The sequence below is a fragment of the Panthera leo genome, chromosome B3 (assembly GCF_018350215.1).
Source record: "Panthera leo isolate Ple1 chromosome B3, P.leo_Ple1_pat1.1, whole genome shotgun sequence".
NCBI lineage: Eukaryota > Metazoa > Chordata > Mammalia > Carnivora > Felidae > Panthera > Panthera leo.
The window spans coordinates 48189059-48435446 of record NC_056684.1 but is presented as its reverse complement, the minus strand read 5'-3'; the positions used below and the strand labels follow the sequence as shown (position 1 = coordinate 48435446).

General features: G+C 36.7%; 1 protein-coding gene and 2 pseudogenes across 3 annotated transcripts; all 3 read right to left on the bottom strand.

The window, feature by feature from the left end:
- Positions 1-62494: 62494 nt before the first annotated feature.
- RFX7 (regulatory factor X7) lies at positions 62495-196689 on the bottom strand. Of its 3 annotated transcripts, none has more exons than XM_042941941.1 (10): positions 196255-196689; positions 195938-196103; positions 139606-139639; positions 109676-109758; positions 107991-108113; positions 76400-76516; positions 75064-75148; positions 74121-74328; positions 70860-71155; positions 62495-68621 (listed from the first exon to the last, which is right to left on the bottom strand). In XM_042941941.1, the coding sequence occupies exons 2-10, from the start codon at positions 196096-196098 to the stop codon at positions 65352-65354; spliced, it is 4377 nt and encodes a 1458-aa protein (XP_042797875.1). In that variant the 5' UTR covers positions 196099-196103; positions 196255-196689; the 3' UTR covers positions 62495-65351. The 3 variants fall into 3 exon arrangements, with proteins under 3 accessions (XP_042797875.1, XP_042797874.1, XP_042797876.1); XM_042941940.1 differs by having other exon boundaries at positions 195938-196100; XM_042941942.1 differs by lacking the exon at positions 196255-196689 and adding an exon at positions 119236-119274 and having other exon boundaries at positions 195938-195987.
- LOC122222003 lies at positions 150108-151421 on the bottom strand (annotated as a pseudogene).
- On the bottom strand, positions 179191-183976 carry LOC122222002 (annotated as a pseudogene).
- Positions 196690-246388: the final 49699 nt, after the last annotated feature.

The following is a 246388-nucleotide window of genomic DNA, read 5'->3' as shown; positions in this document are numbered from 1 at the left end:
CCAGAAGAGCCATGGAGAATGCACCCCAGAATTATCCTCCCAGCAAAGGAGTATGTTGCACTAGTTGCCATCCCCTAGCAGGCAGGGGTTGCCTCATGGACCGTTAAGCCTCTTATTTCCAGATTTGCTTGTATGCAGAATGGGTGAGTACTTTCAGACATCTCAAGCGATGCCAGTGGCAGTGAAACCCAGGTGCAGAAAGTATGTGATACGCTAAACAATGGAAGTGGATTGCTGTCTGATTACATCTCTACACAGCTGGTTGCTGCAGCAAGGACTGAAATGAAAGTTAGGCAAGAGGATATGAGGCAGAGTGCAACAGGAATCTGACACAAGGGTTAGTGGGATAAGCTGCTTCTCCCACTGTAGGAACTGGTCTCAGGGCATTAATTAATATTTATCATCTCTCTCCTAAACCACCTAGTCTGGATTTCCCCCACCCTTGGCCAGCACTTCAATAAGTCTGGGTTGTTGCCTAGTGGTGACTCAGATTTTTATCCCCAAGGGATATGAACCGTCACTTGTATTAACCTCATTGGGATGTGGTTGCTATAATAGCCCATTTACAGCTATCATTGGACATGCAAGTATACCAAGACATGCCCAAGTGAACCCCCTGAGTCCCACACATACTTTTTCTCGTCTTTCTTTATAGTCCAAAACTAGTTCCTCACAATAATCAGAGTTAATCCCTCTGCCTCCTATCAATATAGTAACTCTTTTATTTGATTATGGGTCCACTAGCATGAGAAGCTCAAAATGACTAAGTAATAATCATAATTTCAGTTATAGTGGAACCCTTACTGTGTCTCCTGGGAGAAGCATTCCCCTACCCCACCTCAGGAACTAGGACTTCTGATCTTGTAAGAAGAGTCTAGCCTACTTCCATTCTGGGTTACAGATCTTGATAGCTAGCTATTAGAAACATAACGCCATAGGTCAGCCATCTTACCGCCCATTGTAATAATGTCCACATCCCTCTGCTTTTCCAGAACTCTAACATTCTTATAAATGTAGTTTCATGGGGTTTCTGGGTGGCTCAGTCAGTTAAGCGTCTGACTTTGGCTCAGGTCATGATCTCATGGTTTGTGAGTTGGAGCCCTGTGTCAGATCCTGATTGCGCAGACCTGCTTCAGACCCTCTGTCTCCCTCTCTGCCCCCTGCCCCTGCTCACATGCTCTCTCTCTCAAAAGTAAATAAACATTAAAACAAATCTATTAAAAAAAAAAAAGACTGGGTCCAGGTATCCTTGTCAGGACTTTAAACCCTGAGTCAGGGGAGAATGCCCCCATGTTAATCAATTCTTCTTATCCAGGCTTTGTGGTCTGCCCTTTGCAGTTAACTCTTCAAGCTCTACTCTTGCTTATGCTCTCTTGGTTTCTGTTGGGCATGCCAATTCTTAGGTGTGTATCTTATTTCCTCCCAGAATAGGGACTATATTTCATTGTTTACACTGTGCTGCTACCTGACCCCAAAATGCATCCATTATTTATGTGGAGGAATTGATGGGACAGGATCTTGAAGAAGACAAGCTTCATCTTGAGAGACGCTGCCTCATGTAACATTTTGCAGGGTTTCTAGGTAAGGGACACTGCTCAACGCCAGCAAGGATGAAAGAACTGCTTCTGCCAGTCCAGAGAGTGCTGGGGATCTGGGTGGACTCATGTCTTGGGGCTGCCACAACAAACAGGGTGGCTTAACTGACATGGACTTATTTTCTTACAAATCTGGAGGCCAGAGGCCAAAATCCAGGTGTTGGCTGGGCTGAACTTCCTCTGGAGGCTCCAGAGAATCTATTCCTTATCTCTTCCAGCTGCTGGCAGCTGTCGGCATTCCTTGGCTGGTGGTAACACCTCTCTCTGCTCTGTCTTCATATTGCCTTATCCTCTGTGTGTCTGTTATTTCCCTCGGCCTCTATCTTGTAAGAACGCTTGTGAGGACATTTAGGGCCCACCTGGATAATCCAGAGTAATCTCCTTCTCTCAAGAGTCTTAATTACATATGCAAAGACCCTTTTCCAGATACGATAACATTTACAAGTTCCAAGGATTAGGACTTACTATGTTTGGGTGGCCATTATTCAACTCACTACCATGGGGTTTCAAGATTCTCAGGCTCTTCCAACCAAATGTCCTCATCTGAGGTTTCAGGGTTTGGTATTTTCCCCATCAGAACTCTGACTTTGGTGTGACCAACATGTGGGGGTCATGTATTCAGTCTCCTGTGTAGTTTTGCTTACTTTACCATTAAAGCTTGGGTCTTGTTTTTAGCAGGATCTGCCTGAGAGCTGCAGGAAATACAGGACTCTTTACATGCTGCCATGGAAGCGTTCTGAATCACTACTCTCTAAATTTGCTCATGCTGGCTTTTTGCCTGCAGTGCCCTTCTGCCTCACCTTTCTTGGCAAGGCAGTTACTCATTTTTTAAGCTCCAGCTCAAATGTCATCACTTCTGAAGTCTCTCACAATTCCCCCATACAGATTTACTCTGTTTTCACAACCCTTTATTCTTACCTTAATTTTCAAGCTTTAATCAGCTGTCATTCATTTAAAAAATTATTCATACCTCTTTTGCAGGACCAAACACATTGTCTTACAAATTGTCTTCAAGAGCTCCCTGAATTGGTGTGGGAGTTCCTTGAATACAGGAACTGTGTGTATCTTACCTTTGGATACATAGTAGCCAATTAACAGGAATGAAAGTTGTTTACCAGCAATGGGGCAAATGCGTACGTAACACTCAAATTTTTACCTTACACAATGTTTATATTTATGGGTTTTATGTTGTTTCTGATTGCCATGATCCAGTTCTACAATAGAGAAGCCATATCTATACCATGAATACTGTGCACTTTGACCAAATGCTGTTGTTTGTTTTCACTCCCACATATAAAATAAACTTAAAAGTAACATTCACTTTTAGTTATAAATTGTTTGATTAAATGAAAAGGGGATTTAGAAAAAATATCAATAACTACTACAACTATATGATCTTTCTACAATGACTTGAACTTTTACTTGAAATGAGTAGCATTTAGGATTTTAAATGATATTTACCTGAATTATTAAACAGATAGAAAGGTAACAGTTCTAATTGTAAAATGTTTTATATTATTCCCTGGAAAAATAAAAGGCATTGTATTCATTGGTTCTATTACTCTAACTTTTTAAATCTGAATTAGAGAATTTATCTATAAAAGTCAATTTGAGTTAAACATTTAAGAAATTTATTTTATTTATAATATGTAGAGTAAACATAATACAAATGAGAATTTCTGCACTATCTGAAATTATTCAAATGTGTGAATAAAAATAACATTACCTTGGGATGCTTAGGTGGCTCAGTCAGTTAAGCATCTGACTTCAGTTCAGGTCATGGTCTCACAGTCCGTGAGTTCAAGCCCCACAGAGCCCAGAACCTGCTTCAGATTCTGTGTGTGTTTCACTCTCTCTCTCTGCCCCTCCCCTGTTGGCGCTCTCTTTCTCTCCCAAAAATAAAATAAACATTAAAAAAATAAATAAACAAATAACATTACCTCCTTATAAGACCAAGGAGACAAGTTGTCAAGCATTTAGAAACTCAATTTTATTTAAAAAGTGAACATTATCCTATCAGCAATTTGGTGTGTGTGTTTGTGTGTGTATGCATGTATGTGCGTGTAATTTTGTCTTCTTTCTTTGCATGCCACATTTCTGAGGTAACGAAGTCACTTGTAAGTCACACATGGCCTCAAATGTCTAAACCGTTGAATAAACTGTCTTCAAATTTTCTTACCAAATATAGATTAACCCCCAGTTTTGTTATTAAGACAAGGTGAGTGATAAAATGGCTTCAGGGTTTTGCAGGAAACCACTTATACGCTGAACTAAAGGTCTTATCCACCTACAGACTTGTTTAACTTTTGGTTGGAGAGACTCAAGTGCAGGTAAATAATCTGCAAGCAATTTGCTAAATAAATTTGCTGCATTTCAAATCTTCTTCCTTCTCTTGCCTCTTGTTGAGGCCAAAAATAAAGTTCCTTCTTCAAAGAAGATATTTTTCAGTTTAAAACACTATAGCTGTCTAGTGAACAGTCAAAGTACAAAAACAAACTTGGCATCTCTAATTGGAAATACCTATAAAATAATAGAATTTTTGGAATAGGAGGGCATGTTTTAAATGACGGACACTGTCTTGAAGGACAAAAAGTGTTTATTGCAGAATAAATACAAAAATACTGACTATTAGGTGGCTCAGTTGGTTAAGTGTCCAACTTTGGCTCAGGTCATGATCTCACAGTTCATGAGTTCAAGCCTCACATGGGACTCTGTGCTGACAGCTCAGAGCCTGGAGCCTGCTTCGGATTCTGTGTTTCCCTCTCTTTCTGTCCCTCCCCCACTCAAACTCTGTCTCTCTCTCTCTCAAAAATAAATAAACATTTAAAAAATTGTTTTTAAATACTGACTATAAAAGTAATGATCTTTTTTTCTCTGTATTCCACATAGAGCTTTTTGGTCACTCTTGTGTATAGAAATATTTTCCCTCTTATGTGAAAAGTTCATAGGAAATAATGTGAAATTTAAACAACATCGCTAAAGGGACTGCTTAAATAAATTATGGTGTATTGATACTGTATATTTCCATAAACATAAATGTATGCAACACTTTGAATTATAATACAAAGAGTTGAAGGGAAAAAAAACAAGTTGTGGAACAATGTATACTGTTCACTCTCCAAGTAACTTTGTTCATATCAAACATGTTATGTTATGTTTGGAGGGTAGGGTACTGGGATTTGGGGATGTGGTCAAAAGGACTTTAGCCTTATCTATAATGTATTAATTTCTTTAAATAAGAAATTTAATCTACTTTTTATATTATAAAGAAGTAGTTAAAACATGTTGAGACAGTGACTGAAAAATATTAACTATACAGTTAATGCTATGTTATATATGTTAATGTTAATATAAGGTTTTAATAAGAAATATAAAAGTATTAGGTAAGATTTGGTGTAAGGAGGAAAAGATAAAGCATTTAACCAAAATTACTCCTGATTCTTATTTGATGATCATATTGCAAGAATTTTAGAATTACTAAGAACGAAAGGGCTTTTTAGAATAGCTTAAAATTTCTATTGAAATGTGGAATGAAAATGCTGGTTCATGATGGCTCCAGGACACTGTCACTTAAAAAGAAGGAGTATTTAAATGAAAACTACTGTAAAGTATATATTATTTGGTTTTTACTGTCCAATGGATCTTCCTTTGGAAAACTTCCATTGCTCCCACTTTATATAATTCTTAAAGACTGCTAATCACAAGTTCCCACACTCCATACAAAGATGAGAATGTGGTCCAGGCTGGGCCAACCAAACTCACTCCTGGGAATTTAAATTTTAGGTATAGAATCTAACAAAGGATTCAAAAAATAAAAATAAAAATAGACAACCCAATAAAATACTTAAATTTTTCACAAAGTGTTTAAAATACTTAAACAGGCATTTCACAATGAAGGACATCTAAGAAAGTATTCAATGAGCATATGAACAGAAGGTGCTCTCATCAAGGAAATGCACAGAATGAGATAACACTATTCACTCACCAGAAAAGACAATAATTATTAAATGCACAACCAAGTGTTGGCAAGATATGGAACAACTGCAATTCTAATCCTCTACTGGTGGGAATGTAAATTGGCATAGTCTCTTTGGAAAGCTATTTGGCAATATTTACTCAATCTGAATATATGCTTACTTTATCACCCAGTAATTCCACTCTTAGAAAATGAAAACGTGTGTGAACTCAAAGACATGTGCAAAAACATTCATTTGTAGCTTTGTTTATGGTATCTCTGAATTGGAAACAACCCAAATATCCATTAGGAGTATAGTATTCACTGGAGTACTATATAACAATCAGAACAAGCTATTTACTGTCATATGTAATAGGAATGATACATTATGCTCATAGGCATAATCTTGAGCAAAAGAAACAAGACAGCAAATGATTCCATTTACATACAGCTCAAAAATAGGCCCAATGAATTTGTGTGATAAAATCAGAAGAGTGGATACCTTTGAGGGGTAATGACAGGGGGAGGGGGCATGAGGGAGATTTCTAGAGCACTGATAAATAATGAATGTCCTATATCTTGAACTGTGTGCTAGTTACATATTCACTTGGTGAAGATTCACTGAGGTCTACACTTAGGATCTGTGTCTTTTTATATGTTATACTTCAGTTGAAAAGGTTTATAAAATAATACCTCTAACAGAGACACACACAGATGGAAGGCAGTTAGAGCCTGGTTGTCCCAAGGCTGACCTGTAAAATACTGCCAGTGAGTTCCCACCTCAAGGTCTCCAGAACTCCAAAGCTACTCTCGTTTCTCTCTTTCCCAAGAATAGGTTGTTAAGTTGTTATTTTTTTTAATTCTCTGGATCCTAATAATGAATTCCTTTCCCTCTTTTCCCTAACACACTAAGAGTTGGTTTCTTACTGAGCCCCAATTTGAGTTGCCAGGAAAAATGTTGGTATTATTCTTGAGGTAAATAGCAATGTTGAGATAGAGAGACAGGCAGAGAGAGAGAGGAGAGAGAGAGAGAGAGAGAGAGAGAGAGAGAGAGAGAGAGAGAGAGAGGCAAATTCCTTATAGGTAAAGTGGCCAAAAACATCTTTCTTATAAATGATAAGTGAGTGCTCTGGAATGTTTGGCTACAAGCAAGAATTTTATATAAGTGGTATTTGTACTGTATGGGAATGCCATCTAACTTAATCGGAATAAAATCCAGATCTAACATCAGAATCAAAAGAATAATATCCACATGGGCAAGAGCAGCTAGAGATGGGGGGCTGTTGCCAATTATCACTCGTGAGCACACTGACCTAAACATGCCTAAATGATCCTTAATATTTCTTAGTGCAAACAAGAAGGTCTGAATATTTAAACAGGAATGCTTAAAATTGCTAATTGACATAGGGCAGTTTTCTTCAAAAGAGGGTGGATTCTGTTATAAGACAGTTCCTTTTGTTGGGGCCCCTGGGTGGCTCAGTCAGTTAAGTGTCTGACTTCGGCTCAGGTCATGACCTCACAGCTCGTGGGTTCGAGCCCCACATAGACTCTGTGCTGACAGCTCAGAGCGTGGAGCCTGTTTCGGATTTCTGTGTGTGTCTCTCTCTCCCCCTCTCCCACTCATGCTCTGTTTCTCTCTCCCTCAAAAATACATAAACATTAAAAAAAATTAAAAAAAGAAAAAACAAAGTCCCTTTGTCCTGCTGAATGCCTTGATAGGTTTGGATATGCAAAATGAGCCTAGAGCAAAATTTGGGTTTGAAAAACTGAATTGTTCTGCATGTAGAGGCAGAAGAAATCAGAATTCCTGGTATATTCGTTGAGTGCAGGATGGTTGAGGAAAGAAAGGAAAAGGATGACATGAGCTAGGGAGCTGGGCAGGGAAAAAATCCCCTGGTTTGCACACCCCTTTAAGAATAAGAGCCTTTAGGGGTAACTGCGTGACTCAGTTAAGCATCAGACTTTAAAAAATTTTTTTATGTTTATTATTTATTATTGCAAGAGAGAGAGAGAAAGAGAGCAAGCCGGGGAAGTTTAAAGAGAGAGAGGGAGACACAGAATCTGAAGCAGGCTCCAGGCTCTGAGCTGTCAGCAGAGTCCAATGAGGGGCTCGAACTCACAAACTGTGAGATCATGACTTGAGACAAAGTCGGATGCCCAACTGATTGAGCCATCTAGGTGCCCCACATCACACTCCTGATTGCAGTTCAGGTCATGACCTCACGGTAGTGAAATCAAGCCCTATGCAGGGCTCTGTGCTGAACGCAGACCCTGCTTGGGATTCTCTTCTTTTCTCTCTGCCCCTCCCCACTGCTCACCCACTCTTTCTCTCTTTCTCTTTCCCTCTATCTCTGCCCCTCACCACTGCATGTGCGTGCACTCTCTCTCTCTCTCAAAACATAAAGAAACATTTTTTGAAAAAAGAATAAGAGTATTTAACATTCCTCTAAATTGTTTGCAATTTTACAATATAAGCCCCAAAATCTTCAAGCAAGTTTACTAATAATGTTGTGTGTGTGTGTGTGTGTGTGTGTGTGTGTGTGTGTTTCAAATGAAGGAGTTGTGTTTCAGATAAACTGGACAGCAACATGCAGAAGAATGAAACTGGATCACTTTCTTATACCATACACAAAAGTAAACTCAAAATGGATGAAAGACCTAAATGTGAAACAGGAAACCATCACAACCCTAGAGGAGAATATAGGCAACAACCTCTTTGACCTCAACTGCAGCAATTTCTTGCTTGACATGTCTCTGAAGGCAAGGGAAACAAAACCAAAAATGAACTATTGGGACCTCATCAAGATAAAAAGCTCCTGTACTGCAAAGGAAACAAATAAGAAAACTAAAAGGCAACTGACAGAATGGGAGAAGATATTTGCAAATGATATATCTTATAAAGAGTTAGTATCCAAAATCTATAAAGAACTTACCAAACTCAACACCCTAAAAACAAATAATCCGGTGAAGAAATGGGCAGAAGACATGAATAAACACTTTTCCAAAGATGACATCCAGATGGCCAACAGACACATGAAAAGATGCTCAACATCACTCATCATCAGGTAAATATAAATCAAAACCACATTGAGATACCACCTCATACCAGTCAGAGTGGCTAAAATTAACTACTCAGGAAACAACAGATGTTGGTGAGGGTGTGGAGAAATGGGAACTCTCTTGCACTGTTGGTGGGAATGCAAACTGGTGCGGCCACTCTGGAAAACAGTGTGGAGGTTCCTCAAAAAATTAAAAATAGAACTACCCTATGACCCAGCAATAGTGCTACTAAGAATTTATCCAAAGGATATAGGAATGCTGATTCATAGGGGCACATGTACCCCAATGTTTATAGCAGCGCTTTCAACAATAGCCAAATTATGGAAAGAGCCTAAATATCCCTCAACAGACGAATGGATGAAGAAGATGTGGTTTATATATACAATGGAATACTACATGGCAATGAGAAAGAATGAAATCCTGCCATTTGCAACAATGTGTATGGAACTGGAGGGTATTATGCTAAGTGAAATAAGTCAGGCAGAGAAAGACAGATATCATGTTTTCACTCATATGTGGAACTTGAGAAACTTAATGGACGACCATGGGGGAAGGGAAGCAGAAAAAATAGTTTCAAAAAAAGAGGGAGGCAAGCCATAAGAGACTCTTGAATGTGGAAAACAAACTGAGAGTTGATGGGGGAGGCAGGGGGAAAATGGGTGATGGGCATTGAGGAGGGCACTTGTTGGGATGTGCACTGGGTGTTGTATGTAAGTGATGACTCATGGGAATCTACCCCCAAAACCAAGAGCACACTGTATACACTGTATGTTAGCTAACTTGACAATAAATTAAAAAAAAAAGTTGGTATGATGTTTAACAGACACCATACAGCTCAGCATACACTAGAGAATAAGATGATTCATAAACTAAACCATTGCCAGTGGTGGAAATATGAACGTGAGTACATCTAGAATTTTCTAGAAAGAAATCTAGACAAGTGCTTTGTATTTCTACAGATCCTGGAATAACGGGTTCAAGACACTCTCAGCATAATCTCATGGGCAAGGAAACTCCAATACTAACACATGGCTTACATAAGACTTTACTAAAGCTAGGAAATAACAAAAGGGAAATAAACACATCATGTAACACTAAAATAGACTTTATGGTTATGATTTACTCACCAGAATTCCCAGTCTCCTCTGTCCAGTTGACTTCATCTTGGACATATTGTTCAGGACTATACCTAGATAACTACTGTTTCAGGTAAGAGGCTTTCTACTCCAAATAACAGAAAACCAACTCCAAGGCTTGAACAGTGAAGTTGGCTCACATCACCAGAAATCTAGACATATTCAGGCTTAAGGTATAACATAATCAAGGCTCTTACCCTATTTTCTTACAGTTCTCTCAGCTCCATCCTCCTCCAAGTTTTAGGTTCTGTGCTCAGACTGACTTCTCTTAAATCACAAAATGGCTGCCAGCAGGAAATAAGGCAATGGTCTTCTTTGCCTATATTCAATATAGATAAGTAAGATTGACTTTCCATCAGTATCACTCAAATAAAAGGAAGAACTTCATTAAAAACTTCAGTAATTCAAATTTCATTTGCCACCATTGGCACATTCCCATTCCTAAACCATCTGCTGGCCAGGCACAGGGTTACCATGATTAGCTTTCCTTAACCAGTCCCTACTTTGTGAGCCAAAGATGGAGTCAGCTTTCTCCAAGTCAGGAAGGCTGTGTAGGATAAGGACTAATACCAGGGCAAAATTGGAGATCAATGAGAAAGGAAGCTTGGTAAGTGGATCATGCACCAAGAATATCCACTGTACGTATTTTCTTACTTTCCTTAAATTCCTACACTACTCTTCCCCTTACTTTTTGTAATCCAATCTCTCACCTTTCAGATCTTCAACATGCTTTGCTCCTTCTCACTCTAATAAATTCTAAAAGAATAGCTTAGGCTATTCTCTTAGCCTACAAGTGCCTTCTCCCACTCCTTTCTTGGTGAAATAAAATTCATCTGTCTGCATTCCACTCCTTTGGTAAAGCTTTCCTTCAGCCTCATACCAGCTCATGTGCCACTTCTTCCAACTCTAATTTAAGCAAAAAGAGAATACAGTCAGTTCTCATTATTTGTGGTAGTGATGTTCTATAAGGCTGCCACAAACACTGAATTAGTGGTTACTGAACCATTGCTCTCAGGAATAAACCTTTTGGTTCCAGGGAGTTCTGATCACAACATTTTCATTGGCCAACCAATAAATAGCCTTGTTTTATGTGTGTTTCTGTTTAAAGACACTTTACTTAATGTATATTGTTGAATCACTGATGTAGAATTCACAGGCAGGAGCACTATAACTGATGCCTGAAAACTGCAAAAATATGTATTTTCTCCATAAGGCACGCCACAGCCTTCTTGCGCTCAGGGAAACAATACCAAACTTCAGCACTCCCCTTGTGAGCCATTTTAAAGAGTGAAATCACCCACAAAAGGCACAAAAATGAGAAAAACATGGTACCACTGGCACAAAAATAGACATATAGATTGATGGAACAGAATAAAGAGTCCAGAAATAAACCCACACTTTTATACTCAATCCATGGCAAAGGAGGTGAGAATACCCAGTGGGAAAAAGATAGTCTCTTCAACAAATGGTGTTGGGAAAACTGGACAGTGACATGCAAAAGAATGAAACTGCACCACTTTCTTACAACGTACACAAAAATAAACTCAAAAGGATTAAAGACCTAACGGTGAGACCTGAAACCATTAAATTCCCAGGAGAAAACATAGGCAGTAATTTCATTGACATCAGCTATAGAAACATTTTTCTAGATATGTCTTCTGAGGCATGGAAGCCGAAGCAAAATTAAACTATTGGGGCTACACCAAAATAAAAAAAAAAAAAAACTGTACAGTGAAGGAAACCATCAACAAAACAAAAAGGCAACTTACTGAATGAGAGAAGATATTTGCAAATGATATCTCTGATAAGGGATATCATAAAGAACTTACACAACACCAAAAAACAAACAAACAAATAACCCAATTAAAAACCAGGCAGAGGACCTGAATAGATATTTTTCCAAGGATGATATATAGATGGTCAACAAACACATGAAAAGATGCTCAACATCACTCACCATCAGAGAAATGTAAATCAAAATTACAATGATAAGGGGCACCTGGGTGGCTCAGTTGTTTGGGTGTCTGACTTTGTCTCAGTTTGAGCCCCTTGTCGGGCTCTATGCTGACAGCTCAGAGCCTGGAGCCTGCTTCAGATTCTGTGCCTCCCTCTCTATGCCCCTCCCTCTCTCACGCTTTCTCTCTCTCTCAAAAGAAATAAACATTAAGAAAAATCACAATGGGATATCACCTTACACCTGTCAGAATGGCTAAAATAGAAAAAAAACACAAGAAATAACAAATGTTAATGAGGGTGTGAAGAAAAAGAAACCCTACTGCACTGTTGGTGGGAATGTGAGCAGGTGTAGCCAATGTGGAAAACAGTATGGAGTTTTCACAAAAAGTTAAAAATAGAAATACCATATGATCCAGTAATTCCACTACTGAGTACTTATCTGAATTAAACAAAAACACTAATTCAAAAAGATATATGCACCAGTGAAGAAATGGGCAAAAGACATGAATAAGCACTTTTCCAAAGAAGACATCCAGATGGCCAACCTACACATGAAAAAATGCTCCACATCACTCATCATCAGGGAAATACAAATCAAAACCACAATGAGATACCACCTCACACCTGTCAGAATGGCTAACATTAACAACTCAGGCAACAACAGATGTTGGTGAGGATGCAGAGAAAGAGGATCTCTTGTGCACTGCTGGTGCGAATGCAAACTCGTGCAGCCAGTCTGGAAAACAGTATGGAGGTTTCTCAAAAAAACTAAAAATAGAACTACCCTACGACCCAGCAATTGCACCACTAGGCATTTATCCAAGGGATACAGGTGTGCTGTTTCGAAGTGGCACATGCACCCCAATGTTTATAGCAGCACTATCAACAATAGCCAAAGTATGGAAAGAGCCCAAATGTCCATCGATGGATGAATGGATGAAGAAAATGTGGTGTATATATATACAATGGAGTATTACTCGGCAATCAAAAAGAATGAAATCTTGCCATTTGCAACTACATGGATGGAACTAGAGGGTATTATACCAAATGAAATTAGTCAGACAAAGACAAATATCATACGGCTTCACTCATATGAGGATTTGAAGACACAGGACAGATGAACACAAGGGAAGGGAAGCAAAAATAATATAAAAACAGGGAGGGGGACAAAACAGAGGGTTACTGGAGGGGTTGTGGGAGGGGGGATGGGCTAAATGGGTAAGGGGCATTAAGGAATCTACCCCTGAAATCATTGTTGCACTATAAGCTAACTAACTTGGATGTAAATTAAATAAATAAAAATATAAAAAACAAACAAAAAGATATATGCACCCCTATATTTATTGCAGCATTACTTACAATAGCCAAGATATGGAAGTGACCCAAGTGTCTATCAGTAGATGAATGGATAAAAAAGATGTGGTATATACACAATGGAATACTACTGAGCCATAAAAAGAATGAGATCTCACCATTTACAACAACGTGGATAGACCTAGAGAGTCTAATGCTAAGTGAAATAAGTCAGAGAAAGACAAATAGCATATGATTTTACTCAGATGTAGACTTTAAGAATCAAGAACGAACAAAGAAAAAAGTAGACAAACAAAAAGTAGACTCTAAATATGGAGAACAAACTGGTAGTTGAACGAGTGGGGGTGGGTAAGGGGATGGGTGAAATAGATAAAGGGGGTTTAGAGTGTACTTGTCTTGATGAGCACTGAGAAATGTACAGAATTGTTGAATCATATTGTATACCTGAAACTCATGTAACACCGTATGTTAATACTGGATTTAAAACAAAACAAAACAAAATGAAACAAACAAAATCTATGGTACTAAATAGATCTTAACAAGGACACTTGTTTACAGGTTGAAGCTGAAATAAGAAGGCAGAATGTGCCCCTTGTTTGACCTCAGCAGGGAACACCCATATCAGGTAACTCAATTTTTTTTTACCATTCTGCATATGTGCATGCAAATTATTGAGTTTGGTGTTACAAATAATTTTTAGCAAGTAGGCAACTTTGCAAGTAAACAATCTTTGACTGATGAGGATCAATTGTATATTGCTTGATAACTTAGAAAGGTCAAGAAGGTGAATGTGATGTCAGAGATGACTAGATCTGAAAGTTCTAGGTCTCTGTCTCTCTTTCTCCATCCATCTCCTGCCTTTTCCTGGCTTCATTGCTGAAAAAGCTCTCTCTGCCTGGTAGCACAACAGCTGCTAGTGGTTCCAAGTGCATGATTCTCAGTTTACCCACAAACACAAAAGAAAAAAAAAACCCTTAATCTTACACCCACTATGTATTTCATTTAAGGGACGATTTTACTTGGTCCTTCTTGCGCTTGTTCCCCCTTTCTGGCAGGAGGGGGTGTGTCAGCCTTCCCTGACCCACGTGGACAAGGCCCCTCACTGGGAAGAGGGATCTGTGATCAAAAGAAAGAAAATGGGCACAGGTGGGTAAAATGAACAGGGGTTAATTATAGTTGAGACATTTTTAGAATTCCCTGCAATGAAAAATGAACATTCTTTTAATTTTTAAAAAATGTTTATTTATTTTTGAGAGAGAGAGAGAGAGAGAGAGGGAGAGACAAAGCTCAAGTGGGAGGGGCAGAGAGAGAGGGAGACACAGAATCTGAAGCAGGCTCCAGGTTCTGAGCTGTCAGCACAGAACACAACGCAGGGCTCCAACTCATGGACCGCCAGATGATGACCTGAGCTGAAGTCGGACGCTTAACCAGCTGAGCCACCCAGGCGCCCCAAAATGCACATTCTTTTTTAAAAAATAATATTTAAAAAGTATAATTAAAAAAATAGCAGATCTATTCACTTGGCACACCACTCAACAAGTGTACATGTTTCAACTGAGGCAGCCACAGTTCTAAGCACTCACACTAATAACCTGTGACGTAGGTCTTATTATCATTCCATTTCATGTATCAGGAAACTGAGGCACAGAGAGTTAATGTGAAAGCATTCCCAAGTCCACATGGCTAGTAGGCAGTGGAGGCCGGATTCAAACCTAGCCAGGGCTTCATCTAACATGCTATGTCATCTCTCTCATAAAAATCAGAAAAGAATACAGAGACAACCATGCATCCGGATCAAGTATATCTTGATATTTCACCACTTTTACTTGAGAACACTTTCTTTAAAATATACAGCCAAAGCACACTGCTCTGCCATGGGGCCATTCCTTTCCCATCTCCCCTTCCAGAGGCAACCACTACCCATGAATGTTTTTTACTTTGTGAACGTATCCATAAAGAATATGCCAATTACTCCATTTCTTAATTACACATAAATATACCACAGTTTACAAATTTGCAAGAATTTTTAACTTAGTTAAAAGGAGTTTTAACTGCTTTTTAACTTAGTATTATATATATTTTTTAAGTATACAAGTTGACACGTGTTAACTCAGGTTTATTCATTTTACGTGTTGTTTGTTATTCCATCATATGAATAAATGAGAGTTTATTCACTCCACTGCTAAGAGAGTTAGAATGATTCTACCACTTTTTGTTAATCTACTATTTTAATTATTGTAATCTCATAGTGCATCTTGACTTCTGGGTGTAGTGCAAATCCTCCTCAAAATACGTCTACTATTCTTAGACCTTTAGTCTCCCATCTGAATTTTAGAGTTATCTTCTCAGTTTACCTCACAAACCTGGCTATGGGTTTCAGTTTGATTGGGATTACAGTGAATGTATAGGTTGATTTGTGATGAATTGACATCTTAAAAGGGTTAAGTATTCCCACTTAGGAACATGGTGAACCTTTGTATTTACTTAGTGCTTCTTTAAACTTCAATAAAGACTTTAAATTGTATCAATAATGATCTTGCACATTGGGGTACGTGGGTGGGTCAGTCAGTTAAACATCCAACTATTGGTTTCAGCTCAGGTCATGATCTCACAGTTCGTGAGTTTGAGCCCAATATCAGGCTCTGCGCTGAGAGCTTGGGATGCTCTCTCTCTCCCTCTCTCTCTGCCTCTCCCCAACTCACTCACCCACACCCTCTCTCTCTCTCAAAAGAAATAAATAAATAAACTTAAACAAAAAGATCTTGCATATCTTTTGTTGGATTTGTTTATAGCTATCTAACTTGATTGCCTCTTTGAATGACATCACTTTTCTTTAATAACATTTTCAAATTGTTTGTTGCTGTGCTGTGGGGATGCAATGGTTTTGTATATTGAGTTTAAATCAACCTTGCTAGACTCTCATTAGTTACTACAGTGTATTGAATTTTCAGTTTAGATAATCATATCATGTATGAATAATTAATTACCTTTTGCTTTTCCCTTCCAATCTTTATACATATTTTTTCTTGTTGTCTTCTTACTACATTGGCTGGGTCTGCCAAGATAATTTTGAGAAGGAGCAATGATGCTGAGCACCAATTTTTTTATTTCCTTTGAAATATTATTTCTAACATTTTGCCATAAAATATGGTGCTTGCTTTACATTTTTTATGGCTAGGTTTTATAAAGGTAAGCAAGTTTCCTATTTGAGTGCCTAACAAGGATTTGTTTGTTTTTTTTTTTTACTTTGCCTAACTTACCATTTTTAAATTTAATAATTGAATTTAAGAAGATATTTTTAAAATTGCCTTGAGATTTTTTTCTCACCCTTTGGTTATTTCCTACCAACCAGATCACAGACTGTTCAGGTGGCTGATTACAATAGTAAGCATATCTCACTTATAATCAATTTGTAGAAAAACTCCTTTACTCCTGCATCTTTAAGAACATTATTTTGCTTTTCTCCTTTAACCCATTAATTTGGTGAATGTCATTAATATGCTTTCCTTGCATTTCTAGGATAAATTCTGTTTGCTCTAGGGTAAATGTAGTCACCCTTAACTACTTTGTCTTTCATAATCCACATCCAATACATTAAGTCCATTTGCAGACCCAAATGACTCTTCAAAATATATCCTTAATCTGACCATTTGTAATCATCTCTGCCATCTGAATTAAAGTTATCATCATTTGTTGCCTGGATTGAATCACTGAACCACTGAATCATTGAACCATTGTTCTCTTTGCCTCCACATTTGCTTCTCTGTAGTTGATTTTCAAGTTGCAACTGCAATAATCCTTTTGAAGTGCAAGTCAGATTATGCCCCTCCTCTGTCCAACACTTCAGAAGACTTCCCATCTTCCTTGCCATGAACACTCTAATCCTTTTGATGGCCCACATCTGCTGCTACTCTCCCCTGCTCCTATTTCCTCCAAATTAGCCCCACTGGCCTCCTTCCTTGAGCACACAAAGCACACTCCCACCTCAGGGTCTTTGCATTAACTGATTCCTCTGCCTCTGTCTGGGAAATTCTCTCCCACAGATGTGTACATATATCTCTATGTCTACATACATATACTAATATATACATATATACTACACATCTCCCACAGATGTTTACATATATCTCTGTCTACATTACATATACTAATATATACATATATACTACATATACTAATATAAACATATATATGTATATAATATATACACATATACTAACAGATGCATATATACTATACATTGATATTTTTATATACGTGTATATTAGTACTTGTCTACATATATACATGTCTACACATAGATGCCTACATATAGGTCTGTCTATATGCATATATATCCCCTCAGCTCTCAGATTTTTGCCTAAATAATACCTTTTTTAAAAATTTAATTTATTTTTTTAATTCACATCCAAGTTAGTTAGCATATAGTGCAACAATGATTTCAGGAGTAGATTCCTTAATGCTCCTTATCCATTTAGCCCATCCACCCTCCCACAACCCCTCCAGTAACCCTCTGTTTGTTCTCCATATTTGAGTCTCTTATGTTTTGTCCCCCTCCCTGTTTTTATATTATTTTTGCTTCCCTTATGTTCATCTGTTTTGTATCTTAAAGTCCTCATATGAGTGAAGTCATATGATACCAAATAATACCTTCTAAGTGAGATATTTCTGATATTATGGAAAACTGCAATCATGCTCCTTTATTCCTTTACCTTCTTCCCTGCATCATCTCCATAGCACTAATCGCCATCTGACATACTGTGTATCTGCTTATTTGTTTATTGTGTTTCTCCCCCATTAGAATATTAGCTTCATGACAGCAGAGATGTTTGCCTGTTCTGTTCCTTGTAATATCCCCAGGGCTTATAACAGTGCCTGCACACAACAGTCATTCAGTGAATATTAAATGAATGGACTATTGTTTTATTTACTGTTTGCCTCAAAATCTGCCTCCGTCTCCTCTCATTGTTGGAATTCAGTTTATCAATATTTTATTCGGGATTTGGGGAGCTCTGTATGTTACAGTTATCAAGGCCTATTTTGCCATTTCTCCTTCAAAATATAGTGTTAATATTTTATTTGCTTTTGTTAAATAATTAAGTGTAAACAAATACATGTTATTTTAATCTGCATTATTTACTTACTAAAAATGTGAATATTTTCTTGATTTCCTCTATATTTTTCTCTGTAATGAGCTGTTAGCTAATATCCTTACAAATGAGTTACTACATGAAGGATGCTTTGACTAGAACCTGGCATATAGTAAGTTCTGAATAAATGTTACTTGTTCTCCTTATTATTACTGTTAAAATATTTTATTCTTGTTGATTACTATGATTATCCCCGGGCCTAAAGATTTAGCCCACGGATTTATACTAAATTCCTTCTTTCTCTATTTTAATATACTTTAATTTTTAGAGTAGTTTTAAGTTCAAAGCAAAATTGAACAGAAGGTACAGCGGTTTCCTATATACCCCTTGCCCCACACATGCAGAGTCTTCCCCATTATCAACCTCCGCCACTAGAGTGGAACATTTGTTACAATTGACAAACCTACATTGATGCATCATTATCAGGCAAAGCCCAGAGTTTACATAGTGTCCATTCTTGGTGTTGTACATTCTATGAGTTTGGACAAATGTATAGTGACCTATAGCCACCATTATAGTATCATACAGAGTAGATTACACTCCTAAAAATCCTCTGTGCTTTGCCTATTCACCTCCTTTCTCCTTTACCACTAACAACTAGTGATATTTTTACTCTCTCCACAGTTTTGCCTTTGCCAGAATGTCCTATAGTTGGAATCACACAGAGTGTAGCCTTTTCAGATTGGCTTCATTCACTCAGTAATACACATTTAAGTTTCATCCATATATTTTCATGGCTTGATGGCTCATTTCTTTTTAACACCAGATAATATTCCATTGTGTGGACGGACCACAATTTATTTATCCATTCACCTGCTGAAAGACATATTGGTTTCTTCCAAGTTTTGGCAATTGTGGAATAAAGCTGCCACAAACATTCATGTACACTTTTTTTTGGGGGGTGGGGACAGAAGTTTTCCTTCTTTGGGTAGGCACCAAGGAGCACAACTGCTGGATCCAATGATGAATATGTTTAGTTTTGTAAGAAATTGCCAAACTATCTTCCAAAGGGGCTGTCCTACTTTGCATTCCCACCAGCAGTGAATAAAAGTTTCCGTTGCTCCATATCCTTGTCAGAACATCCTCATCCTACTTTTTACATTATCTCTAGGATTTCAGTTTATTCCTTTTATTAATACTTTTAAGAAGCAGACCATAAACAATTCATGTGCGCAATTCTCCAACACTGGTACAAACAATATTAATGTCAGAACCTACCTTCAAGAAAGGCTCAAAAGAGACTATGCAGTCGTGGATGTCATTAAATTGTTTACTGCTCATTTCTAGCATTAGTATATTATCTCTATCATTAATCTTGATTTCTGTTTATAAAATTTATTAAAATATTTAATTATTTTATATTTAAAAATATGCATACTATACATTGACATTCTTATATATAATATTAAGTTTTCTACATATATATATAATAGCATCTAGAATTCTTACTATTTAGTTTTTTGTAAATGGTTTGCTATTTCTATGGAGGTTTCCATAGATATTTTAATTGTACTGCATTAAATCTATGACTATGTACTGCATTAAATTTATATCTTAAATTGGAAGGATATTGTGTTTCTCACTATATTAATTATTTTCAACCAAGCATGCAACATATTGCTTCTTCTATTCAAATCTAGTTGGAAATTTGTTGAGTTAATTTTATAAATGCCTTAGCACCTTAGCATGGCTAACATATACTGGATTGCTCAAAAAAGAAGATTGATAATAAACTAAGGAAAAAATCAGAATAACATACCAATAGAAAGTTTTAAAACATAAAAATCATCTGAGTGATGATGCTAATAACACTAATTAAAATACTAATTTTACTGACTTAAATATTACCATTTCCTGAGGTAACATCATTCTGTCAGTAGAGTGACTGGCACCATGGCAATCCTTGCTCTCGATCAGGTATGTCAGTGCACCGTACAACCTGTCCCATTTGGGCTAATGCTAACTCTCCTCTAAGCTAAACTGTCGTGTGGTTCAAACCTCCCTAGGTTGGGCTTGCCAGATAAATTATAGGACAGTTAAATTTGTGTTTCAGATAAACAAAAAATACTTTATTTTAATGTAACTATTCCCAAGTATTGCACATTTGTTATTTATCTGAAATAAAATTTTAACTGGATACACACACACACTGTGTGTGTGTATATTTCTAGTATCTTTCTATGATCCTGCCCCCTACCTTACACACTACCAACCGGTTTTATTTTCTAGTCTGAGTGATATATTTAGTACACAATTAATGTGCTGGGTAGTAGAGGTGAACACTTTGAGACTGGCCAAGCAATAAAAAGTGCATTTTTGAAGCATTTAAGGGCTTAAAGTCCACACTTCCCACCATATAAATAGATATGGTCGGAAGACCCAAGTCTTGGAACCAGCTGAATGGATTGTTCCTGGTTACCTATACTAAAAGGCCTAATCCTTAGTATATATGCCAAGGGATTCATTCCTTCCGTATTTCCTCCTGGTTCTCAGAGTCTTCCTTTCTTGTGCCTTCTTGGATTGTGTGAGATCTCTTATACTGGCTCAAGTTCGCTATGGAAATGTGCTTCCTATGTTCCCAACAAGCTTGTCCAACTCTTCAGGGCAGGCTCCAGCCTGTCTGTGGCTTCCTGCCATCGCTCCCCACTGCTCAGCACTCTGGCATTCCTTCCAGGCACAGTCCTGTTCTTATATTGCCCATGTGGTCTTTAAGAACTCTACTCCTCACTGCAGATTGACTGTGAGGAAGAGACGTGAAACCCCTGATATTTAGGAACTGGCCTTATGCTCAGCTAGGCCTTGGCATTCCTGTGTTGAACATAAATGATTTCACAGAATAACGATATCAGACAAGGCCACTCTGTGACCAGGATGGGTCAAGACAGAAACAAGACCATTCTGTAATCATGTCTTTACACACACAAAACCATGAATGTTGTCCAAATGACAGAAGGGACCAACCAAACATGTCTTGCTAAGAGGGATGACTGCTGCTTCTTTAACAATTACACCTTTAGCTTTACTTTAGTCTTGCTCCTTTTAGATAAGATTCATTAAGGTACCTAATCACAGGATAGGTCCTGCTTCCTGACAGCCTCCAATCCAGAGTAAACTCCCATTGTCCCTAAAATTACCTAACAAGAGCTCAAATCCTATAGGAAGTCTTTTGAAACACCCGTGGTTACTGAGACACACAGCATGGTATGGTGTCTCCCTCACTCTTGCTAGGAGTAATAAACCCTATTGTTCTGCTGCAGAGGCATTCCTGCTACTTTTTGGCTGGAGAGCATTAACCTCAGCAACCCCAATTCAACATCAGTGGTCTTCAAGGCCACTCCCAGAACTGATCAAAAGTGGCAGGCATTTTGTGATGCCCTAAACTGCATTGTGTTCCCTACATGTGCTCTTATCTATGGCTCCTGCCTCATCAGGCCTCATCTGAGCCCTACGGCAGGGCTCAGAGGTGAGTTGCAATGCCTGTCCACCTGTCAAAGGTCAGCATAGAAGCCCCATTACCATCCCTCTCACCCAGGGTCACCTGGCTATCGTGGGGTTGGTTGCCCCACTCTTAATGTTGCTGCTTTCACTATGATTGAGTGGGGCAAATAAATCTAAAAAACCTAAGCCCCTTGGGCCGTTATTCATCTCGTTGAAGAACTAGTTTAGAGCTCTATCCTCAAATCCTAGCACAACTATCTTTCCCTTGGCAGAAGCACCCAATTCTCTGTCAGTGGCCAAAGAGCAAGAAGAATGTTATACTCAGAACGTAATCAATCCAGCATTGTTTCAGGAATGTCTATATTATTAAAGTTCAGGAGCAAGGAGGCCTGTCTAGCACATGAAGCTGAAACAAGCAGCTTCAAACACCCACCAAAGTCTGGAACTTTCACCACATTGATTATGATAAAGAATGTTAAACAACAACAACAAAAAAGTCAGGCTATATGCCAAGCCTCCTTGGGAATCAGCTCTAACCATCTGAGGAGCTAAGAGGTGAACTCCTTTCTCTGGCCTCAAGTATAATACCAAAAACTGGTAGCCTAGCAGTTTGGTTGGATTCCATTTGTTTTAAATTGTGTACCCCCCCCATCTGAGAACATGAGTCCTTGGTGTCTGTTAGGGGATGTGCTTTCTTGATTTCTTCTTAGGACACCAACATTGGTTTGTCTGGAAACAGCTTCCAGAACATTTGTTGCTGGCAGTAGGGTCAGCAACAGGGTCTTGTCTATCCCTACCTAGAGAAGCTGGTCTCCCATCTTGGCCCCTGGTACCCATAACCCTAACCATTGTACCTACCAACCTCCATTTTGGTAGGACTCACCTAGTACTACCACAGGGTAGTACCAACCTGTTCCTCTGTAATCTTCCCTCAACTTTATTTTCATTTTCAGTCCTACCCAGTTTAGATTTTCTCCCCATTGACCACTTCTCTTCCTTAACTCGCTATCATTTAGTCTAGTTCTCTAGTGTTAGCAGCATTCAGTTTTCACTGCTTTTTGGATAGGAAACTAATCAAATCATAGGACTACTCAATATTAAATTAGAGGATCTCTAAGGTCCCCTTCAACTCTACAATCACATAATTCTTTGGAGAACTGTTCTCCCCAACTTCCACCTGCTAAGTAAATAATCCACTTAGAACTTTCACTTTAGTGGGTACTTTACTGACTCTGTTTAAAGTAAATTTAGAAGACAGAATACTGACTCAGAAACAAGTTTCTCAACTGTACTAATAGTAAAAGAATTTCAAATTAAAGCAACAACAAAGTACTGTTTTCAATTGATCATACCGACAAAGATGAAAAATACCAGTATTTCCCAAGATAGGCAAAATTAGTGGGATAGTACTTTAGTACTTTCTGGTTTCTTTCTGGAAAGGAATCTGGTAATATGTATTAATGTTTTAAATGTGCATAGTCCACATTTAGGAATTTATCCTAAAGGACAAAAAGGCAAAGATGTATATAAAATAATCTTAATTGCAGCACTGCATAGAGTAGAAAAAATTCAAAATGTCCTATGTGTCCATCCATAGAGGAGGGTTAATATATTATGTGTATAATACTATGCAGATTTGTTTTTATTTTGTTTTTATTGAAGTATAGTTGACACACAATGGAACATTAATTTCAGGTATACAACAGAGCAATTTGAATCTATGAATTTTTTGTGCAAGTCTACATATTATGCTGTATTCTCCATGAATGTAGCTACCATTTGTCACCATATAACACTATTAGAATTATAATACCATTGACAGTGTTTCTATGCTGTACCTTTTATCCTTGTGATTTATTCATTTCATAACTGAAAACCTGTATTTCCTGCTCCCCTTCACCCATTTTGCCCATCCCCAGCCCCCTGCTCTCCTTTGGCAAGTTTGTTCTTTGTATTTATGGGCCCATTTCTCCTCTTCATTTGTTTTTATGTGTCTTTGTTTTGTTTTGTTTTTGAGAGAGATGGAGGGAGAGAGCAGGGCAGGGGCAGAGGGACACAAAGAGAGAGAATCTTAAGCAGGCTCCATGCTGGGCATAGATACTTGGGGCTCAATCTCATGGCTGTGAGATCATGACCTGAGCCAAAATCAAGAGTCAGATGCTTAACCAGCTGAGCCACCCAGGCACCCCTATTTCTGTTTTTTTTTTTTTTAAGCTTATTTATTTATTTTGAGAAAGAAAGAGAGAGGCAGGGGCAGAGAGAGAGAGGGAGAGAGAGAATCCTAAGCTGTCTCCATGCTGTCAGTGCAGAGCCTGATGTGGGGCTCAAACTCATAAACTGTGAGATCATGCCCTGAGCCAAAGTCACTTAACTGACTGAGCTAGTAAGGCACCCTTCCCTGTCTCTGTTTTTAATAATATTGATCAGGGATTGTCAACCCTGGCTGCACATTTGAATCACTACAAGTATGTTTTAAAAAATCATGATTTGAGGACCCACCTTCAGAGATTCTGATTATTTGGTCTAAAGCGAGGCCCATTATTTATATTTTTAAAAAGCGTTCCAGGTAATTCTAATTTCAAAGTCAGGTTTTAGAGTCACTTAACCCTTACAACCACTTAAGGCTTTTGTATAAATCCTAAAAGGCAAGATGGCCATGATACATTGCAGGAGAAAAAATTAGTTTCCTTATGTGTAGGTTATGATTAAACTTATTAACAAATTATATATTCATTGAAATTCAAACATTTACACACAGAGTTATCACTGAGGAGCAGAGTCCACATCTGTAGCATTTTTTTCAACCATAGTTATCTATTTCTTTTAAAATAAAACTATCCCCATTTTGTTTTTGTTTGTTTTCCAGCTTTTTGAGATATTGTTGCCATATAACATATGTAAATTTAAGATGTACCGTGTGATGATTTGATACATGTATATATTACAAAATTATTACTGCCATAAGGTTAGTTAACACCTCCATCCCTTCACATAATTATCATTTTGTATGTGTATGGAGATGTCACTTAAGGTCTTCCAAATATATAATAGAATGCTGTTAATTATATTCACTGTCATGTACATTAGGTCCCCAGAACTTATTCATCTTATAGCTGATAGTTTGTACCCTTTGACCAACATCACATTTTGCCCACCCCTCACCACCATCCCACCCCCTGTCAACCACCATTCTATTCTCTATTTCTATGAGTTTGGATTTTCAGATTCTGCATATAAATGAGAACATACAGTACTTGTCTTTCTCTAACTTATTTCACTTAGCCTGATACCCTCAAGGTTTTTCTATGTCATAACAAAAGGCAGGATTTCCTTCTTTTTTGTGGTTGAATCTCTATCTATCTATCTATCTATCTACCTATCATGCTCACATTTTCTTTATCCATTCATCCATTGATGGACACAGGTTGTTTCCATGGCTGGCTATTGTAAATAGTGCTGCAATGAACATAGGGATGCACATATCTCTTAAGACAGTGTTTTCATTTCCTTTGGATATACGCCCAGGAATGGGATTGTTGCATCATATGGTAGCTGTATTTTTTATTTTTTTGAGGAAACCCCAGACTGTTTCCCATAGTGGCTGTACCAATCTACATTCCCACTGAGAGTGCACAAGGGTCCCCCTTTTCTCCACAACTTCACAAACACTTGTGTGTCTTGTCTTTTTGAGAATAGACATTCTAACAGGTGTCAGGCTATACTTCATTGTGGTTCTGATTTGCATTTCCCTGATGTACTTGGTATAGTGATGCTGAGCATCTCTGCACATACTTTTTGACCATTTATATATTTTCTTTCAGAAAATGTTCTACTTAAGTCCCTTGGCCATTTTTAGAAATTGGATTATTTGGGTTTTTTCCTATTGATTGTAGAAGCTCATTATATATTTTGGATATTAACACCTTATCAGATAGATGGCCTGAAAATATTTTCTACCACTCTGTAGGTTGCCCTTTTATTTTGCTGATTATTCATTTTTCTGTGTAGGTTTTTAGTTTGATAGTTTCACTTGTTTGTTTTTGCTTTTGTTGTCTGTGCTTTTGGTGTCATAGCAAAAAAGCCTTTGCCAAAAGCAATGTCAAGGAGTTTTTCCCCTAGTTTTCCTTCTAGGAATTTGACAGTTTCAGGTCTTACATAAATCTTAAATCCATTTGGATTATTTTTGTGAGTCCTATAAGATAGGGATACAACGTCATTCTTCCACATGAGGTTATCCAGTTTTCCTGGCACCATTTACTGAGGAGACTATCCTTTCGCCATTGAGTCCTCTTGGCTCCCTTGTCAGCTATTAACTGACCAAAATATCTCCATTTTTGAAAGAAAAAAAAGGCAGTGCAGGTTGAAAATACAGAGGAAAAAAAATGAAAAACTGGCCCTGGGATGGCTCCCGAATGTGAAGAGAAACTTCCATTTAAATCCAGCATTCCTAGCTGACAACAGCAAAGTATGTATTTAGAGGAAATATAGTCATCTAAGCTCAAGTCAAAGAGACTGGGTTGGCTGACTAACTCATTATGGAACCGTTCTCCATGAATTTGTGTTCTGGAGCAAGAGATAATGAAGTGGGGCATACAAATTCATAGAGGATACATCATCTTCTATTTTAGAAACTGCACGTTCAGGCAAGCATTTCTAATCTAAATTCAACATTAAAAATGTTTGAACACTTGAGGTTGCCGAGTTAAACTTTGCTATAGCTCACGTGTAGAACTTAAATATGAAGGTGGCATGGAATTTACTGAAAATCATAATTCAAAGTTTTACCACACAGTAAAGTTCTTTTTAAAAATTACAATTCAAGGGCACCTGGCTGCTCAGTCAATAGAGCATGCAAATCTTGATCTCTGGGATTGTGAGTTAGAGCCCCATGTTGGGCATACAGCTTGCTTTAAAAAAACTACAACCCAATGAATCTGCATACATGTATGTGTGGTGTGTGTGTGAGTGTGAGTGTGTTTTATATACCATTGATATAAAGTCTTATTCTTTCTTTCCTTCCTTCCTCTTTTTTTTTTTTTTGACTCATTTATCAGCTAATTTACACAGGGCTAGTCTGCCAAAGAGCTGATTTCTACGTATTGCATAAACTATACTATTTGTGCATTAAAAAAAAAAACCTATTTAAACTCCCAGATGATTCATTATTTTCTTTGTTAGTTCTTTCTATCATATACAATCTTCTAGAATGATAAAAAGATTGAGGCTGTATTCACAATTAGCTTCAGCTGTCAGGAATGATGAAACATCTTCTTCCTCCCCAGGAAGGGGGTGAGCCAAACACCCCATGGAGTGAACGACCATGCTAGTGGTTCCCCTCATTTAGATGCTATGGTGCCTCTTAGCTCAGAAGAGGAAAACTGGGTTCTGGAATGGAGAATGGGATACATTTTTTGGCTTCTTTGAGGTCAGTTTTCCAGCAAGAGTTATTTTGCTTGAAGTTTTGTTTCCAAAACATGCAGACATCAATTCTCAAATATGAATCCTAAACACAAAAGTCATAAATTATGAGGGATTTGTGAGGCAATCATCCTTCATAACCATCTGTCTTTCTTTCCCTCTACTAGCATGGATAATTTGGAGTTAACTGTAGAGTTGAACTTAGAGAGTAAATCCCACATGATTTTCAGGTTAGAGGTGAGAAAATGGGAGAACAGGCAGTTCCTGTAGCTCGATGAAACATTTTATTCCATTTGCAGAAGTAAGTGCAGCTCACATGCGTGACTCACATTAGAATAGTGGACTAATGTACAAAAATCATCACGTGCTGGCAAAGTATGAGATGACAGGCAGTTATCTCTTTAGGCTGATGCAATCCTGGAATTTCCTGAAATGAAATACAATTTAGAACCAGAGGGAGAGGCCCTGGCTGTTTGGCTTTTAGCTAATTTTGACTTTTTTTTTTTCTTTTTTAAGCATTTGTCTGTTTCCTTATGTGTGAAGTGATAATTGCTAACATTTACACTACGTCAGACACTCATTTAAACGTTTTACTCTTTTAACCTTTACAACACCACTGTGAGGTAGGCTTCCCATTTTACAGATTAGGCAACTGAGATTAAAAAATCCTGTGTAATTTTGGGAAGGAAGCGGCCAACATGGCTGAGAAGTAGGGGGAATCCATATGTCTCGCATCTCTCAACGAAGTGTAGAAGCCAAAGGACTTTGAACACCAGAGCCTGGGAGGAAAAGAGACTGAATCTACTCGGAAGAAAATGGGAAAGCTGGAAAAAAAGATAGGTGGGTAACTGCGAACTGGGGAAGATAAAAAAGACCGCATGGGCACGGAGGAGAGGGACCCCCTTTTGCGGAGAGACAAAGGGAAGAGAAAGAGTGTCTAGGGAAGTGCAGGACCGTATCTGGACAGGAGAAAGACCTCGGACTGAGACTGACAGGGATCCGATCTCTAACTGCGGGGCTTTCTTCGGACTGGGGCCAGTTCCCTGTTCGCATAACTGGGGAGGAGGGAAGCCAGCCCTGGGTGCGGTGGTAGGTCAGGGGCTCAGTCTGCAGCTGGAGAAATTGGTTCCCTCCCTGGAGGGCTGCACAATAGTACAGAACCTGGCTGCGTCCACCGCCCGCCTCCCCCTCCGCGCAGTGGCTGGGCCGAGGGCTCAGTCTGCAGGAGGATAAGGCCTCCGCTTCCCTGGAGTGCTGTGGAAAAAGACAAAGCCTGCCTGCGTCCACCGTCCACCACCCCGGGGGCTCGCGGCGAGAGCAGCAGAGTGGCTCAGTCCACAGTAGGAGGAGGCGGTCCTCCATGAAGTGCGGTGGCACAGACAAAGCCAGCCGGGACCACGTATCTCGGCACTGAGAGGTGTTTCCCCAGTGCCAGAGCGCACAGAGTGGGACCTTGAATCCTAGCCAAGCGCAGGGTGAGGGGAGTTTGCAGAGAGAGAAGGACCGCCCCATCTGCACCCGGGGCACAGTGAGGACGACTCAAACTGAGTCCACCGGGTCTGGCTCCTTGGAGAAGAGACTGGGGGATCACCATTCCGCACCCTCACCACCACCACCAAGGCAGGGCCTCAGAGATCACTCCCAGGTCCATAGTGGAGGTGGGTTCAGATTACGCCAAACCACGCCCCCTTGCACCGGGTAACTGCATATCCACCAAAGCGGCACAGATCCTGCGACAGCTCCTCCTGACAAGCATCATTGCCTGCATTAACTCTAGGTCAGTTCTGGATATATAGACATAATCTCCTCCCCCTCCCCTCCCCCCCTCCTCCTCATTTCTCCTCCTTATCTCTTCCCTACCCTAGGCTGGTTACTCTGGTCTGTCTAAACAGGCATATTTAATCCATTGTCTTGATACATGTTCCACACTTCTTCTTTACACTCCTTTCTCTCTCTCTGGAATAATCAAACCATATGGTTTCTCTCTCTGGATAATTTTAACTGTGTTTCGTTTTCCCTGCCTCCTTCTTTATTTTCCTGTCTCTTTATTTTCCTTTTAGTCTCTCTGCCTAATCAATGTTTCTTCCCGCCACCCCCCACCCCCCCCACCAGCTCCTGTCATTTATCTCTTTATATGTGCTCTTCCATCAGCACCACCTCCACCCTCTTCTTTTGGTGAGATCTTTGATGATCTTCTTTGAAGGATAAAAGTCTTCCCAAACAAACAAAAACTGAAGGAATTCATCAACACTAAACCAGCCCTACAAGAGATCCTAAGGGGGGCCCTGTGAGACAAAGTACCAGAGACATCGCTACAAGCATGAAACCTACAGACATCACAATGACTCTAAACCCACATCTTTCAATAATAACACTGAAGGTAAATGGACTAAATGCTCCAACCAAAAGACATAGGGTATCAAAATGGATAAAAAAAACAAGACCCATCTATTTGCTGTCTACAAGAGACTCATTTTAGACCTGAAGACACCTTCAGATTGAAAGTGAGGGGATGGAGAACTATCTATCATGCTACTGGAAGTCAAAAGAAAGCTGGAGTAGCCATACTTATATCAGACAAACTTGACTTTAAATTAAAGGTTGTAACAAGAGATGAAGAAGGGCATTATATAATAATTACTGGGTCTATCCATCAGGAAGAGCTAACAATTATAAATGTCTATGCCCTGAATTCAGAGACACCCAAATATATAAAACAATTAATCACAAACATAAGCAACCTTATTGGTAAGAATGTGGTAATTGCAGGAGACTTTAATATTCCACTTACAGTAATGGATAGATCATCTAGACACAGGATCAATAAAGAAACAAGGGCCCTGAATGATACATTGGATGAGATGGACTTGACAGATATATTTAGAACTCTGCATCCCAAAGCAACAGAATATACTTTCTTCTCGAGTGCACATGGAACCTTCTCCAAGATAAATCACATACTGGGTCACAAAACAGCCCTTCATAAGTATAAAAGAATTGAGGTCATACCATGCATAACTTCAGACCACAATACTATGAAACTTGAAATCAACCACAGGAAAAAGTCTGGAAAACCTCCAAAAGCATGGAGGTTAAAGAACATCCTACTAAAAATGAATGGGTCAACCAGGCAATTAGAGAAGAAATTTAAAAATATATGGAAACAAATAAAAATGAAAATACAACAATCCAAATGCTTTGGGATGCAGCAAAGGCAGTCCTGAGAGGAAAATACGTTGCAATCCAGGCCTATCTCAAGAAACAAGAAAAATCCTAAATACAAAATCTAACAGCACACCTAAAGGAAATAGAAGCAGAACAGCAAAGACACCACAAAACCATTGGAAGAAGAGAAATAATAAAGATCAGAGCAGAAATAAACAATATAGGATCTAAAAAAACAATAGAGCAGATCAATGAAACCAAGAGTTGGTTTTTTGAAAAAATAAACAAAATTGATAAACCTCTAGCCAGGCTTCTCAAAAAGAAAAGGGAGAGGACCCAAACAGATAAAACCATGAATGGAAATGGAATTACTACAACCACTCCCTCAGAAATATAAGCAATTATCAGGGAATACTATGAAAAATTATATGCCAACAAACTGGACAACCTGGAAGAAATGGACAAATTCCTAAGCATGCACATACTTCCAAAACTCAAACAGGAAGAAATAGAAAATGTTCTTCCTAAACAGACCCATAACCAGTGAAGAAATTGAATTAGTTATCAAAAATCTCCTGACAAATAAGAGTCCAGGACCAGATGGCTTCCCAGGGGAGTTCTACCAGACGTTTAAAGCAGAGATAATACCTATCCTTCTCAAACTGTTCCAAAAAATAGAAAGGGAAGGAAAATTTCCAGACTCATTCTATGAAGCCAGCATTACTTTGATTCCCAAGCCAGACAGAGACCCAGCAAAAAAAAGAGAACTACAGGCCAATATCCCTGATGAATATGGATGCAAAAATTCTCAACAAGATACTAGCAAATTGAATTCAACAGCATATAAAAAGAATTATTCACCATGATCAAGTGGGATTCATCCCTGGGCTGCAGGGCTGGTTCAACATTTGCAAATCAATCAATGTGATACATCACATTAATAAAAGAAAAGAACCATATGATCCTGTCAATCGATGCAGAAAAAGCATTTGACAAAATTCAGCATCCTTTCTTGATAAAAACCTTCGAGAAAGTGGGGATAGAAGAAACATACTTAAACATCATAAAAGCCATTTATGAAAAGCCCACAGCTACTATCATCCTCAATGGGGAAAAACTGAGAGTTTTCCTCCTGAGATCAAGAACACAACAGGGATGTCCACTCTCACTGCTGTTGTTTAACATAGTGTTGGAAATTCTAGCATCGGCAATCAGACAACAAAAGGAAATCAAAGGCATCAAAATTGGAAAAGATGAAGTCAAGCTTTCACTTTTTGCAGATGACTGATACTATACATGGAAAACCCAATAGACTTTACCAAAAGTCTGCTAGAACTGATACATGAATTCTGCAAAGTCGCAGGATACAAAATTAATGTACAGAAATCAGTTGCATTCTTATACACTAATAATGAAGCAACAGAAAGACAAATAAAGAAAGTGATCCCATTCACAATGGCACCAAGAATCATAAAATACCTAGGAATAAATCTAACCAAAGATGTAAGAGATCTGTATGCTGAAAACTATAGAAAGCTTATGAAGGAAATTGAAGAAGATACAAAGAAATGGAAAAACCATTCCATGCTCATGGATTGGAAGAATAAATATTGTTAAAATGTCAATACTACCCAAAGCTATCTACACATTCAATGCAATCCTAATCAAAATTGCACCAGCATTCTTCTCGAAGCTAGAACAAACAATCTGAAAATTTGTATGGAACCACAAAAGACCCTGAATAGCCAAAGTAATATTGAAGAAGAAGACCAAAGCAGGAGGCATCACAATCCCAGACTTTAGCCTCTACTACAAAGCTGTAATCATCAAGACAGCATGGTACTGGCACCAAAACAGACACATAGACCAATGGAATAGAATAGAGACTCCAGAATTGGACCCACAAAAGTATGGCCAACTAATCTTTGACAAAGCAGGAAAGAATATCCAATGGAAAAAAAGGCAGTCTGTTTAACAAATGGTGCTGGGAGAACTGGACAGCAACATGCAGAAGAATGAAACTAGACCACTTTCTTACACCATTCACAAAAATAAACTCAAAATGGATGAAGGACCTGAATGTGAGACAGGAAACCAACCAAACCCTAGAGGAGAAAGCAGGAAAAAACCTCTCTGACTTCAGCCGCAGCAATTTCTTGCTTGATACATTTCCAAAGGCAAGGGAATTAAAAGCAAAAATGAACTATTGGGACCTCATGAAGATAAAAAGCTCCTGCACTGCAAAGGAAACAATCAACAAAACTAAAAGGTAACCAACGGAATGGGAAAAGATATTTGCAAATGACCTGTCAGACAAAGGGCTAATATCCAAAATCTATAAAGAACTCATCAAAGTCTACACCCAAAAAACAAATAATCCAGTGAAGAAATAGGCAGAAGACATGAATAGACACTTTTCTAAAGAAGGCATCCAGATGGCCAACAGGCACATGAAGAGATGCTCAACGTCACTCCTCATCAGGGAAATACACATCAAAACCACACTGAGATACCACCTCATGCCAGTCAGAGTGGCTAAAATGAACAAGTCAGGAGACTCTAGATGCTGGAGAGGATGTGGAGAAATGGGAACCCTCTTGCACTGTTGGTGGCAATGCAAACTGGTGCAGCCACTTTGGAAAACAGTGTGGAGGTTCCTCAAACAATTAAAAATAGATCTACCCTATGACCCAGCAATAGCACTGCTAGGAATTTACCCAAGGGATACAGGAGTGCTGATGCATAGGGGCACCTGTACCCCAATATATATAGCAGCACTTTCAACAATAGCCAAATTATGGAAAGAGCCTAAATCTCCATCAACTGACAAATGGATAAAGAAGATGTGGTTTATATATACAACGGAATACTACTTGGCAATGAGAAAGAATGAAATCTGGCCATTTGTAGCAATGTGGATGGAACTGGAGAGTATCATGCTAAGTGAAATAAGTCAGGCAGAGAAAGACAGATAACATATATTTTCACTCATATATGGATCCTGAGAAACTTAACAGAAGACCAGGGGGGAGGGGAAAGGTGGGGGAAGTTACAGAGAGGGAAGGAGGCAAGCCATAAAAGACTCTTAAATACTGAGAATAAACTGAGGGTTGATGGGGAGGGGAAGTGGGTGATGGGCATTGAGGAGGGCACCTGTTGGGATGAGCACTGGGTGTTGTATGGAAACCAATTTGACAATAAATTTCATATTAAAAAAAAAAACAACAAAAATCCTGTGTAATTGCTTTAGGTCACACAAAAGAAAATGTAGGACTCTTCTTTTCAAGACCTTTGTTTGAACATTTTTGCCTTCTGTGCTTGAATTGTGTGTAAATCTTCCAGGAAGCCCCATTCTTGGTAAAACCATGCCCACTATGAGCTGTGATAAACGTTATATTGTCACCTCAGTAAACTCACTGCTGTGGTTATCCATTTTTCACCTTGAAATCGGAGCTTTATTTTAACTATATTAGAATTTTATTCTTCTAATAAATGATTGTGTCAGATTGCCTTTACCACTCTAAGACTATCTTCAGTGTTTTATCAGAAAAGGCCCACTCACCATCTAAGATATCTCCCAGCGTTTTTAGCATTTAAAGAGTAGGATTTACTTATTATTTGGAGTTTGAAGATTATCTTCAAATAAAAGGAAATGATCAAGTCTTAGTAATCTTTTATAGCTCATTGTTTTGTTCTGCATTTAATATTTATACAAATGAGAGGTCAGAGAAAAACACACAAGGAATATATTGGGTTGATGATTAACTTCAGGCTCTGAAAAATTAAAAATCCATATGTCCTGAACTTATCTTCATATAAGAATGGAAGAAACTTATCTTCATGTAGGAATGGGAATAAACGTGTAACAATCCTGGAGGCCATATTGATGATAGATTCCATTTGACTTTGGGTATTTTGGTGTAAAAGTTCCACCTGGTAGCTATATCAATCTAAACTACCTGTGCCTACTGGCAATTCACTAGGAAGGATAAGAGCACAGAGCAAGTATAGATTGATTGGTCATACTTCCTACCTGGATCTCTGGTGTCCAGGACAGGCATCTCTAAAACTTCCTAGCTAAGGATAGAATTAGATCATCAGAGTTAATCCTGGCCTGAAACTCTTTTTTACTACCTCAATTTTCTCCTAACACAGAGTTCAGCCATTGCTCTCACATGTTCCTGGAGTTACTATAATGTTTCAAAGGTTAAAGTCAAGGTTCCTTGACCTCACGCATAGTGCAAGCTCATTGTCCTGTTAGGGCTTTTGGCAAGTGCTTCTTCAAAGTTCCTTTCTTATCTATCAAGACTTACCTGTCTAAAAAATTACATGTCATACCTAGACAGAACTCCTCTATTAGAACTCTTATATTAGAATATAAATTCTGGTTAAATGCAAAGTATGATTTCTAATCACATTTATGCAAAGAAACCAACACAACTGATGCTTCACTTATTGCTTATTTGAAGACAAATTCGTATCTCTCCCCACCTGGTGACATGCTTAATGTAATCAGCAGGCTTAGAATTTTAAGATGAAGTAGTACCTATAGAGGGCGCTACTGATGGAAAGTGAACTGATTCCCTTTCCACCTCCACAAAACCCTGGGAAATGCTCAGAAATTAAAAGTACTAAGTACCTCAGAAGGCAGAGGGTAAGGTGTGTATGTGTGTATTTGTGTGAGTGTGTGTGTGTGTGTGTGTGTGTGTGTGTGTGTGAGGAACAAAAGCAGACGGATTGTTGAAAGTCTGTGTAAGTAACAGTTAGAATGCCAGGTTGCCATTCACACTTCAAGTAGTCAGGCCCTCCCCTCCCCAACATTTACAACAGAAGGGACGCTTTGGAGAAATGGGATCACAGGTTCTGGACTTGAGGACATCAGGAATATAGCAAAGCGAGTATGAGATGGTATTTGAAACAAGGAAAAGTGATTTTCTACACACTTAAAGATAAACCTCTTTCTCTTCCCCCTGTTGAGTTTCAGAATAACAATAACCAGTTTTATAAACACTGGCAGGATATGGAAGGATGGACAGCTTCAGGAAAAAATGTCTGTGTCAAAGAAAAAGGTGGCTGGCCATTTGATTGTCCTAGAGTGAAGACTACCAACCAACAAGCACTACTCATTCATATTGCTTGAAATACATATGAAAAAAAAAATATGTAAATATATATACATCATATGTGTGTGTGCATGTGTGTATCACAGTATTGCAGTCAATAATGTAAAATACTAACAGTGGATTTAACCAGAGTTTCTGAAAACACTGTATTGGAAGGATAGATTGGGAGAGAGTAAGGGAGTGTAATTCTTTTTCTACCATAATAATGGATAATTTAGATAATCTCTATAATTGATGAATAAATAGCAAAGTTTGCATGTTAATATGAAAGTAAATGTTAGAAGAAGAATAAAAGAATTAAGAGTTACATCCAAGGAACAGAACAAGATGAAAGAGGGCAGAGGATTTTTCTTTTTCTTCTATGCCTTTAATAATTATACAATATTTTTAAAACTGTGGACTAATATTACTTCGAGGAAAGAGATATACTATGCAGTTAATAATAAAGTAGACCATTTCCTTTTGGCGGATAATTTTGAGAGTGGAACTTTAATTTAACAAAATACACTATAGGTAAAATAACCCTGTTTCCTTTCAGAAGGTAATAGATTGCCTTTTTTAAGAATATTTCTCATACAGGAGCTAACTCTTTAATGAAAGATGAAGAGATTTGCTGGTAAGGGAATTCTGTGAAGACATTAGAACCCAAAGAAGGGAAGTAGAAGGCTATCTTTCAGTTGATGTATCTACTCTTTTTAAATTGCCTAGATATCTTTGCACTAAGTGGCTATTTATATAGCTAGAAATTTGGGGCACCGTGGTGGCTCAGTTGGTTAAGTGTCCAACTCTTGATTTTGGCTCAGGTCATGATCTCATAGTTTGTGGGATCGAGCTTCACATCAGCCTCTGGGTGACCATGTGGATCCTGCTTGGGATTCTCTCTCTCTTCCTCCCTCTCTGCCCCTCACTCACTCATGCATGCACATGCATGTGCATGCATTCTAAATAAATAAATAAGTAAAAATTTTAAATATATATACCTAGAAATTCAAATGCTTCATTATTTAAGAATGTTGTTAGTCTATAGTCTAAGGAGACAGATATAAACTGTGGAATACTGCAAACAAAAATATTTGCAAGACTTTGGTAAATAATTTCCTCATTAACTGTATAGGGTGAAAAGATTCTTTAAAAAGTATTTTAAGAACACAGTATCTCTTCATCAATATTAGGTTATGCCCCTTGAAGAAATCAAGACCAGTCACAAATACTAAATGGAGAAAATCTAGGGTCAGGAGATTTATGAGATTTAGGTCAGAGCTTTATTATCTGCTTTTTCAGTACAAAGGGTTACATGGCTTATTTAAATACCCCTTTGAAGAAAAAACAGATCATTCTTTTTCAAATCTTATTCTCAAGGAATAACTAAACATATGACCAAAGTGGAGATCCAAAGCGACAGGCTGGTAAATAAGTCTTAAATTTATTCTATTTCCTCATAAATTTACCAAAACAAATTTTAATCCAATAAATCCATGTCTTTCCTATGAAAATGATCCCCCAGTTTAAGTAGAGATTCTCTCTACTACCAGAGTATAAAGAGATCTTAAATAAGTCAGAATAACCAAATGTGATAAGGAAATCTCTTAAGTCCAGAAATTTTGATAAAGCCTTTAAATCATGATTCTGTTTAACACCATCTTTCTATAGTGGCTTTGCAAGACATGGTAGTAAAAAGTGGTTCATCAAGTATTTTAAAAGTCATGTTGTCCTTCTTGAAGAAATAGAAAGGATCAAAACAAAACTATACAATTAGCAATAGTTTCAAAGTATAACAATGTCTGTAAACGTATACTGAAATAATATTTGGAGATTTTAACCTTGGACTTGTCTTCAAAAATCATTCTACACTTCTCCACTGTCTGGATAATGGCATTTGTTGTTTGATGAGGGCAAATACCACTTACAAAAAAATAATTCAAATAATTTAATTGAAGGGCTGAATGGATTTTTAAATTCACACCTAGCAAAAGAGTCTGAAGTCACAGCATTTTGGATTTGTATGAACCAAGGTTTTACATAGAAATGGCTTTGTTTTGAATTCAAAGAGGGCTTAGTTCCAAAGTTTGAATCAGATTGGAGGATCAGAGTGAGGCTTTCTAAAAATTAACCAGAGAGTAGAGAACAATACACTCTGTGACGCAGAGGCAGTTCTTCAACCCCCAGGCTGGAAAATCAAAGAAACTTCCTGGGCCAGGGAGAGGAATCAGAGAAAGAGGGAGAGGAGAGCAAGAGAACTAAAATGTCTGAAGGGACCTGTTCCCAGCATCTTCTGGGAGCAGTCAGACCTGCAGTGGGGGAACAAGTTGATGGAGTGTGGGTCAGTAATCAGAACAGAAGGAGCTTATGCCCCATTTCCCACTCAAGACCCTAAAAAGACAGCCCCGCAGAAGGGCCACACCGCCACGGATAGCCTCAGTAGAGTAGAAACGGTACTATGATGTGTTTGGTAGATGAAGAGAGCCTGAATTGTTGGTCCTCCATGACCTGGACAAGATCCATGTTCCTAAGTGCAACTGGAACCCAGGGCACACAGACCAGGTGTGCTAAGTGGAGGTACACACAGGATAATGGGTGGATGAAAGGAGAGAAAGTTTCTTTCTTGGACTCTGAATAGTTAAAAAAAAAAACTAAACTATTTTCAGTGAGATAAAGATGAAGCATTAAGCAAAATCATAAAACAAGGCATGCCGTAAGAGTGGAGGCCTAGGGGATGTTGGGGAGAGAGACAACATTTTATAGGTAGGCTTGAAAGAGAGCCCATTGCTAGTGACATGAAAGCTGAGAAGACCTGGGGCATGTTGGGGAGGCAGAGAGGAAACAAGGGGAGGTCACACTGGTCTGGGAAGAGCCTTAACTAAGAGGTGTCCATAAACTTTTCTCAGCCACAAGCCAAGGAGGATACTGCTTCTAGCAGGGAGAAGAGGGCTTTGGGTTAAAGAATCAGTCCACACTTACTGTTGTTCTTTAAAAAAAAAATTTTTTTTAATGTCCATTTATTTTTGAGACAGAGACAGAGCATGAGTGGGGGAGGGGCATAGAGAGAGAGACAGAGAGAGAGACACACACACAGAATCCAAAGCAGGCTCCAGGCTTTGAGCTGTCAGCACACAGCCCGACGCAGGGCTCAAACTCATGGACCGTGAGATCATGACCTAAACTGAAGTCAGACACTTAACCGACTGAGCCACCCAGGCACCCCTCTGTTGTTCCTAAGGAAAGACAGCAACTTGCCTTGTTGGTGTGAAATGAGGGCCACAATACACAATTCTACTAATGGTGGGTGACATGCATTTGGACCAGGACAAACATGATGCCCAGGGCTGTGTAATGCACATTCTGCATTCTTCTACTTGGGATCCCTGTCTAAAGCCTACCTGAAGCTTGCCTCCCATCAAAGGAGGTCTGTCTACATCATGGCTAAAGCTCCCTGGGAGCTGGAGGTCAATGGGAGAATGAAGGAAAGCCACTGATGAGGAATGTAAGGATTTTACTTAAGATCAAGACCACTGAGGTAAACCTAGAGGGCTTGCAAAGAAAGATATCAGACTCTACACAGAAGCCTTCTTGAACTGGGCACATCAGAAGAGAGTAAATTTCTTTGTGGGGACCGTGGATAATTCACTAAGAGAAGAAATGAATTTGGAATTTTGTATACTTGGAAATTATACATGAAGATTTGTTTTCTTCCCAAAAATGATCATGTTGCCCAGTGATTCTTCACTCATTAAAATGGCACTCATTGCTTCAGGGAAAGGCCCATTCAACTAAAACAAAGAAGGCCTTTGAAGGGCTGAAAAGTAGTGTATGTGTGTGTGTGTGTGTGTGTATGTGTGTGTGCATGCAGATGTGTATGTGCATGTACATGCATGTGTGCCTGTGTTCTGTGTGTGTGTGTGTGTGTGTGAGTGTGGAGTCTGTGTGTTTAAACTCAGAGTAGGCACAATTGCCTGAAACCCTGCATGTGAAATATGTTTGAAGTTTATGGTCATAATGACTCAGATGGAAAGAAATGTAATTTGTTTTTATTTGTCAATGAACATAGAAAAAGTCCCTCATTTCTACAAGTGGTGGGAAACACTCCATCCTGCCCTTTTAAAAGAATTCAGTCATCTCTAGTTTAAAAGCTCATCTCTGGGGTGCCTTGGTAGCTCAGCCAGTTAAGTGTCTGACTCTTGATTTCAGCTCAGGTCATGATCTCACAGTTTGTGGGTTCAAGTCCTGCATCGGCTCTGTGCTGACAGTGGGAAGCCTACTTGTGATTCTGTCTCCCTCTCTTTCTCTCTGCCCCTCCCCCACTCACTCTCTATCTTGCTCTCTCAAAATAAATAAATAAACATTAAAAAAATAAATAAAAGCTCATCTCTTTTGCAAAAACACCCGAAGTGTGGCAGAATATCCCACCACTAAATATGCCATTTTGGCAGAAGGATTATTTTGAACTGAAGGCAATTAAGAAGCAGATATAAGGAAAGCTCTGTTCCCTCCCCCTATTTGCCTAAAACAGGGTATCCATTCACAAAGGTGTCCCTCCTCCTCTCTCTAAAGGAAGGACAAAAGTTATTATCTGGAGACTTTGGACCCTGTCAGCCTGGAGATGTCTCCAGAGGAACCTGTATAACAAACTTTACAACCTAGACTTTATCTACCATTAGTTTCCCACATATTTGCCTCTACAGTTTGCCACCCCGGAGACTCAAGTTCCTTTTCCTGTGTCTTGTCACTTTTCTAAACGTTTTGTTCATTTGCTGAGATACTATATAAAGTCAAGTTCTAATCAGACCTTCTAGTTGCTGGGGAGGGGGTCTCCCATATATTACACGTGTGATACACATGCCAAGAATCTGTTTTCTCTTATTAATTTGTCTTTTTTGTATGGGTTCTAGCTAAGAACTCAGAAGGGCAAAAGTGAATTTATTTTTCCTCTTAATTCAAAGTCAAACTCCACATTTAGGCTTTTCTAAATCTTCCTGCATTTTGTCCCCAGTGCTGTGCCCTGAGCACAGGTGGCAGGTGGCAAACAGTCAGTGTTATATTGTAGGGAGGAGCATCTGGCCCACCTGCAACTCTACTGGCCTCTGTGCCTTGCTGGCCAAAGGTGACATACTCTCTGTTGTGTGCACCACTGGCCGGCACCTGCTTGCACCTGCTGTGTGGTCCTGCCAGCACCTGCTTGGAAGCCTGGGGTACTTCCTGGGCCTTCCCGATCAAGATGCACTGTATCCTCCGCTGGAATCCAGTCATTGCCAGTAACATCTCAGCAGTTTTGCACCCCACACGGAGGCCATAGCCTCTGGTTCTTGTTCAGGACACACCCAACCCCAGAAAACCCACAGAAGGCCACAATCACAGATTGTTTCTGTGCCTAAACACCCCACCCCACCATTTCTACTCTATTGTCATTCCTGTGTGATGTGGAAAATTCTCTAGGGTGGCATCCTTCCAGTGTTTCATACAGAACATAGCATGTGAGCTCCCAGCTCTAGGAATCTTAAGCTTGAAGCTCTTTATCCCCACCTATCCCCATTCACTGCACTCCCTCCTCAGCCTTTTCTCCAAGCTCCCCTTCCCAAGCCAGGAAGAATTTTTATTGCCCTTTTGTGTGACAGGAAATTGCCATGACCTCATGTCCTAAACCCTATGGTTTATATTAAAAACTCTAAACTTAGCCCTCCATGCTTTGAATCTAGAGATTTAAAGAGAATGTTTTAGAATTTAAAAACAAAACAAAGCAGAAAAAAACTGTATTCTATTTCAGATGGCCAGCCTTTATAGTTGGTGTGCAGATTCTGGGCCTGTTTGCCCTCCAGTCTTTCCCTGCCCTGCCCCTATGCCTCTCTGGTCTGGGGGCCTGATGCCTATAGGCCCTCATGGCAGCTGGTTCTAGCTGGCATTAGCCCCTGGGAGACACTGGCAGTACGTGGGGCTGGGTGGGAAGGGAGAAGTCTATTTCTCTCTCCCCCAGCTGTGTCTCTGGCAGGAGCTGCCTTACTCCACTGTGGACCTAGCTCCCTGAAGGCATAGCTCCCTGTAGGCATCTGTCTCTAGTTTTGCTGATGTTCATTGCTGGGTGATTTAACTTCTCTTTCGTTTCTCCCTTCCTCCATCTCCTGGGAATCCAATTATCTTTTAATTTAATTTTAATTTAAATTTATTTTTTTTTTTTTTTGAGAGAGAGAGTGAGCAGGGGGAAGGACAGAGAGAGACAGAGAGAGAGAGAGAGAGAGAGAGAGAGAATCCCACGCAGACTCTGTGCTGTCACCATAGAGCCCAATGCGGAGCTCAAACTCACAAACCACAAGATCATGACCCAAGCTGAAATCAAGAGTCAGATGCTTAACCTAGGCACCCCATATGATTCCAATTATCTATGTTAATTCTTCTCTGCTGTAAATTCTTAGAGGGGTTTCTGTTTATCTGGTTAAAACCTGACTGCACGCCCAGCTTTTGAGACTCTTGCTTTTGAAATGCGCTTCAAGAGTTAAACAATGGCTCTGTATTCCTGTTGTAAAAATCCTAATCCTTCTTAAGGCAATGGAGGCTAAATTATGGGGAAAGTCACTGTCAAAGAAATGCAAAAATAAAAAAAAAACACATCAACAGTTTTAAAAATATCTCGCTACCAAAGCATCCACAGTTCTTGGATTTATTGTATTGCCATTTGAATAGACATTTTTGCTGCCCTCATATACTCATGAGGCAAAGTTCTCAGGTGTTCCAATAATCATGATCTTTCTTGGTCCTACACTATGACTCTTACCTGTCACTTATAAGAGATTATACCTCAGTCAATAGCAAGTCATACAACTCACTCAGCTTAAGGAGGTAATGGCTCATATGCTCAGTTGTAACAAAATTAATTTATGCACAAACCAAAATGTGGACGCAGGAAAGTTTTAGAACTCCAGTGTGTAATGACTGGTAATGACCAGTCCAACAAAGATACTAAAATCTGCAGATCCAAATTGACAGATACAGAGATCACATGAGTCAAATGTCTGTGGGGCCAGACAGGAAACATAAATGAGAAAGTAGATCCTGTGTATTACAGAAGGGAGCAATGGAAACCAGAGAGTAATTGTGTTATTGAACAGGGAAGTGGTCTCTCCCCAACTTCAGCTGATTTTCCCATGTAAGAATAGGAACCTCTTGTTATAAAATTTTACAATATTTGAAGAGAAGCCAGAAATGTACATTGCATGTGAAAATCTCGTGATTTGTAAAGTAATATTAACTAACTCAAAACATTTAAAATTGTGCAAACTTAGGGGTGCCTGGGTGGCTCAGTTGGTTTAGTGTCTGACTTCAGCTCAGGTCATGAACTCTTTTTTTTCCCCCAACATTAGGCCACATGATTTATTAAGTCGCTTTTATGTTCCCAAATTACAATAGATGTTTATATTTATAAGACTACAAAAGTTACCATTAGGATTGTCTGTGCTTATAAAATACTAACTTAAAAAAAACCTGTTATATGTATCCATTAACACCAGACTGCAACGAGTTAACATAGAATCATAGGTACTTCAAAGGTTTAAAAAGAGGTTTACAATTTAAATGCATTTTTAAGAACAAAACTGATTTTTCCTTAAACCCCAAATTGTACCTTCAAATTGCAAGAAATTAACAAATACAGTGGCCAAAGGAATCTGCAGCAACTTCTCAAAATACTGTTAGCATCTTTGGGTTTGTTGAGGCTTGTCAGTAACTCACATCAAATCCTCCCAAAAGAAGATCTGATTAGATAGCTACGACTGAACAGCTTTGTGGTAATAATCCAATTTTACACATTAATTTGGTGTTGCAAATCTGCCTGAAGCTACAGGTAATGAAAAACAAAGCAAGTGTAAAATGGACCCTTAAACATTTTATACAAAGTGGAGGTTACAGTTTACATATTTGGAAATCACTATACACTGAATTACCATTATCTGAATTATCCAAAGACAAATTGCACTGTAACAGCTACAAAAGGCATAGAGTTTTGTTTTGTTTTCAAGGAGACAAGAGGGAAGTACAGAGGAGACGGGAACAACAGAGCTTCATCTGAGCTCGTGGTTTGTGAGTTTGAGCCCCACATGGTGTTCTCTGCCGTCAGCATAGAGCCCGCTTTGGATCCTCTGTCTCCCTCTCTCTCTGCACTTCCCCCACTCACGCTCTCTCTCTCTCAAAAGTAAGCATTAAAACAACAACAACAACAACAACAACAACACATGTCTTGCACTGGATAGGACCCCAAGTCATATAACTGGACATTATACTTTGGAGCAATATATATTATGTGTGTTCAAATAAAGCTGTCTCAACTCAAAACATTTGTGGATATTTTAGAGTTACCTCCATAACATGGCTTATTCTTTTGAATATTCTCATTCATGTGAAATATGCATTCTTTTAATAGTAGGCCAAAGTTTTGAAAATAGTCAAAATAATAATAACATGAATATCTTTTATAAACAGGGAAAAAGCAGTGCTAATGAATTCGGTTTTATTGTTTATCTGTCACTTTCACTACTCCCATACATGTTTATTTGCCATATATTTGAGTGTGAAAAATATCTCTGGTATTCTCATTGCTACCATCCCAGTTCAAGTAATGAACTCTAGTAAACCATTCTGGTAACTTCCCATTTCTCTGGGCTCCCAGCCTTTCTTATATGCATCTTATTATGGAGCAGCTAACATGTACCTAGCACAGTGCTAGGTACTCAAAGAAAAACTGGACATTTGCATTCCAGACATTCTAGTGGATCTGAGGGCTGTGTCTTTGGGGAGGAAGGTGTCCCAACCCTGCCTGAAGGAGGAAATGGGGACTAACAGAACCTGGTTCACTGACTGAAGCCTCAAAGAAACCACTATCCCATCACAGATTGCATTAGTTATAAACTCTTTCTCTCCACATTTAAAACAATATAGCCATATACTAGATTTCAAATTTTATCTTTGCCAAGAAAACTGTACTTTTGGGTTCCTTGAACACATTACCATGCTTTTCGGGCTCTGTGTTTATTTATGCTGCACTTTCTATGTTGGCCTACTGAAATGCCAGTTGAACTTCAAAACTCGAATACTTCCTCATCCATATATCTTCTGGTAATTTTTTGAGTTATTCTTTCTTTTGAGTGTCTATAGAATGTCTTGTCTGTATTTTGACATTTAAATTCTGCTTTGAAATACAAATTCTTGAGTTCTTGCCTTATCCCCACTGGACAACAGGGATATCTTACTTTTGATCACCAGCAGGACCTACTTAGCATGAAGCTTTGCACAGGGTAGGCACTGGAATTTTCTTTCTTGCATTGGTGAGAAAGTGAGTTCTCCATCTAGTGGTAAAACTGAAAAATTGCATGCAACTTTTGCCTTCAACACAATTATGATTATAATACCCACCTCGCCCCCCAACCGCCAAAAGAGTGCCTCATTGATACTACAGGTTACTTTAGCCTTAATCTGTATTGAGGACTGCATTGTGCTACTTCTCAGACATAAATCTCTGTTATACCATGTTTGATCAAAACACTTAGTGCAACAAATTCCTCTAGATGATAAAAGGTGATACAAAGAATCATATAGATCCCTTTAAACGGGTAAACTTCCATTATTAAGTCTATATGTATGTCACCATTGCTTTCTGACCCATGACATAAATATATTGGAATAAATACAGATAATCTCAGACTCTTCCAGTTTAATAGCTTGTATTTGTAGAATTTATGAACTAAAGGATTCTCTGCAAATTCTGGTTGTCTGTACAATTCTAATTATTAACCATTCAAGGACAGGTCCTGAAAAGTTAAAGTAAACACTCTGAAACGTAGGTTTTTACAGAAGTTTTTAGAGTAGGCTTTCTAGTAAATCAGGACCTACCCAATGTTCTAGAGGTCTTACCTGACAGTTTCGGGCTGCTTGCTGCTTTTATATTACACTTCTCCTTATTCTCTCTTCCCTAGGTTTAACAGGATTTCAGGAGAGAACAGCTCTTGTCAGCAATGGTGTCCCCATGGGATGATCTTGAGGCCTGAGGAAAAGTTTGATAATTCATAAAATAGTTTGGAAACACCCCTGTTGCATTTGGTATCTTTGTTGTAAAATGGGCTTTCTGGGGCACCTGGGTGGTTCAGTCAATTAGGTGTCTGACTTGATTTCAGCTCAGGTCGTGATTTCACAGCTTATGAGTTCAAGCCCTGCATCCAGCTCCTCCATGCTGATAGCATGGAGCCTGTTTGGGAGTCTCTTTCTCACTCTCTCTCCATTCTTCCCCCATTCGAGCACTCGCTCACACTCTTTCTGTCTCTCTCTCAAAATAAATAAACTTAAAAAAGTAAAATAAAATGGGTTTCCTAAAAACAAAGAAAAAAAGAAAGGTAAGGTCATTTTGACATTAGGGCTAAAATACAATGATTACATAATGTTTTTATAAGACTGATGTTTTAAAATTTTTTTTTTAACGTTTATTTTATTTTTGAGACAGAGAGAGACAGAGCATGAACGGGGAGGGGCAGAGAGAGAGGGAGACACAGAATCGGAAACAGGCTCCGGGCTCCGAGCCATCAGCCCAGAGCCCGACGCGGGGCTCGAACTCACGGACCGTGAGATCGTGACCTGAGCTGAAGTCGGACGCTTAACCGACTGAGCCACCCAGGCGCCCCAAGACTGATGTTTTAAATGCCATATAGTTTATTATGTAGACATTCATTCTAGTTCTGCTCTATTTAGTACTTTTAATTCCTAAGTAAAAATTGACTAAAAATTTGACTATAATTTTTGTGGTATGGTGGTAGATTAAATAACATTTTTCAGCTTTTCTCATCAATAAGGTAAGAAGAGACATTACTCAGTTCTCTGCTAATTCCCCATCTCTTGAATCCAGGTTGACTATTTGACTTACTTTGATAAAGGGAGGAGAGAGGTGTTGAACACTGACTTAATTACCAATGACCAATGATTTAATCATTCATGCCTAAAAACATGGAGCCTTCATACAATAAATATGGGATTCAGAGAACATCTAGGTTGGTGAATATGTCCACGTGCCACGAGGGTATACACACCAACTTCGTAAAACACAAGTTCCTGTGCTCAAGACCCTTCCAAACTTCACCCTAATTACTTTTTTGGCTGATCCTCTGTATCCTTCATAATAAGCCAATAAGAGTACGTAAAGCATTTCTGTGGGTTCTGTGAGCCATTATACAAACTCATCAAACCTGAGGAGGAGGCTGTACTAGCTTCCAATCTGCAGCCAAGTTGGAAGGAGGTGTGCATTACGTGGTGACCCACTGCTTGTGCTTGACATCAGAAGGCAGGGGCAGCTTTGTGGGACTGAGCCTATAGCCTGTGGGTCTGTGCTAACTCGGGATGAATACTGTCAGAGTTGAATTAAACTGTGGGTCACCCAGTTGATGCTCACAGAGCATTAGAGGATTGCTTGGTGTGGAAAACTTATACACTTGGTGTCAGAAGTACTATGAGCAGAGAAACTGTTTTTCTTTAGCCAGGCATCTTTCAGCTCTCCATCTGGGCAGCTGAACATCTTTCCGTGTGGCTCGGGGCTCCAAGAGGGCAAAACTGAAAGTTGTACAGTCTTGTAAGACCTGGCACGGTGTCACTTCTGCTGCATTTTGTCAAAACAAGTAACAAAGCCAGCCCAGACTCAAGAGGAAAGAAAATAGACTCCATGTCTCCATGTGGGGAAGAGAAAAGCCATCTTTAATTTTTAATCAGTCACAGTCTATCTTATGGCCATAAATTATTTGCATTTCTCCTACATGAAAAGTACGTTAATCTCTGCAAATCTCCCAAAGTCTCATCCAATATGGCAGCAGCTCAGTGTTCAGAATTTCATCATTTGTTTTAGGTGTGGATGTAAATAAGGTTGCTTGAGTGTGGTTTTTCCAATTTGGAAACTTGTGAGGGCCAGGTTATCTGGCCCTCCTGCCTGAAGCCCACACACAACAGTGAGAGAGCAATAAGATATCAGCAATTGATGCCCTCATTCCCAGGGGAGGAAACTGAAGGCACATGGCAGCACGGGTCCTTACCAATTCCAAAATCCAGCCACATACGTGTTGCGAGTTCCCCTGATTTGGAGGCAGGGACTGTTTCTTGATGAGGGCCTGCTTCTGCTCCCAGCTACTGTTCTTGGCTGTGGCTCTTTCCTCAGATATTTTTCCTTTTCCATTAGGACTGGTGCATGTTTACAGCTGAGTAATTTCTCATTCTGCTTCTTGCTCATGAAAAGTTAGGGGCTGAGAAGTCTCTTCATTTTGAATCATCTTTGTTCCTTTATTCTAAGTGTGTACAATCCCATACATTAAATTATAATCTACTTCGTTGGACAAAAATCAGTCCCCAGTTGGAGATAGGCCCTGTCTATTTTGGGCTGTGAGGTGTTAAAACAGGTCTTACAACCATACCCTTTGTCTTAAGTAAGGTCATATTTTGCTGGTAGCACCCTCAGGCCATTTCTTACTCTGAAAACCCTTGGGGTCAGAACAAAGAGTTTTGTATTCCGACCCAGTAAGCTTGCAAATACTTTCTCTAAATTCTGCTTGAAAACTGAACTGCCCCTTCTTTTGGTTCATGTTTCCTTCCATATTTTATTAGAGGCAGCTAAAGAAGCAAATTAGCCCATTTGGCATTCTACCTGGAAATATCCTTTGGCCAGATCCTCAAGTTCATTAGGTGCATTTCCTTTCCTCCACGTTTCCGTGGTCATGCTCCACTAATTGTTCCACCAACAACCACAAATCAATCTTTCCAGCCTCCAATCATAATTTTCTCACTGCCTTTGCCACCTTTCCAGCCCAGATTCTGTGGCCCAGTCTCAAAACCACTATTGTAGGTTTCTATCACAGCAACACCCCACCAACAGTAACTACTTTCTCTTTTTGTTACCTACTGCTGTGTAATAAGCCATTACCAAGTGCAATGGCTAATACCAATGATTTATCATTTCTCATGGTCCGGTGGCTTGACTGCAGTTCTGTGGCTGCATTCATCTAGGATTTTTCTGGGGCTGGACCACCCAGTGTGCACTCTTGTCCTTCAGGGTATGTGTCCATGCGGCCTCCCATCATTCGGTGGTTGAGCCTCCGTCACTTTTCAGCATGGTGGCTAGCTACCAGAGAGCCTTCTAAGAAGACAAACCCCAACGTGCAAGTGCATATCAAGTTTCCTTCCATCACACTTGCTAGTGTCCTGTTGGCTAGAGCAAGTCATACAATAAAGTCCAGAGTCAATGTAGGACATGATAACGTGGGCATGAATACTAAAAGGCAAGAATCACTGGGGGTCACTGTCTACCACATTCTCCAACTTTGTGTCTTACCTGTTTCTCCCTTGTTTGCTATGCTTAACTTATACTGTGTTCCTTGACACACAAATCTCTGCCTTGCCTCAGATACTTTGCTTTGATTTTTCTCCATCTGAACCACCAATAGTCTTCTAGTATCTGTTGAAACGTCACTCCTTCCCCGACCTAGTTGCTAGCACATTACCTTGTTCCTTTCTTGTCATCTGAAATGATCTTAAGTTTTTTAACTTGTTCACTTTTTCCTCATCCTATCAAAATATCGGATCTGATGTTGGGGGCACAGACCTCGTCTACTTTGTTCACAGCTGTATTCTCACCACTCCAAATAGGCCGAGCACATAGTAAGTACTTAAATTTTTCTGAACATATGATGAATACACAAATGGATGGATGAATGAAGCAACTAAATCTTAGTGAAAATGAATTTATAAGTAAATACTTTTATTTTTACAGGAAGTATATCAAAATTTTAAACACCTGTTGATTACTAAAAACCAGGAGTGATCCAAAAAAGTCTTTTTTGAGAACTGGACTTAATATTTGTGATAGCTTGCCAAAGTATTTAAAATAAGTGATATATTTGGAATTTGCTTCAAAATAATCTGGAGAACATGAGGAAATAGCCTGGGGTACAGATGAGATGAGACTGATTGTGAATTGACATTTACTTAAGTTGGGTTATGAGTACATGAAAATTCATTCAAAACACTGTTCTCTTAACTTCTGTATTTGTTCAAACTTTCTATAATAAAACATTTAAAAATTATATGTAGATTATGAGGTGTCTGGGTGGCTCAGTTGGTTAAGTGTCCAATTTCGGCTCAGGTCATGGTCTCACGGTTTGTGAGTTCGAGCCCCAAGTTGGGCTCTGTACTGACAGCTCAGAGCCTGGAGCCTGCTTCAGATACTATGTCTCCCTCTCTCTTTGCCCCTCCCCTGCTCGCACTCTGTTTCTCCCTCTCAAAAATAAATAAATAAACATTTTTAAAAATTAAAAAAAAATTACATGTAGATTATTAAGGGAGTGAAGACTTAGAAAAGTCTTAGAAAGACTTAGAAATTTTTTCACAACCGTGAACTAATTTATCAATATCCCTGCTTTTCCTAATTTTAAAAAGAGATTTCTATCCTCATATGATAGAAGGGAGACATTTTTAAAGATCACCTAGAAATGTCATTGGCTACATGATTTGAGGCTTATTTAGATGTTGCATTTAACCTGTAATAGACCCCCTTTTAAGATATTCCTGGAACTTTGCACACAGAACAGATTTCTGTACAGCAAATCATTTCCCCATTGACTTCCATTCAGTTTTGAAGGCATACTCTGCTATCTCCTGCTGATTTCCCTGTCTGCTAATTAGAGCTCAAGGCAGGAGATGGGAAGTGTAGAAGCTCACATAAGCACTGGCATTTTGCCTTGATCTGCAGCTCAAGGCAGGTATCTGATGCAACAAATTTTTTTGTTCTGTGCCCGGATCAAGAATAACCAGGGAGAACAGGAGTTTGCTCCAACAGATGCCATCCTTAAGCTGACAGTCACTTTGCTTGGCTCTGATATCAGTCCAGGGAGTTGCTCATCTATTGGCAGAATTCAATAAATAAGGGACTTTAAATTATTGTGTATCTTCCAAACAAGTCTTAATTTGGGGAAATATAAAAGAAATGTGTCTTTATCTCTGGTATCAAGGAGTCTGAAGACTTAAAGAGCTCAGGAATAAGTCCATCCTTTTAACGTTTATTTTTGAGAGAGACAGCATGTGAGTGGGGAAGGAAAGAGGGAGAGAGAGAGAGGGAGACAGAATCTAAGCAGGCTCCAGGCTCTGAGCTGTCAGCACAGAGCCCAATGCAGAGCTCAAACTCATGAGCCAAGCCGTGAGATCATGACTTGAGCTGAAGTTGGATGCTTAACCAACTGAGCCACCCAGGCTCCCGGGGAATAAGTCCATCCTTAAAACATTATCTGTTATTTTCCATCAAGAACTAGAGGGAAACCAGTATATAAGGTTGAGGGCTGCCATTTCCTGAGCATTCACTTAAGGAAAAAGGACAGTGGGGCCAAAATCATCCAAATATAGAATCTACTTACAAATGAGCCATGGAATTGAAGATGCAGTTTTTTGGACAGAAGATCAGGTGGCTTGTTTCCTGATGGAGCAGGATGTTGTTCTGCTACTCCTAAAGACCCCTGGATTTATTACCAGGTATATCTATTCAGGAAGACCATTCTGTTGGGCATCTCTGTCTCTGGAATAGAGATAAGGAAACAAACGTGAATTTATTTTTATGGAAGTCTCTTTGCTTGGATTTGTCCTCACCCACAGCTCACATGTACCCTTCATATAATGCTGTCTGATTACAAAGGAGGAAAGGCCAAGACACAGAAATGGAGGGAAGGAACCTGGGTTAAGAGGGACATATCAGGTCATGATGCTTTTGGCAGTAAGTAACAGTGGGCAGTTAAGTGTGGGTGCTTCATCCAGTCTCACCTTCCCAGGCAGCTGCACATTATCAGGGATGCCCCATATTTGTAGTGGCAAAAGCACTGATGCAGGGTCCAGGCAGCCAGAGTATTAGTCTTGACTTATTAATTTCCAAACACTGCTTTCCCATCTGAAGAACAAGAGAGGTGGTCTAACTTCTCTGAGATATCAGGTTCTAAAGGTCCAAGAATCAATTAAAAAGTGGTAAGATAAAAACTTGTAGACTACTGGAGAGGGGAAAATTTAGGAGGAGTTTGTAGTTAAGACCTTTGGAGAACCAGGACTTTCTCCGGGTAGGTAGTGGATCTTTAAGAAGTAGGAGCAAATAGTTCCTAACTTTGCAATTGTGTTCAAAGCCCCAAACTGACCTTGGCTTTTTAGAATAAGTTAAGTGAAGGTATCTACCACAGTGCTCAATGAATGTTAGTCTCCTGCTCCCTTCTTATAGGTGAAGGAAGCCCACCTTCCCAATGTAGGACCACCTCACCAGACAAGAAAGAGAAATACTTCTGATTTGCACATGCAAACACTGGTCTATGTCAAGACTCTTTTTAAAAGGGGGGGCTACGCCTGGGTGGCTCAGTCGGTTAAGCAGCTGACTTCGGCTCAGGTCGTGATCTCACAGTCTGTGAGTTCGAGCCCCGCATCGGGCTCTGTGCTGACAGCTCAGAGCCTGGATCCTGCTTCAGATTCTGTGTCTCCCTCTCTCTCTGACCCTCCCTCGTTCATGCTCTGTCTCTCTCTGTCTCAAAAATAAATAAACATTAAAAAAATTTTTTTAAAGGGGGGGTTTATTAAAATTTTTAGAAAGTATATTTGCATAACATAATTTCATAAAGACTAGAGTAGACTCCAGTCACCAAATTAAAAATAAAAATATAAAAATATATTTTGATTCAATTGGATTCGAGGATGTTCCCACTCATTGACCCACATGATAAAATAGTAGCTTAATCAAAGATTCATTTAATGCAAATACTTGGCATCCTACCAGAAAGACCATAAGGCTATTGTCAAATCAGTTAAATTTCTGTTACAAGCACTAAGGGTGGCCATCTGCTATGGCTGGCAAAGAAATGAACATATTTCAAAATGCAAACACATCTTAAGTCTTCTCCCCCTACAGATCTCAAAGCAGGCATCTTGACTATAGACAATTGAGATCTAAGACTTACTATTCAATGAAAAGGATATCCAATGTCTTTAAAGAGGCAAGAGTTATTAGATAATAAATGTTCTATTTATTTGCTGTTATGAAGGATGACAATTTCTTAGGTTGATATTTTGTGCCTTCTTGAAAAACACTGTATCAATTCAATTCAGCAAACAAAGATAGTGCCCCTACAAGTCACTGGGCTCTGTGCTTTGAAGCATACGATGAAAGGGGCCTTTAAGGGGCCTCCAGTCTAGTGGGGAGTATGAACACACACATTTGCCCATACAAGGCTGAATACTACCATAGAGGCCTGAATCCAGTGCTACAGGAATCTTCTTATTTTATAGGAATGGGTGACAAAACCTTCCCCTCAGATGGCAGTTTAGGTGGATTTTGAAGGAAAGTAGGACTCTTTTTTTTTTTTTTTTTTAATTTAAGAGAGTGTGTGTGTGTGGGCTGGGGAGAGGGACAGAGGGGGTGGGGGGAGAATCCCAAGCAGGCTCTATGTTCAGCATGGAGTCTGATACGCGGCTTGATCCCATAACCATGGGATCATGACCTGAGCTGAAATCAAGAATTGGATGCTCAGCTGAGTGAACCACCCAAGCACCCCAAATATGAATGACTCTTATTAAAAAAAATAGAATAGCCTGAGCAACATTTAGAGGCATAGGAGTGTGTGCTCTATTCAGGAAATAGCAAGTGGTTCTGTTTGGCTGGATACATTATTTAAGATGGAGCTCAAAAAGTTTCATGGGAACAATAGTGAGCATCTATTATGTTTTTTGCCTAGCTTTGACTCCCTTCTTCTGGAAAGAGCACCCTGATTTTCCTTTAGGGAAACTATCCCTGCTCCCTTTTCAGCTCACACAACTTGAAGGAACTGATTGTACAATGTTGTGTATACCACCCAAGGGAGATCGCACTTAAAGTTATGTATTTTAAATCTCTTATTTAATAGAATGGAGAATCGTAAAAACCCTTTTAAATTAAAAATGTTCAAATATATACAGAAGTAAAAACAAAACAAAACAATGAGTCAGTATAAACTCAGATCCAGACTAAATTGTCAAGATTTTATCATTCTTCTATATATCCTCCTTTTACTGAAGTATTTCAGAGTAAATCCTGGACATCACGTGTTTTCACTTCTACATATTTTAGTATGCATCTTTAAAGAGTATGGACATATTCTTACAAACAAAATTCGATTATCACACCTAATGATTCCTTGGGATCGATTAATACCCAGTCCACATTAAAATTTCTCTGATTATCTCAAAAATGTCTTTATAAGCAGGTTTGTTTGAATCATGTTCTAAACAAGGTCTACACATCGCATGTGGTTTTTATAGCTCCTAAATCTATTTTAATCCATAGCAGCCCTCCTCATCCCAGTTTTTTTTTCTCTTTATGCCATTGACTTGTTGAGGAAACCATGTCAATTGTTCCGTAGAATGTTTCCAATTCTGGATTGGTCCAGTTGCTTCCCGGTGGTGTTAACTTGTTTTACTATGTCCTGAATTTCTTACAAATGGAAATTACTTGATGTCTGCTTGCCCTACATTTATTAATAATAATCCTAAGATTGATCAGTGCATTCAGGTGGTAACAGCCTGATTCTTCCCTTATAAAATTTCCTATCTGTCTACTACCTATTGGTTTCATTCATCGATGACCTTTGCCTGAATCTTCTATTTCACCAGGGGTTGTAAAATGGTGACTCTCTAATTTTATCACTCTTTCCACACTTATTACCTAGAATTTTTCACTAAAGAAAAATTTTCTGAGTCATGTAGAGTTACTGGGTTATCCTGAATTTCCTTATAACTGTCAACTTTTAACATAGTACCTGAAAAAAATTTTAAACTGAAAAATATAACACAGATACAGAAAGTCACATAAAATAAATTAATACTTTAATAAATTACTGTAAGCAAACACCCTTGTAACCATCACCTAGGTGAGGAAACAGAACTTTGGCAGCCACCCCAGAAGCCCTCTTTCTGTCCACAGATTCTGATTTTTATGGTAATCATTTCCTTGCTTTTCTTTATATTTTCTCACTTAAATGTGCATCTCTAAAAACTATAGTTTCATCTATTTTATTTAATATGAACTTTCATATGGCTCTTTAAAAAGTCTACAAGTTCTCCTTCCATTACTCTTTTTTTTTTCCCCTTGTAGAATTTGTTAAAGAAACTTGACTGATTTTTAGTTTTCCTAGACTCTGGATTTTACTGATTGCATCCCTATCATACAGTGTTTCATAATCTATGTACCTCCCATCAATTGGTACTTGGATATAGAGACTTGATTAGATTTCAGTTTAATTTTTAGAGGCAAGACTACTTCATTGTGGGTTATGTTCTTCTGTTGTTCTTTTCATGATATTAGTAGCCATTGATGCCTATTGTTCAGACCATTTCAATTCATTAGGGATTGCAAAATGATGATTTATCAACTTTATCACTCCATTGTTTTTTTTAGCTAGAATATTTCTATATAGAGCAACTCCCCCTCATCTATTACTCAGTTCCCCTTTGGTACAGCTCACATAGGAAAGGCACAATAAGTATTGGATTCCTTCCCTTTACCCAAAGTTAAAAATAGTGATTGGTTGCCTACCATCTTCAAAAGGAGAGCAATTAATCTTTTAGGATCCTTAAAACTCAAAGATTTAAACATATTTTAGATGTTTGAAGCCACTGAGGGGCGCCTGGGTGGCTCAGTCGGTTAAACGTCCTACTTCCGCTCGGGTCATGATCTCATGGTCCATGGGTTTGAGCCCCGCGTTGGGCTCTCTGCTGATGGCTCAGAGCCTGGAGACTGCTTTGGATTCTGTGTCTCCCTCTCTCTCTGCCCCTCCCCTGCTCATGCTCTGTCTCTCTCTGTCTCAAAAATAAAAACATTTTAAAAAATTAAAAATAAACAAAAGCCACTGAAATTATTATCCTTATTTAACAATTATCCCATCTTTGGCCAGTGGCAGCTTCTTCAAGTTGGCTCCTAAGTCCTTTTGACATGGTCTCAGTAGTCTTTGGTAGCTTCCTTACTATTATATGGGAAGATGTTCCATGAGTTCATTCTGATACTTTCAGAATTCTTCTTCTTCTTCTTCTTCTTCTTCTTCTTAATTATTATTATTATTATTAATATTATTATTACTTAACATCTGTCTTACATGGGTATCCCCTTTCATTTGAGAATCCAGGTTCTCAGGGACAACAGGGAAGACAACAGAATTAACTATCAGTTATTGTTCGCATTGTCTTGCACTATACACACAACAGTCTCAGCAAAATCACCCATTCTACCACCACCAATATCGTTTATAAAGTTAAAAAGTTGTTTGCATATGCCCTCTCCATTTTCTAAAGTTGCATTTTATAAACATTTTCATATATATATTCAATACATAGTATATTCTTTCTTCCTTAACTTTCATGTAGTCTTTGTTTTGCAAGTAAATAGGTACTTAATGCTCACCACAGTCCTCATGTCGATGTGTCTCTAGTCATTTGGATGTCTGAAGTTTGTTCTCTAGTAGATTCTTCAGAAACTGTGCAAGGAAACAATATTGAATGCCCATACTCCCACAATGTTTCCAACAGAGGATGCTGTCAAACAGATCTTTTTGCAAACCTGATAGGTGAGAAGTGGTAACTTGATATAGTTTTAATTTGTATTTCTCTTTTTATGAAACATGTTGAACATTTGTTTTTCATGCTTAAGAATTTCTTTTTCTGTGAGTTGTTTCGTATCTTTTGTCCACTTTCTATTGGGTTTCTGGTTTCTCTCTTCCTCCTTTTAAGAACTCTTTCCTAATATTAGAGTTATTACCCCTTTTATGTGATATGGGTCACAAAGATACCTTCCCACAATTTTTTAATTTGACTTTACTGATAGGAGTTTTGGCATATTTAAAACCTTGTAGGGTTATCCCCTGAAACACAGCTTTGTTTTTTTTTCTTCCAGATCATTTTTGGTACTACAATTGTTTATGTTCTTATTTTAAATATATATTCAACTTGTCTAGCTCCAGAAAATAACCATTTTCATTTTTATTGGGATCATGTTGAATTTAACAATTAAGCTAGGAAGTATTGATATCTTTATGATATTGAGGCTTCCCATCTAAGAACAGTTTCTCATCTCATTTACTCTCGTCTACCTTGTGTCTTTCAGTAAAAGTGTTTAAAAAGCTCTCCTTATATAAAGTTTGCATAATTTCTTATTAAGTTTATGCCTGGATATTTAACTTTTTTGGTTGCTACCATAAAAAGGGTCTTCTCTTGCATTATATCTTCTAACTGGTTATTGTTTATATATATGAAGAATATGGACTAATGAATATCAAAGACTTTTGAGTTAAATATTTTTATGGTGACACTCCATAGAAATTATTAGAGAATTCAGTAATCCTCAGGTGAGAAATGCATCGTGTACCAAGGCAGGATCAGGAGATGAAGGAACAAAGAGATAAGTACTTCAAAGGTATAAGACTTGGAAATTAATTTGATGTTGAGGAGAGGATGAAGGGAAGGGCACGGAAGTTTCAGCTGGGTGACTGTGATGATGATAATTAGCAGGTAATAGGAAGAGGTGAAGGCTGGGGAAAGAGAATGATTTTTTTTTTAACTTTTTATTTTTATTTTTTGAGAGAGAGCTGGGGAGGGGGAGAGAGAGAGAGAGAGAGAGAGAGAGAGAGAGAGAGAATCCCAAGCAGGATCCACGCTGTCAGTGCAGAGCCTGACACAGGGCTTGAACCCATGAATGGTGAGATCATGACCTAAGCAGAAATTGAGTCAGACACTTAACCAACTGAGCCACCCAGGTGCCCCTGAGAGAGTGCATTTCAATTTGGGGGCATTTAGATTTCGAGACTGAGAGTCATATCTGAGAGCAGTCAAATCTGAGAATTTAGATTTGGAAGCCATCAGGTAGAGCTGTAGGAGTGTTTGAAATGACCAAGGAGAGAGAGTAATTGAATAAAAGGAGAAAAGCCAATAGTAAATGTCAAAGGACTTCTATGTTAAATAATAGGCAGTGGAAGATGATACCTGAAAGAAACCAAGAATGAAGACTTGGGGGGGGGGGGTGGGCGGGAAGGGAGTGAATCAGAATACAAAGTCAAAGAAACAAAAGAATAGTGTCACAATTACAAAATCACCAGTAATTTTTGAGACAGCCATTTCAGAACCATTCTGAAGGTGAGGTTAGATTGTGAAAAATTAAGAGATCATATTGAACTAGGGATGGATTTGTGTAGGATATTTAAACTGTGCATTTCAAATATGTGAAATTCAAATAAAAGAAATCTCATGATTTAAATTATCTATGTAGATACTAGTTAAACAAATGTGATCAGATGACAACAGGTTGGCCTAAGTTAATTTTATTAAGTAATTTCTTGTTTATGGCCATCTACCTAAATACAAAGTTCAGCCCTTTGTCTGAATAAACATTATTTTAATTCCTGATGGATGTTAGTTTGTGGCTTCAAGTACAACATAGCCCTTAAGTGCTGAAAAGAAGAAGAATTTTCCCCCACTCTTAGATAAATGTCTATCCTTTTATGTAGGCATTTATAACAATAATAGCTTATACACAGGGTTTACAAAATATGGTCATATGCTACTGAACTTCATAAAAGATTGTGGGAAGTAACCAGGGCAGTGATCTTTATTCTTAATAAAGTACAGAAAGGGGAAAAGAATGACAGAGCTAGGTCTAGATTTTCAATGTTCTGGACTCCTAGCCTACAGGCATATGTTAAGAGTTAAGTAGGAAATGCTTATTCTAGGTATTTTAAGCAGAATTTAATACAGGGAATTTGGTGCTTATACATAAATGTTAGGCTGTGCCTCCAAAAACGACTTCTAGAACAACATGGTATTTGACCATCAAAGAAATAAGCTCATACTTGGAGTTGCTCTAGCGATGGGGAAGCCAGACCAAGAAGGTGCGGATACTGCTGCTGCTGCCATCACTGCCACCTCTTGACTGCTTCTTGACATTCACAGAACTGGAGACTTGGCAGTGTAATGTGGTCCCTTGAGAGTTAAGAATCTCAAGAATGAACTCGAACACATGGCTGCTGAAAACTTTGTCACAGTGAGCTTGTTTGCAAGGAAGTCACTGAAAACAAGTAGGATAGCTTCTGCTTCATTTTCATCTGCCGGGGTTTTCAGGAATGAATTTAGTAGAATGTAATTCATATCCAGAACCTAAGCTATGATGAAGTAAAAAAAAAATGTAGTTTTTGGATCCCCAGGATTTGCATACCAGGAAGAGGCTGGAACAGAAATTGAGCAAGCCAGTCCACAGTATCTGCCATAGAAAACTTTTTGTCTTCGTTCAAGATATTGGGACAAATACTAAACAGGCCCAAATCATGTGGCCCACCACTAGAAAATGCTCTCGATGGATACCATAACACATATTCAAACAACTTGCCCAGAGTCCTGGTTATAATTGGCAGAGCTGAGTCTTAAAACCAGGTCTGAAATCAAAGACCAGAATGTTGTAATGCTTTTCACTTTGATTCATTAATTCCCTTCAGTCGTTTAAGCAATCTATAATCCACCGAATTTTATCTTTTTTTTTGCACCGCAATGAAACCGTATTCAAATACTGTGCTAAAAATCAGGGTATTCTTTCTTAAGATCCTCTCATTATTTACCAATTCCAATGAAAAAGAGATGCAGTTTGCCATTCTTCAGGGGAATCCATGATGGTTTAGTGATCCTCATGCTAATCGAACATTTCCCACTATTGCTGAAAACCTTCTGTGGCTACACTGGGTTATAATTGGGATTTGTGTTGAGTGACAGAATGGTCAAAATAATTGTGACTTAAACCAGGAAGAAATTGCTCTGTCATGTAAAACACATTCAGGGGCAAGCAGTCAGCACAGCTCCCCTCAGTGTCATCAGATGCTTGGGCTCCTTCCATGTTGTTACTCCATCATCCCTAGTGTGTGGCATTACCTCAAAGACCAAGGGAGCTTCTAGAGTTCTACTAATCACATGTGCATTCCAGCCAGCAGGGAGGAAGGAGGGCAAGTACACTTCAAAGCAATTTGCACACAAACCTTTTGATGACATCCTTTTGGTTGAGTACTTTGTAAGTGGCTCCACTTAACTACGAGGGAAACTGGTGAATGTGGTCTCTTGCGGATGACTAGAGGCAAACAGCAGTCTCTGCTACAGTGACCTCATTGCATCCTGAAATCCTGTTTGAGTCTTCACATTGTACTTTGTAAAATTTCAAAATGGCAGGTGTCTTCTCCAGCAACAGGCAGAGACAGACATAGTTTAGATGCTCTGTCATTTATTCAAAAAACAGCCTAGTTTTTATTTCCTGATGAAATTTTAAAAGTGGTTTAAAAATCAATGATTAGGTATACCTCTAAGAAATGTACTTGAAAAGTTGTGTGTAAAATCCAATTTTGTATTTAAATCTTATTTCTCCCTTGACTTCCAATACATTAGGGCATGTATTTCTATGGGGAGAAGTGAGGAAAAGGAACTTAAAGTTACAAAACACAGGTAAAATCCCAAAGCAACAAAAGTGAAAAGAAGTGTAAGAGATGTAAGCATTGGAGGTTTAAGAGAAATAAAACCCCCACAAAATCAAACCTAATTCTAAATTTTAAGCCGGAATAAAAATGTCACAAAAGCCACCAAATCAAACTACTACAGTAGGTAGTTTGAACAAATATTTTAAGTACAGCATAATGGTTAAGAACTAGGCTTTGAAATCAAGTTATAATCCTGGCTCTTCCTGTTATTAGCTGCTACCACTACCAGTTAATCCCCAAGCTAAAATTCTGTCACTTGAAAAATGATATTCTTTCAGAATTATTCCAATGAGGAAATGAGAGTATATGCAAAATACTTAATAGAAGGTCTCATGCAAGGAAATATTCTATGTATACTAATACCATTCTCATGATACATTTTATTTATTCTCCCTTCTCTCTAAAATTAAGTACTTCTTAGAAATAAAATTTATATTAAAAAGACTAGCCTTTTTGTTTTTACCCTTCCAGCCTCGGAAGCAGATTGATTATAGCTTCAGGGCTGGTCATATATATATTTAAAAAAATTTCAGATACTGATAAATGATCCCATTCTATTAAAAAAAATTCATTTATAGCAGTGAACATCAAAATCAATCTCTACTTCATATATTTAGCAAAATAAAAATTTTGGCTCTATTATCATAATAGGTGCTTAGGCAATTTGCATTTATGATACTAATACCCGATTGTTTAACTCAGAGAGGGAAGGCAGGAGACCAGTTTACACCAGTAAACAGCTATTTCTAAATGTAGTCCTTACTATCATCCTTTTGCCCTGTTCTTGGCTCCTCAGAGTGTGAATTCTCACCTTTTCTTCTATATAGCATATTGTATTGGGATACACACACACATCTATCTAAAATTGGTACTTCTCGAAAAACATGTAATTAGTTCTTTACAAGACTGTGAGCCCCTCTAATGTGGGCACAAGATCTTGAGTCCCTAGTATCTTTCCCAGGTTATAGAACTCACTTTAGCGGTGCCTGGCTGGCTCAGTCTGGCTTTGGCTCAAGTTATGATCTCACGGTTCGTGAGTTCAAGCCCCATGTCGGGCTCTGTGCCAACAGCTCGGAGCCTGCTTCATTCTGTCTCCCCATCTCTCTGCCCCTCCCCTTCTTGCATTCTCACTCTCAAAAATAAATAAACATTAAAAACAAAATCTAAGCTAACTGGCTTTCAGGTAGACCTTTGATCTTGTTTCGCCCAACAAGACTAAATGAGGGGTTGGAGGGTGAGGAGGGAGTGTCTAATAGGAGATTCTGGTAAGGATTTTTTTTTTTCTTTTTTTTGGTACAAGGCTGGGAGTTGCTCTTACCACCTTGTTTGGGATGTATGCAGATATAAAACTTGGAGGTATGGCAGTTACCTTGTGACCATGACCCAATAGACACGGAAAAGCAAAGCTGAAGATAATGCAACAGAAACCGAGTTCTTAAGAGTTCAACATTTTTTAGAACATTGAGCCACTGAATGAAACTCTGAACCTCCTATCTTCAAAATTAAGCTAAATGTCTTTATGGTTGAAGCCAGTGTTAGGTTTTCTGTTATGTGCAGCCCAAAGCACCTCAGATACACAGTATTTTTCCCCCAGATTTTATCGGTTCACTATATCCACTAGTTGTTTTGTTTACCTGCTCTTATTAAAACAGCTTTTTGTTACTGAGAATCCTAACACACCTATTTTTTAAGTCAACATCTAGGTAGTTCATTACCTTTATTTAAGTGCAGATTGCCTTTCTTAGGATTAGTTTCATTTTCTTCAAGTACTTTACAATTTTGGTTTGTAGGCTCATTTTGTGTAGGAGTCGTCCTGCTTTTCCCTCTCCCATTCTCAATCGCTACTCTCTTCTTTCCTTTTATAATTGCTTCTACCACCTGCCCAGTCATGGCTACAGTCCTGTAGTGTTAGTGGGGCTGTCACAGATCACACGGATGAACAGCCTGTTTGGCTCAGGTCCCGGCTACAATATAAGTTATATAGCCCCAGGCACTGGTTGTTGATGCAGTTATTTCAAAAGGGTGTGGAAACTCCATCTCAGACCCTGGTTTCATTATTCTGTAGGAGTTAGGAGTTGAAATGTCTCTTCTTCTTCCTTTTTTGAGTTGAAATTTCTGTATGCTTCTTTCTGATTCCATACCTACAGCTCAGGTTCCAGTTTACAAGTTCAGTGTGTTTTGTATTTCTGGCTCACCAAAATGTCGATGCTGCTTTGGGCACACTTGTGCTTTAGAATTTTCTCCACTTTTTTCCTACTATACTTCTATTCAAAGCTTCAAAAATATACATACCTAGGTACTCCACAGACTAGCACTTTAAAGCAAACATTATGTGAACGAGCAAAAGCAAAGATGTTTGGGGATAACATAAAGCTCCGTGCTATTTACCACTCATCAGTAATAAATCCTAAGTGAACAGCAGAGTTCTGATGAATAAAATGAGACCTGTGTATCCTGTTGGATTAATAACAGAGAGAAGATTAGCAGCCCTGTTCAGCCTTGTGCTGATTTTTATCCATTTCTATGAATTTCATGAGATCTAAGGAAGAATGGCATCAGGTCTGTTTGAAAACGGCACACTGCCTATGTAAGATGGATCCCACAAATCACCTTAAGACCCAGTCAGTTTAATATAAAATGTTTTTAATTGTTTTTGAAAACATTTAAAAAACAATTTTTGAGCACTTTCAATAAAAAAAGAGAACTGAAATGCTACTGCAATATTCAACTACTGGAGTTTCAGCAGGTACAACAGACAACAAAACACTGGGGAAATCTGACTTTTTGCACTAAATGAAAACATGAAACAGGGCTTGTTTTTTGTCATTTATGGTGTAGTAAAGCACATTATAGTACAAGACTATTATATGAACCTCAGATGCACTGCACAAAAAAAAAAACAAAACAAAACACTTTCCTTCTTTTCAGTTCAAAAGTCAGTGCTTATTGCAATTATATGCAAAATTATTTACTTCATGAAGTCTTATCATGATAAACAGTATGAAAAATGTTTTAAACATGAAAACAATGAAAATAATCTGAGAAAAGAACATAGTCAACAATAACTAAGCAGAATTAGTCAACATAAAAAAGTAAATAACTCGTGAATAACTATGCTTGCCTGGTTAACACTGAACCAGTTTCAATACAGCCAAGAAAAAAAAAAAAGTGGTTACAGGAATACCTAGTACTGTACAAGATAAGTCAATAACACTCATGCACATTTTGTGATCATGTATTAACATGGTGAAGCAAACTAAACTTAATTCTTCCTGCTGTAATATTCTCATGTAAGAGAATAAGAAATAGAAATATCTCATTGAGATCAATGCACATTGCTACATAAGACAATTTTATCTGTCACTTTGATGACATTTTGTCTTTTCATAATGAAACACATTTAAAAAGTTTAATCTGTGGACTGTATTGGTTGCATTTATCCTAAGAGATGTGCCTACCACAGGTTCAACAAATTTAGTGCAATATATGAACCCCAGAAAGTTTGCTGGACGAATTCAGCCAAATTTAAAGTGTTTGCTGCAATACTGTACAGAGGGTTAAAAATCCTCCAGTCTTTATATTTTTATAAAAAAAGATTTCCATTATTTTTATATTAGTAGGAAGCTAATAATGTAAACAAGGGATTAGAATGGCCTCAAAATCTCCTTTTCAGAGTATCTCATCTAGAAAGGCTCCCATCATTTGTTGAAAGAAATCACACAGTTTCCTTTGGGTATTGCATACTTTGGTGTGCAGTAGTGCTGTGTCTCAATGTACAGTGAAGAAATAATTAGCATCAAGAAAAAATATCTAACAGATCATTAAATCAAATAACAGCAAACACACACAAACGCCAATAACTAGGACATATCAATATATAAACCTCTGAGCCAACCCTAGCACCGTTTATTTATCAAAATATGTTAATACCCTACCTTGCAAATTTATTGAGCAATGAAACCTTATTAAATTAAACCCTTCATCACATTTGTTAAATATTCATTGATTGTAGTCTTCTCATTGGCTTGCTAATTAAGGTAAAGGAAAGCTTAGCTAGGCTCAAAGTAGCATAGCAATGGTTTAATGTTAGCTTTAAAAACTTAATGGCAATTTTGAAATCTATTTGAAAGAAATCCTAAATTCACTCAAACGGAGCGGACTAGTGAGCAGATTTGTGTCAACAAGAAATTCATAAATAATTACTCATAAAACAAAATGGGAGCCAAACAGAGAAACATTTTAAAACAAATCCTGAGTGCTTCTTTTGCAATTGTGGTTATCACAATAAATAAATTAAGCATGTAATAAAATGCTCCTCTTCTTCAAGTACTATTGATGTCCCCTTTAGCAGAGACATAAAGATTTGTGGCTTCAGACCTTAGGTGGCGAAATGTTTGTTTGTTTGTTTTTTATGTCATCTCCTTCCTGTTTATTTGGATCCCATGATCAACGTGTATTACTATAGTCAGGAGTGAAGGAGTCAGTCACTAAATTGAGGACTTAAGAATATTATAATTAAAAAACTTCAAATTAAATCTTAAATAGAATTTTAATATGTGCAGGTAGCCGTTGTGATAGAACTAAGAAAATGCTTTTATTCTTTCTAAATTCCCCTATCTCAATTTCCAAACAATAAAACATAAAATGTTTTTTCTAACATGCTTGTATTTATCCTAGTAATAGATTCTACAATGTTTGGAGTTCTCGTGTGTGCGCGTGCACTCACACGTGTATGCAGGTCTCTGTGTGTGTGCTGGCTCCATATTGAAATTAAATTTTAAAATAAGACTAATGCAAAGTCACAAATATAAATGGCTACTAGTTTTTCCTTTTAAAAATTTTAGTGCAGCTTTTGCTTTCCTTAAATTAACATTTAATTTTCCATTATTTTCTCCTATTTAAGCCCTTCAAAATGCAGGTGCAAATGGTACTGAAGTCCCAGAAAGCCCTACGGAGATTTTGTTCATTCTACAGTAGCTCTATGCTTCAAGCCTAAATACCGATAATAACCTGAATATTATCCCTGTTTCAAGGAAGACCTTCTTCTCTACAATTTACCTTAGCTATGATTTCATATCTAAAAGATAATGCCAACAACAACAACAAAAAAATAGCCTATACCTAAAATCAATGGTTTCCTCTACATTCTGTGCAGATCAACTGATGAATTAAAACGAACTTACACAAAATAAAGATCTAGACTGCTCTTGTAAAAGCTGGTTAGTCAATTGCTTACTAGCCAACAATGTGATTACATGGGGCAACATTATAAAATTTAAAACCTAATACTTGTTCTCCTACAGCCTACTGTCTTCAGAAACTTGTTAAGAACTGAGGCAAGTCTAACCATTTCCTACTGAAGAAGAAACCACTTCTGCAGCAAACTCTTTTAAAATGTCACAATTAATAGTTAAGTGTTTCTGCTGCGGGAGGCACTTCCATTAAGACAAATACAATACATATGTCTTTAGATACAGTGTGCTACATATTATAAAACACTATTTAACCCAACATTTCAACAGTAGGATGGTCCTTGCTTTCTATCCACTCAAAACCTGATGAAGTCATAGAGCTCATGGATTCACTGCAAATTTGTTGAAATAATGGGTCATTCTTTAATTCTTCCAGTGTAGCTTCATCATCTTGTCCCTGCTGACGCCCTGGATCAAACAGTAGATTTGGGTCTAAAGTGTTCAAATCATTGATGCTGCCTGAGAGCTCAGAAGACAACCTGATGTCACTAGAGAAATCAGACGCAGTATTAGTGAGATCAGATGCTACCTGACCTACCAGCTGCTGGTTGGATTGCAAGCTGTCTCCACTCAACAGGTCTTTAACAGTGCTATTGAAATCTAATTGTTGCTCTCCGATTTCTGATTGTGCTTGATTATCTTCAGGAGAAAAACTGATCTGATCGGTGCTATTACTTTTAGTGAGGTAAGATGGTGTTTGGAATTCATAAACAGAAGTGCTGGAATCGATCATATTCTGTGGATTGGCACTAGGAAAAACAGTGGAAGTTTCCAAAATCTGAGTGAGATTCATCCGGGCTGTGTAATTGGAGGGCAGGTTGTTCATGCCCAAACCTCTTACTGCATCATCATTGTCAGAATCAAGTTTACTCAACAAAACACTGGTTATTTTTTTACTGTTTGTTTGCTTCTGAAGAGCATTCGGGAAGGCTGTCTGCATCATGACCGTCAATGGAACTGATTGACTTCTTTGAGCTATGTTGTTGGCACATGCATCTGTGTGAACGTTTGTGAAAACGTGAACTTCTGGGGTTACTGGACTTCCAAAGGGGGTCACATTAGATCGGGGGATATTAGATACTGGATACAGGGTGCTTCCACTAAGATTACGTTGGCGATGAACAGCAGGGCTCACACTCCGGCACCTGAAGTTGCTGCTGGCAGATGAATTAGTTCCTTTATTATCAAGAGGGGCAGGGACTGCAAAACCCTCCTGTTTGTTGGTGTTACTTACAGTGGCACCTTGATGCTGCACAGGAGAGACAGGAGTCAAACGACCAAAATGAGTGTCATGATGTCTGGATTGAGACTGGTAAGACTGTCCAGGCACAGCAAAAGCATGAGGTTTCCTGAAACGGTCTTCCACTAGTTCCTGATAGCTTGGGAGAATGCCATGGCCAGAAACTGACGAATTACTAACCCCACTATACCCATTATTCATCCATTCAAGCTTGGTTTTGTCAGGGTGTGTGGCCATGGGTCTTTGCATTGGTTTCACAGGACTGCTTGAGATAATGCTGGCATCATGATACGCCATACTGGAGCTTATTGGGGTAAATGCAAACGGATTCCTGCATTCAACAGGGCTGGGAGGGACACTACTGCTGCAGTTAGAATGTGGAGTACCAATGGGTGTGTGTCGGCTACTTCCTAAAGCACTATCCACAGGTGTGGTCTGGGCTAGCCTGGAACAAGGGCTCTCCCGGGACAGACTCTGAGACCCAGCAATCATTTCAGATGTTGGAGTTGGGGTTGGGGTGGGGGTGGGCGTTGGAGTAGGAGTGGGTGTGGGTGTGTGGATCGGAGTGCCATTGCTATGGATTGGATGGTAGAAGTGGGTACTGGAGGCATGAGATGACATTGGAGCTCCTGGAGTTACTGACTGACTCTGAAGGGCCATTCCCAAACAGTTACCATAAGAATGAGAATTGTTCATTGATATCTGCTGCTCCATAAGCACCAGCTCTTCCACAATACTATCTTGTGTAAGCTCATCATCGAAAGGAAAGTAGCTTTCATTTGTCTGGGAAACAGAAGGCTCAAACTCTTTCAGTTCAGACTGTAGAGGTAACTGATCTGAAGACTGTGCTTGTATTTGATTCAAAGAAGATTCTTGTATCTGGCTATGCAGCTGTTGGGTATATGTATCCTGTGGCATTCCTTCTAATTCCCAAACAGATTTCTCTAAGTCATTGATATCAGAGTGCTCAGGAATTGTCATAACACTGATATCTTGTTGTTGTTCACAGCCGGCAGATATAAACTCAGAATCCTTACTGACCTGTTGCCATTCGTTTGAATTAAAGCTGCCATCTGGTTTTGAATCACTGTCCAAAAGAAAGACATTCCCTTCAAGTTTTACTTTGATATCTGGAGATGATGATGGTGTTTGCTGTTCGGAAGCTGAATCACTAGCAATGAGAGCAGAATTTAAGGGTCGATTTGCCACTATGTGTGAATTGACATTTATTGATACCTTGCTAGGAATCTGAGCACCGGCTGTTGAACTTTCTATTTTCCCTGAATGTGGAACCTTTTGGTCCTTCTCAACACTGCCTGGTTTCTGACCTTCTATGATAACTGCAGAAAGCTGTTCCACAATTGGTTTCTTTATGGGAGGCACCTGGGACTCTTGCAATGCAGAAGACAGTCGCTTTCTTGGACTTTTAGTGCATAATTTAGGGTCTTTATTTATTGAGTCACCATTAGCTGGTGAGCTGGTGCTGGTGAAAGTTAAGTTCTGAGTGGCAACTGAGAGAGTGATAGTGCTTTGATTATTGCCTGTTGAAGTGCCTGGCAGAATTTCATTACAGCGACTTTTACATTTGGTCCTCTGGTCACAGACCTTAGTTGCTTTTACTTCAGTGACACCTTCATTTGAAGGTTTTTGCACTACTCCATCTGTATTACTTTTCTGCCCCAAAAGGGCACTAGGTGTTGTTTTGGGAGCTTTTGCCCCATCAGAGTTCTCTTGGCACTGTGCAGGATGCTCATCTGATGATGCTTCAGGTTCCATTTTGACTTCCACAGCAGATGATCCCCCGGTGCTGGTCCTAGATCCAGGAGACTGAAGTGATACGACAGAACCATTCTTGATCTGTGGAATGGTCCTTGATTCTTCTGTTGTTCCTGTAGCACTGTTTACTGAGGCAGAATGTTTAAGAGGGGCACTACCGTTGCTGGGTGTGAGAGATATTGCTGTCATTTTCACCACATTTAGAGAACTCATGTGTGAAGTGGGCACAACAGCGGTTTTGATGGGACTGCTAGTAAAGAGGACAGTAGTCGGGGAGCGAATGGTGAGTGCACTGCTGTTAGCTGGTTTGGGTAAGATCTGAGGGTAGCGGTGCCGGGCAGAACGATCCCCACCAGGACTGGCTGGAACGTTCTGAGGAGTCTTTGGTGCCTGTTTCACAGACTGCATGTGCTGAGTGACCACTTGTACATTGAGGGGAAGAACTTTGCCGTCAGAAGAACTCATTGGGCTTGGTGAAGTTACCAATTGCCTGGTTCGCTGGACCTGTCAAAAGGTGGAAAACAAAAAAGTCAGATTTAACGAGTTTAGGATATAAACAGCAATTCACGTATCTGTATAGTATGAAGGCATTAATAAATGTAATGCTAAGAAAAAAAACAAAACAGTTCCTTTCTTAGACGAGAGTTCTATATATGTATGATGTTAGACCAGTACCAGACACAGAAATATTATAAAAAATGCAACACAGTGCAATATAGTTATCAAATAAAAATATGTAAGAAAAACATTAAGACACTTTTCAATAAACAAGATTAAAAACTTCACATTTGTGATGAATACTTGCCAAAATAATCATTTTTAAGGAGGTGATAGGAAGAGATGACAAAATCTTGAAGAAACATGCAACCATAAAGGTATCTACCTTTGGGCCAAGAAAACGACTCACTCATGGGGGAACGGTGGGGGAACTGTCCTGTAAATGCATCTACCTTGGACATTAGTAATTAAATCACTGTGGATAAGGTCTCAGATAAAACTACTGCCTCCACAAATTTTCTCTATAGTCAATAGCATAAGAGTATAGTTACCAGGTATACCACGTTTTATTTTTTATTTATTTTTATTAAAAAAATTTTTTTTTAAGGTTTTTTATTTATTTTTGAGACAGAGAGAGACAGAGCATGAACGGGGGAGGGTCAGAGAGAGAGGGAGACACAGAATCGGAAGCAGGCTCCAGGCTCTGAGCCATCAGCCCAGAGCCCGAAGTGGGGCTCGAACTCACAGACCGCGAGATCGTGACCTGAACTGAAGTCGGACGCTTAACCGACTGAGCCAACCAGGCGCCCCAGGTATACCACGTTTTAATGACAGGATAATGATGATGATAAGAAAAACAAATTTGATAAAATATCTCAACAATACCATCAATAATAACATAAAATACCACTTTGTTGTAGCATGATGCACTCTCATTTAAAAAAAATTTTTTTTAATGTTTATTTATTACTGAGAGACAGAGAAAGACAGAGCATAAGCATGGGAGGGGCAGAGAGAGGGGGAGACACAGAACCCGAAGCAGGCTCCAGGCTCTGAGCTGTCAGCACAGAGCCTGACATGGGGCTCGAACTCACAAACCGCAAGATCATGACCTGGACCTGGACGCTTAACCGACTGAGCCACCCAGGCACCCCATGCACTCTCATTTTAAAAGCCCCTTTATCATAACCTCAGTTATGTGAGATAGAAGACTATAATCTCTATTTGTTAATAAGGAAATGGTCTCAGAATAGCTAAGGGAGACTTGTCCAAGGCCCTATGTCCAGCAAGCCATAGCCATAAGTCTACATTAAAGTTTATCAATATGTATTACAACTTTGCTCCATTTGAATGTTAAAAAGAAGAAGAGTTTAAACCAAAAACCAAAAAAACTTTGCAACTGATCATCTTGGCTTAGCTAGGGATGAACCAATTCTGAAAATGACTCCTCTTTAACATAAAGCTCTGACTGGTTATGTATGCATACTGCGCATGTCTTGAATCTCTGTATTTTCACTTATGTTCATTTTATACCTTGCTTTGTAATCAACATCGTATACTGTGACTAAAAGACAAATGACTGAAGCTGAATATGTTTGTGCTCACAAAATCAATTTGTACTGAATCTATACCTATAATTGCCTCCTTCTTATGTACCATTTTTTTTAAGTTTCTTTGTTTATTTTTTTACTGAGAGAGAGAGAGAGAGAGAGCGAGCGCGAGAGCATAGGGGATGGGGAGAGAGAGAGGGAAAGACAGAGAATCCCAAGATCCTAACCAGGCTTCACACTGTCAGTGTGGAGCCTGACACGGGGCTCCATCTAAGGAACTGAGAGATCATGACCTGAGCCAAAACCAAGAGTCAGACGCATAACCAATTGAGCCACCTAGGCACCGCTCATGTGCCCCCTTTTTTTTTTTTTTTTTTTTATTTTTTTTATTTTTTTAAATTTTTTTTTTTTTTCAACGTTTTTTATTTATTTTTGGGACAGAGAGAGACAGAGCATGAACGGGGGAGGGGCAGAGAGAAAGGGAGACATAGAATCGGAAACAGGCTCCAGGCTCCGAGCCATCAGCCCAGAGCCTGACGCGGGGCTCGAACTCACTGACCGAGAGATCGTGACCTGGCTGAAGTCGGACGCTTAACCGACTGCGCCACCCAGGCGCCCCTCATGTGCCCCTTTTAATTAAACAAATGATCTCCCACCATCCCAGTGAGGTCAAACACTTATTTAATGTTATTACCGGAATGGGACTAGGGACAGCTGCCACAACGATACCAATAGGCTGAGGAGAAAGGATTGCAGGATTTCCATTAGAAAGATTAGTCACTCCATTGGTTGTAGCGCCTTCTGGTTTTTTTGCTGAGGATTCTCCTGGCAAAGGGGACTGTAGTTTTTGTTCTTGCTGCTTCTTCTGAATTTTCCGTTGCAATTGCTGTTTAGCATCAATAGGAGAAGGCAAAGTCTTCACCTGAGGCTGAAAAGAATTACTCTCAGCTGTAGGTATAAAAGCAGACGGCTGGGTAATTCCTTTAATTCCTGAAAATAAACAGAAAAGAAAGCTAAAATAAATACTCTGTTTTATAGAAGGCAGTTACAACTCAATTTCTTTGAATATGTAGCCATCTACTGGACAAAGCAACCAAAACCAGCAAATTTTAACTCACAATCTCTTAATAAAACATAAGGGTTACACTTTCAGTTTGTAAGCATTTGTCAGTACTGTTTTAACTGACACCTTAAAATATGGTTCAAATGAGGTGACAGTTTCAATTAAATCAGCAATAACAAGATGAAGGTTTTGAAAAGAGTAGTAGCTATGACATAAATATGCAGAAGCTAAGATAAATAAATGCCAAGGGAGCAGGTTTCGCATTTTATCAGATGTCAGAAATTTCCTTCCACCTTCTCTAATTAGAAATTCATGCATTTTCATGATTTAAATATTCAGCCTACAAGGGGTATTCAATAAATATTTGCTGAAACCGTTCATATTTAGAAAAATGTGTACAGCGAAAACAAGTCTTTAATTCTACCAGAAATTTACAAAAAGAGGGACTATTTTAACTGTTACTATACAATTATTCCAGTATGACATAGGAGAAATAAGCAGAACTTCTGAATAAAACTGAGCTTAAGATATTTTGAAAAAGTGTCACTGAGAAAACTTTTTAAAGCAGTAGTAACAGCAACAGTGAGAAAAGACGAATGATAAACCAAGCAAGAGATAAATTTTAAGTTAAGGACTGATGATGTGATACAGTTAATTTTTTAAAAAGCTCTTTTCATATTTAGGGTGTAGCATTACAATCATTAGAAACTAAGCTGTGGTTGGTAAAAACAGCGGAGAGCAAAGGGGAGGACCATGCCATCCTGCTGGTACACCTTGCCTTTCCCTTCCCCAGCCTAGTTTCTGCTTTTCATCAACAATTTGGGGAGGGGGAACAGGACGGAGAAAAAGAAGTGACTGTAAACTTTTTCCCACATGCTCACTCCTCAAAAATCCCTCATCTTTTGATCACCTTAGTGCCAATTTTTCCTCTTCAAATCCATCTCAGACTGTACTGCTCCCTCTTGGCCCCCAGCCTCAGCTCTGGCTTCTCAGCACCTGCACCCAAAAGCCTCTGCCAATGGCTCAAAGCTCAGATGTCTCCCTCCTGCCAGGGTTTCTGGACAGGAATGATTTCCAAGCAGCTGACTTACAAAAAGGACATTTGTAACACAACCTGTCCTTAATATGGAGACTATTTTTATAAAAAACCAAATTCACCTTCAAACGATTGAACATTAATCACTACCAAAGGTATTAAATTAATTAATTAAATTAATACCAAAGGTATTAAAAAATATGGCAGTGGCTGAGAACAAAATTTTAAGTCTAAAAATGCTCTGAGTAATGATATAATTAATTGCTAAAGTAACAACTTCCCAAGCTATTTTCACAAAGTGAAACATATTTATACATGAAATTTTTAGTATTTTTGCTTAAAAACACATCTTTCTTTACACTTCTGCTTTAAAAAATCATTCATCCAATCATTCACCACTTCTCTCAGTCAGACTTTGTGAAAATAAGGAAGGAAGAAACGTTTCATGTTCCATGATACCTACCAAGTCCTCAGCTTATTAAAGTACTTATCTGGGTATCAGTAGAAGCAGGAGAAAGAGAACACGGAAAGTTGTAGGGCCCATTATCTTTTAAAACCTCATTTTGCCCGAAGAAGACAGTATAGTAACGTAGCCAACCTGGGCTGTGAGACCTGACAAATCAGAATTCAGATCCTGGTCCCACTACTTATCTGGCAATGGATAAAATTACTTAACCTTCTTAAACCTGTTTCCTGATCTGTAAAGTGGGAATGAATATCACATGCCTCCCGGGACTGCTGGAGGGAAGAAATGAGGTAACATATACAAGCTATCTAGCTAGGTAAGGCTACCCAAGCACTCTCCTGCTCATATGTAAGCGAACAGATTTAAGTCACAGTTTACAATCTAGACAGAGAGAATCATGACAAAGCTCTGGTAAGAGATTATTTTGAAGTGAGTCCTCAATTGACAATAAAATGAAAGGACAGAACAATTATACACCCCTCCCCCAAATATGTAAATCTTCTGATAAACATAAACTGAAAGGAAGACAATTGTTAAAACTATTAAAATTTTTAAAAAGTGAAGTTATTTAAGGAACTGTAATTCTGGCTGGGATGAATCTATTGTAGATTTAAAATTGTTTACACTTAACAATCAGAAGAATCATCTCTGGAAAACAAGTTTCACATTAATATATTTTTCGCAGAAGTTATAATTTCCTAGAGTAATAACAACTTAGACTTTTCCTTAAGTTTATAAGGTATGACTGAAATGAGATATTTAAAAATTGCATCAAAACAGATACTTTCTTACTAATTTAGGAAAGAGTCGTTTATTCCAATACTTCCTAAAACTGTCAAATGAAAAAATCCCTATTTAAACAAAAATACTCATTTGAATATATATTTTTAAAAAATCACTTTTGCTATTTTATAATAACGCTATCATTTTATAATTTATATATTTTATAACATTTAATAATATTTTATAATAACCTAAGTATTAGTTTCTAAAGGAATCTAGCAAGTCATTTAAAACATTTAATCTTATCTAATATTTATTAATTTAGACACACATATACTTAAAAGTACATATTCTTTGAATTTTAAAATAGCAATAAAAATATTAATGGAATATCAACTGGGAAATCTTGAAAGTTTCATGTTTCAGCAGGGAAATGTACTATAGAAAAATAAACTATAGCTTTAAGCTTTACAATGAAATGACTATAATTACTACTATTTTTGTTGGCTCAACAAATCCATCTGAACTTAGTGCTAAGTGAAGTGACAGTAAACTCATACAAACACTAAAAAGACAAAGAAGTCCTCTGGTGAAACTCTTCTTTTGCTATCAACTCTAAAATATATTAATATCTGTCAGTTTTAGCTTATTAACGGTAATTTTGTACCTGGTGGTGCTGCTGCCATTACCGTTAGAGCTGCCATCGACTTAGTGCCTATATAATGACTTTTTATAAGGAAGCGGGCTAATTCCAAGACCGTGTCAAATGGCTGGCTTAACACTTTCTGGGCCCATTCACACACAAGACGGCAAGCAGAAGAGATAACTTCCTCATCAATATTTTGAAGCTGCCCAGAAGGTTCAGCTCCTTCCAACTAAATGAAGGAAAAAGGAAAAGTTAATATAAAAGAAAACTCAGAGAAATTAAACTGAAGCACATCAAAGACATGTATTCTTAATTAGAAGACGCAATCTATATCTGTCGGGTCAAAGTCATATAAAATGCCCTGCTGGCAGGCATATAAGAGCCTTGCAAAGAAAAGGCCTATCCCTATCCCCACCAGGGCACAGTTACCAGCAGCACTATGAATACAACATTTAAATGGTTGTTAAACATATATGAAGGCTAAGAGATATTGTGAATCTTTCTAAAAGCCTCTTCTGACATCAATAAAACAAACTATGCCACTAGCTATATATTTTGTCTTCTTTATACTTTTGGCCACCCCAAGTCTTTTGTACACCAAGGTGGTATTAGATAAATATATAAGTAAATCAAAAAGGAAAAAAAAAGACATTCATACTATATATATATATATTATCCCACACCTTAATCTCTCCTCTTGACAACATACCTATTGTCAATATATATCATGGATGTATCTAGAAACCAGTTTTGATTTCTGTTACCCCTAATTTCACGAGCCATGTTGTCACAGTCAGATATTTTAACATTTTTCAGCCACTGTTAAATTTTTTGTCTTACATATTTTGTAAAAGGCATAGTTCCTGGTCCCTGGTTTTATCAAAAGGAGACTATGCAGTATGCTTTTCAATGCTGAAAATAAGGCATGACTCTACTTAGTAAAAAGAAAAGGCAGAATTCTTACCCCATCTCCAGTTTTGTGAAAATCAAGATTGGGCAGTGTTGGCATGTGAACAAAGGCTTTTTTCCTTAGTCCACTGTAGCAATATGTAATAAACAGTTAAGGTCTAAAGCATTCTAAATTAAATGAACTGCTTATATAATTAGCATTTGAGAAGTAGCCATACATAAGAATACAATCAACATGAGATAACAACTACTTTCAGAGTTCCTCGGTAAGAGCAACCATAATATTATAAACTCAGGACACTTTCACTCTTTTCAAACTGAAATAGTCTGCAGAATGTTACTGTCTTAAATGAAACAAAATCATTTTCATCTGTTATAAATTTTATGAATAAATGTTCCTAATAGGCTGTGCCAACCACCAGCAACAAACAGGTCAGAAGGAAAGGAATATCCAGATGGAAACCTGGCACACCAGAGGGAAACTTTAGCCCAGGGCACTGGGACAAAAACAACTCTTAAAGAGTGTCACAAGGGCTTTAACCTTTTCAGTTCTTTTTCCACTGAAACACACAGGATTATCACCTGTAACATGCCAAAGACCCATCAAGACATTTTTGTTTGTACACAGGGAACAATGATGGGTCATGCAACAAGTGGCTAGAGAACACCTGGAGCAGTGCCCCTTCCCTCCCCTTTCCTCTCATCTCCACAGGAGTGAGCTTCTGTGCTTTGAAAAAGACCAAGGGCTAAGTAATGAGAAATAATGTTTTTCTAATACAGAGACCCTCTATTTTACAATCTTCTTCCAAGAGAAGGAAAGACTTTAATAAGTTCTTAATCTTCATTTCCTTCTGTTTGCTACTAAGCATTTCTCTGTCACAAGAGGGACATTTTGTATGCTCTGGCTTTAATTTTAATATGGCTTTAAATGGTTGGCTGAAAAATACTTTAAAGAGAATATAATCTTCCAGTACAAATTCCACAAGAAATTTTCTTGAATGTTGTACATTTTGCCAAGAAGATCCCTACGTTTCAAAATTACAGGAAGAAGACAGCTAACATCTTTCCCCACTTTTATTGATATGACTTACTACTGCTGCACTCTGGCATGTCTCAGTTAATTCTTATTATTGAAGAAAAGGAGATCAGACCAAGAACAAGGTGAAATCTATCAAAATCCTAAAACCACTATTTGTTATTTCTCTGGCAGTTTGATATATAGCCAGGAAAATAATGTTTGCAATTATTCTACTAAGAGCTTTAGAGTTGTTTGTATCTGTTGACTTAAATTTATTTCTAAATATAGTTGCTAGTTGAACTACAACAGCAGATGTTCTGTAATAAGTGATTACTAAAGAGATTACTAAAAAAACCATTCTGGTAAAGGATATTTAGATTTGCCTCTTGTGCCCAGGCGACGTGCCTTCATGTTTGGAAAGACATTTTTCATGATCTTTCCAAAATCAGCAGCACTTAATGGATGGTAACCAAGATTGTCGCAATAGCTCCTGCAAAAGAAGGAGGTACCAATTTAGAGCAAAAAAATTCAGAATACATAGGACAGTGCTATTTCAATACAATTTGACTACTCTGACAAAATAAAAAACCACATCTTCAAGTCATTCACCACAATTTTCATTGATTGTTCTTTGGAGGCTAACTCAGGTTTAGTTAGCTTGTTTCATCCTCAGGGTATACAATACCACTGCTTTCAACAGCATACAAAAAACTTGTAGTAAGAGATACTGGTGGTACAAAGTTTTCCAATTACAATCCAACCCTGCACTCTGAAATGAGCATATCCAGCTCAACCAGTAGGACTCGACATTTCCACATATGTATCAAGTTAATATATAGGGAGATAATTCCCAATATACACATTATGTAAGTCAGACATCAGAAACAAAACTATACGGCTTAAAAGAGAAACATGATATATTAGACCTAAAAGGGACTTTAGGGATCATCTATACCAACACTCTCATTTTACTGATAAGGGGAAAAAAAATGAAGGCACAGAGAAATTCCAAGGTCCAGTGTTCTCTCTTCACCCCTACCACTTTTATTATTGCCAGGAAAAAAGTACTTTGTAAGGCAGTAACTTCAAGTGGGAACAGGGAAACAAGCCAAGTCTTAACTACTACTGGAATCAGGTATTCTGTTTTTCTCTAGACCTGCCAGTCATAGGTACAAAGCCAATCCCTCCTCTACCAGTTCAGCAGCAGGTCAAGGCCCACATCTTGTCCTGGCTACCAAAGCCTTCCTCATAACTGCTGGCCTCTGAGAGAACCATTACCTGAGAAACACCAAAGAGGAAGTCAGAGGAATTCCAAAGTAATCCCATCAAATTTCCCCACCTCACCCCTAATTTCAGCATGGACCAGAGCAGCTTCTTGATGAAGCCATGCAGCTAAGAGCCAAAAAGAGATTTAGGAAGAAGAAACAAAGGAAAACAACTGGAAGGACTGTGAACAGGGTATAATGTTAACTGGGACTTCAGTTCTTGTAAACTGCTGAATACACTGGCAACATTCCTAAAGTGACCTGAATTTAAGAAGCCAAACTGGGAGAGATTTAATGTTATATTTAACTTGAGACTACATGTTACACTCTGAGTGGTTCAGGGGTCAGGTTTAAGGTACAAAATGAAGAGGTGACTATTTTGGGGTGCTGACAATTTAAATGAACTGCATCAAATCATAACCATTTCAGTAGCAAGTTAAATCAGTTATTTTTATGGTTTAAATAAGCACAGAAAGAAAATGTAAATGAGGTTGGTTCTTTTGCACCTCAGGGACTTGACATAACCTGAAAAGATTATTTTTCTTATTCTTCAAGTCTCAGCTCAAATGTTATTTCAAAAGTGTCTCTAACAACACTACCTTATCTAAAGCAGCGCTCTCCTGTGACACCCTCACCATATTATCTAAGAGTGTGCTCTGTTTCTTTCCTTTCATAACTTATAATAATTATGTAACAGCTGATTTACTTATCGTTTTTCTCCTCCATTAGGCTATATGTGCAACCAGGGCAGTGACCATATCTATGTGGTTCACCACTGTATTGTCCGCATTAAGAAGATTTAAGAGGTCCCATTCAGTCTTAATATGACATTAAGTACATCATACTTAAAACAAAAAAACCTTAAAGAAACACATAAAAAGGCAATAAAGAAAACACTGCCCACTAGGCTCTTGTGATAGCATTGGCATATATATATGCCTAAAAGAACTGACACCAGATAAAGAAAAGCAGGACAATGAGTCTAATAAGAGATGTAATATATCCACTCTATTCTCCCTCTGGGACTTAAGTTTTCATGTTTTTTTCATTATATTAGTATACCAAAATTTTTTGCTTTGGTGGAAGGGATGTGTGAAAGGTTGGCAAAGTTAAATATCAAGATGATCAATGCAAAATGTGCTTGTCAAATCCTGAGTGTAACTTTGGAATATGACCACCCCATTTCATGTTTTTTGATTCTTATTTATTCCATTAGAAGAGAGGAATTCCCCTTTAGGAAGATTGATTTTTTTTTTTTTTTTTTTTTACAATGACCTTATCTTTAGTATACTCTAGTAGATAAATAAGTACCTTGTAGACATAAACAGCTCAAATTACTCTTCCTGAATCAAATAGTAGATAATGTTAAGAATAAAACTGCTTATGATTAAAAATTCTATAGTTGACATCTTATATGTCAAAGAGAACACAGAGAGCCCCAAATTAAAAGCAACCATACTTGAAATAGGTCATAGATTTATTTAATTTTATGAAACCTCAGAACTGGCAATACATTCAGAAGTTGTATGGTTTAATTTCCTGCTGGATGTGAAAATGACCATGCTCATACATGATGGTTACATCAGTATGACAGTGTGAACACTTCCCCTGATAGAGACGGCTCTATACTGTGAGGTGGCCTATTCAATTTTAAGTGGTTCTAATTTTCAAAGAAAAAGAATTTCATTATTAGAGCCCATTCTCCATTGGGAAGACATATTCACTGATTTCACTTTAATCTGAGTAAATATTTTTAGGTTACCTATTCATAATTTTGAAACCAGCTATAGGTTATTCCAGCCCATGTGGAGATTTTGGTTAGTCTCCATCTGGTTTTCCTGGTTCATAATTTTAATTGCCGGTTGATCAGGCAAGATATGGTGTCAGTTAATATCTAACTCAGTGTCAGATTATATTTACCCAACACTTAAAACAATGGGAAGGAACAATGTTCTGTTCACAGGATAACTAATACCGTAATGCAATTCTTAAAATGAGATTTTTTTTGGGGGGGGGGTTGTTTTTGGTCTCACTCTTTTTTTTTTTTAAATATGCTTTTCAATCTTTGAAATTAAGCCTAACATTCAGCATAATCCTCAACACATCACTCAAAATCCTTGTAGCAAGTCAATCTTCAATGTTTATTCATATCATTTATAAATTAACTATGTAAGTTACACAATGCTTAAAGGTACAAAAATATAAACTAGTCAAAAATACTAGTGGCAAAAATACAGCCTTAGGATACCTTAACATACCTGGACATTTCTGAGTGATTTGTATGCATTACATTATTTAATTCTCTCAGTGACCTTGAGGCAGGTATTTTTCCCCCCAGCAGAGTTGTTTTTATTGTCTTGTAAGACATGAAGTTTCAAAACCATTATATTATACAGGAACTCCTGTTTTCTTATAGATGTAAAAGAAAATGGCCTTAGCATAATTTATATGAAAACATGTACATGTATTTCACTACATGTAAAATATATATACATTATTTATAGTGCCAGAATTCAATAAATGTCAATTGATAAGGATGGTGATACAGGAGTCTGGTCTCTAAAATGCACTTAAGCTGTCTCACTGCAATAGCACATTACTACCTATAAAAAGTGTGATGCAAAAAAAAAGAAAAGTGTGATACACTACCAGGTAGAAAATCAAGGAAGACAGCATTCGATGTATAGAAAATGTTATAGAGCATAACTACTTTATTTCTAAGAAGATAGATTTACTTTGTGTAGCAAAAATTCTGACTGGCACATTCTCAGCTGTGAGCTACAATTCGTGGCATGTTAGTGTCTTCATGAATGATTTCAAGATCCACACTTTTTTATTTTTAATTTTTTAATGTTTATTTTTGAGAGAGAGAGAGAGAGCGCACGCAAGTAGGGGAGGGGCAGAGACAGAGGGAGACACAGAATCTGCAGCAGGCTCCAGGCTCTCAGATGTCAGTATAGAGGCTGATGTAGGTCTCGAAGTCACAAACCATGGGATCATGACCTGAGCCAAAGTTGGATGCTAAACCAACTGAGCCACCCAGGTGCCCCTTGATTCATTCTTTTTTTTAAAAACCTTTTGATCCCCTTCACCCATTTTTCCCACCCTCCTGAACCCCTCCCTGCCTTTGGCAATCACTAGTCTCTGTATCTACCAACTTTCTTTTATTTTTAAATTTTTAAGAGTCCACATATAAGAGAGATGATACGGTATTTGTCTTTCTCTATCTTCACTTAGCATAATGCCCGCAAGCTCCATCCATATTGCCTGAACTGGCAAGATTTCACTTGTTTCTCTAGTGAATAATATTCTTGTGCGTGTATGTACCACAATCTCTTCATCCATTCATCCATCAAAGGACACTTAGGTTGTTTTCATATCTTGGCTATTGTAAATAGTGTTGTGATGAATATGGGGGAGCAGATATCCTTTTGAATTAGTGTTTTCATTTTTGGATAAGTACCTAGAACTGCTAGATCATATGGCAGTTCTATTTTTAACATTTTGAGGAATCTCCATATTATTTTCCATAGTGGATGCACCAATTTACATTCCCACCAACAGTGCACTAAGAATTCTCTTTTCTTACTACCTCGCCAACACTTGCTATTTCTTGTCCTTTTGAGAACAGCAATTCTTACAGGTGTGAGGTGATACTTCATTATGGTTTTAATTTGCATTTCCCAAATGATTAATGATATTGAGCAACTTTTCATATAACTGTTGGCCACCTGTAGTCTTCTTTGGAAAAATGTCTGTTTAGATCTTCTACCCAGTTTTTAATCAGTTTGCCTTTTGCTATTGGGTTGTATGAATTCTAAATTTTGCATATTTTCCCCTTATGATAGATAGTTTATAAATATTTTCTCATATTCAGTAGGTTGCTCTTGTATTTTGTTGAGTTTCCTTTGCTGTGAAGGAGGATTTTAGTTTGATGTAGTCTCATTTGTATATTTTTCCTTTTATTGCTTTTACTTAAGGTGCCAGATTAAAAAAAAAAAAAAGATCAAAGCCAAGACCTATATTTTCTTCTAGAAGTTTCACGGTTTCAGGTCTTATGTTCAAGTCTCTAATTGCTTTGAGTTGGTTTTTGGGTATGGTCTAAGATAGGAGTCCAGTTTCCATGCTTTGGCATGTGGCTGTCCAGTTTTCCCAACACCATTTATTGAAGAGACTGTCCTTATGCCATTGTATATTCTTGGCTTCCTCTGTCATAAATTAATTGACCATATATGTATGGGTTTATTTCTGAGCTCTCTACTCTGTTCCATGGATCCATTTTTCTGTTTTTATGCCAGTACCTTGATTACTTGTTACTTTGCTAACAGAGTTTGAAATCAGGGAGTGTGATGTCTTCAGCTTTGTTCTTCCATCTCAAGATGATTTTGGCTATTTGGGGCCTTTTGTAGTTCCATACAAATTTTAGGATTCTTTGTTCTATTTCTGTGAAAAATGCCATTGAAAATTTAATAGGGATTGCATTGAATATGTAGATTGCTCTGGGTAGTACAGACATTTTAACAATATTATTTCTTCCAATCCATGAGCATGGAATATCTTTTCATTTGTGTCTTCAATTTTTTCCTTATGTTTTGTAGTTGAGGGTACACAGGTCTTTTATCTCTTTAGCAAAATTTATTCCTAGGAATTTACTCTTTCTGATGCAATTATGAATAGGATTGTTTTCTTAACTTCTTTCTGATAGTTCATTAGTGTCTAGAGACACAACAGATTTTTGTGTATTGATTTTGTAACCTGCAACATTATTGAATTCATTATTAGCTCTAACAGCTCGCTGACCCAGTCTTTAGGGTTTTTGATATATAGTAACACATCATCTGCAAATGTCTTTTCCAAATTGGATGTTTTAAATTTCTTTTTCTTGCCTAATTGCTCTATGACTTTCGATACTATGTTGAAAAGTAGTGAGAGTAGGCATCCACATCTTGTTCCTGATCTTACAGGAAAAGCTTCCAGCAGTTCACTGTTGAGTGTGATGTTAGGTGTGGACTTGTCATATATGGCCTTTATTATGTTGAGGTATATTCCCTCAACCCACTTTGTTGAGGGTTTTTATCATGGATATTGAATTCTGTCAAATGCTTATTCTGCATTTACTGAGTTAATCATAGGATTATCTTTCAATTTATTAATGTGGCCTATCACCTGTTGATTGAAGACAGTAAACCACTCTTATATCCCTGAAATAAATTATTGATAGGTATGTACTTAACTGTCATCTTGTTAATTGTTTTCTGGCTGTTTTTGTAGTTCTTCTCTGTTCTTTTCTTCTTCCCTCACTCTCTTTGTGGTTTTATGGCTTTCTTTAGTGGTATGCTTATACTGCTTTCTCTTTATCATATGAGCATTTAGTATAGGTTTTTGCTTTGTGGTTACCAGAAGGCTTACATATAACAACTTATAGCTACAATAGTCTAAGTTTATAACTTAAGTTTGATCGCATTTTTTTTAAATTTTATTTTATTTTTAACGTTTATTTATTTTTGAGACAGAGAGAGACAGAGCATGTACGGGGGAGGGTCAGAGAGAGGGAGACACAGAATCTGAAACAGGCTCCAGGCTCTGAGCTGTCAGCACAGAGCCCGACGCGGGGCTCGAACTCACGGACTGTGAGATCATGACCTGAGCCGAAGTCGGCCACTTAACCAACTGAGCCACCCAGGCGCCCCTTGATCGCATTTTAAAGCTCACCTTCCACATTTTATATTTTTATGTTACATCTTTCTGTCTTATATACATCCTTTACTAATTATTATAATCAGTTATTTTTACTTTTGTCTTTGAAACTTCACTAGTGATTACTACCTTTTTACTATATATTTACTTTTGCAGTAAGAGTTACTCTTTCATACATTTTCCTGTTATTAGTTTGTGTTTTTTCAGCTTAAAGAAGTCCCTTTAATATTTCTTGTAAGGCCAATTTAGTGGTGATAAAATCCTTTAGCTTTTATTTCTCTGGAAATCTCTTTATCTTTCCTTCAAGTCTCAAAGATAACTTTGCCAGGTAGAGTATTCTTGGTTGGAAATTTTTTTCTATCAGCACATTGAATATATCCTGCCACTCTCTTCTGGCCTGCAAATTTTCTGCTGATGGATCTGATGCTAGTCTTAGGGGGTTCCCCTGTATATAACAAGTTGCTTTTGTCTTGCTGCTTTAAAAATTCTGTCTTTAAACATTTTAATTATAATGTATCTTGGGTGGGTCTCTGAGTTCATCTTAATTTGAACTCTCTGGGCTTCATGGATCTGGGTATGTTTCCTCCTCATATTTGGAAGGTTTTCAGCCATTATTTCTTATTTGAAGAAATAAAAGCTGTGTCGCAGATCACTAGTCTTAGGGATCTTGAGACACAAGCCCTGTTGCTTTTCAAACTTAGATACTTTGGGAGCTCATCTCCCAAGTTTAAGTCTTAAAAGTTATGGTGCCCAATGTGGTGTTCAAGTCTTTTGCTCCTCATGGAGGAATTCTGGGTTTTGAGTTCCCTCCTGATTATGGGTCACCTGGGAGTGGGGTTTATGGTGAGACTCTGTTCCAGGCCCTTTTATCTGCTTGGATGTGGTTTTCTTCTCATTTGTCCAATGTGTAGTCATCACTCAGCCAGTCTTTAGTTTTTTTTTAGAGGAAAACTGTTCATATGTAGCTGTAGAGTCAGTGTGCCTGTGGGACAAGGGGAGTTCAGGATCTTCCTACATCACCATCATGTACCATTTTCCTCAGTTATTTTTATTATACATACACAGTTTAGAGATGAGGAACTTACATAGAGAGGTAAATCTGGAAAGAATTTAGTTATCCAGCTGATCTTACAGATGGGAAATATTGTTAATTAGTAACTACAAGCAAACTGAATGCTTGGAAGGCAACCAAAATTATGTCATTGAATTTTTTTCTAACATTTATACAGAGAAGTATTTTTTTAACTTTTTTTTTTAAAGTAATCTCTACACCGAACGTGGGTCTCAAACTCACAACCTGAAGATCAAGAGTTGCATGCTGTACTGACTGAGCCAGCCAGACATGCCCAAAGAGAAGAATTTATTAAAAATTACTGATTTTCTACTAAAAGCCCCTTTTCTTAACAAGATCCACACTATTGTTTTGGTGAGGCTTAACATTCATGTATTATAGATGGTAACAAAAGGTAGAGGAATTTAGAGAGGTCCCAGTTATATTGTTGGGTACAGTTATATTGCTTTAAAAGTATTAATCACACAATACATTTGCCAGGTAATCTGAAGACAAATGAGGTAAAAGTAATATGGCCAAATATCTAATTAGCTTGAGCCTTTGAAAAGTGGAACAGTTGTTGAAATTCTCTAATATGTTTAAGGTACAATTAGCTCCTGAGACTCTGGAGAGAAAACTCTTTGAAAGTACCTAAACTTGATCATAAACAGATTTGATTTTTCTTAGTGTTCCACATTCTGGGTAGAACAATATTACACAGCTAAGTCTGAGGCACAAGTGAAGTCTGCTGGGCTCTCGCATTTGGCAAGGATACTTGGAGAACACTGGAGAAGTGCACAGTGCAATGGTTTGCTGTACCAGAGGACAGCAGAGCTGGAAAAGGACTGTGTACGTTTGTTAGGTTAGTTATGGTGTCTCTAATCTAAACCCTGGAGAGAATTTAGAGCTGTTAGTAGTACTATTAAGCCAAGTTTAGACTAAGATAAAATACCACTTGTTGAAATTCAGGGAACCTTATTTTTGTGGTAAATAACTACATAATGAACAATATATCTAAAAGATTACTTTGTTTGAAGTCAACAACGTTAATTTTAAGAAGAGTTAAATTATAATGTATATATAAAGCAAATAATCATGTATGACCTTATTACCCAGGTCTTCCCTTCCAACTTGCCTTTCCTTTTTATGGGCTTATTACCCATGATTTTAGATAATAATCCCAAGGGAAAAAAATTTGTGTCCTTAACTATTTAATCACAGTAAAAAAGGAAATATTTCTTTTATTATTTCTTAAGAAAGGCTTGATTTCTCACTGTTGCTTATGAAAGAGCCATTTAAAACAACTATTCTTTTGGTCAATTTGTATTGTATCTTTTTTTAAAAATAAAGACTATATATATAAAAAAATTACAAGTGTACACACATAAATATATACATATGCTGATAACATTCTGTATGCAGTGCTCCTGTGGTACCCTTATTTTTATTTTTCAATTGTCTCAGTTTTCAGTTCTTCTAACATAAAATGTTCAGATTATATGAATACAGATAGTAACTGCCTACAGTTTAAGAATGAACAAAAACACGGACGCATGCAGCACCTGGGTGGCTCAGGCCATGATCTCACAGTTTGTGAAATCAAACCCCGCACCTGGCTCTACGCTGACAATGCAGAGCCTGCTTGGGATTCTGTTTCCCTCTCTCTCTTTCTCTTTGCCCTTCCCCTGCTCATGCACACATTCTCTCTCTCTCTCTCTCTGAAATAAATAAACTTTAAAAAACAAACAAAACACTGAAGCAATGCTTTGACCCAATGAATTCCTGATTAACCATCTCTCTTCTCTAAATTTCCATCAAAATCCAATTTTACTATACTAATAGTTCTTCAATAGTTTCAAACATTTCTTAAAATCCTGTTAGTAAGAGGATAAATCTGGACAAAAACAAGGTTGTCTACATTAAAAAAACAACAACACACCAATAACCTCCAACATCATCTTGTACAATCATACCATTTTGTAGATGATAAAACTAAGGAACAGAAAGGTAAAAATGATTTACAAGGGTAATTAATTATTGAGTGATTCTTTATATCACTGATGAGCCAAGCAGTTTTATATAATGAGTATTTAATACATAATGACTGGTGGCACTGCTAATTTTCAAAAGGCTCCTTCTTAAGAACACCGATCAGTTCCCAAATTGATTTGCTACATAAAATCTCACACCAATAAACACATATAGATACTATACAGTATGGCATTCTTCTATAAACTACATCAGCAGGAAATAAAAGAGATATATTTAACCTGCCTTTAATGAGAATAATGGACAAAGACTTAAATACATTCTCCACAAGAGCAGAGAGCCAATTGGCTAAAAACACATATAAAAATCCCCTCAACTTTAGTCATCAAGGAAATGCAAATGGAAACCCAAAGTGGGGGCGGGGGGAATCCCTCATGTTCACACACAATAAAATGAACAAAGAAACGGTGGTATATATTCATAAATGGAATAGTGAACAGCTATTAGAATGAGGGAACCAAAACCATGTGAAACAAAATGCATGAATCTTACAAACATGTTGAATAAAAAAGAACACAGATAATAAATTACTGTATAGGGGTGCCTGGGTGGCTCAGTTGGTTAAGCATCTGACTTCAGCCCAGGTCATGATCTAATGGTGAGTGAGTTCAAGCCCCGTATTGGGCTCTGTGCTGACAGCTCAGAGTCTGGAGCCTGCTTCAGATTCTGAGTCTCCCTCTCTCTCTGCCCCTCTCCCATTAGCACACTAATGTGTGCTAGTCAGTCTCTCTCTCTCTTTCAAAAATAAATAAACTTAAAAAAATTATTATATAATCTCATTCATATAATATTAAAAAATAAACAAAGCTAATCTGTGGTGTCAGAAGCCAGGAGAGCAGTTACTCTTGGTAGGGCTAGGGTGGTGGTTCTGGGAAGAGAGTGATTAGGAGGGGACCCAGAGGGCTTTCTGGGATGATGGTAATGTCATGCTCAGTTTCTTGATCCGGATGCTTGCAGTATGAGTGTAGTCACTTTGTGAAAATTTACCAAGTTGTACACTTAAAATCTGTACAATTTTTAGTGTGTATGCTATACCTCAATACAAGCTACAATAAATATTGTAAATAAGATGCTATGACAGAAATATATATAAGGTGCCATGTGATCACAGAAAAGGGAGTCATTTAATTTAAATAATTAAGGGTACAATGGTATATGGAGAAAGTGGATTTAAATTGGGCCTTAGAAAAAAAGCAGATTTATCATATGAGTGGTAGGGTGGGATGGGGGTGAGGCAGATCTGTTTCATGTGGAGGACAAAATGTGAACAAAAAATGAAAAGAGCAGGCTGTGTTTTTAAAATCTCAAGAGGTACAAAATAGCTAAGGTGTAGGATAAATAATAGGAAAAAGGAAAAAGGGGGAAGAAAGGCTTATACAAAATAAGATTTGTAGCAGCTACGGCCAAAATGCTGGATTGTGGATGAGTCTGAATAATAACAATTGCTGCCATATATTGAGGGCTTACTATGCTCTGAGCATTGTGATAAACATTTTACAGATATAGTTTTAAGCCTTAATAAAAATAGTATGGTATTTTACAGAGGGATAGAAAGCAAATTGACACTAAAGGTTAAGGACTTGCCTGCAACTACAAATCCCAGCATATGTCTAAATTAGGATTCAAACTTGGATGTGGCTAGTTTCAAAGTCTAATCTTTCTCTACTATATAATTATACCTTTCTCTGAAAAATAAAAGTTTTGGACTTCATTCTATAGCAAAGGGAAATATCAAATACAATTTGGAAGGAGTCCTTTTTATAGTTTACACTTTTTATAGACTTTTAAAGAAAGTCTTTATAGAGGGTTTCATCTTCCAGGTGAATAGTTTTTATTTCTTATGATTAAAATGGCTATTTCATTTGCTGGTTCATTTCAGTTAACTTTTCAATAAAGTGTGGCAGTTAGAACTACAAATAACATTTCTGGGTCTTTAACATTCATGGATTTCAACTTTATACTTTTGGTGACATCAATAAAAGGAAGGGCCACTGAAATCCACTTCTCCATACAACAATGGAAAAAACTGGCAAAGCTGGTCAATATCAACTTTTCTGAATTCTGGAAATTAACCCAAAGCTTTCAGTAAACTAGAGAGCATTTACCCAAGAAAACTGGCTGATTTTCAGTAAGAACAGCTTTGTATCATTTTAACTTGCCCTGATTCCCTCAAGATCCAACAGTAGCCTTGAAAAGTAACAGCTCAACATTCCCAGTTCAGCATAGTGGTCACTAGAATAAACATAACACAGCTGGAGCTTGCTCAAAGCCACATCCCAAAGAACTGTCATTATTTGTCTTCTGTGGTGGATTCTGTGGATGATCCCACTTTTGGCTACATCTGATCTGTCTTGTAGCTTTGTCCACTGCAAAAAGCTTTCTCCCTTGAGAGGATGGAATGGTAGGGAGAGGAAACCGTTAAAAAGAATTGTAGGCAAATGTCTTAACTTTGTGGCTGCCTAAGACAGTGGATAACAGCTGGGCAGACAACAAACTAACCAAAAACTTAAAAGGAAAAACTGGTAAATAAGACGTCCATAGAAGCTTTGGAAAGCTCCACCTTATTCCTGGGAATCTAGAAGGCCATACACATGCAAAGGGCTGTGTGCATCTCAAGACCCTAGAAAACCCCAAGCTCTCACCTCTGGCTAAACTTGAGGCTCCACAAAAGCACGCCGTAGAGGATTAAGAAGAGCTGTCAATTGCTTGACTGTTTATGGTATGCCCCAACACACACATAGCCCTTTGGTAAAGACTGGGAGATTTACTGGTTAAAGTTATTTAAAGAAATCTCTGTCCAATCAATAGCTGGCCACTAAGCAATAGCTGGCCACTAAGCTGAGTAGAGACTTCAATGACCGGATAAAAACATCAGAATTCAACACTAGCAGACTGGTTCTACAGGAAATACTAAAGGGGGGTCATTCAAGCTTCAGTGAAAGGACACCAAACACTAACTTGAATCCACAAGAAGAAATAAAGAGCACCAGTAAAGGTAGCCATATAATAAATATAAAATTCAGTCTAAATATATTTTTTCTTCTAAGTCCTTTATTCTTTCATCTGGTCTAAAAGACAGCTGCACAAAGCACCAAATATAAGTTTGTGTTGATGGGTACACAATGCATAAGATGAATGGGGTTATGGGAGAGAACATATACATATAGGAGTGAAAGATTTTGCATACTTTTGAAATTAAATTGGTATTACTCCAAACATGTTTTTTATAAATTAATGTGTTAACTACAATCTCTAGGATAACCACATATGAAAATAATTTAAAAATATATATACTAAAAGAAACAACAAGGGAATAAAAATGATTCACTGTATAATACCCATTTAATATGAAGTCAGTAATGGGGGAACTGAAGAACAAAAACATACAGGAAATAGCAAAAATGGCAAATGGAAATCCTACCTCATAATTACATTAAATGTTCACTTACATTTAACCTTTTCAATTAAAAGGCAGGGAGACGCAGCATAGATGTAGAATACAATATTATCAAACTATATGTTTGATACATATTACATATATATTTTAAAGTAAAAAAAAAAACCAAAGAAGTCAAAAGTAAAAGAACAGAAAAGACATAGCATGCCAAAAGTAACCAAAAGAGAACTAGGGTGCCTATATTAATATCAGAGAAAAAGCCTTTAGGACAAAAATTGTGGCTAGAAACCAAGAAAATCATTATTTCACAATAAAAGGGTTAATCAATCAAGAAGATAAAATAATTATAACCTATTATGTGCCTAAGAACAGAGCTCCAAAACACATAAAACAAAAATGGACAATAGTGAAGGGAGAAATGGATATTTCAACAATAATTTTAGATTTCAATACTCCACTTTCAATAAAGAATAGAACTAAGAAGAAATAACAAGAGGAATTAGTACTTTGCGAGGAATAGAAATGAAGCACAATATACCAAAACTTATGGGACACAGTGAAAGCAGTGCTTAAAGGGAAATTTATAGCTGCATATGCCTACATTTAAAAAGAATGGTCTCAAATAAATAACCTAATCTTCCATGTTAAGAAATTTGAAAAGAGGAAGCCAAACCTAAGGCAGGCACAAAGAGGGCATTGTAAGGAGTAGAGTGGTAATCAATAGGGAATAGAAAACCAATATAAAAGAATTAACAAGCCCCAAAGTTGATTCTTTGAAAAGATCAATAAATCTAATAAACCTCTAGATAAACTAAGATTTAAGAAACAAGACTCCCATCCAAGTACTAACCAGGCCTGACCCTGCTTAGCTTCCGAGATCAGACGAGATCGGGCGCGTAAGAAAAAAGACTCAAATAACTAAAATCAAGAATAAATGAGAAATATTACTATTAATCTTATAGGTATACCTTAGAGAAAGAAAAGATACTATAAGAGAATACTATGGAAAACTATACGCCAACAGATAGGATAAGCTACACAAAATAGACAAATTCCTAAAGACATAAATTACCAAAATGGACTCAAAAAGAAATAAGACAATCTGACCTATAAAAGGAGATTGAATTACTAATTTAAAAAGTATCTACAAAGAAGAATCTAGGCCTAGATGGTCTCACACTGGTGAATTCTACCAAACAGTTCATACCAATCCTTCACAAATTCTTTCATAAAAATAGAAGAGGGAATACTTCCAAAGTCATTCATTCTGTACGGCCAACATTACCCTGATTCCAAAATCAGACAAAGACATCACAAGAAAGAAAAATAAAAGTCCTTATGAATACAGATACAAAAATCCTTAACAAAATACTAGCAAACTGAATCAATCAGCATATATAAAACTATACACCATGACCAGGTGTGATTTATCTCAGGAATAAAGATGGATTCAACATACAAAAATTAATCAAATCAATAATGTAATATACTGTATTAATTGCATAGGGGAAAAATCTCGATATGATCATCTCAACAGGTGCAGAAAAAGTATCTGACAAACGTCAACATCCAACAAAGTGGAAGCACAATGCAAGTTCTTCACCCTGATAAAAGTCATCTATGGAAGACTGACTGCTAACAAACATCATACTTAATGGTGAGACACTGAAATCTTCCTCTTTCAAAGTGGGCAGAAGAGAAGGATGTCTACTCTCACCATTTCTATTCAACACTGTACTAAAATTCCAGCAAGGGCAATTAGGCAAGGAAATGGAAAGAAGCCAAATAGGAAAGAAAGCGGTAAAGCTATCTCTATTCTCAGATGACATATTATATATAGAAAATTCTAAGGAATGTACTAAAAAACTATCACAGAGCTAACAAACTAGTTCAGCAAGATTGAAGGACACAAGATCAATATATAAAAATTATTATTTCTATACACTAGCAACAATCAAAAATTAAATTTAAAAAGTAACTCCACTCACAGTATCATTAAAAAAAAAACCCCAAACAACCCTTAGAAATAAACTTAATTAAGAAGTATAAGGTGGGGGCGCCTGAGTGGCTCAGTCGGTTTAAGCGTCTGACTTCAGCTCAGGTCATGATCTCACGGTTCATGAGTTCGAGCCCCGCATCAGGCTCTGTGCTGACTGCTCAGAGCCTAGAGCCTGCTTCAGATTGTGTCTCCCTCTCTCTCTGCCCCACGCCCACTTGCACTCTGTCTCTCTCTCTCTCTCAAAAATAAAATAAAAACATAAAAAAAAATTTAAGAAGAAGTGTAAGGTATATACATAAAAGCTACAAAACATCCTTGAAAAAAATTAAAGACTTAAGTAAGCTGATATATATCACATGTTCAAGGATTAAAAGAAGTAATATTGTTAAGATGGCAATACTCCTGAACTGATCTACAGATGCACTGCAATCTTCATGGAAATTCTAACTGCTTTCCTTACAGACACTGACAAACTGATGCTAAAATGCACATGGAAATTAAAGGACACAGAGGAATCAAAATAACCTGGAAAATGAACGAATTTAGAAGATTCACACTTCCCAATTTCAAAACTTACTATAAAACTAAACTAATCAAGACAGTGCAAGACCAGCATAAAGAAAGATATATAACAATGGAACAGAATTCAGAATCTGGAAATAAGCCCATACATATATGGTCAAATGATTTTCCACAAGGATGCCAAGACCATTCAATGGGGGAAGAAATAGTCTTTTCAACAAATGATGCTGGGACAACTGGGTATCAATGAGCAAAGAATGAATTTGGGTACCTACCTCACACTGTGTACAAATATAACTAAAAATGCAGACCCAAAGGTATGAACTAAAACTATAAAACACTTAGAATAAAATGGTATAAATTCCATGACCTCTGATCAGGCAAAAATTCTTTAGATAGAATACTTAAAAGCACTTAAAAGCACAAGCAACCAAAGAAAAAATAAACTGGATTTAATCACAATTAAAAACTTTCGTTCACGGTCAAAAAAAATGAAGACAACTCACACATAGGAGAAATATTTGCAAATCATAATATATGAAATAAGGTTCTAGTATCCAGAATATATGAAGAAAATATAACTAAATAATAAAGAACAGTAACAATTAAAAATGGGAAAAGAAGGAATACTTCTCAAAAGAAAATATGCAAATAAGTATATGAAAAGATGCCCATCATCATCAGTCACCAGGAAAACGCAAATCAAAACTATGAGCTATTACTTCACATGTACTAGAAGAGCTATAATAAAGAAATATGGACAAGTGTTGGCAAGAATGTGGAGAAATGCAACCCTCATACGCTGTTGGTAAGAATGTAAAATGGTGCTGCCATTGTTCAAGAACAGTTTGGTAATTCCTCAAAAACTTAAAACACAGAATTAACACACGATTCAGCAATTCTACTGTTAGTATATGCCCCTGAAAACAGAAAACACATGCCCATACAAAAATTTAGAGACTTCATAAGGAGCAAAACTTCACAGCAGCATTATTTATAATACCAAAATGTGGAAACACCTCAAAAGTTCATCAACTGATGAATGGATAAATAAAATGTGGTATATTCACACAATGGAATGATATATAATACAATACAGATAAGCTTTGAAAACATTATGTCAAGTGAAAGAAGCCAGGTAGGAAGGGCCACATAAATGTATGGTCTCATTTATATGAAATGTCAGAATGGGTAAAATCATACAGCCAGAAAGTAGATTATTGTTGCTAGATCCTGAGAGGAAGAAAGAATGGATAATGACTGCTAATGGATAAAGAATTTGGGGAAAGAATGAAAATATTCTGGCATCACTGGTGAATGATGCATGACTTTATAAATATGCTATAAGCCACTGAATTGTGCAATTTTAAAACAGTGAATTTTATAATTTGTGATTTATATCTCAAAAGATAAAATCTAAAAAGCAAAACAAAAATTTATAGTTTCATCCATCTGTGAATAATTTTCTTAATCTATGACATGCAGTAATTGAGATTTTTTTTTTACTGCTGCAAAAATCTGAATCCGATGCTTTATGACAGGAGTGGTAGTGACTCATTTGCTGGGACATGAGCTGGCTATTTGCATCTCAGTAAGGCTTCACTGTTCTTAAATCATTAAGACACATGCAGTCTCTGAAAATGACAAAAATGTTTTTTCTCTGTTAAAAATAGCCCCAAACCAGAGAATAGATGGATTGTAGAATTGTTCATTTTCTTAGACATGATAAAAGTATTATGGTCATAAGTGATTGTCCTTATCCTCAGAAGTATATCCACAGCTTTTTTTTTCACATGGTATAGGAAAAAAAACCATTCAATCTAGGTGGAGAATATCTGGATATTCTTATATTATTCTTTCAACATTTGTTATGTTTGAAAATTGTTTAATAGGATGTTGGAGAAATTGCCCTGAAAACAAAGCTATTCTTCAAAGCAGATGATTATGGTAATGAATAGAAAGTGAAGACATCTAAAAGAGTAATGATATTCCCCAAACTAGGAATCTGTTAAGGTCGTGCAGTATCTGCTTGGCAAAGTTCAGGCTGCATTACCTGGCAGCACCATTGTTTTGTAAAATAATGAATGTTAGCATGCTAGTTTTGTATTTTTCTTTTTTTTTTTCTTTTTGAACATTTATTCATTTTTTTGAGATACAGAGAGTGATCAGGGGAGGGCCAGAGAGAGAAAGACACACACACACACACACACACACACACACACACACACACACAAAATGTGAAGCAACCTCCAGGCTTTGAGCTGTCAGCACAGATCCTAATGCAGGGCTCGAACTCATGAAACGTGAGATCAAGACCTGAGCCAAAGTCGGATGCTTAACTGACTGAGCCACCCAGGCGCCCCTCACTGACTTAAATTATTAAAGAACTTAATAATCTCTGACTAAAAAAAGTTTGGTGACAGAATGCAGTGAGCTGCAGGGTAAATAAGAGGTGAGAAAGACAGTGTTACTGTAGGGCCCCCATCTGTTGACAGAACTATCTCAGAGATCTAAAAGTTACTCAGCCTCAGGCTGAATATACTGACAAAGGGTCTACTACATGCTAGGTTACTATGGGGAGTTAAGATCAGTCTGTAGGACAAAAAAATATGCTGTGTTGCACTACCAAATGCCAAAACAAATAAAGAAGGATTCTGTCCAAATATGCTAGAAAGATCACATGCTTTAAAAAAGAAGAAAGTTGGGCGCCGGGGTGGCTCAGTTGGTTGGGTGTCCGACTTCTGTTCATGATCTCACGGTTCATGAGTTTGAGCCTTGCGTCGGGCTCTGTCCTAACAGCTCAGAGCCTGGAGCCTGCTTTGCATTCTGTGTCTCCTTCTCACTCTGCTCCTCCCATGCTTGTGTTCTGTCTCTCTCTCTCCCACCCTCTCTCAAAAATAAATAAACATTAAAAAAAAAAAAACACTTTAAAAAACGTTAAAAAAAATAAAAAAGAAAAAGTTAACATAAGTTGAAAATGCCCCCCCCTCCCCCCCCCCCCCCCCCCCCCGGCTAGGAATTCCAGCTAGTAATCAGTTCTTCAGGCAGGATAACTTAACACTCAAAAAGAGTAGGTGGTAGGTGGAAGTCAGAGACAGCAAAGGTGAGGTGGAAATCTAAAGCCAGTCTGGGTAGTAGTGGGGAGGGGAAAAGGGAGTACAGGGAGTGTGCAGATTTTTAAAAGTCTACCAACAGAATAGTCCCATTTCCCCCTTCCCTATCCAGGGTCTGGGGTCCAGAACTGCTAACAGCAGCCAGTGCGTGTGCCCCGAAACAGAAGTTTAGAGGAATCCTTCTGAAAAATGATCCCTGGAGAACATAGAGACATTCAGCAATCTCTCAAGCTTGCTTAGCTAAAAGGAAAGTGCAACAGCAGACAAGCTCTCACTATACATGGAATTCCTAAAGATTTTTTTTTTAACTTGCCATTTAAAAATATAAGCAGATAACAAAAAGATCACCAGACACGTTGAAGAAAATCTCCAACATGAAGATTAAAAAAAACACACAAAAAACTTACAATAACAATAAAAAGTCAGAAGAAGCAGAGATGATACAAGAAATGAAATAAAGACTAAAGAAAATTTCACATCTCTATGTGTTGGGCAATTTGTACCCAAATTAAAATTAAGGCACAAATCCTGGGGTGCTTGGGTGACTCAGTCTGTTGAGCATCCCACTCTTGATTTCAGCTCAGGTCATGATCCCAGGGTTGTAGAATTGAGCCCCACATCGAGCTCTGTGCTCAGTGTGAAGCTTGTTTGAGACTTTCTTTCCCTCTGCCCCTCTCCCCCTCTTGCAGTCTCTCTCTCTAAAAAGAAAAAAAAAAGCACAAATCCTTAGTAATTTATCTCACTGGTGTTTATTCATAACAACATTGTTAGTATTACCAAAAGGCTACAAACAACCTAAATGTCCATCAGTTGTGGTCTAAATGAATAGTGATTCATAGCACAGAATAAGATGCAGCCATTCATAATTAGTAATCATTATGATTATGTAATTATAATTATTTAGGTATAATTCTATACTAATATAATTAATGATTCATGCTGTTATGAAAAGATCTCAGGATATGTTTCTGGGTAAGCAAATGTAAAGTACAAAACCATGTAGACAGTGTGCTACCATTTTTGTAAAGAAAGGGGAAACAAAAATACCTAATAGTGCTTACTTGTAACTATTACAAAATACTGCTAGAATGATAAAGAAGAAACTAATTGGAATTGCTGCATATGGGGACAGAAAATGGGTGGCTGAAAGGCAAAGGTGAGACACAATTTCTTCTATATATACCTTGTGTATCTTTTGATTTACAATGACAAGAATACAATAATTATTCAAAATTTAAATTAAAAATGATAAAACTATAGTTTTTTGTTTAGTTTTGGTTTTTGAGAGAAAGAGAGCGAGGGGGAGGGTTCAGAGGGAGAGAGAGAATCTTAAGCAGGCTCCATGCCCAGTGCGGAGCCCAACTTGGGGCTCCATCTCACAAATGTGGTATCATGACCTGAGCCGAAATCAAGAGTCAGACACTGAGCCACTGACTGAGCCACCCAGGTGCCCAAACTATAGCTTTTGATCCAACAATTCTAAGTACTCCGTACTTCAGTATTACTTTTATACAAGCACAAAGATATATAATTCAAGGTTGCTGAGTACAGTATTATTTTAATAGAAAAATATAAATAAAGGGCTTAAAAAACATGTCATCGAACATTTATATTGTGAAATACTGTGTGGCAGTTAAAAAAAAAGAATATAATAACTCTACATATATGGACAAGAAAAGCTACCTAGGACATACTGCTTAGTGATGAAAGTCAGACCAATATGTATAGTATGGTTTCATTTGAATTAAAAAAAAATAAAATTTAAGAATAATTGACATAACTCCTATGCATAGAAATACAGAAAGATAAAGCTGGTAGGAATATTACACTCTCAGGAAGGTAGTGGGATGAAGGAGAGAGTAAAGACTGATCTTTATTTGATGCTATACTTTTAGACTGTTTCAATTTGTTGTACTGAGCACATATTTGTATATTATATGTAGAAATAATTAATTTGAGTATCTCATGAGATGTTAATATTTAGAATGTAAAAAGAACTCCTACAACTCAATGACAGTAAAACCAAACAACCCAGTTAAAAAATGGGCAAAGGACCTGAATACATTTCTCCAAAGATGTACAAATGGCCAATAAGTACAATACATACTCAACACCGTTAACCAGTTAGGAAACACATCAAACCAAAATGAGATACTACCTAACACCCATTAAAATGGCCATCATCAAAAGACACAGAAAATAACAAGTGCTGACAAGGATGTGAAGAATCTTGTGCACTGCTGGTAAGGATATAAGATGGTGTAGCCATTATGAAAAACCACAGTGTGGTGGCTCCTCAAAAAATTAAAAATAGAATTACCATATGATCCAGCAATTTCATTTCTGGGCATATACTCAAAATAATTAAAAGCATACTTGAAAACATATTTGTACACCCATCTGTATAGCAGCATTATTCACAGTAGCCAAAAAGGAAGCAACCTAACTATCCATCAATGAAGAATAGAAAAACAAAATGTGGTATAAACATACAATCGAATATTCTGAAATATGCTATAATGGATGAACCTTAAAAACATTTTGCTGAGGGAAATAAGCTAGCCACAGAAGGACAAATATTGTATGGTTCCACTTATATGAGGTTCCTAAAGTAGTCAAATTCATAAGAGACAGAGGTAGATAGAATGGTGGTTTTGAGGGGCTGAGGGAAAAAGAAAAGTTCTGTGGGGATGGGAGGTGGTACATAACAATGTTAACGTACTTAATGCTACTGAACTACATGCTTAAAAATGGATAAGATGGCAAATTTTATGCATTTTACCACAAATAAAAATAACAAAATACTGTGGTTTTATTATAAGAAAGGTTTAGGGGCGCCTGGGTGGCTCAGTGGTTAAGTGTCTGACTTTGGCTTAGGTCATGACCTCATGGTTCGTGAGTTCGAGCCCCACAACAGGCTCTGTGCTGACAGCTCAGAGCCTGGAACTTGCTTCAGATTCTGTGTCTCCCTCTCTCTCTGCCTCTCCCCCGCTAGTGTTTGCTCTCGCTCTCTCTCTCTCAAAAATAAACAAACATTAAAAACTTAAAAAAAGAAAAAGAAAGAAAAAGAAAGCCTAGTGCAAGGCTTAAAAATAGTATCTCGTCTATTTGGGAAGAGGAAACAAACACTACATTTAAATGACAATTTAGAAAAATTGCAGAATATGACAGGATGACTAACTTTATTGATTGACTGACTGAATAACTTTATATAACTAACATAAATGAGCGATTTTCAACGTTTCTCTCCCTTCCTTCCATAATGCATCTGAATTCTAAGTCACTTACTTCTCCTATCTGCCACAGTAGCTCACTTTAGATGGCAACAAGTAAAACCAGGCTAATAAGACTTACAGGTGGTGGAGTGGGGATTTAGAAGGAGCTTGGGCTCCCTGCTATCACAGAGCTGCCAAAAGAAAAAGTGAATTCATTCTCCTTCTTGAAAACTACTGTTCACTGGATGTTCTGTTACATACAAATGAACTTAATCCTTACTGAATAAGGCTAAAAAAAAAAAAAAAAAAAAAAGTCTGTTCTACTACCCACTCTCCCCCTCAACTTCCAACTACTTTTTCTTTCTCCACCTCTTAAAAAACCTGTTTTTACTCAAGGTCCTTACCAACCACCTATTTACCTTTCATGGCCTTACAATCAGGCTTCATTCCCCAGTGCAATATGGAAACTGCTCTGGCAATACATCCCAGTGGGCTATTAATGGATATGTAACATGGGCTTTTTTCTTGACTTCCTTTTACTTGAGCTGAGGCAAAGGACACTGTAGTGAACTCCTCAAAATAATCTCTTTTCTCAGATTATATCATGCTTTTTTTGTTTCTCTTTAAATTCTTCATGTTTTTCTGCCTAATCCTTAAATACCCATTTTCTCCTTATCCTTATCATTTCTCACTTTCTGAGATGTTGTTCTATTGCTTGCTTACAGTAACTTTCCAAGGCCTACACATGGAAATAATTCTAATTTTCTTGGGTTGGTTGCTGACATCTTCTCTTGAACTCTGATTATAAGCCACCATGCATTTATTATTGCACCTTCCACTCAGAATGCACTTCTGAATCCCTAGTCTGCTTGGTAAACTCAGTTTTTACAATTTTATACACGTCATCTCTTTTGTGATGCTGGCCCTCACTCCATCAGGTTAATCTGGAAATTCTTTCTTTGTGCCCTGTTTCGTTACTGATCTGTTTCTCCTATTTGAGAGTAAGGACTATGTATATATAATGCTTGATAAATTAATGCACTCAAATAAATTTACTTTAAAATAATTTATTTTTATTTGTTGATTGCAAAAAGCACTACTAATTTCTTCCATGATCTCTTTGTCCTTGGGAGTGGTAATGCTGAAATCTTCGCTGCATTAGTTAAAACAAAAGTACTAAATGCCCACCAACTGCCACATATCATGTTGGGGGCAGATGAAAAAGTTAAGGTAGTAAGTAAGAGCAGTGATAAAGTGATAATTCCAAGATTCAAAATATGTGATGACTGGGCTCATGGGCATCCAGTTTATATGGGTGGGGGAAATGAAAAGGATTTTATTTATTTATTTATTTATTTATTTATTTATTTATTTATCTACTTATTTATTTTTAAATGTTTATTTATTTTCTCTTGAAAGATAGAGAAAGTGCGTGCATGAGCAGGGGAGGGGCAGAGAAAGAGGGAGACAGAGGATCCAAAGCAGGCTCCATACTGTCAGCACAAAGCCCAACGTGGGGCTCGATCCCACAAATCAGGAGATCATGACCTGAGGTGAAATCAAGAGTCTGACGCTTAACCGACTGAGCCACCCAGGTGCCCTAAGGACTCTGATTTTAAATTAGAAGACTTGGGTTTGTACTTCCAGTTATGATTATAATGTATTTAGTATAGAGAGTGTGATTTGGAAAAGTCAGTCAACCCTTTCTACAACTGTGTCATATATGGGAACCAGTTCCTTCCCGATACAACATCACTATTGTAGCTCTATTCTGCCACTCTTTTATTATTTAGTCCATGCTTTTTCTATCACTAAAGAGTTTAAAAGTAAAAGAAGATAGTAAATGAGGACTCTGTGAAAGTACAATTGGTCAGAAACAGAGAAAGTGAGGAAAAAGAGATGATGTAACTACCCCCCTTAAAAGTCAAGTCACAGAAAAACAGAGAAAAGAAAAAACTGGGATAAAAATTTCTATGAAATAGACCACACCAAGCAAGTGTGTGGGAAAAAAATCTTACCCAAAAAATAGTAACATAAATGCTAGACAATGTATTTAGGGAAATAATTCAGACACTATTAGAATAAATTTCAATGGTAAAATCTTAAGTTTGTATCTTAAGAGACAGTTAATATCCCAATAATGAACAAAAAGTAATGCTGAAACTGATGACTTTTATGCTTTAGTTTACTTTTATGCTTTAGTTTATTTCTGATCAGTTAAAAATATTTAAAATATAATTAAGGCATGGCAAATGCTGTTCTAAAAACTTTTTAAAAAGAATAGCATTTGGAGTAAATTTCCAGAGGTAATAGGAATTATTGCAAAAGAGCCCAGCGCTGAAATAACAAAACCTGGGTTCAGATGTGTCTATATCTAGACATTCATTTCTTTAAGTCACCCTTAAAGGGAGGGATGATATTTGCTTCCACTTACTTTATACAGATGCTATAACATTAAACAATATATTATAAACTTAAGAAATTTATAAATTATGTACATATGCATAGGCCTAACCTAGATTTTAGACAGGTGTAAAATATTTATATGTCATTTAACTTATGAAGTGGTTCACTGTCTTAATGTTCTTAAAACAAGTGTTTCTGGAATCTATTTCTCCTTTCAAAGCTGCCCTAAGAGTTTCATTTACACTGATTAGCAGAATAGAAACCATAAACTTAGCTGGTAAGTACCAAAGTATCATACATGTTGAATTAATGTTTATACACAAAATGGTTATATATAAAAATTAAAACAATCATATTCCTTAAAATATTAAATCTTATAAAAAAGGGATTTGGACAGAACACTTGTGTACCAGAAAACACTGCAGCCAAGGTTGTCAAGTTTAGAAATCTGAAAGTTTGTGATTCTTCTCAGAATGAAAGCAGATTTTCAGGACTGCTAGCATCGGCCACGTATTAATTAGTAAGAAATCCATTTAAGATTAATGCTTGTGTTTCTCCATCAGGCGGCAGGAAAAAGCAGTAGAAGCTGCAGCTGCTGCCATCCCTGTTACTAAATGTTTGCACACATCAGACTTTAGATTGGTTTATTCCATGAGTTTCATCAACTAGTCAGATTTTAAGACCAGGAACAATTTTAGATTAAAAACTTTAGAAACACTGTAATATAAACAGCCTAAACAAAATGACACAAATGGTTAAAAAAAACACAGGCATATATACATATATATGTATGTATGTATGTATGTATGTATGTATATATATGCATATATACGTATGTGTATATATATGTACATGTGTATATATATACATATATATACACACATATATATATGTATACACGTGTAAATATATACACACACCCATATATATATATATATGACGTATATATATCTTATATATAAGATAGCCAGATGGGTCAAAATGGGTCAAAGGAGAATAAGACAAAATACATTCAATATGACACAGAATCATTTTTTGTTGACAAAAAGCAAACACTTTAACAAAGATCTAAATCATGGACTTTTCTTGTGTCAAACAGCCCAGAGATCAGCCCAGAGATCTATAAAAAAAAGCATTAAAAATACTATGAGAAACCATGAGAAATATCACTTTTGTAAGAGATTAATACACTATTCATCTTCAACTGGTTAAACAGACCAAAACAAACAAACAAACAAACAAACAAACAAAAAAAGGTTTTGCAGAATTTGAAGTATTTGAAGAATATAGAAAAGTGGATTTAGTACATATCAATGTACAGTGAACAAAGAAAATGTCCAGATATATTTATAAAAACTGATAATTTGTTAGACTGAAAGTAGACCTCAACACATATAAAAATTCAGAAATTGAACGTGGTCATTCTCTGACCACAGTATAATGAAACTACAAATTAATAAAGTGCAAAACAAAACAAAATGAAAGAACTCCCTCAAGCATATGAAAAATAAAAAAAACTACTTTGGGTCAAAGAAGAAATTAGAGCTATAACTTCACACTATTGGAAAATAATGATAATTTTAACAAACACATCCATACTAAGGGATACAGCCAAAACTATAATCAGAGGCAAACTCTTAGATATAAATGTTCACATCTTAAATATGAAAAAAATGAAAATTAAGAATTCCATTTAAAGAGTAATAAAAAAATCTCAAGAAAATCAGGAGAAAAAGAAAGGCACCTAATAAATAAAAAAACAGACAAAACAAAAACAAAACCTCAATATCAATCTCAGCTTCATTTTTTTCCTGAAAGAAAACCAATGAAATAGACTACAGCTAAGTATAATTTGAAAAAAAGGAAAATTCAAATGTATAAAACTAGAAATATGAAAATAGATATGAAATATAGACGATATTCAGTTTAGGAGAGAATAATATATGTAATGCTATGCTAATAAACATTTAAAAATCTGAATGAGTTCCAGGAAAAACAAATTACCAAATGTGACTAATGAAGTAAAAACCTAACCAGAAAAAAGCCACAGAAAATTGTCAAAGAATTACCTCGAACAAAGGCTCCAGGCCTAGATGGTTCTATAGTTGAGTTCTGTAAAATTTTCAAGAACAAATAACTCCCATGCTATATAAACTGTTCCAGAGCACAGAAATTAAGGGAAAGAGTTCCAATTCATTTACGAAGCTGGCCTAACCCTGATATCAAAACCTGACAAAGATAGCACAAAAAAAGAAAATTACAGACCAAAATATTCACTCATATAGATGCAAAGATCCTAAATAATATACCTGAAAACAGAAATCAACAATAGACTAAAAGATTACACATCTTGATCTGAAGAGAACGTTAAGTCTAGGGCTAAAAGGAGAGTTTGTATTAGGTAATACCTTTATATGGCACATCAACAGGTCAAAGAAAAAAGTACTTTGTTCATAGTAATCTCAATAAATGCCCAAAAAGCATTTGATAAATTTCAATATCCACTTCTCATAAAACAACAAAGAAAGTCAACTATAAATGATACATTCTTAACATCAAAGAACTATAAGAGGAAATGATGCCTATCATTATTTAAAATCAGAAAGAAAATCTATTAAATGTAATAAAATAAAGAGAATGAGAAAGATATACAGAATAAACTATACTCAAGAGTCAAAAGTAACAACTGAAAAATTAGAATTAAATGAAGTTCAGTAAATATAAAACGTACAACATAAATATAACAAAAGTCTATAGATAGTCTATAAACCTAAACAAATCAATAGTAAAGCAATAGAAAAAAATACTTTTAATATATATAACACAATAAAAATTACCAAGGAATAAACTTAGTAAGAAAAATAAGTGGACTTAATTGAAGGGAAAAAACTGAAACTTCACTGAAGGACATAAGAAAGATGTAAATTAAGAAATATATTTCTGGCTCTGAAGTTAATTTTTCTAATATAAAATTTCACATTTAATGCATTTTGAATCAAAATTCCTTTGAGGTTTCCTTTTTTTAAACTTAGAAAAGTGATTCCAAACTTTATATGAAATATATTAATTGGTCTGAAAATAAAACCAAGGAAAATTTTTAAAAACAGAGATAGTAAGGAGAGTCTGGTCCTACCAGTTTCTTAGACAGTCAATAGCTAAAATATTAAAAATGGTATGGTACTGGAATAAGAACAGAAAATATAAGGAAGAAAACTGAGTCCAAAGGGTTTTAGTAAGATAAAGCCCTGTAAGTTATATTACAGATTACTGTGTTAAGAAAAATTATTCAATAAATAAGGCAGCAGTAATTGAACATTTAGAAAAAAAATTAAAACCAGTGCTTTATCTAATGGCATTTACCAAAATAAATACCAGATGGACTAAAGGATCATATATGAAAAGTGAAATAAGAAATATCTTTAAAAACAGTCTAGGAAAAATACATGGAAGTTCTTTCTAAGCATAAAAACAATGCTACAAGCTGCAAAGGAAGTAGTTATTTCAGGCTACTTACAAAAAAATGAACTAAAATTAAATAATAAACAGCAATCTTGAAAAGATATTTACATTTTATTAGTAAATATCCTTAATATATAAAGGTCCATAAACCAGCAATCCCAATTCTGATAATCTACACTAAATTATATCATCAAGAATATTCACTGCAGTGTTGTCACTGTTTCCCCTTCAGTAATTGTGTAAACAATGGGGCCAAATTTGGTTAAACAAAACAAGAACATATACACAAAAAGAATGCGTTAGAAAAAAAAAAAAAAAGGAAATAAACCAAGGTGGTTATTTTTATGTAGTGAGGTTTATTGGTACTAGATTATTTTTTAATATACATTTGTAACTCTTTCCCAAAACTGTAATGACAAATATATATTACTTTTGTAATTCAAAAATAATATAAAAATAAACACATGAATGATCATTTTATAAACACATGAGATTATCAGAATTCAAAAGTTTCAACAAATACAAAAATTCACAATCATTTGTAAATTAAACTGTCTTTGCATTGTGAAAGCCCCTTAAAGCTTTCTGGTTCTATTAGTTTCTTAATGTTACATGAAAATACAGTTAAAAGAAGTCATTCAATGCTGTCTTAGATTTTATTTCCATTTTTTCTCTCAAAGGGATTTTGATTTTAATGACAATAAAGGGATTAATTTCACAGAAATTATATCTGAACATCACTGCAATGAATTCTACAAGGGTCTATATGCAATGGAATAGCTTAAAAGTATATTTCACATTCATAATATATTTTCAGTGAATATTTAAAAGAGAATCAATTTAAGTTTGGTCATTCTATGTTAAGTTTTTATGTAGGAAACCTCATCAATGTACTCCAAACAGGAAGATGACTAGTCTAAAAAGGACATTAGGAAAGGACAAAATTTCTTTAAAAGTATTTACTGAGAAGAGTATTATCTCTTCTGCGATTTAAAACTCTTGTACTTTAAAAAAAAATGTAGTTATACTACATTTTGCTTTCTTTAGTAAGCTATTTCCTAATACTTTGATATACTTCTTGCCCGTCTGTAGTCCTACATTTTGCATCTCTCTCAAGTTACTTAAACCCATATGGCAACTTATGCTTTTAGGCAAGGCACAATCATATGAGAGAATAATTTGGAGCTCCCATATGCTGTGATACTGTGGACACAGAAACATACTTTCTTCTTAGACCATGTTGTGCTAATACATGTTACTGTATTATTTGTATGCATGTGTACTAATTCATATTTTGAGCAACTTATTTATTCACACTAAGTGAAAGTCCTAGCCAAGTTTGTTTCTAACTACTTGACCAACCTTCTCTACCCACACAGTATATCACTCAAATTTAACAAGTTTGCCTTTTCACCCATTATGAAACACTCATGGAATCGGAGTTCTAGCCCTATATGGTCTCCTAACTAGTTTTGTGACACTGGGAGAGTCACCTAACTTCTCTGGGTTTCCATGTTTTCATCTACACAGTGAGGGCAGGACTGTACTAAAACACTTAACGAAGTCTTTTATAACTCTGAAACTTTATCATCAATGTTAGGGAACAGAGTCCATTCTAATTGCTCTTAATATTAAATTAGTATCTACTGTGTGGAAATACTGTGGGGAACACAACAGTAAATAAAATATATTCTTAGCAAAATGATTTTTGAACTAAAATACCCAGACTTAGGTATAGTACTACATACTAATTATAAAGAGAGGCATAATCATTAGCACAATTCTTTCACATTCCATGAACAGAACTAGTCACATTATTATTAGAAATTTCTCTTACCTATTACTACTTCTTTTTTCAACTCTCTGAGGTCCTTCCTTTTATTTTTGCTGCTCTCTATTATAACTGCAAATTAATTGTTCAAAATTGAAGTGCCCACTGCTCCCACAAAATGATGGAATGTCTTATTTCTCTTTTGTTTAGGCAAAACCTGTTAACTTTTTTAACCTGTAACTTTTCATAATGAAAACAATTGAGGGTTTGTGGGAACCTCAGAAAATAATTTAATAGAAAATATAACTGTTCTTTGCCAAAGGCAGGAAACCATTAGGAACATAAGGAATACTTAATGGGCCAGAGTCATACTTCCACAAAGTTAGGGTGCTGTCTCTAACAACAGTGGAAAGATATCATTTCAAAAAATATATGAAGTCTCAAGTTCTCTTATTAATTCATTATGAAAATGTCATACATTAATTGGTTCAGTTTGCCTTTTGGGAAACTAGGAAGACATCTTTGGAGAACTATTCCCTCAACATTTCCCACTTCAGACAACTTCTAGAATTTTAGAGCTATAAGAGACCCCATACTCTTTCAATTGCCTCATTTTATAGATAACACATCTGACAAAAAGAGTGGTGAAAACACCTTTCCAGGTCACAAATTTAATGACAGATCTATTCCGTTGATCCTCAGTCCAGAATTTCTTCAGCATATCACATTTGCTGGTATTAACAACCTTTTAATAAGTTAATATTTGCTTCCTTATAGTTTTATAGGGTTATTTCTGTTATAATTATCTGGATTTAGTGAAAAATTAACACTTACTATAAATACATAACAGAATTTTCACCAGTGGAAGGGACTATATCTTATTCATTATATCCTCAGAACTTAATACAGGTTCTGGCACATAGCAGGCATTTGACAGGTTGTTATAAGTTAAGAGAATGAACTTTAGAGACTTGGGTCACATGTACTCTTAGCTTTTCTTAAAAAGAAAAAAATCTAAGCTTTTCTTAAAGAGAAAAAATCTAAAGCTCTTCAGTTTAACTTTGTTCCCTTGATTATTTCAGACATTTTTCTCCAGACTTTCTCTGGCTCTATGTTCCTTAAGGTTAAGGAATCAGAATTTTGAATGAAGACTGAAGTTTCCTTTCTAGAAAGTATAGTAAGTGTGGTAGTGTAGTCCCTTTGCATCATTTTACACTGGTTAACAACAGCATTTATTTGACACTTTTCTTTCAAACTGTAGAAGTACAACACATGAATCGTTGGTGGTTTGACATTTAAATACCCAGAGAATGTTGTTTTTATTTACTCTGCCAGAATAAATTCCATTTTCAGTATCAATTATAAAAAATGTTAAACAAAACTAGACTTGGCAACTATTAAATTTTTTTAACCAGAAAGGTCCATTAGTCTATACTTTTGTTTCCTGTATTTAAATAAATTATCTGTACAATCGACATTATTCGAGCATCTAATATGTACAAGTCACTGAACTCCCTCATTCATGAATAAGTAATTCACAATATCCCAGAAACTTATCTTTTTTTTTTTTGATTGGTACAGAGAAACATTAGGTAAGTTTTGAACACATGAAAAAGGCCCTTAAAAGTTTTAATAAAAAACATGTTTTAATTTTCTCTTATACATTGACTTATTTATTGCCTTCCACTGTCCTAGACCTAGGCAGACCCTTCCTGTCATCCTTAAGAACTCTACAGGAACGCTCTTATTTAGCAATCTTTTACCATTATCATGCTACCTTCCAACATCCCTTCTATCATCCAGAAGAACTCCAAAAGAATCCCTTTATTCAATAATCCTGTCCTTTATGATATATGCTACCAGAGAAGCTTAGAGATAGGAAGAATCTTAGAAATATCTAAGCTAAAATCCCATATACCAGAGTGATATTCACCAAGAATAAAACAAATCACTGTACCCAAGTATAGTGCTTAAGCTCTTTAACACATCAGCATGCATAATGTATACACATGATACTTACTTGTACTCATCATAGACTTCCTGTTTGGGCAATGAAGTCTCAGGATGTTCTTCTAGGGTATTCCGAATCCAAGAAAAGGCATGCATTTGCTGTGCCCGACTAGATGACACGGCATTCTGATCACTAACCATAAAACAAAGACATGTTTTAGCTGAACCAGACAGCAATTCGTTGATAATTTTTGAGACAGCCTATAAGCTCCACTAAAGAACTGCATGTAAATACAATTGTAAATACGTGTAAATACAAATGACCAAACCAAATTCAGGCCATATAGTAAATGCCCCATTATCTATATACAAATTGTCCACCTGTGGTTGTGAGCCATTTTCTACAGCTAGTGACTGACTGAAGTTATTGCTGTTCCATCCCTGTACCATCCCTTCCCATGCATGGTCTCTAGAGTGGCATAGGTGATGGAGCGCTGACAACATAAAGTATTTGTTTCTGTGAAAATTACACAGATTAAGTGGATATTTGCTCACTTACTTGCCTATACATTTACCTAACTTACCAAATCATCAAACTTTTAAAATAAGTTATGGAAACAATTATTTTCTATTTGCTTGGCATTTTCAAGTAACTATTCTGAAATCTTATTAAGCACTCTATGCTTCAGAATGCAATTCATACCAGAGAGATCCAGAGAGGACAAATCTCCCTTTACAGTCCTTCTCTAACTGGCCCCCTCCCCAGGCCATTACTTCCATTAAACATCCTCAGTTTTTACTGTAGGGCAGCATCATTTATAAACTAAATCCATAAAAGGGACACCCAAAATAGCATGAGGGAAGTTCCTCTATTGATTCTGACATTCATCCCAGCTACCTATAATAATTATTTAATTCCAAAGAAGATACTAAAGAAGTTTCTAGGACAAAAAAGATGATGAAAATGGTTATGAAATCTGGTTTGAGGGAGAAGAGGTAAAAGCAACAGAATTTTCATGCCATTTCTTTTTATACACAATTTTAAAGTAATAGAAATTTAAGTACAACTTACATGAAAGAAATTTAAAAGGGTAAATAAACCTAAGAATAGAATGCATGAACCAACAACTTCTCTATTTTCTGGATAAAACTATTAATTTTTTTTTTTTAATGTAGGCTTAATGCAGGACCTGAGATCAAGACCTAAGCTGTGATCAAGAGTCAGATGCTTAACTGACTGAGCTATCCAGGTGCCCCTATTAAATATTTTTAATAATGAAAATACAGTAATATCCCAAAACACACTTAAAATATCTTCTGTTTAAAATAAATTCATGTTCCATATATGTGATTTCACTTTTTTTTCTTTTATACTGTGCTGTTTACCGGGCAGTAACTACAAAAAACTCCTGCAACATCATTCTTTACGATACTTAACTGTTTATTTTCTGCTTTTCTGTTCAATTTTCACAATCCCTCACACTGCATAAATATATTGATCTGTTTAAAAAATAAAACCCAAATTGTATTTCATAGCATTTACTCGGGTACACAAATGAATTGGAAAAAACTATAGGTAAACACTTACCCAAATATGATCAAAGACTAAAAAAAAAGATCTCCTGTTTTGCCATTCTGTTTCCTGATGATTTTAGAAATAGCACACAACAATAACAACCACAGCACACACTCCCCGCACAGTTCTTAGGGATGTCCTACAAACACTATAATTAAGGCAAAAAACAAGAGATATACCTTTTCTCTCCATTGCTGAGACCAGAAGGCAGCTGAAGGTAGAGGTAGAGTTTCTCCAGGTCTGTAAAATTCTCAACTTCTTTCTGGTTACAAAAGATTAAAAAGAAATATCATTTTAAAAACACTTGTTTATCCCTCAACAAAATTTACTAATACCTGTGTACTACTGGTAGGAATGTAAATTGGTACAGCCATTGTGGAAAACAATATAGATGTTTCTTAAAAACTTAAAAGTAGAAATACCATATGATCTAGTAAGTAATTCCACTACTGGATATTTACCCAAAGAAAATGAAACCATAAATTCAAAAGGATGAACACCTATGGTTACTGCAGCATTATCTATAATAGCCAAGATACAGAAGCAACCTAAGTGTCCAGTGATAGATGAATGGACAAAAAAGATGAGGGGTATGTGTGTGTGTGTGTGTGTGTACACACACACACACACACACACACACGAATATTACTCAGCTATAAAAAAGAATGAGATCTTGCCATTTGTGACAACATGGATGGAACTAGAAGGTATTAAGCTAAGTGAAGTAAGTCAGAGAAAGATAAATACCATGTGATTTCACTCATATGTGGAATCTAAAAAATAAAACAAACAAAAATGAGCAGGAACAGACTCATAAATACCGAGAACAAACTGGTGGCTGCTAGAAGGGAGGAGGTAGGGGGATGAGCAAAACGGGTGAAGGGGACTGGAAGTACAGGCTTCCAGTTATGGAATTAATAAACCACAGGGATGAAAGGTATAGCATAGGGAATATAGTCAATGGCATTTTAATAGTATTGTATGGTGACAAATGGTAGCTACACTTGTGAGCGTAGTGTAACATATAGACTTGTCAAATCACTATGTTGTATGCCTGAAACAAATGCAACATTGTGAGTCAACTATACTTCAATAAAAATAATAACAATTAAAAACATATTGACTGTTTAAATTTAAACTAGATGAGTCACCTGCCAAAGAAAAAATTAAGGCTTTTTTCTTATCAGTAAAATAATAGATAAGTTGTTTGATAAATATATCTCACATAAAAAGTTACTAAAAGAAAATGGTAATTTCCTATTAATTCTTATATTCTAGGTATAAATAAAATCAATGCTTAGACAAAATAGTATTAGAGGAAAGGTCTAGACTAGAAGTCAAAAGAATATTCATTCGTTAGTCTTAACTTAACCATTTAACTGGCTATGAAGCTTCAGTGCTCCGGCAAATTTTCCTTACAACTGTGAGACGGATGACAGGACTTCTATGATCCTTTTCTAATTCTCAAAAACCTACAACATGTGACTGATGATGATACTCTCATTCAGGGGCAGAAATGAAGTTTAAAAATACTGAAGTACTACCAACAAACCTTTCCACACAATGCAGATTTAATTATTCACAGCGCTGCAACCATGGCTGCTATTTGGAGAACCTACCTGTAAGATAAGCTGTAGCTATTCTGCAACTACATCATTTTGTCTCTAAACCTACCCTTTAAAATAATTTCTGCTATACAGAGGACTGTAGAACTTTCTTTCGCAGCTCAGTTTGCCAAAAGTAGCTTTAAATGTGCCACAAACTCTGTTACAAAAATAATACAGTGAAATTTTGGTAGCCTAAAAGAAGTCCATTGCAATTGAAAATGTGGACAAATAATTAATTGGTACTCCTGGTAACAGAATTTATTCTTACCTAATAAAGCACAGCTTAAACACATATCCAATTTTAAAAAAGCTTAAAATGATATAACTTAGCCTATTCTTAGTCTCACCAGGATTTATCTATAAAACAGTTTAATCCTAGAATTCATCCACAAAAATCTCCATATTTTTCATTCTACTGTTTTATGGGAATTTTTGCAATTAGCTCTCACTCTAATACCTAATATATTTATCAACAATACCATGTATAACTCTCCTCTCAACAAAGGAAAAACCAAAACACAAATAGACATTTTCTTCCCAACTGTTACTTAACACTTTCTTTTCTCCAGATCCCCAGAATTCAGTTTTGGAGCATGCTTAATTGTATTCCTTGTCATGCTCTGCACTTTAATCCTTTTTTTAGTCCTCTTAAGTCTTTCCCACACATTCTTCCAAGTCTCTTTATTTTCTCTGCCCCTACATTAGTCTAAGTCTTCAGTTGTCTGTCTTTTAACAATAAAGGAGGATTCATTTACTCATTCATCAATTTTATTTTCTGCCATGTTTCACAAATGATTTACAGTAATTAAAAACTTACAGTACACCTACAAAGACTAGAAATACACATACGAACAACGCAACAGTCCTTGTCCTTAAGGAACTTACAAAGATTTGTCATTACTAAAAACATAGAAAACTAGGGGCACCTTGCTGGCTCACCCAGTTGAGCATATTGATTTTGGCTTAGGTCATGATCTCTCATGGTTAGTGAGTTCGAGCCCTGCATCAGGCTTTGCACTGACAGCATGGAGCCTGTTTGGAATTCTGTCTTTCCCTCTCTCTCAAAATAAATAAACTTAAAAATAGTTCCTAAAATACTTTCTGTTGAGTATTATTAACATCACCCAGTTAATCTCAACAATCCTTACCATATTAAATCCAAAGTAGGTTATGTTACCAAAAAACCTTATTATGTGCAAAGCCTGAGAAAACGTAGTACAAATCATCATTTTTGGATAAAGAAAATGCAGTAGATGTGTGTGTATAAAACAGAATACTATTCAGCCATAAAAAATAATGAAATCTTGCCATAAGTTTATGATAACATGGATGGACCTTGAAGGCATTATACTAAGTGAAATAAGTCAGACAGAAAAAGGTATATAACATATGATCTCATTTATATGTGAAATCTGAACAATAAACAAATAAAACCAAAAAAAACCCCAAGCTCATGGATAGAGATAGATTGGTAATAGCCTGAGGCAGGTGGCAGGGCATGGGCAAAATGGGTGAAGGGAGTCAAAAGAACACACTTCGAGTCATAAAATGAGAAAGTCATGGGGATGCAATGTGCAGAATGGTGACAAAAATTAATACTAATGTATTATGGGGTGCCTGGCTGGCTCAGTCAGTAGAGTGTGTGACTCCTGATATCAGGTTGTGAGTTCAAGCCCCACACTGGGTGTAGAGATTACTTATAAATAAAATCTTTAAAAAATACTACTGTATCACATATTTGAACATAGCTTAGTGAGTCGATCTTGAAAGTTCTTACCAAAAAATATTTTTTTGTAGCTACGAATGGTGATGAATGTCAAATGGACTTACTGTGTGTCAACTGGTCTTACTTATTTTGCAATATATACAAATGAGGACTCATTATATTGTACACCTGAATCTAATATCATGTCACATTAATTATACCTCAATAAGAAAAGGAAAAAATATCATTTTTGACGACTAAGAATAAAAAAAAACTTCATAGAGCTTGAGAAAACTTGGATTCTATAATTTGTAAATTTAACATATACTAGAGGAAAAAAGAGAAGAAATTCCAGAAAAGAGGAGAAATTCCAGAAGGAATTCAGAAGATAATCCGAATTAGGAGAAAGTGCCAAAGAAGGGATTTAAAGACAGAAGTCAGAAAAATATTTTTGAAAAAGATCAACCTCACTGTCCTATTTTGGGTTTTCTTGTCTTTAAAACAACGAAAAGTTAACTACTGATTCCTATTTCATCTATTATGCAGGACTCAACACATAGAAGAAAAAATATGGAGAATTTGCTAAACCTGATATCAAAATTCTGTGAAGCAAACGGCAACAAATGACTCAAGTGTGTAGTGATGGCATTCAGGTCTAGCAAGGCTGAGTTCACCATGAAAATTTTTGGCTTCAGATATAATGTGTCACTTAAAGATAATCATTGGCTTCCAAAACAATGACTAGTGGTGTAGAAGACTTAGCCTTGCTTGATAATCAAGGCAAAAATATGTTGCAAATATGTTAAACATCAGATTATTTGCTATGCTTTGTGAACATTTAAATGTCAAGAAACATGTTTTTCTGTCCCACGTTGAGATTTGTTGGTTGTCAAAAAGAAGTACGTTTGGCTGGATTTATGAAATGAAGAACAAAGTTGCTGCATTTTTAGAACATTAGAAAAAAGACCAACTGCCGAAACTTTTAAAAGCTGTAATTTTTAAATTTAGCCTGAAAAAGAATGAAGTACTGATACATGCTGCAACATGGATGAACCCTGAACACATTATGCTAAGTGAAAAAAGCCAGACACAAAAGGCCACATATGATTGTACCTCTATGAAATATCTAGAATAGGCAATTCCACAGAGAAAGATTAGTGGCAACCGGGGGAGTTTGAGAACTGATTGCTTCATGGGTTTCCTTTTGGGGTGATGAAAATGTTTTGGAACTAGATAGAGGTGGTGGTTATGCAATATTGTGAATATACTAAGTAAGTATCACAGGGGCACCTGAGTGGCTCAGTTGGTTAAGTGTCCGACTCTTGATTTCAGCTCAGGTCATGATCTCACGGTTCATGGGGTCGAGCCCCACGTCAGACTCCATGCTGATAGCACAGAGCCTACTTGGGATTCTCTCTGTGTCTCTGTCTGCCCCTCCTGCGCATGCATGAGCTCGCTCTCTCTCTCTCTCTCTCTCTCCTCTCTCTCAAACTTAAAAACTAAGTATCACTACATGTAAATTTTTTGTGCTGTGTATTTTAGGGCAATAAAAAAATTACAATTTTCAAGAGCTTGACATATTTGACAGATATATCTGAATACTTGACTTTAAACTTCAAATAACAAACATCAACATCCTTATTCCGTAGGCTTTAAAGTTTTCATTTTCTTTAATTGAAGAAGTTAAGTCTCAAAGCAAAATTATTGAAAATGATTTCAAGTTTACCTCAAATATTATCTAGTTGGTTGAATGAACCATGGTGATAATTTCCTACTATTGTGATTGAAGGTTTCTTCTGAAAGCTTATGAGGACCTCTCTCTCACACATTTCAATCTTTGTATGAAGACATACAAAAGGAAATCTTTGAACTAAAGTTTGATTTAGATGTCAAAAACCTTCCAGGAAACCACTTTAAACTTAATTTTGCACATGACCTAGTTAGTGCTTTGATCTTTCACATCCTGAACAGAAGAGCCTGTAGCAAACAATCAGATTCAGCATTCAGTTTGATATCATGTGATCCAGAGGGTGAAAATAGGTATATATGTAAGATATACAAAATCAAGTTACTTTTGGAGGTTCAAGGTGGAGTTTAGTATTCAAGTCCTACATTCAATCCCCTTCCCTTCTGAAGCTTTGGCTGATAAAGAATATTCATTCACACCAGGAACTAGTAGCATGGAGCTATCTAATTCCTTCTATGAGGTGCAAGTAAAGTGGTAAAGAGAACAAGGGATAGAGACAGTGCTCATCAAACATTCCACTTGCTCACCTACACTTCTCAGCTTCCTTTGCAGCCATGAACTGAGCAGAAATGATTATTTCATTTCTCAGCTGACATAATTAAGAATCAATGTGTCAACTCTGTTCTTTTCTTCCCTTTGTGAACCTTGGAAGCCATGTATTTCACTGGTGAAACTGTAAGATGCAGTGTCTCAATGTGGGTTCCCAAGGGGGCACGTGGAGCAAGGACCTTCACTGATTTGTGCTGTACATATAATGTGAATGAAAGTAAATTTTTGCAGTTATGCCACTGGTATTTTAGGCATACTTTGTTATGGCAGCACAGACTAGCCCATCTTGAGTAATATAGAAAGTTAGACTTTTCCTTCTAGCACTTTTGAAAGAACTGAAGATCCCTTTCCTATATGTAGATAAAAATGTGAGGAGGGGGAAAGGATTCCTTTCTGTAATCACAAAATCTTTTACTCAATCATTTTTAAAATGGCATTTAACTTATTGTGAAATTTCAAATTAAATTAATCATGGATATAAGATATTTATATTTATCAAAATGAGATATAAGCTAAAAAAAAAAAAAGGTTGAGAAGCACCACTTTAGAAGATACAGCCTTCATGTTCTCTTCCACTTAACTTTTATTTCTAAAAAAAAAACCAAACAAAAACAAACAAAAAACTAGTTAAAAATTCAACTGTAATAATTTGGGACACATGATCCTGTAATATATGCCTTTGTCCCTCTACTTTGGGCCACAGCAATTATTCAAGAATTTATACCCAATTAATTTGCACTTACTGCTTTTTTGCATTTACTATTCAAAAAATGATTTTCAGTGTCTAGTTACACCTTCCCCCTCAACTAGACTGAAGATTCTGGTTTGCCCAAAGTCAATCACCTTTTGAAGCAGAATCCTGAAAGATAAGACAGAGCCAGATGGGAATCCTTCTAATACTTTAATATCCCATTTAGTTTTTTTTTTAATTTAAAATTATAAAGTATTTCAAACAACATACAGGAAGCAGGTACATATGCATCACTAGTCATATTTAAAAGACGCTAACTTTTTGCCACATTTGCTCCAAAATTCTTTCACTTTTAAACAGATTATACAACAACTACATGGATAAAAAAAACCAATTTGTTCATTTATTTACTGACAGACAGTTATCATAAAGTTTCACTATTTCAAATAGTGCTACAATAAAAATCCTTTATTTGTGACTGCTGTATCTTTGTGTAAGAGCTTTTTCTATGGTACATACTTAAAAGTAGAAATACCTGGCCATAAAGGGTGCATATCTTCAACTTTATTGGGCATTTCCAAATTGCTCCCCCAAAACTGTTGTGCCAATTTATATTTTCAGCACCAAAGCTACAATTTTTCTATATCTCTGCTAAAGCTTAAGATTTAAATGTTAGCTACTCTTATGGGTATGAAAAAGTATTTCACTGTCTTACATTTTCTGATTGAAGGTGAGACTGAGGATCTTTTCATATTTTTTTATCATTTGAGTTTACTCTAATATAATTGATATCAAATTTTAGCATGCATCAGAACCACCTGGAGAGCCTGTTAAAAACTCCAGAGTTTCTGATTCAGTAGGTCTTGAGTGGGGGCCAGAGAATCCTGATTTCTAATACATTCAGTTCAGTGATGCTGATACTGCTAGTTAGAGAATCTTATCGAAAGAACCACAGTTGAAGAACATTTAAAAATGAGGATATTTGTCATAGTCCATGTACTAATCCGCCATTGGCTATAAGTGCTGCTATTACATTTTCCTAGTTGTAGCTTGTCTTTTCATTTTGTTTTTCGAGTCTTTGATGCAGAGAAGTTTTTAATTTCCAGGAAGTCAAATATATCAATCTTTTCATTGATAACCTGTGCTTTTTGTGTCTTGTTTTAAGATCCTTCCCTGTCCCAATGTCATAAAGATATCCCTCATTTTCTTTTTAAAGTTTTGTTTTTCACATTTAAGTCTTTAATTCCCCCGGGATTTATTTTTCTCATATAAAGTACGGTTCTAATTACAATTTTCCCACAAGGATAGCTAAATGTTCAGTATAATTTATTGAATAATTCACCAATTCCCTTAGTTTTCATGCTCCATCTACTATGGGATTCTTGTCTATTCACAAGTTTAAAAAGGGACGCAATTTTTACTTTTAGCACTTAAAAACACCTTTTTCTGAGGTGGAATTTAATTTAGAAAAAAACAATTTATCTTTAAGAGTAATATAGCAAAATGTATGATTCACTGATTGTTCTTGAACTTGTGTCACAGAGACCTTTCATATAAAAATATCATCCAGTAGCTGATTAATATAGTAATAAAGCATCTTTGATAGAGCTTTTATAAATCTGAGTTTAAGAGGCACATTTCCTATTGATAAATAATATGAATATGACCTATATTATATGTTATAAATGAAAGCAGCAGCTGCTACTTGAGCTTGATAGACTGACCCTTCAAGTTCAATTTATCTAAAGCAGTGAGATAGAGTAGTAGGTGTAGAATATAGAATTAGAAGGCTTAGAGCCAAATTCCAGATTTGCACTCATTAGCTTTGTGATATTAGGCAAGCTGTTCAAGCTGAGTAATCTGTATAAAATGCTCATAAAATTTCTGTGAGGATTAAAAGCAGTTTATAAAATATATTTATAATAGATATTATTATTATTATACAAATATTATTCTGAATTAATTTAATTGCTTAAAAGATTTTGCTGGAAGAGTTTATTATTCAAATTCTATCAAAAAGTACATAATCTTTTATTTCAAAAAGCAAGATATCTTAAGAAATTTAGGAATTATTTAGCTTGGTGACCTCCACTAACTTGGGAGGTACATTGTAAGAGCAAGGCTCCTAGATTTTATATGTAAGCGACACATTTGCCCATAAGTTATTAAAGACCATGTTCTGCCAGTGCTGACTTTCTGCTGGGTAAATGCAGAAGAGAGTTGATACTATTCCTTCCTAAACCATCAAGATGAAATAGAAATTAGAAATTACTTCTGACAACAACTGTGCTAGTACTAGACAGAGAGGAATCAATTTAAGCAGAATACAGAATAGGTCAGAAATAAAAGCTTTTCCTAGGTTGGACTTGGAACAAAATGTGTAACGTTCCACTCGTCTCCTGTAATTAAAAAGACTTGAAAAAATATTCTATAATTCAAAAACTGAGTTTATTTTTAGTGTTTCTGCTTATATGCTCAGGACATCTGCCTCTAAACTACCAATACATACAGGATGGATTACTGAGAACCAGGTAGAATTTCAAACGTCTGATTACCAGAACTTGAAGCCCTTTCAGCAGATGGAAAAGAAATATGTTCCCAGTATTTACTATCATGGATATAGTTATAAGGTAGTCTGAATGGAGAGATCTGCTCCTGTTTTTAGGGAGCATCTTGAATCAGGTTTGCTCTATAATTTCATGTTAAAAAAAAAGGAATTTCTCCAGTTTGAAACCAATTCTCTATAGTGATGTATTTCTTGTTATAAGACTTCCCTCTCAGGTGTTATTCAGAGTTTTGTTTTGTTTTAATAAGGTCATAGAACTGGGAAAGGGCTGATGCTTAAAAGAGCATAACAATTAAAGGCTTAATTGAGAAGTTTTCAGGTAGATCCTTGATGGTGAAATGACATCTGAGGATCATCTTTATTTCCAGAAGAAGAAATTCTTCCATTGAGATGTATAAATACCCTTCAAAGAAATGGCTAGGTTGACAATGACTGAGTTCTGGTGGAAGATGACCAACCAGGGTATCATGTCCATAATTATTCTTTAATCTTTACTTTTCAAACTGGTATCAGAAAAAGGTCTTTTTAAAAAGTTTCAATTTAAATTTATATTTAGCACAGTCAGCTTAAAATCCAGAAACCTAAATTCTCCAGCTTGACTGTTTCTTCAGTTAATCATGTATGGAGGGAAAATATATACACTGATAGGATAATCATGCTTGAATTTGCCTTTAATTTTTTGAACAAAAAAGCAAAAAACAAAACAAAATGTAAAAAAAAAAAAAAAAATCCAATTTCTTCCCCTCAGGTGACACTAATTCAAGAGCACAGAACTAAAAGTCCTCTTCACCAGCATCACTGACAGAAGGACTAAAAGGGGGAAAGTAGAAGCTTTTTTTATAGCTTTTTTTAATTGATGGAAACAATCACATACCTGATATTATATTCTCTCAGGCCCGAGCAGTTGTGAAAGCTGTCCTCCCACAGGATTGAATAAGGAAGACAGAGAAAAAGGTCAAGGTATGAGGACTCTTATTTTTCAATCCTTGTTGCTTAGAATTCTTAATTTTCAGTTTCCTAACTTGCTATGATAGAACCATAGTGGGCATGGGGACGGGATGCGATCTTCTTTTGAGCTACCTGCTACAAACAATGTAAGATGAAATTATTTTTCTATTCTGAGTCCTAGAAAATATAAATCAAATGGGAAGAGTAATTTTTATTATATTTGTATTATTGTGAGAATTTACTCTATTTGTAAATTTACTGATTTAGATATAAAATGAAAATGGTTTAAATCTCTGTCTAAAATATTTTGCTCTGAGATAAGGAATGTGACCTGAGTTCATTTGAAAGACATCAATTACTAAGGGACAGCTTAGAAAAAGTAAAGCAAGGCTGACAAGCAAACTCCAGCGAAACCCAAAATTTCTTACTTTCTTCTAATTCTGCTGGGTGAATTAAAGAATCCATGGCCATCTGAAAACAAACTAATGAACAAAAAACCCCCTTCAGATTGCCTCAACTACAATCAAACCTAGAGAACTTCCCACATCAAGAAGCCCTGAAGGGCTGCAAGGTAAGCACCGGAAAATTCACACTCCAAGTGGGTAAGTAAGGTATTTCTGAGTAGATACTGTGTCATAGGTTAGGAAAGTTCTGCACATAAAATTGGAAACAGATTAAATCATTAAAAAAAAAAAAAGTTAAAGACATTGCCAAGGACATCCAAACATCTAACTGTATCTAACAGTGGTCATTTTAATGAATGTACTTTAAAATATACTGGTTTTTGTACGTGTGTGTTTTAAGGGTTTAATAATAAAGAAGGAAGCTGCAACTCTGAAACTGAAATAATGAATAGCATGGTAGCAAGTGTCATGGCTACATAAGTGCCCAGATGACCAAAGATTAAACAAAATCTGAGACAAGGGCATATTGCTAAAATATTCATATAGTAGGTCCTAGGGTTCAAACAGGCAGAGGGCACATAAATTGATAGATTTGGGTCCCTTTGATACAGGACTCAGAGGAGGGCACTAGTTACCCACAGTTAAATTCTACAAACAAGTGATCAACATGGGATGATCATTTAGTACTTCTCTGGATCACTTAGGTGAGGCAAAGGTTATTATCAACATTTCTGCATCCCTTACAAAAAGACCCCAGGGTTCTACCAATGGTTGGGGTTGGGGGGGTGGGACTAACAAGAAGGATAAAGTTTAGGTCTTTCTAGTCACTTTGTTTTTAATTTTTTCAGCATGGGAAGAAAGAATAGTCCCCAAGAGCGCAGCTATTATGTTCCCCCTAAAATGGATTTCTAGTTGATTCTTCAAGATTTTAAAGCTACAGCCTCAGCAAAAGTGTAGGCCATAGAGATGAAAATTCAGTTCTGTAATTGCTATCTCTAAAAGTTTCTAATAAATTTTCCTTTTTTTTCCTTAGTTTACTTTTCTGCAAGTTTGAAATGACTGAAAATGCAAAGACAGAAAAACTAGAATCCTATAACTATTCATTTGTTTGCTATGAGACTATGCTTTTGTTGTGTTATGCCATTGTTATGAATATAGAGATAGTAATAAAATTGTGTTTCTTTCAGGTAATGGTGAGAGATAGCTATTATTCTTTCCTATTTTTCTTTGTGACAATAAAATGAATTTGAAAACTAGCTGACAATGGTTAGGGCATTCTTAACAATTATGAAAGAGAAGAATTACTAGAACTCATGATTTGGGCCTTACTGGCAATTTGGTCCACTTGAGTCCTTAACAGGAGGAAAAAAAACCCAAAAAACCACATTATGACTATATTGTCCTCCCGTACAAAGAGAGGATAAAGTAACTCATGATTACTGTAAAAAAATAAAATAAAATAAAAGGTTCAATATCCTCTAAATGGCTTGGCCTTGTACAGATTATTTCTTTATGATACTCAAAACACAAAACCAGCTATTTAAATCTGGCCCTTTTGTTAAGTCTTCTACCCTGCCCCAGTAAATTCTACACAAAAATGCTTTCTTTTGAAAGTTACCCATTTCTTTACCAAGTGACTGAAAGGAAAAAGTCAGATTCTGATTTAGGTCTTTACTTACTAACAGTAACCCTAGGGTCACATCGCAAGATAAACCCCATAACAATGAGCCTTTTTCAAGCTACAATGTATTTTAATTAGATACTGCAAACAAAGTTTTTTGTTTCAATCAAGTCTGAGTTAGTAAATTGACCTTGGTCACCATTTAGCATTCATTCACCATTTAGCATTCATCACAGAAAGGATGTGGGGTCAGAAAGCATGATTTCTCCTGTAAAGGAGGGAAAGGAGGAAGGAAGCCTTCCAGTTGTATTGACCTCATACATGCCCCCTCAATGACGTATTAAACACCTCTGGAGGGCAGGAGAGGACAAGTACCTCCTTTTCTTCTTCTTCTTCTTCTTCTTCTTCTTCTTCTTCTTCTTTTTTAAAATGTTTATTTTTGAGAGAGAGAGAGCATGAGCAGGAGAGGGGCAGAGAGGGAGGGAGACACAGAATCCAAAGCAGGCTTCACGCTCTGTGCTGTCAGCACAGAGCCCAATGTGGAGCTCAAACTCATGAACCGTGAGATCACGACCTGAACCGAAGTCAGATGCTTAACCAACTGAGCCACCCAGACACCCCCATATGCCTCTTCTTTAAAAATTGTTCCTTGGGCAAGTTATTGAAAATTATGTCCAGCAGAGTACCGTCTGTCTTAGTCCCAAACTAACAGCATTAGTTTGGTTCTCAAGGAGCAGATATACTACATTCTCATGTTGCATACATCTTTTAGTTCCTGCCCACTCACTTCAGCAGTAGGCACACTCAAATAACTGGCTTCCAACCAAAGACATTAACCATGGGATAGACTTGAAAAGTTTAAAAATTAAATGAGAACATTCATTCATTCATCCAGCACTGAGTGTCTACTATGCTTTAGGCATGACCTTAAATTTTAATACAAAGGGAGAGACAATCAACCAAACTGATTTATTTATTTTTAAAGTTTATTTATTCATTTTTGAGAGAGGCAGAGAGAGAGAGAGAGAGAGAGAGAGAGAGAGAGGCAGAGAAAGCAACCCAAGCATCTGACAGCTCAGAGCCCAAAGTAGGACTCGAACCCACAGACCACAAGATCACACACAGCCTGAGCCAAAATCAAGAGTCGGATGCTTAACCGACTGAACTACCCAGGCACCCTGACAATCAACAAAATTCAAAAATGAAACAAATGTTACATGTTTATGATAAATGCTATGAAGAAAAAGTTTTGGAAAGGGATACAATTTAAAGTAGAGTGGTCAGGGAAAGTTTCAGTGGGAAATAAGACATGAAAATATTTCGCACAATGGCTAACCAATGGGAAAGACTCTCAAAAGAGCCACCATAATTCTTTGTTCTACCCTACTTTTGATTTCTATTGACTAGCTGTTGTAATGTTGCAAGAACTGACAGTAAAGAGAGCCCACATTACTAAGAGACAAAAAGAGAGGCTGTCTTCTGTCTGTCCTCATACATATCATTATGGCTCCCTCAACCCTGTAAAGAATGACTCTCTGAAGAACCTTGCCCCAAAAGAATCTAACACAGAGGTCACAAATTCAAATGCCAGGCAGGTAACGCAAATGATTAAAAACAGACTATAGGGAAGAAATGTATTTATGCTAAGGAACAAAAGCCTGATGGGAACTGAGAAGACTGAAGAGTACAGATCATGTTTGAAAGGGGTAACTGCTACCGAAACCTAGTAACTTTTGTCATATGGAAGTAAGGACTTAGTGCCCTGAGTTTTCAAGAGAAACCAAACACACAATTTTTTTTCTGTGAACTCTCCCAATTTTGAAATGTGGTAACCAATATGAAATTTAAAAAATGTCAACATGGGCCAAACAAAACACCTCTGTGGAACAGATCTAGCCTGTGGTTCTCTAGATTAGTTCCTCTGGTCTACAGGGTTAAGTGCTGATTCCTTCCAGGGCCATAAGCACCAAGAAGCTTGATTTGCTGGAAAGACCTGCTTGTTATTACCATCCAGTCCATATCTGAGTTAGCATATGTTTTAAAATCCAGGAATGTACTTAGATTCAGAGAAAGCCGTAATAAAAAGATGCTATAAGCCAAGATGAAATGATACTAGAATAGCCAGGGAAATATCCTCTATTGCAGTGCTCCAAATACAACCCTGGAGAGGATCCAGGTACTGCTGAACTTCCACATAGGGATCTCTGATATCTGATAAATGAACAAACTTCCCACAGACAGACTTCTTGCTCGGCTTTCTCCTTGCCTGTTCTAATGAACTTACTACTATGCTAAACAGGATTTTTCAGATGGGGTATTTGGTGCCTTTTTTGTGATTCTATTTTTAGGTTTTAGATTTTGTAATGGACAACTCATATGTGCCCAGAAAGTTGGTTGCTTTACCTGAAAACAACCTTTGGTGCTCACTAAAGGCTTTGGTGCTCACTAAAAAGGTGAAGTTTTTTATTTATTTTTTAATTTTTTTAATGTTTATTTATTTTTGAGAGAGACAGAGTGCAATGTTTATTTAATGTTTATTTATTTTTGAGACAGAGAGAGAGAGAGGGAGACACAGAATCAGAAGCAGGCTCCAGGTTCTGAGCTGTCAGCACAGAGCCCAATGTGGGGCTCAAACTCATGAACTGCGAGATCATGACCTGAGCCGAAGTCAACTGCCTGAGCCACCCAGGCGTCTCAAGAGATAAAGTTTTTTAAAACATAGTTTAGACTTTTAATTTTTGTTCATTTCCTTAGGGAGGACAAACGCTATTCTAGTGGGAGTGGGAGACACAGTCTTTAAAGGATTAATGAATCAATATTCAGAACCTAGGACACACTTAATACAGATTCATCACAAGTTCACTTTTTCAAGTTTTCTATTGTACTCCCTTGCAAGAGGACCCTCCTGAGAGCTCTCCTCTGGAGGGAACCTGCCTCACTACTTGAATGGTCTAAATGATGGCATTTGTCACCCAGTTTCAGGTTTCTCCAACCCTCTAAAAGGAATAGTCTTCTGGCAATTCTGTGTCACTTACCACTTCTCCCTCTTAATGATAATCCTACAAAGTCCTCTTTTGGTCAACTTTCATATGAATAAACCCTATCCCAGGATTTATACCACAGTTCTGTAAAACAGTTTTTTTTTTTTTGTTTTTTGTTTTGAGTCCTTTTGCAATATTGGTCAGTTAGTCCGTTAGAGAGCCCTAGAAGTCAGGCAGCATACTCCTCCTGAGAGGTTTAAAATATGGACTCAAATGGTTTAAAATACCCTCCCTTATTCTTGGTTTTAAGCCTTTATCTTTCCAACTAATGAGAAAAAAGGTAAGCAAATGTTGTCTAATCTTACATTTATATTCTTACTAGGATTGCTGTTGAACTGCCTAATCCATGAGACATATATTTTTCTTGGTGCTTCCGACTGATTTCCTGACAAACTGAATGTTATTTAATATTTACATTAGCCTTTCCTAACAGGATCCAAAACATATAGTCTTTCCCCTGCCCGCCCCCTTAACCATTATTAGTTCTAATAATTTCAAAGCAGGACTAATCATTTAGGGAACCTGAACATTAGAACTGCTGGAAACACTGCTTCCTGGTGGTGCAAACACCTAAAACACAGTAACGTAAGTAGGAAGTTCTCAATATCCTGGTAGTTCCGAATGATAACATACGGGAAATAATTTCTCTCTCTCTATTCTGGAAACTTGCTCTACAGATTTTACCAATCATTTCCTAAACAGTGTGGCCTAGGAAACCGTTTTCATGATAAGTCTTATGAGGGGAAAAACGTATAGAACACACTGAGTACTTAAGATTCATGACATGTAACACCATATTAACAGCTTTTAAGATATTTTTTAATCCAAAGTTCATGAAACATTTTTGACTTTTCAAACTTTTTGCATAATATTTTAACATTCTATGGGACTATTCTTCCAAGGACCATATTTTGGCAAACATGAACTGTTATTCTCCAACTCGCTGTGATGGACTCTAACCAAAACAGGCTTTTCCTATACCAATTACACTCATGGTTATTTCTCTCACATTTCAGGCCTTCCTACAGCTGTCAGGTAGTTCATTTAACTAAACTAAGGCAAGAGGACTAAGCAATATGGACTGAGCAGCTTTCAAATTCTGCTGGGGTCTAGCTAATCTTCCGGTACTAGGTATGGCAAGGATAAGATTTAGTCTCTACTATTAAATTGGTTATAAAAAATGTAACTGGGGGATGCCTGGGTGTCTCAGTTGGTTAAGTCTCCAACTTCAGTTCAGGTTATTATCTTGCAGTTTGTGAGTTCGAGCCCCACATCAGGCTTTGTACTGACAGCTTGGAGCCTGGGGCCTGCTTTGAATTCTGTGTCTCCCTCTTTCTCTCTGCCCCTACCCTCCTTGCACTCTCTCTCTCAAAAAATGAATAAACATTAAAAAAAAAATGTAACTGGATCAACTTTACAAATGTATAACGACATTATAGATCTAAAAGTGTTATAACTCATGAGAAATTTAGTTTAAGATATATTGGCTATCATTAAAATTAAGTAAAAACCAAATGCTTTAATTGCAAAAGCATTAAAACATTAACAAAAAAATTTTATTCACAATTATACCACTACAAATATTTTCATTTGTCTTTACTGATAAACAGGCAAAATGCTAGGCTTTAAAACTAGCATAGATACAATTTAAAATTTTTCACTTCTTCTAGATTTCATAGTGGTATAGTCTTTGCAATTATAATTGATTTAATTAATTACAATAATTTTAGCTATTTTGTTTTAGAGAGAATGTTATTTCTTTAAAACGCATTCAAGCAACCTGCATGCAAAAAACTAAATTGCATTTAGAATTACTGATTACTAAAATTCAGTAAAATAATAAAATCAGATTTTAATTTTTTCATTTCAGATTTAAAGTTGGAAAATTATTTTCAAAAATAATTCTTGATTAATATTTTGAGAAATAATTCTTGATTATAATAAGGAACAGAATTTCAAAAAATTCACAAACTCATGTTTCAGATATTTTTAAAAAATGATATAGTGTATCACAGTTTTTAAAAGCCTGGGTTCTGGGGTCAGATTACCTAGATTAAAAACCTAATTCTACCAATTATCAAGTTTTATGACCTTGGATAAATTACTTAACCTGTCTGAGCTTCCTTGTCTATAAAATGAAGATGAAAACAAGATTAACCTCATAGGCAAATTAAGAAGACAGAGTGATAAAACATGTAAAGTACTCATCTGGCATATGGTAATACATACTCAATAAACGCTAACAACAAAAACAATAAGAAATACAAAGAAACTCTGTTTGGGGATATTATATGCATATTATACATTCTTTTTGATAATTATTGTTTGTGAATAATCATTCAGCAAATGTTTACTGAATATATTCCATGTACTAGACACTGTGCTAAGCACTAGGGATATAAAGACCATAAGAAATAGTCTTTACTTCCAAAGCTTATTTTTGGAGAAGAAAACAAATTAATCTGGTGATTAGCATACTATGTGGTAAGAGCTTTAAGAGGAGTACAGAGTGTTTTATAGGGTGCATGAAAGCAGGGGCTCTTAAATGAGAAGGTAATGCAGATAGGTTGAACTAGTATATATGTACATATATACATAAAGTGCTAACCATTTTCTTCTTTGTCTTCCTTTCATATAGAGGCTAGAAAAAAAAAATCCTCCATGTTCTAGTTTCCCTTACAGCTAGGAGTACCCAAATGACATTACTCTGGAGTCTGAAGTTTCTGAAGTGGGTTTTCAGAAGGGAAGTAAAGTATCCTAAAATAAAGACAGAACGTCTCTAGAAGAAAGCTCTTTTGCCTTTCCTCCCTTCCTGCCTCACCATTTGGACAAAGGCAGATAAGTGCAGCAGCCATCAATGATGTGACTGGAACAAAAGATGACACAGCAAAAAAACAAAAAAACAAAAAAAACAAAACACCTAGGACTCTGGTGGCATTGTTGAGTTACTGCACCACTCTAGAATGCCTAATTTTGGACTTGTTAGATAACACAAACTCTTATTTCTGTAAGCCACCAATAGGGTTTTCTGTTATCTGCAGCTGAATTCATTCTTAGTAGATGAACAAAACTTTCTGAAAAGGTTTCTGAACCGAGTCCAAAAGAAGGGGCAGGAGTTATCCAAGTGAAAAAAAACCTGAGAAGGGCACAGCTGGCAGAGGAAATAGCATCTACAAAGGCCTGGAGGAAGAGAGAGTATGGAGTGTTGACACCGGCATCTGTTCTACAATATGCACCTTCTGGCTTCTCAGAAGGCTTTAGCCAGGAGATTCCCAACCTTTTCCATCTTCCATTCACGAGGTTTCAGGGATTCAATGCTCTCCTCTCAGTGTTTCCATATGGGCAGCATTCATTTTTAAACGGTATGTTCTGTGATGATGAACATGTGTCTTTAACTAATGTTTAGACTTCTAAAAACAAATTTATGGTAATTTAAGTCAATTAGATCCATATTATCAATTTACACATATAACACCGTCAACTAAAGCTGCCATGTGTGCTTATTATGTGCCAGGCACTGTATTTATACTAATTATCTCATTTAATATTCACAACAACTCTGCGATAGGTACTGTTATTATGTCCTTTGTTACAAAACTGATTTAGGTTAAAATTGTCCAAATTCAAACAGTAATGGTAATATTGGCTGGGGCAAGGATTCAAACTCATGTCTGTTTCATTCTATAGCCTCGGCTCTGAGCCATTCTGCTATACTGGTAAACAGTTTCCTTAGTTTCTGGCTTGTTAGTTCCACTTCATTTGCTTGCGTCCTTCCTGCATCTATGCAGTAAAGTTTTAGTTCCCCATCTGTACTCTGTAAAGGAGAGTGGTGGTGGCTCAGGATGGTTATCTCCTAACAGGAGAGTAGGAAAGGAAGGGGTATATGTAAGTAGAGTAGAACAAGAAAAAAGGGAAAATGTCAGAAAAAGAAAAAATGTTCTTTTCCTCCAAAACAATGAAATAAGTTTCTGTTCTTACTGGCAAACTGTGAAGTAATTCCAAAAAATAAATTCGAATATCTTAGCAAGTTTAAGGTCTCTAAAATGCCTAAAATGAAGGTGGCAACCTTCTTTATATTCTAAATTGCAATGTTTAATAATTGATTAGTTTATGCTCATTCATATACCTAACAAATATGCATTGATCATTGTCATATGCCTTTGCCCATATTATAATGAATATATTCCTACACTTGAGAAGCTAAGAACAAATAAAAACGCTTATTATAATTATCATAGAGATGACTACATAATACCAAGAAAGGTAATTAAAACACAGGATAATATGGGACACAGATGTATCAAACTCAGACCTAAGAAATCACAGATGGTATTCCAGAGGGAGTGATACTTAAGAATCTTAAAACATAAGAAAAAGAAAAAGAAGAAGAAGAAGAGATGGTCTAGACCAGAGTTTTTTCAACTTTAACATTACTAACAATTTTGGGCTGATAAGTATGTTACAGGGTGATGTCTAGTGTTTTGTAGAATGTTTGAACAGCCTTGTCTTCCACCTCCTTGATGCTGGTCGCACATTCTGTTGAAAATCAAAACTGTCTCTAGATATTGTCAAATGTCCCATAGGGGGCAAAAATGCCTCTGGTTGAGAACCATTGCTGCACAACGAGGCCTGAGAACCAGGCCTGCACAATGCAAACTGGTTGCCACTAGTCACATGTAGCTATTTCACTTGAAATTAACTTAAATGGAATAAAAATTCAGTTCTTCAGTCACACTAGCCACATTTTAAGTGTTCCTTAGCCATGTTTTAATGGACAGCACTATTCTAGAGAGTATATATTCTCTTATTTCACAACTGTTCGCTATGCCTTAATGAGAGCCTGTGGAGGGAGTGAAAAAAGGTAAGGTTAAACAAGAGAAGTAAGACGTGAGTATGAAAGGTCTCCCATGACTTAACAAAGAATAATGGGGATCTGGTGAGAGGTGTGAAGCAAGGGTATAAAATAACAGATGCACATTTTATAAAGCTGATTATAATGGTGCTGCAGAGGACAGAATGAAAGTGAAGAGTCTAGAAGCAGAGAAATAGCTGCAGTATTTCTAACAAGTATGGCAACCTGGATTAATGCAGCAGCAGTAGGGACGGACAAAAATGGATCAATTAAGGAGGCAGAATTGATAGGACTTGGTGATTGACCAGATATGAGGTACACTGAGGATAAGAATGAAGAATGACTACCAGGTTTTTAGGATGGATGAATGAGTACATCCACTAAGACAATATGGTACAAAGAATGTTCATGTCCTAATCTTCTCTTTCCAGGAAAACAGTAAATCTGTTACCTTCCATGGCAAAAGGGACTTTGTAGATGTGATTAAGGACCTTGAGATGGAGAGATTATCCTGGATTATACAGTAGGCCCAATGTAATCACAAGTGTTCAGATAAGAGGGAGCCTGAGGGAACTCTGAACACACAAAAAGAGAAGTGTCAAAGTAATGCAGTGTAAGACAGACTTGAGCAGCCACTACTGGCTTTGAAGACACAGCCATTAAAAGCTAAAAAAGGCAAGGAAACAGATTCTCCCCTACAGCTTTCAAAAGGAACACAGCCCTGATGCTACTTTCATTTTATCCTAGTGAGGCGTGTCAGACTGCTAACCTACAGAACTGTAATAAATTTGTTTTGTTTTATGCCACTAAGTTTATGGTAATTTGTCGTAGCAGCAATAAGAAACTAATACAGGTAGGTTCAGAATTGGGGTATGATACAATGAGATTGGTTCTGGAAAAGAGGAGTTTGAAGTAACTATGGGACATTCTGGTAAACTTGATGGATAGATGAAATCTAGACCTTAAGGTGGGGATGTATAATTAGCAGACATCACCATACTGACATTAATTGAAACCATCAAAGTAGATGAAATCATCATGGGCAAATACAGACAGAATGCAGACAATTCAGGTAGACATGTACTAGAGGTTCTTGAAGGAAACTGGAGAGGAACAGCCTAAGATGTAGCAGGAAAACCAAGATAGTGTGGTATCTAAGGAATGAAAAGAATAGGAACGTACTAAATGAGGACGGTTAGGGAATGATCAACAGTCAAGTGAAAAAGGGTGGTGAAATTAGGGACTGAGACCATTATATTTAGCAATAAGAGACCGACCATTCATGGTCTTCTTGGTAAACACAGGTGTCAGAGAAGTGGTTACTGGAAGACTTGTTGCTGGAGTTGAAGAGTGGGTGAGGCATGAGAATGGGTTTCAAAAGAAAGAAGGAAGACATGGTAGCTAGAGAACGGTTGTGAATTTCAAGAAGGATTTTTTTTAATAGATGAGAAAAGATTAACCATTTAACTTTTAACAGAAAAAGGCTAGTTGAAAATGAGAAAGAAAAAAAAAAAAAACCAGGAGAAGAGAATAAAGGAATTCTGAGATAGGAAGGTATGGGATCAGAGCCTAGACAGAGATCAACTTTCAGAAAGGCAGAAAGATAGTTCTACTATTAGGAGAAAAGAGAAGGGATACAATAGGTACAGAAGTGAGCAACTAGTGAGTTGGGGATAAGAAACAGTGTTAATTTTGTGGAATACCTTCACTGTGTCTTCTTATTTTCTCAGAAAAGTAGGAGGTGAGATCATCTGCTGACAGTAAGAGAAGAAATGAGTTTGGGAACTTTAGTTTAAAAGTTTGAAACAGTTTTTGTGGAGAAGAGTAGATGACAGCTCACTAGGAAATGAAGGGGGTTGAAGGGACCTGTACATTTTACTGAATCTTTAAAATATCTATTAATGGACTTATGAATGTGGCCACACAGGAGTACCTGACACCGGAGCACCTTTCCCAGCTTCACCAACTAAAAACCTAAACAAAACATACCCAACAACTGTTTTAGCATAGAACTGTTACATCTGAGAGAAAAGACACAAATAAGATAATTCCATCTGAAGGCAACTTGTGAAATGGTACAAGGAGGGGCAAATCAAGCAGAACATGGCCAAGTACTGATACACTAAAGTGACACAGATCACTATTTGAGAAAGCAAACTACCAAAAGGAAGATACGAAATCACTTCAAAATCTACACAAATCATGTAGATTTGGAATCTACTGCTGAATATTAAACTGTATGAGTACAGAAAAACTCCATGAAGCTGGGTACAGAATCACCAGGGAACTGTATTTGTCTATGACATGTTCAAATTCTGATTAGACAGAATTGAGAGATCTCAGTGAACACCCAAGGAATACAGTATAGACACCAGAAATTATATTTTAGTATAAAAGCTAAATTCTAACATAAATGCCATTATAGATTTGCCCCAACAAAGCTTAAACACAGCAAAGGATCAAACTATCCTACAAGTAATTTAGTTCCTGGCCAAAGAAAGCTTTAATACACTTTAAAGGAAGAGAACAAAACCCACACACTATAAACAAACAAATAAATACTAAATTAAAAATAATTAGATACGCAAAGAAGAAAACATGACCCATTAACTGCAATAAACAAAAAATCAGTAAATAAAACAGACTTAGAGATAATATAATTAGCAAACAAGGACTTAAAAGAAAGTATTATAAATATGCCCAAGGGTTTAATAAGAAGAGAAATGGACAATAAAACAAAACAAAATACCCAAGTAGAATTTCTAGACCTGAAAAATTCAAGATCTAAAACAGATAATAATTCACTCAATGGGATTTAAAGCAGATTAGACACATCAGCAGAAAATATTAGTGAATGTGATAATAAAGAAATATAACCTATCCAAAATGAAACAAAAAGAGAAAAAAAAAAAAACTAAGCATAGCCTTTGTGACCTATTTTGAGTTCCAGGATGGAAGGGGCAATGAAGAATATTTCAATGGCTAGGAATTTTTTTGAAAATTGGTGAAAAATATAAACTCACACATTTGAGGAGCTCAATGAACAAAAAGCAAGACAAAAACAGAGAAAATCATACTAAGGCTATTATAATAGCACCGCTGAAAACCACTAATAAACAATCTTACAAGATATTAAAGGAGAATAAAAAAGAATGTATTACATACAGGGAAACAAGAATAACTACAAACTTCCCAATGGAAACTGTGCAAGCCAGAAGACAGTGAATCACCACTGCTAAAATGATGAAAGAAATACTAGAATTCTTTATTCAAAGAAGTGTCCTTTGAAATGAAGGGCAATTAAAGGATTTTGTTTTCAGATAAACTAAAACTAGGAGAACTAACAGTAGACCTACAAGAAAATAAATGCAAAATCTTATGTGTACACTCAACCATACAAGTAAGCAGTAACAAGATAAAGCTTGTCAGACTGGGTAAGAACGATACAAGTATATGATGTCATCAACAGCAACAACACACTTTGACCATAAAGACCTATAATGCTTAAGAGTAAAAAAAGGGTCGAAAAAGGTATGTCTTACAAGCAAACACCAATTATAAGAGGGGAAGATTATGCAGACAAAGCAGACTTCAAAGCAAAAATATTATCAGAGATAAAAATGGAAACATCATAATAATAAAAGAACCAATTTACAAAGAAGACATAATACTTCTACATATTTATGTCCAATAATAGCTTCAATACATGAAGCAAAATCTGCCAGGATCACAGAGAAAAAAATACTAACCATCACAAGAGAGACATTTTAGTATCCCTCTCTGTAACAGAAATAAGGGGGGAAGAAAAGGATCCCTATATCTTGAAAAAAAAACAACCAACTGGACCTAAGTGTTAGATTAAGAACATTCCATCCAATGACAGTTGAATACACAGTGAAACTTTGGATTGCGAGTAACTTGTTCTGCGAGTGTTCTGCAAAATGAGCAAACATTTCTAATAAATTTTAACTTCATAAACAAGTGATGTCTTGCAATACGAGTACTACATGATGCCCAATGTCACATGATCACAACTGAGCGGATGGCTCTCTCTTTCTCTCTCACTCGCTGTGGGATTGTGGGTGATTGTCTCCCATGCTCGGATGCTTGGTCTCAGGCTGCGGTGTTTGCCGGTCAGTAATTTTTCAGAACACTGCAAGGTGCCCCCAATTGGCACTAGTGTATTTTTTGTCATGTCAAAGCACCTATGGACAGTCCTTTGCTTTTCCACACAAGAGTAACCTTAGGAATGCTTTGCTTCATTGTAGGTCATTGGATAGGTTCCTTGTTAAAGTTGTACAAAAAGAAAAAGATTCCATTGAGCCAAAAGATGGCAGTGATTCTGTTACTGATAGTGAAAGCTATCCTACACAATAACCCTCCTCTCTCGTCTCCTTCACACCAGCCACAAAGGTTTCAAAGTTAACTACAGGTTAATTTGCTTATTTTTCTTTATATTTTGTATTTTCTTTATTACTTTATATTATATTACACTACTGTAATCATTTTTATATGAATATTTTTGGATTGTGGAACGAATCATCTGAATTTATCCACTAAGATATATAACAAAAAAGTGTTGATAAATACTCAATTATCTAGGAACTGATCAAGATATATCTAAGTGTCCCATGGGTATAAGAATAAATGAGAATGGAAATATAAAAAAAATTGATAATGAAAACATAACATAATATGGGATACAGCTAAACCAGTGCTTACAGGACAATTTACAGCACTTTAGCTTACAACAGAAAAGAAAAAATGTTTCAAGTTTCCATATTAAGGAGCTAGAAAAATAGGAATAATTTAAAACAGAGGTTAAGCAGAAAGAAAGAAATAATACTTACTAGAAGAGAAACAAAATAGAAAACTGACAAAAAGAAAAATCAATAAAGCCAAAACTCAATTCATGTGAAAAGACCAATAAAATTATTAAACCTCTACCTAAACTGATCCAGAAAAAAAGAAGATATAAAGCGCCCTTATCAGGAATCAGAGATAACTGCTACAGATTCTACAGACAATAAAGGATAATAAGGGAACATTATAAGCAACACTACATGAACAATTCAGTAATATAGTAGAAATGAACAAATTCCTTCAAAGACTAAAATACTAAAACTGTATCAAGAATAAACAGAAGAATAGCCCTATAATAATAAAAGAAACTAAGTTTGTAACTAATACCTTTCCCACAGTTTTATTAGTAAAATCTATGAAACACTTAAAGAAATAATAATTTTAAATAGATTGCTTCCGAAAATGGAGAACAGCATTTCCAAACTCATTATATGAAGTCAACATTACCCAGATACCAAAAACAGAAAAAGATTTTACAAGAAAATAGTATTTCCAAAGCCCTAATTAATACAGACAGTACTCTTTAACAAAATGGCAAATCTGATGTAGTAATATATAAAAGTATAATGCAACACATGAAGTACAGAGTATCATGTAGAGTTTATCACAGAAATGCAAGGATTGGTTTCACTTGGGAAAATCAATCAGTGTAATTCACCATGTTAACAGAATAAAGAAAGGAGAATTATCTTGTGATTATTTTGATGAGTGCGGAAAAAGCATTTGATAAAATAAAACATGCATTTGATAAAAAAAAAAAACTCTTAGAAAAACAGGAACAGAAGGGAACATTCTCAGCTTGAAAAGAGCATCCATGAAAAAAAGTAGTATTAACATCATATTGTAAAGTGAATGAATGAGTGGTTTTCTTCTAAAACTAGGAACAAGGAAAGGGAATTTACTCTCACCATGTCTATTTAATGTTGTCCTGGAGGTCCTAGCAGAGCAATAAGGTGAATAAAAATAAATAGATGTTTAAAATGAAACATCCTGAGGTGCCTGGGTGGCTGAGTCAGTTAAGCGTCCGGCTTTGGCTCAGGTCATGATCTCACGGTCTATGAGTTCAAGCCTGGCATTGGGCTCTGTGCTGACAGCTTGGAGCCTGGAGCCTGCTTGGGATTCTGTGTCTCCTTCTATATGTGCTCCTTCCCCACATGCACTCTGTCTCTCTCTCTCTCAAAAATATATAAACATTTAGGGGCGCCTGGGTGGCTCAGTCGGTTAAGCGTCCGACTTCAGCTCAGGTCACGATCTCACGTTCCGTGAGTTCAAGCCCCGTGTCAGGCTCTGGGCTGATGGCTCAGAGACTGGAGCCTGCTTCCAGTTCTGTGTCTCCCTCTCTCTCTGCCCCTCCCCCGTTCATGCTCTGTCTCTCTCTGTCTCAAAAATAAATAAACGTTAAAAAAAAAAAATTAAAAAAATATATATAAACATTTAAAAAAATAATATGAATGAAATGTCTTTATTTATGGACAATTTGATTAAGTAGGTAGAAAATCCAAAGGATTCTCCACATAAGCCTCTGAATATAATATATAAACTTAGTATGTTTTCAGACTACAAGGTCTACACAAATATTAGCAATAAAACATTATATAACAAACATTTTTAAATACCATTCATGATAGCATCCAAAGTATTAAAATATTTAGGTCTAAGTTAAGCATAAATAATATAAACCCTATACATAGAAAACTACAAAACACTGTTGAGAAAAATTATAGAAGAACCAACTAATATAAAGATATACCATGCTCAAGGATTAAAAGACTTGTTGTTAAGATGTCAACTGACCCCAAATTGATCTATAAATTCACTGTAATCCCAATCAAAAATCCCAGTCGACTTATGTTTTTTCCTTTTTTTTTTTGCATCTGACTTCAGCTCAGGTCATGATCTCATGGTTCTTGAGTTAGAGCCCCATATTGGGCTCTGTACTGAGAGCAGGGAGCCTGGAACCTGCTTCAGAATCTCTGTCTCCCTCTCTCTCGGCCCCTCCCCTGCTTGTGCTCTGTCTCTCTCTGTCTCTCAAAAATGAATAAATTAAAAACAAACAAAAAAAAAGAAAGAAATTGACAAATCTATTCTAAATTTCCATGGAAATGCTAAAATCAATGTCAACCATTATATTACCTGATATCAAGCCTTTCTACAAAGCTACCACATAAAAGACAGTGTGGTGACGTCATAAGGAAAGATAAAGCAATGGATGGGAAAAAAGAGGATAGAAAAGGACACACACATGATTATTTTTGACATAGGAGGTGACTGGGAAAGGGTGGACTTTTCAATAAATGGCGCTGGAACAACTGGATATCCATACATATGGTAAAAGATAAAGACTGCAGTTCACCTCATACAAAACACAAATTTAAATCACAATGGTTAACAGAAAAAGACCTAATAGAAAAAGCTAAAATAATAAAATTTTACAAGAAAACATATAAAATCTTTGTGAGAAGGCTGGGGAATCTAGAAAATGAGGTCAGCAAATCCTCCCCTTAAAATAACTATATAATGATATAAACTGTCAAGAAGAACAATTTTAGGGCTTTGGGCACTAATGGCAAACAACATGTTAAGAAATGTTTTGTCATTAAAAACTGAACTTTAGGTACTAATTGTTGAAAGTCTGTGTCATTCTTGCCTGGTCTACTCCCATGACCTATCCCATATGATCCGGACAGTAGTACTGCCAGGATAAGGGTGCTGTGTTTAAATATACACAGGAAAACATGATGACAATGATTCAAATAAAGAGAATTGTAATAAAGACAGAGAAACTAGAACACTGAGAAAGACAATCAGAAAAATGAATAAAGCTTCGGAGACTGAAAGGATAACATTAATCATTTCAACATACATGTAATGGAAGCTTTGGAAGGAGAGGGGAATTCAAGGAACAGAAAAATATTTGAAGAAATAATGGCTGAGAACTTCCCCAATCAGAATAATCTATAGATGTGAATCCATCAAATCTCAAGCTAGATAAACACAAAGTGATCCGTACATACACATGTAACACAAAAAGTGTTGAAAACTAGAGTAAATGGGTGAGCAAACAAGCAAGTGAATGAATTTCAATAAATCTTGGTATGGACCAGAGAAAAAAAACTCATCATGCACATGAAAACAACATGATAAATTACTCACTACTCATCAGAAACAACAAAGGCTAAGGGCAGCAGAATGACATATTCAAAGTGATGGAAGAATAAAACCTGTTGATAAAGAATTATGTTTCCAGCAAAACTATCCTTTATAACCAAAGGCAAATAAAGACATTCACAGAGAAAAACCAAGAAAATTCATTAAAAGCAAACATGCCTTACCAGAAATATTAAACGAAATCTTTTAGACTGAAAGAAATTATCCTTGATTCCTCTTTGTTTCTCTCTGCACATTCAGTGCATAAGCAAGCAAGGTCTATTAGCTTTATATACAAAATAAGCCTTGAATCCATATACTTTTTTTCCATCTTCCACTGCCATCATGGGAGCAAGAGCCTTGAATTTTCATTTCATACTATTCTCCTACTTGAAACCCTTTAATTGGTTCTCTATGTACTGAGAATGAAATCCATACTATTTGCCATGGCCAAATATACCCTATGAAAAAAACTTCTCCCTACCTGAACTTTTCTCTTATCATTCTCTCCTCTCTCTATAAGTTCCAGATCACTGCACTTTGTATTCTGTAAATGTCCCCAACTCCTTCCTGCTTCAGAATCTTTGTACTTATTATTCCCTCTGCCTAGTAAGTGTCACAGGCAAATCATCACACAAGGCTGGATTCTCCTCTCAAACGCCATTTCCTCACATCATCCAATCTAAATTTACCCTACCCCCATGACTTGCCTCTTTTTGCTTTACAAAAATTTTGTAATGATAAATAGCATTTATCATTATCTGAAGTTATAATGTTCATTTATTTGACTTCATCTAATATATACCTCACTCAATAAATTATAAGGTTCATGAGGACAGAGATCTTACTATCTTGTTCATCAAATATACATAACTTTAAACCTTATGCTAACATATAAACAATTTTGAACTCTTGAAAGATTTTTTAAAAGCCTTTTTCTCATTTAGTATTTTATAAATGTCATATCTTACAAATTCTACCAGTCTTCTTCAAAAGCTGAATAATCCTCCAACACTATCTCAGGTACTGAAAAGAAAGCAGTATGCCATAACTACTGAGTGATAAACAATGAAACTCTTGAGGGTTGGGGCAGATAGGAAATCCTCTGTGGATTGGGTGCAAAGTCATCCCTCCATCCCAAATTACTATCTTCCTAGGTCTTAACAGCACTCTTGAATATGACACTGTGATCAACAGTGAATTCTTGAGAGCAAGGGAATACGTCCTTTTTATTCTGAATCCCATGTATCTAGCTAGCGTTGCTAGACAGAAGGTGTTTAATTATTTTTCCGAAGCGAACAGCATGTTTCTTCATTTATAAAAGGAAGGTAACAAGATTACCTACTTCAGAGGGTTATTGTGAGGCCAATAAAGAAAAAAAGAAGAAGAAAGGGTAAGTGAAAGAAACAAGGAAAAACATCTCCATGAAGTACTTAATCTCAACTATTAGGTTAGAAAAGCACAGGAGAACTGATCAAATTACCACCTCTCCTATGAACTCTTCCCATTTATTCACCTACCTAGAAGCTAATAAGCTAATAATATCATAAGGTCATAATAATTTCATAAGCTAATAACATATTACATACTATTTCAGCACCAGACAGTAAAGATCCTCCCTTTCCCACAAACAAATTAGCTTATAAGGAACATGGAAACCTGAATAAGAAAGTTCTGATGTCACAAAAAACTAGGAAGAGGACTAACTACAAGAACACTGGGGAAATCTAACAGTGCAGAGTCACTGAGCATTTTAGAGCCTAGGGAGTATTCCATTAGCAGAGATTTCATTAAAGACATCAGTACTATTCCAGTAGCCCCAGTAGCTTCATGTCCTACCCTCACATGTTCAAGAGAGGAGCTAACGAACTACAAATACAATCTTAATTTAAACTATTGTTGTGGTTTTAATTCCTGAAGGCCATCAAACCAAACATGAAAAGTATACCAACAAAAATTAATCCATGAAGCATTTAAAAAGGCTCTCATTTAAATTCATTTTTAAGAGTTCTATTAACTGCAACATAAATTAGAACTATTATCTTGGCTTTAATTCCTAATGTCTAGCAACCTAAATAGGAAAAATATGCATGCTATCAACAAAACTAAACCATCAAACATCTTAAGCAAAAGCCAGTAAGCTTCAAAAACACGCAACAGCCTCAGGTTGTGATTTCATTATTGATGAGATATAGGAAAGTATCTACATAGCTTGTAGCCAGTTCACCAATAGGGTTGTAATTGAATGTCAAATTTTATTTGCTAAAATTGAGTTATGTTTAAAATAAATATTTACTCAAGAATAATATATTTGATATAGTGGAAAAGGCTATTACAAAAGAACTTTAATATTAGTTATTTTACTTACCAAAATGCAGTCCACTTTAGATTGTACAGTTTTGCTAAAAGAAAAAGAAAGTTAGGTTAATAAAAATGATAAATTTATTAAATATTTGAAATAGTAAAACTCTTTTTTAACATTAGGCATAATACCCTAAAACTGCATCTTTCACAAAGCATAACATACATCTATTTCCCATTCACTGTACTAAATTCAGCCCTAAAGCATGATCAAAATATCTTGAGTTCACTGCTACAGTCAACCTATTACTGTTACAATGTATCATTCTAACAGATGTTTTGAATAAACAATTAAGTTTTTAGAGACATACTAAAATGCAGATATGTATTATTATACATAGAAATAGGACAGAGAGTTTATAATGAATTATGATTTTTATTCAATGCCTGCCACTCTGGAAAATGACTTGTTTGGCATTTAAAAGCCATAATGGTGTAATATTATCTGTATTTCTAAAGACTTGTTATAAAGTAGATTCTCTTGTCCTCTTCTCCCTCCCATTCACACATATGTACGCTCGCTCATGCACAGGCACACAGCCTAGGGAAAGGAATCCGTAGACATAAAAGTAGTAATAAAGATTAACTACTATGGTAATAAATTGGAAGGGGATAATGTATTTAGCAATAAATAATCCATTAAAAAAATCAAATTAAAAAAAGAAATAAATAATCCAAATAAAGGCACTATACATCAATTTAACTGAGCCACTGAATAAGTGAATTATTAATATGGAATACAAATGAAGTCAGTATAAAATAATTTAACTGTCATCTGAATTTTGTTATAACACATTAAAGTTCAAATGCAATGAAATCACATATAAAGTTCAGAGATAGTTTATATCTTAAAAGATGTTATAAACAAAATTATCTCTCATAAAAGATTCTAGTCAAATAAATGTAAAAAAATGGTTATTTGCCTCTTTATACAGCTATGCAGTTAATCTATAGAGTAAAAAATCAACATTTAAATTTCATTACAGTCAATGCAATCAATAACCTCAAAATTTTTCATTTGTATTGAGATTTCAAATTTCACGTTTTAAAGAACAAAGTATGACTTAATTTAGTTCAGTTGCAAAAATCAGAATGACTAAAAAGAACAAGAAAAGCAAATGATACCTCCACTTAAGAGGAAATGAAATCCCCTTCCCACAATCCCACAGAAGACTTTTTAGAGGTTTTTAAATCTTTTGGGATTTGTATAGTTTATAACACATTAGCAGCTAAAGTGTGCTATTTTTTTTTCTCTTCTTAGTAACTCCCACAATTTCCCTGAGATAAGAGAGTAATCCACAGATTAAGAATTGCTCCTAAAAAATAAAGAATCCAAACACTGTTCACCACATTCTTCTAAACCCCCAACATTTCCTGTCTAAAGTGTTACCGTAACCTAAACGGTCTCCCTCCTTCTTTCCTTAACACCTCCCCCTCCTTGCCCCAACAACTCTGTGGGCTATTGTCAACAAAATGGCCAGAGTCATTCTTTGTCCAAACCACATTAGTCCTTCCCTCCAGTCTTGATCATGGCCAACAAAGCCCCGGATGACCCAGCCTTCAGCTAGCTTTCTAATCTCATCTCCTATTATTCCTCTGTTCCTCATTCATTCAGCTCCTGCCACACTATCCTCGGTGCTATTTTCTCAAGGCTGGTGCAGGGCCTTTGTACTGGCGTTTTCTGTCAGCTTCTAAGACTTTTCTCCCATATGGCTATCTGTTCATTTTTTTCATAACTTTGCTAGATGTTATCATTTACAGATAGTTCTTCCCTGACTTTCCCAGATAAAATATTCTCCATCACTCTCCTCCTTGCTCTGTTTCACTTTTCATTATTGCACTTACCACCAGTCATTTTATATTTTTATTAGTTTGTCACCGGCTATCTTCCTTGACTAGAATTTAACTCCATGAAAGCAGGCTTTATCTGTTTTGCTCCCTGGGGTATTATAATCTGGCACATGTTAGGTGTTCAATAAAATCTGTTAAATGAATAAATGACAAAAACATTCAGTCCCCCATATGAAGAAAACTCTTTGGAAAGACGGATCACTTAAAAAAGGGTTTGTAGAGAAATTAATATAAAATTGAAAATGTGTTCATTTTTAAAGCATCACTCTAGATATACTCCTCTTCTATCAGAAACCTGCTCTACAGGATATCTGAAGAGGATGACTATGTCTTCTTATCACAAACAATTTGGTAAATCGCTAAAAATTATGTATAAAAGATAGCCTTTCAAAGAATAAACTTGAAAAGTAAAGTGAAAGTGCTTCTAAGCTAGATATGAACCTTGGCAATCACCTGACCTAGCCTTTTGATGATTTTTTATCTCATACTTAACACAAGCATAATAGAAGGATATAGATTTTTAGTCCCCTTTGATCTTCTGTCCAGTCTCATATCATACCTCACTACTTTCCCAAAGACAACTTATTAATCTGATGTGTAACTTTCCCAGTTGATATTTCAATATTTGTATGAGATACACAAATATCTACAAGCAACATACACTGTTGTTCCAAGAAGCTTTTACATGTTTATATAAATGCCCTTACATTATACACACACACACACACACACACACACACACACACATATATATTCTGCAACTATCTTTTTTCATTCAACATTATTTTGAGATCTACAGTTTGATGAAATGCATTCATTTTTTATAATGTCTGAAAAGTATTCCAGTGGATGAATATATCAAATTTATTCATCCATTTCACATTTACTGAAAGCCAGTTATGTACTTTCCAGTTTTTCTACAATGTTGCAATAAACTTTGTACATGTCTCCTTGTGTACACATGTGAAAACCTCTCAGTTATAAATTCAGAAGTTAATTTTCTGGGTCTCATGGATGTATCTATTCAGTTTTATTATATATTACCAAATTCTTCTCCCAAGCAGTAATATTCATTTATATTTCCATCAGCAGTATATGATAATCCCTATTTTCCTATTAAATTGCACAAATAAATGCCATTTATACATGACATATAATACATATATTAAATACTTATTCTAAGGAATATAAATTTTTAAAATTTATCATTTCCCAATTTCTAGCAATACTGTGTACCTTGTCACCTGCTTACTGGCCATATAGGTTCTTTCCTCTGTAAATTGCTGGTTCATATTCTTTGCCCATTTTTAAGGGAGTTGACTATTTCTTATTAAATTGTTGTAGTTCTTTATACATTCTGGACACTAATTCTCTTTTACATATACTTAACTTTGTTAATGATGCATTTTAATGACATCTTACTAAAGTCAAAATTTTTGATTTAGTCAAATTTATCAATTTTTTTCCTTTATGATTATGTTTTTTATCTTAAGACATCCTACCTAAAGTTTTTTTTTAATGTTTATTTATTTATTTATTTATTTATTTATTTATTTATTTAGAGCGCTTGCTCATGTGCACATATGAGCAGGGGAAGGGCAGAGAGAGAGGAAGAGAGAATCCCAAAGCAGGCTTCACACTGGCAGTGTAGAGCCTGATGTGAGGCTTAATCTCACGCTCGATCTCACAAACTGCGAGATCATGAAAGAGCTGGATGCTTAACTGACTGAGCCACCCAAGTGCCCCCTATCTAGTTTTAAAGACATATTTCATTCTAAAATTTTTGAAGTTAGCTTTTCAATTGTGATCTTTATTCAAATTAGAATTTATTCTTATGCATGGTATGGTATGTGTGTGTATATATAAATATATATATATTTATATATACACACACACACATACACACTCTTTTTGGCAAGCCAACTGTACCCTATTTTATTATGCCAAGTTTTCACGTGAGCTTGAACCTACTTGTGGCTTTTTTTCTATTTTATTATTAATCTATGTGTCTATCTCTGAGTCACCACTCCAAGTTTATTAGTGCTTTAAAAATTAGGTCTAGTTATTCCATGACCCTCCTTGACCATATTCATAACAGCCTTGGTAAGTCTTGGGCCTTAAAATACTCTAAGTGATTTTTTCGGTTTTTTCAATTCCACAAAAATCTTGCTAAGATTTATACTGAGCTGTACTGAAGTTATAGATTGAAGTGGGAGAGCTAATTCATAATTTGGATTTATTTTTGTCTGTCTTAAAAAGTTCTTATAATTTTCCCTATATCTTTCGTTAGAAAAAGTCCTAGCTAGTTTATAGATGAATTATACCATGTACCATGAATTATAACTTTTTTTATTATGTTTTCTAATTGGTTCTTGCTAATGTACATGCTGATGTGCACAAAACTGTTAGTTCTATGCTGACCTTGTATCGAGAAACCTTCCTGAACTTATTAGCTCTAATAGTATGTAGAATCTCTTATAGATAATTTCACTTACAATTAATGAAAATGTTTTTCTTCTTTTTCTGTCTTTATGCTTCTTTTTCTCCTCCTTTCTCTTAAATAATTACATCAGCTAAAATCTCTAGTCTAATGGTGAAGAGTGCAGTGACAGCAGCTTTTTCTCCTCCTTTCTCTTAAATAATTACATCAGCTAAAATCTCTAGTCTAATGGTGAAGAGTGCAGTGACAGCAGACATCCTTGTTCTGTTTCCAATTCTTATTTCAAAGTTTTAATATGATATACTGTGATATTCCATTTAGGGTATATTTTATACTTTCCTACAATATTCCTAAATATGTGATGCTTATTTGATTAAAAGAAAATAACGCTTCAATTTTCTAATGTCCTGCTTCAGATAATAACAAGGTAACTTCCCACATACAACAATGATATACTGTGGACTACATATAAAAACAAACATTAAAGTTAAAGAGAGTGACCAAAAGCAGGTGGCAACTGGAGGGAAGGCATCCTTAAAAGAAGGGAACTGCACTGGGTAGGATATGTATTTATAAGGCTGTTGCCTGAGGCCTCTTACCCCCCATGCAGCACTGAGCCCACAAGAATGAAGCAGAAACCTGCTGTCTTGCCAGCTGAGGAGCAGAGGACAATATCTGGGATTGCCAGAGCTACTATAACATGAAAGATGAAATCCCAGAAAGGAAGGTGTCACAAAATTTTTATGTAAACTATGCCCAAATGTTTGGCTTCTTCTGGGAAAGACAGCAAGGCTTCCAGAAAAAAGTAACAGCTGGAAGGTGGAAAGACCTGAGCTGAGCCTTCTTGCTGCCGCCTATTATAGGAGCAATGTTGGCATTTGAATCCAGTGTACCGGGATAAAAAACAAAAAGAAAACCCAAAAGACAAAACACCCACAACACTCAGAGAAAAATAACAGAATCCAAAGCCTACAACATATCACCAACAATGTCTATTACACAAGCAAAATTTACCAGAAAGAAGAAACAGGAAAAAGAGACCCATACTCAAGATAAAAAAGCAGCTCACAGAAACCAAATCCTGAATGATCTACATGTCAGAATTAGTAGGCAGGGATTTCTAAGCAAATATTACAAATATGTGCAAATATTTAAAGGAAAATATGGTCATAAGAATGTATACATGGTGTGGAGGGCAGAGAATCTCAGCTGAGAAATGGTAGTTATGGAAAAGAACCAAATGGAAGTTCTAAAACTAAAAAAAAAGTACAATGTCTAAAATGAAAAATTCATTGGATTACCTTAAGAGATCAGACACATCAGAAAAAGGGTCACTAAACTGGAAAATAAATCAATACATCTTACTGAATCTAAAGGAGAAAGAAAAAGATTTTCAACATAATAAACAGAGCTGCAGAGATTTGTAGTACAACTACAAATGTGGTCTAACTATGTGCAGCCAGAGAGGAGAGAGAATGGGACAGAAAAATATCTGATAAATGACCAAAATTTCCCCAAACTGGGTAAAAAACACAAACTTACATATCCAAGCTCATCAAACTACAAGCAGGATAATCACTAAGAAAACCACACATGGGATTATCATAGTCAAAGAGATGAAAATGCAAAGATAAAAAGCAAATTTTGAAGGCAGCCGGAGTACAGTTAACATTAAATGTGGTAAAAAAAAAAGTGGTATGAACGATAGCTGACTTCTATATAGTGAAGTGATTTGTAACAGAAGTACTAAAGGAATTCAAGAGACAAAGGAAAATCCTTTCAACAAATGCTGATGGAATAACTGTATGTATCTATAAACAAATAAACATAATTCATTCTACACCTAAATTTGAATTGGAACTTAAAATTAACTATAACAATTTAAACTATAAAGTGCTTAGAAGAAATCACAAATTATTATGTCCTAAAATTATACAAAGATGTCTTAGGACACAGAAGCAATAACCTTTAAAAAAAAAACAAAAAACTAAATTAGATCCCATCAAAATGAAAATCAACTTCTATTCATCAAAAGACATCAATTAAGAAAATAAGCCACCAACCAAAAACAGTATTTGCAAAACCTATACCTAACAAAAGACTTATGTTTGGAATATGTAATAAATTCCTTCAACTCAACAGTAAAGCCAATTAATAAAAAAGCAAACAACTGGAATAGTTTACACACACAAAAAAAGGATATACAAATGTCCAAAAAGCATACAAAAAGATGTTCAATATCAGTAATCATCAAGGAAATGCAAATCAAAATCATAATGATATACTATTATATACTCACTAGGATGGCTAAAATCAAAAATACTGAAAACACCAAGAAGTGGCAAGAATTTGGAGCAAGTGCAACTGTCATACATTTCTGATGGAAATGTAAAAGGAAAAACCACTTTGAAAAATTTGGTAGTTAAATATAAACCTATGTTTCAATGCAACAATTCTACTCCTAGGTATTTATTTAAAAGAAATGAAACTATTCACAAAACAGTCTTTTACAATAATGTTCACAGCATCTTTAGTCACAATAGCCCCAAACTGAAAACAATCTAAATGGCAGTCAATAGAAGAATGGATAAAAATGTGGTATATTCATAGTACTTAGCAAATTAAAAAAAAAAAAAAAGACTTATATATACATACAAACACATAGATGAATCTAGTAGATATTATACTGAGCCAAAGACACCACCCGGCAAAGTTCACTCTGTACAATTCCATTTATATGATGTTCTAGCATTGGCAAAATCAATCTATGGTGAAAGAAAAATTAGAAAAAGTGGATGTCTTAGGATGAGGGTGGGGTTGGCTTGGAAGGAGGACGTATGAACTCTTTTTGCCCCATCTGCCCTTTACAGGAAAGAATTTTGCCCTTCAGCTGCTGGTAGTGCTTCCAGCAGAAAGATCTCTCTTGTCTGGGGGGTGTCTATGCTGAAGAAAACTTCACTCCCCAAGTCATATCTCCTTCCAGGAACAGCCCAAACCCAGAGACTGATCAACATGGGGATATAAAGGCCCAGTTCCTTACTCCACCTTGAACCAACTCTGATGGATGATTCCAGCTTCCAAATACTCCAGCACTACACTTTAATTTTCCCTCTGCCTTCTTCCATTCTTTCCATAGATGTGAATCTCAAGAGCATTCCCTAATGAAGTGATTCTTAAAATATAATTCTTGGACTACCATCACCTGGGAGTAGTTACAAATGCAAACTTGTGGGCCCCACTCTAGACCTATTGAATCAGAAAGCAGAAGCCCCAATCACCTATAAAAAGTTTCTAAGCCTTTCTGGCTCACTCTTAAATATACTCAAATAGTTACACAATTGGGGGAAATCCCTAATATGAAAATCAGAACATTCCTGTTAAAAAGAGGGCATGAAACCCCTACTAGAAGGCTATGCAAGAAGAAAAAAATATAATCAAATCTTCACAAAGGTAAGGAACAAAAACTGGATACTATATATACATTTTAAAACACAGAAATAAAAAGTGATGTCTTAAAATCAAAATGATTGGGCTGGATATTTTCCGTTTGCCAGAAAATCCTTCCAGATCCAGTTCTCATCCTTTGCAATAACCCAGGAGGCTGGCCTCATGCACTGTATCTATATGGCTCCCTTCTTTGGTTTCCAGTGAGCCAGTATCAGTCTGGCAGATAAGAGATAAGGAGATAAGAGAGCAAAAGAAGAGACAGGAGGTATTTATTCCTTTTGGCTTTCTCTCTGACAGGCAATGAGTTTAGTTGTTGGGGAACTTCTGAACAAATCTTAAGACCTTTTTGAACTCATTGAGCCATAAGCATCAAAGACTTTGGTCAAAAATGAAAAATATATAAAAATTTAAATTAAAAAGTCTTGAACTTATAAAACAAGAAATGGTATTATCTGTGGATATATTTAGAATTAACTTATAATTACTTTTTCTATTATTTTTCCTATTTAAGAAAATTTTTCAGAAACAGGAAAAATATACATAAAAATACATTCACCACTCTAATAATGAACCACTGATGCACATTTGAGCATTTTTAAAAAGGTAGATAGTATAGTTCTTCATTTTTATTTTTGAATAAAACCATTTCATTAATTTTATCGACGAATAACTTATGTTCAAATGATAATATGTTTAACATGAATATTTTTCTATGTTTTTTGACATTTTCTAAATTGTTGATAATTTATTAGATTTCAAATGCATCAAACTTCTGGTCTCACTGTTTTCTTAAAAAAATTGTTAGTTTTGTAAACATTTTAAATAGTATCAATCTGGTAATTGGTATTAGACAAAAATAACACAATATCAGTATCACAATTTTGCTGTGGTATTATAACTACTAAGGTTAGGGAACATGCTAATCATTCATCTGCCCCATCTTTCAGTTTAAGCTTTGCACGTCAAGTCAGATCAACACAATGTTACGAAGTAAAAACCTTAAACCTAGACCTATAGAGTAGGAAAAAGAAGGAAACACACCAGCAAGAAGAGCTTATACTAATTTAAGGAAGAGAGATACAGCTTGAGAAAGCATATTTTGTTTTCCCTAAATTGAATTAAAAAGTGAAGCTGGAAATAACTTCTTACCTCGTGCTAGTGGGGTTATACAAAAGAGACAGTAATTTTAGAAAGTAGATGTTAAAAAAAAATTAGTCTAAGCCTACTTTACCCACAGAAACACTTAATAAAAATAACCATGTAATATTCTCTTTTCTTCAGACTTAAATATGATACAATAAATTAGCAGTCATGGGCCAAACATACACCGAATATAATACTCTGTAAGTAGTAGTATGCCTGAATGAACATTTAGAGACTGCTTGCTAGAAACATTTCAGAGACTGTTTCTCCAGTTTCTACAAATTGTTTATAAACTATTTATTACAGATAATATCATATTAAGAGACTCTCACTCATCTCTCTAACAACAGGTTTGGCCTCCATCCAAAAGTTCAATATTTTTTCTACATTTATGTAGAGTCTCCAAGTCAGAATTAAAAGTGAATCACAGTTCCTAAATATCTGATTCAAAATTCTTGTGTTGCAGAAATTGTGATTTATGAATGCTAGATATTAGACTTCACTCATGGAAAATCTGAGGTAGGTGAGGTACAGTGTAATATATCAACTGTAAGAAGCTCTTGCATTCTAGCCTTGTCAGGACAAGTCAAACTCTTTGTTAGCTTCCTCTTCCTGTAAAATAATTAATTCTATTAAAAATATATTGACTTCAGATCCTTTTTGTAGATTATGACTCAACTCACAGTCATCAAAGTAAAAGACAGTTTTGCCTTATACTTATCTATAATGAATGTGAAGAATTTTAGTTTGCTCAAATGAGAACAAGCAAAATTTCACATTTTAAAAAATAACCACAGTAATAGTGGCTAATTCTATAAAGTTTGAAAGGTAAAATATTTTTAAAAAGCAACCTACCCTTAACACCATCATTCAGAAATATTTATTTATATACTTACTATGTCTTCTTAAAAATAACTGGGATCTGTTGGTGAGGACGTGGAGAAATTGGAACCACTGAATACTACTGACGGGAATGTAAGACCGTACAGCTGCTGCAGAAAGCAGTTTGTTCCTTCCTCAAATAACACAGAATTACCACAAAGCCCAGCAAGTCTACTCCTAGGTATATACCCAAAATGAAAATGAGTATTAAAATAAAAATGTGCACATAAATATTCATAGACACATTATTCATAAGAGTCAAAAGGTGGAAACAGCCCAAATGTCCATCAACAGATGAACAAACAAAATGTGGTACATCCATATAATGGAATATCATTCAGCCACAAAAAAGAATGAAGTACTGATCCATACTAAAACATGGTTGAATCTTGAAAATTTTATATTTAGAGAAGGCAAACATAAAAGGTCATGTATTGTAAGTTATAATGTATATCCAAGAGTATCTACATCCACAGACATAGAAAGCAGACTGGTGGTGGCCAGAGGTTGAGGGGACAGGAAATTGGGGAGTGACTACTTAATTACACTCATATGGGGTTTCATTTTGAGGTGATGAAATATTTTGGAACTAGACAGAGGTGATGGTTACAAAGCCTTGTAAATATAAAAGTACTAAATGTCACTCAATTGGGCATTTTAAGTGGCTAATTTTAGATTATGTAAATTTTACCTTAATGAAAACCAAATTGTGATCATAAAACTAAGAAAAACTCACCTAGATACTACACAACCTAATCAACGAAGTACCAATGTTAATTTTTATAACCCAAAATGCTTTTGATCATTTACATTTTACAGTCTTTAAGCAAGCACATAAAACTGTAGTATTTAACATATTTCTGCATGAACATTTTGTGAAATTTAGATGACAATGTATCATTTACAAATCTTTTGTCTTCTGATCATCTATACCTTTTGCACAATTCTTGAAAACAACACCATCATCCCACCTTCTTTTAACTTTGAAATTGGCCTGAGGCTGGAATGGGCCAGTGAGATTAAGCAAGAGGGTTTCCACTCCATGTTTTTCGTACTTATTCTTTCCTCTTCTGCCTTCTATTCTTGTTCCTTCCTGGCCTGCTCTTCATCAATTAAAAAAATTTTTCTAGTTCTGCAAGAAGAGCTGAAGTATCACATCATCACTCTCTTCTTCATAATTTTCATCTTCATCTTCCTCGTCTGTTAGAGTATCATCTGCATCAAGGCTGCAGGAGGTATCTGGTCTCATCAAGGCATTTTTTTTTTTCCAAAAATTTTTATTGTTTATTCTTGAGAGAGAGACAGAGAGAGGGAGGGAGACACAGAATCCGAAATAGGCTCCAGGCTCTGAGCTGTCAGCACAGAGCCCAACATGGGGCTTGAACTCACAAGCCGTGAAATCATGACCTCAGCTGGAGTCAGATGCTTAACAGTCTGAGCCACCCAGGCGCCCCACCAAGGCGTTTTTGACATTGAAAAGGAGGTTGTATGTTCTCATGTCAGATGATCTCTTTTTCTCTCTTATAGTAGCTCTGTCTCTCCCTTCTTGTCTGTCCTGCAGCCATGGTTCTGAACTTCTTCAGGGGCATACTGAGTAGTTTGTCTGTATTTTATCTTTGTATGAGAGGTTCTCTACTTGAATATTGCTTTAAGAGGTGGTTCAAATCACCTTCTCCTTCTCCTCGCCCACTTCTTGCAGGTTCAAAAGCTGGTCTAGCCGCTGTTGTCATCTTTTCTAATTGGCAGAGGTCTGATGTAGCAACCTCTGGAAATCATACAGACACCATTATGGCATCCTCCTTTACTGTGAAGTTTGTTCTATGCTTTATAGAATGTTTGGCGTTACTGGATGATGCCCACTTGACAACCAAAAATGCCCTACATATTACCACATGTCCCTAGTTGAGAGCTACTGCTCTAGAAAGTAGAGAACAAAGTCATTCATACATTATGTGTCAACTCACACATAAGAAGTTCCCTAATAAGTGCTCTACAAACGAGTTACTTCAAAAGTTCAAACTTCATTAGGTATGAAAAATGAACTTCTTGCCTTTTTTAAAAAAAACAAGGTACTACAAGCATTTGTTAATTTTATCATAAAACTCACTTTGTTGTTCAGAAAATTAAAACTAATTTCAACTAGAAGAATTAATTCTATTACCAGGTAACTTTTGCCTACTATTTAATTATTCATATTATTAAAATTAAGCTTTCAACTTCTTACTGACATTTTCCCATTCACTGAGTTAGTATCTTTTCTATTACTTTTTGAAATTACCCAGTTGCAAATATATAGTAAAGTTATAGAGAATAATATAATACACATGTTCCTGCCAGCCAGTTTGAACAAATCTGAACATTTCCCCCACCTTTTTTTCCCTTAAGGAAGAAAACTTTATGGATAAAACTGAAGCCCCTCTGGGCTCTTTTCCAATTTCATTTCACAATTCCTTTGTTGGTGCAGACTACTATCCAGAACTTCTTGGTTACCATTCCTATGAATGTTTATATTTTTATGACAAATATTCAGTACACTAGTCCCCCCTTACCTGTGGTTTCGCTTTCCATAGTTTCAGTTACCCAAAGTCAACCACAGTCCAGAAACAGAAGATCTTCTTTTGATGTATAATCAGAAGGTCATTAGTAGCCTAGCTCTATGTCATGATAGCTATATCATTCACTGCACTTCATCTCATCGTGTAAGCATTTTACCATATCACATCACTATAAGAAGGGTGAGTACAGTAAGGTATTTTGAGAGACCACATTCACATAACTTTTATCATATTGTTATAATTGTTCTATTTTATTAATGTTTGTCATTAATTTCTTATTGTACCTAACTTATAAGTTAAGCTTTATCATAGGTATGTACATATGTATGTATGTATGTATGTATGTATGTATGTACATATAGGCAAAAACATAGGTAGTATATCCATGGTTCCAGGCATCCACGGGGTCTTGGAACATATCCCCTGTTGGATGGGGGGTTGGGGGGGACTGCTATATGTCACTAAACGATATGAAGCAGCTTTGTTTACTTTATAAACATGGAATTATGATGCATGTATCATTCATCCCCCTTTTACTTACTAGGCCTTAGAAAAAGTATATCTATTTTGATTCATTCCAGTTTATCCATTTTAACTGTTACACAGTGCTATGGATTGAATTATGTCCCAATCCTCAATACCTCACAATGTGAATTTATTTGATGACAGAGTCTTTACAGAAGCAATCAAGTTAAGATAAATCAATCAGACATGTGGGTGTGCTCAAATCCAACGCCACAGCTATGCTAATAAAATGGGGAAATGCAGACACAGAGACACCCATGAAAGGAAGATGATGTGAAGAGATATGGGAGGTGGCCATCTACAAGCCAAGGAAAGCAACCTAGAAGATCCTTGCCTCATAACCCTCAGAAGGAATCAACCCTGCTAACACCTTGATCTTGGAATTCTGGCCCCCAGAACCGCAAGAAAATAAATTTCTGTTGTTTAAGCCACCTACTCTATGGTACTTTGTTACAGCAACCCTAGGAAACTAATACACATAGTATTGAACATACTACTTTTTATTTGTACACCCTTCCACTGAAAGACTTATGGGGTTTCCAGCTCTATACTATAACACACAACATCCCAACAAACATTTGGCACACAGATCTTGCTATGCACATTGCAACACTTTCTCTCAGACAGGCTTATATACAAACATACATAAACAAACCTTGCAGAAGAATTCTGGTATGTTTATCTTCAACTTTCTAATTATTGCTAAATTGCCCTTTAAAGTATTCTCCAAAAGCTGTGTAAGAGAATAATTTCTCTATCCTCTGCAAAATCTGGTAATGACGGACTTTTTCCAATGTGATGTGTGTGAAATATTTCATTGTTTTAACACGTACTACTCTATTAGTGAAGTTTAACATCCTTACATGTTTATTGCCTACTAAGCTCTTCTTTTAAATACTTATTTTTGACAGAGAGAGAGAGAGAGAGAGAGAGAGAGAGAGAGAGAGAGAGGCGAGTGGGAAAATAGCAGGGAAAAAGGGGGAAGCAGAATTTGAAGCATGTTCCAGGCTCTGAGCTGGCAGCAGAGCCCGATGCAGGGCTCAAACCCAGGAACCATGGGATTATGACCTGAGCTGAAGTCCGATGCTTAACTGACTAAGCAACCCAGGTGCCCCTGCCCTCTAGGCTTTCTTATGTGTACTGCCTACTCATATCCTTCACCATTTTTCTACTTTGCTGTTCGCGATTATTCTTATAATAATATTATTTATAGGAGTCCTCTTTATACTTTTATACTAATCCTTTGCCAATTATTTGAATTACAAGTATTTTTTCCTCATCTGCAGCTTGTTTTTCTTTTTATGGTGCCACTTTACAAAAAGCTTTAATTTTATTTTTTTTAATTTTAATTTTTTGATTTTTTATTTTTTATTTTTTAAAATTTACATCCAAATTAGTTAGTATACAGTGAAGCAATGAGTTCAGTAGATTCCTTAATGCCCCTTACCCATTTAGCCCACGCCCCCTCCCACAACCCCTCCAGCAACCCTCAGTTTGTTCTCCATATTTATGAGTCTTTTTTGTTTTGTCCCCCTCCCTGTTTTTATATTATTTTTGTTTCCCTTCCCTTATGTTCATCGGTTTTGTCTCTTAAAGTCCTCATATGAGTGAAGTCATATGATTTTTGTCTATTTCTGACTAATTTCCCTTAGCACAATACCCTCCAGTTCCATCCACGTAGTTGTAAATGACAAGATTTCATTCTTTTTGACTGCTGAGTAATACTCCGTTGTATATATATACCACATTTTCTTTATCCATTCATCCATCGATGGACATTTGGGCTCTTTCCATATTTTGGCTATTGTTGATAGTGCTGCTATAAACATGGGGGTGCATGTGTCCCTTCGAAACAGCACACCTGTATCCCTTGGATAAATGCCTAGTGGTGCAATTGCTGGGTCGTAGGGTAGTTCTATTTTTAGTTTTTTGAGGAACCTCCATACTGTTTTCCAGAGTGGCTGCACCAGCTTGCATTCCCACCAACAATGCAAAAGAGATCCTCTTTCTCTGCATCCTCACCAACATCTGTTGTTGCCTGAGTTGTTAATATTAACCATTCTGACAGGTGTAAGGTGGTATCTCATTGTGGTTTTGATTTGTAACAAAAAGCTTTAATTTTAATATAGCCAAATTTATTAGTATTTTTCTTCATGAAAAGTGCTTTTGGTGTATTGTTTTTAAAAATTCTCCATTATTACGAGGTCACAAAGAGATGTATTTTCTTTTAAATGTTTGCTTTTCACATTTGGGACGTGTTTCCCTCGATTCTGTGTGTGATATACATACACATATTTTTTCATATAGATGACTAAAGGTCCCAGTGGTCCACCCTTTTCCTTGTAGATGAGGCTGCAGTCTTGTTTGTGTTTCCTAAGTCTAGCACTTTTCCTGGTACACATTAGGCAATGTGTGCTCAATAAAATGAGGGACAGAGAAAGATGGGAGACAGAGGCAAAGCAGGGATAGGAGTGTGGGAAAAAGTATTCAGATTATGGTCCTTGGTGCAAACTTAAGTATCAGAACTATACAAGTCAAAGGATATTAAAAGCAGACAGAGAGGGAAGGCTGTAGGAAGATGGGCTTTCCATAACTTTGGAACCCTGAAGCAAAGATACTGATCATGTAACTGGGTAACAACTCTGCTTTCTCTCTCCCAGGATGAGAATGCGGCCTTGCTGGTGCTGAGTTGGTTCAGTATCTGGAAAGCTGTGATGCTGTAGAACTATCACTTGGTTTTTGTCTTTGCAGAATTTTAATGAAAGCCTACGTTTAAAGGGCAAAGCTATATCACACATTTGCTACAGCAACTCTAACTGAACTTTTCCTGTAGGAAAGGTAGTTGTATGCATGGAAGAAAACCTACAGGGATCAAAAAAGCAGTTTAAAGATATGCTGCCTTTACTATTATTCAGAATAGTCATTTGGCTTCTGTATCCTTAACTAAATAATCCAGGAACATGGGGCATCTGGGTGGCTCAGTTGGTTACGCATCTGACTCTTGATCTCAGCTCAGACTTCAGGGTCATGAGTTCAAGCCTTACACTGGGCTCTACAGTGGGCATGAAGCCTACCTACTTAAAAAAAAATCTATAAACATACAACACGTGGGTAGACAGTCTCTTCCCCAATAATTCCTAACCTTAAGGTCAAACTGGGGCGGGGTGGGGGGGAAGGGCACAATAGAAATAAAGGGAAGAAGAATGTGACCTACAAAGACTTCTGCTTCAGTGGCCCTCAACAGAAAAATAGCTCCCTAGTTAGCAAGATTATGGTACCTAGCTCACTCAGTATAGTTGAGGAAGTACATTCCGTAAGAGTAAAAGGTGGCTTAGCCTCTTGATGGATGTATACAAAACCACCTACAAAGTATTCTTGCCAAAATATTAAATCAGGTCTAATATTGAACCATATTTATATCTAACTACCAATATATAGGACATAGAGCAGATGAAAAACATGATAAAAAGCAGCATGGGATTGAAATCAGCAAAACCCAGACTGTGGGAAACTCCAGAGAACAAATGATTCGGTTTCTTCAACAGATAAAAAAACTATAAGAAAAATTTTAAAAGATGACCTACAGATTAAGAGACATCAACCAACAGCAATATAAAGATACCAATTCAGACTATAAAGGAAAAAAAATAAGACATAAAAATATGAGTATGAACTGTATGCTTGTAGATATTAAGGCGTGACTATTACTTTTTTTGGTGGATTGATCATATAGTTATAGTAATTTGCAGATGATATGATGTTCAGGATTTCCTTCAAAATACTCAGGAGAGATTTAGATATACATAATATATATACATAATATAGATATAATATTAAGTTAAAATAAATTAATTTTATTAATTTAAATATTAAATATATATACATATATATATTTAGATATATATTTAGCTATGAGATTAGTTGTAGAAGCTGAATAAGGACATGAGAGTACACTGTATTTTCTTTCTGTATACAATTGAACTTTTCAAAATAGAATGTTTAAAAAGAGGAATGCTTAACAGATTCTTTTCAAAAGAAAAGCAAATCATTAAACACAAAGGTCCTATAGCTAAGATGGTAGTTTGATATCTAAAAATCTGATACAGATTAAAACTATGAAGGACTTAAACTCTAGACGACTACAAACAAAACTAAGAATCACAGAATCATCTACTATACTGAACATCTACTGAGTTAATCAATGTTTATTAAACAGCTATTTAGTGATCCAGAGTATGTTACTGGTATTTGAAAAGTTTAGACTATGATTCACTTTAGTAACTCTCTAATGAGGTATTTTCCTTGTTTTGTTGTTCTCCACATATAGATATCTATATGAATGCTGGTTATTCCAAATGCTGAATTTTACTATTAAAATTTGCTCTTCAAGGACTGAAAAGTCTGTGCTTTCGGGAGGCAAGATACTGAACAAATTTTGCTATTCTCTTTAGTCTCAATCTGTGTACCTGCCCATTTTTTTCCAATGTGCAGATTTTTAGGTTTATAATAAAAGTTCAAAGTAGTCAAATGATAGGAAAGCATGTGTTCATGCAATATACTTTTTATTTTTAATATTTAAAAAATGTTTAATGTTTTATTAATTTTTGAGAGAGAGAGAGAGAGAGAGAGAACGAATGGGAGAGAGGGAGACACAGAATCCAAAGCAGACCAGGCTGTCAGCACAGAGCCCGATGCGGGGCTTGAACCCACAAACTATGAAATCATGACCTGAGCCGAAGTCGGTCACTTAACCAACTGAGCCACCCAGGCGCCCCATGCAATATACTTTTTAAAAGTTAAAAGGAACTGTTAGAATAAATTTAGTAAGAAACATCATGGTATATGTAGTGAAGAAAACATGGTTTATGAAAGAAAGAATTCCAATTCTGCTATATGCCCTTTACTTAAATGACCTCTTTTTCTCTTGAGGTACAGGATACGTCCTCCAAAGTTTTTTTGTGAAGATTAAACAAGATGATCTATATAAAAGTCCTATATTGCAATAACAAGCAAGTAATAGATTCTTAATAAATGCGAAATGAAACTAAATCTCATCTAACCCTTTCATTTACAGTAAGCTGAGAATCAAAAGAGTTTAAATGACTTGTGCTAAGTCACACATTGATTTTTTTATTTGGGAACATTATCCAGTAAAAATGCTACTATTATACCAGATAATCATGGCTCTATTCTACACAGGGATTTTAATTAAGAAGAAAGAACAACTGTGTCCCAGTCCCATCATTTTGGAACTTCCTTCTCCAGAAAACATGAGGTATTGCCAGTAAGTGAGCTGAATGAAGGTTTTGGCTAGCTCCCAAGTCATACACTTTTTGCTGGGCTTCAATGCCCTCTAGTGCTGATCTGCAGAGGCAGCCTCTAGTTTCAAATACAGGCAAATTTACCTGGTCTATAGAACAGGTAATAATGCCCATAAAAATAATGAAATGAAACATGAGGCAACATTGACACCCATCTATAAGGATGATTCTGTTTTCTTTGGAAGATGAAATTTTGAAGAGGTTTTACTCTTTTCAAACTTTCAAAAAGTTTTTAAACTTTTTGTTCTTATCTGAATTTGTATAATAAACATATAAAACTTTAAAAAGCAAACTAAAACACAAGGCAAGACAGAACCATGTGGATAGCCCAGTAAGGGTAATTACTCTTCTTCCTCTGCTGCATAGCTTCCAAAAAAGAGTGACAGGGCCATGCAGCTTAGTATTTTCTTGTGTTATGTTATAAGAAAGCTAGGTCAGAAATAAGGCAGATCTTTAAAATCAAAACCACATAGGGATAAGTGCCTTCATTTTCTTTGGATGTACCTTAGACATCACCAATAGGTGACATGTAAGTCTTTTTAAACTGAATGCATTAAGCCAATCTATTATTATCAGATACTTACTAGACTTCTTAACTGAGATCCCAAAACAAGGAAACCAAAGTAGGAATTGCTGTAGAGGACCACAGTTAAAATGAGATATCTTCTAAGATGGCAGACTCAGGCAATAATGCTGGATATGCAGATCAGAAAGTATACTGGGTGCCTGAAAAGCTCAGTCAGTTGAGCATCTGCCTCTTGATTGTGGCTCAGGTCATCATCTCACAGTTTATGAGTTAAAGCCCTGCACTGGGGGCTTGCACTGATGGTGCAGAGCCTGCTTGGGATTCTCAATCTCCCTCTCTCTCTCTCTGACCCTCCCTCCCTCTCTCAAAAATTAATAATAATAATAACAATAATAAAATTAATAAAATTAATAAATAATAAATATTATTATAAATAATAAATAAATAAATTTATAAATAATAAATAAATAAATAATAAAATTAATAATAATAATAATAATAATAATAGTAAAGTAATTATTATTTAGGGTGCCTAGGTGGCTCAGTCGTTAAGCATGTGACTTTGGCTCAGGTCATGATCTCACAGTTGGGGAGTTCGAGTCCCGTATCCGGTGAGCATGAGCCCTGCATTGGGTGAGCTCCAGCCCCACTTTGGGTGAACTCATGCCCCACTTCTGGTGAGGACGAACCCCGCATCAGGTAAAAAACAAAAAAACAAAATAAACCGAGCCCCTGGTGAGCCCTGACACTCTCTCTCTCTCTCTCTGCCCCTCGCTCACTTGCGCCCTCTCTCTCTAAAAAATAAAAAATATTAATGTCTCATATAAACTAAAACTGTAGTTGAAATGACACTTGTGTACACTGCCTTCACTCTTGAGACATAACTTACTACTCTCTTCTAGACTATATTGGGGTAATAAAGGGTTCAGTATCCCCAAATCTATTCTAAAAAATGTAGCCACCATGTTTAATGTCCTTGTCCTCTGTTTAGCCCCAAGAATCACAGGACTTTTGTCATAATGAAAGGCAAAAACCATGAAAACCAATTTGATAGTTGTTACTAAAATTCTCTCCCAAAAAGCATTAAAAGAACCAAAAGTGGTGAGCCCGATCTAAAAATGTTGTTCCGGTCTATAAAGCAAAGGGCTATCTAAGAAGATCAAAGAATATTTAATGTTCAAATGATGGTTTAATGAGAAGATACGAAGACTAACATGTTTTTAAAGTAGAATAGTTATCAATGGAAATAGGTAAAATTATTTATTAATGATATAGTTAGAAACTTCTAGATTTTCCACCTTTCTCCCTGTGCCTAAACCACAATTCCATGTAGTAAGTCTGGTAGTAATCTCTTGAGATACTTCAAAGAGACTTATGAAACGAAGGATCATAAGATCTTAGGCCAAAATTTTCCAAAACAAAAACAAATACGGAATTATTTCTGGGGCTAGAAAACTTCATAAAAACCTAAATAATGAGTTTTAGTCTCTGAGACCTGTCAGTTCATGGGGAAAATGTTTCACTATCCAACAGAAATACAACACAACCCACATAAGTAATCTTATTTAGTAGTCACATTAAGTAGTAAAAATGATGAAATTAATTTTAACAAAATATTAATACATCAAAAAGATCACTTCAATATATAATCAATATAAGAAATACTGAAATATTTTAGATCCTTTTTTCACACTAAGTCTTTGAAATTCAGTATGTACTTAATACTTAACATATTTTAATATGATTTAGCCATGTTTAAGTGCTCAACAGCCACATGTAGCTAGTGACTAGTGTACTGGACAGTTTAGGTCTATGGCACAATAACTCTCATGGACTATACTTAAAAGAATATCAGAAAAGTTTGATGACACCTTCAGAGGTGAGCACGCAGAGACAAAACAGGTCATCTGTTACTTCTAATTACAGGGCTTTCTCCTTAGAAAGTATGTATAGAAATTCAAATCTCTTAGACTGCCCTCAACCATGATACATGCAGAATAATTTCTTTCTAGATTTTACTAGAACAGTATCAGTATCCCACATATATCCTCCAAAAAAAGAAGTGACTTATTTAATAACCTATTGCCCTTCACTTAAAACCAAGAATCAAAATCCCAGATGATAAAGCACAGTCAGTAACAACACAGGCAGAATATAAGTGCCAGATAAGGGAGTAAGAATATATCAGAAGCCAGCCATATACCATCCGGAACAGAGAACTTCAATGCAAGGTTAGTATATGTTATTACCAATATTCTAGAGCTGCATTTCATAAGGACTGCTCCTCTTAATATGAACAGGCATCCCATGGAAAAAGTGCCAATATTCAAGTCAATTTAGGAATTGCTGAATTAAACAATATTAAACATATTCTAGGTTTCTCCATCCCTATAATATCTGACTATTCAAGGATCTCAATATGTCAATAAGCACAGTGTCCATTTGATAGGGGTTTAAAAAAACAGCTACAGGACATAGCATTTCCCAACTAATTTAGTGAAGAAACTTTATTTTCATGGATGTTGAGGAACTAGTATCCCAATTTGGGAAATGATGATCTAAAAGCACAGTAAGACGACTCTCACAACCCCAGGAAGAATCAATCCTAGGTAGATAGTGGTAAGGGCTTTAAGAAGTATATACTGCTAAACTAGGCTTTCAGGGTCTAGTTCCAACAATATTCTAATGGGAACTCTGAGGACTAAATTATCAGGAACACCTTTTTGATTTGATAAAGTAAAATAGGCAATGATCTGTATTATTCTATCCACAGAGCTATAATATTCTCCCCCATTCCTAATTCAAGTAATAATAGCTATGAAATACAAGATTAATTTAGTTAAAATCCTGCAAAAAAAAATCTCATTTTGGTCTTATGCTCCTACAGATCAAAAAACAAACTTTTATGAATCAAATGGGAGGGTCAAAAACTCATCCAATTGATTCTAAAGCTAATACAGTTAAACTAGATATGCTTAAAACTCTGTTAACAGCACAAAGTTTAAAGAAGTAATCAAGCAAACAGGATAAATAATGTACACAGAAACATCTAAAATAACCACATTGTCTAGAACCAAAAGGGATCTAAATGGGGTGCCTAGGTGGCTCAGTCAGTTAAGCATCTGACTTTGGATCAAGTCATTATCTCACAAACCCATGGTTTGTGGGTTCGAGCCCCACATTGGACTCTGTGCTGACAGCTCAGAGCCTGGAGCCTGCTTTGGATTCTGTGTCTCCTTCTCTCTCTGCCCCTCCCCTTCACACTGCTCCCCCTCAAAAATAAACATTAAAAAAACTTTTTTAAATACATACAAGGGTGCCAACTAAGACAACAAAAACAAAAAGACAGTTATTTCCTCTAAGGAGGGGGATTTTAGAAGATGTCACAAGCAAAATAAAGAACACACTCCAAAAAATACTGTGATCTTTCTAAATCCTGAATCTGGATTAAACACTCCCGCCTACAGGACCAAAGAAGAGAAAACACAAAATGAAGGTAACAGTCAAGGGACAGAGTTTTAATAGCCAGCAGGAGGAGACATTTAATTTTTGCCAAGTCTGGTGGGTATAAAATGGTTGTCTTTATTTGCCTTTCTCTGAAAACAAGTCTGAGCATGTTTTGGTGGGTTTTTTTGAATCATGTATCCTTTTAATAAAAGGCCTGATTATGGTTTCTGCCCAAATTTCTATTTGCTTCTCTTTCTTAGTAATCTGTAAAACTTCTTTATATTTCAAATACTAATCTTTCAGCTGTGTTGCAACTATCTTCTCTCAGTATGTGACTTATGTTTTCACTTTCATTAGGTTGACACATGATTAACAAAACTTTAGAATTAAATATAAATGCTCAGAAATGCTACAGAATTCTACCAAACATTTAACAACACCAATTCTACATAATCTTTTCCAGAAAATAGAAAGGAACTTCCCAATTCATTTTATGAAGCTGATGTGCATTAAGTGTATTGGCAGTGATAGACACAAGATCAATGGAACACAACACCCAGAAACAGATCCATTCAAATATGTTCTACTGACTTTTGACAAACATGCAAAAGCAACTCAATGGAGGACAGATTTTCAACAAGGATATACCACCTCATACCCATCAGAATGGATTAAAAAAACACTACAAAATAACAAGTGTTGCAAAGAATATGGAGAAACTGGAACTCTGTGCCAAAAATACTGTAGTCACAACTAGTCTTGACATTTGATATTAAAAGTGCTTAACTTTGTCCTTCAGGAACATCTCGGCTATTATAAGCCATTACCTATCTGCAAAAAAGCTTAAAATTAGATTGTGTGGGTTTTTGAAAACATTATTTTGGTTAAAATCGCATTGAATCTGTAGACTTATTTGGTAAGATATGAAAAAGTTTTTATGGTAGTGGTACATTTCTCCATTTATTTAGGTCTAAATTACTTAAAAATCTTTCAATAAGCTTTTAAAATCTTCTAAAATAAAGGCTTGCATGTTTCTATGTAGATTTATAAGAATCTTTTTGTTATGAATGCTTTTAATTTATATATTTTATATAAAAATTTTATTGTATATACAAATGCAAATGGACTTTGCTAGACTATATTACTAATCATTTCAATAATTTTTATGGAGTTTTCTATATAGCTTAACCTAGGATGTCTGTTTCTTCAAATTATTTCTTTTACTCAACTTTTTAAATTTCTGAATGTGCTAAGACTGTACAATATGGATAAGAGAGATAATAAGCACTGATATGTTGTTTCTAACTTTTAAAAAGGTGTTTTAGATCTTTTTTATTAATTGGTATGTTTTTCTGTGGGTTCTTTGCAGACATTCTTTATCAATTAAGGAACTTCTTAATTTGCTAAGAGTTTTATCACAGCTATTATGTTATTATTTTCCTGCATTAATTCAGATAATCAAATAATTTGTCTTTCTCCATTTGTTAAAGTGGTAAATTATATGAACAGATTTTCTAATGGACTAACTTTGCACTCTGTAACACACTCAAGCTGGCTAAGGTATATTACCTTTTTTTAATACATTTTTGGCTGATTTTGCAATTTTTGTTTTGGACTTTCTGTTGCTATGTTTGAGTGGGATAGTAAAATTAAAGGCCATTTTAATATCCTATCTGGTTTGGATGCCAAGATTATACTAATCTCACAATATGAACAGAAATGTGTTTGGGTTTTTTTTTAGTGTTTATTTTTGAGACAGAGAGACACAGCATGAACAGGAGAAGATAAGAGAGAGGGAGACACAGAATCTGAAGCAGGCTCCAGGCTCTGAGCTGTCAGCACGGAGCCTGACGCGTGGCTCAAACTCATGGACTGTGAGATAATGACCTGAGCCTAAGTCAGATGCTTAACTGACTGAGCCACCCAGGCGCCCTTTTTTTTTTTTAATTAGGAATGTGTTTTAATTATTGCTGTGTAATAAATTACCCCAAAATGTACTGGTTTAAACCAACACACATTTATTATGTAACACCTTCTGTGGGTCAGGAACTTGGGAAAGGCTTCTAAAGGTTTCTCATGAGGTTTCGGTCAGGACGTCAGCAGGGGTTGTAGAGTCCCCTTCCAAGATGGCCCACTCACATGATGTTGGCAGGAGGCCTCAGTGCCTCACCACATAAATAACTCCATAGGCTTGAGTGTCCTCATGATGTTACTGGCTTCTCCAAGATCAAGTGAACCAAAAGAGTAAAGAAGAAGCTACAGTGCTTTTTATGAGCTATTCTCTAAAGTCCCACATTGTCATTTTTTTGTTACTGGGTCCAGCCCACACTAGAGGGGAGGGAATTAGATTTCCACCTCTTGAAGGGAAGAGTATCAAGAGTTTAAATATATTTTATAAAGACCATGGAGTATTCCCTCTTTTTCTAATTTCTTTTTTTTGTTTTTTTAAATTTTTTTTTTCAACGTTTTTTATTTATTTTTGGGACAGAGAGAGACAGAGCATGAACGGGGGAGGGGCAGAGAGAGAGGGAGACACAGAATCGGAAACAGGCTCCAGGCTCCGAGCCATCAGCCCAGAGCCTGACGCGGGGCTCGAACTCACGGACCGCGAGATCGTGACCTGGCTGAAGTCGGACGCTTAACCGACTGCGCCACCCAGGCGCCCCTCTTTTTCTAATTTCTAAATTTGTGTAAGATTGCAATTATCTGTTCCTTAAATACTTGGGTAGATTTCATTTATAAAACTATTGGGACTTGGTATTTTATTTGCAGGCAGTTTTTTTAAATAACTGAATTCAACTTCCTTAGTGATTAAAGGGCAATCAGTCTTTCTATTATTGGGGCAATTTAAAATTTTCTTGGAATTTTTTTTTTTTTAACGTTTATTTATTTTTGAGACAGAGAGAGACAGAGCATGAATGGGGGAGGGTCAGAGAGAGAGGGAGACACAGAATCCGAAACAGGCTCCAGGCTCTGAGCGGTCAGCACAGAGCCCGACGTCGGGCTGGAACTCACGGACCGCGAGATCATGACCTGAGCTGAAGTCGGACACTTAACCGACTGAGCCACCCAGGCGCCCCAAGTTTTCTTGGAATTTATCCATTGCTTTCAATTTTTAAAATTTTAAAATGTGTGCAAACAAGTGGCATCAAGGTTGCTTACAAATACCCTCATTTTAATCTCTGCTGCATCATAGTTATGTCTCATTTTTCATTCCTACTATTATTTACATCTACTTTTTTCTTGCCCCATCATCATTTCTAAGTCTTGACCATTTAATAAGATTTTTTTAAAAAACCAATTTATTTACATTTTTTTAATGTTTATTCATTTGTTGAAAGAGACCGATATAGTGCAAGTGGGAGAAGGGCAGAGAGCAAGGGAGACAGAATCTGAAGCAGGCTCCAGGCTCTGAGCTGTCAGTGAAGAGAGGGACGCAGGGCTCGAACTCACCAACTGTGAGATCATGACCCAAGTAGAAGTCAGATGCTTAAAGGACAGCCACCCAGGTGCCACCCAGGTGCCCCCAACAAAGAAACCAATTTAGATGACGATCCTATCGTATCTTAGTTTTATATTCATTTTCTAGCCTTACCTTTATTACTTCCATTTTCTTTGGGTTAATTGTTGTTAATTGTTCATCTTAAATTGAAAGCTTATTAGCTCATTAATGTTCAACTTGTCTTTTTTCCTAGTGTAAACCAGGAAAGGTACAAATTTCTCTATTAAGTACCAGTTATTGGATCTATAAATTCTGATAGAAAATCTTTTCATCAAATCAGGAGACTATAGATGCTGGCGAGGATGTGGAGAAACGGGAACCCTCTTGCACTGTTGGTGGGAATGCAAATTGGTGCAGCCGCTCTGGAAAACGGTGTGGAGGTTCCTCAAAAAATTAAAACTAGATCTACCCTATGACCCAGCAATAGCACTGTGAGGAATTTACCCAAGGGATACAGGAGTACTGATGCATAGGGACACTTGTGCCCCAATGTTTATAGCAGCACTCTCAACAATAGCCAAATTATGGAAAGAGCCTAAATGTCCATCAACTGATGAATGGATAAAGAAATTGTGGTTTATATACACAATGGAGTACTACGTGGCAATGAGAAAGAATGAAATATGGCCCTTTGTAGCAACATGGATGGAACTGGAGAGTGTGATGCTAAGTGAAATAAGCCATACAGAGAAAGACAGATACCATATGGTTTCACTCTTATGTGGATCCTGAGAAACTTAACAGAAACCCATGGGGGAGAAAAGAAGAAAAAAAAAAAAGAAAATCTTTTCATTACCATCCAGTTCTCAGCATTTTCTAATTTTCACCATGATTTCTTTTTTGAAGGTGTTTTAAAAATTGCCAAATGTGTGCAAACGTGTGCAACTTTTTATTATTAAAATAGTTTTTAAAGCAAAGACAATTTGAAAGAAGGGGACAACTGTACAGGCTTTACCTTGATTGAATAATTATTTGCCAGTTTATTTCCTCTTTCTACATACACAGATATATTTAACACATGTATTTTGCTGTAGCATATAAAAGTTGCAGACATTAAGACATTTGAACCCTAATAGTTTGACACGCATTTCCTAAGAAGAAACAAATTCTCAATAACAATTCCATTATATCACCTAAGAAAATTAACAATTTCACAATATAGCACGCAGCCCACATTCACATTTTCCCTAATTATCACAAGAATGTCTTAAAGAGCTTTTACCTGAGAAACAGATCAAATACAAGTTCATGCATTTTGAATGTCTCTTGTAACTTTTGTCTAGAACAGTCCTTCCACCTTTTTTCCCCTTATGATATTCACTTTTTGGAGTCCAGTACAGTTGACCTGAGAATCTCACATACTCTGAGATTTGTGTGATTGCTTCCTCTTGATGTCGTAAGTGAATGCATGCACTATTCTAAAGCAAATGCTTTATCTTTTCCGCTAAGCATTTTAACTTATGAGTCAATGTCCATACAACTTGAGCACCAATTAATTGCCTGAGTACACACTAACTGAATTACATGATATTAAGACTGATTTATAATTTTAATACAAATTTAATGATATGTACAATTGTTTTTTGTGTGGCAAAGTATTCAGGCACAAAAGTTAAATATCTCATATAAATGATAATAATCAATATTCTTTTGCTCAACCAAATCAACCTGTCATAGTTTTCTTTCATTTTTATTATTTCTCCAGTAATGAGCCAACAACATTACATAGAAGCAACAGCATAAGAGTTTAATCCTCACAATTATTCAAATATTAAGAGATCTAATATTCCTGGTTTCTTCTGCCTTCCTCCCTTGTACAGTTATGACTGACGCTTAATCTTATCTTTCCTTATACCTTCCCTACAGAGACTGGTCCTAAGGGATCTTTCAGCAATTCACTGACCACGATTTCACATCATTTGTCTCTTCGGTTTTAAATCTACAACAGAAAAAACACAGTGTCCCCACTTTGCGAAAAGCCCATTTGGAAACCAGAGCTGGGGCAATGCACTGCCAGGCTGATTACCTGGGAGAGAAGAGAAAACAAAGTGAGCCTGGTTTATGGATATATAGCATCTGGGCCTCTAGAAGTGGGGATGACAAAGTAAAGTTATTCTTTAATGAGGAAGGAAGTAGAGACCCAACTTTAACAGCATGTACAATGAGCAACAAGAAGGCTCCAATCACTTCCATGCAAAACAAATGAAAAAAATATCAAAAAAAAAAAAAAATACTAAAACTCTACCAGATAATAATGCTGTTGTGTATTGACTGCCAATACATAATACTTCATATACATTGCTTATAAAATGAGGTACAAAGAAAATACAAATCTAGAAGAGGAATCAAAATTAAATCTAGATTTGTCTTCTTACAAGTCTATATTGTATTTACTGATACCAGATAAAAAGAACTAACTGCAAAATTAGAGAGTTAATGCACATTAAAACAGTGAGTAAACAAATGTAAATGAGTGAAGGAATTCCATTCAGATAAAAAATTATGAGCAAAATGTCACTGGGAGAAAAAGAAGTTGATAACAGACCACTTATACCTTTCTGAAGCTTATTATAAAAAGCTAAAATACAGTAATTCCTCAGCTACTAACTGGCAACACTACAATATTTGCTTTATTTCTTCCTTTAGTATAATCTGTTGTGTCATGTACACTGAAGCTCCAATATGTGGCACAAATACATATTTGGGATTTTACATCTTTTTGACGAACTGGCTCTTTTATCATCATGAAATGATTCTCTTTATCACTGGTAATAACCTTTGTCTTGAAGACTTCTTTGTCTGGTATTATTAGAGCCACACAAGCTTTCTTATGATTAGTATTTGTGTACTATGTCTTTTTCCTTCCTTTTACATTTAGTCTGTATCTTTATACTTAAAGTACATCTCCTGTAGACAGTATATAATGTAGTATTACATTTTTATCCAGTCTGAAAAATCTGACTTGTAACTTGTAGTGTTCAGCACATTTACATTTAAGGTAAATATTATTATGGTAGGCTTTGTTTCATCTAGTATTTTTTAGTATTCCATTTCATTGCTTATATTGACTTTTTAGCCATACCACTCTGTTTAGTGATTGCTTTAGGGATTTGTCATATACAGTCTTAATCTTTAACAGTCTACCTTCAGTCAATACTGTATATTTTCATCTTATAACAATGCAATTCATGCTATCTTGCTACTATACTGTTTTTTCATTTGTACATATTATAAACCTACAATACATTAACATTTTAAAATATTTATTTATTTTTGAGACAGAGAGGGAGAGAGGGCACAAGCGGGGGAAGGGCAGAGAGAGAGGGGAAGACACAGAATCTGAAGCGAGTTCCAGGCCCCAAGCTGACAGTGACCCTGATATAACCCATGAACCAGAACCCACAAACCGTGAGATCATGACCTGAGCTGAAGTCGGACGCTTAACCACCTGAGCCACCCAGGCGCCCCAATGTTAACTTTTTAAAAGGGGCACCCACCTTTTATATAGTTTTCATAAAAAAGAAACAAGAAAAAAATGTCATTTATACAAAGACCAATTCTGGCTCTCTTCAATTCCTTCATTTAGAGCTGACAAGTATGTTTCTGACTAGTATGTCTCCTTTAGCCTGAACTTTAGTATTATTCGTTGTGAAGTCTCATGGTGAAGAGTTCCCTTAGCTTTTGCTAAATAAGAATGTATTTATTTTGCCTCCATTGCTGAGAGTTATTTTTGATGGATTTATAATTTCAGGTTGGTAACTTCTTTCTTTCGTAACTTTAAAAAAGATAATCCATTGTCTTCTAGTCTCTATTATTTCTTATGAAAAGTATAATTATTATTATGATGATGATTATTATTCCCTTATGCAAAATACAATGTGTCTTCCCCCCACCACCAGTCGCTTCTAAAATGTTCTCTTTAAGTTTCATTTTCAGCAATTTGACTTAATGTGTTAGTATGGTTTTGTTTACTGTGCTTGCAGTCTGTTGACCTCCACAAGTCTGTAAAATGTATTGTCCAAATTTTAGTCAAATTTGGAAATCTTTCAACTAACACAGCTTTAAACATTTTTCTGCTGCAATCTCTCTTCTCTTTCTGAAACTCCATTTACACGTATGTCCTACCACTCAATATTAGCATGGCTCTCTGAGGCTTATTCTCCCCCACCCTGAAGTTTTCTTCTGGCAGTTTTCAATATGCCATCATACATAACCCTCAAATATTTCATTCCAGGTAGTGAATTTTTCCGTTTCAGATTTTCCATTTGATTCTTATTTAGATTTCCACTTCTGTTGAGATTCTCGATCTGGGCAGGGATAATGCCCATCTTATCAGAAACAATTTAAAATACCTGTCAACTAATTCTGTATCTTTCATCCCTGACTCTGTTCCAATTGTCTTTTTCTTCAAAAGAGGAGTTGCATTTTCCCACTTCTTCATATGTTTAGTAATTTCTTATATAGCTGGAAATTGTTGGTACTATGATGAGTCTCTGGAGTTCCTTCAAAGTGTGTTTTGTTCTGGCATAATGTTAATCTATGGGCAGTTCAACCTGATACTTTGAGGGTTAGTTTTAGACTGTTAGGATGGGTCTAAAATAGCTCCTCCTTGGGGCGCCTGGGTGGCTCAGTGGGTTAAGTATCCAACTTTGGCTCAGGTCAAGATCTCATGGTCCATGAGTTCAAGCCCCATGTTGGGCTGTCAGTTCAGAGCTTGGAGCCTGCATCGGATTCTGTCTCCCTCTCTCTCTGCCACTCCCCCACTGACATTCTGTATCTCAAAAAATGAATAAACGTTCAAAAAAAAATTTTTTTTTAATAAATAAATAAATAAATAAATAAATAAATAAATAAATAAATAAAATAGCTCCTCCTCTATGAGTAAAGTAACCTTGGTCCTAAAGTATACAACTTTCTGGGGTGTCCACTAATGCTCAAGGTGCCCAACTAGCTCCTTCCAATCTGGCTGGCCAAAATTCTGTGTGACCTCTAGAATCTTTTCTTGACTTACAGGCCCCAGTAGTTTGTTCTCTGAAAAGAGACCTGCCCTGCATATGTGGAGTTCAGTATTCAGCCAAAGAATCCAAGGACCCTGTGGAGATTTCTAAAGCTCCTTCTCCAAATAGCTCCCTCCTTTCCAACACCCAGCCTCACAAATTCCAGGTGCTTCAGCAGCCACACACTCCAATCACTGTTTTCTCCAATGCACTAAATCTCTGGTCTCTCTATGAGCTCTCCTGTACTGAGCTTCAGTTTGGAAAGCCAGAGTGAGCTTACCTCTTGGGTTTTCCTTCTCTCAAGGATCACTGTCCTATGCTCTGCTATCTAATGCTAAGAAAACCTCAGTTGCTACATGTATTTTATCCAGTTTTATGGTTGATTATGGAGACAGGATAAATCCAATACTCATTACCCCATTATGGCAGGATCTGGAAGTTAAGATATATCAAAATTAATTTTTAAGTACTTTTTAAGATTATATTAACATATTAAAAAATTGATGAATATAAAAATGAAAAAAAACAAAACAAAACAACCCAAGACCACATCCAGCAAAGAATTTCTGCTAAATTCTACTGTGTTTTCTTCTAACTACATTCATACATTTGTACATACCCATGTGTGAAAGATCTTTTTTAAATTAGGGTGAAACTAGTTTATTTTTCCTTTTCCATTTAACACTGCATGGTGGGCATTTTCCCAAGTCCTTATACATTAACTGAAAACAGAATCTTTTATGGCTATATAAAAATCTTGATAGTAATTTATAATTAATAATAAGCATTCTCTTACTGTTGAACATTTAGGTCACACCATTATAAATGAAGGCTTTGTCTTCAAATATCCACATGACTCACTCTATAATTCAGGTCTTTATTCAAATACTACCTTAGTGAGGGTTCCATGACAAACCTATTTAAAACTGTAATCCTCTCCCGGACATACAACTCGGTCTTTTTCCTGCTTTGCTTTTCTTCGGAGAATTTACCACTATGTCACATAGCATATATATTTTTAATTTTATGCTAATTATGTCTCCCTCCACTACAATGCAAGCTTTATGAAAGCAGACCTTTTTGATTAATTTGTTTACTGCCAGACTACTTGCCTAATATTAAGCACTTAATATTAGGTGAATAAACGAATGATTATAATGAATGAATACTGAGAGAGACACCATACAATATGATTTAAGTGAGGCCAAAACAAACAAAAAAATTACTTATAGGAGAAAAAGAAAGAAACATATGTTTCATACAGATGGTGGAAAGAAGTTATTTTGTTTTTTAAGTTTTCTATTTTTAATACCCTTTGCTTTTATGATATAGAAAATAAATGTTCTTTTTTAAAAAGACAGTGCATTAAGATTATATATCAAACGAGAAGAAATGTATATGGATAGAAATGGACTAAAACATCTTTCTGACTCGTGATTCAAACTGTGACAAATCATTATTTAAAACCAACACAAGACTATAAATATTTGCTAACATAGCACTGTGGGAGATACAAAGATGAGTAAGACGTGGCTGCTACCCATCAGGGGCTCAACATCAACTGGGAAAGACATACACAGTAGAAAAAACAGTACGTGCAAACTATGATAAGTGCTGTACTGAAAGTACAAGGTAAAATGGGTTGACAAGACACTGGAAGGAATATAATAAACTGGGGTGACCTAATCATGGTCTTGAAACTTGTCTTCAAATATGCAAAGGGAAGAGGTAAGCATTACTGCTAAAAGGTAAGCCAAAGCCAAAGGGAAAAGATAGACGACTATACCCCAGACCTTTAAGAGAACATTATATCCTCTAAAACACCTATCAGGCAAGGGGTGCAAGGCAAGGATACCCTTCAGGGATGGGCAAAAACCCTAAACGTGTGATACAGCTGGACCTAATACAGGTAAGATGTGGCGGGTCATGTAGTGAAATGGAACAAGTTTGAGGCATTCACATCATAATTTTTGTAAAATTTTATAAAAAGCACTGTGCTAGTCCATGGATGTCAGAGAAAGGAGGGCAGAGAAGATAAGCTGGAAAGTCAAGCTGGAAACGAATTAGGAAGTGTTTAGACTTAATCTGTATGCGATTTTACAAGAAATGTTTTTAAAAGTAAATTGTTTATTTCAGAAAAAAATGTAAAATTATTTTGAAAATTATCCATATCATCAATCCCAACATTACTGAAAGACACGATTTTGGTGTGTTTTTATTCTATTTTCTTTTTCTAAAATTAGAGTTGTGTGTGCAGGTGCATGCAGTGTGTATGTTTGCCTGTATGAAACTGTGTGACTATACCGTAATTTTTGTCTCCCGCTCATGTTCTATCAAAAGTATTTATGTAATGACATACTCTCTTTAAAAATTTTTAATGGCAGTGTAACCATAAAAATTTTATTCTGTTCTGATTGGTCTTTTAATGTGGACTTAAAGGTATAGGTAAGAAAGTTAATACCTAAAGGTGTTTTTGTTTTTCATTTTAAGTAGTAAAATCTCGTTTGTATTGAGATGTTTTCTACTACTTCCAAGAGAAAAAAATCTTCCCCTCTGACAAAAGTTCATTTCTATCTTGTTCTAGTTTTTTTTTTTAATCATCTCACCTTTTTTTCACTGAACCATTTATTCATCTGTAATTGTTCTCATGACTTGCTGTTGAGGCTCTAAATTTATTACCCCCTCATTCAAACAGCTAAGCAAATGCACTAATACCATCTCTTCAATAATCCTCCTGCTGGTTTTGTGATGACCCTTGTATCATATGTTTGCATTAAAATTAAAATAGATTATGATTTTAAGTTTTAAAAAAGAACATGAACGACAGTAGCAAACAAGATTTTATTATTTAAGATTACTGAATGTAACAGTATTATATTTGGAATTCAAGGGATGAGCAACCATACAAAACAGCCAAAATACACTAGTCCAAAATATAAAGTTTTGTTTTGTTTTTCAATCTGCCACAATCACTCCAAAGCCCATTCATCTCTTTAAGTCATCACAAAGATTAAACACGTGTAACATGAGCTACATAATCAAGCAGCAAATACAGTGTAGCACTGGCATCCTCTAAAACTGACTTTTCTAGCTGGTTGTGAGTATAGTCCCTAACAGCTCACTGTCTTCATCCAGGAAAGCAGTTTTCTGAGCAACATCTAAGTTCTTCACACTGGGCTGCCAATGCTGGAATACACATTCCAAGTTACTTTTAAAAAGTGAATTTAAACAACGCTGTATTATTCAAATAAAGTAAGACAAAAGCCGTACTTCTTTCCAAACAGGGTGAAACTTTAGTGAATTCACAACATTTTACAACTCACTTCAGGAGTTAGGAATCCTAAAGTGTCCTTTTAGCATCATTCCTCCCCATCTTCACCTGGTTGGAATTATATCTGGAGACCAAAGCAACCAAGCAATCAGCCTAGCACAACCTTTCCTTCTGTTAAACTTGCCTGTTGACTCACACCTTCCCTACAGTACATTATTAAATGATTTTACATAATCTTTTTCATAGCAAAGGCTCATTATATCTTTTCTTAAACAACCTCGTTAGGCTTTCAAACAACCTGATAAAGAAATATAAACCTTAGGGGCGCCTGGGTGGCGCAGTCGGTTAAGCGTCCGACTTCAGCCAGGTCACGATCTCGCGGTCCGTGAGTTCGAGCCCCGCATCAGGCTCTGGGCTGATGGCTCGGAGCCTGGAGCCTGTTTCCGATTCTGTGTCTCCCTCTCTCTCTGCCCCTCCCCCGTTCATGCTCTGTCTCTCTGTCCCAAAAATAAAATAAAAAACGTTGAAAAAAAAAATTAAAAAAAAAATATATAAACCTGTCAACTTCTCAGATTCTAAATGTAAGAAAAGCAGACATAAAATTTTAACAAATTACCTAGGTAAATTTTTTTCTTTTATATTGAGGACAGGAAGGCAGTGAAAAAAAGGTAAAAGGTGGAAAGGATAAGAACAAGAGCAAACAACAACAACAAAAAAGATGGAGAAAAAATTCAGAGAGACAAACTAGGAGATTCTGAATTATCTGCTATAAACATCTTGTATTCTATTAACATGAGTGCTGTAAGGAAATACTTCTCTTCCCAATTTACTGGAAGTTAGTGGTGTCTTGCGTTAGACTGGATGATCCACATTTAATACAAGTTTAAAGACGTACATGTAATAGACCAATGCAGAGAGTGGTCTAGAGTAATGACTAGAAGGAGAGGTGAGAAAGTGATGATTAACTATAAAGATTAGGACAAGTGTAGCCATCCAACATAGTTATCCAGAGAGAAGTCACCTAGGGAAGTACAGAAAGCAAGGAATAGCTTTAGGGTCACTAACAGATGTTATATGCCAGCTTCAGAGGCAGAACTGGAGAAAAAAGACAAAAGGTGATAAAGGAACTGAGAAAGAAAACCTGGACTTAAATGGGCTAGAGGCAAAGATGGAGCAAGAAAGTAATTCAGAGAGAAAACTATTAATAAGTACTTTGTTAAGATGTGCCGCTTAACACAACAAAAGTGTGACTCTGATGTAATGTACCCACTAGTATTCAAGCGTATACCCAAAGTTTTCCTTATCATGATGATATATATATATATATATACATATATATATATGATATATGTAATGTAACATATAGTTTTGCATATACTGTATGTCCCTCCAGAGAGGAAGAACGTAAAAACAAAGCTGCAGCCCCAAAGAAAAGTGACCCCTAACACAGGGATTGGAGTAGAAGTGGTAACCACCAGCCAAAGAACAAAAGAGAACTTTCTTTCTGTCTGGAAGTTCTTCTTATCTGTTTAATGTAGGAGAAACATTTTAGAGATCTGTGTTTTGTTGTTTAAAAACTTTAAAAATCCCCTAGGAGCAAGAAATAAAATACTCTCCAAGAAAACAAAAGTGATCAGAAAGATTTTTTTAAAGAACTGAGATAGACATAAAAAAAATACAAGTAGTTAATCTTGAATTCTCTGGAAATATATTGCCTTCAAGAAAGAAATCACATCACCCAAAATTAAGCCTTAAGGATCACAGCTAAGTGAATAGGTTGTCAATATGCCAGACTTCTTCATACTTTGTTTTCAACAAGAAGTCAGGCTATACTAATGTGATATGTCATAATTTCCAGAGGTTAAAAAAGTGTGGCAGCAATACCACAAAGCTGTTTTTCTCCTCCCCTATATCACCAGTGAAAAACTGTAAAGAATTTTAACGAATCTCTAGTAAGCATACTGAACACTTCTTTTCAATAAAGAAGCACACAACATATACCAGTAAAACCCATCATACAAGGAGAAAAGGTGAATTTCAGAAAAATGCTTTATGCTTAAAGCTAAAAACAAAACAAAACAAAAACCCCAACAACTTGAGATTATACATACTAATTTAAATTCTGATATAATTTCTCTTTGGTAATGCTGTCTACGTTAATAAATTATACATTCAAAAAGGTCATCTATAAACAAAAATTTACAATAAGCTATCCTTTTATACTGCTGGAAATGGTGTATAAAGATTTTTACTGGTAAAAACACTGAAGTTTGCTATTTTTATTTATAACTTTTACTATACTTAGTAACTTATAACTTAAACACACGAGGGGGTGGACAGTGTGACATGGGAGGAAGAATAGCACGAAAATCTGCACCAGACTTCCAAATGACATCTAAAAGAAGTTCAGTAGTTATGGAGTTTGCTCATGCATTCACTCATCCTGTACTAGAGAAATAATCTCTAAATGAGAGAGCTATAATTCCTGTCTTTGTGGTGTTGATATTCCAACAGAGGAGACTATAAAATTATACAATTATTTTATTAGAATTGGAATGTGTGGTAACAAGAATTAGAACCCAGTAGGGGAGTGATTTAAGGACCTCACTATGTCAAAGATTCAGGAAAGACTCCTTCCTTTTGTACTTGAGTGGAGCTCTGACGGATATGTAGAAATTTACTTAAGGTGGGGAAGACTGGTGGTTAGGGTTCCGAGAGTATGGATTAGGCAAAAGGACAGCAAGTGAGGGAATGCAGGAAAACAAAACTAATTAGAGATCCCAAAATGGCATTCTAGTCTATTAAAAATAGTACCTAAATGCAATCATTTAAACAAGAGTTTGAGACTTCAAAAATAGTAACATACCAAACTGCACTGCAAAAGGAAACCATCAGTAATAGTAATAAGGCTACTGGACTGTTATAATGATAATCATTTGTAAGTTCTTTAAAACAGTATCTCTACTGTTAATACATAGTTTCATTTTAGTTATTTAAAATAACTGAGTTATATGTAAAATGTTCTATAGTCTAATTCTCACCTTTTACTAATTTAGTTAGGTCATTTATTCTAAATTCCTGATGCCTCATTATATTCAATAGATACATTATGAACATTTAGTCTCTCTGATGGCACATTTAAAAAATTTTAGTAACAGCACCTATGATACTGTACTTAATATGGAAGCATGTCCCTATAAGCAAAAAACCTAATATATAGCATAATTTTTTGTTATTATTACAGCTCTACTTAAAGAAAATGGTAACAGTTACATTTATAATTACAAAAGTACTCTTTAAAATCGTTTGGAAAACAGAAGTATAAAGAAAATGAAATCATTCACAGCTAACTCCAACACCCTGAGACCACCACTTACTAATATTTTTAAATAATTTTAAATATTTTTAGTAATTTTTAAATAATACTTCATCTTTTACACACCTACACATACGTGCACACACACCCCTAGTGTAAAATGTCGGTAACCCAGCCTTTGCCCCTCTATAGTTTCTTCTCCACACAGCAGCCCAGGGAGCCTAAAACACCAGTAAGGTCATGTCACACCTCTGCTCAGAGACTTCCAATGGCTCCCACCTCACCCAGAAGTTTTAGAAGCACCTAAGTTTTAGTGCTTACTAGACCTGCAAGGCCCTACACAAATCTACCCCTCTTTTACTTACGACCTCATTGCTATACTCTAGCATACTCTCACCACTCTGGCCACTTGGCCTCCTTGCCACAGCTTTCTCACCTTCACATTTGCTGTTCCCTCTGCCTGGATAACTCTTCCCTCAAATATCATCACGGTTTTCCTCTGTCACAATACAGGTAATACAGTTAAGAATAAAAAGTAATCATAGTAACATATGGTGTTTTAAAGTGAAAAAGTTCTTTGAATTTACTGTGGTTAAAGAGTAACAGCCAACATATATCAAGTTCTTACCATGTGCCAGATTCTATACCAAAGTGTTTTATATGACTTATCTCATTTAATCTTCACCACTCTGTACAAGGTAAGCACTATTACTATTTCCACTTTACTGATAAAGGAAACAACTTCTAAAAGTTATGGGGACCTGAGCAGCAAACCCAGGCAACTAATTTCAGAATGCATTATGACACATCACTAAAGTGAGCTTCCTCTTTGTGATTCTCATTATTTCTTGCTTTAAAACTTTTAAATATGTTTTTCTTTAAATGAAAGTTTTTATGCTGGACAGAGAAATTTTCTAACCATCTTAAAGAAAATTAATTTAGTAAAGTAGTATCTCACTGGTTCGAAATACATTACAGAAAAAAGTAACAGCTCACATGTTATGCTCTATAATTACAAATATAAAAAGTTGAAATGTCAGAAAATAATGTGTGCCATAGGAAGACTCAAGTATTTGACCAGCTATGATGAAGCTTAAGGTAATACTGAGACCTTTTTTTTTTTTTTTTAGCAGTAAGCCTCTATACAGAAGAAAGCTCTTTAGCATGTCTAAAGTAATATAAAGATTGGTCCACAAAGGATAAAGACAAGGAAAGACCATAAAGAAAAAGCACAGAGCAATTACAACTTCATTTTTGAGTTTCTACAAATCAATGTTCTACTGTTAAGTCCATCAACATGTAAAACAAAAATACTATCTTGAATGCTCCTACTGCCTTCAAACCTTCAGAAATGATTAGATAAATACCTTTCCATTTCTAATCAATTCAGTCAATATAGTTCACTTTTCAAATGCTTTAAAAAACATCAAAACATCCTAAAATTAAATCATTGCAATTACTGCACAACTTTGAAAGTACACTAAAAACCACTGAATTGTATGCTAATGCAGGTAAATTTAGTGGTATGTAAATTATCTCATTACAACAGTTTAGGGGCACGTGGGTGGCTCAGTCAGTTAAGCATCCGACTTCATCTCAGGTCATGATCTCACAGTTCATGAGCCTGCTTTGGATTCTGCATCTCCCTCTCTCTCTCTACTCTCTCTCTGCTCACACTGTGTCTCTCAAAAAATAAACAAACATTTAAAAAATTAGAATGTACATAAAAAATGTTCACTAAATTACTCATAAAATTAATTCTAAACAGGAAATTAAATACTTTATACACAAAACTGGACACAAAATGGCCATTTTAGAAGATGTGGAGAAAATGGAACCCTTAGGCATTGTTGGTGGGAATGCAAACTGGTGCAGCCACTGTGGAAAACAGTTATGGAGGTTCCTCAAAAAGCTAAAAATAAAACTACCCTACACTCCACCAATCACACTATTTATCCAAAGAATATAAAAACACTAAATCAAAGAGATGCATGCATCCCTATGTTTACAGCAGCATTATCTACAGTAGCCATGATATGGAAGCAGCCCAAGAGTCCATCGACTAATGAATAGGTAAAGAAGATGTGGTGTATATATACGATGGAATATTATTCAGCCATAAAAAAGAATGAAATCTTGCCATGTGCAATGACATGGATAGAGCTAGAGAGTATAACACTTATTAGTGAAATAAGTCAGAGAAAGACAAATGTCCTATGATTTCATTCATATATGGAATTTAAGAAACAAATGAGCAAAGGTTAAAAAAGAGAAAGAGAGAGACAAACCAAGAAATGGACTCTTGAGAACAAACTGATGGTTACCAGGGGGGAGGTGGGTGAGGGGATGGGTTAAACAGGTGATGGGGAGTAAGGAGCGCACTTGTGATGAGAACTGGGTGATGTATGGAATTGTTCAACCACGTATTTTACATCTGAAACTATTATATTGTATGTTAACGAGCTAGAATTAAAATAAAAACGTTAAACAAAAACATGGCCATTTTCCCTTTAGATCTTTATAATTTAAGTACCTTATCATTTACATGTAACTTTCAGGTTCTCAAATTTAGCGTTACAACATATTGGTGAAGCATGTTACAAGTAATTGGTTACTAAATAATAAAGTACCAAAGTCAGTGAAAGGTATACTTGTAAACAACATAAGGTTGTCTTGATTTTTTTCCCCCAACTTTTAGAAACCTTTTATTTTCCATCAACCTTATTTCTTTGTGGAAGAGCAGCTTAAGACCACTCAGTAGTTGTTCATACACATTCAGTGGCCTGAGCTGTGGAAGCTGCAGCCCTGTCTTCCGTGGTGGGCAAGTGTTCCAGTCTTCAGTAGGGAACTGCTAACGGAGCACAGAGGGCATCTGCACACCTTCAGACCAGTCTGCGACTTCAGGTTGAGTAGCAGTCAACTCAGGAGCTGGAGCAGTCCATTCACCCTGAAATTCCTCCTTTGTCATAACATTTTCAGCAGTGGCCTGCTCTTCCTTTTCAATCTCTTCAGGATCTCTGTAGAAGAAGAAATCAGTCATGACCTCCCATGGGTGTTCACGGGAAATGGTGCCATGCACGCACAGAAATTCTGGGGCCAGCGTCCACCACCCCAGACACAGTGAGTGGGTTCCTTTCTTGTTGCAAGGGATGACAATATCCATGTAGCAAAGAGGAGAGTCTGTGTCACACAGAGCAATGGTAGGCAGGTTAACATAAGACGTTTCACTCAGAGGCTGGTGGTCAACCCTGGAATCAGTAACCACCAGAAGTCTTGGTTGCAGAAGGATACCTGGATCTGGCTAGTGAAGGTTCCAGGAGTGAAGTGGCCAGCAACAGAAGTGGCTCCAGGGGTGGCAGCAAACTTCAGCACAGCTAACTGGCCAGTATTCCTGGATGACAGAGCACTGACATCAGTGGGGTTTTCAAAGGCAACAATGGCAGGAGTGCCTACAGAAGCTTCTCCCAAGTTCTCTTCAGATTTATGATATAGATGTCATCATTTTTCCTTTTGGAAAGTCAAGGTTGGTGCCACTTAAGTGGGTACCTGCTACAAGGAATTTCAATTTGTAAGTCAAGGTTGGAATTTGGAAGTTCAATTTGGAAGTCAAGGTTGCGGCCACTTAAGTGGGTTCCTGCTACAAGGAATTTCAGGGCATCTTCCTCCTTCATTTGCAGACTATCAAGGGCTCTGGACATCATGGAAGCTTTTTTTAAAGTTATGAGGGGAACCCAGAACACTGGTTGGACCCCTCTCTGGGCAGCACAGAAAGGCAGTTGTTCTGGTTTTTTAATCTACTGTAACAGTCTCTTTTAACTGGTGTATTTTGAACATGCACAGTTGAAGTGATTATTGATACAGTTGGATTAATATGTACCATATTTTAATGATTTACTATTCATTGCTCTTTTTCTTTGTTATTTTTTTGTCTTCTCTATTTCTGACTTCTCTGGTTTTATGTGAACACCTTATATGATTCTATTTTCTTTACTCTTTTGGCATGTCAATTACACTTCCTTTCAAAATCTTTTTAGTGGTTTGCAATATACTTTTATGACTAATCCAAGTACACTTTGAAAACACTATACCACTTTAGTTACTACAAGTACTTTCTAAAACTATTCCCAATTCCTCTCTCCTGTTCCTTATGACATTGTTGTCATTCATTTATTCATAAGGTATAATCACCAAATACATTATTTTGAACAAACTATTATCTGTTAGATCGATTAAATGTAAGAAAAATGAAAGCTTCCATCTTCATTTATTCCTTTTCACTCCTTTATGTAGATCTAAATCTTTGACCTATATCATTTTCTCTTCCTTTGAAGAACTTGTAACATCTCTTACAAAGCAGGTCTACTAGTTACATATTCCCTCAATTTTGGTTTGTCTGAAAAAGATCTTATTTCTCCTTTACTTCTGAAGGATACAGACACAGAATTCACCAGATACAAAGTTGGTGGTTTTCTTCTTTTAACTCTAAATACTTTACTCTCTCCTTGCTTGCTTGATTTCTGAAGAGAAGTCTGATAAAATTCTTATCCTTGTTCCTCTATAAGTAAGGTGGTTATTTCTCTCTGGCTTCTTTCAAGATTTTATCTTTGTCTTTAATTTTCTGCAGACTGAATGCAATGTACCTAGGGATAGATTTTTGTTGTTTATTCTGCTTAGTATCTCTGAGCTTCCTGGATCTGTAGTTTAGGGTCTTTAATTTTTGGAAAATTCTCACCCATTATACTTCAAACACTTCTGGTTTCTTTCTCTCTTCTCCTTCTGATATCCCAATTGTGCTTATGATACACCTTTTGTAATTGTCCCACAGTTCTTGGATACTCTGTTCCATCTTTTTCACTTCTTTTCTCGGTGCATTTTAGTTGTGGGAGTTTCTATCGATGTATCTTCATGTTCACTGATTCTTTCCTCAGTTATGGCCAGTCTACTGTATAGGCCCAATGAAGGCATTCTTCATTTGTTACAGTGTTTTTGATTTCTGGCATTTCCTTTGGATTATTTCTTAGAGTTTCCATCTTTGTGCTCACATTACTTATCCATTCTTGCATGATGTCTACTTTTTCCATTAGAGCACTTAGCATATTAATCATAATTTTAAATCCATAGGATAATAATCCCCAAATCTGTGTCATATCTGAAACTGGTTTACCCCTTCATATTGTGGGTTGTTTTTGTTTGTTTTTGTTTCTTTTTTGTTTTTATGTTTGTGTTTATTTTTGCCTTTGAGCATGCCTTGTAATCTTTTCTTGAAAGCCAGATATACTGTTGGGTAAAAGCAACTCTAGTCAACAGGTCTTTAGAGTAAAGTTTTGTATTTATCTACTAGGATTTGGGCTGTTTAACTGTTTGCTGTAGGTGTGGTGTCTAAAGCTAAAATTTTTTCTAATGTCCTTGCTTTTGTCTCCCATGTTCTCTTTGGGAATCCCTAAAGACTCTTTAAAAAAGGTGTGAGGCTTACTCTTGTTTTAGATGCAATCCTGTTATTATACAGGAGCCCTACTGACATGGTGGTAAAGCTGGAGAGAGGCATTCTATTGTCCTATAATTAGGTCTCAGTATTTTAGTGAGCCTATGTTGGATACTTCCCTTTCCCCGGGTCAAGAAAGCTTTGGTAAAGCCCCTGTTAGTTAGGCTCTAGTAAAATATTTTCCCTTGAAACAGGCCTATTAAAAATAATAGAGAGCTCTGGGTATATTTCAAAATGACTACTTTTCTCCTCCTCCTTCCCTGACCCTTCCTATAAACTCCTCACCCACTGAAGCCCTCCCTCACTATGCAAGCAGTAAAAGATTTTTCTCTGATCCTCACAGGGAGAACCTGGTAGGTCTCCTGGAAAGTATGGGGATACCAGTCTAACACTGGGGCTCCTCTGTTTTCAACACCCAAGCTAGGCCACCCAGAGCCTCTAGCATTTAATCCATCAGTTAAGTTTAAAGTGTTCCTACCTATAGTGGCTTCAGTTGTGGGGCTTCTACTCCTGGGCTGCTGCCACCCATCAGCTTTGATTCTCTATCTGCCAGTCTCCAGTTTTGCAAGCAGCAGTTTGCCCTGAATTTGCCTCAATTCTCTGACGCATCTAAGAAGAGCTGCTGATTCTGTTTGTTCAGCTTTTTTTCTTCTTGTGATGACAGAAGTGAGGACTTCCAGCTCTTTATGTGTCATACCAAAAACGTTAAGTCAATATACTTTATTATCATAAGAGCTAAGGTAGGACTATCTCTGGAATATAACTCTTACTTATTTGCATTTTAATATGCTTTACACATAATCCTGGGTTTACCTAAGGGAGAATTATAAGACAATAATAAGCAGGTGACTATCATCCATCGTTAGTCAATAAAAGAGAGTGAAGACTGAGAACCACTATTGCAGTTTGGGATACAGAGGTCCACAAACTGCTGCCCAAGGGCCAAATCCTGCCAGCAATGGAACAAATCTAGCCATTCATTCATTTATATACTTGCATATGTATTGTCTGTAGCTACTTTCCTGATAACAATGCAGAGTAAAGTAGTTGCAACAGAAACCCTATGTCCTACAAAGCCAAAAATATTTACCATCTGGCCCTTCAAAGTAAGAGCTTGCTGGCCCTGGGTTATACATGTGATCTCTGCTATTTTGTATCTCTGTCTGTCTTTTCATTGTTGACCAGGCAGAGTGCAATGATGACCATGCACTATCTATTTTTAATGTTTATTCATGGAGTCATCCATCAATTCATTTAATATACAATTGCTGAGATTAAAGAATCAGTTTAGTGGACTTTTTTGGCAACACAGTGTAAATAATATTATAACAATTACACTCAAATACTATGAAAAATTAAAGGAGTTATTAACTCTACTTGGGGTACTCAAAGTTTGAAAGATTAAAATTTTGCCACAGAGGACTCTGGCTTACTACTGTTTATTAGAAGATATATCCTCTAAGCAAGTGATTCTCAAACTTCTGTATTAGAATCATCTGAAGGGCTAATAAAACAAAAGTTGCTGGTTACACCCCCAGAGTTTCTATTCCTGTAAATCTGAGGGAGCAGCCCCAAAATTTACATTTCTAACATGTTCCAAGGTGATACTAGTATGATGCTAATATAAAGAACGGTTGCTCTAACAAACCAAGTAGCCTCATATAAATACAATTTTAAAGCTAAAAGTGTACCTTATTTTTTAAATGTTTATTTATTTTTGAGAGAGAGAGACAGAGAGACAGAGAGTGAGCAGGGGAGGGGCAGAGAGAGAGGGAGACACAGAATCCAAAGCAGGATCCAGGCTGTGAGTTGTCAGCACAGAGCCGAACATGGGGCTCGAACCCATGAACTGCAAGATCATGACCTAAGCCAAAGTTGGGAAGCCTAATGACTGAGTGAGCCAGTTGCCTCTGAAAGGGTCTTTCAAAGATAAACTAGTTGTTGTACCTCTCTGAAATAAAGAGTATCAGACTAAAAAAAAAAACCAAAAAGTCTCTGACGTCAGATAAATAGAAAGGTCCAATAGACTATAACCTGTTTTATAAATGTGAAACACTTTGGGCCCTCAGAATTGCTCTCCTATTTTAGTTATTCCCTCGCTACTTCCCCAATAAATCCATCTTCCTCAGTTATTTGCCCTAACTCATAGGGTTCATTTGCCGTCTTCAGGCTGTGGCCATGACTCAACAAGTTACCCTAGCTTTGGGTCTTGGCTCCAGAGGTAAGTGGGTTAAATCCTCCACTAGAACCCAACTTTCAAGAAGTTATCTCCAGGTTAATGTTAAGGGGTTCTTCAAAATTCCAACTTCACCTGTTAGGAACGAGGCTGGAACACAAGTAGCTGATTAGCCCACAAAACCCTAACTAAAATACTACTGTATACTCATAAAAGATTACTAAACTATGTAGTAGTCATTTGCTCAGTATTTTAAAATTTTTTTAAAAGTTTATTTATTGAGAGAGAGAAAGAGAGCAGGAAAATGAGTGGGAAAGGGGCAGAGGGGGAAAGGATCCCAAGCAGGCTCTGTGCTGTCAGCGGATTAATTCCACAAACCGTGAGATCGTGACCTGAGCCAAAATCAAGAGTCAGATGCTTAACCAACTGAGCCACCTAGTCGCCCCTGCTCAGTATTTTTAAAATGAAGGACACAATGGCTCTTACTTGGGAGGTATATTATTTTTTAATTTAGACATATACTGAAAAATATTTGATTAGTAGTACTGAAACACTAAATAAAAGATTACTTCAGTTTCACCAGTGCAAATTTAAAAAAAAATCTATTGCTGTAAGTCCTCAATTGTGTAAAATGCAGCTTGAGTTTAATAACTTATTTGAGCAGAAAATTACCACATCAAATGTGTAAAATACAGAAACATTAATATGTAGAAAAAAATCAAGTGCCTCTAAGAATGTAGTAGACAAAAATAGTATTCACTAGTACCTACTGCTGAATGAGAAATAGATGCAAAAGGTGTTGCCCCTAGCTTCAAAGAACTTGCTGTTGATTAAACATCACAGGACAAAAATTAAAGTGATTACATGCTTAATTGTACAAACATCAATATACAGTGTGAGGTCAAGAAAAGGTCAACATGGACTAGAGTAGCTAAAGAATGTTTTATTGTATGATGATTTGAGCTAGTATGATGATTTGAGTTATGACTTTAAAAATGGTTAAAATGTGATTAAGTAGGATTTGGATACAGGCAAGTAGAGATTCCAGAAAAGATACAAAGCAGGAATAAAAGGAGGACCACAAAATATAAGGCAGACACTGAAGTGCTAGCCGGACAGAAGTTCAACGCCGAAGAGCAGAAAGAAATCAGCCTGGACTGACTGCATGGGGCCAGATTATACAGGCCTTTGAACCTGACAGCAATTTTTGGTATGATGTGGTGGGCAACATGAAATTATTATAGGTTATCAGAAGGAGACTACACGGAAAAGGATATTTTTGAAGACTTATTTTGGCAGCAATATATAGCATAGTTCAGAGAGGGGAAAGGCCAGAGGCAGAGGCAACTATGGTGCCATTGTAACAATCCAGGAATGAGATGGTAAAGCACTGGACTGTGGTCCTGGCAGTGGAAATCTAGGGAGTAGAAGATAGGGAGAAATGTTAAGTGACCCTGTGAACTTGGCAATCTTAAAATATTGGGCATAACGATAAGAGAGAAAAATATGAAACCAATATTACTAGCCTGACAGAATGAAGAACAGGTGGCATCTACTACCCAAAGAGGTAAAATAGTTAGAAATGAAAGCAAACTGAGGTAGCAAACACTATGGTACAGATTACTGTGAAAATGCCAAGTTTACAAAGACAGTGGTTGCTAGCTACCTGTACTCTAGCAAATGAATCAGTAGATGTGATTAGAGTTGTCTGATCAGTCCATCTATTTGTGACTTTATCAAACAAGTGAACAGAGAAAAAAATGGATAGTTGAGAAATAAGTGCCTGGATATTCACCATTAAAGGGCATCTAGAGGAAAGAAGCAGGAAAACTAAAATGTTAGTCAGAAGTAAGGTCCATGAAAACAAAGATCTTGCATCTTTGTCCATGGAATCCCCAATGCCTGGCAGAGTAGCTGACACAAAGGCAGCTCTCAAAAAGGAATGAATGATAATTCCCAAACTACAAAGGAATCATATTAAAAACTAGAGCTGAAGACACGATAAAAGATAAAGACTGAAAACAAAGGCCACTGAGTTGGCAAGAAGAACAGGAAGCCAGACTGCAAGAGTCAAAAAGGACAAGAGCAGAGAGAAGATCTAATGGAGTGAGGGTGGTGAGCTGATGGACAGACGGCAACCAAAGGGAAGAGCAGCAGGGTAGACAAAAAGCATTATTTTACTTGTTTGGGTATTTTTCTAAATCAAAAATTATACTTGCTCATTCAAGAAATTTTCAAGAATATATAAAGGCGGGGGGGGGGGGGGAAGCATACATTTGTTCCACCATCTAAGTGGAAAACATAACAGTTTTAAAATGTATGTTCACTTATTCCTCCAAATATATAAGTGGGCTTACAAATCAAACAACAGGATTATAAATGAGGGACTGAAGGGGAGGGAAAGGAGTAAGGAAAATAGTAAAACCAGGGATGAGACTAGCTAGCAATGGTTACCACGTTTCTTAAATCTTTTCTTAGTGGTCAAAAAAAACTGCATTTTTCTGCTTTATTTTTTATTATTGAGTAAGGATTTTTGCACTGTTAACTGTTTATATTATTATTCTTATAAAATGAGTATTTGCATTCTTCATTCACTTACCTAATGACTTTTTTTCTTAGACTATGAATGAGCTCTTTAGGTCACTGAAAGATCAACTCTTTGTTTTACTGCAAAAACTTTTCTCCAAGGTTGTTTGCTGCTGCTTTAAGGAAGTCATAAGCATGTATAAAGTCACAGGAAAAGCAGCCTGTGGAAAAGAACAGTTTGATGATGCTGACAGAAAGGGTATGTATTAGAACAAATTCCCTAAATATATGAAAAGGGATGAATCCAAATGGGAAAACAAATTTCATCTGATAATGGAAAAGTACACAGATACAGATGCTAAGACACAGGATCCAAAATACCAGCTAAGTGAGGTATACAGAGGATCCCACATATAGTTGTATTCTGATCCTCTTCACGAAGTGGCCATTATTCAAAGAGAGTCAACTCAGGGTACTAACAGAGCAGTTCCTGGTCCTCTGCCCCAGTTCTCAACATGCCCATCCTTTCCTTCTCTATTATTACTTTATTTTTTTCTTCTACCTTTGCACATTAAAATTTAGATGAGAGAACTGTGATTGGTGGAAACCCCACTCCCCAGGTAAGCAAATTTTGACCTAAGCTATCTTCCCCTAATTATTCTCATTACTGGTAAGGTTTACTGCCATCAACAACTGTGACTCTAATTCCTGCTAGTGGGATATTAAGTTGTATTTGGATCAATAGTCCATCCCTTGATTTTTAAGGTCACCATCAGATGGTTATGGTCACCATCCTGAATTTTGCCAATAAGAGTATTATATCTTACTGAATCCCTCTGAATCTAACTCTCTATTTTTTAATTTAATTGATTATAGCACACCATCGCTGCATTTAACAAAATCTTACTTTTGTTAAATTCAATTAATGACGCATGCAACTACCACAAAGGGGTGAATGTTTTAAATGAGGAGTAGTGTCTTGTTACTTTTTAATCCTCCTGACTATATATAATATACATTAAAATAAAGGTATACTGTATTCAGTTTTCCTTAACCACCTGATTCTGTAAATTCAAGACTAGTTTTTGACCTTCTCACTTCTCTGAAAACTTGTATGTACAGAATTTGGCCAAACACTGGTTGTTAATATCTCCTGCTTCAGAAAAAGGAATCATGTATTTAATAATATCACAGTAACATTTTAGATCATAGACTGCTTACATACATATGCAATTAATAGATCTAATAACTGCAATCAAATTAGTGAAGTGATTCACTTAAATTAACTGAAGCATCTTGTTCAAATAGATTTCCCAGATTCCCAGAAGCACCAACTTTACTTCAAGCAAGAGGTCAATGAAGTGACACTCTTATCCAATTAAATTTTTAAAATTCCATATATACTGCAAAAACAATGGTAAGTACTTGGCTACCCCATATAAATAAAATATTTTACTGTCATAAATTATTTACTATGCAGTGACTGCTTTGTTTTAGGTATATATTCAGTCTCTGAATTCCTATGAACCTTACGTACTAGAAAATGAGAATGTTTCATTTAAATTCAGTAAAAATTCACTACATTGGGATCATCTCAGGTAAGGCCAGTCTAAATCACTGAAAAAAGTTAATTCACACAACTGAGATCATTGTTCCCCGAGAGTTGAGAAAAATTTCATGGAAACAATAGACATGAATCGAACCTTAAAGTTAGTAGACCCTTGTATCAGAAGAAAAAAGAAAGGTTTTTAAAGTAGCAGGTAAAGAGACCAGCACAGGCATACAAAGAGAAACACGATAATAAAAGCAAAGAAAAAGGGTTAGTGCAAACTGCAGTCACCACTTAACAGAGTAATCCCCTGTTCTCATCTTGTAGCTACTTGACAGTACAAGGTGATCAAAGTAGAAAAGCCACAGAAAAATAAAAAGAATACAAGTACAGAAAGAAAAACACAAACCCAAGTGCTCTCGATGCTTGGTTTGTATCTTAAAATGAGGCCTCATAAATTCCAACACCACAGCCCTAGAGACTCATACCCTCCCCCTCCAAGATAACCAATAGTTCACAATGATCCCCATGCTCTTGGTAGGTATCAGTAATCAATCAGATTTAGCATGTAAATTCAAATCAATTTGTTAATCCTGTGTTGGAATTAGTGTAAAGGTATCCTTTGCTATCTGAACCCTTGCTATCCAAGCTCAGACTATGAATGGGTTCAGGTAAAAAAAAAAAAAAAAAAAAAAAAAAATTTTTTTTTTTTTTTTTTTTTTTTTTTTTTTAAGACAAAGCTATTTGGAAGAGATGGTATTTCACACCATATGGACTCTTGCCTTCCAAAATTCCAAGACATAACAGATTGGAATCTGTCACTCTGACCTCTCGCTCTATGAATTCAGAAACCAGAGACTCAAAGAGCAAGTAATATCTTCATGTTTTCAGTTTGTTTTAAGATATGAGGAATATAAAACCTCACCTCCCACACAACTTTTCATAATATATAGAGAAGCTATTGTAATAGATGTCTGAAAATGGTATTATGCATAATTAACCAAACCTCGTTGTCTTCTATTTCCTCTTATAAATAGGAGGTATTAGAGCCCACTATCAGAAAAAAGTAAATGTCTCAAGAAAGAAAAATTAAATGTTTTAAAGTTTTTATTCACATGGGTTAAGGTTAAGTGTTAACTCTCTTATTAATCTCATAGCCAGCACACAGTGCATTAAGGCCTCAGAGCTTATTGTTCCTTATTTATTAACTTGCCCAGGACAGGAAGATCCTTCCTCCTTTTGGTCGATGCTGTTCATCTTTAACCTGAAGTCTTAGAATCCTCAATAAAGCAGAAGAGAAAGCAAGTAAATACACACAGGCTGGTGGAAAAAAGAGGCACTGGTTTAGTTTGGGCAGAGATATGGAGTAACCATCTTACTGTCTTGTTCTTTACACTTATAAAGAACACTGTCACAATAACACATTAAAAAGTCTACCCTAGGGGTGCCTGGGTGGCTCAGTTGGTTGAACCTCTGATTCTTGATCTCGGCTCAGGTCATGATCTTAAGCTTTTTAAGATCGAGACCTGTATCGGGCTCTGCACTGAGAGCGTGAAGCCTGCTTGGGATTCTCTCTCTCCCTCTCTCTCTGCCCCTGCCCCACTTGCACTGTCTCTCTCTCAAAATAAATAAATAAACATAAAAAAGTCTATGTTAGGTGAAGAGGAGAAGTAGTGAAGCTCCACCCTATACTAAATAATTCTGAAAACACACCTTTCTTATCTACATAACCAAACCACTACTGCCTTAAAATGTTACACTATTACTACAGGAAAAAGTTCCTATGTGAGGTGCTTTTAAGTACTGAGCACTTCTTTATAATTATAAGCAAAACAAAATGAGCACACAAATAGTCCCCATAGTGCAATCTCTCAATTAGTAAACTCCCCAACAACAGGGATTACTGCACAGACTTACATATTTCTGCACAATCAACAACGGCTCTTAGAATACTTTAAATGTAATACATGCTCAATAAATATTTGCAGACAGAATCTCACATAACAGAACTCTTGCATAAGGTAACAAAAAGTGAATAACACCTTCAGATAGTCCTGGGCTAACACCCAAGAAACACTGACAAATCCTAACAATTCGTCCATTGAAAATGTTCTGTTGATTGCCTATGATTAGTTAATTCTGTTAGTCTTTCACTGTGCTTATGGTATGTTTTATTATTCCTGTCAATATTAATTTAGTAACACAGTCATAGAAAGTTAAGCTAAAGGAACTTGCAAGGTCATCTAGTATAAACCTTTCATTTTACAGACAAGGAAATGAAGGTCTACTTTTCTCACAATCAACACTTTGGCACTTGTCACCTCTTTCCCTGGTTCCCTAACTAAATAAAAGAGACATTTTATTGCACTTTTTTGCTTAGGTTAACATTACAAGTGAAGGCACATTCCTCAAATGCCAGTCTCTAGCATAGTATGTTGTATATAGCAGGTACTCAGTCAGGTGAGTACTTACACACTGTTCTTGCTCAGTGTTCAAATTTCAGTAAATGACAATGCTCATTTTAATTATTTTCATTTGTACAATTTTTGTGTGCAACAATTGTCTTTCTAATATAAAAAGTGATCTGACACAAGTTTTTACTCAAAGCATTATCATTCATAACATAAAATACTTCTGTCTTTTCTACCACGGTGAAGCTCATTTTCCCCAATAATACCAAAACTAATAGTGAGGCAGAAACCAAATCAGTTTTGCACATAACATTCAAGACACATCCCCGTAGGGAGATCGAATTGGTAAATTATACACACACACACACACACACACACACACACACACATCCATTACCTAAGAGCTAAACATTAGGCCAGGGGCTTGAAACTGCTTTACTTGCCTTCCTGGTCAATAGGGAAAACAATTTTATCAGTTTCAAATCACAGAGAACAAGGAACTGCCTTCTTTCTGAAGTCACAAACTGTTGGGATGCAACCATCACAGCTAGTCTCAATACAGGACAAGCCCCATGTTCAACCAACTATTCAATACTATATGAAAGCCAGGTAATGTACTAGTCAGTCTCTAATTTTAAAGCAAAATGAAGATCAAGGACTTAAGGTTACAGTAAACTCTAAAGTTATAAGCTTTATAGTAAATGTTTCCCACTGCAGTTGAAGGAACAATAACTATTCTCAGACAGAGCTCATAAATGCCCTGACCCAGAACCAAGGACAAAATGGAACTGCTGAGTTCTAGTACATGGGACAGAAATCAGGTCTAATATGGCTTTACCATGTAAACCTTGTGGATCATCATACTTTGCTCTCTGTAACTAATATATAAAAAAGTAAAACAAAACTGTCTAATTTGGGTTTAAATTGAATTTAGAAAACATCCAAAAGGTCCACATACATAATTTCACTTTGATTATAATTTTAAGTCTAAAATGCATGAGATTCCGAAGTCTGTATGACTTACCGGACTGAATAAAGACAAGAAACTCTGGCACCAACACTGCTTCCAAGGTGTGATAATTAATGAGAGGAATCCTATCTTTCCTGTCATTTAATTTGTCTGTTTCCAAGAAGTAGGTAGGACAATGACACATCTTAAGGACTGTTTAACAAATGGTTTGCAAGGTCTTACAAATAAATAAATAAAGGGTTATAAACAGGCTTATAAACAACTGATAACTAATTCTTTCAAAAATCCCTGAATTTGTTTCTTGAGTAAATACAGTATTAGAACATTCTCTACAGTAAAACATCGGGATTTCTTTCAAATTTCTAGATAAAGGTTTGCTGTTTATGTTACAGCCAAATTGCAAATGTTAATCACTCACACCCATGTAGGTATGATTATTCTCCTAACTAATCACAAACAGGCAGAAGAGATATCAAATGTAATTTTTTTCTATCCTATTTTTTTCACAAGAATTTTATTCTATCAGGGCTTCAAGTAAAACTGTTTTAAAATGGAAACTAAAGCAGCGTGTGTGTGTGTGGGGGGGTATTTTTAACTAAACACAAATTCTCTTTTTTTCTTCTTTAAACTACGAAGATATTGGGGAGACAAGAGGAATGAAAAACTTGCTTTGGGTTTTTTTTTGTTTTTTTTTAGGTATCCAAACAGGGGTGCAATGTTAATTTCAAGCAGTTTGCAGTGAGGTTAGCTGTGGCTGTTTTAGGTTGCCAGAACAGATTTTTATTTAGGAAAAAAACACAGGTTACTAGTTTCATTTTTTTAATGCAAAGTTTATATTAGAATCCTATTATTTAGAAAATAACATTTTCACAGCCTATTCAGTATTAATACACATCTCTGTAAATACCTCTCCTCTCAAAGTAGTAAGTGATTTGGACCTTTGTCTATCGAGTGGGAATGAGGAAGGTCAAGAAGTGCCAGCTTATAAACTTGGGACTTAAGTGGATGATACTCTTAAATATATCAACAAATATTACAACACTATCAAGTTGGCAGTATCTTCATTTTCTAGAACTACCTTATTAACATTTTTTTAGAATTTTATTTCCAATTCTTATGAAATAATTTCTGATCTCATCAGGTACCATGATTTCAACTTTGAACACTTAACCTTTTTTTTCAAAGTCTCATTTAATGCTTAAAATTACAATGGACATACTTTCATCAAACAGCATTTTAGTTTAACAGAATAATTATGAACTGAAATAATAAATAACTCATTGTCCAACTAAGGGCCTGCCTCACATATTATATGTATATTTGTTGAATAGGAAGACAAGTACGGACTTGTTTGTGATCTGCAAGTTCAATAATTTAGAAACTGTGATCAACCTAAATGCAAAACCCATTTGATAATTTTAAAATGCCACATTTTGGCTTAATGTAATTTTAAATTCTCATTAGTAATGATACCAAAGGTTGATGTAGAAAGTAGTACAAAACTGATCTCTCAGAGCATTATCAAATTATAAAGTAACTGATAAAAAGATATTGTTCCCTCAAAAAATGTGAAATGAGATATTTGCAATCTTATCTTAAAGACTGCAATCTTATCTATTAAAAATTGTTTTAATTTAGCACACTAGTTCTTAGAGGAGATGGTGGTGAAAAGAATTGCAATCTTATCTATTAAAAATTGTTTTAATTTAGCACACTAGTTCTTAGAGGAGATGGTGGTGAAAAGGCTTTCACTTTTTTTAGTGTCTTTATTTTAGATAGTCACTTGATGAATAATACAAATCCAGCCTTGTGGGTCAGGGGATATGAGACTATATATTAACTATCTCCACTAATGCTGTTTATGACCCACTACTGTTGTTTGTTCCAAAGTTCTAAACGTAATCATTTTTGCAAATAGGATTTCTACGCTTGAAAATTAAACACTAGTAAGTGTGGCATTACAATTTTAAAATAAAGATATGAAATTGTATACTTGGGGATGAAGGTGTTTGTTGCCCATTATTTTTTCTGAGCAAGTAGCAAAAAATGAAGTGCACTCTAGGATAAGTTTTTCTCACATTAGAGTCAGTGCAGTTAAGTTGTAATGAATGTGTAAATACAAATTATCAATGAAAGGATAATTAAATCACATGATTTACCAAAAAGAGCACTATCATTATTATTCAGTCAGTTGGCTATATAACTTCTATTTTAAAAATATAAAGTGGAGTTTCCTTTCCCCTACTGTTCTCATAATAAATTAAAATACATTACTAATTCAACTTTTAAAATGTGCCTTTTGTAAAAGATTTTAGTTCTTTAATTTGGATGCCCCTTACCTTAAATGTAAAAACCAAGGGGCAAATACAATTCAATGATGATTTCAGAGACACTAAGTTACATTAAGTTAATAGGGGTTAAAACCCACTACTTTCTGGCAGGAGATTAACCATCTCTCCCTTTAAAGTTTTCAAAAGGGGGTGAGGGTATCCCTTAAGGAATAAAGGCTTCTCTCTCTGTCTCTCTGTCTCCGTCTCTCTCTCTCTCTCTCTCTCTCTCTCTCTCTCTCTCACACACACACACACACACACACACACACACACACACACGACAATCTTACTTCTCTGACCTATTCAAGCTGCCAAAACATGACTATCATCAAAGCCAAAAAATTCTACCTTAAAATATTTAAACTTCATTTTAAAATTAAAACTGAAAGCAAGATACTCAGCTGCCAACTACTGTGTAGTAAGAAACTATTAAAGCCTGCACTGACCTACTTCATATCAGCATCATGACAACATGGATGTATGCCAAGAAATAATAAAAATTACCATATAACAAACCTTAATTTTGTATTTAAAAATTGTGACTGTTTTTAAAATGCATAAATATTGTACTACAATGTGTTATGATGCATTTATTTTTAAATTGCAATAAAATGAAGGAGTTTTAATATTTTAGTAGTCATATTCAATGATGGACATGTGGTATTTCATTTTTAAAATCAGAGCTTGTTTTACACCACATTCTATTTTAAAACGTCTATTAAAAGCAATCTCTTAGACCAAAGTCCAAATATTGCTTTCCACTTTTAAAACAGTACTACATTTTTTAAAAATGTCAGTTAATGAAGAATCCTACAAAAATAATGCAAGTTCATGTTCAAAGAATATTTACAATGGCTCTAACAGAGGATAGACTTAACTCAATGTATTTAATTATTAAAAGATTGCCACCAGTCCGTCAGAGTTTAACCTAATGCTGAAATATTGTAAATTCTCATACAAGCAAGCAGAGAAATGGCAAAGGATATCTCACCTATGGTTTTTTTAAAAAAAGAAAAAGGCACGAAATGGCAAGACATTTTAAAATAAAACATCTTTTTAAATTAAAAAATCACTTTACAGTGTAAACTGCCACCTTAAAATATCATATACTAAAAAAGCCCTTTCTTCACAATCATGCAAATAAACTCCCTGGAAAGGAAATTTAATCTCAGAATAAAGAAGGCAAAAACATCCAGAAATAGCAGCTAAACCAACCGAAAGGAAGAGACACATTAGGTTTTGTGCTGCATATTAATATTCTTACGCACAATGTCTGTTTGGTGAAAATTCACAATACACTTCTTCCTCTCTGTATGACTGCAAAAAGGAGTAAACACATTTCACATTCCTGAGTCCTAAATTCATGCCACGATCATGCAACATGACTTAATTTCGTCCCATATTCCTCTTACACATAAATGAACACCACAAATAACTTGTTTATCTACACTCACAATTGAGGGGGTAAAAGCATTTTTTGGGGGGGGGGATATGGAGACCAGAGGTGATGCAAAGTCCCCACACCTCCAGAGGTCCTATAAAAATGCACCCGACTCTGGATACCCACATTCAATGAATGCTTCAGCCTCTTCCTCCGCCCGCCGCCCCCCACCCCGTTTGCAGCAGAAATGTGCCTGGGCTTTTTTACCCCGGCGATGGAGGATCCTCTTACCAGATGGAGTTCTTGATCTTGTGTTGCAGCGCGCTGGCCTCTGTCCCTGGCAGCCCAGGCACAAGGGCTGGCAGAGCCACCCCCGAGTTGGGGGCGCTGGGGGGAAGCTGCTGATGGGCATCAGGCTGCTGTGGTGGCGGCTGTTGTTGTTCCTCTGCCATCGCTGCTGGAGGGGTGGGAGGGAGGGAGGGAAGATGGGGGCTCGGGGAAGGGTGAGGGAAGAGACGGGGAGGGGAGGACGAAGGGGGAGAGGAGGAGGAGGGGGGAGGGGAAGAGGAGGAGGAGGAGGAAGGAAGCTGAATAAGCTAGGCCTTTACCCCAGGGCTCGAGTGAGTCGCTTTCGCCTGCCGCCTGGGGGACATCACCGGGGAGACCGAGCGGCTCCTCACGGCAGGGACGCTTCACCGCGGGAGAGGCATGGCGGCGCCCCTCAGCCCCCTGCCGCCGCCGCCTCCTCCCGTCAGCGGCCGGGGCTGAGGGGGATGAGAAGGGGACGTCTGAAGACGAGGTGGGGGTGGGGGGGCCAAGGCTCCCCCAAATCCGAGAACGATTGCTCAGGGACTCCGCGGCCCGGCCTTCCTTTCTTGCCCCGGGGGCTTTCTACTCCGGGGGCCCACGCTGCTGCAGCCCCAGGCTCGGCTCCACGCCACTCCCCACGCCGCCGCCGCCGCCGCTCGCTCCCGGCCCCGCCGCCACAGCGGCCGCCGCTGCCCAGCCAGCCCAGGAGGCAGCCTAGTGCGCGCAGCCGCACTGCGGCCCGGCGCAGACGGCTAAACACCTACCGCTCCGCCGGGGGAGGGGGGGGGGCGTGGACCAGCGTGTGCGGGTTACGGGCGCGGGCGCGGGCGCAGGGGACCGGGAGGGGGGCGCACGGGTGCGCAGGGCAGGCGCGGGCCAGCTCGGCCCGGAACGCGCGCCGCCCGGGCAGAGGAGGGGACTGGCCAAGCTGGTGGAGGAGAGCAGGAAAACGTGGGGGAGGTGCTGGCGAGAGAAAGAGAACTTGCGTGAGGACGAGGAGGAGGAGAAACCAAATATAATATTTGGCGTGGAAATGGGATTCTGTTTTTTTTTTCCCCTTGCATCTTCAAATCAAGAAAAGTGAAATTAATCAACATTATTCCCTCTGCCCTCGACGAGTGATTATTGCTTCTCCCTGGGTAAGCGAAGAGAATTGAAGCAGGTAAGAAGATAAGCTGACTTTTCCAAAGCCCCCAAAGAAGAACACCCGTTGGAATTAACCACCCTTTAGGTAATTCAGTCTTGAACGGAAATCGCAAGTCAGGAGCTGGGTTGAGTGCTTCTCAGTCGGGCATTCAAAGCCCTCCAAATCTGGCCCCACTTTAGTTATCCAATCATAGCTGCCTCCATCCCCCTGCAAGAACTCCCGGCTCCAATCAGTGAAGTCTCCATGCCATTCTCAACGCGCAGCAGATTCATTCTTCCTTCGTGCCTTTGCTCATGCTGTTCCCCTCACCTCCCCACCCCACCCCCTTTCCAGGAATGCCCTCCCTCCCTCCTCTATACCACTCTCAAGCCAACCCAGGCTCTAAGGCACAGCTCAAGTCGCGGCTTGTCAGGGTCCCTGGCAGCCAAGGCCCCTGCCTGCCTCTGAAAGAAACACATACAATTCTGGCAACATGGAGGCTCAGGCTTCAGACATAAGCTCCTTCCTTTGGAGCCAGTTGAACCCCTGGACACACACTCTGTGCCCTTCTTCCCATTCACACTTAAGAGACAGTTTTGTCTACCAAGAATAAGACCCTGCTAGAAACAAGCAAGTCCCCTTTAAGAGCAGAAGAATTGGCTTTTCTAGGTGGGGCTCATCAGGCAGGCCTAAACTCCCTGGCTGTAGAAGACAACCGCCAAGGCCTCTGGCACCAGATGGAACAGCTGCTCAGCTCACACTGACCTTTCTCTGGGCCTGTGGGTGTTGTGAGCTCTCAGCTTTAACTTTTCTAACAGTTTCTATCAGGTTTCTACCTATCAGGTTCTCTGGCCACTTTCCTGCTGTGCTTGGACTTTGGGCCATGAGGCTCTGCCACCACTTAGAGTCCTGGGTGAGCAATCTGATTGGCTTGGGCTTCCTGGCTTTGGAGTGTTTTGTGCCCTGCCTTGCCCTGGAACTCTCTTGCTTTTGCACCGCTGTGCCCTCAGGCCTGGCTCCCAGATTTACTCTGAATGCTTGTAGATGGTCAGGGGTGGTGGAGTAGGAGGAACACCTGTGTACAAAACACTGCTCCTCCATGAGGATTTCAGGCTGCTTGGTTTCCTTTGCAGCTTGATACTCTTTGCACTGATTGTTTCATACAAATTGGTCCCCTTTCCTATAACCTAAGGTCACTATTAGCTTAGCCACTTTAGGAAAATATAGGTTGTTTATGAATTCATTTTGCATATGCACCTTTGTGTCCTCTACAGACAGTATTTTTCTGTACCAAACTGATAGACATGGCGTGCACTAGATAGAAGCTTTAGATAGAAGCTTTGAAAAAGAATAACAATTAGGTAATGTTTGCTGAGCACTTTCAGCCTGCCAGACCTAGCACTTTCCATACATTATCATAGTTATTCCTTCCCAAACTATATATAATATAGGTATTCTCCTATAAATTATCCTATTAAACAAATGAAACAGAAGCTTGGAAGGATTAAATAACATTCTTAAAGTTATCCAATTAGTAAATGAAGGAGCCAGGAGTTTGATCCTGGAAGTCTAATTGCACAATCTGCAACCCATGCTGAACATGAGATAATACTAAAAAATCTTGAGTGTATATATAAATTCCATGTCCATAGGGAAGATGGAGAAAGCAGAGAGAAAGAAAGAAAGAAAGAAAGAAAGAAAGAAAGAAAGAAAGAAAAGCATTGGGGAAAGTTGCGTAGTCCTCCAGATTCTAATTTTTTTACCTCGCTAAGAAAGTATGATGGCTTCACATTGCCACACCCTGGGAGGGAGAGATACTAGGGAGTGAGGGATTTCATTCAAGAAAGATAATGTATCTGAGACCTGCCAAAGGCCCTTAAGAAAAGGAAGCTGAGAAACTAGACTTTTTTTTTAAGTACGCCAGTGGGTGTCACACAGGCTGGCTTCCCGAGTGCAACTTTTGAGAGTTTTTTATCGGTTCCATGAAAGAGCTATGTCACCCCAGCAGCCACTAGAGGGCTCAGCAGAGCTGCAACCCTGAGCTGCCCTGGGGTGAGGATGGAAGGGCGGTGCTTGAGCTTGAGAGGGCATTGTAGAGCCTTTGGGGCCTTCAAGAACCAACAGGCGGTTGGAGGAGACATCTGGGACTCTTAGGTTCAACCAGCAATTAGTGGCAAATTGTATCAGACTGAAGAGACCTAACTGCTAGAATGAGACATTTTTGCAGGAAGGAAAGGATCTGTCTCCCACTGCTCCTTTAACATTTGGGAGTAGAGTGTATTCTATTGCAGTCTTCAGAGAGGGCTATAACTAAAATCATGCCATTAGAAACCTAAAAGAGAGCTGACCAAGTTACCCAAAATCTTGGATAGGGACTCGAGCCAAACCTAGACACTGAATAAAGGTAGCAGTGTAGCCATGTACTTCTGAAATTGTATGTGTACCCCTGTGGTTATGAAACCCTATACTATGGTCCCTGAATCACCCAGAATCAGTGTGGCTCATTTTCCTAGACCTTCATTTTGACTCAGTGAGAAGTAATGGAAAACATTATAGAAAACATGAATTTTTAAGATAACATTAGATTTTGAGCTTATATTTCCCAATCCTGAGGAGTATAAGTCTATTCTTTTTGTGAAAGTGTACTCCAGTGGAAAATTTTGAGAAACACTGATGTGGTGGGGAAGAAAGACTCTGGTCTTGGAGTCAGAAGACCTGGGAATTCAAATCCTCTGTTTCCATCTCTATAAAAATGAAACTAGTGACCCACTTCACAGAATTGTTATGAGGAACAAAGGTAAGGTGACATCTAAACCACGAAAGTGGTATATGCGTATAAAGAATCTCTACAAGGTGGAATGTGAGCACCTGAAAGGTAGTGACTATGTTTTATTTATCCTGGTAGTCCTGGGACACAATTCCTTTTACTCCTAGGTGTTTAGTAAATATTTGTTGAATGCAGTATTTACTTAACCTTAAATTTCTTATCCCAATGCATTATACCATCTTGCTCTCTTATGTCTGTAAACCTTGTCTCTTCTATGAAACTGTAAACTTTTTATACTATCCAGACTATACAGCATATACAATTATATATTTATCATGCTTGATATATAATATTGGGTCAAAAAAATACACATATATACATACTTATATAAAAACCTGGTCCGAACTGGACATAGTTTACATTCTTTAGGACAGAAAGACATATTAACATATATTAAGTATACAAGATGATGAGTTATAAAATAGAATCATGTCAACTCATGTTACAGAGACATAGTGGAGGGAGGTATTGGTCCTGTTTGGGGTAAAAGAGCTGTCTGGAGAAGGTCTCTTGGCTAGCATTTGAATTGGGTCTCATTGGGTGAGTAGAAGAAGTTCAATAGGCAGAGCACTGAAGGAAGAGGATTTTAGCGTAAGCACTGGTGTGAAGGGCACATAGGATGAGTGAATAATGCATCGGTCAATGTTAGCTTGGTGTTCAGATCCTTAATTGACTGTATAGGGGAGGGAAAGGAAGGAGAGGGAGACACAAGCCCATTTTACAAGATGTTACTCTGGGTTATTAGTTATAATTGTTCTGACAAAAGATGAATCCTAAAATAGGTTTCATCAATAGTAAACATTGGTTATGTATTCAAAGTGTACGTTTCACTTCTACAAATTATGGTGGTTTACAATAATGAAAAAGATAAGGTTCTACCCTATTCTTTTATTCCCCCTTGAAAGTAACAAAGTGGGGGGGGGGGGGCACCTGGGTGGCTCAGTCAATTAAGCGACCCACTTCTGCTCAGGTCATGATCTAGCTATTCCGCAGTTCAAGCCCTGCCTCAGGCTCTGTGCTGACAGCCCAGAGCCTGGAGCCTGTTTCAGATCCTAGGTCTCCCTCTCGCTCTCTGCCCCTCCCCCACTCACACTCTGTCTCTCTGTCTCTCAAAAATAATAAAATAAACATTAAAAAAATGTTTAAAAAATAACAAAGTAGGGGCACCTGGGTGGCTCAGTTGGTTGCGTATCCGACTCGGTTTTGGCTCAGGTCATGATCTTATGGTTTGTGGGATCGAGCCCCACCTGAGGCTCTTCACGGACCTCATGAAGTCTGCTTGGGATTCTCTCTTTCCCTCTCTATCTGCCTATATCCACTCAAGCATGCACGCGTGCTCTCTCTCTCAAAACAAAAACAGCAAAGTATTCCCTCATCCTTTTTCCTTTGATCATTACTTCCTCTGCCTCCTCCATTGCAAACTTTTCCTTCTAGGACTTGAAAGTAGAATATGTAATCACCTACACATTATTATTTATGGAAACAATGAAGGAAGGCTTTCCACCTCCAAAAACTCTTTCTCCATATCAGAAAGTGATGATTAATGTATGGGGGGTAAGCTGTTGCCTTTAGAAATGTATATAGTTTTAGAGGAGCTGATATATTAAATTCCAATGCTGTAATGTAATTGAGTTTTCAGTCTTAATAGCATTAGAGGGAAGGAGTTGGGTAGGGGAGTGGGGAGGAGGACAATAAAGAAAAAGCAAGATTATAGAAGAGGGAGATCAGAGGGTTAAAAACCAAATGCATGTTGGCAAATATGGATAAATTTTCTTTATGCCATACTTAGTATGATGTGAAAATTTGAATTCTCCTATTAGAGCACAAATACTCCATTATGGTATTAAAACAATGGTTTGTGAAAATAAAGTAGCCTAACTATTCAAATACTGGGCAAGGCATGAGGATGTTAACACCGTCACAACCTGGCTCTGTGACCCTATCTATACAAGACATTCTTTCAGGTTATCTCTAGGGATTAATGGGATAAAGTTCTCAAAATATACTTGGTTTTTCAGGTGAAAGGTATTATAAAAATAAATGCTAATCACTGCTTTGACTCCACTTAGAAAATTTACACTGTTGTTACCATATACATGTTTGTGTTGTGACCTGCAATTCTCTTTATATTAAAGAAGGTTCAAGTTAGTATCATCTGCTTGAATTTTAAAAGAAGTGTTTACTTTTACTTGGGGCTAGAAATGTCCCAAGTTGAAATTTGATATCTTGGAAATTCAGGCTAGCAGCAGCTGTGAACAGAAGCAGGTAAAGGAAAAGCACATTTAACTAATCCTAAAAGTGACAATGAAAAGACACTGGAGCCAATCCTACAATAAGAAGGTCTGCACCTGTGCAGTATGAACTGGCAGAGCCTATTCAGTGACCCATGAACTCTCATTCCTCAGTTCATTTCAGGGCACATTTAAGTACCTATTATGTACCAATGATTAATGCTGGGACCTCAGAAAGATTTAAAAATAAGTGGTAAACAAAATATTGTTAAATTTTAAGGAGTATATAATTTAAGACTGGACATATCAGCCCACATATATTTTTTAAAATGCAGTAAAATACAAATTCAAAAGAAGGTGAGTACCAGGATAACTTCCTGGGCTATTAATTTGGTTTATGTTCTTAGATTTTCCCTTCCCTTCATTCCAAACAGTCTTCAAGAAAGTTTTGTGTTTGTAGAGGCTTCTGGATGGCTCAGGCGGTTAAATGTCTGACTTCAGCTTCAGGTCATGATCTCACGGTTCGTGAGTTCAAGTTCTGCATTGGGATCAGTGCTGTCAGATCAGAGCCTGGAGACTGCTTCAGATTCTTTGTCTCCCTCTCTTTCTGCCCCTCCCCTGCTCACATTCTATCTGTCTGTCTGTCTGTCTCTCTCTCAAAAATAAATAATAAACATTAAAAAAAAAAAGGAAGTTTTGTGTTTGTAGGCAAAAAGCTGTATGACAGGAACCCTTTCTTAGACAACTCTGGGGACACCACTCACATTATAAATGAAGCCTCCTAGACCACCTTAGAGTGACGTGTCAGTGTTATCCCTGGAATTGTGCCTAGCAATCTGCCTTCCAGATTCCTTGCTCCTTGAGGAGATTTTGCTAGGGAGTTAAACAAGTTTGGGGGGAGGGGGCATTTGGTAAGCAAGGGAAAGAAAGAAAGAAGGAAGGAAGGAAGGGGTTGTGGGTAGATGGAATTTTAGAGAAGGAAAAAATTTCCCCAAACTGAAAGGAGTCAAAGGTCAGGGTTACAGTAGTGGAAATACCAGCCTTGCTTCCTAGAAGCACCCCAAGAGATATCCAAACCTCAGACCCTAGTGTGGGTGAATCCCTCTACCACTTTTGGTTCATGAATAGGGATGTTACTTGGCTTCTAGGGACCATATATCCTCGAACAGTGAGGATGTCAAAGTCCATCTCCCCCCCCACCCCCCACCCCCAACGCCACCACCACGTTCCAGACTCAACATAAGTCTTTGAGGTTTGGGTGCACTCCTGAGGAAGAAAGGAGGAAAGCCCAGTGATAACCGAGATTAGGTTTCCTTCTACTCCAGTAGAATTGAGGGTGGATCACTCATGTCTGAGGTGAATTTAATTTGATTTAAACAACAAAAAGAAATGTGATATTTCTTGCACACCCAGATTTATATTTGCAAATTTATACTTACTAGTGGTGGACACTAAATACAAAACAGTGTTAGGTAAGATATGTAAGGTTAAGAATCACAGTGAATAGCACAGCTAATAACTACTGAGGGAGTTTAGAGAAAGAAAAGAGCAAAAAGAGACAGCTTCATGGAGGACTTGGGATAGAGCTAGAGAGTAAGGAAAGGGATGGAGTTTATAAGGTAGGAGGTGTAGAGACAAATTATAAGGGAAGAGTGATGTGAACAGAAGTAGGAAAATGAGCATGGATATGAAGAGAGAGGAGATGGGCCTAATTGGAAGGAACAGCTGATGATAAAGGTTCTAGGGGTACCAAGTTCCAAGTCTGTGCTTCCATACTGGCAGGGAGGGTTCTGTCAAGGTTTTGTCCCCTGCAATCAGTAGGAGAATATATATATATATATATATATATATATATATATATATATACACATACACACACAATGCATATGTAAGCATAGTAACTTGCTATAATATCTATTATGACTATCATAACATTGTAATTATTTTATTATATTATTTAAAGGATTTAGCTTACATGATTGTGGGGGGCTGAGTCTAAAATCTGTAGGGCAGGCCAGGAGGCCAGAAACTCTTAAACCATTCACTGCAGTGTCCATGGTTGGAATTTCTTCTCTCAGGACTATCTCACTTTTGTTCTTAAGGCCTTTCATCTGATTGGATGGAGCCCACCCAAATTATTAATGATAATCTTCTTTACTTACAGTCAATTGATTGTGGATGTTAACCACACCCACAGAATACCTTCATAGCAACACCTAGATTAATTGAATAACTGGGTACCTGAGCCTAGCCAAGTTGGACATAAAACTAATCATTATACTCACTGTACTCTTTATGTCGTGTTCTTTTCCCAGTTTTATTGAGGAAAAAATTGAGATACATCACTATAGCAGTTTAAGGTGTACTGAATGGTGGTTTGATTTGCAGATACTGTGAAATGATTACTACAATAGGACAGTTAACATCCATTTTCTCATATAGATATAATAAACAGAAAACAAAAAAGAGGAAAAAATGTTCTGCTTGTGATGAGAACTCATAGCATTTGCTCTCTTAACTTTCCTTATATAGTAGTGCCAGCTATAGTCATGTTGTACATTTCATTTCTAGTACTCACTTATAACTGGAAGTTTGTGTCTTTCAACCACCTTCCTCCAATTTCCCCTCCCTCACCCTCTGCTTCTGGTAACAAGTCTGATCTCTTCTTCTGTGAGTTTTGTTTTTCAGATTCTACCTTTAAGTGAGAAAATAGAAATTTGTCTGTCTCTTTCTGACTTGTTTCACTTAGGGTAATGCCTTCAAGGTCATCCATCCATATTGTTGCAAATGGTAGGGTTTCCTTATTTTTTATGGCTGAATATTATATATTTCATTGGTTATATTCCATGTATAACATATTATATATTCAAGTGGAATATATATATTACATATATATTTATCAAAACTTTGTTATTCATTCATCAGTCAATGGACGCTTAGGGTGTTTCCATGTCTTGGTTATTATAAATAATGCTGCTATGAACATGAGGGTGCAGATATCTTTCAAAGTACTGTTTTTGTTTTCTTTGGGGGTATATTCCCAGAAGTGGAATTCTGGATCATACTGTAGTTACATTTTAAATTTTTTAGAATCCTTACTGTTTTTTTTTTAATTATTTTTCAATGTTTATTTTTGAGAAAGAGACAGACAGAGTATGAGTGGGGGAGGGACAGAGAGAAAGAGGGAGACACAGAATCTGAAACAGGCTCTGAGCTGTCAGCGCATAGTTCAACATGGGGCTTGCACTCACAACTGCGAGATCATGACCTGACCCGAAGTCAGATGCTTAACTAATTGAGCCACCCGGGCACCCCCCTCCTTACTGTTTTTGATAGTAGCTCCACCAACTTACAATTCTACCAACAGTGCACAAGGGTTCCCTTTTTTCCACATTCATGCCAGCATTTGTTATCCCTTGTCTATTTGGTGATGGCCATTCTAACAGGCGTGTGGTGATATCTCATTGTGGTTTTAATTTGCATTTCCCTAATGATTAATGGTGTTGAACCTCTTTTTCATATACCTGTTATCCTTTCATATATTTTCCTTGGAGAACTGCCTATTCAGGTCCTCTGCCCATTTTTTAACTGTTTGCTGTTTGGTTTTTGGTTGTTTTCTTTTTTGTTTTGTTTTTTGTTATTGAGTTGTATGAGTTTTTTATATTTTGGATATTAACCTCTTATCAGATATATGGCTAGCAAATTTTTTTTCCCATTCTATAGGCTATTTCACTTTGTTGATGGTTTGGTGTTTTTTGTTGTTGTTTTTTTTTTTATTGTCCAGAAGCTTTTTAGTTTGAAGTACTATCACTTGTTTATGTTTTATTTTGTTGCTTGTGCTTTAGGTGTCATATCCAAGAATCATTACCAAGACTCATGTCAAGGAGCTTTATTCCTATGTTTTCTTCTAGGAGTTTTGTAGTTTCTGGTTTTACACTTAAGTCCTTAATCCATTTTGAGTTAATTTTTGTGAGTGGTTTAAGAAATTTTTGTGAGTGGTTTCCAATTTCATTCTTTTGCATGTGCATATCCAATTACCCCAATACCATTTATTGAAAAGACTGTCTTTTCTCCATTGAGTATTCTTAGATCCCTTGGCAACTATTAGTAGGCTGTATACTCTTGGGTTTATTAATCAGCTCTTGATTCTGTTCCTTTGGTCTATTTGTGTTTTTACGCCAGTATCATACTTATTTGATGACTATAGCTTTATAGAGTAGCTTAAAATCGGGAAGTGATGTCTCCTGATTTTTCTTCTTTCTCAGGACTTATTGTATATTCAAAGTCTTTTGTGGTTCCATATAAATTTTAGAAGTATTTTTCCCACTTTTGTAAAAAAATGCCATTGGAATTTTGAGAAGGATTGCATTCAACCTATGGATGGCTTTTGGTAGTATTGACATTTTACCAGTTTTACTTCTTACAACCTTTGAACACAAGATACCTTTCTATTTAGTGTCTTCTTTGATTTCTTTCATCACATGCCTTTTCAGAGTAGAGATCTTTCACCTCCTTAGTTAAATTTATTCCTGAGTATTTTGTTTTTGATGCTATCATAAATGAGATTATTTCTTTACTTCTTTTTCAGAAAATTTATTGTTACTGTATAGAAATGTTACTGATTTTTTTTGACAGAGAGAGAGAGCAAGTAGGGGAGAGGGTAGAGGGAGGGGGGGGAGAGAGAGAGAGAGAGAGAGAGAGAGAGAGAGAGAGAGAGAGAGAGAATCTTAAGCATGCTCCATGCTCAATGTGGAACTGACATGGGGCTCAATCCCATGACCATGGGATCATTATCTGAGCTGAAATCAAGAGTTGGAGGCTCAACCAGCTGAGCCACCCTGGTGTCCTAAAATGTTACTGATTTTTGAATGTTAATCTTTATCCTTTAACTTTACTGAATTCATTGGTTAGATCTAATAGTTTTTAGGTTGAGTCTTCAGGATTTTATCTATATAAAATCATGTCATCTGCAAAGTGAGATTTACAATAACTTTTTTATGTTTTTTATGGTGTTAATTAGTGTTCTTTTGCTCCCACTAAAAGAACTCCCATTTAGCATTTCTTTTACTTATTTATTTATTTATTTGAGACAAAGAGAGAGAGAGAGAGAGAGAGAGAGAGAGAGAGAGAGAGAGAGAACAAACAGGTAAGGGGCAGGGAGAAAGGGAGAGAAAGGATCCCAAGCAGGCTCTGTGCTATCCACACAGAGCCTGATGTGGGGCTCAAACTCATGAACCATGAGATCATGACCTGAGTTGAGATCCAGTCGGACACTTAACTGACTGATCCACCCAGGCATACCCCATTTAACATTTCTTGTAAGGCAAATCTGGTGGCATTGAACTCCCTTAGTTTTCATTTGTTTGGAAAAGTCTTTATCCTTCTTTTGTTTCTGAAGGACAACTTTGCCAGGTATAGAATCTTGGTTGACAGGAATTTTTTCAATATTTTGAATATGTCATCCTGTTCTCTCCTGGCCTGAAAAGTTTTTGTTGAGAAATCCATTGAAAGTCTTACGAAATCCTCTTTTCCTTTACCACTCTTGTTTTTTAATTTTTTAAATGTTTATTTATTTTTTATAGAGACGGGGGGGGCGCCGGGGAAAGGGGGGCATGACGGGGGAGGGAGAGAATGAGCGGGGGATGGGCAGAGAGAGGGAGACACAGAACCTGAAGCAGACTCCAGGCTCTGAGCTGTCAGCACAGAGCCTGACATGGGGCCCAAACTCATGAAACATGAGATCATGACCTGGGTTGAAGTCAGACACTTAACCACCTGAGCCACCCAGGCATCCCTCCTTTACCACTCTTAAAAACCTTTGTCTTTGACTTTAGACAATGTAATTTTAATGTGTCTCAGTGTAGCCCTATTCAGGTTCAACCTATTTAAGGTTTTGGGCTTCATGGATCTGGCTGTCCATTTCTGTCCCTAGGTTTGGGAAGTTTTGAGCCATCATTGCTTTAAATATACTCTCTAGGGTTGCCTGGGTGGCTCAGTCAGTTGAGCATCCAATTCTCGATTTTGGCTCAGGTCATGATCCCAGAATTGTGTGATGGAGTCCTGTGTCGGGCTCTGTGCTGAGCATGGAGCCTGCATCGGATTCTCTCTCGCTCCCTCTGCCCCTCTCTCCCACCACCACACTCTTTCTCTAAACAAACAAACAAACAAACTTTCTGTCCCTTTTTCTTCTCCTTCTGGAATTCTCATAATGCAAATATTGGTTCTTTTCATTGTGCCCTGTAGTGCTCATAAGCTTTCTTCACTATTTTTCATTCTTTTTTTTTTCCTACCCTGACTGCATAATTTCCAGTGTTTTATTACTTCCAAGCCATTGATTGTTTCTTCTGCACGGTCAAGTCTACTTTTGAAACTCTTCATTGAATTTTTAAGTTAAATTATTATATTTTTCAACTCTAGGATTTCTGTTTGTTTTATTATTTTGATGATGGTTGCTGTTTCATTGTCAAACTTCTCATTTGTTCATGTATTGTTTTCCTAATTTCACTTGTCTGTCTCTTTTTTCTTGTAGGTCACTAAACTTTCCTAAGAGAATTATTCTGAATTCCTTGTGTAACAGTTTATGAATCTCCATTTCTTTAGGGTCAGTTCTCGGAGCTTTAGTAGTTTCTTTTGGTTCATATTTACCTGACTTCTCATAATCCTTGATTCCTTATATTGGCATCTGTGCATTTGAGTAACTTGACTCCTCTTCCAGACTTTACAGGTTTGCTTTGGCAGAGACAGTTCTTTACCAGTCAGTTCAGTTTGGGTGTCTGGGTGTGTCTGCTGGGAATATCCTCTGGCAAGTGTGGTCTGATATTATGATCTTTTGGGGGGCAAGGCAACTCTTTCAGCTCTGAGGACAGGGATGAGGGGGTACCTCACTGGTTGAGAACTGTTGGGTAGGGCTTTTGGCTTTGTTCCATATCCAAGTGAGGTTGTAGGATGGGCTCTGTACTTGCCTGGACTTTCCAATCAGGCTTACTAAATGGTCAGAACTGGGTGCTATATTAAGTGGTGAATAGGGCTATGAATTAACTTCCTTGCCCTGTCAGTACAGCAGGATGGAGCCAAGGGCTTGTACAGCTCACTGTTTAGGGACCCAAATCAGTGGGTGAAGCCACTGCTGTTCAAGTGCCACTGTGTATAGTGTTGTTGAATGGGCTATGGAGCATTCCATATGCTCATGTTAGGTTCCCTGTTCAGACAGGCCAAAGGCTATATTCAGTAATGAGTAGGGCTATGAATTAGATTCCTTGCCTGGGCACAGCAGGAGAAACAGCTCTAATGTCAGCAAAGCTCTTTGTTGTTTTAACTCAAGCCAACACGCACCCCAAGTTCCCTGACTGAACAGGGACACTGTTTGTTCTGTAAACTATCAGCTCTGTTCACCCGCCTCTCAGCTCAAGTGCTGTTGGGCTACACAGCTTCCAGGTGTTTTTGCCAGCTTTTCTGGTCAGATGAGGCCAAAAGACACTAACCATAGCAGGTGATGCTGTGGTTCAGCTCCTTGCCTGGGCTAGAGGGGGTGGGGTGGGCTGTTAAGTTTCCCAAAGTCTCCCCAGTTGGTAAAGGCTGGGAGCTCCCACCACCCTTGGCTATGAATTGATCCCTGTATCTGTTCATAGCACCAGAACTCTCCATGCTGGGTATTGACTTTGGTCTGTGGATGATCAACTCTGCTTACCTGCCCCTTGGCTTGAGTGCTGCTGGGCCACATAAGCTTCAAGGATATTTGCCAGCCCCTCTGGCCAGATGGGGCTGGAAGGTACTCTCTACAGTGGGTGGAGCTATGACTCACTACCTTGTCTGGGTGTGGGCAAATTGTGCTTGGGGTTATGAAAACTTCTAGTTTGAAAACAAAACAAAACAAAAGAAAACAAAACAAAACTCCCAAGAATTGGATTCTGCAATCCCCATGAGGTAAGATCAGAGTAGGTGCTCCCACAAAGCAATCCACAGTATTGGGTGCACTAGTTGTCCCCTGGATTCTTCTTTCCCACTGGAGAACCAGAGGCTCAGGGGAAATCTCTCTGCATGGTTCTGCACTGGCCTGGGGGAGGGCAATGTGGTCCGTGTGTAGGCACTTCTCTTACCCTTCTAATGTAGTCCGTCTTGGTCTCTTAGGTACAGTGGGGCGCTTCAGCCTTATCCTGTGTTCTAGGATTCACTCAATGGTATCCTGTGCTTGAATAGATGTTAGTTATTCTTGGGAGGGGAACCAAAATCAGTAACAACCTATGTTGCTATCTTTGTGACATTGCTTCTCATTCTTGTATATTTGAAAAAAATATATATATATATGTATATGTATATACATATACATATATGTATATATATACATATATATATATTTCCTGTGAAGTAGGCCAATATGTCTCCTTTCCTTGGATGTACTTATATTCTGTGTTCTTTCTTGTATGTACTTATTCCCAGATTCTCACCATTTTTCTCCCCTTACTATTACCTGAAGTTAGCCAAGGGAATATTATGGTTGATGTTAGTATGTTTTTTGTTTTTCCATTTATAGTGGCTCCTGCGTATGTATAGCATCATTCTCCTCAGTCTAGCTTCAGGTTGCCTACCATATCTGTGGCTGCCTTCTATAGCTGACTTGTAAATGGCTCTATTGTTGTAGGCCTCCATCCTTGTCACTTGTAACCCTGGGCCCCTGTGTTGGAACAGGGCTCAGCTCCAACACTAGGACAACCAATCCCCTGACTAGACAGTGACCTATGAGTTAGCTGAATATGAGGCTTTGCCCAAGGAAGAGATTAGTAATTATTAACAAACTGGTTCCTTTTTTGGAGAATATGAATATGATAGAGGGTTAGGCAGTAGCAATAAAAACAGTAGCTAAAAGACACACATGAGAAAGAAGACTTCAGAAACCGTTAGACCACAGCAACTAGTAGAGGCAGTAAGTAAACTGAAATCATGAGTACAGGCTTCCAGAAGATAAGATAGTTGCTTAGTAATGGTAGGAGCAATACGCCCAGGGGTTGAGAGGAACTGAATAGATTTCCTCGTAGAGTTCCAGAGTAAGAGGCACAAATGAGGAAGAACAGATTATGGTCCAGGCCTTGGGGAAATCCAGAATAACCATCCAGAAGCCCAGAAACAGACATATAAGTGACCTCATAGAAGCTTGAAGACAGCTAGGGAACTAAAAGTTCATTTAGGTTCCAATATAGTGCTAGCAACTAATTTATCTTCTCAGGCCCTCCCTGAAAAGGTCCCTGTTGTTCCCTTACTTTGGTGTGAATTGGCCTTTTTCTAAAAGAGTTTTACACATAGAATTATGGTCCTGATCTTCTGAATGGCTCAATCACATATCAGGAATTGCATCCTCTCAGAAGTCTTCCCTTATCCATTCCTCACCCCACCACCACCCTGGTTGAGTTACCTCTCTACCTTGCAAAGATATGATCACATTATATGTTAATTGTAGGTTTACTTGGCAGCTGCTTGTATCTGCCGTCCACTGCCCTGGCTCTCAGTACTGTGAACTGTATGAGGTCAGGAAGTATGTTTTCCTTCTTCTTTGTATTTTCAACATATATGGACAACACAGTCCCTATCATAAAGTAGCCAAAAAATAAATGTCTATTGAACTATTGAATTAGAGCTCCTTTTGTTTAGGCCAAGGGGGGAAGGGGGAAACAATGCCTGAAAAAAGTAGGATGGGCCAATAAGAAAACTTAATGGCTTATCCATAATAGTGCAGGAACTGAGAACTTGATTAATCCATATTTAAAATTTACATGATTCTACAAAAATTTCCAAACCAGCCAATTTTGTCTGTTCGGTCTGACATCTGGTCCTATAATTCTCCAGTTTTAAAGGTACTTTGGCCAGCCCTGTTCCTTTTAAGGAGAAGAGTTGCTGTGTTTTCCCTTCAGCCTCCAGTTTCTCATCTGAACTCAGATCCACACTCTTGGGTGGGTCAGGCTTGAGGCTCATTCTCTGGGAGATCCTCTGGGCTTTGAAGCTTAGAGTCCAGGATCCTAATCCCAGCCCTACCTCTTGCCACTTTTGTAGTCCTAGGCAAGTTCCTCACCTCTGTGAACCTCAGTTAACCAATTGGTAAAAGTGGTGATAATGACAACTCCTTTGTGCAGTTATGCTGAGGGTTTGATGAAAAATATTTGTGAAAATACCTAGCATAATGCACTCAGTGAGCACATAGTGAGCCAAATCCATGTGAATTTCCCTTCTTTCCTTCTTCCTGGGGAGGTGCGGGAGGAGAAGAGAAGACAAGGGGTGATGGTAGAGGGCAAGGGCCCTGACAATGATAGGAGCCCCAAAACCCAAAAGTTACAGCAGCCTGGTGACCATGTGCCACCACTTTAAAATCTGATAAAGTACAGGTTGTGGTTACCGAAAGCCACACTGCCCCTGAGGCAGCTGCTGCAGGAGATACCTTGATCAGAGCATGGGAGGACATTCACACCCTGCCAGGCTGAAATTGAAGCACAGCAAACAGTAAAATAAGCACCAATCATGGCAAGGAAAAAATTTTTGTTTGCAACAAGCAAAGAAAATTCGGAGATTCATCATATGCTATCTCAGAAAGCTCTGAGAGTGTACAGAGGTATCTGACAGCAAACTCCTGCAAATGACAACCCTAGGACTGAAAAAAGGGGAAAGAGAGGAAGGTATTAATAATCACTTGGGAAATCCTAGAGTGTTTGTGGGAATTTCAAACATATATTCACCCCTTCTGAGGTCCCTAAAGAAAGCCAAATGAGACCAGCTACTCTGATTTTCAGAAACTTTAAAACCCAGATAATGTGTGGGGGGGGTTGGAGGGATCAGTGCTTATACTTTCTAGCTACTCAAGGAAGAGTTCCCTTAAATCAGCATTAAAAACTGTTAAAGTTAGTTTGTAATATATTCTGAACAGGCTACTCAGCAGGCAAGGGACTGTGTATGGCAGGATGGGGGTAGAGTTCCAAAACAGGATGAGCTTGTTAGCCAAATTTTTCTGACTGAAAATGTCACAAATGTCACTGATTGCTGCTGCCTAATGTGTCAAGTTTGTTATCAGCTGGAAAAAGTGGCTAAATGATTATAGCTCTTGCGCGACCAGTGTCTCTTTCCCTGTGAAAGAACATTTTTTAATTAAGTAGACTACCCAATCTATTTTTAAAGGCAAGTGACTTAAGACTAAATACCCCTTTCCACTATAGTTGGTGGAAGTCATTTTATCATTTTGAATACCCTCAAAGATGTTGAAGTAGGGCTTCAGTTTTCTTTCTGTGTCAAAAATACTCTTTCTGAGTATCTTGTAAAATGTTTTGATGTTAAAATGGTAAGATCATAAACTACTGCCTGGAAATAAATGTATTTAATGGTGTTTTGAAAGAGCCAATTAAAGAATCCTATGTATTTAGATTAAATCAAGATGTCAGACTGAAGGAAACTTAATCTTTAACAAATCTTATGAAATGACAGAAAAGATTGAGAAATGGTAGGGGGGAAGGGGAGGGAAATAATTGGTAGCAGGATGGGGGACAAAAGTGTCATCAATATATCAGAAATTTTTAGGAGATGGTATCAGACCTTGGAAGAACAAACTAGAGCAACTGAACCTCAAATACTCATATGCTTAAGACTGCTAAGGAGGTGGAAGCTATTTCAGGGAAGGTCCAAGCTCAGAGAGAGCAGATTCAGTGAATAGGAGGTGCTAAGATGATGACAGAAGGATTGACACATTGCACGTGGAGCAGCTGGACCGCTGATCCCTTTTCCTTTTCCTTTTCCTGATTGTATTGGTCTATATATTAAAGCAGTGAACCTGTGGGGCCATGGGAGCCAAAGAACAGAATAGGATAACGGATCTCAAGAGGGAGAGGGAGACTCCTCTGCCCAGCAATATATCTTTCCCTTTCCCTATAATAACTGGAGTTAATCCACATTAAGCAGAAATAAAGTGTTAATAAGGATTCTCATTAACAAATAGAAGAATAATCAAACATAAGACTAATCCACATTTGTGGAGGCACCAGAGTCAGTAAATTCTGAAATAATACCTGAGGAAAGAGAGCTAATAAATAAAATAAAAATATAAGTATAAATTTATTTTATAAATGTTATAATTTTAAGAAAAATAAAGTAAAATATATAGTCACAAGTATTACAAATAAAATAATTATGCTCAAGAGATTCAGGATGTTATTACATCCATAAAAATGAAGCAAACAGTGATCTTAGAGATTAAAAACATGATTTTTGAAATAAAAAGCCTCAGCACTTACCTATCATTGAATATCCGTGAATGTATGACTATAGGATAAACTTTAACAAAATAAATAAGGAATCCAAGAAAGATGAAATCCAAGAAAGGAGCAATGAAGGGAAAAGAAATTAATTAACTTGTAGTTATCTAAATATGGTATATGTTTAAAAATCAGTAACATAAAATTAAAATCTAGATCAGATGTGTTGGCATACTTTTTCTGTCAAACACCAAAGAGTAAATATTTTTTGCTTGTGGTTCATGCAGTCTCTGTTACAACTACTCAGCTCTACTGCTGTACAGTGAAAGCAGCTATAGATAATATGTAATTGAATGGGCATGACTGTGTTCCAATAAAACTTGATTTACAAAACAGGTAGCCTGACAGATTTGGCCTACAGGCCAAACCCTGTTCTAGATCATTGCAATACAAAGACATCAGAGACAAGGCATGATGAAGAGATAAGAGGGAAGTTCTAAAAGCATGGTAAAAAAAAACACGTGTACACACACAACCAGATGGCAGGAAAAAAGTCAAACCATCAATAATCATATGACAGTGGATACAATACAGGACAAATGGATATGATTTCTTCAATAAAGACAGAAAATCTCAAATTTGGTAAACTAACAACACATTCAGCTATAAGCTATTAAGAAATACATCTAAAAAAGGTTGAAAATAAAAGCACATATAAAGATATATCAGGCAAGTCCTAAAAATAGGTAAGTGTGGTAACAATGTTAGACAAAAAAATTAATATAAAGAGAATTTGATGAGATAAACAACATTCATATTGATGAAAGCTACAATTCCATATTAAGCTTTATTAATAATGAACTTTTATGATCCTAACAATACATCAAAAGTCATGCTTATAATTTGTAAAGTAAAAACTTAGAGAAATACAAGCAGGAATGAAAATGCATAGCCATTTTGGAAGACTTCAGTACATATCTCAGAAATTGACAGATAAAGTAGGAAAAAGTAAGTAAGGATAGAAAGGATTTGAATAACGCAGTAAAGAAGCTTGGTTGAATAAGTATAAAGGGCTTTGTATGCAATAAACAAATGGTAAACGCACGATCTCTTCAAACACAACATTAACTAGCTTCTAAAACACAAAGACAATGTTAATAAATTCCCAGATAAGAAATCACTCAGATCACATTCTTTGATCCCATTGCAATAAAATTTGGAATTAATAGAGGTATAGTTTTATAAACTTGGAAATTAAAAGCCACTCCTTCAAGTAACTTTGAATAATTTCAATACCTAAGATTTATTAAACATTACTGTACAACCAGCATTTTGCTACATGATCTACATGGATTGTCTCATTTCTTTATCACAACACTCCCGAGAGGTTGATTCCATTATCACCTTATTTCACAGATGAGGAACTGGAACACAAAGCTCTGTTAAATAACCTGCTCAAGGGCACGCATAAATGACAGAGTCGGTCTTTGAATCTAGATAGTGTGGTCTGGAGACAGTATATTTAACTACTACAAGAAGGATAATGACATCAATACAATTCAAAATCTACATATACTCAGAGAAAACATATATCCTTGAATGCATACGTTAGAAAATAAGAAGATCGAATAGAAGTAAATCTTGCATACACCTCAAGAGGCTAGTGGAAGAAAAATTAAACTATATAAGGAAAGTATTATTAAAGAAAAAACAGAAATGAATGAAATATGGAGTGAAGTAAATTTAAATAAACTAAAATTTGATTCTTTGAAAAGAACCAAAAATCTAGAATGTCTGATCAAGGTAAATAAGAGAGAATTATCAACCAAAGAGATGAGAAGGGACATAACTACAGATATGGAGTACATTCTAAAAAGTCTGTGTAGATAAATGCTGAATTTAAAATAATAGAAAAATCTAGATGAAAATAATTTCTAGAAAATATAAAATCAAAATTGATCCAAGAGGAAATATGTACCTTAAAAGAACAAATAACAACAAAACACAGCAAAGACATTGAAAAAACTCTTACAAAAAGTCACCAGGGGCGCCTGGGTGGCTTAGTCTGTTAAGGGTCGGACTTTGGCTCAGGTCATGGTGTTGCAGTTTGTAAGTTCGAGCCCCACGTCTGGCTCTTCGCTGACAGCTCAGAGCCTGGAACCTGCTTCGGATTCTGTGTCTTCCTGTCTCTGTGCCCCTCCCTGCTCACACTCTCTCTCCCTGTCTCTCAAAAATAAATAAATGTTTAAAAAAATTTTTTTAAAGTCACCAAACACAGAGAGTTCTGTAAGTGTAGAACAAATAATCCCCATGCTATGTTAACTAATTAACCCATAGTATAGTAAAAGCAGAAAGTTTTATCATTCATTTGCATTGGGGCTCACATGGCCTGGATATTAAAACTGCACAAAGAAAGCATGTACTCATTTAGGAACACAGATACAGAAATCCTAAGTATTAGCAAAATGAATCCAGAAATGTATTTTTGTTTATTTTACTTTTTTAAAAGTTTTATTTATTTAAGTAATTTCTACACCCAATGTGGGGCTCAAACTCATGACCACAGGATCAAGAGCTGCATACTCTTCTGATTGAACCAACTGAGTGCCCCCAGAAATGTATTTTTTAAATGAACACATTTATATAGAAATGTATAAAAATTCACAACTAAGTGGGGTTTATCCAAGGTAGTCAAAGCTGATTCAAAATATAAAGCTGATTCAGGATATAAATACAAAAATACAAAGCTGATTCAGGATATAAAATGCAGATCATTATACTCAAAGAAAAAATATAATTATCTTAAGAGACGCCAAAAAGCATTTGATACAATTTGACATCTGTTTTTTTTATTAGAAATAAAACCACTTCAGCAAACCAGAAGTAGGAGGAACTTCTCTGTTTTACTGAAAGATATCTGCATACATAAACATCAAGCCTAATGATGAAATATTGGAAGTTTCACACTAAAGTTATTTCAGTGTTGTTTTGAGAGTCCGAGCCAATTCCATGTGATAAGAAAAAGAAAAGTTAAAGGTGACAAACCAGGAGACAGTACTTTCAACATATGTTTTTGAATATATTTTATTATATGTAATAAACACCAAAAAATCAATAAGAAAAATATAAACAACATAATAGAAACATGTATGAAGGATATAAATAATCACTTCAACAGGAAGTGATTAGGAATGATTAGGAAGTCAATACAAATGAATAGAAATACAATTTTTTAAATTGAAGTATAGCTAACACAACATTATGTTAGTTTCAGGTATACAACATAGTGATTCAACATCTCTGTATCTTACTCTATGCTCACCACAAGTGTAGCTACAATCTGTCACCACATGCAGTATTATTACCTTACCATTGATTATATTGCCTATTGCTGTACCTTTCATCCCCATGACTTACTCATTTCATACTGAAAACCTGTATCTCCCACTCCCCTTCACCCATTTTGCCCATCCTCCCACCCCCTTCTGGCAACCATCAATTTGTTCTCTGGTCTGTTCCCACTTTTTGTTTGTGCTGTTTTTTAGGTTACATATACGTGAAATCATCTATTATTTGTCTTTGTCCAACTTAAGACATATAATTAAAGTAACATTGAATTGGGGCGCCTCGGTGGTTTAGTCGATTGAGCATCCAACTTCGGCTCAGGTCATGATCTCGCAGTTTGTGGGTTCGAGCCCCGCATTGGGCTCTGTGCTGACAGCTCAGAGCCTGGAGCCTGCTTCAGATTTTGTGTTTCCTTCTCTCTCTGCCCCTCTCCAACTTGTGCTCTATCTCTCTCTGTCTCTCAAAAATACATAAATGTAGGGGCGCCTGGGTGGCTCAGTTGGTTAAGCGGCCGACTTCGGCTCAGGTCACGATCTCACGGTCCATGAGTTCGAGCCCTGCGTCGGGCTCTGGGCTGATGGCTCAGAGCCTGCAGCCTGCTTCCGATTCTGTGTCTCCCTCTCTCTCTGCCTCTCCCCTGTTCATGCTCTGTCTCTCTCTGTCTCAAAAATAAATAAATGTTAAAAAAAATTAAAAAATAAAAAAAATACATAAATGTAAAAAAAATTTTTATTAAATAATAAAGTAACATTGAATTGATTTTTTTTTTGCCCTTAGAACTGGTAGAATTTTAGAAGATTGATAGTATTCATGTATACCTGAAACTAATACTACACTATAGGTTAACTAACTGGAATTTAAATAAAAACTTTAAAAGATTGATAATACCTAGTGTTTATAAAGATGTGAAGAATTAGGTATTTTTTGTTTTGTTTTGTTTTGTTTTCTTTCTTTTTTTTTTTAATATATGAAATTTATTGTCAAATTGGTTTCCATCCAACACCCAGTGCTCATCCCAAAAGGTGCCCTCCTCAATACCCATCACCCACCCTCCCCTCCCTCCCACCCTGCCCTCCCTCCCACCCCCCATCAACCCTCAGTTTGTTCTCAGTTTTTAACAGTCTCTTATGCTTTGGCTCTCTCCCACTCTAACCTCTTTTTTTTTTTTTTTTCCTTCCCCTCCCCCATGGGTTTCTGTTATGTTTCTCAGGATCCACATAAGAGTGAAACCATATGGTATCTGTCTTTCTCTGTATGGCTTATTTCACTTAGCATCACACTCTCCAGTTCCATCCATGTTGCTACAAAAGGCCATATTTCATTTTTTCTCATTGCCACGTAGTATTCCATTGTGTATATAAACCACAATTTCTTTATCCATTCATCAGTTGATGGACATTTAGGCTCTTTCCATAATTTGGCTATTGTTGAGAGTGCCGCTATAAACATTGGGGTACAGGTGCCCCTATGCATCAGTACTCCTGTATCCCTTGGATAAATTCCTAGCAGTGCTATTGCTGGGTCATAGGGTAGGTCTATTTTTAATTTTCTGAGGAACCTCCACACTGCTTTCCAGAGCGGCTGCACCAATTTGCATTCCCACCAACAGTGCAAGAGGGTTCCTGTTTCTCCACATCCTCTCCAGCATCTATAGTCTCCTGATTTGTTCATTTTGGCCACTCTGACTGTCGTGAGGTGATATCTGAGTGTGGTTTTGATTTGTATTTCCCTGATAAGGAGCGACGTTGAACATCTTTTCATGTACCTGTTGGCCATCCGGATGTCTTCTTTAGAGAAGTGTCTATTCATGTTTTCTGCCCATTTCTTCACTGGGTTATTTGTTTTTCGGGTGTGGAGTTTGGTGAGCTCTTTATAGATTTTGGATACTAGCCCTTTGTCCGATATGTCATTTGCAAATATCTTTTCCCATTCCGTTGGTTGCCTTTTAGTTTTGTTGGTTGTTTCCTTTGCTGTGCAGAAGCTTTTTATCTTCATAAGGTCCCAGTAATTCACTTTTGCTTTTAATTCCCTTGCCTTTGGGGATGTGTCGAGTAAGAGATTGCTACGGCTGAGGTCAGAGAGGTCTTTTCCTGCTTTCTTCTCTAAGGTTTTGATGGTTTCCTGTCTCACATTCAGGTCCTTTATCCATTTTGAGTTTATTTTTGTGAATGGTGTGAGAAAGTGGTCTAGTTTCAACCTTCTGCATGTTGCTGTCCAGTTCTCCCAGCACCATTTGTTAAAGAGACTGTCTTTTTTCCATCGGATGTTCTTTCCTGCTTTGTCAAAGATGAGTTGGCCATACGTTTGTGGGTCTAGTTCTGGGGTTTCTATTCTATTCCATTGGTCTATGTGTCTGTTTTTGTGCCAATACCATGCTGTCTTGATGATGACAGCTTTGTAGTAGAGGCTAAAGTCTGGGATTGTGATGCCTCCTGCTTTGGTCTTCTTCTTCAAAATTACTTTGGCTATTCGGGGCCTTTTGTGTTTCCATATGAATTTTAGGATTGCTTGTTCTAGTTTCGAGAAGAATGCTGGAGCAATTTTGATTGGGATTGCATTGAATGTGTAGATAGCTTTGGGTAGTATTGACATTTTGACAATATTTATTCTTCCAATCCATGAGCAGGGAATGTCTTTCCATTTCTTTATATCTTCTTCAATTACCTTCATAAGCTTTCTATAGTTTTCAGCATACAGATCTTTTACATCTTTGGTTAGATTTATCCCTAGGTATTTTATGCTTCTTGGTGCAATTGTGAATGGGATCAGTTTTTTTATTTGTCTTTCTGTTGCTTCATTGTTAGTGTATAAGAATGCAACTGATTTCTGTACATTGATTTTGTATCCTGCAACTTTGCTGAATTCATGTATCAGTTCTAGCAGACCTTTGGTGGAGTCTATCGGATTTTCCATGTATAATATCATGTCATCTGCAAAAAGCGAAAGCTTGACTTCATCTTTGCCAATTTTGATGCCTTTGATTTCCTTTTGTTGTCTGATTGCTGATGCTAGAACTTCCAGCACTATGTTAAACAACAGCGGTGAGAGTGGGCATCCCTGTCGTGTTCCTGATCTCAGGGAAAAAGCTCTCAGTGTTTCCCCGTTGAGGATGATGTTAGCTGTGGGCTTTTCATAAATGGCTTTTATGATCTTTAAGTATGTTCCTTCTATCCCGACTTTCTCAAGGGTTTTTATTAAGAAAGGGTGCTGGATTTTGTCAAAGGCCTCTTCTGCATCGATTGACAGGATCATATGGTTCTTCTCTCTTTTTTTGTTAATGTGATGTATCACGTTGATTGATTTGCGAATGTTGAACCAGCCCTGCATCCCAGGAATGAATCCCACTTGATCATGGTGAATAATTCTTTTTATATGCCGTTGAATTCGGCATATAAAAATTCTTAATGAGAATTTTTGCATCCATATTCATCAGGGATATTGGCCTGTAGTTCTCTTTTTTTACTGGGTCTCTGTCTGGTTTAGGAATCAAAGTAATACTGGCTTCATAGAATGAGTCTGGAAGTTTTCCTTCCCTTTTTTTTTTTTTTTTTTTGGAATAGCTTGAGAAGGATAGGTATTATCTCTGCTTTAAACATCTGGTAGAACTCCCCTGGGAAGCCATCTGGTCCTGGACTCTTATTTGTTGGGAGATTTTTGATAACCAATTCAATTTCTTCGCAGGTTTTGGGTCTGTTCAAGCTTTCTATTTCCTCCTGATTGAGTTTTGGAAGAGTGTGGGTGTTTAGGAATTTGTCCATTTCTTCCAGGTTGTCCAATTTGTTGGCATATAATTTTTCATAGTATTCCCTGATAATTGTTTGTATCTCTGAGGGATTGGTTGTAATAATTCCATTTTCATTCATGATTTTATCTATTTGGGTCATCTCCCTTTTCTTTTTGAGAAGCCTGGCTAGAGGTTTGTCAATTTTGTTTATTTTTTCAAAAAAACAACTCTTGGTTTCGTTGATCTGCTCTACAGTTTTTTTAGATTCTATATTGTTTATTTCTGCTCTAATCTTTATTATTTCTCTTCTTCTGCTGGCTTTAGGCTGCCTTTGCTGTTCTGCTTCTATTTCCTTTAGGTGTGCTGTTAGATTTTGTATTTGGGATTTTTCTTGTTTCTTGAGATAGGCCTGGATTGCAATGTATTTTCCTCTCAGGACTGCCTTTGCTGCGTCCCAAAGCGTTTGGATTGTTGTATTTTCATTTTCGTTTGTTTCCATATATTTTTTAATTTCTTCTCTAATTGCCTGGTTGACCCACTCATTCGTTAGTAGGGTGTTCTTTAACCTCCATGCTTTTGGAGGTTTTCCAGACTTTTTCCTGTGGTTGATTTCAAGCTTCATAGCATTGTGGTCTGAAAGTATGCGTGGTATAATTTCAATTCTTGTAAACTTATGAAGGGCTGTTTTGTGACCCAGTATATGATCTATCTTGGAGAATGTTCCATGTGCACTCAAGAAGAAAGTATATTCTGTTGCTTTCGGATGCAGAGTTCTAAATAGATCTGTCAAGTCCATCTGATCCAATGTATCATTCAGGGCCCTTGTTTCTTTATTGACCGTGTGTCTAGATGATCTATCCATTTCTGTAAGTGGGGTGTTAAAGTCCCCTGCAATTACCACATTCTTATCAATAAGGTTGCTTATGTTTGTGAGTAATTGTTTTATATATTTCGGGGCTCCGGTATTCGATGTATAGACATTTATAATTGTTAGCTCTTCCTGATGGATAGACCCTGTAATTATTATATAATGCCCTTCTTCATCTCTTGTTACAGCCTTTAATTTGAAGTCTAGTTTGTCTGATAGAAGTATGGCTACTCCAGCTTTCTTTTGGCTTCCAGTAGCATGATAAATAGTTCTCCATCCCCTCACTCTCAATCTAAAGGTGTCCTCAGATCTAAAATGAGTCTCTTGTAGACAGCAAATAGATGGGTCTTGTTTTTTTATCCATTCTGATAGCCTATGTCTTTTGGTTGGCGCATTTAGTCCATTTACATTCAGTGTTATTATAGAAAGATACGGGTTTAGAGTCATTGTGATGTCTGTATGTTTTATGCTTGTAGTGATGTCTCTGGTACTTTGTCTCACAGGATCCCCCTTAGGATCTCTTGTAGGGCTGGTTTAGTGGTGACAAATTCCTTCAGTTTTTGTTTGTTTGGGAAGACCTTTGTCTCTCCTTCTATTCTAAATGACAGACTTGCTGGATAAAGGATTCTCGGCTGCATATTTTTTCTGTTTAGCACACTGAAGATATCGTGCCAGTCCTTTCTGGCCTGCCAAGTTTCAAAAGAGAGATCAGTCACGAGTCTTATAGGTCTCCCTTTATATGTGAGGGCACGTTTATCCCTTGCTGCTTTCAGAATTTTCTCTTTATCCTTGTATTTTGCCAGTTTCACTATGATATGTCGTGCAGAAGATCGATTCAAGTTACGTCTGAAGGGAGTTCTCTGTGCCTCTTGGATTTCAATGCCTTTTTCCCTCCCCAGTTCAGGGAAGTTCTCAGCTATAATTTCTTCAAGTACCCCTTCAGCACCTTTCCCTCTCTCTTCCTCCTCTGGGATACCAATTATGCGTATATTATTTCTTTTTAGTGTATCACTTAGTTCTCTAATTTTCCCCTCATACTCCTGGATTTTTTTATCTCTCTCTCTCAGCTTCCTCTTTTTCCATAACTTTCACTTCTAGTTCACCTCTTCTCTCCTCTGCCTCTTCAATCCGAGCTGTCGTTGTTTCCATTTTGTTTTGCATTTCGTTTAAAGCATTTTTCAGCTCCTTGTGACTGTTCCTTAGTCCCTTGATCTCTGTAGCAAGAGATTCTCTGTTGTCCTCTATACTGTTTTCAAGCCCAGGGATTAATTTTATGACTATTATTCTAAATTCACTTTCTGTTATATTATTTAAATCCTTTTTGATCAGGTCATTAGCTGTTGTTATTTCCTGGAGATTCTTCTGAGGGGAATTCTTCCATTTGGTCATTTTGGATAGTCCCTGGAGTGGTGAGGACCTGCAGGGCACTTCCCCTGTGCTGTGGTGTATAACTGGAGTTGGTGGGTGGGGCTGCAGTCTGACCTGATGTCTGCCCCCAGCCCACCGCTGGGGCCACAGTCAGACTGGTGTGTGCCTTCTCTTCCCCTCTCCTAGGGGCGGGATTCACTGTGGGGTGGCGTGGCCCATCTGGGCTACTTGTACACTGCCAGGCTTGTGGTGCTGGGGATCTGGTGTATTAGCTGGGGTGGGTAGCCAAGATGCACGGGGGCAGGAGGGGCAGGCTTAGCTCGCTTCTCCTTAGGTGATCCAGTTCAGGAGGGGCCCTGTGGCAGCAGGAGGGAATCAGATCCGCTGCCGGAGGTTTGGCTCCGCAGAAGCACAGAGTTGGGTGTTTGCGCGGAGCGAGCAAGTTCCCTGGCCGGAACTGGTTCGCTTTGGGATTTTGGCTGTGGGATGGGCGGGGGAGAGATGCTGGCAAGCGCCTTTGTTCCCCACCAAACTGAGCTCTGTCCTCCCGGGGCTCAGCAGCTCTCCCTCCCTTTGTCCTCCAGCCTTCCCACTTTCTGAGCAGAGCTGTTAACTTATGACCTCCCAGACGCTAAGTCGCGCTTGCTGTCAGAACACAGTCCGTCAGGCCCCTCCGCTTTTGCCTGCCAGAGTCGGGGGCTCTGCTTGGCCGGCAGGCTGCCCCTCCGCCCCGGCTCCCTCCCGCCAGTCCGTGGAGCACGCACTGCCTCGCCACCCTTCCTACCGTCTTCCGTGGGCCTCTGGTCTGCGCTTGGCTCCAGAGACTCCGTTCTGCTAATCCTCTGGCGGTTTTCTGGGTTATTTAGGCAGGTGTAGGTGGAATCTAAGTGATCAGCAGGACGCGCGGTGAGCCCAGCGTCCTCCTACGCCGCCATCTTCCCTCTCTCTCCAAGAATTAGGTATTTTTATGTACACTTGGTCAAAATGTAATTTGTAAGGCTTTCTGAGAAACCACTTTGGCAGAAGTTACCAAAACTTTTACTGTACAATTTTCTTTTACTCTGCAATTTTGTTTCTCTCGTTTAGCCAAAAGAAATTAATTGTTCATAGTGTACCACAAAATACTTGTTTGTGTGCACTAAAGGAAACTTAAGAATGTTTGTTGCAGCATTGTTTTGAATATTGAAAAATTAGGAATAATCTAAATTTCTACTAATTGGAAGATAACTATTAATTATGTTATGTTACATCAATACTATGAATAGGGTGTTGCTTTAAAAAATTAGAGTGATCTGCATTAGACATGGAAAGAGCTCGAGATGTGTTTTTAGGGTTGAAAGTATAGAATTATTGTAAAGCATGAATGTATTTTTTAACGTTACTATTCAATGGCATATATTTATGCACATAAATGCATAAAAATTGATTTGGAAGTAAGCTCACTTGATTTTCTTTAGAGAGGACAACAGGAATGGGGGTGCAAGAACTAAAGGTAGGATTAACATGGAATTAGGATGTTAGGAATGAGGAAAAAGGTAGGATTGACATAGGAAAGACTCTATGTCTTACAGTGTTCTTTGAATCTTTCAGGTGAAAATATATTCATGTAAACTTCTATGATTTAAAACAATTCTTTTCGAGTTTTGACATACTGAAACTAAAGTGCACAAATTGTAAATATACAGCCCAATGAATAATTACATATGTATTACTCATATAACCACTACCTAGATCAATATGTAGAATAATTCTGTCCTCCAGAATGCTCCCACTTGTACCCACTACCATCGATTATTTTGTCTGTCTGAAATTCATAGAAATAGAATTATACAGTTTGTTCTAGTTTTGCGCCTGGGTGTTTTTGTTTAGTATCTTGTCTGTTATATTCATCCATGTTATCAGTTCTTTTTAACAGCTTGTAGTATTCTATTCTGCCACAATTTATTCATTTTACTGTTAATAGACATTTATTTCCAGTTTAGGACTATTATGAAGAAAACTGCTATGATAGTCTTATACATGCTTTTTGTGTGACATAATTCATGCATTTTCTCTTACATACCTAGTGTTGGAACTACTGGGTCATAGGGGAGGTTTTAGTAGACCTCAGTGATTCAAAAAGGTTGTAACAATTTACACTGTCATTGGTAATGTATGAAAGTTCCAGTTCTAGTTGCTCCATATCCTTCCACTTCATATTATCAGTCTTTTTAATTTTAGCCATTCTGAGTATGTACTGATATTTTATTATGGCTTTATTTTCATTTGCATTTCTCTGATTATTGATCATAAGGAACATCTTTTCAGATTCTTATGTCCATACTAATAGTGTCCTCTGCAAAATATCTCAAGTTTATTGTTCGTTTTGTTGGAGCGGTTTATCTTCATTGAATTATTTATCTTTTACTTATTGATTTGTTGCCATTCTTTAGATATTGTGGCTTTGAGTTATTTGTTGGATACACATGCTGTATACATGATATGTACATATATACATACAGAAGTACATATGCATATATATCACAAATAACTTGTTTTAGGCTGTATCTTGCTCTTTTTTTAATTTTTTAATGTTTATTTATTTTTGAGAGAGAGAGAGACAGAGCATGAGCCAGGGAGGGGCAGAAGAGAGGGAGACACAGAATCCAAAGCAGGCTCCTGGCTCCGAGCCATCAGCACAGAGCCTGACGCAGGGCTGGAACTCACAAATTATGAGATCATGACCTGAGCCAAAGTCAGATGCTCAACTGACTGAACCACCAGGCATCCCTGTGTCTTGCTTTTTGACTCTTCTAATTGTATCTTTTGAGAAATAGAATTTCAGAACTTTAATTTATCAATCTTTTATGGTTCATGGTTTTTTGGGAGGTATTATTTAATAAATCACTGCCTACCCAAAGTCATAAAATTATTCTTCTATGTTATCTTCTAGAACAGGGGTTGGCAAATTATGACCCATGTGGTCTTCTAAAAGTTTTGTAAATATATTTTTACATAGGGGATATAAGCCTAACTACCAGCCTACTACATAAATGTATGCATATATTTTTTTTTCACAAATGAGATCACACTACAATAATGTTCTCTAAAATTTACTTTTTTTAAAAAAAAAAATTTTTTTTTAACGTTTATTTATTTTTGAGACAGAGAGAGGCAGAGCATGAACGGGGGAGGGGCAGAGAGAGAGGGAGACACAGAATCGGAAGCAGGCTCCAGGCTCTGAGCCATCAGCCCAGAGCCCAACGCGGGGCTCGAACTCACGGACCGCGAGATCGTGACCTGAGCCGAAGTCGGCCGCTTAACCGACTGAGCCACCCAGGCGCCCCCACTTTTTTTTTTTTTAAGAAAGTTTTTGTTTTTTTTTTTTTGAGACAGAGAGAGGCAGAGCATGAATGGGGGAGGGGCAGAGAGAATATCACACTGTCTTAAATATTATCGCTTTATGCTAAGTCTTGATATCTGATAATGTAAATCTTCCAACAATTTCTTCAATCTGATTTCTTGCCTATTATATGCTATTTGCATTTCCATATAAATTTTATTATCCCCTTAAAAATTTCTACAGAAAAGCCTACTGGGATCTTGACTGAGATTGCATTGAATAAATAAATTAATTTGAGAATTGACATCTTTACAATATTGACTCTCCAAATCCATGAACATCCATTTATTTAGGTCTTCTTTAATTTTTCCCTTCAATGTTTTATAGTTTTCAGTTTAGTGATCTTACATCTTTCATCCGATTCATTACTAGATATTTGAAGTTTTCCCAAACTATTGTTAATGGTATTGTTTCTAAAGTTTAATTTACTAATTGTTTTTTGCAAGTACATAGAAATACAATATTAGCAGCTTAATTCATTTATTAACTCTAATAGTATATATTTCTTTTGAGATTTTCTATTATTTACAATAATATCACCTGGAATGACAGTTTTACTGGCTCCTTTCCAATATTTATACCATTTAATTCTTTTTTCTTGCCTTGTACTAATTAGGATCTGATTAGTGAAGTAATAAAATGATTGATAGAATAAAAACAAAAGTACCTGAGTTATTCCTGAACTCAGGGAGAAAGCATACAACATTTCAATATTAAATATTTTAGCAGTGGGCTTTTTGTATATAAATTTAATCACATTAAAGGAGTTTTCTATTCATAGTTTGCTGATAGTTTTTATCACAAACTAGTGGTTAATTTAATTGGATGCCTTTTTGCATCTGTCGAGGTAATCATATGACTTTCACTTTCATTACCTTAATAAGGTGAATAATATTTACTAACTTTCAAAATTCAAACCACTTTTCAATTCCTAGAATAAGCAAATTTAGTCATGACATATTATGATATATATTCTTTAATATATTCTATGGGTTTGATTTTCTAATATTTTGCTCTGTGTGTCTATTAATAAGAAATATTATTCTGTAATTTTGTCTTATAATTTCCTAGTTATATTTTTGTGTCAGGGTTATACTGGCCTTATAAAATAAGTTATGAATAAATGTTCTTTCTCTCATCCTTAAAGAGGTTATGTAAGATTAGTACTACTTCTTCCTTAAATGTTCCAATATTTCATCAGTAAAGACTTCTAGACTTGAATTTTTCTTTGGGGATAGGTTTTAATTATAGACTTAACATATTTAACAACTATTTAGATTTTCTGATTTTTCTTGTGTCAACTAAGATAAATTGTTATCTTAAAGGAAATCCTCCATTTTATTTAGGTTGTCAAATTTATTTGTATAAAACTGTTCATAATGACATTTTATTATATTTTTATGTCTATAGGATCTGTGGTGATATCCTCCTTTCATTCTGATGTTAGTAATTTATACCTTCTCTTTCTTGGGTGCTCTTGCAAGGAGTTTATCAAATATATTGATATTCTAAAAGAAAAAATGTTGACCTTGTTGATTTTTCTCCATTTTATGTCAGCTTTCTGTTTTATCAATTTTTGTATTCATTTTTATTAATTTCCTTTAATTCTTTCTGTATTTCTCAAGATGGTGCCTTAGAAATTGATCTGTGCAGGTAAGCGGGGGAGAGGCAGAAAGAGAATCCCAAGCAGGCTCTGTACTGCCAGCACAGACCCTTATGCAGGCTTGAGCTCACAAACCACTGTGAGATCATGCCTGACCCAATACCAACAGTCGGATGCTTAACTGATTGAGCCATCCAGGTGCCCCTTTTTTTTCTTTTCTAATATATGTTTTTAAAATAATTTATTTTCTAAGCACTATGAATCAATAGGTCCAATCAGGAGAGAGAAATCACACAGTAATTTCAAAGAAAAGGTTTAGTATAAGTAATCATTATTTTCTTAACTTTAATTGTATTTATTTTTTTAAGAGAGACAGAGTGTGGGGCGCCTGGGTGGCTTGGTCGGTTAAGCGTCCGACTTCGGCTCAGGTCATGATCTCACGGTCCGTGAGTTCGAGCCCCGCGTTGGGCTCTGTGCTGACAGCTCAGAGCCTGGAGGCTGCTTCGGATTCTGTGTCTCCCTCTCTCTCTGCTCCTCCCCTGTTCACGCTCTGTCTCTCTCTGTCTCAAAAATAAATAAACGTTAAAAAAAAAAATTAAAAAAAAAAAAAGAGAGTGTGCACAAGTGGGGGAGGGGCAGAGGGAAAGAGAGAATCTTAAGCAGGCTGCATACCCAGCATAGAGCCCAACATAGGGCCGTATCTCACAACCAGTGAGATCATGACCTGAGCCAAAATCAAGAGTCAGATGCTTAACTGACTAAGCCCCCCAGGTGCCCCTAATATAATTATTAACCATACTACTGATTGGAGTATTGACGGATTCGTCAGCAAACAGTAAAAAAGATTCTACAGCCATTACTCTTAGAGCTGATACAGCACACCCAAGAGAGAGGCCCCCTCAAGGCCTGAGATCCAGACATTGCTATGGAAGGCTGCTGTGGCTCATTGGATGGCAGAGAAGTACTTGTGGCACCATACTAGTAAAGTGCTGGAAATCCACCTTCTGAGGTGTCAGAGAAACTCTCTGCGGGAGGCACTTTGCTACAAAGCTGCCCAAGGGAGCTCCAGGGGAAGCGGCTGGTCGCTGTGAGATGCAGAAGCCTAGTGCTAGGGAAACCAATGTGTCCTGGAGACACTTGCCCAGCAAGCATACCAGAATGAGGAAGCAAAAACATTTTCTTCCTACAATTTATGTCCAGTGCCCTCTAATGACAGAGTTCCAGCCAGCAAGGAAAAATGTTTAAAGGGCCCAAACCCATTTTCACAAAGCTGGCTTATAGGTGGATTTGGAGCTGAGAGGCCAAAAATAATAAATGGAACACACTGCGTTTACTACATCCCATGAATTTTAGTGTGTTGAATTTTTATTATCTAATTGTCCTCGTATTTTCTTGACTACTGGGTTATTTAGAAGAACATAGCTTCATTTCCAAACATTTTTGGTTTTTTTTATTTACCTTTCCATTAATTGATTTCTAGTTTCATTTTACCATCATCTGAGAGTATGCCCTATATGATTTTTATCTTTTGAATTTTGTTCAGACTTCTTTTATGCATGCCATATAATATATTTTGGTAAATATTTCACATGAACTTGAATGTGTTTTCTGCAGTTGTTGAAGGTAATGATATATATGTATATCATTGTATTTTTATATATCACTTATATAAATATATTTTATATATCAGTGTCTATATCTATATCTATCTATATATGTTGTCATAAAAGTCTTTTGCTCTTTCTTATTGCTGCATAGTATTTCAATTCATGAACATACCTGTCTGTTTATCCATTCACCAGTTGAAAGTTATCTGAGTTGTTTCCACTTTGGGGCTGTTATGAACAATGTTTTTGACTTGTTACCAATTTCTGGTGATTTTGAATAACACTATGAACATTCAGGTGTAGGTTTTTGTTTGAATATGTTTTCCTTTTTATTTGGTAGATACCTAGGAATCAACTGCTGTGCCATGTGATGAGTAAGGATCTGAACTCATTTCCAAAGTAGTCATGTCACTTTTTTATTACCACAAATAATGTATAGGGATTCCACATCTTCATCAGCCCTGGGTATTGTCAGGCTTATTGTTTGCCATTCCAATAAGTGTGTAGTGGAATCTCGTTGTGGTTTTAATTTGCATTTTCCTAATGATTGCTAATGTAGAACATCTTTTTATGTGTTTATTTGTTATCCATGTCTGCTTTTATAAAGTATCTGCTCGTATATTTCACCAAGTTTTTTTTTCCTGGATTGTTTGTTTTAGTCTCATTGGGTTTGTTTTTTTGTTTTTTTGTTTTTTTTTAACGTTTATTTATTTTTGAGACAGAGAGAGACAGAGCATGAACGGGGGAGGGGCAGAGAGAGGGAGACACAGAATCGGAAGCAGGCTCCAGGCTCTGAGCCATCAGCCCAGAGCCGGACGCGGGGCTCGAACTCACGGACCGCGAGATCGTGACCTGAGCCGAAGTCGGACACCCAACCGACTGAGCCACCCAGGTGCCCCTGTTTTTTTTTTTTAATGTTTATTTTTGAGAGAGACAGACAGAGCGTGAGTGGGGAAGGGGCAGAGAGAGAGAGGGAGACACAGAATCTGAAGCAGACTCCAGGCTCTGAGCTGTCAGCACAGAGCCTGATGCGGGGCTCAAACTGGGGAATGGTGAAATCATGAACTAGGCTGAAGTTGGATGCTTAACTGACTGAGCCACCCAGGTGCCCCAAGTCTGACTGAGTTTTAAGAAATCTTTATATATTTAGGACATGAGACCTTTAACTGATGTGTGTTTTTTAAATATTTTTCTCCCAGTCTGTCACTTATCTTTTTATATATTTAAGACATGAGACCTTTAACTGATAAGTATTTTTCAAATATTTTTCTCCCAGTTATGGTCTTTTGAAGAGCTGACATTTTTAAATTTGACATGAAAAAAATGTATCAATTTTTTCTTTTATGGTTCATGAAATTATTGGAAAAAAAAATCTATGAGATATTTGCATGACCTAAGGACACAAAGACTTCATCCAGCATTTTATTGTTATAGTTTTATAGCTTTAGGTTTTCCATATATCTATAATTCATTTGACTCATTTTTTTTATGTATGGTCTGTGTTATGGGTTGAGGTTTTGTTTTGTCTTGTTTTTTAAATGGATATCCAACTTTTCCAACCTATTTGTGCAAAAGATGATTGCTCCTTATTGAATTCTCTTTGCAATTTTGTTGAAAATCTGCTGGTTACATATGTAGGGGTCTGTTTTGTACTGCTTGGTTTCATTGATCTATGTGTTTATCGTTTCACTTTACACTGTTTTGGTTACTTTATTATTTACAATAAATCTTGAAACCTTGTAGGAAGAGTCTTCCAACTTTGTTCTTTACAATTTTGTTTTTGTTGTACTAGCTCTTATGACTTCCCAGGTATATTTCCTACTTTCTTTTTTTTTATTTTTTTAATTTTATTTTTATTTTTTTAATTTGAGAGAGAGAAAGCACACAAGCGAGAGGAGGGGAGGGGCAGAGAGAGATGGAGACAGAATCTGAAGCAGGCTCCAGGCTCCGAGCTGTTAGTACGGAGCCTGATGCACGGTTTGAACTCAGGAGCAGTAAGATCGTGACCTGAGCCAAAGTCAGATGCCTAACCGACTGAGCCACCCAGGCGCCCCCATTTCCTACTTTGTTAAAAGGTTAGGTCATTGATTTGAGATCTTTCTTATTTTCTAATATAAGCATTAGTGCTAAAAATTTCCCTCTAAGGACAGTTTTATCTGTATCCCAGTAGATTTGCTAAGTTATATTTTCACTTTCATTCAATTGCAAATATTTTCTAATTTTCTTTGCAAGATATTCTTCAACCCATTGGTTATTTAGAAGAATTTTTTCAATTTCTGAATAGATTTTTTTCCAAAATCTTTCTTTTTACTTTTATTCTGTTATAATGAGAAAACATATTCTGTATTACTTTAATTATTTTAAATGTGTTTTGTTTGTTTTATGGCCCAGAATATCATCTGTCTTGGTAAATGTTTCATATTTTCTTGAAAAGGATGACTAATCTACTATGGTGGGTGGAGTGTTCTATGAATATTAATTAGGTCAAATTGGTTGATAATGTTGTTCAAGTCTTCTAATTCCTTATTGATTTATGGTCTAATTTTTTAATAGATTACAGAGAGAAAAATGTTGAAATCATCAACCATAATTTTGAATATGTCTGTATTTCTTCAATTCTATCAGATTTTGCTTCCTATATTCTGAAGGTCTTTTGTGCATGTACACTTCTCATTTTTGTTTATTCTTGGTGAACTGAACCTTTGTCATTATGTAATTTTTCTTTTTTTCCCAGGAAGTATTCCTGTTCTGAAGTCCAATTTTCTGATATTAAAATGCCACTCCAACCTTTTTTTAATTTTTATTTTTTTTAATTCAAGTATAATTAACACACAGTATTATATTAGTTTCAGGTGTACAATATGATGTTTCAACAATTCTATAAATTACTCAGGGCTTATCACGAGTGTACTCTCAATTTCCTTCACCTATTTTACCCATCCCCCTACCCATCTCCCTTCTAGTAACCACAAGTTTGTTCTTTATATTTGTAGGCCCGTTTTTTGTCTCTTTTTTCCTTTGTTTGTTTGGTTTTTATATTCCACATGTGAGTGAAATCATGTTATTTGTCTTTTTCTGACTGACTTATTTCACTTAGCATTATTCCCTCTAGATCCATCCATGTTGTTGCAAACAGTAAGATTTAAATTTTTTTTATGGTGTACACACACACACACACACACACACACATATCACATTTTCTTTATCCATTCATCTATGGATGTATACTTGGGTTGCTTACATATCGTAGCTGTAATATTATCCAGTCCATTTTGCATCCACATCACTCTGATGTCTAAAAAATATTATTTTTGTCATTTATCCATTTTTCCCCTAATTATTGCATTGGGACATTGGTCAGATGCAACCTATTAAATTCTACCCATAATTTGTGTGTGTCTCTCTGTGTGTATACATAATTACTTTTTAATTTAAGGGAAAAAACTGCACATGAACTTACCAGTGATGGGAATTTTATAAAAAATGCTTTAATTGATGTTTGCATTCAGAAATATGCCTCAAGAATTTATAGGTTTCTCATGTTTTACAGTATTTGAAACCACCTGCCTTCGTATTTTGTTGAGAAGACCTAGAAGAAAAATAACATCTAGGAGCCTTTGGTCTTAAAAGTGAACTATGTGTTAAACATGAGAATTGTCAAAGTACATTTTTTTAAAAATTAAGACTTGTTTCTTACATAAATATTATAGTGGGCAAGTGTCAAGGGTTTCTTAACTTATTATTGAGAGAACCATGAAGAGGTAAAGCTGGTTCATGGGAGAATTCAAAATACCCAAGAAAGATGGTTATCCCATGAAAGGAAAGGGGAAGTGAATTTGCTAACAGATGCAAACTAGTTAATGTCTAACAGGGCAAAGGAACCATAAGCATCAGAATTACCTTAATTCCAGAAAGAAATCTAAAGCCTAATTCTATAGAATCTAGTCCCTAATCAAGAGTAAATAGTAAGTCAAGCAAAAGTAAAAACCCCTATTTAGTTAATCCTTGGAGAGAGCCATTAGTGCTTTGGAGTGACATTTAAAAAAAGTATGTAGTCATCCTTTTCCTAATTTCCAAATATCAGAACACTTTTCTTAACAAAATTTTGTTAATGCAAAGCAAACTTCTATGAAATATTGTTTGTATACAGAAGAACAGAAGATGTGGTACGACTGTAAAGATTGAGAGACAATTTTGAGACATTTTTCCCTCTATGATCCTTGCTAACAACTTTTGATGGCCTTATTGGAAGTGCCTTTGATGTTAAGGAAATAGAAGATATATATTTTATTGTTAAGCCTTCACATTGTGTAAGCTTTGAAAAATATATGTGTTCTTATGCAGGAATAATTTTGCCAAAGCAGTAGCCCTCCTCCTATTTTCTGAACATCCTACCCAAAGGCAAAAAATTGTAATTATAGATGTAATTGCTATGCATAAGGAATAAGTTACATGAGCCAAGTTAAATAATGTATGTACGAATGTGGTTGCTACAAATAAAGGCAACGTTATGCCTATTCTAACCATTTTCAGACAGATTGGTAAGAAAACAAAACTACATCCACAATAAAGATACAAAATAACGTAACTCCATTAGGATACTTTTAATTTCAGAGAATTGACTTTAATTCCTGAAGAAAGTTATCTGAAGAGGAGCATAATAGAATCAGTGTAGCTGGGCATGATTTTCACATCTGTCAGTCCCTGGCTGAATCATTTAAATTCTCAACCCAAAGTGAGCATTAACTTGAAAAAAATGTTATTACAAAGCCAGATGAATAACTAATGCCTGGCATAGATCTGCTTAAGTAATTTCAACCAAAGGTGTGTATTGGGGTATTAGTAAGTGAACCAGAGACTAAAGCAAAGTTGGCCTTTATAGCTTCAAAAGGACTTAGAAGTACTCTAGGTGGGTGCCTGCATGGCTCAATCAGTTAAGCATCTGACTTCAGTTCAGGTCATGATCTTACAGTTCTTGTGGGTTTGAGCCCTGCATGGGGCTCTGTGCTGACAGTTCAGAGCCTGGAGCCTGCTTCGAATTCTGCGTCTCCCTCTCTCTCTGCCCCTCCCCCTGCTCAGGCTCTGTCTCTCTGTCTCTCAAAAATTAACTTAAAAAGTTAAAAGTACTCTAGGGATTTTTTTTCTATGATTGGTAAGAAAGTTATTGTGTGTGGTAAAAACCTTGTACTGAAGAGATTGAATGACATTAGAGTCACTGGCATATTACCTTCAACGTTATAAAAGTGCTAGTGTTTCTGGATATAAGGGCTACTAAATACTTGATATGCCTTAAAAGATATTTGTGTCACAAAATGAAAATGAGAAAAATAGAACTTGTTTAAGGCAAATGAAAAGAAAATCCCTAAAAAGATATTGGTGAACAGAGGCAGACATATAAATTCAAACCCTCACAGTCAAAATAATTTAGAGGCAAAAGAAATCTCTGGTGTCTATTTTGTAATGTTTTTGTGCTCTGAAAATAAGGTATTTGACTTAGGAACTTGTAGTGAGAATTGGTGTGCTGACTTCTTCCAGTCAGTTCTCATGGCTATTCATATTTCTGCCCCAATACAGTATTCACTTAGAAGCACTATAGGCTGAGGGATTTGATTCACCTAGGGAAAATAAGATTATATGGGTTCTGCTAATCAAATTCACAGGATGCTATTTTTATCTACCAGAATATCAGTTGTTGTACATTTATAATATAAGGTATTCTGGCATAAGTAGAGACTACCTACCTTCTAAATGTTATGTTCTGAGGTGCCTGGGTGGCTCAGTCAATTGAGCATCCATCCCTTGATTTCGGCTCAGGTTATGATCTCATGATTCGTGGGATCGAGCCCTGCCTTGGGGTTCTCTCTCTCCCTCTCTTTCTGTCCCTCCCCTGCTTGCATTCTCCCTCTCAAAAAAAAGTAAACATTAAAAAAATGTTGATATTATTTTATTCTGAGAGGCTTCTCTCAAATCATAAAAAGATATTACTAACTTTATTAATGTAGATATGAAAAATGCTAAACAAAATATGAGAAAGAGAAAGCAATAATATGTATTTAATCTACAAGAACCAAAGGGATTGTATCCTAGACAAGCAATCAAGATTCAATATTAGGAAACTTTTTCTGTGGTATGTTATGTAAATAAGTCATACAAAAAAATCACAATAATCTCAACAGATGTCAAAAGGTAAGTAAAATAAGTAAAATAAAAATCCTTATTCTCTAAAATAATAGGACTAAATAGTCACTTCCCTAACTTAGTACACATTTCAAGCCACCAGTAGACAATATTTGAAAACAAAAGAGGGAAGACATACTCATTAAAAGTAGACACAGATAGTAGGGTGTCCACTATCACTATTATGTAATATTGCAGTGGGAGTTCTGGTTAGTGCAATAAAGATGAAGCAGAAATAGATAAACTCTCATTATTTGCAATTGTATTAGTAGACATCAGAAAATTTCATCAGATTGGGGCGCCTGGGTGGCTCAGTTGGTTAAGTGTCCAACTCTTGATTTCCACTCAGGTCATGATCTCATGGTTCATGGGTTCAAGCCCCGCATCAGGCTCTGTGCTGACAGCTCAGAGCCTGGAGGCTGCTTTGTATTCTGTGTCTCCCTCTCTCTCTGCCCCTCCCTACTCACTCTCTGTCTCTTAAAAATAAATAAATACTGCAAAAAATTTAAAAAAAGGAAATTTCATTAGAATTTCCAAAAAGAATAGAATTAATGTGATTTTATTGAAGACTAAATACAGGAAAAAAATGCAAACAAGGTTTTTCAGGAGAAAATATCACAAGCTAATGCCTAAAAGGTAGCTGAGAATTACCAAGATAAAGGAGAGGCATAAAGGGCTTGAAGCACATGAGGGTATTCTTTCTATCTAAGAGAAATTCCTCAGTAAGACCAAGAAACAGGAGGAAGCACTTGATGGCTGAGGAAGTAAAGGAAATTCAGTATGCCTGTTAGTGTGTATAGGATTTGATGCAATTCCAGACAAAACATCAATGGAATATTTTGGAACTTTACAAGTTATTTTATAGTTCTTTCTGGATATGGAGTATACTACTATTATGAAAAGGGAAGGGAAAAAACAAGTTTGAGAACTGAATGTGTAGTATGAACCAATTTATGTAAAAATTGGGGGTGAGGTAATAGACATTATGTAGGTTCTCATAAATATATACATGGACAATTTCCAGAAGAATACAAACAAAAAGTGTTAATAGTGGCACTTGTTGAAGGGGACATAGTGCATGGGGGTAGAGGAGTTCTGTTTGCTTTATACCCTTCAATATTGTTTGCATTATTTCTATGACCATGTTGTGCTGTTATAATTTTTAAAAGTTCTTTATATCAGTGTTTTAAACATAATTAGCAAATAATCCTCATCAAAAATATTTCTAGAAGAAAAACAATTATATCTTTGAAAACCATCTGGTGAGTATTAAAGCGTATTATAACACACAATTATAAACACCTTTAAATAGTATGGAAAGAAACTGTTAGTGGCACAAAATATTCCAGAAATAAATTTGAATACAATATGAAATCAATACAAAGGATACATCACTAATCAATGGAAAAATAAGTAGTTATTCAATTAATTATGTTGGAGCAATTGTTTAGCAGTTTGGAAAAAGTTATGTAGATTCTCACCTCACATCAAACATCAAGATAAATTCCTGATGGCTTGAGTTAAACATATAAAAACAAATCAAAACATAGAAAAACATAGAAGTGAATATTTATCAAACTCTTGGAAGGTAACAACTGAAAAGCAATGGAAAAAACTAGGGAGACATTTAACTATGTCAACATTTAAAATTTCTATTCATTCCCACAGAAAAACCACAACTACAATTAAGAGACAAACATAGGGGTGCCTGGATGTCTCAATGGGTTAAGTGTCTGACTTCAGCTCAGGTCACGATTTTGCAGTTCATGAGTTTGAGCTCCATGTCGGGCTCTGTGACAGAGCCTGGAGCCTGCTTTGGATTCTGTGTCTCCCTCTCTCTCTGCCCCTACCCCCGCTCATTCTTCCTTCCTCTCTCTCTCAAAAATAAACATAAAAAAAAAGAGACAATCATAAACCTAGAAGGAAAAAAATCACAATTTTATAGCACTGTTACAAATTTGGTAAAATACCAAGGCCTCAATTGATACTTACCTGAAACCACAGATAGTACTGAACTCTATATATGCTATGTTTTTACCTATGCATACATATGATAAAATTTAATTTACAAATTAGGCACGACAAGAGATTAACAATAACTAGGGACACCTGGGTGGCTCGGTCAGTTAAGCATTCGACTCTTGATCTCAGCTCATATCTTGATCTCAGAGTCATGAATTTAAGCCCTGTGTTGGGCTGTACACTAGGTGTGGAGCTTACTTAAAACAAAACAAAACAAAACAATAATAACAAAATAGAACACTTACTGCAATATACTATAATAAAAGTTATGGGAATGTAGTCTCTTTCTCTCAATATATCTTATTGTACTGTACTTAACCTTCTTGCAATGATATGAGGTGATAAATACCTACATGGTGAGATGAAGTGAGGTGAATGACATAGGCATTGTGCTGTAACTGTAGGCTATGACTGACCTTCTGATACTTCAGGAGGCAGATCATCTGCTTCCAGACCACATTTGACTGCGGGTACCTGAAACCTTGGAAAGTGAGACTGTGGATAAAGTGGGGGCTGCTGTATAAAGGATCATAAGAAATGACAACAGACAAGTAAAAGCCAGCAAACTTGACAACGAAGAAAAAAAATGGATAAACTAGAAATATAGAAGACTGAATCATGAAGAAACAGGAAATCTGAACAGGTCAATAACTAGTAAAGAGACTGAATCAGTAATCAAAAGCCTCTCAGCAAAGAAAGGCCCAGGACCAGACTGCTTCAGTGATGAGTTCTACCAAACATTTACCGAAGAATTTACGCCAATCCTTCTCACTCTTCTAAAATGTTGAAGAGGAATGAACATTCTAAAACTCATTTTACAAGGCCAGCATTACACTGACACCAAAGCTAGGTAAGGATACTACAAGAATAGAACATTATAGGCCAATATCTCTGATTAATATAGATACATAAATTCTCAATAAAATACTAGCAAACTGAATTCAGTAACAAATCGTATATGGAAGGAATACCTCAACATAATAAAGGCCATATTTGACAAGTGCACAGCTAACATCATGCTCAATGGTGAGAATTTAAAAGCTTTTCCTCAAAGATCAGGAATAAGACAAGAATACTCAATTTCATCGCTCCCATTCAACATAGTATGGAAAGTCCAGCCATAGAAATTAAGCAAGAAAAAGAAATAAAAATCATCCAAGTCAAAAGGAATAAGTAAAATTGTCTCTGTCTTTACATGACATGACCCTACATATAGAAAACCCTAAAGATGCTACCAAAAAACTGTTACATCTAATCACCAAATTCAGGAAAGTTCCATTATACAAAATCAATATACAAATATCAGTTATGTTTCTATACCCTGACAATGAACTGTCTGCAAAAGAAATAAAGACAACAATCTCATTTATAATAGCATCAAAACAATAAAATACTTTAGTAATAAATTTAATAAAGAAGAGTTAAACAAATTTAACCAAGAGTCTGTACACTGAAAGTTATGAGACATAGATGAAAAAAATTGAAGGAGACATATATAAATGGGAAGATATTCAGTGTTCATAGAGCAGAAGAATTCTGTTAAAATGCCTGTACTACCCAGAGCAATCTACAGATTCAGTTCAATCCCTATCAACAATCTCTGTCAAAATTCCAATGGCATTTTTTTCACAAAACAGAAAAAATTACAAAATTCATATGGAATCGTAATAGACTCTGAATAACCAAAGTAATCATGAGAAGGAAAAACAAAGTTGGAGGCATCAACTACCTGATTTCAAACCATATTATAAAACTATAATAATGAAAATAGTGTTCCAGTGGCATAAAAATAGACATGTAGACCAATGGATCAGACCCAAGAGCCCAGAAATAAACCATGCATATATAATCAACTATTAATTTCACAAAGGAGTCAAGAATGTTCCATGGGGAATGGATAATCTTTTCAAAAAATAATGTTGGAAAACTGGATATTCACATGCAAACAAATGAAATTGGACCCCAGTCTTAAACCACTTACAAAAAGTTACTCAAAATGGCTTAAATACCTAAATGTAAGACCAGAAACCATAAATCTTTTAGAAGAAAATATAGGAAATTTGAGGGGCTAAGATGACAGAGTAGTAGAAGGATCTTAGTCTTCCCTCATCCCTTGACCACAGCTAGATAAATATTGAATCATTCTGAATACCCAAGAAATTGATCTGAGTTTGAGGCCACATTGCAGAAAGTGGGAGCAGCAGAGACGTGGTTTGGGGGAGAAACAGATCGAGTGTGCTGCAGAGGGAAGAGAGCCTGGGTTGTGGAGAGGCGAGAGAGAGAGAGCCAGAGGGAGAGAGAGAGCCAGAGACAGAGAGAGAGACACAGAGAGAGGAGTTCACAGGGGATCACACAAGGAAAACACTTTCCCAAAGCCATTGACAGGGAAAACAAGAGGGGCTGGTTTTCATGAGCTTTTTCAACCAGCAGGGCTCGAAGACTGGAGATTTAGAGGTTTGTGCTGAGGCTGGTATAGACCCCTGTGGACACAGCAGTGCTCCTGTAGAGAAGGCAGGCCGGTGACCCGGGGTGCAGCACTATCTGATAATCTCCTGAGACACACTGGAGAGATGGTTTCCCTTTCTTGGAGTGCATCTGAGAGAGGTGGCATTGCCTCCCCTGGGGACAAAGGAGCCTGCAGGTGATGTTTCCCTCCTATGCCCCTCAGCATAGGCACAGAGACACTAAGGCTAACCTAGACACTGGCTGCTTAGTGTGCTTTACTCCAAATTCCATGCTCATGAGCTCTGGTGCAACTGCCCTTCTGGGTCAAACCTGCATTAATCCCAGTGCAGCAAGACCCTCCTCTAGAAGACCACTGCAGGTGCCTGCCACACCAGGTCCCTAAAGTTTGAAGTTTTAAAACTCAGCCTCGCTGGGATAGAGCCCAAGGTGCACTGTGCTTCACCATGTGGGCAAGCAACCCAGACAGTGTGTAAACAGTGATCTGAGGAACACCTGGGATGCACGAGGGGGAATCTATTCACTCTTCTGGAAGGGCTTCCCTGATAGCAGCAAGCATGAACTCTCCTCTCCGGGGACAAAGAAGCTGGCTGGTGCCATTTCTCTCCCTTGCCTCTCAGCATAAACTAACTTCAGTAAACAGCTCAGCACCAACACTGGCTGCCCAAATAGTTTACAACAAGCCCTACCCCACTGTGGTCTGCTGGTAATGCTTTCCTTGGACAAGTTTTGCTGAGAACCAGTGCTGTGGGCCCCTCCCCCAGAAGACCAGCCCCTCCCCCAGAAGACCAGCCCTTCCTCCAGAAGACCAAAGAAGTGGGCCTCTCCCTCAGGAGACCAGAAGATCAGCACAAACCCCTGCATACACCACATCTACTGATCATAAAGTTCTGCAAAGCTTTAGCTCTAGTGGAAATAGCATCAAGTCTCTTTTAACAAGCAGACTAGAGCATACCTAGTTAAAACTTGCTGCACTCCACACATGCCAAAGGTCCAAATACTCCCCCCTCCTGGCAATGAGAAGTTCTGCAGAGGACTGACCTGAGAGATGGAGCAGCCATAACACAGCAGCAGAGTGCACACAGCATGCACCAGCGACCGTTCCTGAAGTTCCAGGCCCTGGACATGATACGACCTTTTCTTGATAAAGCCATTACTCTCAGGAGCAGGAAACATAACATGTTTTCCTAACACACATAGGAAGACAGACCTAGACAAAGTGCCAAACTGGGGAATTCACCCCAAAAGAAAGAACAAGAAAAGGTCACAGCCAGAGATCTAATCAAAACACATACAAGAAATATGCCTGATCCAGAATTTAAAGCAACAATCATAAGGATACTAGCTGGGCTTAAGAAAAGCATAGAAGACACCAGGGATTCCCTACCACAGAAATAAAAGAGCTTAAAACCAATCAGGTTAAAATGAAAAATGCAATAACTGAGATTCAAAACTGATGGATATAATGACCACAAGGATGGAGGAAACAGAGGAGTGAATAAGTGTTATAGAAGAGAGATTTATGGAAAATACGGAAGCTGATAAAAAGAGGGAAAGAAAAATCTTGGATCATGAAAGTAGACTTAGGGAACTCAGTGCTTCTATGAAATGTGGTAGCATTTGTGTCATAGGAGTCCCAGAAGAAGAAGAAGAGAAAAGAAAAGGGGACAGAAGGTTTACTTGAGGAAATTATAGCTTAAACTTACCTGATCTGGAGAAGGAAACAGACATCCAAATCCAGGAGGCACAGGGAACTCCCATCAAAATCAGCAAAAGCAGGCCAACACCAAGACCTATTGTAGTTAAATTCACAAAATATAAATATAAAGAAAAAAAATCCTAAAAGCAGCAAGACAAAAGAAGTCCCTAACTTACAAAGGAAGACAAATAAGGCTGGCAGCAGATCTTTCCACAGAAGTTTGGCAGGCCGGAAGGGTGTGGCATTATATATTCAATGTGCTGAATGGGAAAAATCTGCGGCCAAGAATATTCTATCCACCAAGGCTATCATTCAAAATAGAAGGAGAGATAAAGAGTTTCCCAGACAAACAAAAACTAAAGGAGTTTGCGACCACTAAACCAGCCCTGTAGGAAATATTGAAGGGAGCTCTTTAAGTAGGAAAGAAAGACCAAAAGTGACAAAGAGTAGACAGGAACTGAGAAAATCTCCAGAAACAATGACAAAACAAGAAATAAAATGGCAATAAATTCATATATATCAATAATTACTCTGAATGTAAATGAACTAAATGCTCCAATCAAAAGACAGAGTTCAGAATGGTTTAAAAACAAGGTCCATCTGTATACTGCTTACAAGAGACTGATTTTAGACCTAAAGACACCTGCAGATTGAAAATGAGGGGTTTGAGAAACATTTATCATGCAAATGGAAGTAAAAAGAAAGCCAGAGTATCAACACTTACAATCAGGCAAATTAGATTTTAAACCAAAGATGTAACAAGAAATGAAGAAGGGCACTATATCATAATAAAGGGGTTCATCCAACAAAAAGATCTAACAATTGTAAATATTTATGCCCCCAACTTGAAACACCCAAATATACAAAACAATAACAAACATAAAGGAACTCATTGATAGTAATACAATAATAGTAGGGACTTTAAGACCCCACAGACATCAATGAACAGATCATCTAAGCAGAAAGTCAACAAAGAAGTAATGGCTTTGAATGACACACTGGACCATATGGACTTGACAGATATATTCAGAACATTTCATCCTAAAGTAGCAGAATACACATTCTTTTCAAGTGCACATGGGACATTCTCCAGAATAGATCACATATTGGTCACAAATCAGGCCTCAACAAATACAAAAAGACTGAGATCATACTATGCATATTTTCTGACCACAGCACTATGAAACTTGAAGTTAACCACAAGAAAAAATTTGGAAAGACCACAAATACATGGAGGTTAAAGAACATCCTACTAAAGAATGAATGGGTTAACCAGGAAATTAAAGAAGAAATTAAAAAATACACAGAAACAAGTGAAAATGAAAACACAATGGTCGAAAACCTCTGGGATCCAGCAAAAGTGGTCATAAGAGGTAAGTGTATATCTATACAGGCCTACCTCAAGCAAGAAAAATCTCAAATACAAAACCTAACCTTATACCCAAAGGATCTAGAACAACAACAAATGAAGCCTACAGCTAGCAGAAGGGTAATAACACAGATTAGAGCAGAAATAAATGATATAGAAACAAACAAACAAACAAACAAAAAACCAGTAGAACAGATCAATGAAGCCAGGAGCTGGCTTTTTGAAAAATATTAATAAAATTGATAAGCTTCTACCCAGACTTATCAAAAAGAAACGAGAGAGGACCTAAATAAATAAAATCATGAATGAAGGAGGAGAGATCACAACCAACACCACAGAAATACAATTATAAGAGAATATTACGAAAAATTATATGCCAAAAAATTGGGTAATCTGGAAGAAATGGATAAATTCCTAGAAACATGTAAACTACCAAACTGAAACAGGAAGAAATAAAAAACTTGAATAGATTAATAACCAACAAAGAAATTGAATCAGTAATCAAAAGTCTCCCAGAAAACAAAAGTCCAGGGCCAGATGGCTTCCCAGGGGAATTCTACCAGACATCTAAAGAGAAGTTTATATCTATTCTTCTCAACTACTCCAAAAAATAGAAATAGAAATAGAAGGAAAACTTGCAAACTCGTTCTACAAGGACAGCATGACCTCGATTCCAAATCCAGACAAAGACCCCACTGAAAAAGAGAACTATAAACCAATATCCTTGTTGAATAATTGAATCCAACAGTACATTAAAAAGAGTCATTTACCATGATCAAGTGGAATTTATTTCTGGGTTGCAAGGGTGGTTCAATACTCATAAATCAATCAATGTGATACATTAATAAAAGAAAGGATAATAACCTCTTAATAGATGCAGAAAAAGCATTCAACAAAGTACATCATCCATTTGTGATTAAAAAACCCTCAACAAAGTAGGGACAAAGGAAGCATACCTCAATATCATTAAGGCTATATACAAAAAACCCACAGCTAATATTATCCTCAATGGGAAAAAAACAGAGCTTTTCCTCTATGCTCAGGAACAAGACAGAGGTGTCCACTCTCACCACTGTTTTTTAACATAGTACTGGAAGTCCTAACCTCAGCAATCAGACAACAAAATAAATACAAGGCATCAAAATTGGCAAGGAAGAAGTCACAGTTTCACTATTTGGAGACAACATGCTATTCTATGTAGAAAACCTGAAAGTCTTCACCAAGAAATTGCTAGAACGGATACACGAATTCAGTAAAGTCACAGGATACAAAATCAATGTACAGAAATCTGTTGGATTTCTGTACATCAATGATGAAGCAGCACAAAGAGAAATCAAGGAATCAATCCCATTTACAACTACAACAAAAACCAGAAGATACCTAGGAATAAACCTGATCAAAGAGGTAAGATCTATACTCTGAAAACTGTAAACACTATGAAAGAAATTGATGAGGACACAAAGAAATGGAAAAACATTCCATGCTCATGGATTGGAAGAACAAATATTTTAAAATGTCTATGCTACCCAAAGCAATTGACACATTCAATGCAATCCCATCAAAATAACACCAGCATTCTTTATAGAACTAGAACAAATAATCTTAAAATTTGTATGGAACCACAAAAGACCCTGAATAGCCAAAGCAATCTTGAAAAAGAAAAGCAAAGCTTTTCTGGACTTCACGTTATATTACAAAGCTGTAGTGATCAAGATAGTGTGGTACTGGCACAAAAAAAAAAACACAAAAAAACAAAAAAACAAAAAAACAAACAAAAAACAAAACAAAACAAAAAAAACACATAGACATCAAGAGAATAGAACACCCAGAAATGAACCCACAACTATATGGTCAATTAATCTTCAACAAAACAGGAAAGAATATCCAGTGGAATAAAGACAGTCTCTTCAACAAATGGTGTTGAGAAAATGGATAGCAACATGCGTAAGAATGAAACTGGGCCCTTTGCTTATACCACACACAAAAATAAGTTCAAAATGGATGAAAAACCTAAGTGTGAGACAGGAAACCATCAAAATCCTAGAAGAGAACACAGGCAGTAACCTCTTTGACACTGGCCATAGCAATTTCTTTCTAGATATGTCTCCTTAGGCAAGTGAAACAAAAGCAAAAATGAACTATTGGGACATCATCAAGATAAAAAGCTTCTGCACAGTGAAGGAACAATCAATAAAACTAAAAGGCAACCTTCAGGATGGGAGATATTTGCAAATGACGTATCTGATGAAGGGTTATTATCCAAAATATATAAAGAACTTGTAAAACTCAACACCAAAAAAACATAATCCAGTTAAAAAATGGACAGAAGATATGAACTGACATTTTCCCAAAGAAAACATACAGATAGATGGCTAACAGACACACGAAAAGATGCTCAATA

What these genes read in the sequence shown, in the direction of transcription:
- RFX7 (XM_042941941.1), bottom strand. Translation starts at nt 196,098, where the DNA reads ATGGCAGAGGAACAACAACAGCCGCCACCACAGCAGCCTGATGCCCAT. An exon ending in CTAAAGTGGACTGCATTTTG is followed by an intron (nt 109,759 to 139,605) that starts GTAAGTAAAATA and finishes TTTTGTAACCAG; the next exon opens with AAAGAAGTTGAGAATTTTAC. An exon ending in GAAGTCTATGATGAGTACAA is followed by an intron (nt 76,517 to 107,990) that starts GTAAGTATCATG and finishes CTTCTTTTGCAG; the next exon opens with GAGCTATTGCGACAATCTTG.